The 288,358-nt window shown below is 42.1% G+C and overlaps 11 protein-coding genes across 28 annotated transcripts in view; 9 read left to right on the forward strand and 2 right to left on the reverse strand.

The window, feature by feature from the left end:
- The first annotated feature begins 3,590 nt into the window (after nt 1–3,590).
- On the forward strand, nt 3,591–15,653 carry LOC109888804 (SPARC). Its single transcript, XM_031823619.1, has 9 exons — nt 3,591–3,699; nt 3,887–3,976; nt 5,869–5,941; nt 6,858–6,969; nt 7,072–7,190; nt 7,293–7,447; nt 7,979–8,091; nt 14,769–14,863; nt 15,187–15,653. The coding sequence occupies exons 2-9, from the start codon at nt 3,926–3,928 to the stop codon at nt 15,240–15,242; spliced, it is 774 nt and encodes a 257-aa protein (XP_031679479.1). The 5' UTR covers nt 3,591–3,699; nt 3,887–3,925; the 3' UTR covers nt 15,243–15,653.
- Nucleotides 15,654–19,182: 3,529 nt separating this feature from the next.
- LOC109889983 (protein NDNF-like) lies at nt 19,183–31,933 on the forward strand. Of its 3 annotated transcripts, XM_031823620.1 has the most exons (4): nt 19,183–19,683; nt 22,635–22,845; nt 23,953–24,077; nt 29,871–31,933. In XM_031823620.1, the coding sequence occupies exons 2-4, from the start codon at nt 22,670–22,672 to the stop codon at nt 31,286–31,288; spliced, it is 1,719 nt and encodes a 572-aa protein (XP_031679480.1). In that variant the 5' UTR covers nt 19,183–19,683; nt 22,635–22,669; the 3' UTR covers nt 31,289–31,933. The 3 variants fall into 3 exon arrangements, 2 of the variants coding, with proteins under 2 accessions (XP_031679480.1, XP_020337483.2); XM_020481894.2 differs by lacking the exons at nt 19,183–19,683; nt 22,635–22,845; nt 23,953–24,077 and adding exons at nt 24,094–25,644; nt 26,439–26,505; XR_002255357.2 differs by lacking the exons at nt 19,183–19,683; nt 22,635–22,845; nt 23,953–24,077; nt 29,871–31,933 and adding exons at nt 25,503–25,644; nt 26,439–26,505; nt 26,591–27,981.
- A 1,449-nt stretch (nt 31,934–33,382) lies between these two features.
- On the forward strand, nt 33,383–39,058 carry LOC109888805 (dnaJ homolog subfamily C member 9). Of its 6 annotated transcripts, none has more exons than XM_031823622.1 (8): nt 33,409–33,488; nt 35,902–35,954; nt 36,932–37,138; nt 37,249–37,389; nt 37,695–37,949; nt 38,045–38,131; nt 38,225–38,363; nt 38,662–39,058. In XM_031823622.1, the coding sequence occupies exons 3-7, from the start codon at nt 36,965–36,967 to the stop codon at nt 38,330–38,332; spliced, it is 765 nt and encodes a 254-aa protein (XP_031679482.1). In that variant the 5' UTR covers nt 33,409–33,488; nt 35,902–35,954; nt 36,932–36,964; the 3' UTR covers nt 38,333–38,363; nt 38,662–39,058. The 6 variants fall into 6 exon arrangements, with proteins under 6 accessions (XP_020335567.1, XP_031679482.1, XP_020335569.1 ...); XM_020479980.2 differs by having other exon boundaries at nt 38,797–39,058; XM_020479978.2 differs by lacking the exon at nt 35,902–35,954 and having other exon boundaries at nt 33,383–33,488; nt 36,952–37,138.
- On the reverse strand, nt 36,795–51,168 carry LOC109889984 (protein FAM149B1). 5 transcript variants are annotated; one of them, XR_004209844.1, is made up of 20 exons: nt 50,646–51,168; nt 50,103–50,219; nt 49,711–49,858; nt 48,945–49,087; nt 48,398–48,559; nt 48,033–48,191; nt 47,622–47,803; nt 47,245–47,387; nt 46,717–46,839; nt 46,224–46,336; nt 45,797–46,027; nt 45,285–45,408; nt 45,048–45,173; nt 44,818–44,899; nt 44,574–44,723; nt 43,842–44,387; nt 43,050–43,085; nt 37,776–37,899; nt 37,536–37,619; nt 36,795–37,114 (listed from the first exon to the last, which is right to left on the reverse strand). XR_004209844.1 is itself a non-coding variant. In XM_020481897.2 (16 exons), exons 1-16 carry the CDS (start codon nt 50,690–50,692, stop codon nt 44,305–44,307), a joined length of 2,079 nt encoding a protein of 692 aa, XP_020337486.1. In that variant the 5' UTR covers nt 50,693–51,168; the 3' UTR covers nt 43,342–44,304. The 5 variants fall into 5 exon arrangements, 4 of the variants coding, with proteins under 4 accessions (XP_020337486.1, XP_020337485.1, XP_031679481.1 ...); XM_020481897.2 differs by lacking the exons at nt 36,795–37,114; nt 37,536–37,619; nt 37,776–37,899; nt 43,050–43,085 and having other exon boundaries at nt 43,342–44,387; nt 46,771–46,839; XM_020481896.2 differs by lacking the exons at nt 36,795–37,114; nt 37,536–37,619; nt 37,776–37,899; nt 43,050–43,085 and having other exon boundaries at nt 43,342–44,387.
- A 262-nt stretch (nt 51,169–51,430) lies between these two features.
- Nucleotides 51,431–60,642, forward strand: LOC109889985 (protein ecdysoneless homolog). 5 transcript variants are annotated; one of them, XM_031823625.1, is made up of 9 exons: nt 51,431–51,624; nt 52,019–52,465; nt 52,550–52,637; nt 54,405–54,582; nt 58,396–58,519; nt 58,919–59,136; nt 59,285–59,352; nt 59,436–59,623; nt 59,775–60,642. In XM_031823625.1, exons 6-9 carry the CDS (start codon nt 59,105–59,107, stop codon nt 59,937–59,939), a joined length of 453 nt encoding a protein of 150 aa, XP_031679485.1. In that variant the 5' UTR covers nt 51,431–51,624; nt 52,019–52,465; nt 52,550–52,637; nt 54,405–54,582; nt 58,396–58,519; nt 58,919–59,104; the 3' UTR covers nt 59,940–60,642. The 5 variants fall into 5 exon arrangements, with proteins under 5 accessions (XP_031679485.1, XP_020337491.1, XP_020337489.1 ...); XM_020481900.2 differs by having other exon boundaries at nt 51,467–51,624; nt 59,772–60,642; XM_020481902.2 differs by having other exon boundaries at nt 58,396–59,136.
- An 11,095-nt stretch (nt 60,643–71,737) lies between these two features.
- LOC116373904 (uncharacterized) lies at nt 71,738–80,885 on the reverse strand. The gene is made up of 5 exons (XM_031822205.1): nt 80,654–80,885; nt 79,172–79,331; nt 78,785–78,995; nt 72,566–72,863; nt 71,738–72,418 (listed from the first exon to the last, which is right to left on the reverse strand). Exons 2-5 carry the CDS (start codon nt 79,228–79,230, stop codon nt 72,015–72,017), a joined length of 972 nt encoding a protein of 323 aa, XP_031678065.1. The 5' UTR covers nt 79,231–79,331; nt 80,654–80,885; the 3' UTR covers nt 71,738–72,014.
- Nucleotides 80,886–82,846: 1,961 nt separating this feature from the next.
- Nucleotides 82,847–86,105, forward strand: LOC109888807 (probable rhodanese domain-containing dual specificity protein phosphatase). The gene is made up of 4 exons (XM_031822206.1): nt 82,847–83,064; nt 83,253–84,032; nt 84,324–84,460; nt 84,594–86,105. The coding sequence occupies exon 4, from the start codon at nt 84,665–84,667 to the stop codon at nt 85,244–85,246; it is 582 nt and encodes a 193-aa protein (XP_031678066.1). The 5' UTR covers nt 82,847–83,064; nt 83,253–84,032; nt 84,324–84,460; nt 84,594–84,664; the 3' UTR covers nt 85,247–86,105.
- A 727-nt stretch (nt 86,106–86,832) lies between these two features.
- Nucleotides 86,833–105,825, forward strand: LOC109889987 (prolyl 4-hydroxylase subunit alpha-1-like). Of its 2 annotated transcripts, none has more exons than XM_020481903.2 (15): nt 86,833–87,088; nt 95,374–95,471; nt 97,349–97,445; nt 97,527–97,678; nt 97,863–98,000; nt 98,081–98,320; nt 98,707–98,930; nt 99,163–99,339; nt 99,950–100,020; nt 102,730–102,829; nt 102,919–102,972; nt 103,432–103,497; nt 103,621–103,689; nt 103,803–103,899; nt 104,695–105,825. In XM_020481903.2, the coding sequence occupies exons 2-15, from the start codon at nt 95,375–95,377 to the stop codon at nt 104,763–104,765; spliced, it is 1,653 nt and encodes a 550-aa protein (XP_020337492.1). In that variant the 5' UTR covers nt 86,833–87,088; nt 95,374; the 3' UTR covers nt 104,766–105,825. The 2 variants fall into 2 exon arrangements, with proteins under 2 accessions (XP_020337492.1, XP_020337494.1); XM_020481905.2 differs by lacking the exon at nt 86,833–87,088 and adding an exon at nt 87,914–88,033.
- A 6,968-nt stretch (nt 105,826–112,793) lies between these two features.
- actn2b (actinin, alpha 2b) lies at nt 112,794–132,878 on the forward strand. The gene is made up of 21 exons (XM_020481907.2): nt 112,794–113,088; nt 119,426–119,540; nt 119,634–119,753; nt 120,078–120,164; nt 120,394–120,481; nt 120,689–120,767; nt 122,163–122,244; nt 122,801–122,886; nt 123,451–123,543; nt 123,789–124,019; nt 124,258–124,405; nt 124,601–124,751; nt 126,149–126,257; nt 128,470–128,610; nt 128,948–129,130; nt 129,234–129,368; nt 129,548–129,727; nt 129,883–130,029; nt 130,957–131,022; nt 131,188–131,346; nt 131,543–132,878. Exons 1-21 carry the CDS (start codon nt 112,957–112,959, stop codon nt 131,699–131,701), a joined length of 2,691 nt encoding a protein of 896 aa, XP_020337496.1. The 5' UTR covers nt 112,794–112,956; the 3' UTR covers nt 131,702–132,878.
- An 11,247-nt stretch (nt 132,879–144,125) lies between these two features.
- On the forward strand, nt 144,126–223,664 carry LOC109889989 (ryanodine receptor 2). Of its 2 annotated transcripts, none has more exons than XM_031823626.1 (102): nt 144,126–144,218; nt 147,318–147,437; nt 147,541–147,645; nt 147,733–147,825; nt 147,993–148,071; nt 148,232–148,344; nt 148,604–148,727; nt 148,876–148,972; nt 149,100–149,174; nt 149,439–149,595; nt 149,718–149,882; nt 150,062–150,183; nt 150,424–150,607; nt 150,748–150,883; nt 151,032–151,127; nt 151,336–151,454; nt 151,533–151,666; nt 155,706–155,947; nt 156,203–156,395; nt 156,606–156,810; nt 156,955–157,059; nt 157,224–157,327; nt 157,413–157,496; nt 157,582–157,741; nt 158,532–158,670; nt 159,046–159,254; nt 159,429–159,603; nt 159,701–159,909; nt 162,382–162,704; nt 162,848–162,962; nt 163,484–163,644; nt 163,813–163,972; nt 164,196–164,282; nt 164,494–164,720; nt 164,942–165,827; nt 165,970–166,170; nt 168,321–168,426; nt 171,172–171,315; nt 171,431–171,707; nt 171,948–172,062; nt 172,155–172,287; nt 172,467–172,570; nt 172,732–172,867; nt 172,980–173,166; nt 173,479–173,587; nt 173,947–174,067; nt 174,355–174,524; nt 175,036–175,256; nt 175,444–175,534; nt 175,645–175,785; nt 176,106–176,269; nt 176,700–176,778; nt 176,970–177,056; nt 177,211–177,348; nt 177,643–177,720; nt 177,802–177,877; nt 178,157–178,280; nt 179,759–179,874; nt 179,991–180,064; nt 180,669–180,790; nt 181,013–181,062; nt 182,177–182,237; nt 186,359–186,588; nt 187,518–187,599; nt 187,818–187,948; nt 188,184–188,504; nt 190,269–190,509; nt 191,815–191,902; nt 191,986–192,078; nt 192,254–192,418; nt 193,166–193,228; nt 193,735–193,869; nt 194,071–194,180; nt 196,131–196,227; nt 199,590–199,714; nt 200,428–200,479; nt 200,604–200,645; nt 200,986–201,085; nt 201,260–201,339; nt 201,898–201,974; nt 207,273–207,346; nt 207,513–207,593; nt 207,703–207,791; nt 207,937–208,065; nt 208,367–208,471; nt 208,640–208,721; nt 208,821–210,151; nt 210,380–210,447; nt 210,655–210,787; nt 210,915–211,001; nt 211,116–211,340; nt 211,827–211,957; nt 212,266–212,308; nt 212,502–212,638; nt 214,654–214,714; nt 215,091–215,237; nt 215,331–215,465; nt 216,011–216,167; nt 216,431–216,495; nt 219,596–219,696; nt 223,162–223,213; nt 223,326–223,664. In XM_031823626.1, exons 1-102 carry the CDS (start codon nt 144,171–144,173, stop codon nt 223,419–223,421), a joined length of 14,937 nt encoding a protein of 4,978 aa, XP_031679486.1. In that variant the 5' UTR covers nt 144,126–144,170; the 3' UTR covers nt 223,422–223,664. The 2 variants fall into 2 exon arrangements, with proteins under 2 accessions (XP_031679486.1, XP_031679487.1); XM_031823627.1 differs by having other exon boundaries at nt 147,751–147,825.
- Nucleotides 223,665–282,816: 59,152 nt separating this feature from the next.
- LOC109888808 (muscarinic acetylcholine receptor M3) overlaps nt 282,817–288,358 on the forward strand; it is a 107,036-nt gene continuing 101,494 nt past the window's right edge. The window contains exon 1 of the mRNA XM_020479984.2: nt 282,817–283,080. The gene's annotated coding sequence lies outside the window, so the exon portion shown is untranslated. The remainder of the gene's footprint in view (nt 283,081–288,358) is intronic.

Consider the following 288,358-nt stretch of genomic DNA (forward strand, 5'->3'; position numbering starts at 1 on the left):
AAAAATTGAGGTTCTGTTGTGGGATCATGTACAGTACAATAAACCAAGTTATTCATGTAATGATATGTCTAATAGAATCTGTATAGTGGTCATGCATCACAATGACCACTAGGTGACAGTGTTAAGCTTCTCCTGACATCGCCCCCAAATCTGTCAGTCATCTCACTATCTTCAGCCCCCAACAAACTGTATAAAATGTGTCCCTTTATAAGGACTGAGGGAAATATTGGATGTTCATACCTAGAAGTTTCTCTGAAAACTGAGAAAAGCAATTGCTAGGGGCATCATATGTTTGTCCATTGTGATTACAACACTCCCAGGACCTCTATACCAGTACCTGTCAGAGGAAGACTGCAGCCACCCAAGTCATAGACTGTACTCTCTGCTGCCGCACAGCAAGCTGTACCGATGCACCAAGCCTGGAACCAACAGCACCTTAAACAGCTTCTACCCTCAAGCCATAAGACTGATAAATAGTTAGTTAAATAGTTAACCAAATAGCTTCTTGGAGTATCGGCATTGACCCTATTTGCACTAACTTTTTTGACTCCTCACATATGCTGCTGCTACTGTTTATTATCTATCCTGTTGCCTAGTAACTGTATTCCTAGTTATATGTACTGTTGAAGTCAGAAGTTTACATACACTTAGGTTGGAGTCATTAAATCTCTTTTTTCAACCACTCCACAAATTTCTTGCAATAAACTATAGTTTTAGAAAGTCGGTTAGGACATCTACTTTGTGCATGACACAAGTATTTTTCCAATAATTGTTTACAGACAGATTATTTCACTTATAATTCACTGTATCATAATTCCAGTGGGACAGAAGTCTACCTGCACTCAGTTGACTGTGCTTTAAACATCTTGGAAAATTCCAGAAAATTATGTCATGGCTTTAGAAGGTTCTGATAGGCTAATTGACATAATTTGAGGTGTACCTGTGGATGTATTTCAAGGCCTACCGTCAAACTTTATTTATCCATTATTTTACCAGGTAAATTGACTGAGAACCCGTTCTCATTTGCAGCAACGACCTGCAGAATAATTACAGGGGAGAGGAGGGGGATGAATGAGCCAATTGTAAACTGGGGATTATTAGATGACTGTGATGGTTTGAGGGCCAGGAATTTAGCCAGGACACCAGGGTTAACACCCCTACTCTTACAATAAGTGCCATGGGATCTTTAATGACCTCAGAGAGTCATTAACGTTTAACATCCCATCTGAAAGACGGCACCCAACACAGGGCAGTGGGGCATTTGGGATATTTTTTTAGACCAGGGGAAAGAGTGCCTCGTACTGGCCATCCAACACCACTTCCAGCAGCATCTGGTCTCTCATCAAGGAACTGACCAGGACCAACCCTGCTTAGCTTCAGAAGCAAGCCAGCAGTGGTATGCAGGTTGGTATGCTGCTGGTGAACTCAGTGCCTCTTTGCTTGACATCATGGGAAAAACCAAAGAAATCAGCCAAGACCTCAGAAAAAAAGGTGTAGACCTCAGCAAGTCTGGTTCATCTTTGGGAGCAATTTCCAAATGCTTGAAGGTACCACATTTATCTGTACAAACAATAGTACGCAAGTTTAAACACCATGGGACCACACAGCCATCATACCGCTCAGGAAGGAGACGCGTTCTGTCTCCTAAGGATGAAGGTACTTTGGTGTGAAAAGTACAAATCAATCCCAGAACAACAGCAAAGGACCTTGTGAAAATAATGGAGGAAACAGGTACAAAAGTATCTATATCCACAGTTAAACGAGTCCTATATCGACATAACCTGAAAGGCCGCTCAGCAAGGAAGAAGCCACTGCTCCAAAACCGCCATAAAAAAGACAGACTACGGTTTGCAACTGCACATGGGGACAAGATCGTACTTTTTAGAGAAATGTCCTCTGGTCTGATGAAACAAAATAGAACTGTTTGGCCATAATGACCATCTTTATGTTTTGAGGAAAAAGGGGGAGGCTTGCAAGCCGAAGAACACCATCCCAACCGTGAAACACGGGGGTGGCAGCATCATGTTGTGGGGGTGCTTTGCTGCAGGAGGGACAGGTGCACTTCAAAAAATAGATGGCATCATGAGGGAGGAAAATTATGTGGATATATTGAAGCAACATCTCAAGACATCAGTCGGGAAGTTAAAGCTTGGTCACAAATGGGTCTTCCAAATGGACAATGACCCCAAGCATACTTCCAAAGTTGTGGCAAAATGGCTTGAGGACAACAAAGTCATGGTATTGGAGTGGCCATCACAAAGCCCTGATCTCAATCCCAAAATATGTGGGCAAAACTGAAAAAGCATGTGCGAGCAAGGAGGCCTACAAACCTTACTCAGTTACACGAGCTCTATCAGGAGGAATTGGCCAAAATTCACCCAACTTATTGTGGGAAGCTTGTGGAAGGCCACCCAAAAATGTTGACGCAAGTTAAACAATTCAAAGGCAATGCTACCAAATACTAATTGAGTGTATATAAACTTATGACCCACTGGGAATGTGATGAAAGAAATAAAAGCTGAAAGAAATAATTCTCTCTACGATTATTCTGACATTTCACATTCTTAAAATAAAGTGGTGATCCTAACTGACCTAAGGCAGGGATTTTTGTATAGGATTAAATGTCAGGAATTGTGAAAAACTGAGTTTAAATGTTTTTGGCTAAGGTGTATGTAAACTTCTGACTCCAACTGTACATATCTACATCAATTACCTCGTACCCCTACACATGGACTCGGTACTAGTACCCCGTGTATATACCAAAGTTATCGTTACTCATTGTGTATTATATTCATTATTACGTGTTATTACTTTTCTATTATTGCTCTATTTTCTTTCTCTCTGCATTGTTAGAAAGGGTAAGCATTTCACTGTTTGTCTACACCTGTTGTATCAGACGGCTACAGTATCACGGTCCGCTAATACTAGTAATTGTTTTACTCTTCTGATTTTTCGGGTTGTTGCTGCAGCACTCTCAGCACCCCTACTTCCCGGGGCTATTAGGAAAGGGGAACTGGTTCTCATTGAGGCTGGCAGTACATCACAGGCACATACATTTACAGGCCAGAGCACACATGGATTCAGCCAATACATCATATGTAAAAATCAAACCCCCTAATAAACACTCTCACAACACCTACTGTCTGTCTGAATTGCATTTTCTGTTTTCATCTAATTGATTGATTGACTGACTGAAGGTGCATATATTTTCTCTGAGTATTTTGGTCTGCTGATGTGGCCTATACACAGGGGGCTATTGTGAACTGAAGATTAAGAGGAGGAGGTAGAAATGGGGGGAGAGGAGGGGCAGATAAGGCAGGATTGTAAGAATAGGAGATCAAATAAAAGGAGGGAGAAAGTATAGGCAGCAGAACTTAAAAACAGATACCTTTAAGAAACGGGTGTAAAGGAGAGGGAAATATGTGCAGCTGGCAAGACGCAGAACAGCAAGAGGAATAGCAACAGAGGATAGAAGCAAGTGAAACTCTGGTAAGATTTCTGAAGCTGTCTGGGAAAATGACTTGTTCCATATAATGACTTCCTCTGTTGATGGCTAATGTCCTCCTGTCCATGTAACTCAATCTGTCTCCTACAGCACAGGAATTGGAAATTATTGCTTTCTTTTGACTGAGCCTCATTGTTTTTTTCTGGATGATTCGAATGACTGGTGAATAATGGAGGGATATTACACCAAATAAGGTAATATGTGTATGTTGTCCAAGCATATATCTCAAAGTTATATTTCACTTTCACTCTTCCGTAAGGGTTATTTTACAGTGGATCATATAAAAGGAAATTGTTTTATTTAATTCATTTGATATATAAGTAGTATACATAAATTGGCCATGTCAAAGAAATAGTTCTTTTTGGTTTATTTCTCCTGCAGGACTGTTAGAAACGTTCTTCTCTCGCGTTCAGCCTTACTATGAACCTGCTCTTTCTGCTGGTCCTGGCTTTTCACCCTGACCTGGCCATGGTGAGTATAACCTTTCTCCTCCTTACATTAGGAGGCTGGGACCTGTTCAGGAGAGTGCAATGTTACAGAAGGTTCAGACAGAAATGTTACAGAAGATTGTAGAACAGATATAATTGCTTGTCTGTCACAGTCTATGGTCTGTCATGTCGAATAGTGAATGTTGTCCGCTCTATCCATTATATATCTATCTGCAACGTTCTATATTTTTGATCTGGTTAAATACGTCTCTAGTAGGACGGAAAGTTGGGACTTTTATACCTTGAAGAATGTTCATAGACGTCAACACATACTTTTATATCCAGCCAGGCACCTGGTAAAAGTGTATAGCTGAGGAAATCACTTGGTATGTCAAAACAACTGAAGGACAAATAGTAAGTCTTTACTGAAATAGAACAACTTGATGTAGCATACACATTGAGACATTTTCCCACATGTTGAAATGAGTTGGAGATAAATCAACATTCCTCTGTTTGTTATTGAGATGGATTTGAGTTGGAGTTGTTAGGCAATAAATTCATGTTCAAGGAAAACTCCACCCAAAACTAGCTTTTGGTATTTGTGTAATTAGTCCAATCTTAATATAGTAAAAATATATTTTGCATGTGAGCAATCAAGTTTAAGATATCACTTTCAAAATACAGAAATCACATGATGCAAAATGCATCACGTTCGTCATATTGATGTGACCAAGGCGCAGCGTGATAAGCATACATTCTTCTTTTAATGAAGGAAAACCACTAAACAAACGTGATGCTATATACCACAAGTGCTGACAGGCAACTACACATAGACAATAACCCACAAAACCAACATGGAAAATGGCAACCTAAATAGGATCCCCAATCAGAGACAACGATAAACAGCTGCCTCTGATTGGGAAACAATTCAGGCCACCATAGACCTACCAATACCTAGACATACCAAAACCCCATAGAATTACAAAAACCCTAGACAGGACAAAAACACACATACCCACCCTTGTCACACCCTGACCTGACTAAAATAATACATAAAACATAGATAACTAAGGTCAGGGCGTGACATCATGCCAGCTGTATTTCTGTATTTTGAAAGTGATATATCTTGAAAACTTGATTGTTGACATGCAAAACATTTTGGGGACTATATCAACTATATCAATGGACTAATGAAACAATTGGGCTTTGGGAGCTGAAGGAGCTAAAGGAGCTGAGGCTCCAGTATTTTGGGTCACAACCCACTGCGCACAGACGTCAACATGCATTCCACATTATTTCAACGTCATTTCATTGAAACGTCATTTCATAGAAACAATGTTGATTCAACCAGTGTGTGCCCGGTGTGTGCCCAGTGGGATTGCACCTGTTTCTCATCAGGTGCATTCAGGGCAGATGTGGGTCTGGCTCAAACTACAAAGACCATAGTAGTGGATTGAGGATAGTGGGGATTTGGGGTGTTTGGAGCACCCCCCCCCCCAACCCCCCCTTGCAGTGGGAGCTATTCTATGCCAGTCAGGGTTTCATACACTACAGGGGTTATAGAGGAGACAAGTCATCGATTTACATAGCTTCAATACGAACAGTGAAAGGACTTGAATTATCTTGAAATGATTTGCTATCAGTGGCAGACTGTCAGGCATGTACAGATTTATCATAGTTGAAGATAAATCTGAAAATTTGGGAGAGGTTCTGATTGTTGCTTGGCTTCTATTTGTCTGAGAACCCAACCACCCAAAATATAATTCAACACAAGTCTGTTTTCAAAACAGAGAAGTTAAGTTATCTACTCATGTTGAGTGGTTAGGCCCTACAATATGTTGTACTAGTACAGCATTTTCAAAAGAACACAGCATTAAAAGACAAACACATGTTCAAGGTTTGTCTCATTTTGCCCCCGAATTCTATGTGTTCCAGGGAGGCAGAGCCCAGCGCAAACAATGGCAGGCTGAGAGCAGTCTGAGACCATATCTGGGTAGAGTGGACCCAGGTGAGATACAGTTGAAGTCGGAAGTCTACATACACCTTAGCCAAATACATTTAAACTCCGTTTTTCACAATTCCTTACATTTAATCAGAGTAAAAATTCCCTGTCTAAGGTCAGTTAGGATCAACACTTTATTTTAAGAATGTGAAATGTCAGAATAATAGTAGAGAGAATGATTTATTTCAGCTTTTATTTCTTTCATCACATTCCCAGTGGGTCAGAAGTTTACATACACTCAATTAGGATTTGGTAGCATTGCCTTTGAATTCTTTAACTTGAGTCAAACGTTTTGGGTGGCCTTCCACAAGCTTCCCACAATAAGTTGGGTGAATTTTGGCTCATTCCTCCTGACAGAGCTGGTGTAACTGTGTCAGGTTTGAATTTTCCAAGCTGTTTTCTAAAGGCACAGTCAATTTACTGTATGTAAACTTCTGACAAACTGGAATTGTGATACAGTGAAATAATTTGTCTGTAAACAACTGTTGGAAAAAGGACTTGTGTCATGCATGTTCTAACCGACTTACCAAAACTATAGTTTATGAAGTGGTTGAAAATCGAGTCTTAATGACACCAACCTAAGTGTATGTAAACTTCCGACTTCAACTGTAAGTCTGCCATCATTAACCCTAAAAGCGCCAAATTGGTAATGTTGGCAAAGAGGCACTGTCTGTCAAGCAGTAACACTTTCTCTTTTATTAACCTTTTGTAACACAAGTAAATGGTTTTAATGCCCCCAAATTAACATATCTTTTAACATTTGCACACATTTATAGTGAAATTGGATGTTTAATACACGTTGACCTTGTTTGTTTAGACTGCAAATAACCCCATTGTAGTTCTGTATCGACTGATTTTATGTTCAAAGCATGAAGTCTCTTCCACCTCCCTCCCTCTCCATTTCTCTCTATCCATATGCAAGTCCTACTATGTGAGCTTCTGAAGTGTCACAGTCCAATGGGCTCCTGGTGCCAGGTGGTGCAGGACAACGGAGTCCTCTTCCCAAAGTGTGTGTGTCCTAAGATCTGCCCACGGTAGGGCCACACCACAAACTTAATTAAGTTGTATTAAAGTGATAAAGAAAGGTGCCTTGCACTACAGTATGTCATTGTGCTTGTAATGACCTATGTGTGCAGGCAGGAGGCACCAGTGTGCAGTGTTCTGGGAAGGACCTATGGGAACGAGTGTCTGCTGCATAGAGAAGCCTGCCGCAAGAGACGTCACATTGGACTGGCTCATAAAGGGCCTTGTCTGGGTAGGACTCACAAACACACACAGTACTGCAGTACTATACCTACATAATAAGTCTTCTTCAAGATCAGGTTCCACTTCATGCTTGCTTATATTTGTTTCCAAGTTCCCAAGGCAAACTGTACAGAGGAGGAGTATGGCCAGTTCCCATACCGCCTCATGGACTGGTTCCTCCTATTGAGTCGCATGGGAGAGTCCTACGCCCCCTACGCCCCGCCTCAGAGCTGCCTGAGCCACACCCAGCGCTCCCAACTAGCCCAGGTAACAGACAAGACAGAAGAATAGAGCTGGGCTACTCTGGTCCTGGAGGGCTGCAGTGTTCGCAAGATCTACCGCACCTGATTACACTTATCATGAACTAACTTGAAGAGCATGAAGAGCACTTTGGCATAAGAGCACTTTGATTTGTGTTGTGGTGTGAAATTGTTAGTTACCTGGAGCAGATGTCATTTAAGGTTGAAAAGCTCCTGTGTAGCTTATTGTGTGGTCTTCCACTACTCAGAATGAGGGAGCATTCAGGAACCCCACTATAAATAGACCTAGTCAATAATCACTAAATGATTCAATAAGAAAGATAACTGGGTGGTAATATTATATCCTCATTCCTGCCTTCCTGACCTCTAGCCCTCCCTTTATCTATTCAACTAACCACATCTTTAACCCAGCTTTGTCCTCCTCCCTCTCTCTAGACTGTTCATTCTCCTTTTAGGTAAATTGGCTGGGGTGAATAGCTCATTGAAGTCATTCAATATTTCTCTGCTTCGATGTTCCTCTCTCTCCCGAATTGTATAGCGGAGGTTTGGCCTGCTGGACAAGAACAAGGATGGAAAGCTGAGCCGGAAAGACCTGAGGAAGCTACGCTACAAAAGAATGCCTCTAGAGCACTGTGCTACCTCCTTCTTCCAGTGAGCCCCACTCTGAATACACACTTACACTTAATCTTTCTTGTCCTCTATGCACCGCATACAAATTACGACATGTCCAAATCCACATTATGTTTATCCCTGTCTTTATCAGTTGCCAACTGTCAATATACTTTAATCTCAGTTAATACAGGAAATCAATTCAAATTCAACTGATAATTTGAGAACGTCATGGAAAAATGTGAAATTGGGGGCAATTACCTATTTGTAAAGAGAAGGTCAAATGATTTGCTTAATGTAAAGGATTAAAATGTCAATCGCCCCCATTCCATGTTGCACCTCCCATCCTCATGTTCTCTCTGCACCCCATCCTCAGCAGACATCATCTGTGCCAACCCCCTTCCTGTGAGTCCCCCCTCTCCCTCTACTACTCAGCCAACCCACCTCCCCACTCATCACACTCTCCTCTCTATCTCATCCATCCCTCTAACACTCCGTCCTCCATACCCCATGTCCTCATCCCTCTCTTTCCTCCCTACTAAGTCTATCCTCTCTCTCTCTCTCCACCCCTCTCCCGCCTCAGTCATAAAGCTGGTGTGTGTTGCCAGTCTGCAGTGACAGGTTTTGTGGGAGTGGGGCTGGCTGGCTCAATGTCAACCTATTCCCAGCGATGATAATGTTTATTACCCACTGTGCTTCCCGCTGTGTGTGGATTAGCACAAATGGAAACGGTACCCTTCAAAGATAATGTTTCTGTGTGGGTGAAGACAAATGTCAGTCTGTTCATATTGTATGCAGATGTGTTGGTTTGCATAAGTCCTTTGCGTTTGTGTCTGCGTGTGTGCATACATGCATGTGTGTGTGTATTTGCAATAGTATGTTTGTTTATGTGTATTTGTATTTATTAAGGATCTAAGGCAGCAGCTACTCTTCCTGGGGTGCAGCAACATAAAGGCAGTTATATACATTACATTTCATACCACTTTTCACAACATATTAAGTGTGTGCCCTCTGGCCACTACTCTACTACCGCATATCTACAATACAAAGTCCATGTCTGCATGTGTGTAGAGTGTGTGTGTTATCATTTGTATGCGTGTGTCTGTGCCTGTGTGAGCGTCTCTTCACAATCCCCGCTGTCCACTGTGTATTTTTATCTGTTTTTTAAAATCTGATTCTATTGCTTGCATCAGTTACCTGATGTGGAATAGAGTTCCATGCAGCCATGGCTCTATGTAGTACTGTGTGCCTCCCATAGACTGTTCTGGACTTTGGTATTGTGAAGAGACCTCTGGTGGTATGTCTTGTGGGGTATGCATGGGTGTCTGAACTGTGTGCTAGTAGTTTAAACAGACCTCTGGTGGTATGTCTTGTGGGGTATGCATGGGTGTCTGAGCTGTGTGCTAGTAGTTTAAACAGACCTCTGGTGGTATGTCTTGTGGGGTATGTATGGGTGTCTGAGCTGTGTGCTAGTAGTTTAAACAGACACCCTGGTGCATTCAGCATGTCAATACATTTTTACAAAAACAAGCAGTGATGAAGTCAATCTCTCCTCTACTTTGAGCCATAAGAGATTGACATGCATGTTATTAATGTTAGGTCACTGTGGGCCATCTTAAATGAAGTTAAACATGTATTGTCAATGTTTATCAGTACAGCATTATGATAGCATTTTCTAAACTGCAGAGCCAATTGTAATTTTCCTAAGTCCCTCTTTGTGGCACCTGACCACACAACTGGACCACACAACATGTTTTGACCATGGTTGTTTACAATCCAGGTTTACTCCAAGCAGTTTAGTCACCTCAACTTGTTTAATTTCCACAGTATTAGTTGATGTTTAGGGTTTGGTAAATTGTTTTTCCAAATACAATGCTTTTAGTTTTTGAAATATATAACTTATTTCTTGCCACCCATTCTGAAACTGACTGCACCTCTTTGTTAAGTGTTGCAGTAAATTCACTCACTGTAACGGTTTTCGTTGGTGGAAGGAGAGGAGGACCAAAATGCAGCGTGGTACATATCCATAATACCTTTCAATCAGGAATGAATACAAAATACAAAGGAACAAGAGAATAAATTAAAACCGAAACAGTCCCACAGTATGGTGCAAACACTGAAACGGAAAATAATCACCCACATCTCAAAATGGGAAAACAGGCTACCTAAGTATGGCTCTCAATCAGAGACAATGATAGACAGCTGCCTCTGATTGAGAACCATACCAGGCCAAACACATAGAAACAGAAACCTAGACCTACAACATAGAATACCCACCCACATAACCCCCTGACCAAACTAAAAATAGAAACAAAAAAAGAAATCTACGGTCAGGGCATGACACTCGCTGTGGTAACTGACGTGTAAAGTATAGAGTCATCCGCATACATAGAAACACTGGCTTTACTCAATGTTATTAGTAAATATTGAAAAAGGTACAGAGCCTAGACAGCTGCCCTGGGGAATTTCTGATTCTACCTGGATTATGTTGGCGAGGCTTCCATTAAAGAACACCCTCTGTGTTCTGTTAGATAGGTAACTATTTATCTACAATATAGCAGGGGGTGTAATGCCATAATACATACATTTTTCCAGCAGCAGACTATGATCGATAAGGTCAAAAGTCTAACAAAACAGCTCCCACAATCTTTTGATCATCAATTGCTCTCAGCAAATCATCAGTAATTTGTGTAAGTGCTGGTCATGTTGAATGTCTTTCCCTATAAGCGTGCTAAAAGTCTGTTGTCAATTTGTTTTTCTGTAAGATGACATTGTACGTGGTCAAACACCATTTTTTCCAAAAGTTTAATAAGAGTTGGTAACAGGCTGATTGGTCAGTTACTTAAGCCAGTAAAGTGGGCTTTACTATTCTTGGGTAGCAGAATGGCTTTTGCTTCCCTCCAGGCCTGAGGGTACAGGCTTTCTTGTAGGCTTATATTGAAGATACTGTATGGCAAAAAGGATTTTCCATCCAAGTTGTCAGACCCAGGTGGCTTGTCATTGTCACCTTAAATTTTATTTAAGGTGCTCCAAAGCTTTTTACTATCATTCTTTATATAATTTATCTTTGTTTCATAGTATAGTTTCTTCTTCTTTTTATTCATTTTAGTCACATGATTTCTCAATTTGCAGTACGTTTACCAATTGTTTGTGCAGCCAGACTTATTTGCCATTCCTTTTGCCTCATCCCTCTCAACCATAACATTTTTCAATTCCTCATTAATCCACATTAATTTAACAATTTTTACAGTCATTTTCTTAATAGGTGCATGCTTATTAGTGACAGGAATAATCAATTTCATAAATGAGTCAAGTGCAGCGTCTGGTTTCTCCACAGAACAGAAAATATTCTCATCAACATAGGAATCACCACAAAACATATTGTATGGCCACTACACTATATTAGGCCCAGCCTTTTGAACTTTGGTTTTCCTAGATATGGCTACTATATTGTGATCACTACATATGATGGATTTGGATACCTTTATAGCAAATTTCTGCAGCATTAGTAAAGATGTGATGTTGATGATTTCATTCACGTGCTGTTTGTAACTACCTATATCAATGGTTCATTTTCTTCCCCTAATGTGTTAAACTGTGGAATACCGCAGGGCAGCTGCCTTGGGCCCCTTCTCTACTTAATATACACCAATGACCTTCCCTATGCCTTGGTTGAAACTCAAGCTACTATATTTGCAGATGATACTACAATTTATGCAGCAAGACAATCGGTTCAACAGGTACAGCAAGCTTTGCAAGGAGATTTGGAGATTATCAGGAAATGGGTTTGCCAAAACAAACTTGATTTAAACACCAAGAAAACCAAAGTTATGTTGGTCTGTTCAACTAGGAAAAGGCCAAAACAGCATGGGATACAATTAAGTATGGGAGGAGTACAAATTGAAGAAGTGGCAGAAACCAAACTACTGGGAGTGCAGCTAGACAACTGCTTATCATGGTCGTCTCAAATAACTAATCTATGTAAAAAAATATTAAAACAGCATGCATAATCAGAAGGATAGCTAAATATTTACCAGGGAAAATCCTTCAGCAAATAACACAGGCATTGGTTGAGATTCAAGTTAACTATTGTTCGATGGTCTGGGGAAATGCATCATCTAGTGAAGTTAGGAGGCTGCAGAATGCACAGAATAAAGCAGCAAGGATTGTTTTAAGGCGGAGATATGGTTCTTCTGTTGCAGTCATGCGCAGTGTTCTTGGTTGGTCATCAATCGACAAGATAATTGAAAAAAACATGCTTATCTTATTTTATAATTTACATCGTTTAAAACGGCCAAGTTCTATTCACAATGGTATTCAGTTGGTAAGAGACAGACATTCCGTAAATACTAGGAATAGATTGTCCACCATCTATGCGTTATCCAGACAGAAAAAAGAAATGGGCAAAAGAACATTTCGAATTAGAGCAATAAAGAAATGGAATAAATTAACTGAGCAAACTAGAAACCTTTCAATATATAAGTTTAAACATTATTTAAAAACAATTTAAATATAGTATATAGAAATGTTGTGGGACTATAGTAGATGAAGAATCAATATTTTTTTAGATTTAGTATTTATTGGGTCATTATGCTAGTGTATTATGTACCTTTGTAATAGTGTGTTATATGTGAAAGTGTGTTTGTATTATAAATTGTATTTGAATTTTAAGGACTCTTGGAAGATTAGTCCAAATGGGGACTAAAAGAGATCCTAATAAAATAAAATCAAACCCTGGTAGGTTGATTGATAACCTGAACCAGGTTGCAGGCACTGGTTACAGTTTGAAGCTTTTTCTTGAGTGGACAGTTTGATGAAAGCCAGTCAATGTTAAGGTCACTTAAAAAATATATCTCTCTGTTGATATCACATACATTATCAAGCATTTCACAAATATTGTCCAGACACTGACCGTTAGCATTTGGTGGTCTATAGCATCTTCCCACAAGAATGGGTTTTAGGTGAGGCAGGTGAACCTGTAGCCATATTACTTCAACCGTATTTTAACAGTAGATCTTCTCTAAGCTTTACAGGAATGTGGTTCTGAATATAGACTGCAACACCACCCCTATTGGCATTTCTGTATTTTTTATAACCATGTAATGCTACAACTGTATCATCATCACTGTAAACTCTCCTTCCAGACTCATATTAAACATCTCCAATCCAAAATTAAATCTAGAATCGGCTTCAGATTTCGCAACAAAGCCTCCTTCACTTACGGCGCCAAACATACCCTCGTAAAATTGACTATCCTACCGATCCTCGACTTCGGTGATGTCATTTACAAAATAGCCAATACTCTACTCAGCAAACTGGATGCAGTCTATCACAGTGCCATCCGTTTTGTCACCAAAGCCCCTTATACCACCCACCACTGCGACCTGTATGCTCTAGTCTGCTGGCCCTCGCTACACACTGGCTCCAGGTCATCTATAAGTCTATGCTAGGTAAAGCTCCGCCTTATCTCAGCTCACTGGTCACCATAACAACACCCACCCGTAGCAAGCGCTCCAGCAGGTATATCTCACTGGTCATCCCCAAAGCCTACCCCTACTTTGGCCGCCTTTCCTTCCAGTTCTCTGCTGCCAATGACTGGAACGAATTGCAAAAATAGCTGAAACTGGAGACTTGTATTTCCCTCACTAACTTTAAACATCAGCTAACCGATTGCTGCAGCTGTACACAGCCCATCTGTAAATAGCCCACCCAATCAACCTACCTCATCCCCGTATTGTTTTTATTTACTTTTCTGCTCTTTTGCACACCAGTATTTCTACTTGAACATCACCATCTATCACTCCACTGTTAATTTGCTAAATTGTAATTGCTTCGCTACTATGGCCTATTTATTGCCTTACCTCCTCATGCCATTTGCACATACTGTATAAAGATTTTCTATTTTTTTTCTATTGTGTTATTGGACTGTACACTTGTTTATTCCATGTGTAACTCTGTGTTGTTGTTTGTGTCGCACTGCTTTGCTTTATCTTGGCCAGGTCGCTGTTGTAAATGACAACTTGTTCTCAATTAGCTTACCTGGTTAAATATAGGTGAAATATATATATATATATATATATTAAACATGTATTATTTAAGTGAGTTTCAGAGATAGTCAGAATATGAATGTTGTCTGTTACTAGCAAGTTATTAGTGCCATGAACATTGTTTCTTAGGCTGCATACAGTATGTTAATGTGGGCTATTTTTAGCACTTTTCTGGGATGCTAGATAGTTTTTATTGCTTTACTGGGAAACCTATCAGCAGTAGACATAACAATGTTATTTATGTTTGAGCTGATAGTGCAGGGTGAGCTGCACAGTGGGGCAAACCTCCTCAGTGCTAACATTATAACTCTGGTTCATAGGCACATGATTACTGTATACAATAGCTGTAGGATCGACAGAGGCATTCAGGGGAGTCAGAGGGACATAAATTAGGTTACTTACATTGTGACTGTCAACACCCCCGGGATAATGTACATTTGCTACAGCATTACAACAACGACACAGTGGTAGGGATTATCTGAGCTGGGCTTGGGTCATTGATAAGTCATGACCCAAGCCCGGCCAGGAGTCAAGATGATTTGGATGGACTCCGTCATTCCTGTAGAGCATCTTCTGTTTCCAAAAGGTGTCAAAGTTATCTATAAATGTTCTTCCAACAGAGCTACAGTCATCTTTTATGTGGTATTGTGTATGTTTATTCTCTGCATACAGGTCATGTGACCATAACAAGAACACTAAGGTGACCCTGAATGAATGGATCTCCTGTCTTGTGGATCGCTCAGAGATCTGGTTCCACAGCTTCATGTGTGGGTGCAATCCCTTAACTTCACTATCCAAACTATGCAACATTATCAAATCAAATCAAATTGTATTTTTTTTTCACATTCTATGTAAACAACAGGTGTAGACTAACAGTGGAATGAGTACTTATGGGCCCATCCCAATAAAACGTAATAATAAATACACAATGAGCCACGATAACTTGGCTATATACACGGAGTACCAGTACCATTACCCTTAAAACCTAGTGAGTAATTTGTTTCGTCTTTAATTGAACTAAATTTGATTACAGTAAATGCTTTGATTACAACAATTGATTATAGCAAATGTTTCTTTCTCTCTCTGACAGCTATGAAAATGGGATCCGGTAAGCTGTGTCCCATGAAGACTGACAACCACCGTTGACCTGGATATGAACATCTCTCTTCTCGCATTGTGTATTATTGTGTTATCATTTTTTTTTATGTTCTGTTACTTCTCATTTTTATCTCTCTGCGTTGTTGGGAAGGGCCCGTGAGTAAGCATTTCAATGTTAGTCTACACCTGTTGTTTATGAAGCATGTGACAAATAACATTTGATTTGATTTTAATTTGATTTGTCTACATGTGCATCTGTTTATCAATGCTATCTACATTCTACAATCATCAGCATCAATTAATCACCCACTGTCTTTATCATATTTCCACTACTCCCTCTAACAGTCACACTCGGTACTGCATTTATTTTTGATGAATGACATCATTTGTTTTGAAAAGTCCACTGTAGATTCGTCTGTGTGGAGAAATGGCCTGTAATAAATGTCTATGAGTCTACCATCTTAGTGTCTAAATGGGGATGGCCGGAGGAGAGAGGGGCTCATTAAGAACCAGGAGGACGTGTTGCATGGATCAAGCATTCAATTACTGTGGAGGGAGAGATAGATGGTGAAAGCCTCACAGAGACAATGGGATACTGTGATGGAGGGAGGATGGAGGGAAGAGATAGAAAAGAGATGATGTAAGGAAAGGAAGCTTAGTGTGAGAAGCCGTTACCAGGGAAGGGAACAAGGGATAATAGGGGGAGACGGGGGAAGAAAGAGGAGTGTGGTAATGCACTGTAAACGAAGGAGGGAAGTAAGAAAGTGTGTTTAAGGAAGGGGGGGTAATGCACTGTAAACGAAGGAGGGAAGTAAGAAAGTGTGTTTATGGAAGGGGGGGTAATGCACTGTAAATGGGGAGTAGAGATGGCGGTGGGTAAAGTAATGCATGAAAAATGGATCAGAAATGAGAGAAAGAACAAAAGGGGGATGGAATAGTCTGAAAGAAGTGGTAGAAGAAGAGTCACTGAGAAGAGGTTTGATGTTGTGGAAATAGTAGCCATGGCGTATGATATTTGTCAACAGGAAGCAGGAAATTAAGAAATAATGCCCTCTTGTAAGGTCAAAGAGCCAAATCATCAGCCCTTACACAGTCCAGTACATCATTTTGAGATATTTGATCTGATGCCTCAGCTTTTCCACAGCTCTCATTATGTTTTGTTTCATCTGTGCGTGTGTGTATTCTAAAAGATCAATAGGGGATGTGCGCGGCCCGGGGTGGGTTCCTCAGTTCCACTGGTGTCTCTGGATTAATTATCCCTCACATTTTTCTTTGCCGGGAGGAGGAAAGATGGAGAGAGATATTTCAATATTCAACATAAGATACAGAGCTTCTCAGACACGGGGCAACAGAGGAATGAGATTTGCAATGTGCCCAGATAAACACCCAAAGAATAAAAACAAGATTTTTTTCCCCTGATGTCTCAGATTCGCTCTAGTCACTTTTGATTAAGACGAGACCACTGGAGGCAGTATCAGAGTTTTAGAAAAGAAGATAGGAAAAAACAGACGGTGAGAGGAGCTGTAAATGATCAGATATAGAAGCGTGATCGGAGATCAGCCAATTGAGAGCAGGCTGTATTTACTAATGAGTGACCTGCACATCAAGCTGTTAACACAGTCACCACAGCAAGTGGAAAGGAGCTCTGAATACAAATTCCATCCCCCCTTCAATTGCTCCCCCATCCCAGGGGACTCGCTCCTTTATCTGTGAAAATGAAATGTGTAGTTGGGGCCACCCCTGGAGGTCCCTGCCTCCCTCCCTCTTTGCGTCTTCATCCCCTACATTAATACATTCCCACTCATTACCTCAAGACCTCCTGCCCCACCTCCAACTCCACCACCCCCATCCCCCACACCCAGGGGAGGGTAAAACTGATCCACAGGGCCACCCTCCTGTCCTGCCCGTTGTCCCTCCCCCCTCTATTCTTACTCACACTCACCTACAATCTTCTTCTCCTCTTTCTGTTGTCACATGTTGGATGTTGTATAGCTAGATCTTTCACATCCCCCAACCCAACCTTCTCTCTCTCTCTCTCTCTCTCTCTCTCTCTCTCTCTCTCTCTCTCTCTCTCTCTCTCTCTCTCTCTCTCTCTCTCTCTCTCTCTCTCTCTCTCTGTCTCTCTCTCTCTCTCTCTCTCTCTCTCTCTCTCTCTCTCTCTCTCTCTCTCTCTCTCTCTCTCTCTCTCTCTCTCTCTCCTCTGCCAGCTCAGGAGCAGATGGGTGGCTGGTGATGATACGTTGTTAAAAATAAAGATTTATGTTAACCCATTGTCAGCTAGCAACCTCTCTCTCTTTCTCAATTCAATTAAAGTGCTTTATTGGCATGGAAAACACATGTTAACATTGCCAAATATCTCTATCTCAAACACTGGCCAGGTAACACAACACAGTCACTGCACTGTGTTGCTACATCCAGTCACTCTACAAACAGTCACCATGCTGTTTGTCCCGTACAACTGAGCCCCCAACCCTAAAAATATTCCATTTAATACATGATCGTCATAAAGACGGTGCCTGCATTATGCATGACTTGTAAGCAGACATAAATAATGAATGAAAGTGGCAATTGTGCAGTTTCTTTCATGCAATTATTTAAATGAAATTTTCTCTCTTGGTTTTTGTCGCTCTCAGCGGACAGAGTTAGTCCAGTGACTGTTTGTTGATAAATTATTAAGGGCAATATAAGAGAGGGAAAGCTGTGAGATCAAAAGAAATATCCAGGCCAGCTCTGATGGCGCAGACCCCACCAAAGAAAGAAAGAGAAAATGAGAGATGGAAAGAGGCTCTGCGTTTTGTGGGTGTCTAACCTGGTATACCTGTCATAGGCTAGCAGGCAAGCTGAGTTACCTTATAGATACAACGGCGACAGAGGTGGATTCTGGAACAGGACTACTTTCCTGACATTACTTTCAGATATGCTGATCCATTTCCCCCCCACTAAACAGCAGCACTGAAATAAATGTAATATACACGCAGTCAGCTGTAAATGGGCTATAACCCCCAAAGGTCAATCAGAATCTAGCCTTCAAAGCATCAGCTATATCGTGCTCTGCCAGATTTTCAACTTTTAAAACTTCAGAGGGATTCTAAAGTGGGCCAGGGAGGGAGAAATAGGGGGAGAGCTGATAGCTTTGAAAGAGTCCAGCAGCGGTGAGGGGTCCTTCCTAAAAAGGTGACAGATTTTGATACTGCGCCGATCATTAATATTCTCATTAATACATTTGCAGGAGGTATTGCTTTAAGCCCCCATATTGCATAGGGCTCTGAGGTTAGTATAATGACAGACAATACCCCCTCTGGGTGAACTGGCGCCATTCAGAGCTCTTCAATAGCCTTGCTGAAGTAGCTAAAGAATGGGTCAGAAAAGCCCTGGTGAGGGAAAAAAAGAGGGGAGTAGCACACAATGCAAACGATATTGATTAAAGACCAGAGCAGAGAGTACCTACATGAGGCTCTCTATTGTGTGTCTTTGTGTGGCGATGAGAGGGAAGGCTGGGTGGGGTTGGAGAGCCACTGATATCAATGTGCTTCTTGCTCCTCTGAGAGCTGTACTTGTCCTCTACGTGGTTCCGTACCTCCTCACACCACACCACTCCAACCTAGTTCCCGGCTTTAGACATTGCTTGCCCCACTTCTATACTGTGTTGTGCTACTGTCACTGGCTGGTGTGGGTGGACACAGTGGTATTTCATTGACATGTCTTCTGTCTGTTAAGCCATTATTCTTGTGTTCATAGTCAATTAGAGGAACTCTTGGCACCAAATCAAAGGCCAGAACAAGATGTGATCTCAAGCTCCCAGTTCATAATCAAGACAGATCTTATCAGATCCTCCAGCGAATGGTTAATGTGGGCAAGTTTTGTATCATCACCCTCTCCCCATCCTCTGCCATTGTTCCTGACAACCCCCCCCCCCCTGCACACTCCCTTCACCACCACCCCCACTCTGCGACCTTACCATCCGTCCCCTCACTCTCACCCACTCACTCACTCAGTCACTCTCAGTCTGAACAGACACCCACACACACACATGAACACTACACACGTGTGTCTACCTCTGTTCGATTCTTGCTGCTCACTTACCAGTGAGCTCGGGACAGGACTGGAGAATAGGAGAGAAAAAGAGGAGAAGAGAGGAGAGGAGAAGAGAGGAGAAGAGAGAGAAGAGAGAGAAGCTTTACTCACGGACTGGCTGACATTCACATAGCCATCACAGATCTTGTAGGACACAGAGCAAGGCTCCACGTGTGACTGAGTGGGACCTGCAGATACCCAATACTGTGCCTTGGGACCTGAACACACACATTGGGAGTTGTGCCGTGGTAGCCAGACACCTATTAAAGCAGAGAGGCAAACCCCAAGGAAGGGAAGGGGGCGTCCAACAACAATCTGAGTGTTGACTCGAGCTCCTCCTCCCGTCCGTCTCTCATCCTCCTCTTGTCCATCTCTCCTTTCATCCTTCGTATTCTGCTCTGGAGTGCACTGTGAGGTAAGGACACGCATGTTGTCGTTGTCAAGTGCCTGTGTGTGCATCATCTTGAAATGTTCACATCGATAAACAAGCCTGGATGTTATTCAAACTTGTTTTCTACATCAGAGCCTTTTTTTCTCTCAGTCTCAGGAGGTTGGAGAAAGCTATGTGGGGGTTTGGAGTACTTTGCATTTGTTGTCGGTGGGACAAATAGATGACGCAGATAGTGAAGCTTTTATGTTGTTCTTCTTGTTTTTATTTACATCATTTTCTACATAGCTTTCCTCTAAACCATTGTATGTTTGACTATGACTGCTTGCTTGTTAATCATTTGTCTGGCTCCCTGTCCGTCAGACTGCCTCGTTCTCTGTGTCTTTCTGTCAGCCTGTATCTCAGTCTGTTCCTCTAGTTCCCAATAAGAGTTGCTAAGTGTGAATGTGTAGTGGGAAGTGATAGCAGACGGAAAGAGGACCTATGCAATGAAGATCCAGCAAGGGTATGTGTGTGTGTGTGTGTGTGTGCACATATGTGTGTGTGTGAGAGAGAGAAAGAGAGAGAGAGAGAGAGAGAGAGAGAGAGAGAGAGAGAGAAGGAGAGAGAGAAAGAAGGGTGGTGGATGTGAGGGAGAGAGAGAAGGCTAACACACTCAGACACTAGCAATGGGGTAGAAAAACAGCCGTAAAATCTTATCAAGGTCCAGCTCCCCCTACCATCCACCTCCCACCCCCTCGCCATATCATGCACCCCCTCATGCCATTTAATCTGTCCCTCCAACCCACTCACAGGAGGCAGATGGGACCCCTGAGTCTAGGACAGAAGGCATCTGACACCGTGTCCATACTGATAACTTACAGTAGGACTGAGCACTCTGAAACTGACTCCAGGCCTGTGTGCACCAAGACACCGCGAAGGCTGATTAGAGATAGCAAAAATAAAGAAATTAGATAGGAGTTGACTTACTGTAAGAGAGACAGAAATGAGAGATGGAGGAAGAAAGAGAGACATGATAATAAACTCAATGCCCCAATCCTGTGGCAGGAGAATGTCTGTGAGGACCGTGTGTGTATTTATAGAGAGCTTTGGTTAAGTTCACTATTTTCTCTCTCTCTCTCTCTCTCTCTCTCTCAGAGAAAAAGGTGCTGTATAGAACCTAAAAGGCTTTCCTCATAGGAGAACCCTTTGAACAACCCTTTATCGTTCCAGGAAATACCCTTTTGGTTCCAAGTAGAATCGTTTTGGGTTCTAACTCTTTCCACAGAACATTCTATTTGGACCCCAAAAGGGTTCTACCTGGAACCAAAAGGGGATTTATCTGGAACCAAAAAGGGTTGTCCTTTTGGCTGTAATTTGCTGAGGAGACGTATGCATATTTTATCAGCAGGCACATTTAGAGAAAAAACAAGTCTGAATGAGAGAGAAAGACACAGAGAGACAGAGAGAGAGAAGGGGTGTGTGAGAGAGAAGAGAACAGAGAGACAGAGGGGGTGGGGGGGCAGAGGTCTGGTTTATAGTATGCATGTGGCACCAGTTATGAGCCAATTAGACATGGAGCTGTAGTCAACACCACGTAGCTTAATTTGTGTCTTCTTCCATCACACTTTCTCTTATTTTCCTGTCACAGTCTCTCTCCATTTCTCAGTCTCTATTACTCTGGACCCCATGTCCTTCCCCTCCTCTCAGTCTCTATTACTCTAGACCCCATGTCCTTCCCCTCCTCTCAGTCTCTATTACTCTGGACCCATGTCCTTCCCCTCCTCTCAGTCTCTATTACTCTGGATCCCATGTCCTTCCCTTCCCCTCCTCTCATTCTCTATTACTCTAGACCCCATGTCCTTCCCGTTCTCTCATTCCCTATTACTCTGGACCCATGTCGTTCCCCTACTCTCATTCCCTATTACTCTGGACAAATGTCCTTCCCCTCCTCTCATTCCCTATTACTCTGGACCCATGTCCTTCCCCTCCTCTCATTCCCTATTACTCTGGACCCATGTCCTTCCCCTCCTCTCATTCCCTATTACTCTGGACCCCATGTCCTTCCGCTACTCTCATTCTCTATTGCTCTGGATCCCATGTCCTTACACTCCTGTCATTTCTCTCATTAGTCTCTCTCTCTCCCCCTCCCTCTCTCATTTATCTTCCTCCCCATCTCCCTCTCTCCCTGTAAAGCTTTATGGGTTGCTCACTCCTCTACTGAGATAATGAGATCCTCCGTACCTTGTAATGATGCAGCTGTTGTTGGTGTGGAACTTGGAGGTCCCAGGGCCTGATCAAGACTCAGATTCATCTGCCTACTGCCTATGTACGATTGTCATCTGATCTGTAGGGCACAGCCTTGACGCTGACAAACACACGCCAACAAGAGGACGTTTTTGAAGACTGTGACTTTGAACGAATGCATTTTCTCTCTGGAGACAAGAGCCAAGACCTGTAATCATATCTACAAATCATCACAACAGCGAGAACAGGAAAGAAAAAAAACATCCCAATCTGAAAACGGTTTCAAAGTTCTTGCAGCTTTGTCTGCTGTTGTCAAAATAATCTGTATTCCAATTGGATTATACTAAAGCACCTCCAGGTGTTGTTTACGTCAATCCAAAGTAAATTGGCTGCTTTTCTCCAATAACAAGGGATGTAAAAGACCATGAAAAAATACCCTATATTTAGAGAACAAACCCATTTGAACTACCTTACTATAAATAGAGATATACAGTAAATTCAAAGGAATCCACCTCACACTTTGAAAGTCGTACAATGAGGGATTTTACACCAAGTGTCAAGCTGCGCCATACAGATCCAGAGTATTATAGCAAGACAGTTTGCTTTCCTGCATGAATAATTCCGTGTGAACAGTGGAAATGTTACCTCACATTAATGAATCGTCTGCTGCTAGACCTCTTTAGTACTTGATGAATGGTAGGAGCATGTGATGGAACTGATGGATGCTTTTTACCTTTCCCCTGTTCTTTCAGTTCCTGGGGGACAGCATAGTGGTGTCTGAGAGTGAATGATGGCAGCGATGGCCTGGCATCTCTGCCTGGCCGTGTCTCTCCTCTGTGGCACCCCCTGGCCCCAAGGACACTCAGCTCTGGCTCCTGAGAACGAGGTGCCACTCCGCCCCACCGCCTGGCTGCCTGATGGAAAGGTCACCACCATGCATCTGCCCAAAGGACGCACCCGGAGGTACAGCACAGAGACCCCATCAGGGGAGGTGGATAGTATTGCACACTAAATGTTTATGTTCCATGTCCTGGACATAGATTGAAATACTTAAGAGAGGCCTCTGTTTAATATCCTGTCTTTGTCCAACTTTATACTGTCACTACAAAGGGCTATAATTACAAGGTACCTACATGGTGATTTCCTGTGTAATTCTTCATGGGTTTGAGCAACAACAATGATGGCCTTAATCTTAATAGCCATTCCTTTAGTTGTTGGAAAGGCAGTGGTTCAGTGCTGTGGCCCCATGGACAGGAAGAGCAGCCCACTTGGCCCAGGCTCTGCTGATCAGTGCCAGTTGTAGAGCTCTAACACTGGGAGCTGTAAATTGGAATCTGGGCATCCGTGTGAGCTGCAGTCTGTCCATTGATGCATTTGTACATGATGAAACAAAATGTTTAGAAAATGAGAAAAAAAATCTGCTAATGATGATTCTAATGAATCAATCAATTAATCCAAGTGTTACCCTTCACAACTTTAGCATGGCACAGCTGTTGAGAAACAGCAGCACAGTAGCAGTTGATCCAGAACATACATGTAAAAGAAGGACAATACTTTTCAAAGGGCAGAGTAAATATTCTGGTGGCTGTGATAACATAGAGGTAAATTACGTTACGTCTCGATATTGAATGACTCACCTTGATGAGTGATGTTGGTGACAGTACAAAGACGACCAAATAATGATGTCAGAATCAGCCGGTGATAATGATGTAATGGTCAGTTGGTGAGTTTGAATCTAATTCTATTGTGACGATGAACAATAAGCTTGTAGAAGGAGACTATAATGTCTAAGCACAGAGATGTGGTGGGTCTAATGTGGAGATGTGAGCAAAGAGATCTCTATCTGTACAGCGCAGGTCCATGGAAGTTCATCATGGATTGTTAGTTGACCTCTCCTTGTTAACTTTATGGGTTTATCAGTGTATGGAGAAAAAAGCTGATAGACATTTTGTACATTTTTTAAATGCCTTGGTGGCTACATGTTACAGTACCTTTCTAAGTGTGGGACAAAAAAGGCATGAAAACGTTTGAAGTGGAATCTCTTTTTGTGTGGTACCTAACTTCGTGCAGGCTGTACTTCACACTGAAGAAGAAGGTTGCGATGATGTCTGTGACCGTCAGTCCCTGTGACCTCCCCATCGAGTGGACCCTTGAAGCCCGAACTCTGAAGGACAAACCGCCTAAGAGTCTGCACTGTGAGTGTGAAACACTGATAGACAATAAAAGCAATTACACACAACACCCTCTCACATGTAATTTATATTCATATCAATTCGGTTTCATTACACCACAATCCAATTCAAACTGGAGACATTTCTTTTTGACATAGTGGCCATTAAAAGACTAACCCTGGTCATAAATGTCTACAAGATATGAGAGACTTAATCAATCAATTGGTCTTGTTCTCTCTTTCCACATCTTTGTTTTCCTCTCTCTCGCTCTCTTACTCACACACACAGTACTGAGCCCAGGACAGGATACTGAATAAAACCGGTTTAGTATATCACTGGACAATCTTTCCAAGCATTTTACCTTTTGCTTTCTTTAATTTCAAAGCAAGAAGGACAGTAATATATCTAAATGTCACATTTTTTTTCCTGAATGTAAGAGAGATTAGACTGAAGTATTGCCAGTACTTGAGAATAAGAGAGTTAAAACATTTGCCATTTCAAATAAGACATATACTGAGTGCGAAATAGATAGGTTTGTACAGAACGGCATGCAAGTTCTACCCTGTACAGTATAAACTGAAATTCAGCTTAAATTAGACCTTTAGCATTCCATTGAAAATGTATCATATTCACGCCCAAGATCAGACTCTGCAGTTTTTATTTGTGATGCTATGGGCTAAGTGAAACCCGAAATAGAGCATATCTGGTGAAAACCTCTTCAAGAGTTGCAAAGATATAACTTGAGTGACAAAATAAAGAAGATATAAATCTAAGCTACATAACTACATTAATTTAAATGTTATAATAATCTATGGTTGTGCATCAAAAAAAAAAATAGTACATCGATTAAACACAAAAGTTGCCTATTTAGGCCAGCAATGAACATCCTCCATGACCCTCATCAGCCTGCTTAGTTAAAATCAGTGGCTATTCTAGATGGACAGACAGCTTTATGAAGTTAACAGCGACACATACACTGAGTGTACAAAACATTAGTCTCTTTCTGAGGGCAAAGGAGGGTGTAACTCAATACTATGAAGCCGTTCCTAATGTTTTGTACACTCAGTGTAAATCATTCAGTGTGGCTTCCCAACCTATGCTAAATTATTCAGTTTGATTGTGTAACATTTGGTACCCTTTCATTTCAGTAAATAAAAGTAACTGCCCCTAAACCCCAGGAATCCCTTTGAAAACAGTATGTGTGGCATTGATGTCAGAAACATTTATTCTAGTGTCGAAATTGACTAAAAAGTGTACATTGGATACATTTGGTAATAAAGTCAGTATCGTCTAAAACGGAGTGAAACCTCCGTACTTCACAACGAGTAAATGACGGTTGGGTTTGGATTACGATGTCAAACATATCATGCCCGCTTTTTCCAAGCTCCACGTGCACATCGCCCCTCCGCCCACGTCGCTTCCCTTCCTTGAATGTGGCTTCATTATTTCATCGCCCTCAACGCGTTCAAAGAATCACGGCGTGAAAAGCCCAATACGGATTGCACAGCCAACAACTATGGTTTGCATGCCCTGCGGCTGGACCCTATCACGCGGAATAGGTGGTTGGAGTTTATTGCGGTCTCCAGTGGTGGTGAGTATACCGGTAGCTAGACCATAGACTGCTGGTGATGTATATTTTGATCATCATTATCACTGTGATCGCTAGCATAGCTGACTTTAGCTAACTAGTTAGGTACCAAGCTAACGTTAGCCTACCTCAGTACAATTCGGATTTGGTTTGGAAACATGATAACATTTCAAAAGAAGGCAAATAATTAGTAGCAACACCTTTTGTCATGATTCTGATGTCACCAGATAGCCAGCCAACTAAGATTGAGGAAACCACCATATTTTAGCTAGCTAACGTTAGCATTGCTAGCTATCTTTGACGAACTTTTCTAGTAACAGTAATGACAACATTGGCATCTCTCTAAAGTAAATTTGATGACATCATAATATGGCAAAGTTGTTTCCAAATAATTATTTGCGTACTTTAACAATGTCGTCATATTTCTATGCAGCTCTAAATTAGTGTAATTTAGACGAAACTGTCACATTAGCCCCAGAGACGAGATGCAACCCATGTAGGGCACAAATAGATACTGAATGCAGCTAGTTATGGTGGTACTAGCTAACTCATGTCTGACAACAGTGTAGTGACTAGCAGCAAAAAACTCAAACCAACCCAGGGCCATAGCAAAATATGTCATATAGTTGGTTGCATGGTGTAACGGCGTCACTGCCCTGAATCTGATCCAATCTGGAGCCAGTCAGTTTTACATCTGTAAAACAGAATTACGATCCAAATGAAATGACGTTATTTTTCGAGCTCTGTTTATAATTGAGGGATGATGATGATAATCCTTGACCCTGTTTTTCTGTTAGATAAAGTGCACAGTTGGGTGCCAGACTGATCCCCTGGTCATGAATGGACCTACCAAAAGGAGCAAAGGTGGGTATCATAACATGTCCAGCAATGTGATTGCAATGGTTTAGAGACCTCCAAAAATAATTTAGTTCACCTGTTATTTTCTCAGCTTCTAAGGTAAGACCTCAGAATAAAAGTTGTCATGCGACACCATTACTCTTGTGACACCTGTTGCCATTCTCCCTCAACGATGAAAAGGACACGCCATCATGAGGCCTCTGATAGTGGCCCGCGTTACTGCACAGATGACACACTCGGCTTCATCAACAACGACAGGGAATCTGTGTTATGTGAAAAGTTGTATTAAAAAATACATGGCTGGATAAACTACTAGGCTAATTCCCCAGCCAAGCAAATACAATTAGTAGATACATTTTGGTTAAGTGCATTAGCAAAAAGCTTGGTCCTTTCTTTAGAACAAAATGCAATTTACTACTTGGCTGTCTATTATATCACCCTGTCACAGGCCCTCCCTGTCAACACAGCCTCATAAGATTGCCTGCTACAGTTGTTAGAGAGCTGTCCAGTTTACAGCTAAACATCCAGCATAGAGAAGACCAACAAGGGGGCCCTCATCAGCATCATGCAGACATGCCCTGGTATAACAGTATAACTTTAGACCGCCCACTCGCCCATACCCAGGTGTGTGCAGAGGGTCCCTGGTTCTCATCAACATGAAGCATCGTTACCCATCGCTCCACAAAAGCCGCGGCCCTTGCAGAGCAAGGGGAACCACTACTTCAAGGTCTCAGAGCAAGTGACGTCACCGATTGAAACGCTATTTAGCGCGCACCACCGCTAACTAGCTAGCCGTTTCACATCCGTTACACTGGCTGTGAGCATTCCTATGAATGGAACAGTCAATCACATGTTGGCAAGTATCTGGTTAGCAACCTTCACCTATCGGTGGCAACTGCTTTCACAGGGTCATATTCTGTACAAATACAGAAGGTAACCTATTTCATGATACATTTGATAACCCAATTGTGAAACATTTATGTAAACTGATATTATTTGTTGCTTATTTTCTAATTCTTAGATGCATGTAGTGTCCAGGGTATAACCTAGCCTGGTGGATCCAGCCTGATTGCTGTGTACATCATTCTACTTCACTTCACATTTTAGGATATCTGAAGTGAAATAGAAAGGTGAACGCAGTGATCAGGTTGGTTCCACCAGGCTAGTCATACCCACCATTGATATTGTAATCGTGTGTGACCAACCAGTATCTTTGATAAGGGGCCAGGAGCTGATCGATGCTGCTATGCCTATCAATGGGACGACCAGACTCACGTAGGTTTAGTCTGACCTGTTCAAACTTCTACATAAAACCTGTTTGTGTAACCCAGATGTTACCTATGTGTTCACAGAAACATGTATGGAGCCAGCACATGTAGACTTGCAATATTATGTGATGAAGTCCAGACTGACAGACAGGCTTGATACTGATGTTTTTGAATGGAGACCTGGCACTCAGCATTAAAATCTAACTAGACACAACTTATTTGTATTGTCTTTTTTGTCTGTTTTTGAATGTTTTCAGTCAATGGGGAGAAAGAAACCTTGTGTATTCTGCACTGTGATCAGGGAACTCCTGTTATATACAGTATAACACACAGAAAGGTATGACCATACTTGACATGTTTGCCAAGGTAGCCCCATTACCACCAGACAAAATACCAATAGGCACAGTATCTGTATCACCTGGGAATGACAATGAAAGGTGTACATTGTTATGTTAGCTGAACACTGCTTTTATGGCAGTGGGATTAACTTTTTCAGCGGGGACACCCACTGCCGACCCTATATCTAATGACAACCTTAAAAATATGTAAAATTAGATTTTCACAACAAATAAAATTGATCTGTTGTATACATTTACTCAATTGTATTTTTCAAATGATCTTCCTCGGTAAGGTTTGTATATTGTCCCATGCAATAAATAAAACATTCAGAGTACAGATTATTATGTGAAGGGTTGTTTATTCTACATGGGCCTGTTACTACTTTTGAAAATGATCCAAACTCTTAGTTTAGAATATCTACATAAATTCAGCAATTGCATTCTTGCCATGTCACTCTGTAGGATACTGACCTATTCAAAACTTCCTCCGGCATCTGACCATCTGCCTGTAGTTATTGAACTCAACCTGCAGGAGGTTTGTTGTGATTGAGTTTGGGGGAAACGGCTGCGGGCAAGGTTCCGTCAGATGGGTGTCTTGGTGGTGGAAAGGATACACCCACATCAAACGACACCTCCAAGCCAACTCATGTTTGGCTTCAATCATGGCCGTCAATCCCATTTATTTATAAAGCCCTTCTTACATCAGCAGTTGTCTCAAAGTGCTTATACAGAAACTCAGCCTAAAAACACAAAGAGCAAGCAATGCAGATGTAGAAGGACAGTGGTTAAGAAAACCTCCCAAGAAAGGCAGGAATTTACAAAGAAACTTAGAGAGGAACCAGGCTCTGAGGGATGGACAGTCCTCTTCTGGCTGTGCCGGGTGGAGATAAGAGTACATGGCTATTAATGCCAGATCGTTCTTCAAAATGTTCATAGTGGTGATGATCAGCAGGGTCAAATAATAATCCCAGTGGTTATAGAGGGTGCAACAGGTCAGCACCCCAGGAGGAAATGTCAGTTGGCTTTTCATAGCTGAGCATTCAGAGGTCGAGACAGCAGGTGCGGTAGATTTGGGGGGGGGCAGTGCGTCCGGTGAGAGAGATGGGAGAATTAGAGGGAGCATACCTAAGATCACACAAGACACCAGATAAGACAGGATAATTACACCAGATAGGACAGACTGACCCTTGCCCCCCAGCACATAGACTACTGTAGCATTGATACTGGAGACTGGGGGGGGGGGGGGGGGTCGGGGGAAACTGTGGCCCCTTCAGACAGGGCCAACCAGGCAGGATACAACCCCAACCACTTTGCCAAAGCACAGCCCACACCAAAGTGATATCACTAACTTAGTACCCTGAGAAAAGGCGGAATAAAGCCCACAAAGTTCTTCCCCACCGCACGAGCAAAAGGGGACGCAAAACCGGATAGAATGATCACATCAGTGACTCAATGCCGCCAGCATTTCTTGAGGCGCAAGCCAAAAAACTAGGCCAACTCAGCAGGTGCAGTTCCCCTTTATGTCAGGAGAAACTATAAATGCTTATGGTGAAAAGGGGTTCATATGAATAAGGTAAACTCTTTTTAGCACTTCATTGATTATAGTTGAGTACTGTATGAATTAAAAGTAATCAAGATGCATATTGAACTGTAAGACTATCTTCAATGACGTTCTGTCTAGTTAGTGTAAGTCTGTGTGTGGCACTGTGTGCATGTATGAGGCAGAATATTCATGACCTATGGCTTAACAGTGTTTTCTACACAGGGAGTACCAAGAAGAGTATGCCAGAGGTGTGGTGGAGAGGACCTGGAACTAAAGCCAAGATACACACCTACACTGGCAATGCCATGAACACCTACACAGGTCCTTCGTACGCCCCAGCATCTATCTACATCGTCAGGCTGCGGTCCAGGGACCAGGACACCAGGGCTACTGTGTACCTCCATGAGGGCTCTGGGACCTCCTGGGCCTTCCCACAGCTTCCCTCTGACTCCCGTGTCCACACCCTGGGTGTAGGAATGACCAGTGTCACCCTCAGCTGGGCCCCCAGTGCCCCCCTCAAAAGGCTGCACACCCATCGCAGCTATGACTACTGTGTCCTCGTCAATCGCAAACACAACTACCGCAACCTTTGTGCCGCCCAGGAGGGCATCAGGAAGGAGCGGGAGAAAGACAAGAAAAGGGAGAAGGACAAACAGAGGAAAGTAACTGTGTGGCCGATTCTCAAAGACTGGTGGTGGCAGCAGTGGGATGCTGACACTGAGCTCCAGTCACCCGCTGCGCTCCGTGATGACTATGGTCATCTTCAATGTGTTTGTAAGGGAACAGAGAGCGTGTGCACGGTCTCTGAGCTCGTCCCTGACACGCAATACTACTTTGACGTTTTTTTGATTGACAGGCTAAATGGAACCAGTGCCGCATATACTGGAACATTCGCTCAAACACACGAGGAGGCCCGACCAGCTATCACACCACTTAGGGAAGGGGAGCTCCGGTGGGTGACCTTCCGGGATGGAGGCTCAACCTCTGGGGAGTTCTTTAGCTTCCGCCCCCGGGGCTGGCAACAGAGTGGCCTGCTCACTCTACAGAGCTGCGAAAGCAGTGAGAAGATCAACATCACTGTTTCCAGCAAGGGCAAAGAGCTCAGCTCCCAGGCTGTGGGAGAAAACCTGGCTCAGATCTGGCTCCAGGGCAGCCCTTCCTACCTTATCCACTTGGAGAAAGAGGGAACGGCAGCTCCCAGACAAGCTGCTCCAGGAGTGCTGAAGGCCTCTGTTAAGATGCAGGCGTCCTCCACTTACCATCGTCAAGGGATACCTTCGCTCCCCTCCACTCTGCAGATAAAGTCATTCAACAGGCTCAGGAGCTGTGAATCTGTCACCCTGGCCTGGATGGGCACAGAGGAGAGGAGCCTTTACTGTGTGTACCGCCAGAGGCTGGGTAAGGGGGGTGGTAAGAAGGGAGGCACGGCACCCTGCCTGGGGCCTGAGTCACGGTTGGACACTGAGAGGGTCCTGTGTAAATACTTCCAGGAGCTCAATCCTCGACGGGCTGTCACGACAGCCGTGATCGGAGGCCTGGAGCCTGGGGTGGCCTACATATTTGATGTCTATCTAATGAGACGCTGGGGGATCCCCATAAAGTACAGCAGCAAGACAGTAAGAACCAGGAAGGAGTGCTGAGCTGCTGCCCACTCCTAGTCTCAGTCTGCAGCAGCATTGGACTTAACAAAGAGGTGATTTACAAAGACTTACCATGAAAAAGTCATTCTACTACGAGGGAGACTGTTAAGAAATGTGGTACACCCTGTGAAGTGGTCACATTTGAACACTGGTACTCATGGATTGGGTAGGAGTAGCAGAGGGGCGACTGCACACCAGCAAAATTCATTCCATTTCAGTAACCTGTGCTTTTTGTCTTTTTGTTTATAGTTGTTGATGATGTGCCAGTTGTCTAGGTACTAATTGTGTGACTGAGTACAAAGGAGGATATACGTTTTTGATTAATACACATTTTTAGTGAAGACTGTGCCAAAAAATATGCAACAGAAGCAGATAGAGATTTGATTATACTTTGCAATGGGGAGAGAGAACTTCTGGCAAGAACCTACAGTATATATTTAGTGCTGCATTGTTTTGTTTCAATATTCTACAGGCTTAAAACACAGATAGGGTAATCTATTGATGCTTAGCGCAAAGTTAATGTGTATCTTGTGTTCTGCTTTCGCATGAAGTAGATATAATTTGTTAGCGACTAGCTTCATTGTCGTTGATGTATTATTGTGCTATACTTCAAATACACCAATAAACACACATTAGGTATCTGTATCCTGGAATCAACATTCATCACTATCCTCTTTTGGTTGACTTGTCTCTTTGCTTAGTTAGTTGAGAAAACAAATTGAGAGAACACACCCCTACCCTATACTAACTTGCATTTATTTATCTCTAGGCTGCTTAGATGATTACTACAAAACTAAAGAGTAAGACTAAAGATCATAAATCTCAAATCTAAAGAACATGATTTAAAATACTTTCGATGACAATATTATTGATATAGAGGCAATAATGATTGAGAGATCACTGCACTTCCTGATTTGACCTCATTAAGAAATGCTAGCAGCCATGACTGAATTCAAACTTGAGTTGGTTTTTGGGTGTGGTTTGATGTGGGTGTCTCTTGTTGTGTTTGAAGGTGGGAACAGGTAGCCAAATTATATTGGCAATTAGCTTCAGCTGGCTGGTGTGAAATAGTAGCAAAGTTGTCCCTACCCTATTGAAGTTGAAATCTAAAATGGTAAGGAATGGTTAAGATTTAGGGTAGGTATGTCCCAAGGATCCCGGATAACACTGACCAATATCAAACAAAATTGACCATGGGCTTTACAATGGCATTGCCTGCAGCTACTCCGAATTGATGATTACTTGGGAGCAGCCAGCTGTGGGCAGGATTAAATTAACCCAAACCAAGGAAAACTGTTAGGATATCCTTCATTCAGTTACATTTTTTTCTTGCTATCAATCTGTTTTGGACAAGACTGACTTTATGACCAACATTTACCTATTTACACTTTGTAGTCAATTTTGACACTAGAATAAATGTTTCTGACTCATATCGATTCCACATAGGCCATTTTCAGAACGAGAAGTTTTGTAGGCGAAGTCACAGTTTTTTTTTTTTCATAAAAAAAAAAGTACTACTTTTTCTCCCAAATTTCGTGGTATCCAATTGGCAGTTACAGTCTCGTCTCATCGCTGCAACCCCGTACGGACTCCGGTAAGCCGTGCGTCCTCCGAAACAGAACCCAACCAAGCCGCACTGCTTCTTGATACAATGCCCGTTTAACCCGGAAACCAGCCGCACCAATGGCGTTTCATACGACAGAGCCTGGACTCACTCGAACCCAGAATCTGTAGTGGCACAGCTACTGATGCTGTGCCCGACCACCCCGCCACTCGCTAAGTCACTGTACCTGCTTCAACAGACAGAATGGGTGTTCGTCAACCTGTGCCTAAAATGATTGACACAAATAGTTACCACAGTCAAAGTCATAAACCCCGCCCATGTAAAAAAACAAAAAACAAAACATGTATCTTCTAAAATTGAGATTTGAAACCTAACCTTCACCAAACTGCTAACTGTATGCCTAACACTAACCTTAAATTAAGACATATTAAGCACGTTTTTCATTATCTTTTACGATAGACTTTGCGGCTGTGGTAACTAGTGAAAGCCACACAAACGTAACACACGCAAAAAAAAAGGAAGTGCGTTTACGCTACGTACACTCCGTTGACAGGACAGCGCGCCAAATTTTGTAAACAAAGCAAGTGAAGCTTTCAACCAGATATCCACCATTTTGATAAAGAAGAAGGTTTCAAGGTAGGTAGAGGTTTTAAAACGCTATTACAAATAACGTTATGAATAACGTGTGCAGACAATAATTGTTTTGAAATCATTTACAGGGGCTTTCTGCACTGCATTTAAAAAAAAGAAAAAAAAGGGCGACATTGCCACTGTTTTGGTAAACAAGAGGGCTGGAGAAATGTAGCGAAGTACGTAAGCGAACCACTCAAAATTGATGGACAAAACTAGCTATGCATGCATACATACAGTAGCTACAAGGCCTGAACATCAACGGGAATACAATTGCAGTTTTAATCATGTTTTGACGCAATACAGTGTTAGCCTAAAATGTCATTGTTTACAAACAATGGAGTTAAACAATATTGTATTTTGGGTTCTGATGGGGTACAGCAGTTGAACTAAGCTCATGAGTGATTTATAAGTTATATTCTTCAAGAATCATTGGCTATAACGTTATGTGGTTACATTTCTCCAGCCCTCAGTGATATATATATATATATATATATACACACTTGAAGTCGGGAAGTTTACATACACCTTAGTCAAATACATTTAAACTCAGTTTTTCACAATTCCTGACATTTAATCCTAGTAAAAATTCCCTTTTCTTAGGTCAGTTAGGATCACCACTTTATTTTAAGAATGTGAAATGTCAGAATAATAGTAGAGAATTATTTATTTCAGCTTTTATTTCTTTCATCACATTCCCAGTGGGTCAGAAGTTTAAATACTCTCAATTAGTTTTTGGTAGCATTGCCTTTAAATTGTTTAACTTGGGTCAAATGTTTTAACCATAAGTTAGGTGAATTTTGGCCAATTCCTCCTGACAGAGCTGGTGTAACTGAGACAGGTTTGTAAGGCCTACTTGCTCGCACACACTTTCCCCACACATTTCTATAGGATTGAGGTCAGGGCTTTGTGATGGCTACTCCAACACCATGACTTTGTTGTCCTTAAGCCATTTTGCCACAACTTTGGAAGTATGCTTGGGGTCATTGTCCATTTGGAAGACCCATTTGTGACCAAGCTTTAACTTCAATTGTCTTGAGATGTTGCTTCAATAAATCCACATCCTACCTCATGATGCCATCTATTTTGTGAAGTGCACCAGTCCCTCCTGCAGCAAAGCACCCCCACAACATGATGCTGCCACCCCCGTGCTTCACGGTTGGGATGCTGTTCTTCGGCTTGCAAGCCTCCCCCTTTTTCCTCCAAACATAACGATGATCATTAAGGCCAAACAGTTATATTTTTGTTTCATCAGATCAGAGGACATTTCTCCAAAAAGTACGATATTTGTCCCCATGTGCAGTTGCAAACCGTAGTCAGGCTTTTTTTATGGCGGTTTTGGAGCAGTGGCTTCTTCCTTGCTGAGCAGCCTTTCAGGTTATGTCGATATAGGACTTGTTTTACTGTGGATATCGATACTTTTATATCCGTTTCCTCTAGCATCTTCACAAGGTCCTTTGCTGTTGTTCTGGGATTGATTTGCACTTTTCTCACCAAAGTACGTTCATCTCTAGGAGACAGAACGCGTCTCCTTCCTTAGCGGTATGACGGCTGCGTGGTCCCATGGTGTTTATAGTTGCTTGCTATTGTTTGTACAGATGAACATGGTACTTTCAGGGGTGTGGAAATTGCTCCGAAGGATGAACCAGACTTGTGAAAGTCTACAATTGTTTTTCTGAGGTCTTGGCTGATTTCTTTTGATTTTCCCATGATGTTAAGCAAAGAGGCACTGAGTTTGAAGGTAGGCCTTGAAATACATCCACAGGTACACCTCCAATTGACTCAAATGATGTCAATCAGCCTATCAGAAGCTTCTAAAGCCATGCCATCATTTTCTGGAATTTCCCAAGCTGTTTAAAGGCAGTCAACTTAGTGTATGTAAACTTCTGACCTACTGGAATTGTGATACAGTGAATTATAAGTTAAACAATTGTTGGAAAAATTACTTGTGTCATGCACAAAGTAGATGTCGTAACCGACTTGCCAAAACTATAGTTTGTTAACAAGAAATTTGTGGAGTGGTTGAAAACGAGTTTTAATGACTCCAAGTGTATGTAAACTTACGACTTCAACTGTATATACAGTACTATTCAAAGTTTGGACACACCTACTCATTCAAGTTTTTCTTTATTTTGTACTATTTTCAACATTGTAGTATAATAGTGAAGCCTTCAACACTTTATTTATTTTTGCTATTTTGCACCCCAGTATCTCTACTTGCACATCATCATCTGCACATATATCACTCTAGTGTTAATGCTAAATTGTAATTATTTCTCCTATTGCCTTACCTCCCTAATCTTACTACATTTGCACACACTGTACATATATTTTTGTATTGTGTTATTGACTGTATGTTTGTTTATCCCATGTGTAACTCTGTGTTGTTGTTTTTGTCACACTGCTTTATCTTGGCCAGGTCACAGTTGTAAATTAGAACTTGCCTCAACTGGCCTACCTGGTTAAAGAAAGGTGAAATATATACAAATATTTTTAAAGATGGAATCATGTAGTAACCAAACAAGTGTTAAACAAAGTAGCCACCATTTGCCTTGATGACAGCTTTGCACAATTTTGGCATTCTCTCAACCAGCTTAACCTGGAATGCTTTTTCAACAGTCTTTAAGGAGTTCCCACATATGTTGAGCACTTGTTGGCTGCTTTTCCTTCACTCTGCGGTCCAACTCATCCCAAACCATCTCAATTGTTTTGAGGTCGGGTGATTGTGGAGGCCAGGCAAGTCTCTTCTTCTTATTGGTGACCTTTAGTAGTGATTTCTCTGCAGAAATTTGACCACGAAGGCCTGATTCACGCAGTCTCTTCTGAACATTGATGTTGAGATGTGTCTGTTACTTGAACTCTGTGAAGCATTTATGTGGGCTGCCATTTCTGAAGCTGGTAACTCTAATGAACTTATCCTCTGCAACATAGGTAACTCTGGGTATTCCTTTCTTGTGGCGGTCCTCATGAGAGCCAGTTTCATCATAGCTCTTGATGGTTTTTGCGACTGCACTTTAATACATTTTTAATGTTCTTGAAATTCTCCTCATTGGCTGACCTTCATGTCTTAAAGTAATGATGGAATGTCTTTTCTCTTTGCTTATTTGAGCTGTTCACGCCATAATATGGACTTGGTCTTTTACCAAATAGGGCTGTCTTCTCTATACCCGCCTACCTTGTCACAACACAACTGATTTGGCTCAAACACAAAGGAAAGAAATTCCACAAATTAACTTTTAAGAAGGCATACCTGTTAATTGAAATGCATTCTAGGTGACTATCTCATGAAGTTGGTTGAGAGAATGCCAAGAATGTGCAAAACTGTCATGAAGGCAAAGGGTGGCTACTTTGAAGAATCTCAAAGAGATTCAAATATATTGAGATTTGCTGAATACTTTTTTTGGTTACGACATGATTCGATATGTGTTATTTCATCGTTTCAATCGCAGATTTCCCTTTTAACCTAAAGCTGACAGATCGGGATGTGGCTACTCGACCAGTGTCAAGCACTGTTCAACACCTCCAGCCTCTATGGGGTGCTGGGCGTTTCCAAGGAGGCGACAGACGCAGAGATCCGACACAGCTACTACAAGGTGTCGCTCAGGGTTCACCCAGATCGTGCTCCCGAAGACCTGCAGGCAACAGAGAAATTTCAGGTGGGAAAGTGTCATCTAAAACACCTACTCAAATCTGCAGTTAGCCTAGTTCACCTAGCTAACTGTCTAGAGTTGTATTTTACTGTATTTACCTAGCCCCTATCTTTCAGGTGCTTGGGAAGTTATATGCCGTGTTGAGTGACAAGGAGCAGAGGGCAGTGTATGATGAGCAGGGACTTGTGGCTGAGGATTCTGACTCACTGCAGCAGGACCAATGCTGGGAGGAGTACTGGAGGTTGCTGTTCCCTAAGGTAGCCTAACTATATAACTATCTAAAGCTGATTAACATCTTCTCCATACACCGTATTTACTTTTTAGGCCCTCCTGAGAGAACTTTTCTTTTTCATACCTTAGCCATAAAATAGTCACTAGACGTGTGTAATTTTGAGTAATGTACCTTAATCATTACAAGACTGTCATCAGCATCACCCAGTACCATCTTCCTCTGTATCTCCCCAGCTTCTTGACTTTCTTTATCCGCCTGGAAGCAAATAACAAACACCCAGTATAATGTCACAATTAGAATTTGTTCTAACAACCATCTCTCCTTCATTAGATCACATTGGAGGACATCCAGGAGTTTGAGAGGAAGTACAAAGGCACGGAGGAGGAGAGGCAGGATGTGATGCAGATTTACCTGCAGCACCAGGGGAACATGGACGCCATCATGGCCTCAGCCCTGTGCTGCTCTCAGGAGGACGAGCCCAGGATCACAGCCCTTATACAGACAGCCATCCAGGCAGGGGAGCTCACGGCCTACCCTGCTTTCACCCAGGAGAGCACCAGGAAGAAGAAAACACGCAAACATAAGGTACAGTGTGCTTTATACAAATACTTGTACACACTCACTTCCTCTGTTGGTAATTCTTTTTAGTTCATATTTGTGAGAATACTTTGTTCTTCCAGGCTGATGAAGAAAGACAAGAAGCTGAGGAGAGGCAGAGAGAGATGGGACTCAATGATGCTGATGACAGTCTTGTGATTATTTTAAAGGTAAGTTGAATCACACAACCAAGATCTTAACTGGTGACTGTTTTAGGGGTTCAGGTACAGCATTAATGGTGTGTATTTTTGTCTCGTTAACAGCAAAAGCAGAAGTCCAGAGAGCAGAATTTAAACTCTTTCCTGTCTGACCTGGAAGCTAAATACTCCAAGGGAGGAAAAGCCAAAGCAGGAGGGAACGGAAAAAAGTGAAGACTTCAAACCCTTGAAGGTAGAGGTTAAGGTAACATTTTTTATCAAAACTTGACACCTGCATGCCCCCTAGTCACACATCTATCACGTATTTCTTTACAAATTATCTTACTGATCTAAGCTCCGCTAGCACCTCTGCTGAAAGTAGAATATGGCTTCTACTGCAGTGAGGTGAATTGTCCCAGTACTTAAACAGCCCCTCTATTCCCTCAAAAGTCTCCTGTGCCTTACACTAAGCCCTCATCACATTAAGGTTTGTTAGGAAAACATCTAACACCTACCTTTTAGTTGGAGTCTCTCTAAGGCTTGTCTTTTCTCTTCCCATTAAGGTATGCTATGTGAAACCCCAAAGTTTTGTGCTTGTCTTTTTTACATGGGAAAATAAAGGTAATGTGCTTATAAAAGTACAAAGAAACCAGTCGAAGCATGTCAGTCTTCAAAAGGCTTTTGTTTCTCCTGCATAGTTGGACTTGCCATTCGGGTCATCCTACGAAAATTGTCTTTCCTGTCCCCTACATTAACCACCAGGAAAAACACGTATGTTAGATAATGACATGTTGTTTTAATTTAAGTGTTTTGTTAATAAAACATATGTAAAACAGATATTGCAAACTATTTGTATATAGTGCGTTCAGAAAGTATTCAGACCCCTTGATTTTTCCCCCCCCACAGTACTACTTTACAGCCTTGTTCTAAAATGTATTAAAAAACATGTTTTTCCTCAATCTACACATAATACCCCATAATGACAAAGCAAAAACAGTTTTAGACATTTTTACAAATTTATTTAAAATGTGCTATAATATTTACATAAATATTCAGACGCTTTACTCAGTGCCTTGTTGAAGCACCTTTGGCAGCGATTACAGCCTCGAGTATTCTTGGGTATGACGCTACAAGCTTGGCACACCTGTATTTGGGGAGTTTCTCCCATTCTTCTCTGCAGATCCTCTCAAGCTCTGACAGGTTGGATAGGGTCGTCGCTGTACAGCTATTTTCAGGTCTCTCCAGAGATGTTCGATTGGGTTCAAGTCCGGGCTCTGGCTGGGCCACTCAATGACATTCATAGCCTTGTCCCGAAGCCACTCCTGCATTGTCTTGGCTGTGTGCTTAGGGTCGTTGTCCTGTTGGAAGGTGAAGCTTTGCCCCAGTCTGAGGTCCTGAGCACTCTGGAGCAGGTTTTCATCAAGGATCGCGCTGTACTTTGCTCTGTTCATCTTTCCCTTTATCCTGACTAGTCTCCCAGTCCCTGACACTGGAAAATATCCCCACAGCATGATGCTGCCACCACCATGCTTCACTGTAGGGATGGTGCCACGTTTCTTCCAGACGTGACGCTTGGCATTCTGGCCAAAGAGTTAAATCTTGGTTTCATCAAGATGAATCTATAACGTAACAAAATGTGGAAAAAGGGAAGGGGTCTGAAAACTTTCCAAATGCACTATATATACACAGTTGAAGTCAGACGTACATACATTTAAACTCAGTATTTCACAATTCCTGACATTTAATCCTAGTAAGAATTCCCTGTCTTAGGTCAGTTAGGATCACCACTTTATTTTAAGAATGTGAAATGTCAGAATAATAGTTTAAATAATATTTTGTTTCAGCTTTTATTTCTTTTATCACATTCACAGTGGGTCAGAAGTTTACATACACTCAATTAGTATTTGGTAGCATTGCCTTTAAATTGTTTAACTTGGGTCAAACGTTTCAGGAAGCCTTCCACAAGCTTCCCACAATAAGTTGGGTGAATTTTGGCCCATTCCCCCTGACAGAGCTGGTGTAGCTGAGTCAGGTTTGTAGGCCTCCTTGCTCGCACACGCTTTTTCAGTTCTGCCCACAAATTTTCCATAGGATCGAGGTCTGGGCTTTGTGATGGCTACTCTGAAACCTTAACTTTGTTGTCATTAAGCCATTTTTCCACAACTTTGGAAGTATGCTTGGGGTCATTGTCCATTTGGAAGACCCATTTGCGACCAAGCTTTAACTTCCTGACTGATGTCTTGAGATGTTGCTTCAATATATCCACATAATTTTGCTCCTTCATGATGCCATCTATTTTGTGTGCACCAGTCCCTCCTGCAGCAAAGCACCCCCACAACATGATGCTGCCACCCCGTGCTTTGGCTTGCAAACCTCCCCCTTTTTCCTCCAAACATAAGGATGGTCATTATGGCCAAACAGTTCTATTTTTGTTTCATCAGACCAGAGGACATTTCTCCAAAAAGTACGATCTTTGTTCTCATGTACAGTTGCAAACCGTAGTCTGGCTTTTTTTATGGCAGTTTTGGAGCAGTGGCTTCTTCCTTGCTGAGCGGACTTTCAGGTCATGTCGATATAGGACTCGTTTTACTGTGGATATAGATACATTTGTACCTGTTTCCTCCAGCATCTTCACAAGGTCCTTTGCTGTTGTTCTGGGATTGATTTGCACTTTTCGCACCAAGTACGTTAATCTCTAGGAGACCAAATGCGTCTCCTTAGCAGTATGACGGCTGCGCGGTCCCATGGTGTTTATACTTGCTCACTATTGTTTGTACAGATGAACGTGGTACCTTCAGGCATTTAGAAATTGCTCCCAAGGATGAACCAGACTTGAAGGTCTAAATACATTTTAAAAATGGGAGGTCTTGGCTGATTTCTTTTCCTATTCCCATGATGTCAAGCAGAGGCACTGAGTTTGAAGGTTGGCCTTGAAATACATCCACAGATACACCTCCAATTTACTCAAATGATGTCAATTAGCCTATCGGAAGCATCTCAAGCCATGACATCATTTTCTTGAATTTCCCAAGCTGTATAAAAGCACAGTCAATTTAGTGTATGTAAACTTCTGACCCATTGGAATTGTGATTAAATAAAATAATCTGTTTGTAAACAATTGTTGGAAAAAGGACTTGTGTCATGCACAAAGTAGATGTCCTAACCGACTTGCCAAAAGTTTAACACGAAATTTGTGGAGTGGTTGAAAAACAAGTTAATCCAACCTATGTAAACTTCTGACTTCAACTGTATATATTTCGTAGAAAATATATTTTTCTCCCACTCTAAATGTCATAATACATTAGAAAGTATTAGTTATTTAGTGGATTACTTAAACTAATGTCAACTAAATATAACTCATTTACAGGGAATAGCTGTCCCTCAATTTCATGTCAATGGGGTGTTACGCCATTAAATAACATTTATAAAAGCAACATCCTTGTGAATTTCTTCCTGGGTTGAATGTTCATTGGAGCTGTTTTGAAAAGCACATGGTGAGTCTGCAGTAGAGGTCGACCGATTATGATTTTTCAATGCGGACACCGATTATTGGATGACCAAAAAAGCTGATAACGATTAATCGGCCGATTTCTATTTATTTATTTGTAATAATGACAATTACAACAACTGAATGAACACTTATTTTAACTTCATATAATAGATCAATAAAAATCTATTTAGCCTCATAAATAATGAAACATGTTCAATTTGGTTTAAATAATGCAAAAACAAAGTGTTGGAGAAGTAAAAGTGCAATATGTGCCATGTAAAAAAGCTAACGTTTTAGTTCCTTGCTCAGAACATGAGAACATATGAAAGTTGGTGGTTCCTTTTAACATGAGACTTCAATATTCCAAGGTTAAGAGGTTTTAGGTTGTAGTTCATAAGGTATTTATAGGACTGTTTCTCTCTATACCATTTGTATTTCATATACCTTTGACTATTGGATGTTCTTATAGGCACTTTAGTATTGCCAGTGTAACAGTATAGCTTCCGTCCCTCTCCTCGCCCCTACCTGGGCTCGAACCAGGAACACATCAACAACAGCCACACTCAAAGCAGCGTTACCCATCGCTCCACAAAAGCCGTGGCCCATGCAGAACAAGGGGAATAACTACTCCAAGTCTCAGAGCGATTGACGTTTGAAACGCTATTAGCGCGCACCCCACTAACTAGCTAGCCATTTCACATCGGTTACACCAGCCATTAGGCTGATAGACTTGAAGTCATAAACAGCGCTGTGCTTGCGAAGAGCTGCTGGCAAAATGCACGAAAGTGCTGTTTGAATGAATGCTTACGAGCCTGCTGCTGCCTACCATCGCTCAGTCAGACTGCTCTATCAAATATCAAATCATAGACTTAATTATAACATAACACACAGAAATACGAGCCTTTGGTCATTAATATGGTCGAATCTGGAAACTATCATGTCGAAAACAAAACGTTTATTATTTCAGTGAAATACGGAACCGTTCGGTATTTCATCTAACGGGTGGCATCCATAAGTCTAAATATTCTTGTTACATTGTACAACCTTCAATGTTATGTCATAATTACGTACAATTCTGGAAAATTTGTTCGCAATGAGCCAGGCGACCCAAACTGTTGCATATACCGACTCTGTGCAATGAACGCAAGAGAAGTGACACCATTTCACCTGGTTAATATTGCCTGCTAACCTGGATTTCTTTTAGCTAAATATGCAGATTTAAAAATATATAATTTTGTTTATTGATTTTAAGAAAGGCATTGGTGTTTATGGTCAGATAGTCGTGCAAAGATTGTGCTTTTGTTCGCAAATGCGCTTTTGTTCAATCATCCCCCAGCGTTGCATCGATTATATGCAATGCTGGACACACTAGATAAACGAGTAATATCATCAACCATGTTTAGTTATAACTAGTGATTATGATTGTTTATAAGATAAGTTTAATGCTAGCTAGCATCTTACCGTGGCTTCTACTGCATTCACGTAACAGGCAGGCTCCTTGTGGAGTGCAATGAGAGGCAGGTGGTTAGAGCGTTGGACTAGTTAACCGTAAAATTGCAAGATTGAATCCCAGAGCTGATAAGGTAAAAATCTGTAGTTCTGCCCCTGAACAAGGCAGTTAACCCACCGTTCCTTGGCCGTCATTGAAAATAAGAAAGTGTTCTTAACTGACTTGTCTAGTTAAATAAAGGTGTAAAAAAAAAGTTTATAGTATGGGGAAAAGGACATTTGTTTAAAATAATTGATCAAATCACATGATTAAGTAATTTATTCACAATTTAAGAAGTGTGGTTTGAGCTACTGTGGCCACCATCTTAGATATTCTATATTTTCTGCAGATTTTTTTCACTGGTTAATGTTCCTGCTGTTTTTATTAGAACAGTCTGAAGGTTTGTCACTGGTGTTATAGAAGAATGTTTTGTTTAAATAATTTATATATTATCATTAACCTTTTTCGTCTTGGATTATATATGTAAAGTAAATACTCAAATTACATTCTGGAAAGCCTTAATTGTCATTCAAATATAGGGAACACCGGTGACAAAGGCAACACAAGCATTTTAATGTAATATACAAAAAATAATATGCTGTCATTTATTTTCATTAACATTGTTACGGCATTAACTATTATGACTAATTTGTAAAAACTTTTTATTGGCTGGTCAAAAAGCCACCATTTTCATAGAATGACTCATTCCCTGCATAGAAGAATTTAAGAGTATAGAGATCAGAGAACATAAACAATATACATACCAACATACATACAGATAGGTAGGTTTAATGAGACGGGTTACTGTCTTTGGCAGCCAGGTAAGCAGAGTTCCAACATACAAAAATAGGGCTCTAGAAAAACAAAAAAAGCATCAAATAAAATCACCTAACAGTACAATGTAGAAATGTTCCTTGTTATATAAAGTGTTGTTGAAGGCCCCGTTGGGAGTGGCAGCAGGGCCTTGCATCCTGCCGTGCTGAGGTGTGTGGTTGGTGGAGGCGGCCGAGGTTGATAACACAGCCACAAAGCCAAATTCCACAGCCAAAGTCAAAATTAGCAAAAAATGTATAGCTTTTTATTTTTCACTTTAAAGTTAGGCATATGGTTAGCAGTGTGGTTAGGTTTAAAATCATATTGTAAGAAGAGAAATTGTAGAAATGGGTGGGGTTTAATGATAATTAAGACTTTGTGGCTGTGTTAACTAGTGACAACCGGTTGAAGGGACTACAACCCAGGTCTGCTACTGCGGGATGTGAAGCCCCCCCGGCTGTAGGAGCGTGCTGGGACTGACACAGGCACCAGTACAGCTGAGGAGAGCAGGACAAAGATGAGTGTTAATGAGCATTGATAGTTAATATTCAAATCATCTGTCTGAAAATAATGACTTTTCTCATTAGATAACCAGAGGCTACAACCGAATTCTCTCAAACATAATTAGACCGCAACCCAGCGACATGTTTTATAAATGAGGACCACAGATGGCTCCTACTGACCTGGGGGAGGGGCTTGTGTGTCAGGCTCCTCCTCATCCTTGATGGGGGAGTGGCCCAGAGGGTGGTGGATGAAGGAGTCCAGGAAGGAGGAACTGCTGATACCCAGACTGATGCCCAGACTGATGCCCATCACTCCAATGCCCAAAGAGTCTGCCAGTGTCCCAGACAGAGAGTCAATGAGTCAGCCACAAAAATTAATGCGTAGAAATTGTGTACAGTATTCAATGTAAAACGAGGTGCCCACCTGTACCCAAAGATTCTCTGCCAGGACGCCCCTGTCCAATGTTGTCCAGCACCGTGAAGGAGCGGCGGTAAGGGGTGTCTGACTGCAACAGAACCCAGAGTTAAATCTCACGGACTGGGACGCAGGCAAACATATTCCATATTTATCCATTACAATACAAACCTACAAAATATGCCTAAATTGTTCTGTAGTGGTATAATAACTTTTACCGTGTGTGACTATAGCCATACCCTGTAGGTGTGGGTGGTGTTGGGACGGGAGAATACGTCCAATTGATGAAGCCGATCCCGAGGAAGCAAACAACCAGCTTCATCTGTAACAGCACTATGGGCACGACTGGACAAGCCTCTATGCCGCTACACACACAAAATAAAATTGTGTTGTGTTATTAGCAGGTGATAGATTTAAGTGTTGTCAAGTCAGTGCAAGATGTACAACTATTATGCAGAGTTCTACTCATCCAATACCTGAGTAGGTCTGAAGTGCTGTCCAGAGTGCGTGGGTTCAGCTTCTTCTGTGCCGATGGGGGGAAGGAGTGTGTTCCTGCTCAGAGGTATCAGAGGCGAGGCCAGGCGGTCACTGGCTGTGGGTCTGGAGAGTAACAGCCCTGTTCACTTTCCACACTTTCCATAAAGTTACAGAAGTCTCTTTAACATGGAGCAAACTGAAATCATTCCACATGAGGGCAAAGTATACTGTATGCTTCACACAGATCTTCTTTAACTCAGGGTTCATTAAAAGTTCACCCGTTGGTACTTAATCACACACAACTCCTCACATCTCTTCCACTTCCCTTCTGCTGAACAGAATGCCACAAGGCAAGAGTTAAACAGCAAACAGCTTTCAAAGTAATCTCTCTGAACAGACGGTTCTCCAGCTTCAGAGCAATAAATAAGACGCGAGTGAGGAGGGAGGCGGTGTACATGGAAGAGGACAGGGACCAGATGGAGAATGGGTAACCCCGTTTAAGTTAACTCACAGGCGTGTCCCACGGATGACCTCCTCCATGGAGCCGGCGGCACTGAACTGTGTCAGGCAGGGAACCAATGGCAGAAGGGTGCGTGGGGGGGGGTTACGGCGTAGCGCCGACTGGGGCGGACGGGACAGGGAGGAGGAGCTCTGCTCTAGCACCCGGCGAGGACGGGGCTTGCTGGACGGAATCACACTGGACCCTGGCCGATGGGTCACCACCACCCTCTCCTCAGGATCCCTGAGAAGGAAGCAGTGAACCTTAACTCAAAGTAACATATGCAAAAACCTACATATCCATAGCTAATAACAGTCTCTTGCTCTCTTATTTAATGAGATAAAAGGTGAGTGGTTCACGGCTACAGTTAACTCCTTATGCTACACTCTACTAATAAAGATTGTTATAGTATCATCATGAGTATGATCAGTCTCCATACTGAGCTCTCTCCATCACGCCCAGGTTCCTCTGCTGCAGGGGGATGCCGTGGATCACTATGAGGTCGTTGAGGTTGTGATGCGTCACCGCTGCCCCTACTGGTACCCGACTGGACTGTAGGAGGGAGGGAGGCAGAAGAAGACAGTTAGACTAGGCAAAAGTGGTCATTCACCTAAAAAAAAAAGCCACATCATCCCTACGGACACTTGCACGTCACCACAGTCAGCTCCAACTTGGATTTTCTACATGCAACCAGATGGAGACGACATACCACCACCCACTTGAGACCAAACAGACGATTAGACAAAATAGCAAATTAAAGCGGGAAGTAAATAAAAGCATTCCAAAATGGTCATTATTGAACTAAATAAGAGACGTGTGTAAAATAAATACTCAACAATTGGTTAAGAAGTATGAAAGTGACTAAAAGTGGTATGGTTTGTGTTATTCAACAGGCACAAGCACATTCAGTCTAGGAGTGAATAATAACATGCCGCTGTGGATGGCGTCGATCGGTGCCATTTTGGCTCTGGGTGAGAGTTACATACAGTGGATGGCTTTTTCTGCTTTTTGGATTTCCGTCTGGACTTGTGCTTTGAGACCCTTGATTTTGTGGTCTTTGGGGGAAAAACGGATGACCAAATGAGAGAGAGAAAAGGAGAGAGTGAGGTGGACAGATACAAGGTTGTTGGTTTGAAAGGTGTGAAACAGACCAAGGAACAAGACAGAGTAGGGGACAAAAAGAAGGAAGGAAAGAAAAAAGGATTAAAGTTAATGAATTGATAGCCTTCAAAACAAGAGTGAGAAGAACTACGGACAGCAGGGGAAAACAATTCAGCATCAGTGTGACTGTTTTCAGTTTGCCGAATTTGTCCTAAACTCTCAAACACATCTGAAGGTTATTATGGAGTTCAATCACAGTGCTTATTAACATTTCTTATTGACATAAAACCTACATCCTAGGAGTAGGATGTTCCACTCTCTGAGAAGGTGGTCCTTCAACCCCCTCTCAGGGCACTGACCTGGGGTAGCAGGCTGCCTGTTAGCTGGGGCACCCTGATCTGGCCTAGCCTGGGGAGAAGGGTGGGATGTGTGGACAGAAGCAGGAAAGAATTCTCAGCATCAGACTGTGATGGGCTGAAGTTCACTGCAGTCTTCTCATCATCTGTCAATAAGAAGGGGGCAGAATACTGTCAATTTGACTGATGGATTTGTTGGTTTAAAAGTCAATGACAAGTCAAAAGTGCCTATAAGACATAGCCCTGTGGTCCTACTTGAGACATAGTCCTGTGGTCCTACTTGAGACATAGTCCTGTGGTCCTACCTGAGATTTTGCTCTGTGGTCCTACCTGAGACATAGCCCTGTGGTCCTACCTGAGACATAGCCCTGTAGTCCTACCTGAGACATAGCCCTCCCAATGCCTGCGGACCAGCTCCTCCATCCAGCCAACCAGCTCTCGCCACACGTCGTCAAAGAGCAAGTCCAGGGCCGCCTGTCTGCGACAGCGATAGGGAGACACAGGAGGCAGGCAGTACCTCCGCCGACCAGCCCCCACCCACCCCTGCTCCCACTCATCATCCCTGTAAAAGTCAAACCACAGATTAAACCATCAACACAACAAACCTTCTGCAAAATAATGTCAAAGTCTTTCAAATACTAAGCTTTGTTTTAGGTTACTTGGTACAATGGAACCCTTGGGATAATCCTAAAAGTAGGCTACAAGCTCAATCAAGTGCACCATACTTTAAAGTATTTGAAATGCCCCTATATTTAAAGCGTCCTAAATAGGAGAGCTGGGTGGTGACTCACAGGTCCCTGCTGTCAAAGGCCAGGTACTCCTCCATCAGGCCTTCAGCCTCAATCACCTTGGGCATGTCATGACCTCTGGATCCACTGGGAGTACCAGGGGGGTGGTCAACTGCCACACAGGGCCTGGACAGCACAGCCCTTCTCCCCTGCACACACAGACTGGACACACAAACAACATGGTTCACACTGACATCGGTTTCTCAACAGCATCAGTCCAAACTTTTTAGACTAGCCAGTGCCAGTATGCCTTGTGTTACTTAGTTCACTTGTTGTTTGACAAGCCACACAGTATGTAGGTCACAAAACCACAAAGCCAACAGTAATCTATAATTGATGGGTTAACAACATCAGTAGCTAGTGCTCACTCTGTGCTGGGGCCGGGCTTGTCCTTATCCTGGGGCTTGCTACTACTGCTGTCCTTCTGTCCAGCTGCAGTGGTGCTGGCGGGTGTCCCGGTCCCCTTCCCTGAGATTGCGTACCACTGAAAGCCCTCGTCACTGGGACACACCAGTTGACTACCCAGAATCCTGTGGGTTCACATAGTAGGGTGGATAGGAGGTGAAACAGTGATTAGAACTTAAATGAATCAAACTGACAGGAAAATTAATTTATTTGATTAACAATTTAATTTTGTAATGCTGAGCCAATGGTCTAGGACACACTCTCATTGTGTATAGGGGCCCAATGGTTTTGGGCCGATCATTATGTGGTAAGTAGTTCCTTCTCGGATTTGCAAACAAATCTAAATCAGATTTATCTTAGGTATCTTTAAGTTAGACTGCTCTTTTTAAGAAGTATCACTATACAGCAGCCAAATGACCTTCAGCAATACATTTACAGGTGAGAAGTGGAAGGAGCCAGGCTAGAGTGGCAGTAATGTGTGAGATGAGGGGGTGTAGGGTGAGGACCCACCGTAAGTGAGGGAACCTGAATGCCCACTGATGACACTCATCTTGCAGCCCCAGTAGATGCGCCCCACCCCGCCCCTCGTAAAGCTCCTCATCAATCTCCTCAAACATTTGCTGCACCTGTCGCGACGCCGCCTTGTCAAACTCCTGAGGGATGGAGAGAGGGAAGGGAAAAAGAGTGAGAAGAGCCCCGACCGAGAGGCACACTATGACAGAAGGTCGTTGCTTTTCAAGCTACTTATCAATTATTAGCAGCATGTCGCTGAGCGCTGTTCATTTCACAGCACGCTACATGGCTCCCAGGTGACTGTGTAAGTGATTGTGCTGGAGCAAGTAGTACCATTTGCATGTATATTTCAGAGACTGTGTGTGCGTGCACAGGCGAGTGTTTGTGTGTACTGTACAATGTTAAGTTCGTAATTTAGGACTGTAGGGGTATGAGTTCTATGAGGCCTTCTGAGGACATGGCTGTGTAAATAAATCAGAGATTTTTTGTTTTGTTTCTGAAGACAAGCTCTAGAAAGCTCAGCATCACGACGAAGCGAAACCATGAGGGAAATGACCTCTGCAGACAGAGCAGATTGTCCTCATTACTAAGTCATTACAATACAAACATGATTACTCTAATTTAATGGTAATCTGCATACAAGACTGTTGTAGCATTCAGCATGGCTATGCCTCGCTATATATGCACTTCAAAATACTCAGAACATAGGGCATTTGAACTGAAAGATTCTGGCAGCCAGCTGAGAAGGTGAGGTGAGACTCACATCATAGCCCCAGGAGAAGACAGAGCTCCTCTCTGTAGAGATGCCTGTCCCTGTGTAGCTGTGGATCCCAGACCAGGCCCGCGTTGTGTTTCCAGTGGTGACCGTTGGAGAGTCTGACCGGTTAGAGGCTGCAGACGTCGTCTCTGAGCTGCAACAGAGGACAGACATTGTTTACATGTTGCTGTACGTTAAAGTGTTGTGTGTTGTTGAGTGTACCAGGGAATATTTTAGAGCAGTGAGGTATATTACTGTGCTGTTCAGATTATGTAACTGGCTACCTCCCTCTATTTTGTCTCCTTCACACATCTAAACAGAATCTGTGAAAGCAATATGGCTGCTCCCTACAAGTGTACATGCTTTCACCTGTCCGGTTCATGAAAAACAGGTCATACCTGTTGTAAGTTGAGACAGCTTCCTGAAGGTCATGGAGGAGGTGCTGGGGGAGGAAGTCATCGTCTACCTCTTCTGGGAGAGGGTGATGGTCAAGGTGGCTTCGGGATAAGCCACGACTGCAGAGAAGGGAAAATATAGCTGAATAAAACATGAATTAGCAATAGCATTGATATATATATATATATATCTTTCATTGTAATACTTTGGTGGGTTGATATTTATTGTTGTAAAAAGACATTGATCCCAAACAAACAAGAAGTGAAATATGAGGTAGAAGTGGGACTCTTACGTCATCAGTTACAGCATTGAACAACATCATCCTATTGCATCCATTTGTGTAATGGAGGCAACTGACCTTGGCTTGGTTTGACAAATGGGCTCTCACATGATCACTACATTATCCTTTACGTTGTCACCCGATAATTAGCTAACCAACAATCTAACTTTAGTCAATCAGGTTACCATATTTCAATCTCGAATGACAGAAATTACAGTTAACAAAGAATGACAAACTTGTCCACTAGCTAGCAACTATTACTTACATCTCAAGACTGTGCGTTACCGGCCGCCTGGTGTATCGCGAAATCATCTTTTTCTCCGTTTTTATCGCCTCATGCCCCCCCGAGTGTCCTCTCTCACCGTGCTTCCCTCTGATTCATGGCCCCACTTGCCCTTTTGGCAGAGGTTTGTCATTTTCAGCCGCCCGCGGTTCAATAACACCTGTACACCCTAGCAAGTTACCTAGCTAGCTAGCTTCGTTGTCTTTGATGTGGAACTTAATTGCAGCGAACTTGCTAACGTTAACAAACATTAGCTAGCAATCTATATTAGCAATCTACGTTAGCTAACTGAGGGAGAACCAAACCGCGCAGTTGTGCACGAAGTGGCCTATTAATATACAATGCAGTGGAATACTTCAAATAAAACGCGGCCTAAAAGTATTATGGTATTATAGGTTATGTTTCAGGCAGTGCCAGTAAAATAATCAATATAGCCATTAACTACAGCATCCCTCACGACAACAATAACAAGGCTGTCATGGATACCTAACTTTCTTATCCCTATACCTCACGGGAAATGTATTTTGATCTCCTCTAAATGACCTTTTACAAAAATAGAAAAGACTACAACTCCCTGTGTTCTGTGCGATATTCCTATTGCGCTACAAAATTATGTCCGTCTCTCACCTGGGAACGTTGTCTACGTATAGAATTCAAAACAATTGTAATTCCACATTTTTTGTAAATTGTACAACTTTTCTATTGATTCATTATATTTTTTGTGTATCGTAATTTTGAAGCAAAATTGAATCGAAGTATATTATTATTTCTGGGATAAATGCGTGTCGTATAGGAACCAATGACAAAAACGGTAGTATTATAACCGAGATCTATTAATGGTAGGGGAAAAAATAGTTCCTCTAACGGCATGAGAATGACAGAACTTGACAACTAATTTTATTTTTATGGGAGTCCTTCTTGAAGATTAACGTTAAAACATATACATAATAAACAAGGCGAGGTAAGACCTCTCTCAGAACTGTGACTTAAGTTAACGTTAATTGATCATGCGATTAGCTAGTGAAGACACTGACTAGTTAGGATGCTAGCTTCATTTTATTGACATGACTTCGTTTGCAAATATCATGTAATGTTCAGTGTAAAAGAGTAGGCCTATCATTGAAGACTTATAGATCAAGATATCATGTGATCAATGGCAGTTACATATAGTTACACAATATGTTTATCGATAAGACAAGCTGCCTGTCTGAACAGTTTGGAGGCTGAGCTTGTACCCTATAATTCAGTTATGATTCAAATGTCATTATAGAGATGTCGTATGATCTGACCTACAACAGTCTCTGCTGATAACAAAGCAAAGAACATAACTTATCTTGTTATTGCTCATATCATAGGTTCATCAAGCCACCCCCACTATGGACCCACTTAGGAGAACAGCCTTGCTAGATGGCATGGTCCAGTACTATCTCTTCTTGGTTCAGCCTAACCTCTTAGACACACAGTCTGATGATCTACGTCTGAGACTGTGGCCAAGGTTGCCCCTCTCCTTGTGCAGTATATCTGGCAACAGCAGCCATTCAACCTCAAGTACCACACTGAGAAAGGCACAGTACTGGTTCTGACCTGGATACAAATGTTTTTTGAGGATTGAAGGATTTGTTATACAAATCATTTTGATGCTTTGACTGAATGAATGGTGATCATGTCTTGATTGTACCTGCAAGGGGAGTTCCTGCACACTTTGGAGGCAGCGCTGTGTTTGGGGACAGTGTGGAGGATGAGTGGTTCATCTTATACCTCCTGCTTCAGATCACACAAGCCTTCCCAGAACTTGGTGCCAGGTAGAGTGGAGCACACAGTCTGCAAAGCTCTGTATTACTTCCAGTTAGTTTCAACTTCCCAGTGATATTTATTTTAACTTGCAGGTTAGAGTACAATGATGGGGAGTTCCTTCTGATTGAAGCAGCAGACTATCTTCCCAAGTGGTTGAACCCAGAGAGCAGTGGAAACCGAGTAAGTTGTCTACGTTTGATGTAGCACATTTAGCGCCTATTTACGATAATATTTTCTGTCCAGGAAGTTGTGTTAAGAGCCCTGACACTTGCACTAAAAGTTAACACATATGCGGTACTATTTTCACATCAAATTTTATTTTATTTGTCACATGCACCAATTACAACAGATGTAGTTTTTACAGTGAAATGCTAACTTACAAGTCCTTAACCAACGATGCAGTTTTAAGAAAATACCTTAAAAAGTAAGAGATAAAAAACAAATAATTAAAGAGCAGCGGTAAATAACAATAGCTGGGCTATATACAGGCAGTACCAGTACAGAGTCAATGTGGAGGCTATATACAGGCGGTACCGGTACAGAGTCAATGTACGGGGACACCAGTGTTGAGGTAATTGAGATATTTATGTACATGCAGGTAGGGTGGCTATGCATCGATGATAACAGAGAGTAGTAGCAGGAGTCTTATGGCTTGGGTGTAGAAGCTGTTTAGAAGCCTCTTTGACCTAGACTTGGTTCTCCAGTACTGCTTACCGTGCGGTAGCAGAGAGAACAGTCTATGACTAGGGTAGCTGGAGTCTTTGATGATTTTTAGGGCCTTCCTCTGACACCACCTGGTATAGAGGTCCTGGATGGCAGGAGGCTTGACACGATTGATCAAATCAAATCAAATGTATTTATATAGCCCTCCGTACATCAGCTGATATCTCAAAGTGCTGTACAGAAACCCAGCCTAAAACCCCAAACAGCAAGCAATGCAGGTGTAGAAGCACGGTGGCTAGGAAAAACTCCCTAGAAAGGCCAAAACCTAGGAAGAAACCTAGAGAGGAACCAGGCTATGTGGGGTGGCCAGTCCTCTTCTGGCTGTGCCGGGTGGAGATTATAACAGAACATGGCCAAGATGTTCAAATGTTCATAAATGACCAGCATGGTCGAATAATAATAAGGCAGAACAGTTGAAACTGGAGCAGCAGCACAGTCAGTATTGATGTATTGGGCCGTACGCACTACCCTCTGTAGTGCCTTGCATTCGGAGGCGGAACAGTTGCCATATCAGGCAGTGATGCAACCCATCAGGATGCTCTCGATGGTACAGCTGTAAATTATTTTGAAGATCTGAGCCATGCCAAAACTCCTGAGGGGGAATAGGTTTTGTCGTGCCCTCTTCACGACTGTCTTGGTGTGCTTGGACCATGTTAGTTTGTTGTTGATGTTTTGGAAACAAAATGAAAATTTGTTTTGTACACCTTTATAGGGTTAGGGTTCCCACATGGCCATATTACAGCAGTTGTTTACGTAAAACAGATGGAAGACAGTCGACTACCTGTGCTAATTAGCTATCTGCGTCTCTGAACACCTGTGCGTAAATGGAAGACGGACAACATAAACGTGTTTTCACTGAAAAATACTGTCGGTTGCAACTGTGTTTAAAACAGTGTACGACAGTGTATATTTTACATTTGTGAATTAATTTTTATGTGATATGATAGTAGATGGCTTTATGTTTCTAGAACCGTACTGCAATTGACAATCGATTCACGTTTACATGGAATGTTTGGGCTGCCAGAGCCTAAACAGAACATGTAAGGTCCTTGAACTGTAAGGAGTAACATCAGGCTCCATTATTAGGCTATGTGTGATGACTACAAATTGTTTATCACTGTCTATACATCTCTTCACATAGCTGACTATCCCTTCGTTTGTTGCCTCTGTAGGCCTATATCAGTCTGTCCATCTGTGTCTCTCCCCCTGGTTCTGGTCTGCTAGGTGTTCCTCTACAGGGGTGAGCTGTACATCCTGCCCTGACCTCCCGCTCTAGTGGAGTTGGCCTGCCCATGAACGCAGTGCCCAGCGTGAACCATACTCTGGTCCTGCTCTCGTCCCACACACAGTCCTGTCTGGCCTGCCCCAAGATCCGCACTGCTCTAAGGAAAAGACTGGAGGGGTGAGTGACGCAGCAGATACAACACTATGAAGTGTTGAAGTGATTGTAATGTTTCTGTTTGAGGGTAGATTTGAGTCTTATGATTAGGGCCAGGCCTTTGGCTGGTTTCTTTCTAGCCCGCATTTCGATCATCTGACCTCAAGAGGCCGATATAGCGCCTTCTCACACCACATGTGAATTAATTGTCACGTGTGCACACCTTGACAATCTAATGTAATTATCCAATTAGTCCAAAATAAATTCCCAACCATGTGGATTGACTTCAAGTCAATTGTTTGCTGAAAATTGTCATCAGCAGTCTACACTTTAGACTAATGCACCAAATTATTACACAATCAACATAAATATTTAACTTATTGTTTGTTATCAACATTATATAGGAATAATCCGCATTTTATCTATGAAAATGGAGCCTATTGTTGAACAAAGTAGCCATTTTCATTCGCTATAGAAATACATGTAAATGTTGAGGATATGCAAGGGCCAATATCCCAAAATGTGCGATTTTCATTAACACAAGTAAAAAACGGAGTTGTAGTCTGGTCAACCAAAATAGAAAGCCTCTCTATAATAATGGACGAATCCACTGACTCCACAAGACCAATATTTTTCATGTAGGAGAGCTGGGTGAAGATGTTTAGTTGTTCTGACTGCTACAGTGTATTTACAGGAAGTGAACTATTCAAGTGTTGGCATATCATTCCAAGTAGGCTACCTGCGCTTTTACGTGCGCTTTGTGGAGGCGGGGAAGTGTATCTCTCCAAATCCTTGGTCTTAACAGAGTTGGAGAAGTTGTTGGGTTGTTATTTGTATAGTGAATGAAAATAGGCTAGCCATTTTATGTTTTGAAAATAATTTCCCCCTCTAAAATTTCGGATATAAAAAAGTCCTTGCTATCCTGAATTCTTGGGACGTCCCAACTCAGACGTTACAATGTAAAAAGATTAAGGTTAGGTAAGGCTAGGTTAGGTAAGGGTAGGGGTTAAGTTTAGGGTAGAGACCTCTTAAGGACCCAGATAGCAGTAACAGATGTAAAAATGGCTATCGTTCCCATATGTTAATGGCCCAATGCAGCCGTCAAATAATTTCCTGATAACAATTAATTAAGTACCTTACTGTTTTCAATCAAAATGGTAAAAAATAAACAGGTAACTTCTTAGCAAGAGCAGTTTCTCCTGCAAAAAATAATTGAGTGGGGAGGGGAAAACTGAAAATGAGCTGTTATTGGCAGAGAGGTTTGGAACTCTTTCTTATTGGTCTATTAACTAATTAACTGCCAAAACTCCATCCCACCAAAACATGCTGAAATTTAAGGCTGTCTGTTCAAGCAGCTTTTACACTAAAAGGTCATTATCATAATTGTCATAGTATTGTTCCAATCTCATAGTGTGAAAAAATAAAATAATATTTGGTATGTTCACACACACATAGTTGAAGTTGGAAGTTTACATACACCTTAGACAAAAACATTTAAACTCAGTTTTTCACAATTCCTGGCATTTAGGTCAGGTCATCTTAGGTCAGTTAGGATCACCACTTTATTTTAAGAATGTGAAATGTCAGAATAATAGTAGAGAATGATTTATTTATTTAAGCTTTTATTTCTTTCATCACATTCCCAGTGGGTCAGAAGTTTACATACACTCAATTAGTATCTGGTAGCATTGCCTTTAAATTGTTTAACTTGGGTCAAACGTTTCAGGTAGCCTTCACAAGCTTCCCACAAGAAGTTGGGTGAATTTTGGCCCATTCCTCCTGACAGAGCTCATGTAACTGAGTCCGGTTTGTACATTTTCTATAGGATTGAGGTCAGGGATTTGACTTTGCAGGAACAGCTCTAATAAGCAAAGAGAAACAACAGTCCATCATTACTTTAAGACATGAAGGTCTGTCAATCTGGAAAATGTCAAGAACTTTGAAAGTATCTTCAAGTGCTGTTGCAAAAACCATCAAGCGCTTTGATGAAACTGGCTCTCATGAGGACCGTCACAGGAAATAAATACCCAGAGTTACCTCTGCTGCAGAGGATACATTTATTAGAGTTAACTGCACCTCAGATTGCAGCCCAAATAAATGCTTTACAGAGTTCAAGTAACAGACACATTTCAACATCAACTGTTCAGAGGAGAGTGCATGAATCAGGCCTTCATGGTCGAATTGCTGCAAAGAAACCACTACTAAATGACACCAATAAGAAGAAGAGACTTGCTTGGTCCAAGAAACACGAGCAATGGACATTAGACCAGTGGAAATCTGTCCTTTGGTCTGGAGTCCAAATTGGAGATTTTTGGTTCCAGCCGCCATGACACGGTGTGGATGAACTGATGATCTCCGCATGTATGGTTCCCACGGTGTGGGTGAACTGATGATCTCCGCATGTATGGTTCCCACCGTGAAGCATGGAGGAGGTGTGATGGTGTGGGGGTGCTTTGCTGGTGACACTGTCTGTGATTTGTTTTGAATTCAAGGCACCCTTAACCAGCTTGACTACCACAGCGTTCTGCAGCGACATGCCATCCCATCTGGTTTACGCTTAGTGCTTATCATTTGTTTTTCAACAGCTCTATGAACCAACACACCTCCAGGCTGTGTAAGGGCTATTTGACCAAGAAGGAGAGTGATGGAGTGCTGCAGCAGATGACCTGGCCTCCACAATCACCCAACCCCAATCAAATTGAGATGATTTGGGAGGAGTTGGACCGCAGAGTGAAGGAAAAGCAGCCAACAAGTGCTAAGCATTTTTTTTTGCATTTAACTAGGCAAGTCAGTTAAGATCAAATTCTTATTTACAATGACGGCCTAAACCTGGCCTAACCCGGAGGATGCTGGGCCAATTGTGCGCTGCCCTATGGGACTACTAATCACGACCGGATGTGATGCGGCCTGGATTCCAACCAGGTACTGCAGTGACGCCTCTTGCACTGCAACGCAGTGTCTTAGACCACTGCGCCAATCGGGAGCACTATGTGGGAACTCCTTCAAGACTGTTGGAAAAGCATTCCTCATGAAGCTGGTTGAGAGAATGCCAAGAGTGTGCAAAGCTGTCATCAAGGTGGCTACTTTGAAGAATATAAAATATATTTTATTTGTTTAACACTTTTTTTGGCTAATACGTGATTCCATATGTGTTATTTCATCGTTTTTAATGTCTTCACTATTATTCTACAATGTAGAAAATTTAAAAAAATAAAGAACTCTTGAATGAGTATGTGTGTCAACTTTTGGCTGGTACTGTATATGATATAAAATTGAGCAGACACTGTAGCTCATAGGATTTGTACCAATGTACGTCAGGAGCACTATCTGTAGCCTAATGGTTATTAGACAGCTTCAATCTTGACAGCATGGCATTTGCTTCTATTGATTGTTAACCCAGAGAACTGATTACACATGTTGGAGTATAATTGTTCTATTACTGGTTAGAAACAGAAACAAAAGATTATGCAATCTTGCAAACAAAAGTAAATCATTGTTCAGTGTGTGAGACCGCTAATCTCTGATGCTAGCTAACCAGTAAGGTGTTTTTATATTCTCCTGAACAGTAATATTTCCTAGATTACTCATAACAGCCCTCTATTTTACGTTTCAATGAGCATAGCGGTATCGGGCTGTTAGCATTGCAATTGTCAGTGATTCATAATGTTATCCCTTTTGGTGATGATGTGTTATTGTGGTTGTTGTCTGTGTCAGGGGTAGCTGCAGGGCTCTGCAGGAACACCAGGAACACTGGTGTCTGTTTGTCTACATGTGTGCCTGCATATATGTGTGTGAATACACTCTCCTGTGTGTGTGTGTGTTTAACTCTGGTGGCAGGGCCCCAGGTGAGGAGGTCCTTCAGCTGCTACAGAGCTGGGATCCCTGCAACGTGGAAGAACTGAGGAAACGCGAGGCCCATCTTCCCCCAGAGGACAGTGGATAAACACCTCCTATTACTACAGTACAGCAGTCACTCAGTCTAGTATCAGCTCAGGTGTAATGAGTAAAATCCCTGTTATTATATGGCACTTACCGTGCTTCTACACCTGCATTGCTTGCTGTTTGGGGTTTTAGGCTGGGTTTCTGTACAGCACTTTGAGATATCAGCTGATGTACGAAGGGCTATATAAATAAATTTGATTTGACTTACCGCGCTGATATGTTTACATCACAAAGTAGACTGCTGGCTTTCGTGTCAGATAAAACCACACGGGCATAAGGCCTGCTGATTTTTAGAGGAAGGGTTCAGCCTTTACTAAACATACTCATATCGTAAACTGGTTAAATAAGAGGTTTCCAAAATGCTGAGCTAGAATGAGTTGGTTGAAACACTGATTTTTCTAATGCCCCCCATCTCCAGGTGAGAGTTGGCTGGATATTTCAGCCCAGGAGCTGGAGCATCTGTTGGAGCATAGGGGGAGGAGTGGGGGTGGGTGGCTTAAGCCCATCCACACCAAACAGACGCAGGGGGGGAAGGGGTGAGGAGGAGGGGGGCAGCTACAGCCTGGTGGCTGTGACCCAAGGCATAAAGAACTTCATCAACGCCATGTCTTCACATGAGGGGGCCCATCTACCCTGGTGAGACTGACGGACTGTCTGTCCACACTGTTCTACTTAGCCCTGTGGTATGCTAACTGCTATGAGATAATACTGTGTAGAATGCTAACGTATGCTAGCTGCTGACTGTAACGGGTGTCAATGTAATTTGCCTTTGTTTATGTTACAGGTCCCATTCAAATGAGCCTTTCGGGTTTGATCCAGACTCTATGGCCATTGCACTGGACAGACTACTGGGTATGTAGTTGCTAGTAGTAAGTTCTATATGAAGGCCGTATGTCACAGGTGGTCAGTGTACTTTTTAACTATGTGCTATGTAGACATGTCAGGGGCTAAGGATGAGGAGTTGGATTCAGATGACCTAGATGATGTCGATGAGGCCGTGGATGGTCCTACCGGACTGCGAGGGGATGAAGGGGCAGAGGCTTCGGAAGGTCTTAGGAAGTACATGGATGAGATGGACCATGAGCTTATGGGCACCAGCATGGGACAGAGCTTCAACCAGCAGGTAAGATATGTGATCGATATTTACCACTTCTTGTTGCAGTGTGCAAATTCTGTAAAGAGTTCTTTGGAAAGAGGAAGGATTAGGGATATCTAAGTTGCATTAATTGCATATAAATATGTCAAATAACGATTGTATTCTATGATTCCAGCAGGGCACCAATAAAGCAGGCCCAGCAGCCAGTGGCTGCCCTTGTTCCCCCAGTGGGGAGGGTCTGCTGGGTGAGGATGAGGAGATCCAGCCCCTGGACATGGACCTTAACATGGTCACTAACCTCCTGGATTCTCTGAGCTCCCGGGCTGGCCGGGCCAGCCTCTAACCTGCTGCAGAGTCTGGGCATCCACCTGCCACCCAATACTGACCGTTCATGCTGAACACCTGCCCCTCAACTCTGACCATTCATTGAGAACTCTGACCGCTCATTATGCCCTAGCAAGGAAAATCACCCAACACCTAGTTCTTACTGTCTGTGCAGCCTAGATACACTGCCCTTTAAACTTTTTGCTCACAGAGTACACCATGGACCACACCAGAATCAATAATGTGCATCAGGACAGTGGTTTGACAACTGGATCATGTTTGCCATTCTGAATGCAGGATCTAAAAGGTAACTGTAACCCTACAAGTTGTGATCCTAACGTAGAGGCACTTTCTCCCCTTTTGGATATTTGAATCTGATTGTCCTAAATATAACATGTAGTTTCAAATGTTTTTTGTTTGTTTTACAGCACTTAAATCATTACTTAGTCAAATAATAAACTCGTACAGCACATTGATATATCAGCTGATGTAAGAAGGGCTATATAAATCAATCTGATTTGATAATTTTTTGGGGGACAAAATGTGTAGTCATTTTCTAAATATATGATGTTAAATGAGGATTCAAGGCAGTGAAAATATTATTTTCTTCGCTTACCCTGTGCCTTATTATTACACAATCTCATTGTGATTCAATATTAACCAAAGCCCAGACAATTTTAGTAATCCATTTGAGATAAACATGTGGACTTGCTTACTGTTAACTTTTTATTGTTTCATGTGGGGATTTGAAAAACCTTGAAGACATAGTGTGTCTCTATGCAGAGTTTCCCAAACCTTATCTTCGGGACCCCAAGGGGTGCACGTTTTGGTGTAGGCCCTATTTTGGTTCAGCTTTGTAGTTTCTAGGGCAAAAACCAAAACGTGGACCAAGTTTGGGAAACACTGCTGTATTGGTTTCTAGCACTTTGAGTAGAGATCACTTTCTGAGTCTAAATGCAAGCTGAGATCTACTGCTCAGATTTTAACTATGCAATTAAAAACAGTTCTGTATCAATGAGGTTTGTGCAATAGGCTATAGGCCCAGTACATTATCACTGCCAGTTGACTATGCTTCAATTGCCCTGTCAGTGTTGTTCTACTCAAACTATTTTAAAATTATATTTAAAAAAAAAAATAGGAATATGATCACACTGGTAGTATATAATTTGTTGTGCCGGGGCGGCAGGGTAGCCTAGTGGTTAGATCGTTGGACTAGTAACCGGAAGGTTGCAAGTTCAAACCCCCAAGCTGACAAGGTACAAATCTGTCGTTCTGCCCCTGAACAGGCAGTTAACCCACTGTTCCTAGGCCGTCATTGAAAATAAGAATTTGTTCTTAACTGACTTGTCTAGTAAAATAAAAAATAAATAAAAATAAAAGTATTACTTGTGGGGCTGACGAGCATAATATACAGCGCATTCGGGAAAGTATTCAGACCCCTTCACTTTTTCCACATTTTGTTACGTCAAAGCCTTATTCTAAAATTGATTAAATTACACGTTTTTCCTCGTCAATCTACTCACAATACCCTGCAATGACAAATCAAAAACAGGCTTTCAGACATGTTTGCAAATGTATAAAAAGCAGATCTTATTTACATAAGTATTCAGACCCTTCCAGAAGGACAACCATCTCTGTAGCACTCCACCAATCAGACCTTTATGGTAGAGTGGCCAGACGGAAGCCACTCCTCAGTAAAAGGCATGTGACAGACAGCTTGGAGTTTGCCAAAAGGCACCTGAAGGACTCTCGGATAATGAGAAACAAGGTTCTTTGGTCTGATGAAACCAAGATTGAACTCTTTGGCCTGAATACCAAGTGTCATGTCGGGAGGAAATGTGGCACCATCCCTACGGTGAAGCATGGTGGTGGCAGCATCATGCTGTGGGGATTTTGTTCAGCGGGTGGGACTGGGAGACTAAATAGGATCTAAAAAAAAAGATGAATGGAGAAAAGTACAGAGATCCTGCTCCAATCAAAATATATTTGAGACTTTAGATTTTTCAAAGTAGCCACCCTTTTCCTTGATGACAGCTTTGCACACACTTGGCATTCTCTCAACCAGCTTCATGAGGTAGTCACCTGCGATGCATTTCAATTAACAGTGCCATGTTCATTTGTGGAATTTCTTTCCTTTTTAATGAGGTTTGAGCCAATCAGTTGTGTTGTGACATGGTAGGGTGGTATACAGAAGATAGCCCTATTTGGTAATAGACTAAGTCCATATAATAGCAAGAACAGCTCAAATAAGCAAAGAGAAACAACAGTCCATCATTAAGACATGAAGGTCAGTCAATGTGGAACATTTCAAAAACTTTGAAAGTTTGTTCAAGTGCAGTTACAAAAACCATCAAACGCTATGATGAAACTGGCTCTCATGAGGACCGCCACAGGAAAGGAAGACCCAGAGTTACCTCTGCTGCAGAGGATAAGTTCCTTAGAGTTAACTGCAACAGATTGCAGCTCAAATAAATGCTTCACAGAATTCAAGCAACAGACACATCTGAACTTCAACTGTTCAGAGGGGACTGCGTGAATCAGGCCTTCATGGTCTGTACCACTACTAAAGGACTGCAATAAGAACAAGAGACTTGCTTGTGCCAAGAAACATGAGCAATGGACATTAGACCCGGTGGAAATCTGTCTTTTGGTCTGATGAGTCCAAATTTGAGATTTTTGGTTCCAACTGCCTTGTCTTTGTGAGAAGCAAAGTAGGTGAACAGATTATCTCTGCATGTCTGGTTCCCACCGTGAAGCATGGAGGAGGTGTGAAGGTGTGGGGGTACTTTGCTGGTCACACTGATGTATTTAGAATTCAAGGCACACTTAACCAGTATGGCTACCACAGCCTTCTGTAGCGATACGCCATCCCATCTAGTTTGCACTTAGTGGGACTATCATTTGTTTTTCAACAGGACAATGACCCCAAAACACACCTCCAGGCTGTTTAAGCACTGTTTGACCAAGGAGAGTGATGGAGTGTTGCTTCAGATGACCTGGCCTCCACAATCACCCAACATCAACCCAATTGAGATGGTTTGGGATGAGTTGGACCGCAGACTGAAGAAAAAACAACCAACAAGTGCTCAGCATATGTGGGAACTCCTTCAAGACTATTGGAAAAGCATTCCTCATGAAGCTGGTTGAGAGAATGCCAAGAGTGTGCAAAGCTGTCATCATGGCAAACGGTGGCTACTTTGAAGAATATAAAATATAACATATATATTTTGATTTGTTTAACACCTTTTCGGTTAATACCTAATTCCATATGTGTTATTTCATAGTTCATTGTTCAAACTTTTGACTGGTATTTTATATATTGTTTTATATTTTTTGGACTGATGGTCTGCATCTGATGTTCAGTCTGAGGGGAGCTAAGGAGCAGCAGTGAGGCTGCCTCTCACTGTCCCTCCTCTCAACTGAGAAAGGGGACACAGTCTTTCAGCTGATGGCCAAACTCAAGTCGCACTGCATTATTTCTGCCTCATGCACACATCCATGTTGTTACTCCTATGATCAGTGAAAATGAAATATTCCTAGATTTAAAGAAAGACAAGCTGCTAATAATAACAATGCAAGCTAATCGGAACACTTTGCTATACTCATTCATTGCAGCTGCAGTGCTGGTTGTAGTGTGAGTTGAAGTAAGGAAAACACGCATTTCATTAAAACAGCAGACATGGTGATCTGACCAGTTGGTGACCACCGACATGGAGTGTATTGCTTATTTCCATTCATCTTCTCACTAACCATGTTTCCATCCACAGTTTTATGCGAGTAAAGTCATACCAAATGATTTCTTTTCATGACAGTTGTGACGGAAACAGGAAGCCGACAGATCATTTGTTCGTTTGATATGTTGGGATCTTTTTGTGTCTGTAAAATGTATAATGCGAGAAATTACATCCTCACCGAGCGAAAGGATGGAGCTGGCGCTTTCAAGGAGCGGGACACTAATCCCAACGCGTATAAGAAATCCCGCTAAGCCCTCAGACGAACCATCACACTTTAAACAGATCAACATTCACAAAGCATGCGTGGACCAACTGGCAAGTGTCTTCACTGACATTTTCAACCTCTCCCTGACTGAGTCTGTAATACCTACATGTTTCAAACACACCACCATAGTCCCTATGCCCCTAGAAAGCGAAGGTAACCTGCCTAAATGATTACCGCCCCGTAGCACTCACATCGGTAGCCATGAACTGCTTTGAAAGGCCGGTCATGGCTCACATCAACACCATCCTGCCGGAAACACGAAACCCACTCCAATTTGCATTCAACAGATCCACAGCTGACGCAATCTTAATCGCACTCCACACTGCCCTTTCCCACCTGGACAAAAGAAACACCTTTGTGAGAATGCTGTTCATTGACTACAGCTCAGTATTCAACACCATAGTACCCACAAAGCTCATCACTGAGTTAAGGACCATGGGACTAAACACCTCCCTCTGCAACTGGATCCTGGACTTCCTAACTGGCCACCCCCAGGTGGTAAGGGTAAGCAACAACACATTGGCCACGCTGATCCTCAACACTGGGGCCCCTCAGGGGTGCATGCTTAGTCCCCTCCTGTACTCCCTGTTCACCCACAATTACAACACCATCATTAAGTTTTCTGACGACACAACCGTGGTAGGCCTGATCACCGACAATAATGAGACAGCTTATAGGGAGGAGGTCAGAGACCTGGCAGTGTGGTACCAGGACAACAACCTCTCCCTCAATGTGAGCAAGACAAAGGAGCTGATCGTGGACTATAGGAAAAGGAGGGCCGATCAGGCCCCCATTAACATTGAAGGGGCTGAAGTGGAGCGGGTCGAGAGTTTCAAGTTCCTTGGTGTCCACATCACCAACAAACTATCATGGTCCAAACACACCAAAACAGTTGTGAAAAGGGCACAAAAACATAATTCCCTCCTCAGGAGAGTGAAAGATTTGTCATGGGTTCCCAGATCCTTAAAGTTATACAGCTGCACCATCGAGAGCATCCTGCTGACCAATTAATCAAATGGCCACCCGTCTATTTACACTGCTGCTACTCGCTGTTCATTATGTATGCATAGTAGAGGTCGACCAATTAATCGTAATGGCCGATTTAATCAGGGCCAATTTCAAGTTTTCATAACAATCGGTAATCTGCATTTTTGGTCACCAATTATGGCCGATTACATTGCACTCCACGAGGAGACTGCGTGGTTGGCTGACTACCTGTCATGCGAGTGCAGCAATGAGCAAAGGTAAGGTGCTAGCTGGCATTAAACTTATCTTATAAAAACAATCAATATTAACTACACGTTTGTTTGTTTTTTTACCTTTATTTAACTAGGCAAGTCAGTTAAGAACAAATTCTTATTTTATGGTTGATGATATTACTAGTTTATCTAATTTGTTGCATATAATCGATGTGGTGCCAGTTAATTTATCATTGAATCACAGCCTACTTCGCCAAACGGGTGATTTAATAAGCGCATTCGGGAAAAAATCACAGTCATTGCACGAATGTGTACCTAACCATAAACATCAATGCCTTTCTTAAAATCAATACACAAGTATATATTTAGTTAATATTGCCTGCTAACATGAACTTCTTTTAACTAGGGAAATTGTGTCACTTCTCTTGCGTTCTGTGCAAGCAGAGTCAGAGTATATGCAGCAGTTTGGGCCGCCTGGCTCGTTGCAAACTGTGTGAAGACCATTTCTTCCTAACAAAGACCGTAATTAATGTGCCAGAATTGTACATAATTATGACATTGAAGGTTGTGTAATGTAACAGCAATATTTAGACTTAGGGATGCCACCCGTTAGATAAAATACGGAACAGTTCCGTATTTCACTGAAATAATAAACGTTTTGTTTTCTAAATGATAGTTTCCGGATTTGACCATATTAATGACCTACGGCTCGTATTTCTGTGTGTTATTATGTTATAATTAAGTCTACGATTTGATAGAGCAGTCTGACTGAGCGGTGGTAGGCAGCAGCAGGCTTGTAAGCATTCATTCAAACAGCACTTTCCTGCGTTTGCCAGCAGCTCTTCGCTGTGCTTCAAGCATTGTGCTGTTTATGACTTCAAGCCTATCAACTCCCGAGATTAGGCTGGCAATACTAAAGTACCTATTAGAACATCGAATAGTCAAAGGCATATGAAATACCAATGGTATAGAGAGAAATAGTCCTATAATAACTACAACATAAAACGTCTTACCTGGGAATATTGAAGACTCATGTTAAAAGGAACCACCAGCTTTCATATGTTCTAAGCAAGGAACTTAAACTTTAGCTTTTTTACATGTTATATATTGCACTTTTACTGTCTTCTCCAACACTTTATTTTTGCATTATTTAAACCAAATTGGACATGTTTCAATCATAATCGGTCAACCTCTAATGCATAGTCACTTTACAAATGACCTCAACTAACCTGTACTCCTTCACATTGACTCAGTATCCCCTGTATGTAGCCTTGTTATTGCTATGCAATTTTCCTGATTATTTTTATTTTTTTTGATTTGTAAGATTGTTTTAACTTTAGTTTATTTAGTCAATATTTTCTTAACTCTCTTGAACTGCATTGTTGGTTAAGGGCTTGTAAGCATTTCTTGGTAAAGTATACACCTGTTGTATTCGGCGCATGTGACAAATACAATTTTATTTTATTTGAAATGGCAGGGGAAAGACCAAATATTGATATAAAAACCATCAGGTCAAAATAAACTTGGAGCCACACTGTGAAATGGCGTGTGGTCCTTCCACTAAGACTCCACAGTAGGCAACAGATGAAATAACTTTGATGAACTTCACAAGGAGGTGAAAGTGCACGCTGATCTTGATGCGCCTTTCCAATAAATATCAAGGATCTGATTCTGGTAACATGATGATCGATGCTTGACTGCCGTTTGACAAATTCAAATAAAATTATTATATTATGTCCAGCCTACCCGAACAGCATTCAGGCACAATCTGTGAGCTGTACACGCACCAAGACCAGAGTAGGCACATTTGCTATTTAACACAACAGTTTGTGTGACAAAACTATAGTTCAAAATGCGATGGAAGCACATATAACTTAAACGAAAGTCAGTTTGACCATCGTTATGTTCGGAGGAAAAAGGGGGTCAAAGAACACCATCCCAACCGTGAAGCACGGAGGTGGCAGCATCATGTTGTGGGGGTGCTTTGCTGAAGGAGGGACTGGTGTACTTCACAAAATAGATGGCATCATGAGGGAGGAAAATTATGTGGATATATTGAAGCAACATCTCAAGACATCAGTCAGGAAGTTAAAGCTTGGTCACAAATGGGTTTTCCAAATGGACAATGACCCCCAAGCATACTTCCAAAGTTGTGCCAAAATGGTCTAAGGACAACAAAGTCAAGGTATTGAAGTGGCCATCACAAAGCCCTGACCTCAATCCTATAGAAAAGTTGTGGGCAGAACTGAAAAAGCATGTACGAGCAAGGAGGCCTACAAACCTGACTCAGCTACACCAGCTCTGTCAGGAGGAATGGGCCAAAATTCACCCAACTTATTGTGGGAAACTTGTGTAAGGCTACCTGAAAAGTTTAACCCAAGTAAAAAAATGTAAAGGCAATGCTACCAGATCCTAATTGAGTGTATGTAAACTTCTGACCCACTGGGAATGTGATGAAATAAATAAAATATGAAATAAATCCTTCTCTATACTATTATTTTGACATTTCACATTCTTAAAATAAAGTGGTGATTCTAACTGACCTAAGACAGGGACTTTTTACTAGGATTTGTGAAAAACTGAGTTTAAATGTATTTGGCTAAGGTGTATGTAAACTTCCGACTTCAACTGTAAATGTGATGAGTTTGCGGCATATTTCAGAGATAAAATGACACCCATTAGGCTGGGTATCAGTCAAGCAAGACCCGATGAGAAGGTCTTTATGTGCCCTAGCCTACTACGCAAAGGCACTATGGATTTATTTTCCCTGGTTGACATAGACATGTTCAGAAAAGTGTTATCACAATTTAAGCCTTCTACCTGCCTTCTCGATCCTATCCCCACCACCTTCTTCAAAACAGTTTTTAATTGCATATCTGGAGAACGGCACGCTATTGTTATTAATCCCTCCCTGTTCAATGGCACTTTCCCCACTGCAATAAAAACTGCTATGCTGAAACTCCGTCTGAAAAGTAATCTAGATTCTTCAGCACTCCAACATACCATTCTTAAGAAAAATTCTGTAGAAATTGGTGTTCAAACAGCTAAATTATTAATTTTTTTGCCAACTAAGTTAAAGTGGTAAATGATCTTAGAGCCAATACAGATGCCATACAGCTCTCTGTCCTTGTGCTCTTTGATTTAAGTGCTGCATTTGACACTGTTGACCATGATGTCCTTCTGGACAGAATGTAGAGATGGGTTGTCCTCTCTGGTCCAGTTCTAAATTGGTTTAGGACGTATTTAACCAGTCAATAGTTTTTTTGTCACTCTTGGTGAACATAACTCAGAGAAAATACATATCACATGGCGTTCTACAAGGTTCGATTTTGGGTCTGGTACTGTTCAGTTTATATACAGTGGGGAGAACAAGTATTTGAAACACTGCCGATTTTGCAGGTTTTCCTACTTACAAAGCATGTAGAGGTACAGTGCCTTGCGAAAGTATTCGGCCCCCTTGAACTTTGCAACCTTTTGCCACATTTCATGCTTCAAACATAAAGATATAAAACTGTATTTTTTTGTGAAGAATCAACAACAAGTGGGACACAATCATGAAGTGGAACGACATTTATTGGATATTTCAAACTTTTTTAACAAATCAAAAACTGAAAAATTGGGCGTGCAAAATTATTCAGCCCCCTTAAGTTAATACTTTGTAGCGCCATCTTTTGCTGCGATTACAGCTGTAAGTCGCTTGGGGTATGTCTCTATCAGTTTTGCACATCGAGAGACTGACATTTTTTCCCATTCCTCCTTGCAAAACAGCTCGAGCTCAGTGAGGTTGGATGGAGAGCATTTGTGAACAGCAGTTTTCAGTTCTTTCCACAGATTCTCGATTGGATTCAGGTCTGGACTTTGACTTGGCCATTCTAACACCTGGATATGTTTATTTTTTAACCATTCCATTGTAGATTTTGCTTTATGTTTTGGATCATTGTCTTGTTGGAAGACAAATCTCCGTCCCAGTCTCAGGTCTTTTGCAGACTCCATCAGGTTTTCTTACAGAATGGTCCTGTATTTGGCCCCATCCATCTTCCCATCAATTTTAACCATCTTCCCTGTCCCTGCTGAAGAAAAGCAGGCCCAAACCATAATGCTGCCACCACCATGTTTGACAGTGGGGATGGTGTGTTCAGGGTGATGAGCTGTGTTGCTTTTACGCCAAATATAACGTTTTGCATTGTTGCCAAAAAGTTCAATTTTGGTTTCATCTGACCAGAGCACCTTCTTCCACATTTTTGGTGTGTCTCCCAGGTGGCTTGTGGCAAACTTTAAATGACACTTTTTATGGATATCTTTAAGAAATGGCTTTCTTCTTGCCACTCTTCCATAAAGGCCAGATTTGTGCAATATACGATTGATTGTTGTCCTATGGACAGAGTCTCCCACCTCAGCTGTAGATCTCTGCAGTTCATCCAGAGTGATCATGGGCCTCTTGGCTGCATCTCTGATCAGTCTTCTCCTTGTATGAGCTGAAAGTTTAGAGGGACGGCCAGGTCTTGGTAGATTTGCAGTGGTCTGATACTCCTTCCATTTCAATATTATCGCTTGCACAGTGCTCCTTGGGATGTTTAAAGCTTGGGAAATCTTTTTGTATCCAAATCTGGCTTTAAACTTCTTCACAACAGTATCTCAGACCTGCCTGGTGTGTTCCTTGTTCTTCATGATGCTCTCTGCGCTTTTAACGGACCTCTGAGACTATCACAGTGCAGGTGCATTTATACGGAGACTTGATTACACACAGGTGGATTGTATTTATCATCATTAGTCATTTAGGTCAACATTGGATCATTCAGAGATCCTCACTGAACTTCTGGAGAGAGTTTGCTGCACTGAAAGTAAAGGGGCTGAATAATTTTGCACGCCCAATTTTTCAGTTTTTGATTTGTTAAAAAAGTTTGAAATATCCAATAAATGACGTTCCACTTCATGATTGTGTCCCACTTGTTGTTGATTCTTCACAAAAAAATACAGTTTTATATCTTTATGTTTGAAGCCTGAAATGTGGCAAAAGGTCGCAAAGTTCAAGGGGGCCGAATACTTTCGCAAGGCACTGTATGTATCATAGGTACACTTCAACTGTGAGAGACGGAATCTAAAACAAAAATCCATAAAATCACATTGTATGATTTTTAAGTAATTGCATTATGTCATGCATTTTATTGCATGACATAAGTATTTGATCACCTACCAACCAGTAAGAATTCCGGCTCTCACAGACCTGTTAGTTTTTCTTTAAGAAGGCCTCCTGTTCTCCACTCATTACCTGTATTAACTGCACCTGTTTGAACTTGTTACCTGTATAAAAGACACCTGTCCACACTCGATCAAACAGACTCCAACCTCTCCACAATGGCCAAGACCAGAGAGCTGTGTAAGGACATCAGGGATATAATTGTAGACCTGCACGAGGCTGGGATGGGCTACAGGACAATAGGCAAGCAGCTTGGTGAGAAGGCAACAACTGTTGGCGCAATTATTAGAAAATGGAAGAAGTTCAAGATGACGGTCAATCATCCTCGGTCTGGGGTTCCATGCAAGATCTCACCTCGTGGGGCATCAATGATCATGAGGAAGGTGAGGGATCAGCCCAGAACTACACGGCAGGACCTGGTCAATGACCTGAAGAGAGCTGGGACCACAGTCTCAAAGAAAACCATTAGTAACACACTACGCCGTAATGGATTAAAATCCTGCAGCGCACGCAATGTCCCCCTGCTCAAGCCAGCGCATGTCCAGGCCCGTCTGAAGTTTGCCAATGACCATCTGGATGATCCAGAGGAGGAATGGAAGAAGGTCATGTGGTCTGATGAGACAAAAATAGAGCTTTTTGGTCCAAACTCTACTCGCTGTGTTTGGAGGAAGAAGAAGGATGAGTACAACCCCAAGAACACCATCCCAACCGTGAAGCAATGAGGTGGAAACATGATTTTTTGGGGATGTTTTTCTTAAAAGGGGACAGGAAGACTGCACCGTATTGAGGGGAGGATGGATGGGGCCATGTATCGCGAGATCTTGGCCAACAACCTCCTTCCATCAGTAAGAGCATTGAAGATGGGTCCTGGCTGGGTCTTCCAGCATGCCAACGACCCGAAACACACAGCCAGGGCAAGTAAGGAGTGGCTCCGTAAGAAGCATCTCAAGGTCCTGGAGTGGCCTAGCCAGTCTCCAGACCTGAACCCAATAGAAAATCTTTGGAGGGAGCTGAAAGTCTGTATTGCCCAGCGACAGCCCCGAAACCTGAAGGATCTGCAGAAGGTCTGTATGGAGGAGTGGGCCAAATCCCTGCTGCAGTGTGTGCAAACCTGGTCAAGAACTACAGGAAACGTATGATCTCTGTAATTGCAAACAAAGGTTTCTGTACCAAATATTAAGTTCTGCTTTTCTGATGTATCAAATACTTATGTCATGCAATAAAATGCAAATGAATTACTTAAAAATCATACAATGTGATTTTCTGGATTTTTGTTTTGTAAATTGGAAAACCTGCAAAATCGGCAGTGTATCAAATACTTGTTCTCCCCAATGTGTTACCCCTTGGCAGTGTTATCAGAAAGCACAGCATTGATTTTCACTGCTATGCAGTGCATTCCATGTCTGAAATGTGCTGTATAAATAAAGCTTAATTGGATTTTATTCAAGTCACTTGATAATTCCTGTATGGTTGAAGTTAACAATCAATCCAGCCCAAAGGTTTGGAACAAAATGCAATCGTAGTAAAAGTCTTAGAGTGAATTATACTGCTCTGTAGTAAAGCTATGTATCCTGCTCATGGCACCGATCTAGGATCAGATTATCCTTGACAAATCCTCCCTTTTATCATTAGGAGGAATGCAAAACTGACTTCAGACTGACTAGTCTCTACGATCAACTTCATCCTCTATGTTGGATCTCTACAACAGGCTGTACAAAGGTCTTGTTAATCCACGTGCCGTGTGAAGTAGTGCTGCAGCCAGCGGTGAGAAGGCCAGAGCGGCCATGTCGACCAAGAGATTCTGTAGCGCTCCCAGCAGCAGTATGGCCAGCAGGTACCCCATGAATAGCAGACTATGCCAGCTACCCTCGCTCAGTGCCTGGGGGCCCTCTGGGTGCAGCAGGCACAGAAAGCCCAGCACCAGGCTCTGGTTCACCATCAGGGTGAAGTACAGGTCAAAGGGTGAGATGTGGGAGCTGATGTGGCGCCGGTGCTCGTTCTCAGCCACCTTGGCCAGCCAGGTCAGAGAGAGGCTGTGGAGAAGGAGGGCCAGTGGGGCGTAGAGCCACTCCAGAACCTCCACTGACGGGACACCCTGAGACACTGCAGGGAGAAGGGGTGAGTTAGTGTACTGACACAACAGATGATTGACACACCATCACATTTGAGGCTATGAGTCTGTTATTAACTGGTAAATGCTGGTTAGAGAGCCAACTTTCCCCTCAAGCTAAACACTGTAAACGCATTTACCTGTGATAGTGACAGAGGTGAAAGTGATGACTGTGATAAGGCCCATTAGGTGGACTGACGGGAGTAGTGCCAGTCGCAGGCCGTGGCTCCAGCCCACACAGAGCAGAGGCAGCAGGCCCATGGTGAGTGGGTACATGCCAGAGTGGGCACTGGCCTCTGCCCACACACCCAGCACAGCCTGGGCACTCCCACAGATAGAGGGCACCAGCAGGCGCTCTCCCAGAGACAGAGAGTAGGGCTTCAGTGGTGCCAGGCCCACGGCATGGAGGACCAGCAAGTATAGCAGAGTCACCAGCACCTGGGAGAGACATGCCATAAACACAGGTAAACATTAGCCATTTTAAACATTAGCCATCAATAGCCATTTTAAACATGAACCATCGTGGAGATTGCAAGAGTTAGCCGATTGTGTCCTGCAGTATCAAGAAAAAAACAAACTCAGGTGATTTAGGGTATTTCATGCCTTGGGCCTGGGTCTTCCAATCATGCATGTGCAAAACATGTACTGTATCAATTCACCCAGGATCCCACTCACAGATATACTGTAGTTCAACTTCACATGCGCAAGTACAGTGAAATGCTTCACTTGCAAGCTCAACCCAACAGTGCAGTAATCAATATCCAAATAGTATAACTAATAAAAAAATGAAATGTATATATACTTTTTTTAAAACACAATAAATAAGAGAAGAAGCTATATACAGGGTCAGTGGCAGTACCGCATTTACAATGTGCAGGGATACTGAATTATTTGAGGTAGATATGTACATGTAGGCGGGGATTAGGAGAAAGTGACTGGTAGCAGGATAAATAATAAATATGATAATAATAACTAGATTGCAACTTTACAAGTAAAGTTGTGAGGCTTGCTAAAGCTCTTTTAAAAGTATTTTTGTGATAGTGAAAGAAGTTTAAAAAGTTGTACTTTGATTATATAACTTGAATAGTGAAATCATAGTCAGTAGTGATCAGTAGATTTGGTCAGTAGTTGTGTGGTTCAGTAGTTGTGGTCAGTAGTTATGTGGTTGTGCTCAAAAGTTGTGTGGATATAGTAGTTAGATGTGTGCTCAGCAGTTGTGTGGTTGTGGTCAGTTGTTGTGGTCAGTAGATAAGTGGTCAGTAGTTGTGTGGTCAGAAATGTTACGGTTGTGGTCAGTATTTGTGTGGTTGTGGTCAGAAGTTGTGTGGTTGTGGTCAGTAGATGTGGTCAGAAGTTGGGTGGTTGTGGTCAGTAGTTGTGGTCAGCAGTTGAGTTGTCAGTAGTTGTTTGGTCAGAAGTATGGTGCTTCTTGTCAGTAGTTGTGCGCATCTGGTCTAAGTTGTGTAGTTGTGGTCAGTAGTTGTGTGGTTGTGGTCAGAAGTTGTGTGGTTGTGGTCAGTAGTTGTGGTCAGTAGATGAGAGATCAGTATTTGTGTTATCAGAAGTTGCGTGGTTGTGGTCAGTAGTCATGTGGTTGTGGTTACTAGATGTGGAAAGCAGTTGTGTGGTTGTGGTCAGTTGTAGTGGTCAGTAGTTGTGTGGTCAGCAGTTTTGCGGTTGTGGTCAGTAGTTGTGTGGTTGTGGTTAAAAGTTGCGTTCTTGCGGTCTGAAGTTGTGTTGTTGTCCGTAGTTGTGTGTTTGTGGTCACTAGATGTGGTCAGAAGTTGTGTTTGTGGTCAGTACTTGTGTGGTTGTGGTCAGAAATTGTGCAGTTGTGGTCAGTAGTTATGTTTTAATGGCCACTAGATGTGGTCAGCAGTGGTGTGGTTGTGGTCAGAACTTATGTGGTTGTGGTCAGTAGCTGTGGTCAGCAGTCAAACGGTCAGTATGTCATTAGGTGTGTTATCATAAGTTGTGTGGTTGTGGTCAGTAGTTGTGTTGTTGTGGTCAGTAGTTGTGTGGTTTTGGTCAGTAGTTGTGGTAGGTAGTTGTGTGGTTGTGGTTAGTAGTTGTGTGGTTGTGGCCAGGAGTTGTGTGGTTGTGGTCAGACGTTGGGTGGTTGTGGTCAGTAGTTGTGGTCAGTAGTTGTGGTCAGTAGAAGAGAGGTCAGTAGTTGTGTGGTCAGTGTTGTGGGGTTGTGGTAAGTAGTTGTGTGGTTGTGGTCAGTTGTTGTGGTCAGTGGTTGTGGTCAGTAGTTGTGTGGTTGTGGTTGTGGTCAGCAGTTGAGTGGTCAGTAGGTGTGTTATCATAAGTTGTGTGGTTCTGGTCAGAAGTTGTGTGGTTGTTGTCAGTATGTCTGTAGTTGTGGTCACTAGATGCGGTCACACATTGTGTGGTTGTGGTCAGTAGGTGTGTGGTTGTGGTCAGAAGTTGTGTGATTTTATCAGTAGTTGTGGTCAAAAGTTGAGTGGTAGGAAGTTGTGTGGTTGTGGTCAGACATTGTGTGGTTGTGGTCACTAGATGTGGTCAGAAGTTGTGTGGTTGTGGTCAGACATTGTGTGGTTATGTCACTAGATGTGGTCAGAGGTTGTGTGGTTGTGGTCAGAAGCTGTGTGGTTGTGGTCAGTAGTTGTGTGGTTATGGTCAGAAGTTGTGTGGTTGTGGTCAGAAGTTGTGTGGTTGTGGTCAGACATTGGGTGGTTGTGGTCAGTAGTTGTGGTCAGTAGAAGAGAGGTCGGTAGTTGTTTGGCCAGAGTTGTGTGGTTGTGGTAAGTAGTTGTGTGGTTGTGGTCACTAGATGTGGTAAGAAGTTGTGTGGTTGTGGTCAGCAGTTGAGTGGTCAGTAGATGAGTGGTCAGTGGTTGTGTGGTTATGGTCACTAGAGGTGTTCAGCAGTTGTGTGGTTGTGGTCAGAAGTCGTGTGTTTGTGGTCAGTTGTTGTGTGGTTGTGGTCAGTAGTTGTGTTTTTGTGGTAAGTCATTGTGTGGTCACTAGATATGGTAAGCAATTGTCTTATTGTGGTCAGAAGTTGTGTCATTGTGGTCAGTAGTTGTGTCATTGTGGTCAGTAGTTGTGTGGTTGTGGTTAGCCATTGTGTGGTTGTGGTCACTAGATATGGTAAGCAATTGTCTTGTTGCGGTCAGAAGTTGTGTCGTTGTGGTTAGTAGTGGTGTGGTTGTGGTAAGTCATTGTGTGGTTGTGGTCACTAGATATGGTAAGCAATTGTGTTATTGTGGTCAGAAATTGTGTGGTTGTGGTCAGTAGTTGTGTGGTTGTGGTCAAAGGTTGTGTGGTTGTCGTCAGAAGTTGTGTGGTTTTGGTCAGTAGTTGTGTTTTTATGGTCACTAGATGTGGTCAACAGTTGTGTGGTAGTGGTCAGAAGTTGTGGTCAGTAGTTGAATGGTCATTAGGTGTGTTATCATAAGTTGTGTGGTTGAGATCAGTAGTTGTGTGGTTGTGGTCATAAGTTGTGTGGTTGTTGTCAGTAGCTCTGTGGTTGTGGTCACTAGATGTGGTCAGAAGTTGTGTGATTGTGGTCACTAGTTGTGCGGTTGTGGTCAAAAGTTGTGTCGTTTTGGTTAGTGGTTGTCAAAAATTTGAGTGATCAGTAGTTGTGTGGTTGTGGTTAGAAGTTGTGTTGTTGTCGTCAATAGATGTTGTCAGTAGTTGTGTGGTTGTGGTCTGTAGTTGTGTGGTCAATATTTGTGTAGTTGTGATCAGCAATTGTTGCCCTCTGTGTCTGTGAGTATCAATAGCAACGGCTCCATTTAGGCTGCTCAATGATGACACCGAGACCTGTTAGTTGACGTGAGCTAGAAACTTTTTGTCGCTCTAAACTCTGTCAAACATCCGTAACTTTTTATTGGTATAAAATATTCCTAATCCGCTCTATCCAAACAGAGGGGTACATCCCACCCTTCTCTTTAGAGACAGGCAAACTAGCCAGTTAAGTTATTTACAGCACTTAGCATGATCCTGCAAAGGAGGACAAAGCTAGTAAGCATTATAAATCTTCTCTTTATCATTCCAGATCGTCCAGACCGGGAAAGTATTCTTAATCGTAACGTTAGCTGTTTGGTCTGAAACAGATTGACAAATCATGGCAATTTGAAGAGCTATGGAGACATTCGTTGAAGCGAGTCTAGCATTGCTAGGCAACAGTAGCATTGGCAACACTGCTGCCTTTTGGCTAAAGCAAGTGTGAGAAACCTGCTAACATACAGTACAGTGCATGAAGATGAACGGAGCAAAGTATATTGAGATCCTTGATGAAAACCTGCTCCAGAGCGCTCAGGACCTCAGACTGGGGCGAAGGCTCAGCTTCCAACAGGACAGCGACCCTAAGCACACACCCACGACAACGCAGGAGTGACTTCGGGATAAGTCTCTGAATGTACTTGAGTGGCCCAGCCAGAGCCCGGACTTGAACACATTCGAACATCTCTGGAGAGACCTGAAAATAGCTGTGCAGCAACACTCCCCATCAAACCTGACAGAGCTTGAGGGGAATTGCAGAAAGAATGGGAGAAACTCCCCAAATACAGCTGTGCCATGCTTGTAGCATCATACCAAAGAAGACTTGAGGCTGTGATCACTTCCAAAGGTGCTTCAACAAAGTACTGGGTCTGCATACTTATGTAAATGTGATATTTCACTTTTCTATTTATAATACATTTGCTTTGTCATTATGGGGCGGCAGGGTAGCCTCGTGGTTAGAGCGTTGGACTAGTAACCGGAAGGTTGCAAGTTCAAACCCCCGAGCTGTCAAGGTACAAATCTGTCGTTCTACCCCTGAACAGGCAGTTAACCCGCTGTTCCTAGGCCGTCACTGAAAATCAGAATTTGATCTTAACTGACTTGCCTGGTTAAATACAGGTAAAAAAAATAAAAATAAATGAGGTATCGTGTGTAGATTGATGAGATAAAAATATATATATTCCCCGATATTCTATTGTTTCCAGTACTTGTCTAATATTATCTCCAATATATCGTCCATGTAAAAAAAACTGTCTGATTAGGATAAATAATATCTGAAAATACCTCTTTAATTCTATGCTTTTCCCCATATTCCATCCAGTCCATTTATTTTTTATAATATGTTACACTGGATCTTTCTTGAATAAGTTCCTCCAGTTCTAATTGTTTTTCCTCTATCTTAACATATGCCTCTATGGTACAGTTTTTATTGCTATCAAACTGTACTGTTAGTCCTTCAATTTCCTTTGTTAATATGTACTCTTTTGACCTAAATTGCTTTTATTTTATTGATGAGTACTGAATTGCATGGCCTCTCAAGGCACATTTAAAAGTGTCCCATTCAATAAGGGGAAGATGTACATTCTCCCTACTTCTACTCACACTACAACCAGCACTGCAGCTGCAATGAATGAGTGTAGCAAAGTGTTCCGATGAGCTTGCGTTGTTATTATTAGCGGCTTCTGTCTTCTTTATTATCAAGGAATATTTCACTTTCTCTGGTTATAGGAGTAATGCAGGAATAATGCAGTGTGACTTGAGTTTTGCCATCAACTGGAAGACTGTGTCCGCTTTTCTCAGTGGAGGGAGAGAAAGTGGAGGGAAGGTGAGTCGGGTGAGAGGCAGCCTCAACGCTGCTCTTTGCCTCCCCTCAGACTGACCATCAGATGCAGGCCATTAGCCCAGTAAAAAAAAAAGCTAATGATTATGCTCATTTAGCTGTGCCTCACAAATTATACAACAAATGACCTATTACCAGTGTGATCATATACTGTACACATTTTTTTATATGTGTGTATATATAGATGATTTAAAAATGGTCAGAGAAGAACAACATTGGCTGGGCAATTCAAGCATAGCCAATATGCAGTAATAATGTATTGGGCCTATAGCTTACTACACAAACGTCATTGCAACAGAACTGTTTTTAATTGGTTAATGTTGCATAGGCTTACGCTGTTGAAGTCATGTTTAAAAATAATTTGAGTGGTAGATCTAGGCTTGACTCAGAAATTGATCTCGACTCAGAAAAGGTTGGTGACCACTGCTGTAAGTGTACACATACATGGAGACTCCCTAATATACAAGCACACATGTTCACTCATAACCACATTATATAAGCACATAAATCAAATCAAATTGTATTGGTCACATACACATATTTTGCAGATGTTACCCATACTAATCTATGGGAACAGTTTGATAATATGTGACTAGCAGCACATTTCAGGAATTAGCAATATTATTATTTGTAAAAGTTACCACATAGCAAAGGCCTAATGATGATAAGAAACATTACGTTGGCTCATGAAAAATCCCAACACCACAACTCAAAACCCGACACAGATTATTCCTATAATAACCCTGAACAAATGGTGGCCTACCTGTACAAAGGTGATTGGTACAGCAAACGGGTAGTGGTACTGGGGAATGAAGATGTCAGCTACAAAGCTGCGGAGTCGATCTGCCAGGGCATATAACACCACGACCACAAGGGTGGTGCTAAAGCAGAGTAATGGCACAAGAGGCTTCCATACATCAGATGAAAGCCTCCTCAGTGTACAAGCACTCCTCCTCCATCTCATCCACCAGGGACTGCTCAGGGAACACAATGGTACAGAGTGTTACGCATAGAGTGTATGTAGTTCATGAGATTATTGATTAACACGTACACTAATTGGAATGCACTGCAATTAACTGCTTATCAAACAAGTGTCTACATTTAAGTACTATTTAACTATTGTCTACTATTATACAAAACAGGTGAATACCATTCTGTGAGGAGACAGCCCACAGTAGTGGGGTGGGTACCCCTGTGGTTCATTGTCATAGTCCAACTGCCTCTCAGCGAGGGGAAGAGGGGCTGGAGTCAAACTATCAGCCCTTCTACTGCAGCAGGTAATGGAGGTAGAGTCATCGTTCCTCCACTCCCTAAATATTGGGCGATCACCGATCACTTCCATGGCATAAATCACATTGATATCTTTATTTCTTTATTATTTTAACTTACCATTGCGGTGAGGTACTGTAGTTGTAATTGCCAAAACACTTTGACAGAACAATAAATGGAATACACCCTATATATACTCAGACACTAATCTATAAGCCCTGAACTTTAGACTCTGTCACTAACCGGCTACCACCTGGTACTCTACCCTGCACCTTAGAGACTGCTGCCCTACACTCTTAGAAAAAAGGTGCTATCTAAAACCAAAAAGGGTTCTTTGGCTGTCCTCATTGAAGATCCCTTTGAATAACCCCTTTTGGTTCCAGGTAGAACCCTTTAGAACCCGTTCTATCTGGAATAAAAAAGGGATCTCCTATGGGGACAGAACCTTTTTTTCTTAGAGTGTATGTGCTGTACATAGTCATTGAACACTGGTCACTTTAATAATGTTTACATACTGTTTTACCCACTTCATATGTATATACTGTATTCTAGTCAAGGCTTGTCCTATTTAAATACTGCTGTACACACCTTTTCTATTCACTTACTGTCTATATTGTCTATACACATAGCTAATTTCCTGCAATGCTATTCATTTTGCATGAGGTTTTGTACTGTGTATTTTATATACTGGATTCTTGACATAGCTCACTCTAATATATCTACACTACATATCATTCTTAGTTTATCTTGTGTAAATGCATCCGGTGTATACTGTATATGTATAGATTGCATTTGGATTACTGTTACAGTGCTATTTCATTCTACATTTCTTAATTTCTTGTTATTTTAATAATTTTCTATTTGTGTGCTTGTTTGACATTTTACTGCATTGTTAGGAGCTAGTAAAGTAAGCATGTCGCTGCACCCGCTATAACATAGGCTAAACTGTCTATGCAACCAATAAACTTTGATTTGATTTATAAGAAAATGTTCTGCTGTTTCCTAGACATTTCATATCCACCTTTCTATCCGTAATCTGTAATATAGGGTTGGAAGATTGGTTTTATTTTACAAGAAGGCATGCTATTAGTAACATTATCAGATTGGAAATGTCATTATGTAAATAAACCATGCATACATACTTATTTTACATCTTGGTAAACGGAACTTACTGAAGGGACGATGATACTGTACAATGGTAGTGTACATAGCTAGTCTGTTATGTAACCTCACACACGAGAATCATAAACATGTGACATAGGCACCATATAAAACTCAAATAGACCCAAGCATAAGAACAGCAAATCTAACATTGTTACACTTAATATGTGCATGATGAAAACGGTCAAACTGATGGACTTACCATTGAGTCTCTATTCCATCATGGTGTTTTTACAGTAGGTGTTTATTCCACTTATTCAACATTCCACAATCTCCTCCAGCGTCCCTCTTCTTCCTCTCCTCTCCAAGCAATATCCACATATGAAACAGGTTGGTGGGGTATATTAACCACAGAAGCGTGTTCTATATCAACCAGGTTTAAAACAGTGCCCTTCCTCTGTTCTGTGGGGTAGCGGTGGAGTGTGTGATGGCCAATGGCCCGAGCGGAATGCATTTTCCATGAGAACCTACATGAACACTAAGCACTCATTTAGGTATTGACATCTAGATGGACTTTAACCTCACAAAGTGTCTCTGTTGGTGGGCAAAATCCACTAACAAATAAAGTATGTGTCTATATATTCTTGAATAGGGAAATATTGTTACATTTGCATTGCATCAAGCCCCATCTCTATTATGTTTAACAGAAAAGGATTAAGCAACATTAGCCCTCTAAAATGAGTGATGAACAGTTGTTCTACACACCATATGTAAATAAATCACCCAACGGTGGCTGATATAATCCCTAAAAGGAGAGGTGTTCTCAGATACAATCTGACAGATTTTACCCCATGCATGCCAGCTGGTTATATACCCAGGATGCAATTGTAGGCATTGTATACCCTGAAGCTATTTGGAAAATAACTGTGAGCCAAATTGTAGATGGTCGTAAACTTTGACACATTGTACAAACAGCATGGCTTGGTCCTGGTTTTATGCTATATGCTTGTAGAGCTCATACTATATGTAGCCTATTGTTAAAAGCACATATACAGTACCTGTATGTGTCATGATTGCTTTCTATACTGTATGGAAGTTCTGTTAGACCTATGTCTGATCTTTGACTTTCCTTTCTTAAATTCCTAAATAAACAATGTATTTGTCTGATCTATGCTCAGCATTTGTAGCCATACATATTTACCTTATCATTCAACTAGGACACTAGAACACAAATGTGACATGCCATACTGCTTAGTATGACTTCATGGAGGTGTGTCTAATCCTACAGTAACCCTGGTGGGAATCTCATCACTGATCATTCACAGCGTGGTACAGACATCTGCTTGTGACATTGTTGACCCCCCCCCTCTCAATTCAAAGGGCCTTATTGGCATGGGAAACATACGTTTACATTGCCAAAGCAAGTGAAATAGATAATAAACAATAGTGAAATAAACAATAAAAAATGTAGAGTGAACATTACACTCACAAAAGTTTAAAAGGAATAGAGACATTTTAAATGTCATATCTCTCTCTCCTCTCGCTCTCTCTGTCCTAACTCTCCGCAGTACTGACACTCCTGTGCTATTCCAGCAGAGGAGAACAGCAATTATCATTTTTTTTTGCCTGAACAAATTACTGAAAATACATGTGTTAGTGAACACAGAATATGCATGTGAGTGTGTATACTAGCTGGCCTCTGTATCTCCCTACCAAACTTCACAACACCTCAGAAATGTCTAGTAACCTGAGCCATGCAGCCATTTGGGCAAAGCGCTCAAAGTAAACAGACTCATGTGACTTGAGAAGAGAAGGAGGTTCTCTGGTCTCTGTATTCAAACAGCAGAGAGGGCCTAATGCATAGCCAGGGTACTATAGCAACATGCCTGATCAAACTAGCACACAACACAGTGTGGAACCTGGAGAGACGGATTCATCAAGATTGGTTGATACTTTATCAGTAACATCAACAGTTCTACTTATCAAAATAATTAATCAAGCTGAAGTCCTCACCATTGTGTGGTTGTGTTGTATTGTATAATAATATAAGCTTATACCCCTAATATATTTCAGTGTCTATGACTGCCATAGGTATTCATAAAAATATCAACAATTGAAATATCTGTTGAACATGTTGGAGGTGTTTAATGGATCTGTCGATTGTAGAATAATATAGAATAATTATTGACTGAATCATTTGATTTGGGAGGGATGGAGTCATATGACAGGGGTCCATGAGGAAAACCTGATTTGGGGTGGTGTTCATGGTCTGACTAAATGGTAGACTGAGACCGAAGGCCATTCTCTTCTTTCTATCACTCTCCTCCCTCACCTGTCACAGCCAGCACCCATGTGGCATTCTAGAGCACTTATCACTGCTAAGTCGTCAAGGCAACCCGCTAAAATAAGGCCCTGACAAGGAGGTGTGAGAGTGACTGAGAAAAAAGGCAAGGAAAACAACTATTTTACACCGGAGCCAAGCAAACCAGTTTTGTGGCAATTTGACAGACATTTAACCGTATATATATTTGGTTGGCTGGTCAAGAATTTGCCAGAAATTTGGACTATTCTCACTATGGAAGGATATCTCCCTGATAAGGGAACATAGGGGGCAGCAGCTGCGCCTCCCAAATGTCTGGCACTGGGAAACAACATGGGCATAGTGGTGTCCAGGTGAGTGTAAGGTCTAACTGCTAGCTATAGGCATCTCAGCTTGTGTCAGTAGTCTAATATGGGTTACCGTGCATGCATCCCTGAAGAATATAATTATGTTGGTCAAATATATTGCTGAATAAATAATACATCTAATGTCCTTTGTTAACGCTGGGTAATGCAGCTCTGTCTTTGTGTATTTGTCTCAGAGTGACTAACTGTCGTGTAGAACCATCCAGAAAACGCAGCAGCGCCTTGCAACCAAAAAACAACACCCCCTACAGGAAGGTCAATGGTACTATCAAATCATCCCAATGTAACACACTGACTCCAGTGCAGAGACAGACCCAAGGTAGGTTATCAGCCCATATTAGATCAAGTGGATATAAGATTAAGTATAAATGTGGATTTAAAGTTGTGACTGGAGTTATCATGAGGGGATTTATGATCAAAGGACCACAATCTGGGCCTCCCGAGTGGTGCAGCGGTCTAGAGCACTGCATCGCAATGCTAGATGCGTTACTACAGACCTGGGTTCATTCCCGGGATGTGCCGCGACCGGCCGTGGACGGGAGTCCTATAGGACGGCACACAATTGTCCGGGCGAGGGGAGGGTTTGGCCGATGGGGCTTTACTTGGCTCATCATCATCACGCTCTAGCGACTCCTTGTGGCGGGCCGGGTACCTGCAAGCTGAACCCAGTCGCCAGTTGAACATTGTTTCCAATATGCATTTCGGCTCTGTGTGTATGATTTTCTCTGATGTGTGTGTGCGAGCACAGGTACATGTGTGTGTGCATACTGTTGTCCAGTAGTGTGTGAGCCTGAGGTGCAGGAGGTGTTAATTCCTACCTTCCCAGAGAGGGTAAGTGTGCAGAGAGGCTACATCACCCCCCAGCAGGTATATAACCTGTTGAACGCAGAGGCTGGACATCCCGCTCTACATGATCCGAATTACATCCTCATCCTGGACTGTCGCAGTGCAGAGAGGTGGGAGCACTCACGCAACACAACTTCAGAACACAAACATGCACGTCCAATGTAGCCACTTGATCACTACACCTCACAGACTTGTTGTAGATACGTGGAAGTAGTGTAGGGGCCTGAGGGCACAGACGTAATGTGTTATGAAATCTGTTAAAATTGTATAACTGCCTTCATTTTGCTGGACCTCAGGAAGAGTAGCTGCTGCCTTGGCAGGAACTAATGGGGATTCATAATAAATATAAATACTTACTGTAAAAGCATTGTGTTGATATGTGTGTGTTCATTGGTTGTCAGGTACAAGCAGAGTCATCTGGTTACAGCCAGGGCTAGTGTGACAGTGATCCACCCAGATCTGGGCTGTCTGATCAGCTGTGTGCAGCTCCAGGAGTTCTCTATCATATTGTTGTACGCTGAGGAGGGCCACAGCCCAGGTAATACACTGCACACTCCTTTGCTACAACATCCGACACAATCAATATAGACACTGTACAACCTCAGCAACACAAAAGCACCCTTCTAACCTTCACTGTGTGGTTGTTTTATGTCTGTCTGTGTGTGTATCAGTGGGCAGTTTGGAGGCCAGGGCAGCCTCCCCGTTCCTCCAGCGCTGCTTCTTCCAACTCAGTGACCTGGGCATGGACCCTGTCATCCTCCTAGGGGGCTTCACCGCCTTCCACACCCTCTACCCCTTCCTCTGCAACTCCCGCATGGCTCTTCTAGAGCCCGACAGGTACGCCCTCACCATCTACCCCTCTGAGATCCTGGAGGGGGAGCTCTACCAGGGCTCAGCTGCTCAGGCCTCTGACTACCACATCCTTGAGAACCTTAACATCACCCATGTGGTCAACGCTACAGCTGAATGCCCGGATGCATTTCCCAGCACCCTCAGCTACCTGAGGCTGCGGCTGAGCGATGACGCCCAGCAGGACTTAGTGGAGGCGCTGCCCCAGGCTGCGAGGTTCATCGCTGGAGCCCTGAGCAGCGGGGTTGGGGGTAGGGTGCTGGTGCACTGCAGCATGGGGCGGAGCCGTAGCTCAGCGCTAACGCTAGCCTTCCTAATGCAGCACCAGCGCTGGACACTGCTGCATGCCATCCGCTGGCTGAAGGAGAGGAGAGCATGCACGGCGCCCAACGTGAACTTCCTGCGGCAGCTGTTGACCTACGAGGAGCAGCTGTTCGGACGAAGGCTTACCTCGCTGGACGACATCCGCCTGTGAAGTTATGTGGTTTGGGCAGTGCAGTTTCTGTGCATAATTCATGGAGAGGGAGGTGGACTGTGGACAGAGCCCACTCTGATTCAAATAATGGCGTTTTAAAGACTCATTGGGAGAGTTGTATGACCTTGATGGTCTTAATAACTTTAAGCAGTTTGGTTTTCTTTGTCATTGTTGCCCTAGGTCTAGGACTGTGTTTTATTAAGGGTTATTTGAGGGATGATGTTTTTTCAGAACACTAGGACGCTGATGTTGCAGCATTAGAGTGAATAAGGGGAGAGGAAGTGAATATATTTGCATCAGTGCTGATACCTGCTTATACAGAGGCCATCTGTGTATTCAATGCTTGGTTAGAAACTTGTTCAGCTCTAATATTTTGTCTGGGACCTGGTAGAGCTACAAATAATATAAACATATTTCCCTGTTCTCCTATCACTGAACATAAAACTACTGAACAGTTATGCTTAGAAGAAAGCAGAGTCATTTGGTGGTTACTAGACATTTTGCATTCAAAGTGAGGATGCTCTGTGTATGAAACACGCGGACATAAATTCCAGTTGAAAGGGCCTCAAGAGGTCAAAGTTGGGTTGTTATTGCCATATCGTTTACACCTGTGTCCAGGCCTTTGAATGGAGTAATGAAAGGCAGAGGAAATGGAGGAAGTAACCAACATAAATTAGTACAATAGTGTGTTTTAAAAACTGTGAACAGGTCACTGCAAGGATAAAGGAGAATGGGTATTGAGTTGTTTTTTCCCCCAATACAAAAGTGGACACACATACAAGAGTTTGTTCACACTGACTGTACTGTGCAAAAAGGTACTTTTTTCGAAAGTAATAGATGGTTGTTTCTGTACACAGTGCTGACAGTGGATTATCCCATTTGATTCATAAGACTGAATGTGACTGAATGTGGCTGTATCACCCCCCCCCCCCCACACACACACACACACACACACATACACCAAGCTCCTCCCCTGCAGCTCTCTCCAGCCAGCTAGCTTCCTTCTAGAAAAACTGGGAAGCAGATCCAGACTCTTCTGGAATGTGGAAGGACCACATGATAAATGACCCCGCCTCCTACTACTGGGGTGAAATTGGGGTCTATAAAGTTCTTAGTACCTGTGCCTGTTAAAGAAATAACCATGAAACTTACAGTTAACAAATCCAAATAGAGAAATTCAGTTTGGTGTGACTATTGCAGCCTGACCTTTAGGCTAAGGGCCTATAATGGCTTACATTGCTTAAATTAGTTACATACACATATTACATTTTTAGGGGCAAACTGTCAAAGTAAGAATCAACCAACATAAAAGGACAAAAACATTTTTTAGTAGGGCTTGGGTCTAGGCTAATTAAATGTAAAAGTGTTCAGATGTGGACATAAACCAAACACCAGTGGTCCTCCACAATACACACTGTAAACAGTAGTGCATTCTGGAATGCCTAATAGACTAATTATTCATCATATTTAGGAGTAACATCATTTTATCACGTGTCTGGAGCAAAACGTCCATGCTAAAGTAAGGGAACACTTCAGAATTGGTGTGGAGGCATGCTCAAAAATTCTCCCCTGAAGTTCCCCAGTCCCAAACTAGGGTTGAGTGCGTGTGTGCGACTCTGCACGTAGCAGTTTCCGTGGATAGAACCTACCGCCAGATGGCGAGCCGAGGACCGATGACACGCCGAGGATAAGAGCGACTGGAGGTTGGGGCTGTCATAAACCGTACCAAAGCAACGAGCAGGGACACCTTTGGAGAGCTTGCGAGCGGCTGCCGGGAATATATTTTGGCCATCTGAGTGTTTTTGTGCCACCGTTCCAAGACAAGTCTCTCTTATCATTTCGGTAATAATTCATGTTTGTTTGCATGTTGACAATTATCTGTTTGTCTAAACCTAGCCTAGTGTTAAATTTGATTACCATATCGGATGAGACCTGTATTATTAATATATCAATAACTTTCTCTACAAACACGTTGCATGTCCAATATGTGATATCAATTGCTTTTAGTCAGCCTATTGTCTCTATTCTATCAATCACTCGTCTTGCCATTTATTTATTTGTAGCCTACTTTACGCACAAAACCTAGCGCCAGGCATCCTATTCCAAACCCATCCACTGCGTAAAATTCCGATGCAACGTGGGTATGAGTTTATTTACACATGACTGTGCCTGCAAAATCTCTCCGTCTCAATAGACTAGAATGCTTTGAAAACGTTAGATATTGCTATATTAGGCTATATTTTAAAATGGACAGTTATGAATATGCCATGGCATTAGCAGGCTATCAAAAGGAAATGTTATACAAACCTTCCTTGGCTAAAATTAATAAACCTGACACTAAACGAAATCGACAACCGTGGCTGTTACATCGTTGTTAGTGAGTGTTACATAGCGGCAAGTCATTTATGCACACGTTGTTACATAATTAACGTGTATTTACTGACCTACAAAGGCAAATTGTGTTTATTGACTGAAGGGGCTAACTGAGTTACTTACTGAATTAACAAGTTGTCTCAATATTCAGTTTCTTGCCGATTGCACGTAGTAGAGCAATCACATCATTCACAAACTCACATCCCGAGAAACGTCCTTGCGGGGGAGGGGCGAAGACGTGGCAGTGCTCTCCACCTTCTCTCTGACTGATTCTGGAACTTTCACTCATAACTACAATACCGGTCAAAAGTTTTGGAACACCTACTCATTCAAGTTTGAAAAAAAATATTTTTACAACTATTTTCTACATTGTAGAATAATAGTGAAGACATCAAAACTATGAAATAACACGTGGTAAGCAAAAAAGTTTATAGATCAAAATCAATTTTATATTTTATATTCTTCAAATAGCCACCCTTTGCCTTGATGACAGCTGTGCACACTCTTGCCATTCTCTCAACCAGCTTCATGAGATAATCACATGGAATGCATTTAAATTAACAGGTGTGCCTTCTTAAAAGTTAATTTGTGGAATTTCTTTCCTTCTTAATGCGTTTGAGCCAATCAGTTGTGTTGTGACAAGGAAGGGGGGTATACAGAAGATAGTCCTATTTGATAAAAGACAAAGTCCATATTATGGCAAGAACAGCTCAAATAAACAAAGAGAAACAACAGTTCATCATTACTTTAAGACATGAAGGTCAATCAATACAGATAATTTCAAGAACGTTTAAAGTTTCTTCAAGTGCAGTTGCAAAAACCATCAAGCGCTATGATGAAACTGGCTCTCATGAGGACCGCCACAGGAAAGGAAGACACAGAGTTACCTCTGCTGCAGAGGATAAGTTCATTAGAGCGACCAGCCTCAGAAATTGCAGCCCAAATAAATGCTTCACAGAGTTCAGGGAACAGACACATCTCAACATCAACTGTTCAGAGGAGACTGTGTGAATCAGGCCTTCATGGTCGAATTGCTGCAAAGAAACCACTACTAAAGGACACCAATAAGAAGAAACACAGACCAAGAAACACGAGCAATGGACATTAGACCGGTGGAAATTTGTCCTCTGGTCTGGAGTCCAAATTGGAAACTTTTGGTTCCAGACGCCATGTCTTTGTGAGATGCGGTGTGGGTGAACGGATGATCTCCGGATGTCTATTTCCCACCGTAAAGCATGGAAGAGGAGGTGTTGTGGTGTGGCGGTACTTTGCTGATGACACTGTCTGTGATTTGTTTAGAATTCAAAGCACACTTAACCAGCATGGCTACCACAGCATTCGGCAGCGATATGCCATCCCATCTGGTTTGGGCTTAGTGGGACTATCATTTGTTTTTCAACAGGACAATGACCCAACACACCTCTAGGCTGTGTAAGGGCTATTTTACCAAGAAGGAGAGTGATGGAGTGCTGCATCAGATGACCTGGCCTCCACAAACCCCCGACCTCAACCCAATTGAGATGGTTTGGGCTCAGTCGCACCGCAGAGTGAAGGAAAACCAGCCATCAAGGCAAAGGGTGGCTATTTCAAATCTAAAATATTTTGGGATTTGTCTAACACTTTGTTGGCTACTACATAATTCAATATGTGTTATTTCATAGTGTTGATGTCTTCACTATTATTCTACAATGTAGAAAATAGTAAAAAAATAAAGAAAAGCCCTTGAAAGAGTAGGTGTTCTAAAACTTTTGACCGGCAGTGTAAGTCTTTATTCTTCTTAGCCTGGTGTCATAGACTAGGTTTAACATATTCAACTTAAATCCGGATCACTAAATTGAGTATGTTAAGCTTGGCATGGTTACATAAGACAGAAGGTTACTTAACACAAATACGAAAGTAGGGTGGCTGGGTAGGCATATAATGAGAATGTCATGCAACATGTTCGAATCTAATCACAGACAAGTTTCACATTTGTGCTAATTAACAACTTTGCAACTACTTAGCATGTTAGCCAAACCTAACCGTTTAACAGAACTCCTAACCATATCCCCTTAGCCACCTAGATAATGTTAGCATTAGCCACCTTGGTAACATTAGTCACAACAAATTGGAATTTGTAACATATCTTGTGTTTTTCAAATTCGTAACATATTGTACGAATTGCAATTAGTAACATATTGTATGAATTACAATTCGTAACATATTGTACAAATTGCAATTAGTAACATATCATACTAAATGGAGGATGGACATCCACAAATGAACACATACAGTACCATACGAAACATAACATATACTAATGTGAGTATCCTGGATTTACATTTACTATGTTACGTCTACTCCTGCATCCAGGTAGTTATTCTCCCAAAAATGACTGTCGTACAGTTTGGGGATTTTTTACCTTTCAGGTTTATGTAAGTATTTGGGCTTCAGCAGCCCTCAAATATATGGACTATAGTAATAGAATGAATTGATGTCACACTTCAAGTTTGTTTTCGGTGTCAGGTTGTGTGACCTTTGAGCCTCCCCTTTCACTGACATTTCTCACCCGACCAGGATAATACTAAACTGGGCCAATGATGTCCTGTCAAATGGTGCATTTTGAGCTCTTGTGTGTTGGTGCCCTTGTATGGCACACTTAATCTAGTGGGGTGTTTTTGTGAAAACCATGGCCACTGGTAAAGAGTTACGACTGAGGATAACGATATTACTTTGAAGGTTGTAGCTATCAATTGTCCTATTAACAATCACCCATATTAGCAAACTTATTTAATTTCACATTTCTCTAGTAGCGCCCTATAGGTTATTTATTGTAATGAACAATATCAGCAAAATCTCCATGATAAGTGGTCGGTTTGGTCGGTGTCGATCATTTCCGGATGATCTTTCCACCTATAGTGTGGGGTAATTGTATCAGGGGCGCAACTTTGGTTTTAGAAGTGGGGGGAAAATAATAATAATTATTCTTATAAAAAAATATTTTGATCCAGTCGGATATAACACTCCAAACAGCCTACCCGACCACTCGGAGACATCCGCATGGTCTCACCGTTGCCTGTACTTGTATCACATTCCAATGATAAAACTGGGGGGATAAAAATGCAATTTCAGAATGTGGGGGGGGGGGCATGTCCCCAGTGAAAGTTGCACCCCTGCATTGTATGGTTTATGTTGTATAAAATTGTAAAGATAAGACCTTTATTAAATGACTTGCGAGGTTAATACTTCTCTTCTATAATATCAGTGGTTTTGTATGTCTAGGATATTGCAGGTTTTACAGACGGGTGCTCCACGACTCTCCCTGAAAACCACAGGAATGGAGCCTTCATATCTACATTTCAAGTGTCAAGTCATGCAGTCTGACATTTCTCCATGGCATACAATCTTAGCAAAATAGGTGATATCTAGAACCTAAATGGGTTCTTCAGCTGTCCCCATAGAATAACCCTTTGAAGAACCCATTTTGGTTCTAGATATCACCTATTTTTCTAAGCGTGTAGGCCATGGAGAAATTTCAGACTGCATGACTTGACACTTGAAATGTAGATGTGAAGGCTCCATTCCTGTGTACCTTTTCAGGGAGAGTCGTGGAGCAGAGAGGGTTCTACATGGAACCCAAAATAGTTCAACCTGGAACCCTTTTTTGTCTTTGTGGTCATAACGGATCAGTTAGCATCTATCATAACAGGTGATTTTTATTTAACTAGGCAAGTCAGTTAAGAACAAATTCTTATTTACAATGATGGCCTACTGGGGAACAGTGGGTTAACTGCCTTGTTCAGGGGCAGAATGACAGATTTTTACCTTGTCAGCTCTGGGATTCAATCCAGCAACCTTTCAGTTACTGGCCCAACACACTAACCACTAGGCTACCTGCCACCCCCTGTGCTTATAAGATATTCCAGTTGAAGGTGAAACAAAGCTCAAACAGAAGGTTTCATTCTAATAGTGTAGGATGTTGACACTTAGTCTGGTCATCCAAAGTTTAGTCATGACTGTGTGTGTTTCATCCAGCCTTTGAAATACACTAACAGCCCCTATAACTCCCTTTTAAAGCCAATTTAATACAGTCATTAGTTATATTACAACTTCACTTCACAAATGACGAAACTGTAACAATGTGAGGCTAATGATCTAAAACTTTTTAAAAATGGGATTGACAGACCGGGAAGGTTTTTTCACTCACAAGTGATATTCTGTCTGTGGCACTGGCACAATACCTCTGTCACCTAATACAACCACCAGCTGCTTTGCCAATCCCTTGTCAATATTTCATTTTCCCACTGACTTGCTCTCTATTTGCCATGCGTTAGTAACTGGAGGGTAATAACTGACTTCTGTAAGTGTAGCTTGGACATAAGCCTCAAACTGTGAATGAGTGATTGAACCTCATTGAGGTGTGTGTGTGTTTCCCAGGTAACACATAGTAATGAGAGAGTTGACGTAAAAGGACTTAACTCTACAGTAGCACTGGATAACACTAACCTCAGGCGTGTTTGAAACAAGTAGGCCCTACAGGCATATGACAAGTACTAACAGATTATTGGTCCAAGGAGGTTAAACCTCAGGGAAAGAACGCAGACTCATTTTGTAAAGTGGTTCGTCTGTTTTCTATACAGGCATAGTGATTTCTCCTGGGACTGGTTACTGCTAGTTGAAACCCAGTTACGTATGGGCGTCTGTAGAGCAGCCATTTGAGGTTAGTGGCTCTCTTAGAGGCTTGGTAACAGTAACACTTTACATGCTCTGGCATAACACTTTGAGGCCATTATCATAACAGTGACACTGTCACTACTGTCTCTCTGCAATAAGGTTGATATTCTTATGAGTTTTATAGCAGATTGGCAGCATAAGTGAAGTGTTACTGTCATTTGAGCACCAGTGAGAAACATTACTGTAAGTGGTGTAGTACTGTGTAAGACAACTCTGTGTCTCTCTGTGATAAATAGAATTGAACACGTGAACTTATAAAGCATTTAACGTGTAAATACCGTTTTGCTCTTACAGTTCTTGGCTTCTGGCTCTTTCCACTCCCTGTTGACCTTCATAGAAATATCACCTGTATGTTTCCTTTGTTTTCAATCAAATCCTCACTCTGTTTATGAAAATGAGGACTTGCCTAAGCCTGTCCATTGCCTAAACCCTCAGTAGATAGTCTCTGTTGGCTGAGTTGGTGCCAGAAGGGGGAAGGTACGTGCAGTGACCTTTACATTGGCAGCGGGTTAGTATTTTTTATACATACTTCATACTTAGTGCTGCTTTCAATCCTGTCTCTCTTTGACCTCCTTATTCATATCATGGTGAGTTATGCGTAAAGGTAATCCTATATGCCATAATTATAGATATTCAAATATTAGAAATAGTACTTGTGACCTTATTTTTTGGGTCCTTCCTACTTCCTCAGCCTTCTTATTTTTTCTTATATTTTTTTCCACCTTTATTTAACCAGGTAGGCTAGTTGAGAACAAGTTCTCATTGACAACTGCGACCTGGCCAAGATAAAGCGTAGCAATTCAACACAATACAACAACACAGAGTTACACATGGAATAAACAAAACATAATCAATAATACAGTAGAACAAAAGAAAACAAAAAGTCTATATACAGTGAGTGTAAGTTAAGGAAATAAATAGGCCATGGTGGCGAAGTAATTACAATATAGCAATTAAACACTGGAATGGTAGATCGGCGGAAGATGAATGTGCAGGTAGAGATACTGGGGTGCAAAGGAGCAAAATAAATAAATAAATACCAGTATGGGGATGAGGTAGGTAGATAGATGGGCTGTTTACAGATAGGCTAAGTACAGGTGCAGTGATCTGTAAACTGCTCTGACAGCTGGTGCTTAAAGCTAGTGAGGGAGATGTGAGTCTCCAGCTTCAGAGATTTTTGCAATTCGTTCCAGTCATGGGCAGCAGAGAACTGGAAGGAAAGACGACCAAAGGAGGAATTGGCTTTGGGGGTGACCAGTGAGATATACCTGCTGGAGCGCGTGCTACGAGTGGGTGCTGCTATGGTGACCAGTGAGCTGAGATAAGGTGGGGCTTTACCTAGCAGAGACTAGTAGATAACCTGTAGCCAGTGGGTTTGGTGACGAGTATGAAGCGAGGGCCAACCAACGAGAGCGTACAGGTCGCAATGGTGGGTAGTGTATGGGGCTTTGGTGACAAAACGGATGGCACTGTGATAGACTGCATCCAGTTTGTTGAGTATGCACAGTAGATAACACGTGCACAGTAGAATGCAGATGTGTGTCACCAGCTTATATGTTTTAGATGTCAGTGATCGTCAGTCTTGTGTCAAGTGTCTTCCAAACTATCTTCGAGGTTGCCAGATTGGTATTTATGCATCAGTGCAGCTAGGATTTAGATGTATGCACCTGTTTTGAGTTATGTTTTGACTGCAGGATTTAAACAATATAAACTCTTACACTAGGATGAATTGGTGTGTGTCATCTACAGGACAAAGAGTGCTACTGCTTTCAGCCAGACCAGCTACTGTTAACACAGGGAGGTTATACTGCAGTCTTTGTCCAATGTTGCCATTAGTTCTTACATGCTTAATGAGTAGTAGGTGTGCTAGATAAGCTAATGTGTAGAGGGGTGATTCATTTTTGATGCTAAATAGATAAATCTGCTGGATAGTACTGTAGCATTCACGGAACTTCCAGTGATAAAGTTTCCCGCAATGTGGACTTGTCTCTATTGATGAGGTATTGTCTGTGTGTTTTAAAGACCCCAGGCTAATAGGGATGTGTGTTTGTGGAATAGATGTAATATCTATGTGTGAAGTCCCCTCCTCCCCTATCTGGCCCATCCATCCCCCTCCATGTCCATCCCTGAGGGCAATATAGACAGGCATGTTTGTTCAAACAAGGCCCACGCTACTTCCCTGACACACACACACTGGACGACTAGTGGAGGCTCGCTATGGGGGTAGGAAGAGCACAGTACCACTCCCGCAGGGCTAAGTCATGTCTAGATAGGGGCAGCCAGGCAAAAGCCATGACAGTGCCAACTCCAGAGCTCATGTGCCAAACTAGTCACTCTATGGCCACATCCAAGGGGTTATATTCATCTCAGTGTGGTGAGTGAGGCAGAGAGGAAGTCATTCAATGTAATACTGTTTTAGAGGACTACTCTCTTTGAAACACACGCGCATGCATGCACACACCCACCCACACACTCACTCGCTAACACTCCCTTTCTATTTTCTGTTTGCTATTTCCCCATGGCTTATCCTTCCACGGCCTCACACTGATAAACCACTCTTTGGGGGTTGAGGATTGAGGCCTTGCTGTGTCAGCCTGCAGACAGCCAGGGTTAGGGTTTGTCCTGCCTTCAAGGAATGTCCATTCCCACTTCTATTTTAAGTATTTGAGAGGCAGCACAGGTATAGCTAATTGTATGTGTTTTCTGACCTGTGTGTCAGGACAGTCTAAACTGTGGGCGAAAAAGATCAGTGGACTATGATGCTATAATTTTCAGATGTATCGGAGAAATTCTGTGAAATATAATTCGCAATTATATTCTTCATCAGGAAATTCTCTCCTGTAGATCATTGGACCATTCTGTCAAAAGGGAACCCCGCTGTTGATTATGACTATTTCTAGTACATTAGATGACAGAGTGTTCGAGTGAGCAAACAATATACGTTCATTGTCCTTCTTTCACTCCTCCTCATTCTGGCCTCCTCTCTTTTCCTCTCTCTACCACCTCATCTTTCTCTATCTCTCTGTCTTTCTCTCTCCCAGTATGTCCAGGATGGAGCGACAGTGTTGGGGGTATTTACTGGTGTTGAGCTGCCTGTTCCAGACTCTTTCAGCCCACAGTGACTTTTACACATCCATCGGTGAGACTCCTCCCTTCCTTATGAGATACAGTGCCTTGCGAAAGTATTCGGCCCCCTTGAACTTTGCGACCTTTTGCCACATTTCAGGCTTCAAACATAAAGATATAAAACTGTATTTTTTGTGAAGAATCATCAACAAGTGGGACACAATCATGAAGTGGAACGACATTTATTGGATATTTCAAACTTTTTTAACAAATCAAAAACTGAAAAATTGGGTGTGCAAAATTATTCAGCCCCCTTAAGTTAATACTTTGTAGCGCCACCTTTTGCTGCGATTACAGCTGTAAGTCGCTTGGGGTATGTCTCTATCAGTTTTGCACATCGAGAGACTGAAATTTTTTCCCATTCCTCCTTGCAAAACAGCTCGAGCTCAGTGAGGTTGGATGGAGAGCATTTGTGAACAGCAGTTTTCAGTTCTTTCCACAGATTCTCGATTGGATTCAGGTCTGGACTTTGACTTGGCCATTCTAACACCTGGATATGTTTATTTTTTAACCATTCCATTGTAGATTTTGCTTTATGTTTTGGATCATTGTCTTGTTGGAAGACAAATCTCCGTCCCAGTCTCAGGTCTTTTGCAGACTCCATCAGGTTTTCTTCCAGAATGGTCCTGTATTTGGCTCCATCCATCTTCCCATCAATTTTAACCATCTTCCCTGTTCCTGCTGAAGAAAAGCAGGCCCAAACCATGATGCTGCCACCACCATGTTTGACATTGGGGATGGTGTGTTCAGGGTGATGAGCTGTGTTGCTTTTACGCCAAACATAACGTTTTGCATTGTTGCCAAAAAGTTCAATTTTGGTTTCATCTGACCAGAGCACCTTCTTCCACATGTTTGCTGTGTCTCCCAGGTGGCTTGTGGCAAACTTTAAACAACACTTTTTATGGATATCTTTAAGAAATGGCTTTCTTCTTGCCACTCTTCCATAAAGGCCAGATTTGTGCAATATACAACTGATTGTTGTCCTATGGACAGAGTCTCCCACCTCAGCTGTAGATCTCTGCAGTTCATCCAGAGTGATCATGGGCCTCTTGGCTGCATCTCTGATCAGTCTTCTCCTTGTATGAGCTGAAAGTTTAGAGGGACGGCCAGGTCTTGGTAGATTTGCAGTGGTCTGATACTCCTTCCATTTCAATATTATCGCTTGCACAGTGCTCTTTGGGATGTTTAAAGCTTGGGAAATCTTTTTGTATCCAAATCCGTCTTTAAACTTCTTCACAACAGTATCTCGGACCTGCCTGGTGTGTTCCTTGTTCTTCATGATGCTCTCTGCCATTTTTAACGGACCTCTGAGGGTGCAGGTGCATTTATACGGAGACTTGATTACACACAGGTGGATTGTATTTATCATCATTAGTCATTTAGGTCAACATTGGATCATTCAGAGATCCTCACTGAACTTCTGGAGAGAGTTTGCTGCACTGAAAGTAAAGGGGCTGAATAATTTTGCACGCCCAATTTTTCAGTTTTTGATTTGTTAAAAAAGTTTGAAATATCCAATAAATGTCGTTCCACTTCATGATTGTGTCCCACTTGTTGTTGATTCTTCACAAAAAAATACAGTTTTATATCTTTATGTTTGAAGCCTGAAATGTGGCAAAAGGTCGCAAAGTTCAAGGGGGCCGAATACTTTCGCATGGCACTGTACATAGTCATATGGTTGTGAGACAGGTGTTGGGTCTGCCCTCAAAGCCTGTCTATCAAGCACATACTGGGCATTTTATCTACCCGGAAGTACGGGTTTCTACTCATTTCTCATCTACACAGAAGTTGAAAGATATAGTACACAGTGTATTCCTTATCATCATGTGTATGATTGGTTTAACTAAACTTAAAATAAAGTTTGATAATGTGTGTATTTTCCTCCCTTAGGTCACATGACAGATCTGTTGTACACAGAGAAAGACTTAGTCACTTCACTGAAGAATTATATCACGGCAGAGGAGAACAAGCTGAAGCAGGTTAAACAGTGAGTGTCCACACGCACACGAGCAACAGCACACACACACAGAGTAGCTGAATTGTGTCTCTTCTCCCATCCCTCTCTTAGGTGGGCAGAGAAGCTGGATGTGTTATCAGCCATAGCCATGCAGGACCCCGAGGGCTTCCTGGGAAACCCAGTCAACGCCTTCAAACTGATGAAGAGGCTGAACACAGAATGGGGAGACCTGGAGAGCCTGGTGCTGAAGGACACCAAGGAAGGTTAGATATGATGACACTATGAAGTTCACATTAGAAGAGATGAAAAGGAAGTTGAAAGGTAGTCCCAAAGCAGCAACGACAGATACTAGTTTTTTAACAGAAAATATTTGCTGCAATGTTTGTTTGTCTTTTAGATGCTCACAGTGAGCATCCTCACAAATGAGGATCTCTGTCCTTCTCTCAGGCTTCATCTCTAACCTGACCCTCCAGAGGCAACACTTCCCTACCGACGAGGACCAGACAGGTGCAGCCAAGGCACTGCTCAGACTGCAGGACACCTACAGACTGGACACCAACACCATCTCTACAGGAGACCTGCCAGGTAATGTGTTAGGGAGCGCTAGAGAGAGAACCTCAGGCCTTTTATAATTTGTAAGTCTGTAACCACTGACTCATTCACAGGAGTGACGCACAAGAGCCCTATGACGGTGGAGGACTGCTTTGAGCTGGGGAAGATTGCCTACAGCGAGGTGGACTACTACCACACAGAGCTGTGGATGGAGCAGGCCCTGAAGCAGCTGGACGAAGGAGAGGAGTCCACCGTGGACAAGGTCACCGTGCTGGACTACCTCAGCTATGCTATTTACCAGCAGGGGGATCTAGGCAGGGCCCTGGAGCTCACCAAGAGGCTACTCATGCTGGGTGAGTTACCCTAATGCGGCTCAGAATGAATGAGTTAAACTAGTCACACCGGGAGTGATTTGAAGGACACACTGACAGAGTTAAAGGAGAGCACACTAAAGGAGCTAAGTTATGGGATGGGTATACTTGGAGGTTAACTGGTAGTGTAACACTGTGAATGTTAATGAGTGCTGAGGGAATATGATGCCCTCCAGGTGAATCATTGAACAACAGCTGCTGACCTGTATGCCCAGCATAAACTGGTATAGAGGATTACTCATGAAATGTCCCAGGTGGCAGTAGGGTCTGAAGTTAGTGATTCAAAATTGTAAATGACTCTTCCTTGTCTGTTTACTGTATGAGCATCAGTATTCCATCTCACTGTCCCCTCTCTCTCCTCACTCCAGACCCGGAACACCAGCGTGCCAACGGCAACCTGAAGTACTTTGAGTTTCAACTGATAAATCAGAGGAAGGCCCAGGCCCAGGAGGCCCAGAAGGCCCAGGAGGAGGGCAAGGAGCGAAGGAAGAGACTGACGAGTGATGCCTCCAAGAAGAAGAAGCGCTTCAGGGAGCCTGTCCCAGAGAGGAAGATGTATGAGATGCTGTGTCGAGGGGAGGGCATCAAGCTGGTGAGGAGGAATTACTCACTCACACACACACACGAAAAATGTATCAACCCCTACAAAAATGTCCATTTATTATAATCAACATATATAATCAACATATAAATATAAATATTTCCTGTTACTGCAGGAATACTTTCCTGCTATAAAAACTGGCTCAAATGAAGATCCTACATCTGTACGTGTCAATCTGTCTGTCTTCTTACTTCCCTCCGCCCGCCCCGTCTCTGCCTTGTAGACCCCCCGCAGACAGAGACGGCTTTTTTGCCGTTACTTTGACAACCACGGTCACCCCAAGTACCTCCTGAGCCCGGTGAAGCAGGAGGATGAGTGGGACCGGCCCTACATAGTCCGCTACCATGACATCATCTCTCACGGCGAGATCGAGAAGGTCAAAGAGCTGGCCAAGCCCAGAGTGAGTTCCACTCTCTGTCAGTGTGTGTGTGTGCTATATTGAGATAATAAGGGTTCAGAAGGGTGTCATGGCCACACAGATGTGTCTGACGGAAGGGTTTCATGGTCCTACAGAAGTGGATTTGCTGTGGATATGCTCTGAGGCTCGTACTAGTAACTGTCTGACCAGCTGCAGCTGTGTCTGCAGAGTCAAGGCCACTAGTAGACAGAATGAATAGGAAATGTTCATGCTAAACATAAACACTCTTCCCACTGGGCACAGACATAATTTCAACGTCTAGTTTTGATTTACATTTGGTTGAGTTGTCAACTAACATGAATTCAAGAAAACATGTCACCATGTCATTAGATTTAGGTTCAAAGACAGCATTTCCTTACATTGATGACTTTTTCAAATCCAATCAGTCAGACACAGGACTTTTGCTATAAATGGTTAGACAGGATGTATTCCCAGAGGGAACAGCAAGCTTTTAGTGTGTGTGGTGAGGGGTGTATACCAAAGAGCCAAGGAAGTGGAGGTAGGTTGAGCCCTGTTAGCCCACCCAATGCAGGGTTTGGGGGGTGGAGGTGGTGTCAGGGTACCCTCTAAACCCCCTCTCCCTGCCTTATAGCTCCGCCGGGCCACCATCTCCAACCCCATCACTGGTGTGCTCGAGACTGCCCCCTACAGGATCAGCAAGAGGTAAGGTGTAGCCAGGTACAGGCAGGGGGGAGGAGGGTGTCGAGGGGAGGGGTGGAGCAGGAGGGAGAGCACCCATAACCCCTCTCCTCATTCACACCCCAGCTCAAACCCCTCCTCTTACACCTGCCACTGGCCTATGCCTCTGAGTCCAGACCGTATTCCTCCCTCCCTCCAATGCTGGAAGACTCCTCTGCAGAAGCACAGAACCATACTTTTACTGAACCCTCCTTCACTCTCTCTGAATCATTTTCTTAGTCTAACCATAAATCAGATTCTAGAATAGTCCAGGGGTGTTCTAGAAGCTCAGAGTATAAGCTAATGAATAAGGAGATATGATTGTATGGTCCTGTCTGTGGTGAAAATGTGTTTCTGCTCAGGAGTTCTCTAGGATGTGAACCCATTGGAGTGGGAGGAGAAAAGGTGTAGTTGCTTTTGGCCAACTAAGGGTGTGTCGGGAGCAGTACTTTTCACAAATCCTCTGTTCCTTTCATCACTAATGTAATCACTAGTTTAGCATTCTCCTAAACTATAGAATAAACCATTAAGTTATACTACCCTTGGTTAAAGGACTGGCCCTGAAACAACCCCTGGCATACTGCTAGAATAACATTAACCTCTTGTGACCGAATCTGCTTTTCTCTCTGTTTCTTTCACTTCCCGTTTCCCTCTACTTCATCTATCGTTTTGGTGTGTTCTCTCTCTCTCTCTCTCTCTCTCTCTCTCTCTCGTGCCCGGGCAACTAGCCATGGCAGCCACAGTACATGACCCCCCTAACTGGGAAACTCACCACGGCCATGTACAGAGTCTCCAAGAGGTAAGGGGTCAAAGGTCATAATACATTTGGGTCTCCAGAGACCCCCCCCCCCCCCATCCCCTCTGGTCTCCCATCCCATACCGCCCTACATCCCCAGGATGTGCTATCCAGGTTTTGGCAGGTCTTTGGGTCAGTAGGGCCACCTCTTTCTGCAATAAATCTATGCTGCTCTCTTACAATCAGATGAATGAAGTCATTCTGGCTTCTCTCCTCCTCTGTGCTACTGTGCACACAGGGCCAATTACACCTCAAGTTTGTGCACACGAACGAACGCACATCCACACACATTCTCTCTCTTCAGTTCATGATTTTGATGAGTAGTGAGTGCCCACTTGTATAGATCTAATATACCAGACAACCCCAATCTATGGTCAGACTGCTGATTGTAGGGGAACATGCCAATCTTTAGTCATAGTTACTTTAATAACTTTCATCTTCTTAAAAATAGAAATGCTCATGCCACACCCATACCACACCCATACCACACCCATACCATCCCACATCACTTTGGTTTTTACTGCCCCTGCTTATTACTGTGTATATTGGAGTGTATATTTGTGTGTGTGTTTGCTAGGGTGTGCACTTGTGTCTGCATGCAAGTGTAGATGTGTGTGTGTGTGTCTGTCTGCCTGTGTGTCTGGGTCTGTGTCTTCGTGTTGAAGTATGTGCAACTGTGTGTGTGGTGAAGGGTTAACTGAACTGAGCGTGAACCTCATTTAAACTGACGACGAGGTCAAAGTGGGAGAGTAATCACAGCAGGGGAGAGAATTTGAAGGAAGAGAGACTTTTTGACTTAACCACCACTCTATCATGTCCAATTTATATTTTACCGTCTTCACTTCCCTAAGAGCAACTTCTAATAAATCACTTTACTCACACACACACATAGACTAACACACATCTTAGTTTTGAATTTGGCTAACCTTACAAGGAATTTCAGTATTAAGTAATACACACAGTATATTGCACTGGGAAAGAGGAGTCATCTTATTGGCTGAGAGATTCAACAATGTATCCAATAAAAAGGGATGGTGTGTGTAGAGCAGATGGCTGAACTTGAATGGACCTCAAACGTTAGCCCTCTCGCCGTGAAATCATTACTGCCACAACTGCTACAACTCTCACTTTATGCAGTGTATGGCAAATCTACTAAGCAGAGAATCTACCATTTTAATGCTATTTTCTGTGGTTTGACACTTTTTTATTTTCACACTGTGCCTTGTGGTGCATGACCCAGAAAAACAAAATAATCTTGAGGTCCATGAAATGACAGATAGGTTATTGTGACGTCTTTATATGATATGTGAAAGAAGCCATGACTCCCAGTGAGAATGGAATGCTCCCTGTTGGAGGGGGTGGTTTAGACTACTGGGCCAGGGTGGATGGTGAAAGGCTGGTAGTGTTCACTAAAAGCATTCAAAAAATTCTCCCCTCTGGGCCCCTAAAGTAAACTCATCAACCTCCAAAGCCCTTGTGACCCCCAGAACTCTCCCAAGTCACGCGATAACTGCAAACTCAGAGCTTCAACCTATAGAAGGCTTACATTATTGAAAAGTACATAAAAAATACGCACAACTGTATTTAGTTACTCCTAAACTTCACTCTGACCAATGTACGCTGAGCTGATTGGAGACTCTGTCGGGATGCTTTCTAAAGTCCTTCCTCTTCCTGTCTTTACGCTCCTCCCACTTCTCATGTATCATCTGCACGTAACACATGAACCTATTGTAGTTTATATATTTCATCTTCAGCCGTAGCTTGCAGCATGCTTTGTCTGTTCTCTCTCCCTCTCCTAGACTGTTCATCTGTAATAACTACTGTACTATATGGACTTTACCACCCCCCCTGTATTTGACCTGTTATCCCTGCACCCCTGTGCCCTTCCCCTGTCCCAGTGCATGGCTGACAGCATATGAACACCCAATGATTGACCAGATAAACCAGCGGATTGAGGACCTCACAGGTCTGGAGATGGACACTGCGGAAGAGTTGCAGGTAAAGTGTGTGTGCTTGTGTGTGTGTCGTTGTTTGAGATGGTTGACAGTTACATTTCCAATATTAATGATCTCACTGTTACTTTGCAGGTTGCAAACTATGGTGTGGGTGGGCAGTATGAGCCCCACTTTGACTTTGGACGGGTTAGTATTGCCCTGCAGCCTTGATTTAATGACCGCACACAGTACTGCTGTATGACGTTTTTGGATTGCATATAGCAGGGATCATCAACTAGATTCAGCAGCCAGACGATTCTTTTCTTGAGCAGATGGACAGGGGGCCGGACCATAATTACTAATCATTTGTGGACTGCAAATTGACCGCAAGAAGCCCAAACAGATATACTGTATGTGATTGTATACAAATGTTAGCAAGGTTTGAAATGATTATGTTTTAGTCAAATGACATATCTCTCTATTATTTATGGGACTACTTTGGAACAGAATTCCAAAATTAAAATAACTTGGAGCTGTTTTGATGGTGTTGTTAGAGTCTTTTATGTAAACAAGAAAATCGAATGGGCAACCGTGACATTTAGGATCTGGCATTTCTGCTCATAATGATCAGTGATGTCATGATCATTTGTTTTTCTCGCTCTACAGAAAGATGAGCCTGATGCCTTCAAAGAGCTGGGCACTGGAAACCGCATAGCCACCTGGCTTTTCTATGTGAGTGCTCTGTATTCATGGGACTGCTTCCTTCTTTGCCCCCTACCCTAAAATAAATACTATTTTTTTTGGTCTCTTGAAGAGTCCAAGGTGATAATCGTTTTTTTTTTAAATCGATTCTAGATGAGTGACGTGGCAGCAGGAGGTGCTACAGTATTCCCAGATGTGGGTGCTGCAGTATGGCCCAAAAAGGTGACTAAAAGCTTGTGAGCAATGAGCATGTGTATTTGCAGCCTAGAGTGTGTGTATGACTGTAGGTACATAGTTCCCTGTAACCTGTCTCTACTGTGTGTGATGTATTACAGGGGACTGCAGTGTTCTGGTACAACCTGTTTCCCAGTGGGGAGGGAGACTACAGTACAAGGCACGCAGCCTGCCCAGTATTGGTTGGCAACAAGTGGGGTGAGTTTGTGTGTTGAAACTACATAAATTTAGCTCTGTAAATGTCTATGACACTGTTATAACCATAGACATCCTATTAAATTACCATTATTACTAGTTACTAGTTCATTCCTAAATCTGTAGTTATAACTCCCGCTACTATCATTCCTTTACTTTTCTCAAGTGATCATTGTTGTGGTCTTCACCAAGTTATCTCTGATATAAACTGAGTGTAGAAAACATTAAGAAAACCTTCCTAATATTGAGTTTCCCTCAGAACATCCTCAAATCGTTGGGGCATGGACTCTACAAGGTGTCGAAAGCGTTCCACTGGGATGCTGACCCATGTTGACTCCAATGTTTCCCACAGTTGTGTCAAGTTGGCTGGATGTACTTTGGATGGGGGACCATTCTTAATACACACTGGAAGCTGTTGAGAGTGAAAAACTCAACAATGTTGCAGTTCTTGGCACATACTACCATGCCCAGTTCAAAGGCACTTAAATATTTTGTCTTGCCCATTCACCCTCTGAATGGGACACATACATAATCCATGTCTCAATTGTCTAAAGGCTTAAAAATCCTTCTTGAACCTGTCTACTCCCCTTCATCTACACTGATTGAAGTGGATTTAACAAGTGACATCAATAAGGGATCATAGCTTTCACCTAGATTGTCCTGTCTATGTCATGGAAAGAGCAGATTTTCCTAATGTTTTGTACACAGTATTCCAGACTAGAGTACTGTAGATTTTTTACCAGACTAGGTTATGGTACAGTAGCTAACTTCTTTCTCTGTCCTCCTTGTCACCCTCAGTATCTAACAAATGGATCCATGAAAGAGGGCAGGAGTTCCGGCGACCCTGTGGCCTGAATGAGACTGCATGATGGGGGAAGGCTTTCCCTTCCACGCCCCTCTTCCTCTACCCCTCTCCTCCTCTACCCCTTGCTTTCTCTTCAACCCAAGGTCCTGAGAGCACTGCTGTGGATGACAGGCCGTGAAAAGGGGGCCATTGGCATCCCTCCTTCTCCTCCTCTTCCTACCTCCTTCACGTCATCCATTCCTTACCCCAGCTCTGTACCTCTCTGAGCCCAGAATGTTTTGGGGCTTTCAGCTTGGACAGTATTAGTGGTGTTCTGACTGACATGGTGCTCTCATGGCTCTTTGATATGTCTCAAGTGAACTGGTTGTGTGTTCACCCTTATTTCTTTGTTTGCACTCTTTACGGGCTCTGTACACAGCAAAAATGGTCATTTCAGAGCACAGGTTCTGCGTCTTGCTCTGTTCTAATGTAAATAATATGTCCTCTCTAAGTGCATGTCCATAGTATGCCATGGACTGTTTTCTCAATTCAGGTCAAGTGTTCACTCCATCTCTTATTTCAATACTGATGTCGCTCCAGTTTATACTAACATATCTCTCTCAAAAACACACACCACACACACTCCAACACTCCCACATACAGCACAGACAATCTTATGTGACGTTTAACTGTTTATAGCGGAGGTATCATTTGTTTATTGTTTTTTAAGATCTGGTTTGGTATTTAACTGACTTTGGATTTGAATACTCACTCACATTTCTAACAGAACATTTGATTCTTTGGCCATACAGATGAGTTGCACTTCCCCATTTGTGTGATGGAAAAGAGGGAGGGAGAAACATTGGACATGGTGTCTTTAAAATCTTGTAAAATTCAATCAGATCCAAAAAAAGTTGTGGTGTTTTTTAGAAGGCAAGACAAAACCTTTTCCCCACTGAAAAGTATTGTGAGGCCTGTTTCTTTATGTAATACTATCTGGGGGCCTCAAGGAGAAACATGATATTTATATCTGACAAGATTCACCCATTGTGTGGTTTGTACGTCCTTTCAAATTTGCAGGAATATTTTTGGAAGTGTGAAATTAATGTTTTCTATAGAAATAAAGTCTAAATGTCATTGCTACCCACCTGAGTGATGTTGTTTTTTCCCCCTCTCATCAACTACATTTTTAAAGCCCTCAGCTATGACCCCTACATTTTCAGGTGGGTATTTTGTAGGCCATCTTCACTCAAATATCCAATAGGAAGTAGTGTAGTCTATGATGGTTTATAAAAGCTACAATGGATGTGAGAGATGCTATGTACTGTTTATGTGTGAGGAAGGAAGAGAAAGTGTGTGTGTGTGGTCAGCTGTAGATACACGGGGCCATATCAGAACACTGGCCTGGCTCCAGATTGATTGGAAGGGAGGAGGCCTCTGTCTGTGTTGGTGAATGAAAGAGTGTGTTTGGTATCATCAGAAATACAATATTGTGTGCATGTGTGCATGGATGGGTGGGTGAGGATGCGCCTGTTAAATCACTGCTAGGACCTGATTGCTCACACACCCTTGCCTTATTAGAGTCCAGAATAACATTCCTAAGATCTGCACTGTTGGAGGGGACAGTGTCCAGACCTGGGAATTAAATTCCAAGAGCTAACTGCGGCTTCTCTCCCTAATCACTTCAATTATCCTATGGTGTCCTACAGTGCCTCTGTGTGTACACAGATGGGAAAGCACTTATTATCTCCAAAGTTATTATCACTAGGGCCATTTTCTTTTCTTTTTTTACCTAGTATTTCCAGCATTATCCACTAGGTTTGCTGCCTGTAGAAAATACTAAGAAAAGTTATATAATTGACACAAGCTGTCTCCAATCAATGAATCCGACCGGGACTCAAACCCGGGTCTAGCACCTGTCAAGCCAACAAAATGAACTATAGAGTACCACAGTATGAGTCATAAGTACATAAGTACATAAGTACTACTACTGCAACCACATCAGTTGAAATTATATTGTCAATGCTTTGGATGCTAAGATGAATTGTGCTGCCCTATTCCTAGATTTGTCAAATGCTTTTGATGCAGTTGATCATTCGATCTTGTTGAGTAAGCGGTCTGTGTTAAGCCTTGGCACTGATGCCTGTATGGTTTCAGAATTATCTTAGCGACAGAACCCAGGCTTTTATGATAGACGGATAGATGTTTAATATTGTGTATTATGTGTTTTATTATAGTGTGTTTTATTTGTAATGTATACACTGCATTCGGAAAGTATTCAGACCCCTTGACATAAAGCCTTATTCTAAAATGGGTTTAATTGTTTTTTTCCCCTCATCAATCTACATACTATACCGCATAATAACAAAGCATAAAACAGGATTTTTGAATTATTTTTTATATTTTTTATTTTTTAGAATTTTACAAAATAAAAAACTGAACAATCTCATTTACAGAAGTATTCAGACCCTTTACTCAGTACTTTGTTGAAGCACCTTTGGCAGCGATTACAGCCTCAAGTCTTCTTGGGTATGACGCTACAAGTGTGGCACACCTGTATTTGGGGAGTTTCTTCCATTATCTGCAGATCTTCTCAAGCTCTGTCTGGTTGGATGGGGAGTGTCGCTGCACAGCTATTTTCAGGTCTGTCCAGAGATGTTCAATCAGGTTCAAGTCCGGGGTCTGGCTGGGCCACTCAAGGACATTCAGAGACTTGTCCTGAAGCCACTCCTGCGTTGTCTTGGCTGTGTGCTTAGGGTTGTTGTCCTTTTGGAAGGGGAACCTTCACCCGCAGTCTGAGGCCCTGAGCAGAGATGGAAAAAGTACCCAACTGTCATATTTTATTAAAAGTAAAGTTACCGTAATAGAAAGTGACTAAAGTTAAAAGGAAAGTCACCCAGTAAAATAATACTTGAGTCAAAGTCTAAAAGTATTTGGTTTTAAATATACTTCAAGTATCAAAAGTAAATGTAATTGTTATATACTTAAGGATCAAAACTAAAAGTATATATTACATTTCACATTGCTTATGTTAAAACCTCTACGGGATTGGTGTCCCCCCTGTCGGACGGTTGAGCTAACGTAGGCTAATGTGATTAGCATGAGGTTATAAGTAACAAACAAAATTCCCAGGACATGGACATATCTGATATGGGCAGAAAGCTTAAATTCTTGTTAAATCTAACTTCACTGTTCAATTTACAGTAGCTATTACAGTGAAATAATACCATGCTATTGTTTGAGGAGAGTGCACAATTTAGATAAATAAACCAATAAGGCATATTTGGGCAGTCTTGATGCAACATTTTGAATAGATATGCAATGGTTCATTGGATCAGTCTAATACTTTGCACATACACTACTGCCATCTAGTGGCCAAAATTAAAATTGCACCTGGACTGGAAAATGATGGCCTTTCTCTTGCATTTCAAAGATGATGGTACAATTTTTTTTTTTAATAAACGTTTTTTTTCTTTGTATTATCTTTAACCAGATCTAATGTGTTATATTCTCCTACATTAATTTCCCATTTCCACAAACTTCAAAGTGTTCGTTCAAATGGAATCAAGAATATGCATATCCTTGCTTCAGGTCATGAGCTACAGGCAGTTAAATTTGGGTGCGAAATAACACAATGTCAAATACAGGTAGCCTGGTCAAATAATTAACATCCAAACACCTTAACTGTTACTCTCTCGCGGGAATTCCACTAACGGTCCTTATGTAGCCAAACGTAGCTGCTGCTCATTCCATTTGCTTGAAAATTGATGAATGGTCAAAAAAAGTAAGGCCCGCGTCCATGGAGACATACCAGCTCTACTGGTAGTACTGCTACTACCAGCAGTACTACACCTGCACCTGTCAACGACACAAGTTGTTCTTCCACGAGCACATCCGATGCTAATTCTACATTTGTTGTAAACCCAGCTAGCATGGACTCTGACAGTGTGAATCTGATGCAGCCGAAGAACTACTGTGCCCTTACCCGGGAAAGCACTGAACAACAGACAGGGAGGTTGGACAATCGAAGAGGCGCAAATATAATGAGAAATACATTGATTTGGGGTTCACTTATATTGGGAGTAGTGCCTTTCCTCAGCCACAGTGTGTTATATGTGCAAAAGGACTATCTAACAACTAGATGAAACATTCACTCTTCAGCAGGCATTTAGAAACAAAACATGCCAATTTGAAAAAGCCACGGGAGGTTTTATTGCGAGAATTAAGATGACTTTCAAGTAGTAAGACATGTAAAAGCAACAGATACCATTAATAAGAAGGGGCTAGAAGCATCTTATATGGTGAGCTACCGAGTGGCTAGGACAGGCAAGCCCCATACTATTGCGGAGGAAATAATTCTTCCTGCTGCCGCGGTTATGGCTGGGGGAAAAGGACAAAAAAACTACACAGACAATGCCTTCATCAAACAACACTGTTTCACGACGCATCAAGTGACATGGCAGGAGATGTTTTGAAACACTTACTGCTTCGCATACAAGCCAGTGAATTCTATGCGTTACAGCTGGATGAGTCAACAGACGTGGCGGGCCTGGCGCAGCTTCTGGTATATATGTCTGTTACGTTTATGGGGGTCAATTAAGGAAGACATCCTCTTCTGCAAACCACTGGAAACCAGGACAACAAGAGAGGATCTTTTTTAATTATTGGACAGCTTTGTGACATCAAATGGACTTTGGTGTTCAAGATGTGTTGGTATCTGTATTGAATCGTGCAAAAGCCATGACAGGGAAACATAGTGGAGCGGTAACACGCGTGCAAGCAGTTGCTCCCGATGCCATGTGGGTACATTGCAGCATCCACCGAGAGGCTCTTGCTGCCAAAGGAATGCCTGACATTTTGAAAGACGTTTTGGACACTACAGTGAAAATGGTTAATGGCTTTGTTATAGCAAGGCCCTTGAACTCTTGTGTATTTTCAACACTATGCAATGATATGGGCAGCGACCATGTGACGTTTTACAACATACAGAAGTGTGCTGGTTATCAAGGGTAAAGTATTGACACGTTTTGAGAGACGGGCTTAAAGTTTTCTTTACTGACCACAATTTTCACTTGTCTGAACGCTTGCATAATGACGAGTTTCTCACACGACTGGCCTATCTGGGTGATGTTTTTTCTTGCCTGAATGATCTGAATCTAGGATTACAGCGCAGGTACTTTCCCGAAACGGATGACACAAACAACTGGATTCGTTATCCCTTTCATGCCCTGCCTCCAGTCCACTTACTGATATCTGAACAAGAGAGTCTCATCGAAATTGCAACAAGCGGTTCTGTGAAAATTGAATTTAATCAGAACGCACTGACAGATTTCTGGATTGGGCCGCGCTCAGAGTATCCTGCCTTGGCAGATCAAGCTGTTAAGACACTGATGCCCTTTGCAAGCACGTACCTATGTGAGAGTGGATTCTCTGCCTTCACTAGCATGAAGACTAAATACAGGCACAGACTGTGTGGAAAATGATTTAAGACTGGGACTCTCTCCAATACAACCCAACATTGCAGAGTTACGTGCATCCTTTCAAGCACACCCTTCTCAATAACCTGTGGTGAGTTACTCACAATTTTCGATGAACAAATAAGGTTTTATGTGTAAGATGGCTAAGTAAAGAGCAAAATGATTGATTATTATTATATTATTATTTGTGCCCTGTTCCTATAAGAGCTCTTTGTCACTTCCCATGAGCCGGGTTGTGACAAAAACTCACACTCATTCTTATGTTTAATAAATGCATCGTAAAGTGTGTGGCAGGCTTACAATGATGGCAAAAAACAAAATTTGAGAGTGCGCCCACCCTGGTGCTAGAGGGGATACACAGCTGGAGGTTGAATGTTTGAAGGGATACGGAACTATAAAAGGTTTGGGAACCACTGCTTTAAGCAAACCAGACCACACAATTACATTTTTTTTTTTATGGATATCCAGGGGCACAATCCAACACTTAAACATAATTTACAAACAAAGCATCTGTGTTTAGTGAGTCCGCCAGATCAGAGTCAGTAGGGATGACCAGGGATGTTCTCTTGATAAGTGTGTGAATTTGACCATTTTCCTGTCCTGCTAAGCTTTTGAAATGTTAGTAGTACTTTTGGATGCCAGGGGAAATGTATGTAGTTAAAAGTAAATTATTTTCTTTAGAAAAGTGGGGGAGTAAAAGTAAAAGTAGTAAAAAATATCAATAGTAAAGTAGAATACAGACACCCCAAAAAACTACTTAAGTAATACTTTAAAGTCGTTTTACTTAATTACATTACACCACTGGTTCTGATCGCTGTGGAGCAGGTTTTCATCAAGGATCTCTCTGTACTTTGCTCTGTTAATCTTTCCCTTGATCCTGACTAATCTCCCTGTCCTTGTCATTGAAAAGCATCTTATTAGCATGATGCTGCAACCATCATGCTTCACCGTAGGGATGGTGCTATATTTCCTCCAGACGTAACACTTGTCATTTAGGCCAAAGAGTTCAATCTTGGTTCCATCAGAACAGAGAGTCTTGGTTCTCATGGTCTGAGAGTCCTTTAGGTGCCATTTGGCAAATTCTATCTGGGCTGTTATGTACCTTTTACTGAGGAGGGGCTTCCGTCTGGACACTCTACCATAAAGGTCTGATTGGAGAGAGAGATTAGATTAGAGAGATGAGAGATGTACATGGTTATCAAAACGTCATGCCAGGGTAAGCCTACACGAAACAGCCCTTATTTTAGTCTTTCTAAAATCCCCCCTGGGAAAAATGAATGGTGGAAAAACGATTGGCCACTAGGTTTTATGGGTATTATGACACCTCCACTGTGTGACTCTATGCCAAGAGCTCTGAACCTCTTGAGGAGCCTGAGGTCATTACAATATCCCTTTCCTAAAGCATATCTTATGCTTCCCAGCTGAAAAATTTGACGCATATATTTTGATAACATTTAATGACGTTTTTGATTTTGGTCTTAGTCAAAAAATAATGTGGCTGTTTGTGCACACATTTTTTCTTGAGGCAAGTCCAGTAGTCGAAGTCTAGGCCCCTTTGTTGGTGATTGATCAACAGTATTACTCCTAGTAAAAGTGGAAACATTAAGTCATTAAGTGTTTGTTGTCATCCAACAATAGATGACACATTTTCATGAAAAAATTGTCACTCTTCGAAATACTGCACCAAACATTTTAGCTATATGTAAAATTGCAAGACTAACCTCTGCCAAAACTTTAACATCAATGACAGATTTCTTTAGTTATCTTAAATTAATTCAGACTATTTAGATAATGTGTTTCTAACTATGTTGTTGCTATGGTGGCTCACGAGGGACAAACAACAGTAATATTGCAGCTTTTTTCTTGTTTTTCAAGCGAAGGTCTTTCGGGAGTATGCATTGCCTAGCCTAGTTCTGCCAGGAGCAAACCAAACCTATCTATGCGGACACTATAAGGGGATAGCGTTTCTTAATTTGTCTCTTTTCCAAGCCTCTCACTTGTACACGCCTCTCCGATGACCTCATAGGCCCCATACCACTCTGACAAGACAGTCAAGCCAACACATGAACCATTACGCCAATAGGTCGGACATTTTCGCATAACGGTTAAGGTGTTGGCTGGACAGTCACAGGGTTCGAGTCCAGGTCCTGCCAACTCCCCGAGTTCGCCACATCATGGTTTCATTGTCTCAACTGCCCCTAATTTACTACAACTTCCGAGTGCTTTGGAGAAGGTCAGCTTGAGCAAAGTGAGGTGTAGAATCACTGATCTACAAATAGGATTCCTTGACAAATTATAGGCTTTGTTCAATTAAGATCCGTAGAGTAACGCCTCCCCTGGCTTATTAGCCGATCCGCCTACCGATCCCCCACAATCATGATGAGGCACACTATTTTCACGCCACTTCGATACAAAGTGATATTCGTAGCAGGTTAGGGAAGCATTTTCACTAACCCTTTCCCTAACTTTAACCTCAGTCTCCCAACCTGCTTTATACGTTTCCCTAACCTGCTACATCGAAGTGGCGTGATAAGAGTGTTTCCTCTAAGTGTATAGCGCCCTGCGCGCCTGTCATGTGACCTGTCAGTACTAATTGCTATCAGCATTTGTTCCACTGTGGCAACTGCGGCCAGACCGAACACCGGCAAGCGTGTGAGAGAGGGAGTCAAATAGAAAGATAGGGAGACAGAGGAAGTTACCCAGCCCAGAAAAAAATACTAAATTATCAGTCTAAATACATAAGGATATTGGAAGACAAAAACGAATTGAATTTTGGAGAATACAAAGACTTAAGACGCAATGATGACCCAAATAGAGACGACAGTGCATTATAATAACGGATTCGGGGATGAGGAGGACTACATGATACAGGAGGATGAGTGGGACAGGGACATGTTGCTGGACCCTGCCTGGGAAAAACAGCAAAGAAAGGTAAGTCAAGAGAAGATGACCTGCAGATAACCAATTTAACAAATTAACTTTACGCAGTACAGTAGGACTACTTTACGCACGTGATTGGGAGTTCATATGAGAGCAAATTAACATTTGTTTGCATTTCCATTGTTTTATTAATTTAATATTGAATTATTCACGTTGAGCGCAGGCTCAAAACTCTGTCTCTTGTTCCTGGTATTTGGTTCAGCCGGAGCCGGGGGTCTGTCTTGGCTCCAGTTGACGGGAATATTGACGGACGGATGCGGTGGGTACCAGCTAACAATAGCTCAATGAGCGGCTCTTAACTTGCCATTCCACTGATACGCGAGGAATGAGAACTGTCAACAGATGCTTCTAACACATGATGACGTCCTTGGGATTAGAATGGATGCTATATCTAATTTTAGTGTCGAGACCAAAAGGCATTATAGTAGGTTAATCCAGTGTCCTTAGTGTGGAATTATTTTGTTTATAGAAACCACAGAATACTGTTCCAAGCATCTGAATATTAGGCCCCCAAATCAGTATCCGTCATGAGGGTGCTGCAGCACCCCTGATAAATCACAATTTGTAACCTATATTTAACTAGGCAAGTCAGTTAAGAACACATTCTTATTTAAAATGACTGCCTACCCCGGCCAAACCCAGTCCCAATCACGGCTGGATGCGGGACTGTAGTGACGCCTCTTGCACTGATATGCAGTGCCTTAGAGCACTGCACCACTTGGGATATATATATGGGCTCCCAATTGTTTTTTCTTTAAAAATAAAGAAAAACCCTTGAATGAGTAGGTGTGTATATATATATATATATATATATATATATATATATATATATATATATATGGGCTCCCGAGTGGTGCAGTGCACCCCTTCTTCCCGCTGCGATGAGCATTTCGAAAGGAGGACATAATAACCTTTTGTTTGACTATTTTCTACATTGTTGAATAATAGTGAAGACATCAAAACTATGAAATAACACGTAGTAACCAAAAAAAGTGTTAAACAAATCAAAATATATTTGAGATTCTTCAAAGTAGCCACCCTTTGCCTTGATGACAGCTTTGCACACTCTTGGCATTCTCTCAACCAGCTTGACCTGGAATGCTTTCCAACAGTCTTGAAGGCGTTCCCACATATACTGAGCACTTGTTGGCTGCTTTTCCTTCACTCTGCGGTCCAACTCATCCCAAAACATCTCAATTGGGTTGAGGTCGGGTGACTGTGGAGGCCAGGTAATCTGATGCAGCACTCCATCACTCTCCTTGCTCAAATAGCCCTTACACAGCCTAGAGGTGTGTTTTTGGGTCATTATCCTGTTGAAAAACAAATGATAGTCCACTAAGCGGACACCAGATGGGATGGTGTATCGCTGCAGAATGCTGTGGTAGCCATAATGGTTAAGTGTGCTTTGAAATCTAAATAAATGACCGACAGTGTCACCAGCAAACTCCCCGCACACTATCACACCTCCTCCTCCATGGTTCACGATGGGAACCACACATGCGGAGATCATCCGTTCACATACTCTGCGTCTCACAAAGATAGGGCAGTTGGAACCAAAAATCTCAAATTTGGACTCATCAGACCAAAGAACAGATCTCCACCGGTCTAATGTCCATTGCTCATGTTTCTTGGCCCAAGCAAGTCCATTCTTATTGTTGGTGGCCTTTAGTAGTGGTTTCTTTGCAGCATTTTCGACCATGAAGGCCTGACTCACGCAGTCTCCTCTGAACAGTTGCTGTTGAGACGTGTCTTTTACTTTACCTCTGTAAAGCATTTATTTGGCTGCAATTTCTGAGGCTGGTAACTCTAATGAACTTATCCTCTGCAGCAGAGGTAACTCTGGGTCTTCTTTTCCTGTGGCGATCCTCATGAGAGCCATTTTCATCATAGTGATAGTTCGTTTTCTTGAAATTGTCCATATTGACTGACATTCATGTCTTAAATTAATGATGGACTGTAATTTTTCTTTGCAAATTTGAGCTGTTCTTGCAATAATATGGACTTGGTCTTCTACCAATTAGGGATATCTTCTGTGAACCACCCCTACCTTGTCACCTCACAACTGATTGGCTCAAACGCATTAAGAAGGAAAGACATTCCACAAATGAACTTTTGACAAGACGGATCCCAGGTGACTACCTCATGAAGCTGGTTGAGAGAATTCCAAGAGTGTGCAAAGCTGTCATCAAGGCAAAGGGTGGCTACTTTGAAGAATCTCAAATATACTTTTTTGGTTACTACATGATTCCATATGTGTTATTTCATAGTTTTGATGTAGTCACTATTAATCTAAAATGCAAAAAATAGTCAAAAATAATGAACAATCCTGGATAGAGTTGGTGTGTCCAAACTTTTGACTTGTAATGTATATACATACAAAAATTATAATATTTGTGCACTTGGTCTTTATTACTACTGTATGAGCGGGTTGAAAAATACTTGTCAGCAGAGCATTTCACCATTTCCCCAAACTTTATTGCTATGGAAGAGGTTGAACTGTACCTCAAATATATTGGTTTAACAAGGCAAAACAAATATTTATTTTAGGGGCATGATAAAGAAGACCTACAGTTGAAGTCAGAAGTTTACATAGAGGTTGTAGTCATTTAAAACTCATTTTTCAACCACTCAACAAATTTCTTGACAACAAACTGTAGTTTTGGCAAGTCGGGTTGGGACATCTACTTTGTGCATGACACAAGTAATTTTTCCAACAATTGTTTACAGACAGATTATTTCACTTATAACTCATTGCATCACAATTCCAGTGGGTCAGACGTTTAAACAGCTTGGGAAATTCAAGAAAATTATGTCATGGCTTTAGAAGCTTCTGATAGGCTAATTGACATAATTTGAGTCAATTGGAGGTGTACCTGTGGATGTATTTCAAGGCCTACCTTGAAACTCAGTGCCTCATTGCTTGACATCATGGGAAAATCAAAAGAAATCAGCCAAGACCCCAAAAAAACATTGTAGACCTCCACAAGTCTGGTTCATCCTTGGGAGCAATTTCCAAATGCCTGAAGGTACCACGTTCATCTGTACAAACAATAGTACGCAAGTATAAACACCATGGGACCATGCAGCCGTCATACCGCTCAGGAAGGAGACGCGTTCTGTCTCCTAGATATGAACGTACTTTGGTGTGAAAAGTGCAAATCAATCCCAGAACAACAGCAAAGGACCTTGTGAAGATGCTGGAGGAAACAGGTACAAAAGTATCTATATCCACAGTTAAATGAGAGCTATATCGACATAAACTGAAAGGCCGCTCAGCAAGGAAGAAGCCACTGCTCCAAAACTGCCATTAAAAAAGCCAGACTACGGTTTGAAACTGCACATGGGGGCAAAGATGGAACTTTTTGGAGAAATGTCCTCTGGTCTGATGAAACAAAAATAGAACTGTTTGGCCATAATGACCATCATTATGTTTGGAGGAGAAAGGGGGAGGCTTGCAAGCCGAAGAACACCATCCCAACCGTGAAGCACGGGGGTGGCAGCATCATGTTGTGGGGGTGCTTTGTTGCAGGGGGGACTGGTGCACTTCACAAAAGAGATTGCAGCATGAGGCAGGAAAATTATGTGGATATATTGAAGCAACATCTCAAGACATCAGTCGGGAAGTTAAAGCTTGGTCACAAATGGGTCTTCCAAATGGACAATGACCCCAAGCATACTTCCAAAGTTGTTGCAAAATGGCTTAAGGACAACAAGGTTAAGGTTGGAGTAGCCATCACAAAGCCCTGACCTCATACCTATAGAGAATTTGTGGGCAGAACTGAAAATCTGTGTGCGAGCAAGGAGGCCTACAAACCTGACTCATTTACATCAGCTCTGTAAGGAGGAATGGGCCAAAATTCTTATTGTGGGAAGGCTACCCAAAACGTTTGACTCAAGTTAAACAATTTAAAGGCAATGCCAAATACTAATTGAGTTTATGCAAAGTTCTGACCCACTGGGAATGTGATGAAAGGAATAAAAGCTTAAATAAATCATTTCAGATTTTTTAAATAAAGTGGTGATCCTAACTGACCTAAGACAGGGAGTTTTTACTCTGATTAAATGTCAGAAATGGTGAAAAACTGAGTTTAAATGTATTTGGCCAAGGTGTATGTAAACTCCCGACTTCAACTGCATGTGCCTACTGAGGGCCTTCTGCCTGATATAGTTGGATAGCAATTATGACCACGTGGAATTTCTTACAGTTCTCAGTATCTTCTCTGGTGTCTTAAGTAGGACTCTATATTAGCTTTTCTAATAATTTCCCTTAACTTTAATCCTATTACCCAGTAAGAGCCACAGGGGAAGACAGGGCTGCCCTTGAATAAGACCTGCTGACACCCTGAACTGTCCTTACCTTTATACAGTATCCTAACATGCCCATTAGGCTACAATGTTGTAGCACATGCTAGGTGTTCCACCTGACACAACCAGGTATGCCACCCACTGATTTGTCCTGGTGTTGTGAAAATAACCTTGGCACATAAGACATTCTTGGAATCAAGAAGAACAATGAAGAAACAGCCTCAGGTGTTTGAACAAGATTGAAATGATCTAGTAAAATCACCTATTTTTCTTTTATCAAATAAATGTAGTATTCTTAGACACCTTACAAAACATTATTGAACTTAGATTCTTTACCTCCGGAACACACCCCATAAAGCCACAAAGGCTCAGCTACTTCAATGACGGGTGGTCCTCATTGGACATGATTCATAAATATATTTAGCTCTGATCGTCAGGGCTGATGGAGGGGGGAAAAGGGGTGGGGGGGGTCAGCAACTCTGGCGGGGTCGGGTCTGGAGGGCCAGCCATGTTCTAACGAGGAGGCAGCCGTTCAATGTCACATACACTTTGGTCTCTTTTGTCATGTGGAATGCGGCCTTTGTTTCAAAGCCTCTAATATTCCTAATTTGGACAGGCATTCCACCGGGCAGCCTCTCCAGATGGGTGACATTAACCCACAGCCTCTGGGGGACCAGGCTATGTGCTATAAGAACTTAAGGGCCAGAGGATCACTCTCCCAGTCATGCTGCGTGAACTGGAATGGCTTGAAAACACAGCATGTCAATAAAGCCTACAAACATTCCCTGTGTTTACACACAGTACCGTCAACACTGTAGATGGAAGCTGGAGGCAGATTTAGAAATCACATTCCTGGTTGTTGTAAGGAGTCTAATTGGGGCTGATCCACTGAGGCCTTTTGAGAAGAGATGTTCAATTTACTTTAGATCACTCCCAGTTTGTGACACATCCAAGAAATTACATATTTAGGTGTTTCAAATTAGTCCCATAGCCCTCCACCCGTTTTAGCCTCTGCTCTTTCGGTATTCACATACCTGGAAGGGCTGGATAGATTGGGAAAGCAATATGGCAACAGCTCCACTTAGCATTTTTTATTTACCCGACAGTAGTTAACATTTTTGTAAAAGTGTGTCTCTTTTCTTTGCAAAGAGAAACACGTGAGAGAAGAGTGCACTGTTTGCATGTGGCATTTTCATCTCATCTTGATGTTCAGTGAAAATGTTTTCTCCCTGTCTCTTATCACTAGGACCACCAGAGCATGCTAAATTGAACATCTTATAACCCCCGGAAAGTGAGCTGGGGTCTGCTCAGGGCTTTCAACTGTACGGTGTTGATTGCCTTTGCATTCTGTTTGCTGTTGTGAGATAACTTAATATTAACATAGCAGGAGAGAGTGCTCATGTTGAAGTCTTGCATAATGATACAGTACAAAGCATGACCACATAATGAAAATCGAATTGTGGGAGCACAAATTATTTTATCCTTTACAATAGGCGCTAGGTTGGTTGGAGGTAAAGTGTTATTTTAAACCAAGGGGTTTGCTGACCCTCAACAAATAGGTTCATCTCAATATGTGGCACTTGCCACAGGGACCAGAGTCATGACAATTTATGACCTCCGGCTAAGTCCTGCTAAGCTGTTCTCTTGTATGTTTACAACCAGGCTATATACCAGAGCTGGGCGATATGGACAAAAATCCATATTGTGATGAAAGAAATTGGGGAGGTAGCTACATTCATAACGTTGGTTGTCAAACACTTTCAAATGGGAAGCGTATGTGATCCTTCCAATTGGAAAAGTTCATGTCAAATTCACCGTTCAAGTTTTAAAACGTGGAACATTCTACTTTAGATGAATAAGACCATTGATGGAAAACTCACTCAATGTTCTCTGATGAGCTCACAGGAAGTCTCTATCATCAATGCTCAACCCCATCCTAATTTGAATTCACTGCGTCAAAGTTATGTGAAAATTAAATTGTACTATTTGTATTCTACTCACCAAAATATAATTTCCTTTGTAGACCTTCACAGCCTGGTGTAACTCCCACCTGAGGAAAGCAGGAACACAGATCGAGAACATTGAGGACGACTTTAGGAATGGCCTCAAACTCATGCTTCTCTTGGAAGTTATTTCAGGTAATGTTTGTTGAATATATAGTTGAATACATAGTTGAATACATTGATTGGTAGTCATTCCACTTAGAGTTAAATGCTGTTTGTTTCTCCCAGGTGAGAGGTTACCCAAGCCTGACAGAGGGAAGATGCGTTTTCACAAGATTGCCAACGTCAACAAAGCCTTAGATTTCATCACCAGCAAAGGAGTGAAACTTGTCTCTATTGGAGCTGAAGGTGATGTTTTATTCAGGCAGTACTTCATGTTCAGGCAGCTCAGTATCTTTTGATTTGATTAATCCATTCATTATTTTATATTTTAGTCATTTAGCAGACACTTTTATACAGAGTAATTTACAGGAGCAATTAGGGTTAAGTGCCTTGCTCAAGGAGACAATGACAGATTTTTCACCTAGTTGGCTCATGGATTCGAACCAGCGACCTTTCAGTCACTGGCCCATCACTTTTGATCGCTAGCCTACCTGCCACCCCATTATCTTTTTGCAGTTCCCACTCTAATTATGTGATAGATCTGATGGTAATTGGATGTTTTCCCCTCAGAAATTGTGGATGGTAACATTAAGATGACACTTGGAATGATATGGACCATCATCCTCCGCTTTGCCATCCAGGACATCTCTGTAGAAGGTAAGATACAACAATTCAAACAAAATAGGATAATTAAAAAGATGCCTTCATTACCATTGTAAAATAGATGATGTGCTGCATATGGATACACAGTGTTTCTATACTGCAGCTACCTTCTTAGCCAGGTCTCCCTTGAAAAGAGATGATCTGTATTGACTTCCTGGTTGAATGAAATAGAGATCTCACTGGGGAATAGCGCTGTTGAAGAACTATTTATCTCTCCTCTCAGAAACCTCTGCAAAGGAAGGCCTTCTCTTGTGGTGCCAGAGAAAGACGGCCCCCTACAGGAATGTCAATGTCCAGAACTTCCATGTTAGGTGAGAACACTTTTTAGGCTTTGACTTATATGTATTTTTTCTATTTTATTATATTCTGTACCAATGTGTTAGTACTAAGTGATAAGACAGGCAAAGCTTGCAAACACTGTAGCTCTCTAGGACCAGCACTGGTAAACTTTACTCAGTTATCATACAACTCTGACTTCTGACCTCTGACCTGGTTATCTCTGCTGCCTGCTGGTGAAGCTGGAAGGACGGACTGGCCTTCTGTGCCCTGATTCACAGACACAGGCCTGACCTCATCGACTACGCTAAGCTCAACAAGGTCTCTTGTGTGTCCCAAACACTAATCATGATGGTGTCAAGTGCCTCCCACATACTAACAGAGAAGGGTTCCCTATGTCCAGAGTAATAACTCCACAGTCTTCTCCCACAGCGTGGATTAACAGAAAGTTATTGACTTTTGAGAAGCAGATATTAGAGTGCTTTGTTATGTTTAACTCTCCCAATTTCTCCTTACTGATGTCTGCATTCACTGTCTTAATGACATGCTCACCTGGCCCACCATTGTATAAAGCTGGAAGGACGGTTTAGCCTTCTGTGCCCTGATACACAAACACAGGCCAGATCTAATCAACTATCACAATCTGAAGGTATCGTATGTGTAAATAAAAAGTAGACTATGTTGTGTGTAGAACTGTGTGTGCATTGTGTAGTTGTATGCTGTTCTAGGCATATCCTTTGGTAGACTGGGTCACTGTAGTGCGTTCATTAGAGTTCAAGAGTATATTGGTGTATCGGTGTTCAGGTGTTGTGAATAGACACATTTAGTCAAATAAAATGTGTACGTGTCAAGAGTAGGCCACAGTGTGGAATATACATGTCTCTCCTTACACCTTGTAAGCTGTGGTCTTTTTAATAGTGACTGACATTTACATCTCCATCCTGAACTGACTTAGTCCTGACTGGGAATAGACAGAGAAATGTGAGTCACATCCCATGAGAGCCCAGGGTTTACCTCAGCTGTGGCTGGCAGATACCTGTGCCTGGTACTGCTCTTTATAAGGCAATCAAATCTATTCACGGTTGTTTGGAAATAGACAGGAAAATGGATAGATCAGTGGAACCCAAATCTTTTGGAAAGCCAGAGGCTTTGGGTTTCAGTAGAGGAGTCCCCCCTCTCTCATACATACACGCACACGCACACCTATATCAGAATCACCTTTATATGCCCCTCTGCCCCCCCTAACACTCCCACGAGTGCATTGAGCCTAGACAGACCCTGTCAGCTGTCATGTCTGGCTCCAGGTGAGCGGGCTCAGTAAGCCCTCAGTGTTAGCTTGCTGAAATGTCTCCGTGTGGGGAACAGGCTCATGGGTATCTGCCCGCCCTGGATCTCTGCAGCTGCCACTGTCCTGTAACAGGCCTTTTCCCCTCGGCCGGCATCAGTGGAACAGACTTAGGACAATAGCAGCAGCATGAGCCCTCTCCTCCCACTAAACACACTGACTCACCCTACCCCATTAGTGAGGAGGCACTTACTGACTGACTGTCTGTCACCTGATGGTTAATTCCATCACTGGATACACGACAGTTTGTAAACTGGTTTCAAATACTGTACACATGCACATGTTTTCTCATATAAAAAGTAAATGAGAAGATGACTTTGTTTATTCGTTTAATTGGAAAGTATGTTTCTATAATATTTATAATTTTCTAGGATGATCCTATGGGGAACCTGAACCTGGCGTTTGAAATAGCAGAGAAGCACCTGGATATTCCCAAGATGCTGGACGCAGAAGGTAATGTCTTCTAAGGAAACAAAGTTTTGAAAATCGGTATTAGCTATAGGCATATCATTCTACTCATTATGAAAACATAAACCATCTTATCTGGTACTGTAATGGTGGGAGTCAGACTGTGCGTTTTGTTACAGGATTGCCTTGAAGAGATTGCCAGGAAGATTGTCTGTACTTGTATGCACATTGTAATGATGAAGTCCTATGTGCCTGGTCTCCCCACACAGATTTTATAAGCGCAGCCAGGCCAGACGACAGGACTGTTATGACCTATATGTCCAGTTTGTATCACACATTTGCAGTGGTACAGAAGGTGAGGGGACATTGATGCTGTGTAGTCCTAGATACAACGTGACCTGGTCCTTGTTTAGATCTCTTTGCCATAGACCACCCCACCTTCCCTCCAGGATAGCCCTGCGCTAAGATGTTCAGGTTTGGAGTCAATCTGTGGTCCTTTTCCTCTGTCAGTGCTCTTGTGTTTCCTGTCTCCACCCTCCCTATCTTCCTCCTTTTGTACTTGTTGTCTGTCACCCTCTTCTGTCCCTCCCTCCCTCTGTAGACATCATCAACACCCCCAAGCCTGATGAGAGAGCTATCATGACCTATGTGTCCTGCTTCTATCATGCATTTGCTGGAGCCGAGCAGGTATACAATGCAATGTGTTGTGGGTACAATACTTCCTAAACCAATTGATGATGATTACCATATGCCTACCCCCCTCCCCTCACCTCACCACTCTTTCCCCACCCCTCACTTCTCCTTCCCCCTCCCCTCACTTCTCCTTCCCCTTCCCCCTCCCCTCACATCACCTCTCTTTCCCCCCTCCCCTCACCACTCTTTCCCCCCTTCCCTCACTTCTCCTTCCCCCTCCCCTCACTTCTCCTTCCCCCTCCCCTCACATCACCTCTCTTTCCCCCCTCCCCTCACATCACCTCTCTTTCCCCCCTCCCCTCACCACTCTTTCCCCCCTTCCCTCACTTCTCCTTACCCCTCCCCTCACTACTCATTCCCCCCTCCCCCTCCCCCTCTTTCCCCCCTCCCCTCAAATCTCTTTCCCACCTTCCCCCCTCCCCCTCTTTCCCCCCTCCCCTCAAATCTCTTTCCCACCTTCCCCCCTCCCCTCCCCACTCTTTTCCCCCTCCCCTCACCTCACCTCTTTCTCCTCTCCCCTCACGTATCTTTGACCCCTTTCCTCCCTCCCCTTGGTAGGCTGAAACGGCGGCCAACAGGATCTGTAAAGTGCTGGGTGTGAACCAGGAGAATGAGAAACTGATGGAGGAATACGAGAGGTTGGCCAGCGAGGTAAAGCAACACAAGCATACATTTGGACGTATGCTTTCAAATAGGTCAACTTTCTTAGGAGAGCTACTTCTACCCCAATCTGAATACTCAAAAAGTAAATTGTCTTACACAAACTTGTAGGAATGGAATTTCCCAGTATTTAAATCAAATTCAATGTTGAATTCCTACTTAACTAAATTGAGAGGAATGACAACAAATGAACCGCAAATGAAGCTCCACCCCATCACCACCCACTGTGTTTGTAGCTACTGGAGTGGATCCGCCGGACCACCCCATGGTTGGAGAACAGGACTGCAGAGAAGAACATGGTTGAGATGCAGAGAAAGCTGGAAGATTTCAGAGACTACCGCCGCATGCACAAGCCCCCCAAGGTGCAGGAGAAGTGCCAGCTGGAGATCAGCTTCAACACCCTGCAGACCAAGCTGCGCATCAGCAACCGTCCCGCTTTCATGCCCTCGGAGGGAAAGATGGTGTCTGTAAGTGTAAACACCCAGCATTCAATGAAACATCATATCAAACTGATGAAATAGTCATCAGTCAAATTACAGTAGTTGTAGATAGCTAAGGATATAGATCATCCAAAATACCAAGGTAAACACCAAGGCACTTTTGCCAAAACGCTGATAGACTTAAAAGCCTTTTTAATAGCATATCTACTGAGCGTGGTGCTTTGCTGGTTTTGACCCGTGTCTTTGTGTCTTGGTGTGGCTGTAGGACATAGCCAGTGCATGGCAGGGGCTGGAGGGGGCAGAGAAAGGCTACGAGGAGTGGCTTCTGACAGAGATCCGAAGACTTGAGAGACTGGACCACCTGGCTGAAAAGTTCCGCCAGAAAGCCAGCACCCATGAGACCTGGGCTAATGGTCTGTCTGGGATATGATTGTCTGTCTGTCTGTGGAGGGTTTACTTATGTTTCTGGTTTGTCTAGAGTTTGATGTTTGAATGTAATTGATTAGCTCCAAATCCTTAGAGATTTGTCAATGGGAAAATGTCAGTAAATCTTCAGCATTTGTTTTGGCTAATGTCTGTCTCTCTCGCTGTCTGTGTGTATGACCCAGGTAAAGAGCTGATTCTATCTCAGAAGGACTACGAGACGGCCACCCTGACGGAGGTGCGGGCGTTGCTACGGAAACACGAGTCATTTGAGAGTGACCTGGCTGCTCATCAGGATAGGGTGGAGCAGATCGCTGCCATTGCACAGGAGCTCAAGTACGGATCCTTCCTCTGATCTTCAGGCTAGGCATCCCGCTAGCGGGACAACTTCCGGTGAAACTGGAGGGGAATTCACGCAATTCAAATAATTGGAATTCACGCAATTCAAATAAATAATCATAAAAATGTTGGATATTAATCGTTTAGGTAAATACAAGTGTCTTATATCGGTTGAAAGCTTAAATTCTTGTTAATCTAACTGCACTGTCCGATTTACAGTAGGATGTACAGCGGAAGCATGCCATGCGATTGTTTGAGGACGGTGCCCCACATCAAAATATTTTTCCACCGGCACAGGTTTCATAAATTCACAAATAGCGATTAAGTATTCACTTACTTTTTGAAAATCATCCTCTGATTTGTCATCCAAAGGGTCCCAGGTATAACATGTAGTCATTTTGTTAGATAAAACCCTTCTTTATATCCCAAAAAGTCAGTTTAGTTGGCGCCATCGATTTGAGTAATCCACTCGTTCAACATGCCAAGATAGGAATCCGAAAATCTACCCCTAACCTTTGTTTCAACAAGTATGTATGTATGTTCAATAGGAAACCAATATTAGCAGGTGCGTGTTCTCTTCATTGCGCGCTCACACACAAATTTCCAAGACTGTGTCCCTGTAGTTAAACTCATTATTCTTACTCATTTTGGAAGAAACAAGCCTGAAGCCTTGAACATTGAGTGCTGATACCTAGTGGAGGCCATAGGATTGAATAATTTCCCTATACGTTCCATTGTAAGAGCATGGGCTCTCAAAAAAAACTTCAAAGTGTATTCTTTCCAATGGTACCAATTATATGCATATCCTGATTTCAGGGCCTGAGCAAGAGGCAGTTTACTTTGGGCATGTCAGTCAGGCAGAAATTGAGAAAAAAGGACCCTCTAACCATCATCCCAACCAAGTCCTATTCCTAAAATCATGGCTGACAGGGACTGCGACTGGAATTCTTCTTAAATAATACCAATGTCACAATCGTCGTATTGAGGAGACCAAAGCGTGGTGTGAATGCATACTTTAATGAATGGATGAAAAAACACGAAGTACACTAAACTAAACTAAACTGACCAGACCAGACCAGACCGCTATAGAAACTGAGTGCTAACATGCAACATGACATAGACAATAACCCACAAACCACAATACAAAACAGGCTACCTAAATATGGTTCCCAATCAGAGACAACGACAAACACCTGCCACTGATTGAGAACCATATCAGGCCAAAACACATAGAAACAGACTAACTAGACATGCAACATAGAATGCCCAATCATATCACACCCTGACCAAACAAAACATAGAAACAAACAACGCAAATAATGGTCAGAGTGTGACAACCAAACCGTCTGAAGTTGCTCTTCATTGACCTATATGCTGCCTGTGGTGTTGTGCAGTGAGCTGGACTATTATGATGTGGCTGCTGTCAACCAGAGGTGCCAGAGAATATGTGACCTGTGGGATCAACTTGGTACACTGACCCAGAAGAGGAGAGAGGCTCTGGAGGTGAGTGAAGGGGGTTGAAGTTTGGGACATGACATGTTATATTCCCAGCTAAGGTAAACTGGCTAAGCTGTTGTGCCAAGTGAAAAGTAAGCCAGCACAGTACAGCTTGGTAGTGTGGGAATGAGAACCAGTTCCATGTATCCAGAAGAGAGCTGAAGAGGTAAGGCAGTGAATGACGTTACCTTGGGGTGGGGCGGATTGTTCACAGGACAACTTAACCCATAGTAATGCTAAATCTCATGTATATTATATTGAGATAGCTAGGGGTGAGATATGAATACACAGCTGATTGAGGAGGGTGGGGTAATTGGTCCACTTAGTCTACTGATGGCACATATACAGTGCCTTCAGAAAGTATTCACACCCCTTGACTTTTTCCACATGAAGTTGTTACAGCCTGAATTTCAATTATATTATATTGAGATTTATGGTCAATGGCCTAAACACGCAATAACCCATAATGTAAAAGTGGAATTGTGTTTTTAGAACTGCTTACAAATAAATAAAACATGACAAGCTGCAATGTCGTCAGTCAATAAGTATTAAACCACTTTGTTGTGGCAATCCTAAATAAGTTCAGGAGTAAATAATTTTCTCATCAAGTCACATAATAAGTTGCATGAACTCACTTTCTGTGCAATAAGTGTTTAACATGATTTTTGAATAACTACCTCATCTCTGTACCCCACACATTCAGTTATCTGTAAGGTCCCTCAGTTGAGCAGTGAATTTCAAACACAGATTCAACCACAAAGATCAGGGAGGTTTTCCAATGCCTCGCAAAGAAGGGAACCTATTGGTAGATGGTTAAAAATGTAAATAGCAGATATTGAAAACCCTTTGAGCATGGTGAAGTTATTAATTACACTTGGGATGGTGTATCAATACTCCCAGTCATTGCAAAGATACAGCCTTCCTTCCTAACTCAGTTGCCATAAGGCCAATGGTGACTATAAACAGTTACAGAGTTTAATGGCTGAGGATGGATCAACAATATTGTCGTTGTCACGATCGTTGAAATGAGCGGACCAAGGCACAGCGTGCGTAGAGTTCCACATACGATAAACAGCTGTCTCTGATTGGGAACTATACCAGGCCAACATAAACCATTAATCACCTAGATGACCCACCCAAGTCACTATCACGCCCTAACACAATATTAAACTAATTGACAGAGGGAAAATAAGGAAACCAGTACAGAATAAAAACATTCCAAAACATGCATCCTGTTTACAACAAGGCGCTAAAGTAGTACTGCAAAAAACTTAAGCAAATAAACTTTTTTTTCTGAATACAAAGTGCTATATGTTTGGGGCAAATCCAGTACAATACATTACTAATTATCACTCTCCATATTTTCAAGAATAGTGGTGGCAGCATCATGTTATGGGTATGCTTATAATCTTTAAGGACTGGGTAGTATTTCAGGATAAAAAAGAAATGGAATAGAGATAAGCACAGGAAAAATCCTAGAGGAAAACCAGTCTGCTTTCCACCAGACACTGGGAGATGAATTCACCTTTCAGCAGGACAATAACCTAAAACACAAGACCGAATCTACACTGGAGTTGCTTACCAAGAAGTGAATATTCCTGAGTGACTGAGGTACAGTTTTGACTTAAATCTACTTGAAAATATATGGCTAGACGTGAAAATGGTTGACAGAGCTTGAACAATTTTTACAAAATAATGGACAAATGTTGCAAAAGCCAGGTGTGGAAAGTTCTTAGAGACTTATGTAAATGAGATATTTCTGTATTGCATTTTCAATAAAACATGTTTTCACTTTGCCATTATGGGGTATTGTGTGTAGATGGGTGAATTAAGGCTGTAACACAACAAAACGTGGAATAAGTCAAGGGGTATGAATCATTTCTGAAGGCACTGTATATAGATATGGTTACCTGTCCAGCATCTGGCTGGCAGGATGCCCACAGTCCTTTTCCTCTGATCCATACTGGGCACTCATGACCTACAAATTTGTCAAGACAAACAGCCAGGCCTGGGATTAGGGTGACTCAAATGCGCTGCTGTCTGCCCCCTCTCCCTGCCCAAAGGAAGGGGTCTAATCCATGCAGACCACCTTGCCAACTCAGCAGTCAATTGGGTCATGTCAATGTGATGCATCCTGGGATTAGCAGTCCAAACAGGCAATGTTGATGAATTGTCAATGAGATTAATGACAAGTGTTTTTTTCTCTCCTGTTTTCCAGAGGACAGAGAAGTTGCTGGAAACCATTGATCAGTTGTTCCTGGAGTTTGCCAAGAGATCAGCACCCTTCAACAACTGGATGGAAGGGGCCATGGAGGATCTGCAGGACATGTTTATTGTACACACTATCGATGAGGTCCAGGTACATAATTTTTATTTATTTAACTAGGCAAGTCAGTTAAGAACAAATTCTTATTTTCAATGATGGCCTAGGAACAGTGGGTTAACAGGCTCGTTCTGTGGCAGAACAACATATTTTGACCTTGCCAGCTCGGAGATTTGATCTTGCAACCTTTCGGTTACTAGTCCAATGATCTAACCACTAGGCTACCTGCCGCCCCATAATGCTTGCTATTAGTATTTTAATAATTCTATGGTTGTTACAACTGTTACGTCATTTTGACACAGTGCCCATTACTTGCCATGTTCTTGTAAGTACAAACCAACACGGCAACTTCTCCTCTCCTCCTTCCCTGCAGAGCCTGATCTCTTCCCATGAGCAGTTCAAGGCCACCCTCCCAGAGGCAGATGGAGAGAGACAGGCCATCCTGGGGATCCACATGGAGGTGCAGAAGATCTCCCAGAGCTACGGCATCAAGGCCAACCTCATCAACCCCTACAGCACCATCACCACCGAGGAACTCCTCGCCAAGTGGGACAGGGTAGGACCTCGAAATTCACATACATACACTTGAGACACGCATGCATATACAGTCACTTTCTATGTCAGATTGATGTATGTGTTGTCGTCATGTTGCTGACCAGGTGAAGAAGCTGGTTCCCCAGAGAGAAGGCTCCCTCCAGGAAGAGCTTGCCCGGCAGCATGCTAGCGAGAGGCTGAGACGGCAGTTTGCTGTCCAGGCTAACCTCATCGGACCATGGATACAGACAAGGATGGAGGTCAGAGAGTCAGCCATCTGTTTAGTGTCTAGGGCAGGGGTCTCTAACACTGTTCCTGGAGAGCTACTCTCTGGTTGTAACCTACAGGATGGTAGCTCTTCAGGAACAGGGTTGGAGAGCCCTGGTCTAGGGGTATCTGGAACATAAACCTGAATTGCTCATGTGTGTGGTTCTGACAGGAGATCGGCCACTGCTCCCTGGATGTGGGTGGTACCCTGGAGGACCAGATGACCCAGCTGAAGCAGTTTGAGCACGTCATCGTCATCTACAAGCCCAACATCGACAAGCTGGAGGGAGACCACCAGCTCATCCAGGAGTCTCTGGTGTTTGACAACAAGCACACCAACTACACTATGGAGGTACTGCAGAGCACCACAGAGACGGTCTCTGCATGCAGTCTATTAAGATTAGATGTGGTCATGGGGATAATGATGATGGATGTCTTGGAGATTTCATTGGCAGCAGGTTAATCTGCCTGTCTGTGTCTATACCTGTCTTGGCATCATGGTAACAGCACATCCGTGTGGGCTGGGAGCTCCTCCTCACCACCATCGCCCGCACCATCAACGAGATCGAGACCCAGATCCTGACCCGTGATGCCAAGGGCATCAGTCAGGAACAGATGCACGAGTTCCGCTCTTCCTTCAACCACTTTGATCGGGTACAGTGCTCCTTCCGCTTCCTGTACTCCCGGTTCTCTGATTCATATATTAACATTTAACCTGAATGGCATGTTAAGTAGCATAATACCACTGACAAAAGAAATCATTCTCACCTGTATTGCCTTTCTTATTCAGAAGCTGCGTAAGGAAACTGGGGTAACTGTATATTGTTGTTGATACTGTACTACGGTCACTGCTCTCTGGGCTTGGTTTTGTTTAGACAGTTAAAAAAAGATAATACAACTATTGTATGATAGTGTAATGTACAGGTCTATAAAAAAACTAAGTATTTGATATTGGTTCCACATTGTTGTAATGCTATATGTTATAAACACTTGCATGTGTGTGAGAGAGAGACACTTCTGAGTGTGACTAACACCCCCTCTAACACCTGGCCCCAGGAGAACACAGGCAAACTGCCTTGTGAGGAGTTCAAGGCCTGTCTGATCAGCCTGGGTCATGTGGGCAACGACCATCAGGTACTCAACCCTACTGACCTCTAAACTTTCATGATCTCTCGCTGATGACTTGGCCTTCTTCCATCCCTTCTAGAGTAGACCACACCTGCTGCTACCTCTCATATGTTTTTAGTTGTATCGATATTTTGACAGTTGGGCTCTACAGCATGACAATGTTGGTGGCAGCAGCTTTGGCCTGTTATGACAGTTCATTTAGAATTGACTCCTAAAGTATTTATTGTCTCTCACTCCATGTCTTCTAATGTTACTGTCACTGTGTCCATCTGTCTGGTTGTGTCTGTGTCCATTTCTCTGTGTTAGCTTTGGCCTTCTCCCCTTCCCGATCTCCACTGCTCTGCCATCCACCTTCTCTTGGTCTCCTTTCTCCTCCCTGTCCCATCCCTTCTCCTCCCTGTGCGGTGACCCACTCCCAACCTCCACCCTACGACCCTTGACCTCTGACTACAGAAGAAACACGGGGCGATGGACACTGATGACTTTAGGGCCTGTCTGATCTCCATGGGTTATGATTTGGTAGGAGTCTCAATATGCTCATGCAGAATTACAGTATGCAAACAATGCATAATAATACCAAAATGTATTGATAATATACTGTATGTGTAATGACGCAATGATGAATAAAGATATGTGTTCCTTTCTCTGATCTCTCTCTCCCTGATCTCTGTCTCTGACTGTCAGGGTGAAGTGGAATTTGCCCGCATCATGATGCTGGTAGATCCCAGTGCCACTGGCATGGTGTCTTTCCAATCCTTTATTGATTTTATGACCAGAGAAACCACTGACACAGACACCGCCGACCAGGTCGTGGCATCCTTCAGAATCCTGGCAGCCAATAAGGTGTGTGTGTGCGAGAGAGAGAATGTGAATGGGAGTGTGGCAATTGAGTGTACCATGTCAATCACACAGAAGGGGTGAATTCAGTATAACAGTAAAGAGGCATATTATTCTGTCAGATTAGGAAAATTTGGTAGAGCGGACTTCTCTAAATGAGCCCGTTCTCTCCCCCCTACCCCTTCTCCTCCCCCCTCCACAGCCCTACATCCTGGTTGAGGAGCTGAGGAGGGAGCTCCCCCCTGACCAGGCAGAGTACTGCATCTTGAGGATGGCCCCTTACAGTGGTCCAGGGGGACCCGCGGGGGCTCTAGACTACACCGCCTTCTCCACTGCCCTCTACGGAGAGAGTGACCTCTAACCCTGCAAGATGACCCCCAAGATTGACCTTTTGATGCCAGCCAACACTTCTGGATGAAATCCCCTTTAACCAAACACACTGTAAAAGCAAGGCAAAGTTAGCTATGTTAGATTCACATTAGGTAGATATTGTACATTTGCCTACTATTGTGTGGCACAGTAGTTTCCCTCATATGAGTTCTGCGGTGAAGTGAAGATAGCAGATAACAAAAACTGTTCTTCTAAGAAAAATGATATGATTGTATAAGCTACAATAGTTTGATATAATAGACCAGTTGACTACAGTAATAGCAGCAGTTGGATATGTAGCTAGAACAGAAGAATAGCAGACTAATAGTAAACATTGTGTCCTCATCTCCTGTTAGTGCCTCATCAGGAACTAACATACAGTATGAGTTCTGATTGGGAATAAGACAGAGTGGTGTATGATGATCCAAACATCAGGATTAGGATTATTTAAATGTTGGGATATCCGTTTGCTGATTTGTGAGATTAGATCTGGACTAATTTAGCAAAATCTTGATTGAAATGACAGTAAAGTATGCCATTTAAGTATCATAATAGGTTCTATGATAGCACACTGATAACTGTGTAAGGTTATCAAGTGTGCCTCTCATACTCCATTCTAAAAAAGTAATGACCAACATGTTGTTTATGTCAACAAAATGTACTTGTGATATAATCATAGCACATGGTGCCTGCTCTATGCTAACTTTTCTCGCAAGTTACCCAATATAAATGAAGAACAGTTTGGCTAAAGGCTATGAGTGATTCATTGAACAATACGTTCCACAGTTCATACACAATATATACATCTCAAACCCAAAGCTAAGAGCCTCTTCCCACACTTACCTGACATTTTTCATAAACATGTCGGCTACACGTTACTCAAATGTAAACCTCTGGAGGTAGTGCACAACACTCTCTCAACAGCTGCCCCCCTTGAAGCAGTGTAAACAGAATTGTCTTGTTAATTGGGCCAACACTCCTACAGTATAAATGGTACTAGTTGAGCAATGTTTTTCAAACAGTTGAAATGTATAGACATTTTCCTAATATTTGAGACTAAATATTGCAGTAACAGTCTGTTACATTCTGAAATTGTTGCAGTAGCTGCCGGCTGCACTGAGCCAGGTAAAACTATGGAAGCCCATCCTCACCACCAAAAACATGTCAAATGATGGCTATGATTTAAAAAAAAATGTTTTAACATTTGTGTGGCGATTTCAGAGGTGGCACCACAGGTCCCAGAGTGGTGGGATAATTTTTTTTCCTAGGGCCCAATGTTTTTCACAATCTGGCAGTAGGCTAACCTAACCAACTCTGTACTATAGTTGTAGCATTTGACGTAGTAATAAATCAGCTGTACAAAAAAAAGGTTTTATATGGGCTATGATGGCACCAGATAATTTTTCTGATCACGTCATGTGTTTTTTAAAAGCCCCTGGAAAACTCCTGGCGCTAGGGAGGATGGAAACATTAAAACCCTTTACACAGACAAAGAGAGAACAACTGCCATTGGACAAAAAAAGACAAATGAACAGATCTGACATCGCTGTATTCAGGATTGCATCATTTACGCCTTTGTATCTGTAATTAAAAAGATACTCATACTGAATGTCATCACTATTGTGTTGATTCATTAATTCCAGTCAATACTTGTTTTATTAAAAAGGCCTAGGTAGCCTAGCCACCCGATGTGTGAATATAAACCAAATATGATCACATTCACATTTTCTCAAAAGACAAATAAATGAGCCTATTTTTGGCTATAAATACATGTCTTATGCTATAAAATCGTGATAAGTTTTCCCTGGCCAGGTGTAACGGATGTGAAACGGCTAGCAAGTTAGCGGTGGTGCGCGCTAAATAGCGTTTCAATCCGTGCTTGCTCTGCAAGGGCCGCGGTTTTTGTGGAGTGATGGGTAACGATGCTTCGTAGGTGACTGTTGTTGACGTGTGCATAGGTTCGCGCGAGGGTACGGTCTAAAGTTATACAGTTACACAGGCCCAGATAGGATCAGAGCACAAAGACTACCTGCAGCTGTCGTTGTAACCTGTAGGCTACAGTTGAACAGACGAAAGCACACACTAATTGTTCATGTTGGTAAATCACGATTCATAAAATGAAATAAAATTGGTGGCGTTTATGGGCTTCCAAAAAAAAAACGCTCATCACGGTAAATTATCTTATACCCACGTTTTCAGTCGCAATTATTTGCTTCTAACATGGAATGATTTGCATGATTTTGATCAAAATTAAGCCTGGTTTGTTGTAATACTGTAAGGTAGGCCTTCTGTACTTTTATATTCGTGTGAGAGGGTTAATCGTTTGTTTTTGATAGGCTAACGTTACAGTACTTGAAGACATGCTATTATAGCAACGCGGTGATTTTGTCTTGAAGCGAAACATGTAATGAGTGTAGCCTACAGACGAGAAAATAAACCCCTTTAATTGTTGAATTATTCAAGATTGTAATATGATTTGGTTGCATTATTCAATAGTGTAATACGTTTTACAAGAAAGGTTTCTGTCATTGTTGAATAGTTTGTGCTTACCGGCTAATGGATACTGTGATATTTACGGTCAATTTGAGCTGCGGTCGCGGACCAAGAATGTTCTGTTGCTAGCCACAAAAAAAGGTAAGCAAAGATTATTGATATACTGACAATATACTTGTCTCTCCTCCCTAACAATGAGAGTTTTTGTCCAGTGACACATCGGGCTGTCCTAGCTCCCGCCTATCATTTCTTTGGATTGGTGCATACATCTAATAATGTTAATACTAAAATATTCAATGAGGGTTGTTGACGTTAACCACATGTACTCAATGGAGAGCGATGCTACGCTGCTAGCTTTATTTCATGAATATGCATAGGCATCTCAAGACAACTCCAATATAAAGTGTTTTTTCTCAAAGTTGCCATCACGTGTCCTACTTATCAATGGAGTAGTAACAGCCTAAGCATGGCGTAACTTCAATTTGAGCAAATAAACCTCACTTAGCAAATAAGCAATACATTTTTTTCGACTCTCATTGACGTCCATACAAAAACTCATTGGTTGGTGACAAAAACGCCACCTGCTGGAGGGAGACAGATTTTCAGCCGAGTTGGGCCTCTTTGCCTGCTCTCTGAGGTAAAGCAAGGATTTAATGTTCATTGAAAATTAGAATTATCTTTGCCACACACCATTTTCTTATTTGCGGACAAAAGGAGTTTGGTCACACCAAAATGTTTTTTTTTTTTTTTTTTAATTTTACCTTTATTTAACCAGGTAGGCAAGTTGAGAACAAGTTCTCATTTACAATTGCGACCTGGCCAAGATAAAGCAAAGCAGTTCGACAGATAAAACGACACAGAGTTACACATGGAGTAAAAACAAACATACAGTCAATAATGCAGTATAAACAAGTCTATATACAATGTGAGCAAATGAGGTGAGAAGGGAGGTAAAGGCAAAAAAGGCCATGATGGCAAAGTAAATACAATATAGCAAGTAAAATACTGGAATGGTAGTTTTGCAATGGAAGAATGTGCAAAGTAGAAATAAAAATAATGGGGTGCAAAGGAGCAAAATAAATAAATAAATTAAAATTAAATACAGTTGGGAAAGAGGTAGTTGTTTGGGCTAAATTATAGGTGGTCTATGTACAGGTGCAGTAATCTGTGAGCTGCTCTGACAGTTGGTGCTTAAAGCTAGTGAGGGAGATAAGTGTTTCCAGTTTCAGAGATTTTTGTAGTTCGTTCCAGTCATTGGCAGCAGAGAACTGGAAGGAGAGGCGGCCAAATAAAGAATTGGTTTTGGGGGTGACTAGAGAGATATACCTGCTGGAGCGTGTGCTACAGGTGGGAGATGCTATGGTGACCAGCGAGCTGAGATTAGGGGGGACTTTACCTAGCAGGGTCTTGTAGATGACATGGAGCCAGTGGGTTTGGCGACGAGTATGAAGCGAGGGCCAGCCAACGAGAGCGTACAGGTCGCAATGGTGGGTAGTATATGGGGCTTTGGTGATAAAACGGATTGCACTGTGATAGACTGCATCCAATTTGTTGAGTAGGGTATTGGAGGCTATTTTGTAAATGACATCGCCAAAGTCGAGGATTGGTAGGATGGTCAGTTTTACAAGGGTATGTTTGGCAGCATGAGTGAAGGATGCTTTGTTGCGAAATAGGAAGCCAATTCTAGATTTAACTTTGGATTGGAGATGTTTGATATGGGTCTGGAAGGAGAGTTTACAGTCTAACCAGACACCTAAGTATTTGTAGTTGTCCACGTATTCTAAGTCAGAGCCGTCCAGAGTAGTGATGTTGGACAGGCGGGTAGGTGCAGGTAGCGATCGGTTGAAGAGCATGCATTTAGTTTTACTTGTATTTAAGAGCAATTGGAGGCCACGGAAGGAGAGTTGTATGGCATTGAAGCTTGCCTGGAGGGTTGTTAACACAGTGTCCAAAGAAGGGCCGGAAGTATACAGAATGGTGTCGTCTGCGTAGAGGTGGATCAGGGACTCACCAGCAGCAAGAGCGACCTCATTGATGTATACAGAGAAGAGAGTCGGTCCAAGAATTGAACCCTGTGGCACCCCCATAGAGACTGCCAGAGGTCCGGACAGCAGACCCTCCGATTTGACACACTGAACTCTATCAGAGAAGTAGTTGGTGAACCAGGCGAGGCAATCATTTGAGAAACCAAGAGTGTCGAGTCTGCCGATGAGGATATGGTGATTGACAGAGTCGAAAGCCTTGGCCAGATCAATGAATACGGCTGCACAGTAATGTTTCTTATCGATGGCGGTTAAGATATCGTTTAGGACCTTGAGCGTGGCTGAGGTGCACCCATGACCAGCTCTGAAACCAGATTGCATAGCAGAGAAGGTATGGTGAGATTCGAAATGGTCGGTAATCTGTTTGTTGACTTGGCTTTCGAAGACCTTAGAAAGGCACGGTAGGATAGATATAGGTCTGTAGCAGTTTGGGTCAAGAGTGTCCCCCCCTTTGAAGAGGGGGATGACTGCAGCTGCTTTCCAATCTTTGGGAATCTCAGACGACACGAAAGAGAGGTTGAACAGGCTAGTAATAGGGGTGGCAACAATTTCGGCAGATAATTTTAGAAAGAAAGGGTCCAGATTGTCTAGCCCGGCTGATTTGTAGGGGTCCAGATTTTGCAGCTCTTTCAGAACATCAGCTGAATGGATTTGGGAGAAGGAGAAATGGGGAAGGCTTGGGCGAGTTGCTGTTGGGGGTGCAGTGCTGTTGTCCGGGGTAGGAGTAGCCAGGTGGAAAGCATGGCCAGCCGTAGAAAAATGCTTATTGAAATTCTCAATTATGGTGGATTTATCAGTGGTGACAGTGTTTCCTATCTTCAGTGCAGTGGGCAGCTGGGAGGAGGTGTTCTTATTCTCCATGGACTTTACAGTGTCCCAGAACTTTTTTGAGTTAGTGTTGCAGGAAGCAAATTTCTGCTTGAAAAAGCTAGCCTTGGCTTTTCTAACTGCCTGTGTATAATGGTTTCTAGCTTCCCTGAACAGCTGCATATCACGGGGGCTGTTCGATGCTAATGCAGAACGCCATAGAATGTTTTTGTGTTGGTTAAGGGCAGTCAGGTCTGGGGAGAACCAAGGGCTATATCTGTTCCTGGTTCTAAATTTCTTGAATGGGGCATGTTTATTTAAGATGGTTAGGAAGGCATTTAAAAAAAATATCCAGGCATTCTCTACTGACGGGATGAGATCAATATCCTTCCAGGATACCCCGGCCAGGTCGATTAGAAAGGCCTGCTCGCAGAAGTGTTTCAGGGAGCGTTTTACAGTGATGAGTGGAGGTCGTTTGACCGCTGACCCATTACGGATGCAGGCAATGAGGCAGTGATCGCTGAGATCTTGGTTGAAGACAGCAGAGGTGTATTTAGAGGGGAAGTTGGTTAGGATGATATCTATGAGGGTGCCCGTGTTTGAGGCTTTGGGGAGGTACCTGGTAGGTTCATTGATAATTTGTGTGAGATTGAGGGCATCAAGTTTAGATTGTAGGATGGCTGGGGTGTTAAGCATGTTCCAGTTTAGGTCGCCTAGCAGCACGAACTCTGAAGATAGATGGGGGGCAATCAGTTCACATATGGTGTCCAGAGCACAGCTGGGGGCAGAGGGTGGTCTATAGCAGGCGGCAACGGTGAGAGACTTGTTTTTAGAGAGGTGGATTTTTAAAAGTAGAAGTTCAAATTGTTTGGGTACAGACCTGGATAGTAGGACAGAACTCTGCAGGCTATCTTTGCAGTAGATTGCAACACCGCCCCCTTTGGCAGTTCTATCTTGTCTGAAAATGTTGTAGTTTGGAATTAAAATGTCTGAATTTTTGGTGGTCTTCCTAAGCCAGGATTCAGACACAGCTAGAACATCCGGGTTGGCAGAGTGTGCTAAAGCAGTGAATAGAACAAACTTAGGGAGGAGGCTTCTAATGTTAACATGCATGAAACCAAGGCTATTACGGTTACAGAAGTCGTCAAAAGAGAGCGCCTGGGGAATAGGAGTGGAGCTAGGCACTGCAGGGCCTGGATTCACCTCTACATCGCCAGAGGAACATAGGAGGAGTAGAATAAGGGTACGGCTAAAAGCTATGAGAATTGGTCGTCTAGAACATCTGGAACATAGAGTAAAAGGAGGTTTCTGGGGGCGATAAAATAGCATCAAGGTATAATGTACAGACATGTATGGTAGGATGTGAATACAGTGGAGGTAAACCTAGGTATTGAGTGATGAAGAGAGAGATATTGTCTCTAGAAACATCGTTGAAACTAGGAGATGTCATTGCATGTGTGGGTGGTGGAACTAATAGGTTGGATAAGGTATAGTGAGCAGGACTAGAGGCTCTACAGTGAAATAAGCCAATAAACACTAACCAGAACAGCAATGGACAAGACATATTGACATTAAGGAGAGGCATGCTTAGTCGAGTGATCAAAAGGGTCCAGTGAGTGGAGAGGTTGGTTGGTGATTTAGACAGCTAGCCAGGGCATCGGTAGCAAGCTAGCATAGGATGGAGGTCTGTTGTTAGCCACCTCTTGCGTTCCGTCAGTAGATTAGTGGGGTTCCGTGTGGTAGAGGGGATTAATCCAAATCACACAACAACAACAAAAATAAAAACAATAGATATAGTTATAGAGGCCAAAGAAGAAAACATAATAATAATAATAAAAAATAAAAAAAATTGTCCGATTGTCTATTCAGATAGCAGCCGGTAAGACAGCTAACGGTTAGCAGGCCGCAGATGGGCGTTCAGGTAACGTCGCGACGGAGGAGCCAGCCGAATAACTCCTTCGGGTAGATAACGTCGGCAGTCCAGTTGTGAAGGCCCGGTGGGGCTCCGCGAAGGCAGTAAAACGGGTCCGGATAGGTGACTGCAGCCCAGGTGTGATTGATGGAACTCAGGAGTGATTGACGGAGCTTGCTAGCTCCGGAATAATTTATGTTTGCTCCGGAATCGACGAAGGCCGATAGTCACACGGATAGCAGCTAGCTAGCTGTGAGATCCGGGTATGAATGTCCAGAGAGCAGTCGAAATCCAGGGACATGGAGAGAAAAATTGGTCCGGTATGTTCCGTTCCGAGCCGCGCTGCGCCGTACAGAACTGGCGATAGATTTTCGAGCTAAAGGATAGCTGATGACCACAAACCGTGGTTAGCTGAATACTAACGATTTGCCAGTAAAGGAGCTAACTAGCTTCTGAACTAGCTTCTGGATTAGCTTCTGGCTAGTTTCAGGCTAGCTTCTTGGAGTTTCTGGCTAGCTTCTTGGAGGATTACAGATCTGAGGTAAATAATACTTTTTTATAAATATACATTGGTGAGGCGGGTTGCAGGAGAGTGTTTTGAAGATGAGTTGATGGAAAATAAAAATAAAATGTACGTGAAAAAGTTGTAAATATATATATATACAGGACACGACAAGACGAGGACAAAAGACGTCTGAACTGCTATGCCACCTTGGATACACCTCTGTATAATCAAATAAAAATTGTCTGTAAAATCTGATGTGAATATGTCCTACATTTGCTAAGATTGGCAGGGCAAGGGCTGTCAATGGTAGCATTCCTGTCGGTAGGAGCTACTGTATGCTATGCAAATCAATCTAGGCCTAGATTTATGTGGTAGTGGAGTATGGGCCTGAGGGCACACACTTAGTGTGTTGTGAAATCTGTAATGAATGTATTGTAATGTTTTTAAAATGGTTTAACTGTTTTACGGACCCCAGGAAGAGTAGCTAATAGGGATCCATAATAAATACAAAATACTGTATGAGTGTGATTATGAGCCCAAAGAGGGCCATCATCATGTGTGTAGTGATGCACTATTTCCGCTACATACAAACTATTTAATGTTGCTAAATACAGTTAGACATTAACTATAAAAATGTGTGACCCACACTGAAAAACATTTTCTTCAGCGTTAATTGATGCTAATGTCGCATACAGCGACAGTTGTTAACATATTAATATCTCAGACATATTCCCTGTAGCTCATTAAAATTGTTGTCAATATCTTCCTGCCTTTTGAGAAATGTTTGTTATCAATCCAGTATTCAAGAAAAACCTTTCTTACCTGTATCTTGTCTATGTTTCCCAGGGGAGGGGTATGTTGCTTTTGTGTGCATGTTGCCAGTGGAGTGCAGGTAGTAGTTTATGAATAAGCGTATACATTGTCGTGTCACGATGGGGTGTTTACTTTGTGAGACACATATTCATTTTTTGAGTACTTTTGTGCCAACATGGCAATGTCCCACTATGTACTTCAGATGAGAAGGCCGGGAACAGATGGTACGATATGTCAAGTTTGGTCCAATTTATTTCGCTACAGGTTATTTGCATTTGTCACACTGAGCCCAAGTGTCTTTCTTTGGAATACATGTTTTTTCTCCTTTAGTATTGAGCACACGAATGCAGTCTGAATGACTAGAAATTTAAGTTTACATTAAGTAAAATATTGTGACTTGCTTCAGCACTTTAACACTTTAAAAGTATTTTTGTGTTAGTTGAAGAAGTTTAAAATGTTTTACTCAAGTGAAGCAGTGAAATATATAGTTAAAGTTAAATATATTAAAATATCTGGTCTGATTACTTTGACAGACTACTATATCAACCTTGGTGTCTCACCTAACTGTCTTATGTTGAATCCACTAATGTAAGCTCTGCTAAATGACTAAAATGTACAAATGTTACCTTATTATTTTTGGAGTGTCGGGCAGTTAGATCACATATTTCATCACAAACAACTACACTCAGACTACTACACATTTAATCAAAAGGAATTAGAAAAGGGGCACTTAGTCTGGTACAGTTTCATTGCCATGGCCATTCATACTGTACTGAATACTGAATATCCACTGTTAATATGGATATATTCAATAACAAACCATTTGTACTCTTTCTCTGCTGTTGATTAATTTCCTAGTATTTTTCTCACTTCCCCTATGTCAGATTGTTACAGTACTACTGCTGCTCAACTTACTGTATGGTTTGAAACTTAACGTAATATATTCTAATTATAATACACTAATTATTCTGTGATAATAACCAGCAACATACACAGTTAAAACATGTTTGTTTTTTTGAAAAGGTCAAACTGACACAATTATCCAAAATAAAATATCATCATGGCTGCGCCTCTGCATGCATGCAATACACCCTCCAGATTTATGCTGCAATCAATTCTGAAATTTTGCATGGCAATATGCAATGATTTTATCCAATTGTCTTGAAAATGTGCCGATGAGGGGGATATAGTTTGTTGACGTGTGGCTTGATTGAACCATATATTGCGAGCCTTGTTTTTGTACTGCTGTGATGGGTCAGTTTTGTGCAATAATATTGAGATGATTTGACTGTTTTATGCAGAAATGGTGTGGGATTGGTAAAATTTGCAAGCCCTCGCATTGAGATCGCAGAATTGCAGAATCCTGGAGGCACTGATATATGATCATTCCGATTGATTCATACTATGACAGATCATCAGTTTATGAACTCTACGGGTTTGGAGAGGCACTTCTCACTATCATGCCTGTTGGTTTGTGGCCTCTCTATCACTCCCTCTCTGCCTGTTTGTCTGTTCATGATAACAACAAACAAAGTCTTAACACATGGAACACACCTTCATGACCCATAATTACTGTGATGAAGTTCAAGACCTTAAAGCACTCAAATTTTCCAGATAGTTTGCCAGGAGTAATATGCAGGCAGTTTCCAAGAACCTTACTTACAGTCATTTGAACTTCTTTGAATAAAACTCTTGTGCCCTCTTTCTTTCTGTTCTTGACTGGTGGCACATTAATTAGACAGTGATTGTGCAATTAATTATGTAGCTAGCAAGTATTCTTGGCCTCAAAACATTCACTATCAGTTTTTAACACAGTCAGAACTACCCAGCATTAGCGTGGGTAATGTGCAATCACTGGAGAACAAACTGGATGAGCTCCTGTTTGAGGCTATCCTATCAATGGGACCTGAAACACTGTAATATCTTATGTTTCTTGTGGCTGAACGAGGACATGAATATACCAGTCAAAAGTTTGGACACACCTACTAATTCAAGGGTTTTTCTTTGTTTTGACTATTTTCTACATTGTAGAATAATAGTGAATACATCAAAACTATGAAATAACATATATGGAATTATGTAGTAACCAAAAAAGTTTTAAACAAATCTAAATATATTTTATATTTGAGATTCTTCAAAGTAGCCACCCTTTGCCTTTATGACAGCTTTGCAAACTCTTGGCATTCTCTCAACCAGCTCCATGATGTAGCTACCTGGAATGCATTTCAATTAACAGGTGTGCCTTGTTAAAAGATAATTTGTGGATTTTCTTTCCTTCTTAATGCATTTGAGCCAATCAGTTGTGACGATGTCTCGCTGGTTTTGCTATGCATTGTCAAGACCGAATGGTAAGATGAAGGGAGAAGGGGCGTGTCTCTTGATTAACAACAGCTGGTGTGTGATCTCTAATGTTAATAAGGAAGTTTTAAGTTTTTGCTAACCTGATTTAGAATACCTCATAATAAGCTGCAGACTATACTATTTACTATGAGAATGTTCATCTATATTTTTCATAGCTGTCTGTTTAACACTACAAACTGATGCTGGCACTAAGACCACACTCAAAGAGCTGTATAGGACCATAAGCAAACAAGAAAATGCACATTCAGAGGTGGCATTTTTCATGGCCGGTGATTTTAATGCAGGGAAACTGAAGTCCATTTTACTACATTTTTACAAGCATGTCACCTGGTGAACTAGACAAAACCTCGAGGGGACAATGACACAACATCCCCAAAATGTCCTAAAAACGTCCTCTGGGACCAATCAGTAACTAGACAAAACTTCCAGGGGAACATGACATAATGTCTTTAGGCAACCATTTTGTGATGTGCCAGGGACGTCGTAACGACTTATTATTGCTTGCAGGGTATCACCCGTAGCACATGTTCATAGCTATGAAATTATTTGAAAGGCTGGTCATGGTTCACATCAACACCATCATCCCAAACACCCTGGACCCCTTCCAATTCGTATACCGCCCCAACAGATCCACAGATGATGCAATCGCTATTGCACTCCACATTGCCATCGCCCACCTGGACAAAAGGAATACCTATGTAAGAATGCTGTTGAGCTCTCCCCGTAGATTTTGCGGTGACATAGTGTCCCCATGAGTGACAGAACACTGAGCCAATCACTGAGCAACTAGAGAACATTACCAACCCCTACACTCTGTTTTTTTCTGCTGGCTGCTCCACCACTACAGAAAGCACTGAGCTAGGCTGAAACACCTGCATGTTGAAGCTGCTTAATAACTCAAGAAAGCAAAATAGAGACCATATTTGTATGCGGCTTTATTAACTCAAACGTTTTTTTGTAACTTAAAAAAAGACATTTTTTACATTGTTTGCAAACTGATATGTGACATGTATTAATTCCAAAATAACATGCAAAACAGGCACACACAAAAAACGGTGGGGTTCAAAACAGGTGAGGTCACCCTGAATGAAGAGCTGCCACTTATAACAATAAATCATTTTTCAAATATTTAAAGTGGGAACTTTTGCTGTGGCAAGTCTTATTCATTAGGCCTACTCTGCACTATTCAATAAAACGTCTTGCCTCATGTGTTATAGGGCTACCTGTCCTATCACCTCCCTTGGCTGCCTGTGAGATATTGTGCGCCTTGACAATGAGAGACGTGGGTGGCCAAGCTATTGAGCAACAATACATTTAGCATATTGCGCTTTTAATGCACGGAATTGCGCAGGTTGTTCGATGCTTGTGCGTGGTCGTGGACAGTGGTAGACTGTAGCCTATTTTTACCTGCCAAGCGCGCGCTGGGTCAAAACTGATAAAGGCGCCACCCAATGAGCGTTGGTCAATCTCACTGATTATTTTTCAACTAGGCCTTCTACAGACAGTGAACTGCTTTACATATTCTGACATGGCTGAATCAGGAGAAAGCGAAGATGAAATCCAATTTCTACGTACGGTAAGTAGGCTAATGCTACGGAGTATTTAACTCTGGCGGTGGCATTTGCGGCAAAGTTGGAAGAAGGTTTGGTTTTGCAGGGCATCGATACGGTAGCCAGAAAAAGACACATTTACAGGTGTATTGTAATAATCACTGGGACGTTTGGCCACAATTGTCAGGTGTAACGTTACATGCTTTTTTAGTTGTTAACTTTTTCGAACGGTCACTCACTTGTTTGAAAGTTACTTAAACAAATAAGAAAAGCCAAACCTTTGTTTTCATGATAGAGTTTAGAGTAGAAACTTAACTTTTTTGTCTATTTGAAAGTTACTAGGATGTATTGAATTAGTATTACTTGTCTTTAAAACGAACTGTGTGTTGGCTACCATGACATGTTTTGTTTGCTAAGGAAACAAGAGTTACAGAATTGTTACTCTCTCTAATTGCTCTCCTCTCATTTGAGCGAATAACAACAACCATTTGTCTATTTTTCTGTCACTCTTGACAAATTAATTGTTACCCTTTACTCCAAATTCAAACTCATTAACCTATTTTTGTAGAAATGTATTCGTTTATTTTTTTTTCTGTGCAACTACATAGGCTACAGTAAATTGAGCTTAAGCGTTTGTTCTATTTTTAACTGTATTTTCAACCACAGAGAATGATGGAGGCCTATCATTCTGTGTGGTTGTGAGTCCTCTCAGGGCTTGGTATCTCAGCTCTCTGATAAAGACATGTCACTAGTGGAGTGCTGGTTGATGCTGTGTGGGACAGTCACATGCTTCGGTTGACTGGTGAGGGCTATGGTGACAGGTACTGGTGAGGGCATTTTGGTCTCTCAGCCCATACTAAAAGTTTCAGAAACTAAGTATGCAGTTCATTTTCAGTGTTTCCCCTATGATTGTTTTTAGCAGTGGTGGCAAAATTGAGAGAACATTTGCCAAAGAACATGTGCAGTTTAAAGCTAATTTCCTGCAATTCTACACATTTTGTCTTACATTTTGGCTTACGCTGTGTTCCTTCAGTGCCTGAACTAAGAATGCCTGAATTTAAAATATATTGAGATTTTTTGTCTCTGGTGTACACAATACCCTATAATGTCAAAGTTGAATTAGGTTTTTATAAATGTGTACAAATTCATTTAAAATGAAAAGCTGAAATGTCTTGAGTCAATAAGTATTCAACCCCTTTGTTATGGCAAGCCTAAATAAGTTCATCAGTAAAAATGTGCTTAAACAAGTCACATAATAAGCCCAATTTTTCTGTTTTTGATATTGTTAAAAAACGTTTGAAATATCCAATAAATGTCGTTCCACTTCATGATTGTGTCCCACTTGTTGTTGATTCTTCACAAAGAAATACAGTTTTATATCTTTATGTTTGAAGCCTGAAATGTGGCAAAAGGTCGCAAAGTTCAAGGGGGCCGAATACTTTCGCAAGGCACTGTATACAATTATCTGTAACGTCTCCCAGTCGAGGAGTGAATTTCAAAGATTCAACCACAAAGAACATGGAGGTTTTCCAATGCCTCGCAAAGAAGGGCACCTATTGGTAGATGGGTACAAATTAAAAAAAAGCAGACATTGAATATCCCTTTGAGCAGGGTGAAGTTATTAATTACAATTTGGATGGACTATCAATACACACAGTCACCACAAAGAGACAGGCGTCCTTCCTAACATAGTGGCCGGAGAGGAAGGAAACTACTCAGGGATTTCACCATGAGGCCAATGGTAACTTTAAAATGACTGTGATAGAAGAAAACTGAGGATGGATTAACAACATTGTAGTTACACCACAATATTAACCTAATTGACAGAGTGAAAAGAAGGAAGCCTGTACAGAATAAAAATATTCCAAAACATGCATCCTGTTTGCAACAAGCCACTAAAGTTCTAATGCAAAAAATTTGAGAATGCAATTCACTTTTTTCCCTGAATACAAAGTTATATGTTTGGGGAAAATCCAATCCAATAGATTACTGAGTACCACTCTCCATATTTTCAAGCATAGTGGTATCTGCGTATGCTTGTAATTGTTGGAGTTTTTCAGGAGAAAAAATAAATGGAATGGATCTAAGCAACAGCAAAATCCTAGAGGAAAACCTGGTTCAGTCTGCTTTCCACCAGACATTGGGAAATGAATTCACCTTTCAGCAGGACAGTAGCCTGAGTTGCTTACCAAGAAGACAGTGAATGTTCCTGAGTTTCCGAGTTACAGTTTTGACTTAAATCGACTTGAAAATCTATGAACTTGAAGAATTTTGAAAATAATAATGGGCAAATGTTGTGCAATCCAGCTCTAAGAGACTTACCCAGAAAAACTCACAGATCGCTGCCAAAGGTGCTTCAACAAATTATTGACTCAGGGGTGTGAATACTGTATTTCTGGTTTTAGTCATTTAAGTTTACACTGAACACATTTGACCAACTATTATATTTTTTTACCATGTTTTTTGGAGGGGTGGCAATAATTTAGAAGTGGTGGCCCGCTGCTGTTAAATTAATATGGGGAAAAACTGATTTGGCTGTGGCCCTTATCTCTGCTCGTAAAGAACTTGTGATGGGCCATGTTAGCCTCTCTGCCCTGACCTGACTGACTCTGCAATGCATGATTGAGGTTAGGATCAAATTCAGACCCTTTGAAAGCTTATGGGATATTGACCATTTTTTATTTATGGCCTGAGTGGAAAGGGCATTCTTGACCCCAGCCAGCTCTGAGCCCTCTTCCTTATTCAGTTAGGTCCCTAAGTGGTTCTACTGTGCAGCGGGACTGATAAAGTCCAGAGTTTGCTGATAGTAGACTGGAATGGAGTGTGAGGCAGGGGTCAGACAACACAGTGACACCTCAATGGTGGCATCATGCCCTGGGAACTGAGAGGTGTTCCAGTCTGGCTGCTAGTCCCTCCTCTCCAGTCTCTCAGCTCTCCTTATATGGCTGTGACCTGATTTAGGGTTAATCTCTCACTGTTATACAATGTTGAAGTACTGTCTAAGTTCATTTTACAGCATGAAATTATTTCTGTCAGTTTCATTGGATGTTTTTCAGGTGAAAACAACTAGCTCACAATATTTATTAACAGCGATGTGGTCTACTATGTGCCCCTGCCTCTGACAGAATGATGAGGTGGTGCTGCAGTGCATCTTCACATCCCAACAGGAGCATCTGAAACTGTGCCTGGCTGCAGAGGGCTTTGGCTGCAGACTCTGCTGTCTGGAGTCCACCTCCAACTGCAAGGTAAAGCTTCATCCCACAGCATGGTCTTTGGAATCAGAGAATGCCAGATCAGAGGATTGATAAGAGTCTGATTAATCAGGAGTATGTGCACTGTGTTCCCCAGAATGTTCCTCCAGACCTGTCGGTGTGTTCATTTGTGCTGGCCCAGTGTCTGTCTGTCAGAGCTCTGCAGGAGATGCTGGCTAACAGGGAGGACCAAGCAGCAGGGGTGAGCTAACAGCTTGGGTCTCATTCTAGCCTATAATGGATTTCTGTGAAGTCATGGTTCATGGTTGTGTTCTAATAAGAGCTGTAGTTATGTTGTGTTGTGCAGGCTGGTCAGGGAGGTGGTCATCGCACCCTCCTCTACGGTCATGCTGTACTGCTCATACACTCCTACAGCAGGATGGTGAGCTTTCTCAACCAATCACAGTATCTCTCTGGAGAACTAAGACTTTTAATTTTGGTTGTGTAAATCCCATGAGGAAACCTGTGTGTTTGATTATGCCGTTTATTCCAGTCATAAGGGGTTGTTCAAGGTTTAAATGGACCTTTCTACGTTTTCTTCTTCTTCAGTATCTTTGCTGTTTGTCCACATCCCAGTCTTCGACAGATAAGCTAGCGTTTGATGTTGGTCTGCAGGATGATAAAACAGGTATTTCACATCATTTTAAAGATGTGTTCCAGTGCTTGGTGGAACATCAGAAAGTGCTTGTTTTTGATGATGTTTAGATATCAATTCAGTAGGCCTATGAGTAGTATTCCCTTTGTTCTGGCAATCAACCACATTCCTTACAAATTACCTGTGTGTCCAGGTGAGGCATGCTGGTGGACCATTCACCCTGCATCCAAGCAGAGGTCAGAGGGGGAGAAGGTCCGTGTCGGGGACGACCTCATCCTGGTCAGTGTGTCATCTGAGAGATACCTGGTGAGTTACCAGAGAAGTGCACAAAGAGATATAATGAGATGGCAGACAAGGCAGGTACCCTTCAAAGAGGAGAGAAATAGCTAACGTGCTAATGTTTGAATAAACTTCAATAGTGTCTGAAATAGACCCCAGAATAATAGCAGCCACTTTATGGATGGTTTATTTAGAAACGGTTTCCATTATGTGAAATCCTTGTTAATCCTGATCTCTCTTGATGCTCCATAACTGTCATGATCTTGTCTTGGTTGTTTCCCTGCAGCATTTGTCCTATGGGAGTGTGATAGACAATACGAGTGAGAGTGGCAGCCTTATTGTGGACGCAGCCTTCCAGCAGACCCTCTGGAGGGTCGCCCCCATCTGTTCTGGGAGTGGAGTTGCTCAAGGCAGGTTACCTCTTTCTGTCATTACAAAGAACACAACCTAAATGCACATTACAACCCCTGACATTTTGGGAGTGTACTGTATATGGGATATTATTACGTGTTATTTCTTGATTGTAATCCTTGACTTTCCTTTGTGTGCTAAACGTAGGGTATCTGAAGGGCGGGGACACATTGAGGCTGCTGCATGGACACACAGACGAATGTCTGACTGTCCCGTCTACAGATCAGGGGGAGGAGCTACGCAAGTAAGTCCCAGAATCACACCCATACACACGACCAAGCATTTTGATGATTTAAATGCTCCCAATCATTCACTCAGGCAAGCCTGTGCTCTCTCATCGCTCATTCTCTTGCGCTCTCTCATTTCCTTAGGGTGGTGCACTACGAGGGTGGAGCAGTGTCTAGTCATGCCCGCTCTCTCTGGAGGCTGGAGATCCTTCGTGTTGCGTAAGTCTCTCACATCTTTTTCCCATACCTTTCTTTCATAGAGATTTTCCAAAACCACCCCATAAAATGCAGGCATGTGTATCTATGGTCGTTAAAGATACGCTCACTTGTATTTGGTCAGGTAGAGTGGTAACGGTGAGATGAGGCAAAAATAATCATAAGATTTGAGTGTGGACAGCATTCTTCCCTCTCCTTACCGCTCCATGCACTTACTGCATACTGACTGAGCTCTAGCTGACTGAGCATATCAACTATTTCCAACAGCTGGAGTAGTAGCCACACACGCTGGGGTCAGCCATTCAGGCTCCGCCATGTCACCACAGGGAGGTACTTGAGTCTGACCGAGGAGAGAGGCCTTCACCTGGTGGACAGGGAGAGGGCCGACGTGAAGTCCACATCCTTCTGCTTCCGACCCTCCAAGGTCTGAGGTCAAATGCCAAATTCATAGTTTTTTGCCTACCCCAAATACATAGGCCAAATCGGATAACCAGTGGTGTCAATTGTTGATGTTGATCAGAATTACAATTCCATATCACTCTTTAGGAGAAGCTAGAATGTGGCCCAAAGAAGGACACTGATGGTATGGGTGCCTCAGAGATCAAGTATGGAGACTCCTTGTGCTACGTCCAGCATGTGGACTCTGGTCTGTGGCTCACCTACCAAGCCATTGATGCCAAGTGTGCCCGCTTGGGAGCGGTGCAGCGCAAGGTAATATAGTGTATTTTTCCAGTACTCATTTCTGCTGAACTTCATCACACTGTAGGCTTACTCAGTATTTGAGTCATTGCTTGGACATATGCGTAGCTTTTAGTTGTAGACTTTTTTTTCTGTTAAATGTGTACTGTATTGTGTTTTATTGTCACATTGTCCTATGACCTTTTCTCCAGGCCATTATGCACAGTGAGGGTCACATGGATGATGGTCTGAGCCTGTCCCGTTCTCAGTGGGAGGAGTCCCATACGGCCAGACTCATCCGCAGCACCGTCCTCCTCTTCACAGGCTTCATCAGGTAGGCCATCATACAGCCCTCTGAAACCTGGATAACTGGGTTCCCCCGGTGAGGGATTTAGTTGAGGAAACAGTGTGATTGGTTGAGCGTGCAGAGTGTAAATGATGGAGCCATTGTGTAGTTTGTGGCCATTTGGGCTCGTATTAGCAAGGCCTGGACAAAAAATCTATACATTTGGAAATGTAAAATGTTCTAATTCAATATTTTCTATATTCTCTCAATCTCCTCTCTTGTTTTTAGGAGACTTGATGGTCTCAGTCAGCGAGCGAACATCCCCTCCTTCAACCTGCCACTGGGAACAGTGGCCCTAAGTTTGCAGGATCTGATTGGCTACTTCCAGCAACCTGGGGAGGGGCTAGGACATGAGGCTAGGCAGAACAGTGTGCGAGATCTGAAGAACAGACAGAATCTATTTCAAGAGGAGGTAATAGTGGATTTCTTTAGCCTTGGGGCCCTTGAATCTATTGTCTCTAGAAGTGCCATGACAAAATACATTTTCTGCATTTGTATGGTTCAAGGATGTTTTTGTTCGGAAATGTGCTATTTTATCTCTTTCTCTTTCAGGGGGTCATCGGTTTAGTTCTTGACTGCATTGACCGTTTACACCTATACAGCAGTGCCTCTCATTTTGCTACAGCTGCTGGGAAGGAGGCAGGAGATGACTGGGAGAACATCCTCAACTCCTTCTATGAACTACTGGGTGAGAATGACCCACTCAGCATCAAATACTCTGTATAAGAACTTCATGCACCCCACATTCGAGTGACTTTAAAAAGTATGCTTGGGAAATCTGTACAGATCTACAAGTAATCCTACAATCACATCCTTTGTTTTCTATTCCCCTCCAGCTGCTCTTATCAGGGGAAATCGCAGGAACTGTGCCCAGTTCTCAAGCTCCCTGGACTGGCTGGTGAGCAGGCTGGAGAGACTGGAGGCCTCCACTGGTCAGTGCATCATTTTGGGGTTCTACTTTTACCCTCTTAGGACAAGAATGGTTCCTTTCAGAAAAACCACATGATTTCACGTGAAAACATGTGTTTTTGGAACACTTCACATGTGGTCACGTGAAATACATGTGTTTTTTCCATAAAGGGGTGACACACATTAGATTTTACATGTAGATGCTGCCACTAAGTTGTGTCTGTTGTGTAGGTGTCTTGGAGGTTTTACACTGTGTCCTTGTGGAGAGTCCTGAGACTCTCAACTTTATAAGGGAAGGACACATTAAATCCATCATCTCTCTACTCGATAAGCATGGGCGGAACCATAAGGTACATACACTACAGTACCATTTCTCTGTTAAATAATTGTTTTATTGACATATTAACCTGTGTATGGTTTTATCCTAGGTCCTGGATGTGCTGTGTTCTCTTTGTGTGTGTCATGGTATGGCAGTGCGTTCCAACCAGCATCTGATCTGTGATAATCTGCTACCAGAGCGAGACCTGCTTCTCCAGACTCGCCTCGTCAACCAGGTCACAAGGTACACAACCATTATTCACCTTCTGACTCACACTGACATTTCCATTCGTTAATACATACAGTTGAAGTCAGAAGTTTACATACACCTTAGCCAAATACATTTAAACTCAGTTTTTCACAATTCCTGACATTTAATCCTTGTAAAAATTCCCTGTCATTTAGGATCACCACTTTATTCTAAGAATGTGAAATGTCAGAAAAATAGTTGAATGATTTATCTCTGCTTTTCTTTCTTTCATCACATTCCCAGTGGGTTAGAAGTTTACATACACTCAATTAGTATTTGGTAGCATTGCCTTTAAATGGTTTAACTTGAGTCAAACGTTCTGGGTAGCCTTCCCACAATAAGAATTTTGGCCCATTCCTCCTGACAGAGCTTGTGTAAATGAGTCAGGTTTGTAGGCCTCCTTTCTTGCACACGCTTTTTCAGTTCTGCCCACACATTTTCTATAGGGTTGAGGTCAGGGCTTTGTGATGGCCACTCCAATACCTTGACTTTGTTGTCTTGAAGATATTTTTCCACAACTTTGGAAGTATGCTTCGGGTCATTGTCCATTTGGAAGACCCATTTGTGACCAAGCTTTAACTCTTGCGCTTGGGATGTTGCTTCAATATATCCACATAATTTTCCTGCCTCATGATGCTGTCTATTTTGTGAAGTGCACCAGTCCCACCTGCAACAAAGCACCTCCACAACATGATGCTGCCACTTCCGTGCTTCACGGTTGGGATGGTGTTCTTCGGCTTGCAAGCATCCCCCTTTTTCCTCGAAACATAACGCTGGTCATTATGGCTAAACAGTTCTATTTTTGTTTCATCAGACCAGGGGACATTTTCCAAAAAGAATGATCTTTGTCCCCATGTGCAGTTGCAAACTGTAGTCTGGCTTTTTTATGGTGGTTTTGGAGCAGTGGCTTCTTCCTTGCTGAGCGGCCTTTCAGGATATGTCGATATAGGACTCGTTTAACTGTGGATATAGTTACTTTTGTACCTGTTTAATCCAGCATCTTCACAAGGTCCTTTGCTGTTGTTCTGGGATTGATTTGCACTTTTCACACCAAAGTACGTTCATCTCAAGGAGACAGAACGCTTCTCCTTCATGAGCGGTATGACGGCTGCGTGGTCCCATGGTATTTATACTTGCTCACTATTGTTTGTACAGATGAACGTGGTACCTTCAGTTGTTTGGAAATTGTTCCCAAGGATCAACCAGACTTCTGGAGGTCTAAAAAAAAGAATTCTGATGTCTTGGCGCTTTCTTTTGATTTTCCCATGATGTCAAGCAAAGAGGCACTGAGTTTGAAGGTAAGCCTTGAAATACATCCACAGGTACACCTCCAATTGAATCAAATGATGTCAATTAGCCTATCAGAAGTTTCTAAAGCCATGACATAATTTTCTGGAATTTTTTCAACTTAGTGCATGTAAACTTCTGACCCACTGGACTTGTGATACAGTGAATTATAAGTGAAATAATCTGTAAACAATTGTTGGAAACATTACTTGTGTCATGCACAAAGTAGATGTAGTAAACCGACTTGCCAAAAACTATAGTTTCTAAACAAGACATTTGTGGAGTGGTTGCGAAACGAGTTTTAATGACTCCAACCTAAGTGTATGTAAACTTCTGACTTCAACTGTACATTATATTCCCAAGTATTGCCATGGTTATTTAAAGAAAAACAGCTTTTGTGAAAGTGTCACCTTAACACCTTATTTCGTTACATGTAGATTGTGACTAGTAATTTGACAGGATCTCAGCTGTCAATGATTTATGGAGTTAGTGAAACCAAAACATGACATTCTGTTGATTAACCATTTATAATTCAGAATTGACAAGGGATGTTTCTGTGGTAGTAAACTACCTTATATTTTAAAATATATATTTTTTATTCCTTCTCACCACCCCTCTCTGTTTCTGTCAATTCACCATTACTTAGGAAACCACCCGGTGAAGATTTTCCCTTTCTTACCCTTGATATTCTCGTTTTCCATTTCAACACGTGACTGCTCTTCATCTTCTGAGCTTTCAAAGGCAGATTCACAAGCAACGTCTCTGTCACTCCCACAGCTCTTCATTTTTTCACAGCTCACCTGCTCCTTCTCTCTGCTCTTAATGCTCCCACAGCCCTTGTCAATCTTCCTCTTCTTAAATGTTGTTCTGCTTTGCTTGGTCCCCCTATCTCCTCTCCTTCATCTTCATTACTTTTTCTCCATCCCTGCAAGGCTCAGATGCTCCCTCCATCTCTCACACCATCACTTATTTCTCTAGAGGTCCCAGCCTCTTCTTCTCTCATCTCCTCCGCCATTTTCTCCATCTCCAACCTCCTCTTTTCTTCTTGTACCCTTTGATCGAGGGAACTCTGGAGACCATCCCTCTTCCTGCCCAACTCCCTCTTTATCTTCATCTCCCTTTTTTAGTTTCTCTCCATTTCTGCCCCCTGTCTCCCTGATCTCGGCAATAGTCTCAATTTCACTCATTCTCCTGTCTTCTCTGTCTCCTTTCCTCTACCTTCCTTAAAAAATATTTAAGGGATAATCAATGATGGTCTATGCGTTCTCTGGAACATGATGAATGACGTGGAGTTGAACCAACCTTCCACGGAGTTGTATTATTTTCCAGAGAACGCATAGAGCCCTGAGTTGATTATCCCTTTTATACCATGGCTATAATTTAACACATTTGCCACTAGAAATGTGTTCATTTGCAGGTAGAAATGTGTTCAACATCCACTGTAGCTAACAAGTTTCTAGATAGGGACAGTTGTTGCCTTGGTTACCAAACAAACAGACCTGCTAGTTTAGCTAACCATCAATCAAATGGCAATAATGTTTTCAGTTTTACTTTTGCTTTCAAAAGCAGCTTAGACATAGAACATGTATGAGCTATAGCCATTGAATTGTGTCGTACAATATACTGTGCGTTATAGGGAGGTAATGCATGCTCCAAAATGCCCTTCAATCCAATCAGAAATGAGTATTCAACAATGCCATGTTATAAAATTATGATATGATATGGTACACATTTCAGAGATGTCGTGAAAGTAATGATGACCATACCAATGCCAGTGACCACACTTACATCATTCACCATCAAATATACAAAGATGAGAATTTGATTGAAATTAGTTATCATATTTTTATGATAATTTAAAAATGATTATATGAAACCATGTGGCTAAGGAAATAGAAAATGCCATCAGGAAGAGAGCAGAACTGCTGTTTTCCCGTGATTAGAAGTATTGTTGTACATTGAGTGCTTGTCAGAATGCATATTTCCCTCCCTATGGCACTTGTAACTTGAATGTGCCTCGAGAGGAATATTTCTCTCATAGAACACACAACAAGCTGACTAGGTAAATAGATAAACTATTCTACAATGGGGTTGTCAGATTTGTTTTATTCATTACTCGTTTTGTTTGCAGAGGAAAAGTAAATGTGGACTGTTGTAGCTACTTCAAAGCGCCTCGGTAGAAATATAAGTTAATGTTCTATATTTTTTTGCCATGGTGTCAATGATTTTGCAATGGTGCAGTGCCACAGCTAAATGACTGCAGCGGAAACATTGATTTTAGTATTATTTCATACCAGTGTTTGATAGTTAAATAATTTTTCAGTACCAACATGGAGCGTCTCGCTAAATATTTATGAATGAGTACTTACTCAAGTACTCTTTTTTGCTCTGTACTGGATATGGTAATCAGTCTTCAGTCTAATCAGTCTTTCATCTTGACAATTTTTTTATTTAAGCCCTCCACATCTGATAGCTTTTCTTCTTTAAAGTTTATTTTTTTATGTTTATTGAATAGGGCGCTAACAGTATCCCCATTACCCTTTTATTCATCCCTCCTGAACAAAAACAAAACAATTCCCTCTAGCAAAACAAACAAACAAAATAAGAAAGAAACAAACCAATTAAATTAATATCTGTTAGACCAGTCACTATAAGACAAACAAGTGCTCCAGTGTCATAAGTCTTTTGTCCAGTTGCTGAAAGTAATGATGAACTGTATTCATCACACATCTCCTCTTTACTAAAGCATGAGGCCCAACATCTTCCTGGCCCTGGGTGATGACTCGGCCCAATACAGGAGGTGGTACTATGAGATGACTGTAGACCAGGTGGAGCCCTTCCTCACGGCTGAGCCCACTCACCTGCGTGTGGGCTGGGCCAACACTGAGGGTTACAACCCCTATCTCACGGGTGGAGAGGCCTGGGGGGGCAACGGGGTAGGAGATGACCTCAGCTCCTATGGCTTTGACGGGCTGTACCTCTGGTCAGGTGAGGGAACACTACAAGAAGGGAAGATGAATGAATGTTCGCTGGTGTTATTATGTGCTGGATAGGAGCAGTTTCATTGCGAACGTCTTCACAATCATGAAGCAAATGCATCTGTCATTTCTGCCATGAACTTTTTGTGATTAGTTTATTTAGTTTTATTACATACTCAGGTTACAGGGGAAAGTATTTCATACAGAATCTACGTCTGCCAACTATGAATGTAAAGTCTGGCACTATATCTGTCCTGTACATCAGGCTGTGTTGGTCGGAGAGTGAGCTCTCCCTATCACCACCTTCTGAGGGAGGACGATGTGGTCAGCTGCTGCATTGACCTCGTTGCCCCCTGCATCTCCTTCCGGGTCAACGGGCAGCCGGTCCAGGGCATGCTGGAGAATTTCAACACTGACGGACTGCTCTTCCCAGTGGTCAGCTTCTCTGCTGGTGTCAAGTGAGAGTATTACCTATATGTGTTGTTGGCATACTTTCCGTTCTTTCACTGCATCTACCTATATTTCTGGAGTGCTTTTCTGAAAACACTATTTCCCATTTCTATATGAATGTCTATATGAATGTGATCTGATTCTGTTTCAATGTCCAGGTAATAAATGGATGGCTCTGTCTGATCAAATCTATCTGTCTGTCTGGACTGTGACCACAGGGTGCGTTTTCTGCTGGGCGGGAGACATGGAGAGTTCCGTTTCCTGCCCCCTCCAGGCTTCGCCCCGTGTTCCGAGGCTCTGCTCCCCAGGGTGAAGCTGAGGTTGGAGCCTTGTCAGGTCTTCACCCAGGAGCAATACCTTCTGGGACCCACTGTACTCCTCACCCCAGCAACCTTTACCCCTAGTCCAGTAGACATCAGCCAGGTACCAAATCCAGTAGTACTTTTCACATTTGTCCATGGCCTTTAAAGCATGTCGGTGTATACAACCTACTTTAGCTAAGTGAAAACAGAGTAGGACCTATCTTCCCTCTTTTATCATATACTCCAACCCCATGTTGTTCCTTAGGTGGTGTTGCCCGTTCAACTGGAGCATATTCGTGAGAGACTAGCAGAGAACACCCATGAGCTTTGGGTCATGGACAAGATTGACCTTGGATGGACCCATGGAGCTGTGAGTGATGCAGCTACTGAATGGGGTTATGGCCTTATATCCAAATCCCTTACATACATTCCTGTTTCTTGGTCTACTGATTGTATGGTTTCCATAGCAAGCTGCTTACAGCTGTTCATGTCAACAGTGTATATGTATTTTGACTGATGTGTATTGTGATGTAGGTGAGAGATGACAGTAAGAAGCAGGACCCCTGTCTGGTGGAGTTCTCCAGGCTCCCAGAACAGGAGCGAAACCACAGCCTTCAGATGTCCCAGGACACACTCCGGTAAGCCTCCTCTGCCATTCACACATTCACATCAAAAGGACCTGTCAAGACACTTATTTTGTCTTTATTCTACTTCTTTGTGAAGGACTCTCGTTGCCCTTGGTTTGCATATTGGTCTGCCAGATGGCCGTGCTGATGAGGGAGTGAGATACCTTAGGCTCTCCAACAAGTATGTAGCTCTACTCTTGAGACTCTTTATGAGTAAGTGTTCCTCCTGTCTTTTGTACTAAATGAACCTTTCCTCTCCTGTCTAGGTATGAGATGCCTAGTGGGTACAGACCAGCCCCGGTAGACCTGAGCCACATCATCCTGAGTCCTGCCCAGGAGGCGGTGGTGGAGCTGCTGGCTGAGAACGATCACAACGTGTGGGCCAGGGACCGGATCAGGCAGGGCTGGACCTACAGCTCACACCAGGTAGGCTTTGATACAAGGGTAGACCTAGCCAAACTACAATAGCGGAATGAATGAAATATCTGCTTTACCAAGAGCCTTGAAATAGAAATCCATAAAAATGTTAGCTGGTCTTTTGATAGTGGTAAACCTGGTTTGTTATTTTGGATGAGAAGACCTTCCTGATATGTCTTGATGAAGGATTTGAAGGAGCAGACTAGTTTGGTCTGTACAGTGAGTGTACAAAACATTAAGAACACCTTCCAAATATTGAGTTGCACCACCTTTTGCCCTTAGTACAGCCTCAATTTGTCTGGGCATGGATTCTACAAGGTGTCGAAAGCATTCCACGGGGATGCTGGCCCATGTTGACTCCAATTCTTCCCACAGTTGTGTCAAGTTGGTTGGATGTCCTTTGGGTGGTGGACCATTGTTGATACACACAAGAAACTGTTATGTAAAAAACCCAGCAGTGTTGCAGTTCTTGACACACTCAAACCGGTGCGCCTGGCACCTACTACCATACTCCATTCAAAGGCACTTAAATATGTTGTCTTGCCCATTCACCCTCAGAATGGCACACATACACAATCCATGTCTCAATTGTCTCAAGGTTTGAAAATCATTCTTTAACCTGTCTTCTCCCCTTCTTCTACACTGATTGAAGTGGATTTAACAAGTGACATCAATAATTAATAATTAATAATAGTAATTTCCTGGATTCACCTGGTCAGTCTAATGTTTTGTACACTCAGTATATGTGTTAGTAATATAGCGGTAATGAGTGCTAATTCTTTCTCTCTGTTTTGTCTAGGATGTGAAGGCCAAGCGGAGCCCCCACCTGGTGCCCTACAGCCTGCTGGATGAGAGGAGCAGACAATCTGGCAGAGACGGTGTGAGGGAGGCTGTGTGCACCCTGCTGGGCTACGGCTACAGTCTGGAGCAGGACAGAGGTATGGATGATTTCACGTTCCACTTTAGAAATGATTTGAATCATTATTATAATCGTATATACCTCTAATAATTATTCAAAGGTTATTTTAATTTTATTTAACTAGGCAAGTCAGTTAAGAACAAATTCTTATTTTCAATGACGGCCTAGGAACAATGGCTTAACTGCCTGTTCAGGGGCAGAACAGATTTGTACCTTGTCAGCTCGGGGATTTGAACTTGCAACCTTCCAGTTACTAGTCCAATGCTCTAACCACTAGGCTACCCTTAATGTGCTGTGTGGTGGAAAATTTGTCATACTATCCCGTGTTTTACTGCTTAAAGAATTGTCTCGTTATATGCTAGTATTTCTGTGCTGTTACTCCTTTGGATTTCAGCTGTGATGCCAGACCCATGTCACACAGTGGCTGAGAAGTTCAGGGTCTTCAGGGCAGACAAGTTGTATGCTGTGACCAGGGGGAAGTGGTACTTTGAGTTTGAGGCGGTGACGGCAGGGGACATGAGGGTAGGCTGGGCTCGTCCCCACTGCCCACCGAATGGGGAACTCGGATCAGACATGCAGGCGTTTGTGTTTGACGGCTCCAAGGTGAGAAGACTGAAATGACTACTGGTGACATGCTGTAATCAATAATATTATTTAGGATACATAGATAAGCTCCCACCGTTAGAAGCGAGTCATGGATTGGACATTACACACAGCTAGGCGTGTATCCATTGGTAAGTTCTCTTGCAATTGCTCACTTCTGTCTCTCACACACAGGCCCAGTGGTGTCACCAGGGAGATGAGCCCCTGGGTCGGCCCTGGCAGAGTGGTGATGTGGTGGGCTGTATGGTTGACATGGGTGAATGCACCATGATGGTCACTCTCAATGGAGAGGTGCTTTTGAACGACCGCGGATCAGAGCTGGCTGCCAAGGACTTTGACATCAACCAGGGTTTGTTAATTTGGTCAATCTCTTCAACCTCATAAACACCAATTTAATGTGTTGACCTGTTGGTTTTCCCTCCTTCCCCTGTTCCTGTCGTTGCTAGGCTTCCTCCCTGTGTGTAGTCTCGGGGTGAACCAGAAGGCCAGGCTGAATCTGGGTCGTGACGTGGCCTCATTGTGTTACTTCACAGAGTGTGGCCTACAGGAAGGTTATAAGCCATTTGCTGTAAACATGGCCAGAGACCCAGCCCTGTGGATGAGCTGGAGACAACCACAGTTCATCCCTGTACAGACAGACCATGATAGCATACAGGTTAGTCACCACACATCCACAAGCCAACCTGACCTGAACCAGGGGGTATACTACAAAGCAGGATCAATGAGTTAGCCGGCTAACTTTGGTAAACAACCAGAAATAACTATTGATTTGATTAGGGCTGACCCCATTTAGTCGACTGGATGATTGTTTGATCGATAGGCTGTTGGTCGACCCAGGTTTTTTTTGTTGAGCAGTCTAAAATATGTTTTTTTTTATGGCACATGAGACACCTGTCTTATTCACGCCTGTCTCAGTGGACTTCAAAACCTCTTATGGATCAGGTCAGCGGGATCAATTTGACAACATCCGGTGAAATGGCAGAGTGCGAAATTTAAGAAAAACTATTAGAAATATTTAACTTTCATACATTCACAAGTGCAATACACCAAATTAAAGCGTAACTTCTTGTTAATCTAGCCACCATATCAGATTTCAAAAAGGCTAAAGCAAACCATGCGATTATCTGAGGACAGCACCCCATCAAACAAATACATGACAATCATATTTCAACACGCCAGGCGTGACACAAAACTCAGAAATAACATATAATTCATGCCTTTGAAGATCTGCTTCTGTTGGCACTCCAATATGTCCCATAAACATCACAAATTGTCCTTTTGTTCGATTAATTCCTTCGTTATATCCCCAAAATGTCAATTTATTTGGCGCGTTTGATTCAGAAAAACACCGGTTATCAATATCTAATAAGTTACCTGTAAACTTTGTCCAAACATTTCAAACAACTTTCCTAATCCAATTTTAAGTATTTTAAAACGTAAATAATCAATCAAATTTAAGACAGGATAAACTGTGTTCAATAGAGGATAAAAATTAATGTGGAGCGAGCTTCAGGTCACTCACCCCAAACAAAAGAGTACACTTGGCTGTACACCCAGAAAGGAAAGGGCTACTTCTTCACTACTCAAAGGAAAAACATCAACCAATTTCTAAAAACTCTCGACATCTGTTGGAAGCCATAGGAACTGCAAACATATTTCTATTAAAACAGGCTTGCCATAGGAAAATAATGGAAAACAGATTGACCTCAGAAAATGTTTTTCCCTGGATGGATTGTGCTCGGGGTTTCGCCTGCCAAATCAGTTCTGTTATACTCAGAGACATTATTCAAACAGTTTTAGAAACTTCAGAGTGTTTACTATCCATGCATATCCTAGCTTCTGGGCCTGAGTAGCAGGCAGTTTACTCTGGGCACACTTTTCATCCGGATGTGAAAATACCGCCCCCTATCCCAGAGAGGTTTTAAACCTTGCGCAAATGGCCTACAGCTGTGTCTGTCTGGAGCTCACTAGAGGAGAAACTCTGAGGGCACAGAATATTTTATGCAATGTTGCAAGTTTGCTAGCAGGAGCTTCAGGCCTGACCAAAGTTAATAGTTGATACAATGTTTCAAGTTCCGTGCAGACAGTCCATGCGTAGCCAATGTGATTCATAGCATGTTTATTTTTATTAGGTTATTTTCAACCTGCAGGCTGCAAAGTTTTTATTTGTTGGCTTTATGTAGGCTATTTTTACATAGATGGGAATAGAAGTTACTTTTAGAATTGTGATTAACCACATGATAATGATGTTGAAATACAAAGACTATTATAAATTAAATGAAACTGTTCCACAAAAATGTTCATATAAAAGTTATAACTGGTACGCAGATCAGTAGAAATGGTAAGATAAATTGGCACTCCAAATGGAAAAGGTTGCCGTCCCCTGGTGTTGCTTATTAGGAGCGTAACAGCAGGAGCGTAACGGCAGAATCTACAAAAGCCAGCAGCAGTGGGAGGAACAGTTTTTTTTCTCTTCTGGTTAGGCTATCTTGATCTCTGGCTCCCTTGAGGTGCTTCTCCACCTGCATTGCTTGCTGTTTGGGGTTTTAGGCTGGGTTTCTGTACAGCACTTTGAGATATCAGCTGATGTACGAAGGGCTATATAAATAAATTTGATTTGATTTGATTTGAGTCATTTGTGTGTCTTAATTATTTAATCACAGTGTGCTTAAAGCATCAGACTTTCTCAGTAGCCTACATATAGTTGCTTTTATTAAAACACATAGGATGTGTCTATATAGGGGAAAAATACACGTTTTAAACAATTTGACCAATCGATTGGTCGAAAGAACAGATGATTCTAGGTCAACCAAGATTTTTTGGGGTTGGGGACAGCCCTAGATTTGATACCTACTGACTAAAGTTAAACCAAACACATACAGTATTTAAGTTTTTCAGTCAATTAGACCATGCCCATTTCAAGCTTATCTTTCTAAAAAATTGAAAGTTATTTCAGAATATTTATTAGTAATTGATCTTGCTTTGTAGTATACCCCTCAGTACTGTATGGGTCAATCTCTCGACTACAAGCATGTACAAGGGAGTTTAATCTTACCATTATATTTAGTAGCATAGGTCTTATTGTAGAAATGTGAGTATAATTCTATAAGTTGTCTTGTTTTACAAGGTGACAAGAACCACTGGGTCCACTGAGAGCCCACCGTGCCTAAAGGTAACACAGAGGTCATTGGGGCCCCAGAGTTGTGGCAGTGACATGGGGTTCTACAGACTCAGTATGCCTATAGAGTGTGCTGAGGCCTTCTCCAGACCAGTAGGGGCTACTCTACCTATCAGCAGCAGTGTCTCCACAGCCAGGAAAGACCTGCAGGAGTTTGAGGTGGACTCTGACTTTGAGATGCTGCTGAAATCAGCACATGTTTACACTGGCTCCAGGGATGAGCTTAACCACAAGGACTACAGCCATGATAAAACATCTAAACTCAAACAACGGTAGGGAGAAGAGACCAGTGTATGACAAACAATACATATACTGTATAATGGTTTGGGAACATTTTCAGGGGGGAAAATGCTCGCATTTCATGGTGTTGATATGCATTTTTAAATAAAATAAATCTGTGTATGTGTGCTCCTAGGTTCATGTTGAAGAAACCCAAACCAGAGTTGAACAAAAGCCACTCATCTGCCCGTCTACTGCAGGAGGTTCATGCTGACAAAGATGACTATGACCATCTGGCCCAGTCCACAACGGTAATACTCTTCAACTATTTTTACCCATTTCAGACAGAATATGTGGTATATTACCTGTACAAAAATATAAGGCAATGTTTATATGATTCCCTTTCAAACAGCCCCTTATGAACCACTTTCTTGCAGGTATACCTCTTTAATAATAATAACTTTATTTGTGTAGCGCTTTTCAATACAGGTAACAAAGTGATTCAAATGATAAAACAATACAATAAAATAAAAATTACTAACAAAGAAACAAAAACAAAAGGAGAAAAAAAGAGGCACTGAATCTGCAAGCCTGATCTCCTCTGGCAGACCATTTCAAAGTCTAGGGGCCCTAATGGAAAATGACAGGTCTCCTTTAGTTTTCACACAGGCCTAGAGGTGTCACCAGGTTGGTGAGCCCCTGGGTTGGCCCTGGCATAGTGGTGAAGTGGTGGGCTGTATGGTTGACATGAGAGAATGCATCATGTCATGGTTAACAGTGCCCTGCCAGAGTGTGCCCTGCCAAATCAGTAACTCCCTATAATCTTCCACAGTACTATTACTCAGTGAGGGTGTTACCTGGTCAGGACCCCTCCACTGTCTGGGTGGGCTGGGTCACCTCTGACTTCCACCAGCACCAGCTGACCTTTGATCTGGAAAAGATCCGCACAGTGACCGTCACCCTCGGAAATGACATGGGCAAGGTCCATGAGAGGTCGGTTCAATAAGGGACAAAGCAACATCATTTTGTGTCTACATTTTCTCTAGACATGTTTTGATCATAATGTTTAAAAAGTGTTTTACAATCACTGTATTATTATTACAATAATGCTTTCAGGCGAAAGTTAGATTTTGACATTCCCACCTTATTTCTGTATGTCAGTGTGAAACGTAGTAACTGCTACATGGTGTGCGCCGGAGAGAGCACAGGCCTGGGGCAGAGCAGGAGGAGTGCAGGCCTGGCCATAGGCTGTCTGATAGACACCACCACTGGTCTGCTAACATTCAGCTCCAACGGCATGGAGCTGGGGACCTTCTTTCAGGTAAAGTCAACTGTTAAAGGCAACTAACAATGTTGCAAAGACAATGTTGCTGTGACAAAGAGAAGAAGGCTCCCAAGCAAATACATATTAGTCATTAGTATTTAATGTGAATTTGTGTTTTTATCAATAGGTTGATTTATAAAAAGAAGTTCCTACCAGTTGGGATATGATAGAATGTGTCTCTGAGCTATTCTTATTAACTGACCAAACTGCTATCAACCAGGTGGAGCCCGGCACTAGGCTGTTTCCTGCAGTCTTTGCCAAGGCCAACAGCTCCAATGTGTTCCAGTTTGAGCTAGGGCGTGTAAAGGTAACCTAAATGCTTTATTCATTGGTCACACTGTGATGACTCTCTCAATTTTAAATGTGTTGTTTACAATACTATACTATACAATCCCCAATGCATGTCCATACTGTAAAAAAAAAGATATATATATATTACCATAATGGCCCTGCTACCGCATCCACAGGGCTACTTAACATTGTCATGAAGGAAAAACCCTGTGTTATTCTCTGTTCAGAACATGCTGCCCCTGTCAGCGGGTCTGTTCAGGAGCCAGAGGAGGAATGCTATGCCCCAGTGTCCCCCCAGGCTGCAGGTGCAGGTGCTGTCACCCATCCTTTGGACCCGTGTACCAGACCACACCCTGAGGGTGCAGGCTGCCCACCCTGAAGACCGCCTCGGCTGGAGGGTCCAGTGCTTAGAGCCCCTGCAGGTCATGACCCTGCTCATCCCAGAGGAGAACAGGTCAGAGGTCAAAGGTCATATTTACTAATGCCTCAGAGCTTTCCAGGAGGAACGTATTGAGTCGGGAATGAATTTACTGTCAAAGCAAAGACACATTGTAACATTGCACTTAAAAAGAAATAAAGTTGCACACTCTAAATATGCTCCCAACAATTTAATGGGTAAACCTGAGCTTTTTTTTACATTGCATTTAGGTCATACTATTTTTCTCTCCCCTGTAGGTGTGTGGACATCCTGGAACTCTCTGAGTTAGGTGACCTTCTGTCTTTCCATCACCACACCCTGCTCCTCTACTCTGCCCTCTGTGCTCTGGGCAATACTCGTGTGGGCCACGCTCTCTGCAGCCACCTGGACCAATCACAGCTCCTCTATGCCATCCAGAGCCCCTGCCTCCCCGGGCCGCTCCGCTCCGCCTTCTACCACCTCCTGGGCCAGGTGCACCTCAACACCCACGCCACGGCCCGCCTCGCTATGAACCACGAGTACATCGTCCCCATGACGGAGCAGACCAGGGCCATCACCCTCTACCCCAGCCCCAGGGCTAGTCGAAGCCCCCAGTGGGTTCCCAGAATGGGCCTCAGCACCTCCCTCAGACCCCGGATGCACTTCACCTCCCCCTGCTTCATCAGAGGAGATGGCATGGGAGTCAATGGTGATACCTGTGGTGATGGCGTTGTTGCGACTGGGGAAGGCATCCATATAGACAGCCCAGAGATCCCACTGGAACTTCTGAAGGACCTGACAGGGAAGATGCTGACTGAGGCTGTGTGGGCTGTGGGACATGGTGTGAGGGATCCTGAAGGGGGCAGCATTGAGCTGCTGCTGGTGCCCCTAATTCGGCTGTTCCACACCCTGCTGGTGATGGGGTTGTTTGGGGACGAGGACCTAGGGAAAGTACTGACACTGATCGAGCCTGGAGTCTTCTCCCGACCTGCAGATTGTTCCCAAGAAGAGGAGGAGCAGGAAGAGGAAGAGCAGGAGGATGAAAATGTGCCAGATAGTGATAGGGAAAGTGTGGAGAGGGAGGGGGATAAAAGGAGGAAAATTCCAAAGCTTCCAACAAAAGGACTGCTACAGATGAAGCTACCAGAAGCTGTCAAACTTGAGGTACAATTTAGGAAGAAATACCTTGATTTTGGATCTGATGTTTTCCTTTGTGGTACATGGTCTTCTTTGGCAATGGAAAAATTGAATGACTTGACATGAGCTCACACCCCTGACCTGGATGTTCCTGTCCCTCTCTATTCAGATCTGCCACCTGTTCCAATACCTGTGTGACTGTCAGGTGCGTCACAGGGTGGAGGCGGTGGTGGCATTCTCGGACACTTTCGTGGGGTACCTGCAGGAGAACCAGCGCTTCCGCTACAACGAGGTGATGCAGGCTCTCCACATGTCTGCTGCCCTCACCGCCCGCAAGACCAAGGAGTTCCGCTCCCCACCACAAGAACAGGTCAGGGGTCAGAGAGGAGACTGCTGAGGGAAATGTACACATCTGGTCTAAGTGGCTAAGATTATTGGAGGAATTAAACAACTTGAATACAAAATAGACACAGAGAGAGAATTTTTGTTCAAATCAATTTTTTTGTCACTTGCGCTGAATAACGTTGTCACGATCGTTGTATGGAGTAGACCAAAGCGCAGCGTGGTTAGAATACATTCTTCTTTATTAATGAAGAACGCGAAGAACACTTAAACAAAAACAACAAAATGAATAAGACGACCGTGACCACTATATAAACAATGTGCTAACATGCAACATAACATAGACAATAACCCACGAAATACCCAAAGAATATGGCTGCCTAAATATGGTTCCCAATCAGAGACAACGATCAACACCTGCCTCTATTTGAGAACCAATCTAGGCAACCATAGCCCAACATAAACACCTAGATGATAACAACCCCATAAATCTACAAAAACCCCTAGACAGTACAAACACCCTAGAATAAGACAAAAACACACATATCACCCATGTCAGACCCTGACCTAACCAAAATAATAAAGAAAACAAAGAATACTAAGGTCAGGGCGTAACAAACGTGAAATGCTTACTTTACAAGCCATGAACCAACAATGCAGTTCAAGAAATGGCCATTTGATTAATTGTTCAGCAGTCTTATAGCTTGTGGGTAGAAGCTGTTAAGTAGCCTTTTGGACAATAGACTTGGCGCTCCTGTACCACTTGCCGTGGAATAGCAGAGAGAACTGTCTGACTTGGGTGACTCGAGTCTTTGACAATTTTTTGGGGCCTTCCTCTCACACGCCTAGTATATAGGTCATGGATGGCAGGAAGCTTGGCCCCAGTGATGTACTGGGCCGTACGCACTACCCTCTGTAGCGCGTTATGGTCGGATGCCGAGGAGTTTGCATACCAGGTAGTGATGTAACCGGTCAGGATGCTCTTGATGGTGTAGCTGTAGAACTTTTTGAGGATCTGAGGACCCATGACAAATCTTTTCAGTCATCTGAGAGGGAAAGGGTGTTGTTGTGCCCTCTTCACAACTGTCTTGGTGTGCTTGGACCATGATAGTTTGTTGATGTGGACACCAAGCAACTTGAAACTCTCGACCCGCTCCACTACAGGCCCCTCGATGTTAATGGGGGCCTGTTCGACCCTCCTTTTCCTATAGTCCACGATCAGCTCCTTTGTCTTGCTCACATTGAGGGAGAGGTTGTTTACCTGGCACCAAACTGACAGGTCTCTGACCTCCTCCCTATAGGCTGTCTTATCGTTGTTGGTGATCAGGCTCTGGCACTGTTGTGTCGTCAGCCAACTTAATAATGGTTTTGGAGTCGTGCTTGGCCACGCAGTCGTGGGTGAACAGGGAGTACAGGAGGGGACTAAGCACGCACCCCTGAGTAGCTTCAGTGTTGAGGATCAGCATGGCAGGTATATTGGGCCGCCACCAGGTGGTAAGGGTAGGCAACGTCTGGAAGTCCAGGATCCATTTGCAGAGGGAGGTGTTTAGTCCCAGGGTCCTTAGCTTAGTGATGAACTTTGTGGGCACCATGGTGTTGAACACTGAGCTGTAGTCAATGAAGAGCATTCTCACGTACAGAAGGTGTTCCTTTTGTCCAGGTGAGAATGGGCAGTGTGGAGTGCAATTAAGATTGCGTTATCTGTTTGATCTGTTTGAGAGGTATGCGAATTGGAGTGGGTCTATGGTTTCTGGCATGATGGTGTTGATGTGAACCATGGCCAACCTTTTCAAAGCACTTCATGGCTACTGACGTGAATGCTATGGGGTGGTAGTCATTTAGGCAGATGGACTATGGTTGTCTGCTTGAAACATGTAGGTATTACAGGTACATGTAGGTATTACAGACTCGGTCAGGGAGAGGTTGAAAATGTCAGTGAAGACACTTGCCAGTCCTGGTAATCCGTCTGGCCCTGCGGCCTTGTAGACCTGTTTAAAGGTCTTGCTCATGTCGGCTATGGAGAGCTTGATCACACAGTCGTCCAGAAGAGCTGATGCTCTCATGCAGGGGGGCAGTTGTAGTTCATAGTTGTGTCTATGTCCATAAAGTGTCAAATGAAATAATAAGATCTTTATCTACTGGAGCATTACTGTATCTCCTCTACTCCCATCCACACAGATCAACATGTTACTGGGCTTCAGAGAGGAGCAGGGGGACTGTCCGTGTCCAGAGGACATCAGAGAGCAGCTGCTGGACTTCCACCAGGACCTCATGACTCACTGTGGTAGGTACCAGATCAATCTAGACTACTGTACTCCTGTCCTCATGACTCACTGTGGTAGGTACCAGATCAGTCTAGAATACTGTACTCCTGTCCTCATGACTCACTGTGGTAGGTACCAGATCAGTCTAGACTACTGTACTCCTGTCCTCATGACTCACTGTGGTAGGTACCAGATCAGTCTAGACTACTGTACTCCTGTCCTCATGACTCACTGTGGTAGGTACCTGATCAGTCTAGATTACTGTACTCCTGTCCTCATGACTCACTGTGGTAGGTCATAGAGAGTAACCTGAACAGGTGGGGTGTCATATAACAGTGTAAGCTTGTGTAAGAAAGCATACAGTTCCTAACTTGTCCTACTATGCTTTCTAGAGACTTTGAAAGGGCATGGTATGGTACCTCCTGTTTTTTTTTTACATGTATTTCTCCAAAGCTATAAACAATGTTCTGTTGGTTGGCTTACTACAGTGGCAAGAAAAAGCATGTGAACCCTTTTGAATTACCTGGATTTCTGCATGAATTGGTCATACAATTTAATCTGATCTTCATCATTTTTCTTGTCTATATTGAATACATCATTTAAACTTTCACAGTGTAGGCTGGAAAAAGTATTGATTGATTGACTATGACTTTTCAAATCACCCAGTATTGCTACCTGCCGCGTTCGTTCTAGGCAAATGTTGCAGTTCTTCAGCCATTTCTGGACCTGTGACCAAAAACGAGCTACATATGGACAATACCAAAATAAATTATCTAATGACTCTGCCTCCTCACAGCAAAATCTGCAGAGCTGGGAAGATTGTATCCCCCACATATACACTCTTTCAAATTAAAGGGAACACTAAAATAACACATCCTAGATCTGAGTGAATGAAATATTCTTATTAAATACTTTTTTCTTTACATAGATGAATGTGCTGACAACAAAATCACACAAAAATGATGAATGGAAATCAAATTTATCAACCCATGGATGTCTGGATTTGGAGTCACACTCAAAATGAAAGTGGAAAACCACACTACAGGCTGATCCAACTTTGATGTAATGTCCTTAAAAGAAGTCAAAATGAGGCTCAGTAGTGTGTGTGTGGCCTCCATGTGCCTGTATGACCTCCCTACAACGCCTGGGCATGCTCCTGATGAGGTTGCGGATGGTCTCCTGAGGGATCTCCTCCCAGACCTGGACTAAAGCATCCGCCAACTCCTGGACAGTCTGTGGTACAACGTGGCGTTGGTGGATGGAGCGAGACATGATGTCTCAGATGTGCTCAATTGGATTCAGGTCTGGGGAACGGGCAGGCCAGTCCATAGCATCAATGCCTTCCTCTTGCAGAAACTGCTGACACACTCCAGCCGCGTATTGTCTTGCATTAGGAGGAACCCAGGGCCAACCGCACCAGCATATGGTCTCATCTCGGTACCTAATGGCAGTCAGGCTACCTCTGGCGAGCACATGGAGGGCTGTGCGGCCCCCCCAAAGAAATGCCACCCCACACCATGACTAACCCACCGCCAAACCGGTCATGCTGGAGGATGTTGCAGGCAGCAGAACGTTCTCCACGGCGTCTCCAGACTCTGTCACGTCTGTCACATGTGCTCAGTGTGAACCTGCTTTCATCTGTGAAGAGCACAGGGTGCCAGTGGCGAATTTGCCAATCTTGGTGTTCTCTGGCAAATGCCAAACGTCCTGCACGGTGTTGGGCTGTAAGCACAACCCCCACCTGTGGACGTCGGGCCCTCATACCACCCTCATGGAGTCTGTTTCTGACCGTTTGAGCAGACACATGCACATTTGTGGCCTGCTGGAGGTAATTTTGCAGGGCTCTTGCAGTGCTCCTCCTGCTCCTCCTTGCACAAAGGCGGAGGTAGCGGTCCTGCTGCTGGGTTGTTGCCCTCCTACAGCCTCCTCCACGTCTCCTGATGTACTGGCCTGTCTCTTGGTAGCGCCTCCATGCTCTTGACACTACGCTGACAGACACAGCAAACCTTCTTGCCACAGCTCGCATTGATGTGCCATCCTGGATGAGCTGCACTACCTGAGCCACTTGTGTGGGTTGTAGACTCCGTCTCATGCTACCACTAGAGTGAAAGCACCGCCAGCATTCAAAAGTGACCAAAACATCAGCCAGGAAGCATAGGAACTGAGAAGTGGTCTGTGGTCACCACCTGCAGAACCACTCCTTTATTGGGGGTGTCTTGCTAATTGCCTATAATTTCCACCTGTTGTCTATTCCATTTGCACAACAGCATGTGAAATTTATTGTCAATCAGTGTTGCTTCCTATGTGGACAGTTTAATTTCACAGAAGTGTGATTGACTTGGAGTTACATTGTGTTGTTTAAGTGTTCCCTTTATTTAATTTTTTTGAGCAGTGTATAACATTCTATTGGTTGCAATAATTTAGTAATAGTAATTTAAATGGAAAAGTTTTGAATCCAGCGTTGTTTTGTGTATCAATTCATAAACCATGTGCCATGGAATGGGTACATCAAAAATCTCTAACCAACTATTTTGCAATTTATATGGCACAGCTGTCAGTTTTTTGGTCCTTAAATTAAATTGGTATATGTGTTTATTTATCATACTTTTTATAACAACGTGTAATTCTTTGTGTTATTAGTTTAAGCAGAGTGTGTTTGCCTATTGTTGTGACTTAGATGAAGATCAAATTTTATGACAAATCTATGCAGAAATCCAGGTAATTCCAAAGGGTTCGCATATTGTTTCTTGTCACTAAATGTGCAGGAATTGAAGTTGACCATGATACAGAGGTTGTGGAGGATTCCAATCGCTCCATCAAAGATCGTCTCTTCAGCTTGGTTGGGAGAGTAATCAGCTTTAAGAGGAGATCTGCCGATCCTGAAGAGGAAGACAGAGCACAGAATACCAGTGAGCCAAGCTCCACAACGGGGGTGGATCTTACGACACAACATTAAGGATGATTTTTTTATATGGTCAAGCTAGAAGTAGGCTACTAACATTGGTCATTGTCTCTCCCCCATAGTGACTCTTCAGCAGCTCATCTCTGACACGGTGGTGCGCTGGGCCCAGGAGTGTGTGATAGAGAACCCAGCTCTGGTCAGGGCCATGTTCTCTCTGTTACACCGGCAGTACGAGGGCTTGAGGGGCCAGATGGGCACTCCCCTCCACAAGGCCTACACCATCAGCCAGGTGTCAGTGGAGGACACCATGGCCTTGCTGGCCTCTCTGGTGCAGATTCGCTCTCTGCTCAGCGTTCGCATGGGCAAGGAGGAGGAGAGACTCATGATCCGGGGACTGGGGTACGAATGGAGAACAATTGCTAGTTCTCTGCTAGCTCTACTCTTGCCTCTACATAAATGCCAAGCTAACCCATGTCTTGATTCATAATACAAGCTCTGTTCTGTGGAAATGTTCAAATGTAATTCAATTTACTTCTAAAAATGTGATCGCAACATTGAGCCCAAAAACACATTCATAATATCTGTTCACCAATCTTCAGCCCTGGCGCTGAACCCCTCCATTGTTTATTTCCTGTGCAGAGACATAATGAACAATAAGGTGTTCTACCAGCACCCCAACCTGATGAGGGCTTTGGGGATGCACGAGACAGTCATGGAGGTGATGGTGAACGTCCTGGGGGAGGGAGAGTCCAAGGTGAGACTGATGTGATATGTATCGAAAAATAAAGAAAGTGTCCATTGTGAGAAAATGGAATTAAGTGTGAATTGTTCTCTCTGCTTCTTTAGGAGATCACCTTTCCTAAGATGGTGGCCCATTGCTGTCGCTTCCTTTGTTACTTCTGTCGCATCAGTAGGCACAATCAGGGATCCATGTTCGAGCACCTCAGCTACCTGTTGGATAATAGCAGTGTTGGCCTAGGTGAGCTGTGGAAGACTATATGATTACTATCAACAGTAACTTGAAATGTCATTCTCTCTGCATGTTTCCCAGTGTCAGCAACAGCAAATCAGCAACACTGTAAGCCTTATACTTATTATAATTTTTTTTTAAATTTATTATCCCAGTGAGGATTTAAATATGTTTAGTACTCTCCTTAGCATCTCCGTCCATGCGGGGAGCCACCCCTCTGGACGTGGCAGCTGCCTCTGTCATGGACAACAATGAGCTGGCCCTGGCCCTGAGGGAACCAGACCTGGAAAAAGTGAGAAAGATCTGTCCTTCTTTATCTCCCTCAATCTTTTTTCTGTCCCTGACTGCGTACAGTATGTTATCCTCTTAAGTCTGTTCAGCTCTCTCCTTTACCTTTATTCTCTCTCTCTCGCTCTCTCTCTCTCTCTCTCTGTCCTCTGTGTCTCTCTGTAGGTGGTGCAGTACTTGGCAGGCTGTGGTCTACAGAGTTGTCCCATGCTGGTGTCTAAAGGCTACCCTGACATTGGTTGGAACCCTGTGGAGGGGGAACGCTACCTGGACTTCCTACGCTTTGCTGTCTTCTGCAACGGTAACCTGTTACAACTGACTATACAGATACTCTAACTGTAGATGTAATTCATGACTGATAACAGCTAGACTACAGAGTAAAATTAGGCTAATAATCAGTTGATTCCTGACAGGGGAGAGTGTGGAGGAGAATGCCTACTCGGTGGTGAGGCTGCTGATTCGCCATCCGGAGTGTTTTGGCCCCGCCCTGCGAGGTGAGGGTGGCGATGGTCTCCTGGCAGCCATGGAGGAAGCCATCAGGATCTCAGAGGACCTGACTATGGACGGACCCTCCACAACCTACGAGTCCAACAGAACACTGTGAGTTAGAAAGGGAACACTGGAAGAACAAGTCTTTGCCCTAGTAAACCAGTGACTTTTGGTTTTTCCTACTGGTCAGCCAGAAGATAGGCTTCCCCACACACAATTAGAAGACAAATACTATATATGTATATATATTTATATATATATATATATATTATATTGTATGCACTGTAATTCTATGACTGTCCCCTCTTCAGCTTGATTCAATAAGGCATCCAGTTATGTCAACTGACCTTTAAACATGAGTAAAATCATTATGTTGCACAGCACCTGAGTCATGTAAATGCTTCTCTCTCCCCGCCCACACAGAAACGTACTGCAGGATGAGGAGGATGACATAATCCACATGGGCCACTCCATCATGACCTTCTACTCCGCCCTCATCGACCTGCTGGGCCGCTGTGCCCCGGAGATGCACGTTAGTCTGTTTCACCTCCTGATGGGACCCTGTCAATAGTCCGATAGACTAGTGCTCTAATGTAGGACTAGAAAAAGCTCCCCTGGGACTACATTGATTGGCCATGCAGTGATTGACACTGCAGAATAATCCAAACCTTATGGGTTAAGAAGCTTTATTTGTGTCTGTGTCATATGTGTACCTCTGGCAACTGTGTCATTTGTGTCATGTGTCTGTCATATGCTGCACATTACCTGACAGCTAGATCATTTGACGTTGGCTGTTTCTCTAAAGTCTTTGAAGACATTGGAATGAATGGCAAAGCTTAAGAATTAAAGACCAATAAAGCTGATCACTTTGACTTGATTATGTTTGTCCAGCTGATCCATGCTGGGAAGGGCGAGGCCATCCGTATCCGGGCCATCCTGAGGTCCCTCATCCCCGTCCAGGACCTGGAGGGAGTCATCGGCATCCCCTTCCAAATCCCCTCTCTAGCAAAAGGTCAGTCCTCTGTGAGAAGTCACTATAGTCTTATGTGGTTGTAAACCCAATCTTTGCAGCTTGTACAGTACTGTTTAAATTTTTTTTCACAGATAAGTTTGTTCTAGTCTCATCCTCCCGCTTGTGCTTTCTCTGTTATATGGTAGCAATTAGCCTGGGGTTAAGTTGGCTCAAGTTTTGAGACGGCTCGCCAAGCATGTATTACAGAACCACCATAATTTAAAATTAGCCAAAATATGTGGTGAAATGATTGTCCAATTCTCCTTCTGTGCTTGTCATTTATCCAGATGGCACAGTAGTCGAACCAGACCCATCCACTGTGTTCTGCCCAGACCACAAGGCAGCCATGGTGCTGTTCCTGGACCGTGTGTACGGCATTGAGGACCAGAACTTCCTGCTCCACCTGCTGGAAGTGGGCTTCCTGCCAGACCTGCAGGCTGTGGCCTCCCTGGACACAGTGAGGGAGACATTGACCATACTGACACAGCACCACTGGAATGATCCACTGTTATGGACCTGAGGGACCTACAGGAATGCCCACTGGAGTGATTCACTATAACCCCCATTCGAGTGTTCAGCCACTGCACATTGTGGGACACAGAGTGTGACTATCACATCACAAGGATTATCCTGTAACTCAAATGACGTGCAACATTAATACATTCATGAGATTTGAGTTAGGGTTAGTGTTGGAGATCTAGGCTTTGGAGTGTCTACTAACAAACACATGGGGCAGTGTTACCTTACCCACTGCATATTTCCTCACTCATTCACTCCCCCTTCCACTCATTCTTACTAGTCTTCAATGTCCTATCCCTCTCCATTTCTGACTCTGTCAGACTTTTATGGATCAAACCCTTTTTTCTCTCTCTGTCTCTTTTGCCTCCCCTAGGCTAAAACTTCCCCTCTCTTTTTGGTCCTGACACTTCTGTAAACAAAATGTCACCTGGCTGCTCCTCTCCCTGCAGACTGATCTGAGTGCCACAGACATGGCCCTGGCACTGAACAGGTACCTGTGTACAGCAGTGCTGCCCCTGCTCACTAAGTGCTCCAGCCTGTTCTCTGGGACAGAGGGCCAGGGGCTGCTGGTGGATGCTCTCCTCCAGGCCGTCTACCGCCTGTCCAGGGCCCTCAGCCTCACCAAGGCCCAGAGAGATGCCATCGAGGACTGCATGCTGGCCATATGCAGGTGGGGACATGGAGGAACTAATATTATTATAGTCACTCCACACAGCTCACTTCTCTCCTCTATCACTTGCACACCTTCTCTACCATAGAGGCAGAACGGGAGCAGTTATTTAGAATCAGATATAATTCAAAAGGAATTGTCGGTTCATACTCTATTTCTGTGTATGTGTTTCTGCTTGTGTCCTTAGTAAGCTCAGGCCGTCCATGATGCAACCTCTACTCCGACGGCTTGTTTTTGATGTGCCCCTTCTGACAATCCACACTAAAATACCACTCAAGGTTAGTTATATAATAGTAGTCACACACCTACACAGGCCATGTAATGTATGTGTGTTTGGACATGTACGACATTTCAGAAGAAATTTACTTTCGCCACTCCCTCCTTCCAGCTGTTGACCAATCACTATGAGCAGAGCTGGAAGTACTACTGTCTGATTGGAGGTTTGGGGCACCTGGGCTCCGCCTCAGAGGAGGAGCTTCACCTCTCCAGGAAGCTGTTCTGGGGAGTGTTCAATGCTCTGTCCAGGAAGGTACAGTTGGACCGACTCTTCAGTCTGTCTCAAAACAACCATTTGATATTAACAAAGCTAATGGAATGAGTGTAAGCAATAGCCTGCAATGGGAGCTCCCAAAAGCCTATTTGAAGGATAAGTCATATTGTAATTGGATCCCTTCACATCTATAAACATCTATTGGATATGGGAGGGGGCATGGGGTTTGTTTTCAGACCAAGCTTTAATGCTACTGCCCACACAAACCCACCCAGTCTATGATTTATATTACGTATGTCTTTTCCCGTGTAGCCCCAAGGCATGTGTTTGTTCATCTCCCTGTCTCCTCTCCTAAATAGCACTATGACGCTGAGCTCTCCAAGCTGGCTCTGCAGTGTCTGGCAGCTACAGCTGGAGCCCTCCCTCCTGACCACACGGACCCTGGCTGTGTAGCCTGGATTGAGAGACACCCCTCCATGGATGCACAGGGACACTTTGACCCCCAGCCTGTAGACACCTCCAAGTGAGCCTGAGTCTAGAACCTTAGTGATACCATTATTCATCTCCTCTCTTGTGGAAATGCTCTTTAAATATATATATAAAATAATTAAGTGGGTGCTTACATTTGCCCTATTTCACACAGGTGAATTGGACATTTGCATATATTACTTCCCCTGAGAGTGGGGTCAGAGCCAGGGATCAGCCATTATTGATGGCGACCCTGGCACAATTAGGGTTAAGTGCCTTGCTCAAGAGCACATCGACAGATTTTTCACCTAGTCGGCTCGGGGATTTGAACCAACGACCCTTCGGTTACTGGCCCAATACTCCTAACTGCTAGGCTACCTGTCACCCTCTATATATATTATAAAATATGTATGTCCATTTAAAGAGCATTTTATATATTATATTGTTCTGATATGTGTTCTAAAGTTATTTTTTCCCGTTATTAGTGTGTCAGTACCAGAGAAACTGGAATTCGTGGTGAATAAATATGCAGAACACACCCATGAGAAGTGGTCAATGGACAAGGTAACTGAGCTTTGAGTTTACTATGAGTATATTAGTTTTGAGTTTAAAATATGTACTGTACAAGAACTCTGTGAACACTGTCATTCTATGTAATGTGTGAACTGCTGTGTATGAAGAAGATTATGCTGTGTGTATAGGAATATCATACTGTATATGATTAATTATGTATGTTTATCTTTCCTATGTCTCAGTTTGCAAATGGCTGGGTCCATGGGGAGCTCTGTGAAAAGACCAAAGTACACCCTCTCCTGAAGCCTTACAGAGCTCTGGCTGAGAAGGTAGGTCTAAGCTACAACATACAGAGTACTGTTTGTTTTAGGATTTGATTGATATTTTGAATAAAATATTGATTTGTCTAATATTTGTCTGTCGTGAACATATTGCAGTTCCAAAGTTTTATCATCCTGCTACTGTCACATTGGTTTTCCTCAGGACAAAGAGGCGTATCGCTGGTCTGTAAAGGAGACCGTGCGAAGTATGTTGGCCTTTGGCTGGACCATAGAGAGAACTAAAGAGGGAGATGGCCTTGGCCTACTCACCTGCTCACGCCGCATCGCCCAGGCTGGACAGGTAAAGTACTACATTATTATAGGACCTGAATCCATAAGGCCTCACACAGTACTGTTGGCATGATCTTGTTTAAGTCCTCCTCTGATATGAACCTGACTTTTTCCCATCTGTTGCATTTCTTCCTTCCTTGCTTTCTTCTTTGAAACTGAGTAGCTGTACTGTCCATATTGTTGTTGTAGATGTTGTTCCCATTTGTTGTTGCTGTTGCTTTCATTCACACTGAATTTACTGAACTATTGCAATGGATGCATAAAAAGATATAAATGAATGCATGTCTCTGTCTCTGCGGTTTAGCTGTCATTTGAAGGAGCATCAACCTTCACCCCCAAGCCAATGGACATGAGCAGTGTGACACTCTCATGGGACCAGTGTGTAAGTGAGGACATAGACATACTGTATTCATATACAATTAGGATTATTGTTATTGACTGATTGTTTTATACTTTCCTTCAGTCTGTGACTGAATTGCTGGCTGAGAACTACCATAACACCTGGTCCAGGAAGAAGAAGCAGGAAGTGGATGCTAAAGGTAGCATTTCATCACAAACCATGATGAATTAAGCTCTAACAGGGTTTTTGCCTCTACTGTAGGTGATTTTGTGTACCTCTGGCAACTTGAAACCATGCCAAAAAGTTAGTGGTTCTGAAGCAAAGTGCTATGCAGAATGATTAATTTACATAATGACTTTTCATCTCAAATAAATGCTTATGTGAAAAAGATTGGTAAATTCTCTCAAATGCGCTGGCTATCCTTTCTGAATTTCATATACGTTAATCTATTATACTTTGATCTAATTTGTTACTCCAGGGGGAGGGGGTCATTCTACGCTGGTGCCCTATGATGCCCTCCCTACCAAGGAGAAAGCCAAACTGAGAGAGAGAGCCCAGGATGTCCTGAAGTTCTTCCAGCTGAACGGCTACACTGTGTGGAGGTGAGGAACTGTCTGTCAATGACTATGACAACTGATGCTAATGGCCAGTGGTCATTGTTCTGTAGCCCTTTACACTTGTACCTGTATACAGGTTGGAAATGGCAGATTTGGACACTGTTGGAGCTAGTAAGCATTTCGTTACACCTGCAATAACATCGGCTAAACATGTGTATGTGACCAATAAAATGTGATTTGATTTGATAAGCGCCTAAATTGGAAGGCAGTGGTTGTACAGTAACATGCTATACATGACGTCAAAGCTCTGGGTCTGCACTTCACAGTGCTGTATGGGTTTTGACTGCCAGCTGTTCTGATCTTGAGCACCGCAAGCATCAAGAAGTTGCCCCTATCCTTCCTGCTAATTGTACAACTTTTGCAAAAATAATTGCTGTCATTTATTTTCAAATATGAGAAGTTGAGGATTATAATGAATTCCGCTTTGATGTCAAACAAGCAAGCCAAACACCCGTGAATATGAATGTGCACTTCAAATTTCCATATCATAAACCTCATAATGTTTAATGTACAGTTTCAAGATGACATGACGTTATACTCTGGGTTGTTCTGAACATGAATGAGCCTATGTTTGTTGTATTGTGAAGAAAATCTCCTGCGGACCGCGCATCTGAATGCACCCATGACTCCGTTCTATGCATATGAATTGCTTAGTGAAAGCCTAACACTATAAGGTCGTACTTTATAATTTAGCTATTCAAGTTGGCAATAGAAGAAGCTTTCAAATTAGGCCCACCTGACCCAGATTGCAATTTATAATGGACTGTTTTTGGATTGCGTAAACAACAACACTAATTGTGTGAAGGTGGAGATGCAGAGTTGTGTTCCAAAGAAAATAACTGCAAGTGTTTTTGCTCTAGTTCCTCAACGGCACAGCTAGGAGTGCCAAGAAAAGCACCATATAGTTGAAGACTCTTCTTTGAGTCATAAAAGTGTATCGAAATTACGTAGGAACTGTTTACACTTTGGAGAGGTGTGTGGCCATTAGGAAATAACAGTTAGACCTCGCACTCAAACCCTTGTGATTTTTTGGTCTTATGTTGCGCCTACCCCAAAGAATATTCTTATGTTACTGAATGTATCCAGAGTATTTTCAGATTTTGTTGTCAACAAATGCGGTGAAAAGAACAGTAATGCACATTAAATCAACAGTGTAACGTTTGGATTCAGTCCTCACCTTTTAGTCTAATACTTTTCCCATAATCTCCATACTTTTTAATTGCTACAATGTTTATGCATATGATATCCATATTAATTCAATGTAGCCATATCCATATAGTCTAATTTCCACCCGTGTAAGGGGTTAATGATTGTTGTGCATCCTTAACCTAAAACTTTCATTAAATATCGAACTGTTATGTGCCTTACTCAAATGTATACAGTAAACCTCTATTAGCCTCAGTGTCCAGACAATCTGTCTTCCTGACTTCTTGACGACATCACTGTGCTGCATCTCTGCACAGGGACAGAAAGGCAGCAGAGATGGACTCACCAGCCATAGCAAACCGTTTTGCCTACACTTTCCTACAGCAGCTCCTCTCATACACAGAGGAGGCCCAAGAATACATGCAGGAGCTGGGTAAGGATGGTAGCCATACATCACCAGACATCTTTCCTTTTATAAGTGACGTCAGAAGTTTCACTCATCTCTTACAACACATAGCATGTAATTGGATATGTTGTGTTTTTCCTCAGAGCTTATGCAGGCAAGAGGTCAGATGCCAATAGTAGAGGCTCCCAACCAACAGCAGATTGACTTTTTCAGCAAGGTTTGTAAATGTAAAACCACTTATTTTCCAGTCCAACAACTGAGTTGGGCATGTACTGTAGGTGGATGTGAAAGAACAGTTTCCACTCTGTTGTCCTGCTTGATTTGTCCCTGGCTATTATTCATTTCTTTACAACTACACACTGATATAGGCTAATTCGTTTTGTTGGGAGGTTGCCATGGGCAACTCAGTAAGTGAAAGCTATTGTGGCTCCAGAAATTGATACAGCCATTTTCGAAACCCATGTGGGCGTGTCGATTGCCATCAGACCGTTGATTAAGCCTCCCACGCTCCCTGTAAAGAGACAGAAAATAAAAGGGTCTAATTCCCACTGATGGGACCGCTGATTCATGCTGCAGCCAGCCATGTATCTCTGCAGTCTCCACACAGAGATCAATGCTAAGTCATAGCAACAAATACAGCACAACAACTATGACTTTTCTATAGAAAATAACTCAAAACAGATGCAATGGGTAAAAACACGGTCAATTTAACAAACTACATTGATAAAGTGATATGAATAGTCCATATTGGTGTGCTGACACAAATAAATAGTGTGTTAGGTCTATTGGGTTTGATTTGCCTAAAAACACATCTCCCACAGGTGGCGTTACCCCTTCTGGAGCAGTACCTGAAGAACCATCGCCTCTACTTCCTTTCCACCGCAGCCAGATCACGAGGCAACGGAGGTCATGCCTCCAATAAGGAGAAGGAGATGGTCACCAGGTATCAGTTATTAACATATTACAATAATAACATGTTAGCAGTATTTAGCTTTTAAGTGTTTTTGTCATAACTGTCTAAGCACTTTAAAAGGGGCATTTAAACCAACTTGGCTTTAAATGTGCCCAGGAACATAGGTGTCCTCTGTCTTCTCTACCTTTTACATTCTCATCATATTTCTATTCCTCTTCTTTCCATCCCTCTCTCTTGTCCTCCCATCTTCAGCCTGTTCTGCAAATTGGGAGCTCTTGTCAGACAAAGGATCTCTCTGTTTGGTAAGGATGGTGTAAAGTTAACATGAAGCTTATTTACTCAAGATCTGTTTTACATCTCAAGTCCCTGTTCATGTTTTCATATTGCTACTGTTTGCGTTCATCTGCATATACAATAGAAAATGATTTGGGAAGGGTGTAACATGACTCAGGAGATGGGCGACACCTGGATGGGGTGGAGACTAGCACAAAGCAGGTGAAACAGATCAGGGTGTGACGGAGTGATGGTTTTATGTGGAATCATACTGCCCCACAGAACCCTTCCAGCCCTTCAGTGGTTCTTTGCTGTTCAAATGTTTCTTTCCTCATTTAGTAAAAATTATAATGTAGGGCCGGTGGCTTATTCAGATATTTTGGGGCATGTCTTTTTGTGCAACAATGAATGAGTGTCATTACAGTTTATCTAATCTATTGTGTTATCCTATTTCATGTTATACTATATATAACTATGGCCAGTGATGGTGTCTTGTGAAAGACTCACGTATGGCCTTGTGTAATTTGAGAACTGTTGACTAAGTCAGTAGTTCTCAATTCTCTCCTCAGGGACTCCCAACTGTTCCAGAGCTAGCACACCTAATTCAACTTGTTAATACACACATCTATAAACACAACCTGTAACTATTTAATATGGCTATTACAAAAGAAGAAAAAAACTTGAATCGTTCAACAAAAAACCTTTGAGATTTAGCAAGGTTCTTTATAGAACCATTCTCCATAATGGTTATATAAAGAGCCATAAAAATGGGTTCTATATAGCCCTAAAAAGGATTGTAGCTAGTGGAATCCTTTTTGGTGCAATTTAGAACCTTTTTTTAATGGTTCTTTTATAGAACCTTATGAAAGTGTTATTTGTAGCACCATACATGTTCCATTTAGAACCTTGAGCATGGTTCTTTATTGAACCTTCAAAAAAAGGTTCCATATAGCACCAAAAAGGGTTCTGCTATGGTTACAAGACAAATAAGCCTTATTTGGCACTATATAGAACCATTTGTTCTTAGTGTGTACAAAGACACATAACCTATCAGTCTCCACACACCTAAGCCCCAGATCCTATTAGCAGTTTATGAGATTGTGATCCCTATGATTTTGATTTCCCCTGTGTGTGTTTCCTCAGGGAGCGAGGCACCTTCCATCGTCAGCTGTCTTCTCATACTGGCCCAGTCTCTGGATGTCAGGTAGATAACACCGTCTCACTGTTACCCAGGTCGGCTAAGCTGTTGTCACTCAGGCACTTGATGTTATCTGATCCTCTTGCTTCCCCATGGCTAACCAGTCACCACCAGTCTTCTAGTTAGCTACCTTTAGCCTGGTTAAGAAAGAAGCTTCTTTACTAAATGAAAATCTACAAAATCTTGTTTAAACCAAGATGGCATTGCAGTCAGACGTCCTTTGTTCTCGTCGTGTCCCGTGTGTGTGTATATATATATATATTTACATCTTTCTTCGCATATCTTTTATATATTTTATTTTCTAAAAACGCAACTTCAAAACACAATCCTGCAACCTGCCTCACCAATATATATATATATTTTTTTTAATGTATTATTTACCTCAAATCTAAAATCCACAAATAGAAGCTAGCCAGAAGCTAGCCAGTTTACTGGCTAACGTTAGTATTCAGCTAACCACGGTTGGTGGTCATCAGCTATCCTTTAGCTCGAAAAGCTATCGCGACTCAGACCAGAACATACCGGACCTATTTTTCTCTCCATATCCCTGGATTTCTACCGCAAGCTCTGGACATTTACACCTGGATCTCGCAGCTAGCTAGCTGCTATCCGAGTGACTATTGGCTTACTTCGATCCCGGAGCAAACATCAATTATTCCGGAGCTAGCCAGCTAAAGAGTTCCATCAGCCACTCCTGGGCTACAATCACCTATCCGGACCCGTTTTACTGCCGATGCGGAACTCTACAGGGCCTTCACGACTAGACTACCGACGTTATCTGCCCGAGGGAGTTATCCAACTGGCCCCTCCATCGCGACATTACCTGAACGCCTGCTAATCGTTAGCTGTCTTATCGTCTGCTATCTAAATAGGTCTATCTGACAATTTTCTTGGGTCACTATAACTATATCTATTTTGCCAATTGGATTGATCCCCTCTACCACACGGAACCACACTAATCTACCGACGGAAACGCACGAGTTGGCTAAAAACAGACCTCCATCCTATGCCAGCTTGCTACCGATAGCCCGGCTAGCTGTCTGAATCGCCGATACCCCAACCAACCTCACTACTCACTGGACCCTTATGATCAATCGGCTAAGCATGCCTCTCCTTAATGTCAAAATGCCTTGTCCATTGCTGTTCTGGTTAGTGTTTATTGGCTTATTACACTGCAGAGCCTCTAGCCCTGCTCATTATACCAACCTTTCAGTTCCACCACCCACACATGTGATGACATCACCTGGTTTCAATGATGTTTCTAGAGACAATATCTCTCTCATCATCACTCAATGCTTAGGTTTACCTCCACTGTATTCACATCCTACTATACCTTTGTCTGTACATTATACCTTGAAGCTATTTTATCGCCCCCAGAAACCTCATTTTACTCTATGTTCCGGGTGTTCTGGACAACCAATTCTCATAGCTTTTAGCCATACCCTTAGGGGGCCAAAGGGGGCGGTGTTGCAATCTACTGCAGAGATCGCCTGCTATCTTCAGAGCTCGTGCTGCTAGGCGACCTTAACTGGAACATGCGTAACACCCCAGCCATCCTACACTCTGAGCTTGATGCCCTCAATCTCACACAAATTATCAATGAACCTACCAGGTACCACCCCAAAGCTGTAAACACGGGCACCCTCATAGATATCATCCTAACCAACTTGCCCTCTAAATACACCTCTGCTGTTTTCAACCAAGATCTCAGCAATCACTGCCTCATTGCCTGCATCCGTAATGGGTCAGCGGTCAAATGACCTCCACTCATCACTTTCAAACGCTCCCTGAAAAACTTCAGCGGCCAGTCCTTTCAAATCGACCTGGCTGGGGTATGCTGGAAGGATATTGACCTCATCCCGTCAGTAGAGGATGCCTGGTTATTAAAAAAAAAAAAAATTGAACCAGGAACAGATATAGCCCTTTTCAAGCAGAAATTTGCTTCCTGCAACACAAACTCAAAAAGGTTCTGGGACACTGTAAAGTCTATGGAGAATGAGAACACCTCCTCCCAGCTACACACTGCACTGAGGATAGGACCCCCCCCCCCACAGCAACTCGCCCAAGCCTTCCCCATTTCTCCTTCTCCCAAATCCAGTCAGTTGATGTTCTGAAAGAGCTGCAAAATCTGGACCCCTACAAATCAGCCGGGCTAGACAATCTGGACCCTCTCTTTCTAAAATTATCTGCCGAAATTGTTGCAACCCCTATTACTAGCCTGTTCAACCTCTCTTTCATGTCGTCTGAGATTCCCAAAGATTAGAAAGCAGCTGCGGTCATCCCCCTCTTCAAAGGGGGGGGGGGACTCTTGACCCAAACTTCTACAGACCTATATCTATCCTACCCTGCCTTTCTAAGGTCTTCAAAAGCCAAGTCAACAATCCCACCCGCCATTTTGAATCCCACCGCACCTTCTCCGCTATGCAATCTGGTTTCAAGGCTGGTCATGGGTGCACCTCAGCCACACTCAAGGTCCTAAACAATATCTTAACCGCCATCGACAAGAATTAATACTGTGCAGCCATATTCATTGACCTGGCCAAGGCTTTCGACTCTGTCAATCACCACATCCTCATCGGCAGACTCGACAGCCTTGGTTTCTCAAATGATTGCCTCGCCTGGTTCACCAACTACTTCTCTGATAGAGTTCAGTGTGTCAAATCGGAGGGTCTGCTGTCCGGACCTCTGGCAGTCTCTATGGGGGTGCCACAGGGTTCAATTCTTGGACCGACTCTCTTCTCTGTATACATCAATGATGTCGCTCTTGCTGCTGGTGAGTCTCTGATCCACCTCTACGCAGACGACAACATTCTGTATACTTCTGGCCCTTCTTTGGACACTGTGTTAACAACCCTCCAGGCAAGCTTCAATGCCATACAACTCTCCTTCCGTGGCTTCCAATTGCTCTTAAATACAAGTAAAACTAAATGCATGCTCTTCAACCGATCGCTGCCTGCACCTGCCCGCCTGTCCAACATCACTACTCTGGACGGCTTTTGAATCTCTGAAACTGGAACACTTATCTCCCTCACTAGCTTTAAGCACCAGCTGTCAGAGCAGCTCACAGATTACTGTACCTGTACATAGCCCATCTATAATTTATCCCAAACAGCTACATCTTCCCCTACTGTATTTATTTTGCTCCTTTGCACCCCATTATTTCTATCTCTACTTTGCACATTCTTCCACTGCAAATCTACCATTCCAGTGTTTTACTTGCTACATTGTATTTACTTCGCCACCATGGCCTTTTTTTTGCCTTTACCTCCCTTATCTCACCTCATTTGCTGACATTGTATATAGACTTATTGTCACGGGTGTCGTCGGATGAAGGATGAGACCAAGGCGCAGCGTACTTTGAGTTACACTTAATTTATTAATGAAGTGAATCTTTAGAAAAGACAAAACAATAAAGAATAAAATGACCGAACAGCTTCGTTGTGCAAACTACCTGCACACAAACAAAGACAAGATCCCTCACAGAAGGAGGGTAAAGGGCTGCCTAAGTATGATCCCCAATCAGAGAAAAACGATAGACAGCTGCCTCTGATTGGGAACCACACTCGGCCAGAAACAAAGAAATAAAGAACATAGAATGCCCACCCAAATCACACCCTGACCAAATCACACCCTGGTCGTGACACTTATTTTTCTATTGTATTATTGACTGTATGTTTGTTTTACTCCATGTCTAACTCTGTTGTTGTATGTGTCAAACTGCTTTGCTTTATCTTGGCCAGGTCGTAATTGTAAATGAGAACTTGTTCTCAACTTGCCTTCCTGGTTAAATAAAGGTGAAATAAATAAAAGATATCTGTTGGTATCACTGTTGGTGCCAGGGCTGCCTTGTAAGATTGCGATCTCAATGGAACTCACTTGCTAAAGGATTCAGTTGATAAATGAACAAATAGTGTTGCCAATAGCTAGAGGACTCATGTGTAGTACTCTTTCTTTAGTGAGCAGATATATTTGATGAAGAAAAAGACTATATCAAAATGCTCTTCATTCATGTTTGCAAATTACACTCTTTGACATTATAAACAGTATATTGCTAATTTAGACCAGATGTTATATATGAGCCAATAATGGCATTCAATTAATTCAATAATATGGGTAACCTCCTTCAGGACTTTGATGAAGACTGCTCCAGAATCAGCAAGGGTCTCGCTACGGTCCTTCTTCGAGGCTGCAGCGGTGGACCTGGAGATGACCGTGGAGAACCTCTCTATGACCCAGAACTGGACCCAGTCCAGAGGGGTGGCCCAGATCCTGGACTACACCAATACCACCCTGCTGCCGATTCTCACCTCCATTTTTGAACACCTCAGCCACAATCAGTATGGAGAGGACCTCTTGGGTACGTGTGGCTCTGTATCCTGGGAGGTAGAATAATATGTGTGGTGTTATTATGAGAGTTTGTCAGTTTGGGGAGGCCATACATCAGAATAATCATTCATCCTCTCAAAGTTGAGTAAGGTATTTATGGTTACTTGTGGGATAAATGGATTTCTTGTGTATTTTACAGGTTGACGTTTATTGGAATGAGTCTTGTGCTGGAGGCAGAACTGAGTGATTTTTACTACATAGGCCAGCTGGAAAGTCAAAATTGGCATTATTGTACAAATTAATGAAAACTAAAATTAGCTTTTTGGTCTTAATTTAAGGTTAGGGTTAGGCGTTAGGGTTAGCAGTGTGGTTAGGGTAAGGTTTATTTAAAAGCAGACTTTTTGGCTGTGCCAGCTAGTGACCACTCTGCAGAGCTGACTCCAGAACAAGATTCATGACGAAAAATGCTAATCTGCTGGCTGTATGAGTCACTCTCAAAACCCACAGTATCAATAGTGTAAATACAATCATCCAAATCAATCTGTAATCACAACCGCTTGTCTTCCAACTACGTTGTCCACAAGAGCCCATCTTCCATCATACCGTACATTGTCAATGCCCTCCATATGTCTGGGAGTGGGTGAGACGCCAGTGAGCAGCTGGATTTAAGACCTCTTAAATCATTCAGAAATGCCCAGCCAGCTTCCATGCCTCATCTCATTAAATCTCAGTCATTTACATGGCGAGATGGCACATTCTCTCTGCCAGTGATCACGACGGCTATTCACTAATTATTTATTACATTAATCAAATCTCACCCACTGTGAGCCCTCGCTGTCTCTACATATCAACTTCCCTCTAGCCTTCACACTGTAGCTACTAGCCAACACTCAGGAAGTTGTCTGGAAATCTTAAGCTTCAGTGGGCGAGTCTCAGCGAGTCTCACCTTCTCCTTTACAGTGGACAGTGTCCAGGTGTCCTGTTATAAGATCCTCAACAGCCTCCACTCACTTGGCATCAGCAAAAGTTTCTACGTGGAGGGGTACTTTTTGTCATTTAGCTTTGTGTGATGTAGCATTCCAGTATATGACAGTTAATGTATATGTTTGTAAGTGCTCCAGATTAATACAGTCGTAAAGTATGCACGACTTTGTACACATCAATATTCCTCTCTCTCAGTGGCTTAATATGGCTGTGTTGTCATGCACATGGTGTATTGTGTGGGAGACAGCTGTCAGCAATCTGTGCGTGTGTTTGTAGGCAGAGGCCGTCAGCAGGAGCGTGTCTGGCAGCGCTGTCAGGGGCTTTCCCTGTATGTTTCCTGGAGCCAGCTCTGAATGAGGACAACCCGTACTCCATCTACAACACCATGAGCCCCAGAGAGAGAGAGGGTAACTGTACACACACCTACTACTCTGTTTAGTTACACTCTTAGAGAAAAAGTTGCTATCTAGAACCTAAAAGGGTTATTTGGCTGTCCCCGTAGGGGAACCCTTTGAAGAAACCGTTTTGGTTCCAGGTAGAAGAACTCTTTTGGGTTTCTTGTAGAGCCCTTTCCACAAATAACCTTTTTTTTCTTGGAGTGTAGCTGAGGTGTTTGAATCTGTACCATCTCCTTTGTTTCAGATGTGGGAGTTCCGGACGAGGTGGAGGAGGTGTGTCCTCTCTTGCCATCTCTGCAGCAGCTCCTGGGGGAGGTGGAGGAGCTGGCAGGGGCAGGCTCAGGGGCACGCCAAGCCCAGTACAGCCATGTTACCGAGATCACCCTACCCTTGCTCTGCAGCTATGTGTCCCGTTGGTGGCAGCACGGTCCCGAGGGCCAGCTGGAGAGCCCGGTCTGCACCTCACTCACCTCCCAGCATGCAAGCACACTGCTGGGCAACATCCTCCGCATCATCCACAACCACCTGGGAACAGGCCAGGGAGACTGGATGAAGCGCCTGGCAGGTAGCCCTATACTGCTCTCTTTTCCATCTGCATCTTCTGTCCACCCTAAGGATGATATAGTAGTTGTCATCACAGCCCTGCACAGGATCCAGTTGTCTTCAGTCCATATGTTTGCCTCATAGCCTCAATCACTCACTATTACTCATTGTTTGTGGCACCATGAAACAGTGTCGTGTCTTTGGCTATGCCGGATTAAGTGATATGACATGCTATTCTATAAAATAATTTCTCCGTAATTAAAATCACTAGAGAGTCGGGCACCACAAAATAATATTTATAGAGATGTTATCTTCCGAATAAACTCTGAAAGACCTAGTAATATTTTACATCAATAGCAGTCAATATCAATCGTCATCTTAATTCAGTCTCATCTGAAAGTTGTAAATTCTTGGTTATCTGCACAAACCCTGGCTAACAATTTGAAACAACAATACAAAATTGGGTTTAATTATTTATTTACTAAATACCTAACTAATCACACACAATTACACATACACATAATTAAATCATAACTTGGTTACAAATTACGTCATAAAGGAAAACGTCCCTAGCGGGCGAAACAGATATGACAGCTTGTTACACAAAATAAAAGGGCTGGGTTTGAGTGAAAGAGCGGGAAGACTGAGGAACAAAGGGAAGAAGCTGTGCTATTGTAAATACAGTATCTTATGCATTCTAAATTACCGCTCATTTGGAAAAGGAAAATGCAATAAATATTTACTCTGAGCTGCGCTTCGGTAGGTTGGTGGTAGATGGAAGGCCGTGTTGCCCAACCAAGTCTTTTGAAGAATGTCTCTGGTTGTCAATTGGATACGTTGTAGTAATGTCTTTGTGTGGTAGACGGGATATTCTGTCTGTTCCTTCCTAACCTGCTGGGAACATCAGAACCTGCGTTTGCAGCTGCTGTTGCTAACTCAACGGCTAGGAGGTATCACTTCTGTAGTGAATAAGAGTTCAAAATTCATACCATTTGCAACCAAAGCTCACACTGATGTTGACTTCATTCTGTAGTTATTATCTGAACCATTTTGACATCAGACCGTCGTCCTCACGTCCTCGGAACAGGAGGTTATATCGTTGTCAAGTGCTTATATAGGAATGGAGAGGAGGGCATGTTTGAAAAGTTTTATATCCCATGTCCCTTCACAGGGGCTGGCCACTGATTGAGCAAAGCCCTATCTTATGAAAACCCAAATCTCACATTTTAGAAGCTAAAATCACATTTCATCCCATCACAAATAATTTCATATTCAAACATTTATATTGAACAACAATTCCATGTGAATCCGATAACTCTGATGTGTAGACTTTCCACTGTAGAGTTTATGTCATCTTATCATTGATGAGAATGTCTCAGATGACAACCGAACTGACATCATATTCATTAAGTACCACCGCATATGTTCCATTTGTCGGATTACCAGAACATAATTCATTTCCCCCCACCTTCTGATGTTCCCAGAATCTCTATGTTAACCAAGGGTTTTGCAAATGTAACCTCAGTAGGGTAGAGAGAGGAAAAAGGGGGAAGAGGTATTTATGACTGTCATAAACCTTCCCCCTAGGCCAACGTCATGACAACAGTGTTAATTTAGACACTTTCAGGCCTAATTTCCCAGTTGTTTCATCTAGACATTCCTTCCACTCATGTCATGATTGCATCAATCAGTTCTCTCATTCTAAAGCACTAATTGTCAGTCTCTCTGAATACAAGCGTCTGCTTAATGACTAAATTAATTAGACTAAATGAATCCTTCCTTTCAGTTTTCTCTCAGCCAATCATCTGCCAGGCCCACCCCCAGTTGCTGAGGAGCCACTTCCTGCCTCTGATGGAGAAACTGAAGAAGAGGGCAGAATCAGTGCTTCAGGAGGAGGAGCAGATAAAGGCTGAGGGGAGGGCCGATGCGTCTGAGGCGGAGCTACAGATTCAGGAGAAATTCATTGTGCTGGTGCGAGACCTCTACGCCTTTTACCCTGTCCTCATCCCATTTGTGGACTACAATAGGTAAGGCATCCTGCCCAGGGGATGGGGATATGGGAGGTAAACTTATAATGTTCACTGATCATTATTTAATACATAACAAACCAGTAATATATCAGTAATATATCAACAGTCAAGGTTATATTTTGACAACATGGAAAGTGGTGTTTTCTTATAAAAATGTTTATCTGAGATTCTGACAATATTATACTGAACAAAAATATAAACACAACATGCAACAATTTCAAAGATTTTACTGAGTTACAGTTCATGTAAGGAAATCAGTCAGTTAAAATAAATGAATTATGCCCTAATATATGGATTTCACATGACTGGAATACAGATATGCATCTACTGGTCACAGATACCTTAAAAAACAGGTAGGGGTATAGATCAAAAAACCAGTCAGTATGTGGTGTGACCACCATTTGCCACATCCTCTTCAATGGCTGTGCAAAGTTACGGGAACTCGAACATGCCGTCATACACTTTTATCCAGAGCATACCAAACATGCTCAATGGGTGACATGTCTGGTGAGGATGCAGGCCATGGAAGAACTGGGATATTTTCAGATTCCAGGAATTGTGTACAAATCCTTGTGATATGGGGCTGTGCATTATGCTGAAACATGAGGTGATGGCGGCGGATGAATGGCACAACAATGGGCCTCAGGATCGCGCCACAGTATCTCTGTGCATTCAAATTGCCATTGATAAAATGCAATTGTGTTTGTTGTCCGTAGCTTATGCCTGCACATGCCATAACTCTAACGCCACCATGAGGTACTCTGTTCACATCGTTGACATCAGCAAACCCCTCGCCCACACGACGCCATACATGTGGTCTACGATTGTTAGGACGGTTGGACGTACTGCCAAATTCTCTAAAACAACGTTGGAGGCGACTTATGGTATAGAAATTAACATTAGATTCTCCGGCAACAGCTCTGGTGGACATTCCTGCATTCAGCATGCCAGTTGCACGCTCCCTCAACTTGAGACATATGTGGCATTATGCTGTGTGACAAAGCTTCACATTTTAGAGTGTCATTTTATTGTTTATTGTTTAATGATTTATGCTATTGATATGCTACACTTGTCAGGTGGATGGATTACCTTGGCAAATGAGAAATGCTCACTAACAGGGATATAAACATATTTGTTTACAAAACTTGAGAGAAATAAGCTTTTTGTGCATACGGAAAATGTCTGGGATCTTTTATTTCAGCTCATGAAACATGGGACCAAGACTTTACATGTTGTGTTTTTTGTTCAGTGTAGAATGTGTTAATGCATTTTGTTTACAGCTCTCACATATTGTTGTTTCAGAGCAAGTTGGCTACGGGAACCGAACCATGAGGCTGAGAAGATGTTCGGCATGGTGGCAGAGATCTTCATATTCTGGGCCAAGTCTCACGTGTGTGAAATAACAAAGATTTGGATGTTGCCTCGCATCTTAATGATGTTCTCACTTGTAACCCGTCTGATTTGCTATTGCAGAACTTCAAATGGGAGGAACAGAACTATGTGGTCCAGAATGAGATCAACAACATGGCTTTCTTGGTCAATAATAACAATCACAAAATGTCCAAGGTGAGAACCTTACAGATTTGTTTCTTAACTACCACAAACAGCACTGGGTGTCCATTATGTGTGCTTTGTGGTTGCGTAAAACATATGAATAAATCATTTACATTCTAACTATGCAAAGTGAATGATTGAAGTATAAGTCAACTATGTATTTCTATTCATGGTTTTTAATGAGCAGGTGTCAGACCAGGAGAGGAAGAAGATGAAGCGGAAAGGGGATCGCTACTCCACACAGACCTCTCTCATCGTATCCTCCCTGAAGAGATTGCTTCCTGTGGGACTGAGTGTGTGTTCCCCAGCAGAACGCAGCCTTATCACACTGGCCAAGAGCCGCTTCACTCAGGTATGGAATTTGGTATTTTATTAGGATCCCCAATAGCTATTGCAAAAGCAGCAGCTACTATTCCTGGGGTCCACACAAAACATAATACAGAATGACATAATACAGAACATCAATAGACAAGAACAACTCAAAGACAGAACTACATAAAAAAAAAATGTAAAAGGCACACGTAGCCTACATATCAATCCTTTGTTTAATGCCAGTGGCAGGTCATTGGTAAAAATAGAAAAGAGAGCTGCCCTGTGCTACACCACACTTTATATGTTTGTCGTTAGAGAAGCTTCTATTAAAGAAAACCCTTTGTTCTATTAGATAGATAGCACTGAATCCACGATATGGCAGAGGTTGAAAAGCCATAACACATATGTTTTTTTTTCAACAGCATGTTATGGTCAATAATAACCTGTTGTTGAAAAAACGTATGTATTATGGCTTTTCAACCTCTGCCGTATTGTGGATTCAGAGCTATGTGGAGTACTAAACACACACCTTCATCTTTCACTGCACAGTGAACTACACATTTTTTTTTTTCACCTTTATTTATACAGGTAAGTCAGTTAAGAACAAATTCCTATTTACAATGATGACCTGTCAGGGACAGAGTGCAGCACGTAAATTAAATGTCTATACCTGGTACTGCTCAAAGATGTTTTGTCACTGTATGTCATGTAACTGCAATGTGCAAACCCCATGTTTTGTGTCTCCAATCTGCTATCGTTAATAATGACAGCTCACTGCTTTTCACAGAAGGACACAGAGGACGAGATTCGAGAGAGCATTCATAATGGCCTGCTATGTCTTCAGAGCAAAGTAATTGCAGTCATAGTACATATGATTTAAACCCCATGGTTTTCCTTGTCGTACTCATAGCAAATAGAATACACAGGAACCATAGGTCCAAACTATCTATTAACTTGCCCACATCTTATGTAGCTATTACAACAATGCTTATTTTGCCACTTCAATTATCATATGACATAAATGAACTGAATACATCCATGTATAAAACACACATGATCAGCTCCAGTAATCTAACCCCACTAACTAGAACTGCCAATGATGTCTTTTGAGCATCATGTGAATTGAACATTGTAATATCTCTGCCATTTTTCAAGTCTATTTAACACACTGATGTTGTCCTGCGGGGGGCAGCGGATGGGGCCTTCCTGGGGCATACATTAACACTTCATTATAATTACATTTATAAAACATTTTTTCAGTGGAGCTGTTAAATGCATATATGGGAAACACTGAATGTGTATGTGCCAAGTCCCAGCGACGCTTGTGCTAACAGTCTGCTCTCTGTGTTGTACCAGCGGGAGGCTCCAGGGGCTCGATGGCAGGATGTCCTGTTCAGGGACTTCCCAGGCCCCAGACGGGACACCTCAGACCCTCTGAGGACAGTAGAAAGGGTCCTGGACATTGCTTGTGTGCTTTACCACCTGGACCAGGTGGGCTTAACGAATGCTGCTCTCTTACCCTATGATATGCTATTAGTAGAGCTTTTAGTAAAGCCTTGAATCACAGAAGTTAGCTACTCTCTGGCTCCCAAAGCTATTTAGACTTGGCTATGGTTGTGTAACTAAATACCTTTTGAAAACTAGCTAAAAACGCAATTTGATTGTTATCTGAACATTTGCCTTTGTCTATAGGTAGAGCATCCCCAGAGGAAGAAGGCAGTGTGGCACAAGGTGTTATCCAAACAGAGGAAGAGAGCTGTGGTGGCCTGCCTTAGAATGGCTCCTCTCTACAACCTACCCAGGTATCGCAGAAACCTCAGCTAGTAGATGAGTGGTGTCAGGTTTAATAGAAAAGACATGGCCACAGTTTAATTTACCAATAGACCACAGTAAACAGTGGTTCATTTGGTAAGTACAGTGAGAATATGAAATGGCAGAGGAGGATATTGAAGTGTGTTGGTGATTGGGATGCACTGTAAAACCCAGAGATGACCCACTGGGCACAAACTGTTGGAATCAGCATTGTTTCAGCGTAATTTGTCAATGTATTGTGACGTGGAAACTATGTGTAAAATGCATTTGATTTGAAAAAGTAGTCAACCCTCAACTGTTGTTTTGATGATGATGAATTTCAACCACAAGATTGTCATCCTGGTAACCAAATTTCAATATAGACAAACCCTTTAGAAAATATGTCAGATCTTCAATGTTATATCCACTATCAGAATTTTTTGGGGGGGCTAGACAGTACACCTACTGGATAATTGATTTACAGCTACCTTTTGGTCCCCCGTCCAGGGTTTTAACCAAGCCCAGTTTAGCTATGATGTTTGTCACTGGCTATTACCAATGTGCTATCGCGAGAATGATTGTAAAGAGATCTCCACTTAAGAACTAAATAGATTCATTGTTGTTATCAAAGTCATTCCAAAGAGTAGATTTTAGCAGAGACAATCAAATGTGACCAGACTTTATCACTCAAATATCATCAATGATGCTATTTATGCCTACAGTATATAGCATCTGCAAAGTAATCAACAGCTATTGTTTCAATTCAACCCATAATTCAACTAAAAATAGACAATATAATAGGCCTAGTGTTTCAAGCTCTGGTTGATTTCAAATGGAATGATATTTTGTGATATTGAATTGTGTTTGGTTGTCAACGCAACCAAATATCAACATTTGAAGAAGATGTACAGTATATTCTGCTTGGATAGTTCCATCTGTGCCACTGACATAGTCTGGCTTTAAATTCAGTTTGTCTGCAAATTAATAATTGATATGTTGGATTCACATCTCCATCTCAACCAGAAATCTAAGCTAAACAATAGGACTAAATCAAATCAAACATTATTTAAAGTATGTTTACGGTTTGATTTGATCCTATTCTTGATGTGATTCCAGCATATCAATTATTACAAGTAATATTAAATTGTAATAATGAAAAGTGATGTTGAATTGTGTTTGGTTGACAATGCAACCAAATATCAACATTAAGAGATGTACAGTGGGGAGAACAAGTATTTGATACACTGCCGATTTTGAAGGTTTTCCTACTTACAAAGCATTTAGAGGTCTGTCATTTTTCACATAGGTACACTTAAACTGTGAGAGACAGAATCTAAAACAAAAATCCAGAAGATCACATTGTATGATTTTTAAGTAATTAATTTGCATTTTATTGCATGTTTATTGCAAGTATTTGATCACCTACCAACCAGTAAGAATTCCGTCTAGGGAAAGACATTTGGGTGACAACTAAACCAAAAATCTGACATTGTTTTCCATTGGAATTTTGTTGTGCTTTAAGATGGTTGAAAGCATAGTGATAACACATAAATTCAACAACATTTTGGCTGTCTTCTTGAGTGGGTGAATATAGGTTATAATCTCATTGATCAACCAAATATTACCCAATTATCCATGTTGAAATGGCGTGGTGTTCTCAGTGGGAAGTCCATATAATCATACCCCTGTCAGGCAGGTTATATGAACACAGCAATGTTAGCATAGTAAAAGGCTTGTGGGTTTGTACAGTGATATAACTTCTAGATTTACATACAAGATTAACATATAAGCTAGCAACCCCAAGACAATTCTCCACCATCTGTCCAATGTAAAAGGAGCCTGAGTAAGATTAAATAAGAAGCCTTGAACTCATGAGTCTAATCACAACTCATTCCTATACGCTATTCCTTCCTGTGTCTTGATTCTCCCTCTCTCCCCTGCTTCACTTACCTCCTCTATAGGCACCGGGCTGTCAACCTCTTTCTACAGGGCTATGACAAGTCCTGGATATATGCTGAGGATCACTCCTTTGAAGAAAAGTTGGTTGACGATTTGGCTGTAAGTGTCAGTGTGAGCATTCTCAACCGGCAACAGTGTGAAAGTTTAATTCAACTCATTACTTCATCTTTGTACGACTCTTTCACACTGTCTTATTATAGCTATCCATTCATTCACGTTATCAGTTTTCTGGTGTTTCATTACTACTTAATTCATTGTTTGATTGGACACATTTGCCATTGAGTTTTACCTAGTGATTGTTTGTGAGGGCTCTATTATTTGGGTTGTCACCCACGTAAAAAACACGTGATTTTCAACATCTGAAATCATATAGTTTTTCTGTGAGGGCATTGTTACTCTGGGTTCAATTAGAACTTTGTTTCTCTCCATGGAAGTAGGATTGGGGGAAATAACATGGCAAAGCTCAATTCCCAGACACTTCCGGCACTCAGTGGGCTTAACAACTAAATAGAGTGCTAAAAAGGGTGTTAACCCTATCAGTCCCAAGACCGCAGCAAAAATCTGACTTTCATTTATCTGCATGTCCAGCCCTTATATTTAGCCTCAAAATAAAGTGTTTTACCATTTTATTTTCAGGACAACCAGAGCACAAAACAATTTGACATTAACAGTTGCATTCATAAGTTTAAAGGTCCACCAAAGCAAAAAGCTAATAAAAAATGAATTTATATTAATGCTGTAAGTACAGACATGGTTTACTCAGTGGGAAATTAATATCCAACTAGTCAGGGATAACTGTTTTGGGTTTGTGACAGCAACTACAGTGCCTTCAGAAAGTATTCATACCCCTTGACTTATTCCACATTTTGATGTGTTATAGCCGGAATTCAAATTGGATTAAATAAAACTCACACACAATACCCCATATTGACAAAATTGTTATTGTCCTGCTGAAAGGTGAATTTGTATCCCAGTGTCTGTTGGAAAGCAGACTGAACCAGGTAATCTAGGATTTATTCCATTTATTTTTATCCATATAAACTCCCTAGGCCTTACCGATGACAAGCATACCCATAACATGATTCACCATGCTAGAAAATATGAAGAGTGGTAGTGTACTCAGTGAGGTGTTGTGTTGGATTTGCCCCAAACACAATGCTTTGTATTCAGGATATAAAGTTAATTTCTTTCCCACAATTCTGTAACTATTTAAAGTCATTGGCCTCATGGTGAAATCCCTAAGTTTCCTTCCTCTCTGGCAACTGAGTTAGGAAGGACGCCTCCATCTTTGTAGTGACTGGGTGTATTGACACACCATCCAAAGTGTAATTAATAACTTCATGCTCAAAGAGATATTCAATGTCAGTTTTTTTACCCATCTACCAATAGATTCCCTTCTTTGCAAGGCATTGGAAAAACTCCCTGGTCTTTGTTGTTGAATCTGTGTTTGAAATTCACTGCTCGACTGAGGGGCCTTACAGATAATTGTATGTGTGCCGTACAGAAATTAGGTAGTCATTCAAAAATCATGTTATACACTATTGCTCAGAGTGAGTCCATGCAACTTATTATATGACTTGTTAAGCTCATTTTACTCCTTCACTTATTTAGGCTTGCCATAACAAAGGGGATGAATACTTATTGACTCAAGACATTTCAGCTATTCATTTTTTTATTAATTTATAAACATTTCTAAAAACATAATTTCACTTTGACATTATGGGGTATTGTGTGTAGTCGTCCAAAATCACAATTGAATACATTTTTAAATTCAGGCTGTAATCCAATAAAATGTGCAATTAGTCAAGTGGTCTGAATACTTTCTGAAGGCACTGTATGTGAGCTTATAACAGTATTATAGACACTGTCCTGGGATTTCCTTTTTATCTTCTATGCAGAGGAACCCCTTACCTTCTAACTCTTGTGTAGTGTTACGAATCCCTTTTGGCCCGACAGTCTAGGGGGGATGGTAATGAGACCCGTAACATAACTCATACAAATTCTAATAGTGACAAAGTAAAAGTGAGAACGAAATAACTACGACAACTGAAATCTACCGTCAAACTCAGGGTTTATTAATAAACACGGTAATGGGGGGAGCAGGAAAAGGGGCTGAGCTGGACCCAAGGAAAGAAACAATAAGTATTCAAAAACACCCCTAAGCTAGACTAGCCTACTTTAACGACAGCTAACTAACTTACCAAAAACACAGTGGGTGGTCCGCCCAGTTCTAACTAGTGTATTTAACAAAGTTTACCTACGGGTAGTGTATGCCCATGGGCGACTTGTCTTGGTTCCCCCTTTTCCCACCAGCAAACAAACACCATAACCAAAAACAATACTAACAGGTGATGACAAAGTGCTATGGAGGTGCTCAAACAAAAGAGAGAGTGAAACAGAGAGACCTACAGACATGGCATTACAGAGAGATTGAGCTCTAGAGCAAACAACTGACAGGGTTTTTAAACAAAGGGAAAGGAACAGTGATTGGGTAGGAAACAGGAGGAGGTGTGTCTTCTGATTGATGATTGGTGACTGATTGATGATTTTCACCTGTGAGGGGAGAAGGAGAGAAAAGAAACACACACACATGATACTTGTATCCGTAACATGTAGCTTGTGTCATAGAGCAAAACATACATGTGCATGTTTTTGAGAGTCTCAGCTTTTCATAGGTAAAGTAGCTTTTAATAGTTTGTAGCTCAAACCATTTGGACTCTACAGACGTTTTTGTCAAGGGATCATCCCTTGTCTCACGAACACCGCTCTAGGTTCCCGTCAATCACACACACTAATGATTGTTACCAATGTATACAGAATCTGGTACAACCCAGAAGTCTGTATCTCAAGCACACTATGTACAAAAGAGGATAGAAGTCCTAAATCACGCCAGCGTTACGGTGGAACTCATTGGCTTAAGGGATGGGTGACTGAATTGATGTATATGACAATGGGTCTGAGGGGGGGGTCAGGCATGGGCGCCTATACTGTAGATAGACGGTCAGTGTGACGCACATGTACAGAGTGGGTGTTGAGCCAAAAAGCTCCTTAACAGCTTCTACCTCAAAGCCATGAGACTGCTGAACAATTAATCAAATGGCCACCCGGAATATTTGCATTGACACCCTCCCCTTTGTTTTTACACTGCTGTTTATTATCTACGCATAGCCACTTTACTGCTACCTACATGTACAAATTACCTCGACAAACCTGTACCCCCGCACATTGACTCGGTACCCCCTGAATATAGCCTCATTATTGATATTTTAGTGTTACTTTTTTATTTTATTATTTTTTACTTTAGTTTATTTAGTAAATATTTTCTTAACTCTATTTTCTTAAAACTGCATTGTTGGTTAAGGGCTTGTAAGTAAGCATTTCACAGTAAGGTCTACACCTGTTGTATTCGGCGCATGTGACAAATACAATTATATTTGATTAGTGGTGTGTTTACGTTGCAGAGAGCTGGAAAGCAGGAGCGTTCTGAGAGAGAGGAGGAAGGGGATGGAGAGGACGATGACAAACAGATTGATCCGCTCCTGCAGCTCATCACACTGTTCAGTCGGAGTGCTCTGACCGAGAGGAGGTGTGTGTGTGTGTGTGCACACTCCAGTGTTATTCCTGTATTAAGGACAATCAATGGGAAAACATCAGAACATTGGGCCTCCCAAGTGGGGCAGCAGTCTAAGACACTGCATCGCAGTGAATGAAACATCACTACAGACACGGGTTCAATCCCAGGCTGTGTCACAACTGGCCGTGACTGGGAGTCCCATAGGGCGGCACACAATTGGCCCAGTGTTGTCCGTGTTAGGGGAGGTTTTTGCTGGGGGGGGGCTTTACTTGGCTCATCAAGCTCTAGCGACTCCTTGTTGCGGGCCAGGCACCCGAGGGTGTGTATCCTCCGACACATTGGTGCGGCTGGCTTCTGGGTTAAGCGAGCAGGTGTTAAGAAGCGCATGTCATGTTTCGGAGGACGCATGACTTGACCTTCGCCTCTCCTGAGCCCGTTGGGGATTGCAGCGATGAGGAAAGATCTTAATATCACAAAATTGGGGAGAAAAAGGGAGTAAATAAAAAATAAACATCAGATTATTAAACTTCCTAGTTTTATTGAATTAGAAGCCTTATCCATTTTTTATTCGGAGCACTATAGTTTTGTTTTATCGGCTGTGCAATGAGTCATTATCTTTTCCTATCCTCAGTTGCAAAGGAAAGTTAATTGAAATGTTTATTCAAATTCTAAAGCAATTAGCCTTGCCTGCGCTGACATTTCTCTGCCACTTCCCATGTCCACAGTAAGCTTGGCGATGACCGTCTTTACATGTCCTATGCTGCCATAATGGCAAAGGTAAGACAGAGGATACAGTAGCAGTGTGTATTTCTATACTTGGGAATGTTCTTATTCATCACTGTTCATCTGAGATTCTCAACTTCTGCTCAATCCATCTTTCTGGAAAATCAAATCTCCCCAGAGTTGCTGTGGTGAAGAGGATGAGGAGGTGAAAAGCTTTGAAGTAAGTGACTCAATTCTGCCTTTCAATACAATCTCATGATGGAAATACAATCTCATTATGGAAAGATAGACACTTTAAAAAAATACACTACAGAGAAAGAGAAGGTGAAAAGCTTTGAAGTAAGTGACTCATTTCTCTCCTATGTAGTATGTTTTTCTATATTTCATTAATTTTGATCATTTTAATCATGAGATTGTATTGGTTTATGAATGAGTTGATAATTAGTTAATTGAGTGGTCTGTTGCTTTGTTTGCAAATGGATTATTCAGTACAATATTGATTAATTGACTGACATCAGATTGATTTGATTATTTTGTTGGATGGATCTATGGATTATCAGGAGAAGGAGATAGAGAAACAGAAGCTGTTGTATCAGCAGGCCAGGCTGCATGACCGTGGAGCTGCTCAGATGGTCCTCCAGACTATCAGTGCTAGTAAAGGTAACCAGAGTACCAACTGTTTTTGAATGTGGTTTTTTAGATATTACTAAAGTATTCAAAGTTACCTACAATCCAAAATACATTCATGTTTAAAGATTGAAAGTCAATTGAAAAATGTCTTGTGATTGTTGCAATTTGTGACATTGAGTTGATGTAATTATTTATTTCACAAAGGTGACATGGGGTCCATGGTGGCCTCCACTCTGAAGCTTGGTATTTCTATTCTGAATGGAGGAAATACCACTGTTCAGCAGGTACGGTTAGTCTTTGATAACATAATTAGTTACCGATTTTAGCTACAGATGAGGACACTTTGTTCTGAATGCTGGTTTAGGTAAACACCGTTCAGGCTAAGAATGAACTATTTTTGATACTTTTACACACTTTCTCCAAGCATTTTTTTCACTCTATATAAATGTAGGATCTTGATTTGAGCCAGTTTGCAACAGCAGGAAAATAATCCTGCAGCAATAAGAAATGTGAATTATTATGTGGATTATAATTAATGGCCATTTTTGTAGGGGTTGATACATTTTTTGTAAGGAAAAATCTAGTCTGAAATTTCTAAATGGAAATTACAAACTTCAGAAACCCAAATAAATACACTACAAGTTTGACATTTCTAGCATTGCAGGACAGTTATCCTGCAACAGGGTGATCAAATTAAGATCCTGCATCTGTACTGCAAGTTACATGGCTGTTACATACAACATCATGATGATATTCTCAACAAGAGGAATATCCTTTTCTCTTTGTCATGCAATATTGTCTCATCCTATATTCAGCTAATTGTTTGATGTTTTGTTTCACAGAAAATGTTGGATTACCTGAAAGAGAAGAGGGATGTGGGTTTCTTCCAGAGTGTGGCAGGACTCATGCAGTCTTGTAGGTGGGTACATATGGGGCCAGCTCCAGGCATAAGTAACCTAAGCTGTTGAAGTTGAAAGTTTACACACACTTAGGTTGGAGTCATTAAAAGTAGTTTTTCAACCACTCCACAAATTTCTTGTCAACAAACTATAGTTTTGGCAAGTCGGTTAAGACATCTACTTTGTGCATGACACAAATCATTTTTCAATGATTGTTTACAGACAGATTATTTCACTTATAATTCACTGTATCACAGTTCCAGTGGGTCAGAAGTTTACATGCACTAAGTTGACTGTGCCTTTAAACAGCTTGGAAAATTCGAGAAAATGATGTCATGGCTTTAGAAGCTTCTGATAGGCTAATTGACATCATTTGAGGTGTACCTGTGGATGTATTTCAAGGCCTACCTTCAAACTCAGTGCCTCTTTGCTTGACATAATGGGAAAATCAAAAGGAATCAGCCAAGACCTCAGAAAAAAATGGTTCATGGTTCATCCTTGGGAGCAATTTCCAAACTCCTGAAGGTACCACGTTCATCTGTACAAACAAGAGTACGCAAGTATAAACACCATGGGACCACGAAGCCGTCATACTGTTCAGGAAGGAGACGCGTTCTGTCTCCTAGAGATGAACGTACTTTGGTGCGAAAAGTGCAAATCAATCCCAGAACAACAGCAAAGGACCTTGTAAGATGCTGGAGGAAACGGGTACAAAAGTATCTGTATCCACAGTAAAATGAGTCCTATATCGACATAACCTGAAATGCCGCTCAGCAAGGAAGAAGCCACTGCCCCAAAACAACCATAAAAAAGCCAGGCTACGGTTTGCAACTGCACATGGGGACAAAGATCGTTGAAGTTGTTTAGAAGCTTTTTGGACCTAGACTTGGCGCGCCGGTACCGCTTGCCATGCGAAGGCAGAGAGAACAGTCTATGTTTAGGGTGGCTGGAGTCTTATACAATTTTTAGGGCCTTCCTCTGACACCGCCTGGTATAGAGGTCCTGGATGGCAGGAAGCTTGGCCCAGGTGAAGTAGTGGGCGGTACGCACTACCCTCTGTAGTGCCTTGCGGTCGGAGGCTGAGCATTTGCCATACCAGACAGTGATGTAACCCGTCAGGATGCTCTCGATGGTGCAGCTGTAAAACCTTTTGAGGATCTGAGGACCCATGCCAAATCTTTTCAGTCTCCTGAGGGGGAATAGATTTTGTCGTGCCCTCTTCATTACTGTCATGGTGTGCTTGGACCATGTTAGTTTGTTGGTGATGTGGATGCCAAGGAACTTGAAGCTCTCAACCTGCTCCACTACAGCCCCATCGATGAGAATGGGGGCGTGCTCGGCCCTCCTTTTCCTGTAGTCCACAATCATCTCTTTTGTCTTGATCACGTTGAGGGAGAGGTTGTTGTTCTTGCACTACACGGTCAGGTCTCTGACCTCCTCCCTATAGGCTGTCTCATTGTTGTCGGTGATCAGGCCTACCGCTGTTGTGTCATCGGCAAACTGAATGATGGTGTTGGAGTCGTTCCTGGACATGCAGTCATGAGTGAACAGGGAGTACAGGAGGGGACTGAGCACGCACCCCTGAGGGGCTCCCGTGTTGAGGATCAGCGTGGAGGATGTGTTGTCACCTACCCTTACCACCTGGGGGTGGCCCGTCAGGAAGTCCAGGATCCGGTGGAAATTTGTCCTTTGGTCTGTCGTCCAAATTGGAGATTTTTGGTTCCAACCGCCGTGTCTTTGTGAGACGCAGTGTGGGTGAATGGATGTAAAAAAAATAAAGAAAAACCCTTAAATGTTCCAAAAATGTTAACCAGTGTGTGTATATATATACTATATATATACTACCAGTCAAAAGTTTTAGAACATTCAAAAATTTTCTTCATTTTGTTGCATTACAACATGTAATTTAAATAGATTTTTATTTGGATTTCATGTAATGGACATACACAAAATAGTCCAAATTGGTGAAGTGAAGTAAAAAAAAAAATCTTGTTTCAAGAAATTCAAAAACAAATAAAAAACGGAAAAGTGATGCTTGCATATCTATTCACCCCCTTTGCTATGAAACCCCTAAATAAGATCTGGTGCAACCAATTACCTTCAGGAGTCACATAATTGATTAGATTGCACACAGGTGGACTTTATTTAAGTGTCACATGATCTGTACACGTGTTCTGAAAGGCCCCAGAGTCTGCAACACCACCAAGCAAGGGGCACTATGAAGACCAAGGAGCTCTTCAAACAGTTCAGGGACAAAGTTGTGGAGAAGTACAGATCATGGTTGGGTTATAAAAAATATCTGAAACTTTGAACATCCCACAGGCACCATTAAATCCATTATTAAAACATGGGAAGAATATGGCATCACAACAAACCTGCCAAGAGAGGGCCACCCACCAAAACTCACAGACTAGGCAAGGAGGGCATTAATCAGAGGGGCAACAAAGAGACCAAAGATAACCCTGAAGGAGTTGTAATGCTCCACAGCGGAGATTGGAGTGTCTGCCCATAGGACCACTTTTAGCCATATACTCCACAGAGCTGGGCTTTACGGAAGAGTTGCCAGAAAAAAAGCCATTGCTTAAAGAAAAAAATAAGCAAGCACGTTTGGTGTTCACCAAAAGGCATATGGGAGACTCCCCAAACATATAGAAGAAGGTACTCTGGTCAGATGAGACTCAAATTTAGCTTTTTGGCCATCAAGGAAAGCGCTGTCTGGTTCAAACCCAACACCTCTCATCACACCGAGAATACCATCCCCACAGTGAAGCAATGTGGTGGCAGCATCTTGCTGTGGGGATATTTTTCATCGGCAGGGACTGGGAAACTGGTCAGAATTGAAGGAATGATGGATGTCGCTAAATACAGGGAAATTCTTGAGGGAAACCTGTTTGTCTTCCAGAGATTTGAGACTGGGACAGATATTCACCTTCCAGCAGGACAATGACCCTAAGCATACTGCTAATGCAACACTCGAGTGGTTTAAGGGGAAACATTTAAATATCTTGGAATGGCCTAGTCAATGCCCAGACCTCAATCCAATTGAGAATCTGTGGTATGACTTTTAGATTGCTGTACACCAGCAGAACCCATCCATCTTGAAGGAGCTGGAGCAGTTTTGCCATGAGGAATGGGCAAACGTCCCAGTGGCTAGATGTGCCAAGTTTATAGAGACATACCCCAAGAGACTTGCAGCTGTAATTGCTGCAAAAGGTGGCTCTACAAAGTATTTGACTTTGGGGGGTGAATAGTTATGCACACTCAAGTCTTCTGTTTTTTTGTCTTATTTCTTGTTTGTTTCACAATAAAAAATATTTTGCATCTTCAAAGTGGTAGGCATGTTGTGTAAATCAAATGATACAAAAATCCATTTTAATTCCAGGTTGTAAGGCAACAAAATAGGAAGTATGCCAAGGTGGGTGAATAACTTCGCAAGCCACTGGAAATATACAGTACCAGTCAAGTGTTCTACATTGTAGAATAATAGTGAAGATATCAAAACTATGAAATAACACATATGGAATCATGTAGTAACCATAAAATGTGTTAAACACATCAACATATATTTTATAATTGAGTCTTCAAATAGCCACCCTCTGCCTTGATGACAACTTTGCACATTCTTGGTATTCTCTCATCCAGCTTTACCTGGAATGCATTTCCAACAGTCTTGAAGGAGTTTTCACATATGCTGAGCATTTGATGGATGCTTTTCCTTCACTCTGCTGTCCAACTCATCCCAAACCATCTCAATTGGATTGAGGTTGGGTGATTGTGGAGGCCAGGTCATCTGATGCAGCTCTCCATCACTCTCCTTCTTGGTCAAATAGCCCTTACACAGCCTGGAGGTGAGTTGGGTCATTGTCCTGTTGAAAGACAAATGATAGTCCCACTAAGCGCAAACCAGATGGGATGGTGTATCGCTGCAGAATGCTGTGGTTGCCATGATGGTTGAGTATGCCTTGAATTCTAAATAAATCGCTGACAATGTCACCAGCAAAGCATCCCAACGCCATCACATCTCCTACACCATGCTTCACGGTGGGAACCACACATGCAGAAATCATCCATTCACGTACTCTGCATCTCACAATGACACACAGGTTGAAACCAAAAATCAAACATTTGGACTCCAGACCAAATTAAAGATTTCCACTGGTCCAATATCCATTACTCGTGTTTCTTGGCCCAAGCAAGTCTCTTCTTATTATTGGTGTCCTTTAGTAGTAGTTTCTTTGCAGCTTTTCGACCATGAAGTTCTGATTTCACGCAGTCTCCTCTGAACAGTTAATGTTGAGATGGGTCTGTTACTTGAACTCTGAAGCATTTATTTGGGCAGAAATTTCCAAGGCTGGTAACTCTAATGAACTTATCCTCTGCTGATTGGCTCAAACAACTGATTTGCTCAAACGCATTAAGGAATGAAATTCCACAAATTCGCTTTTAAGAAGCCACACCTGTTACTTGAAATGCATTCCAGGTGACTACCTCATGAAGCTGGTTGAGAGAATGCCAAGAGTGTGCAAAGCTGTCATCAAGGCAAAGGGTGGCTACTTTGAAGAACCTCAAACATAAAATATATTTAGATTCGTTTAACACTTTTTTTGGTTACTACATTATTCCATGTGTTATTTCATAGTTTTGATGTTTTCACTATTATTCTACAATTTAGAAAATAGTAAAAAATAAAGATTAACCCTTGAATGAGTAGGTGTGTCCAAACATTTGACTGATACTGTATAAATATTGTAAGTTTTTCTCTTATGTCAGCCAATGACAGTCACTCAATTAGCCATGTCAGCTAACAATTTTTTAATTTGATTGGTTGTTAGTCTTGTCAGCTATCTAAATTTGTAGTAATCAAGGCCGAAAACTGACCGGGCACGCAGTGCACATGCCCAGGGGCCCTGACCTTCAGGTGGCCCCCATTGATTTGGTTAGTCATTCTCATTGAGATATCATATTAACATGCTATAAGTCATAGCGAAATGTGTAGAATTGCAAAAAAAAATCATCTTCCCCCGTGGATTGTTTTTTAAAAATTGCATGAAATGTGTTGTAAAATTGCAAAATGTCCTCTCCGCCCCATGGCAAAATGTGTAGAACTGAAGCAAATGAGCATAAAATGTTGGGTGGCCACTAAAATGTTTTGCCGCAAGGTGTGGGACCCACAAAAGGCTAGGGCTGGCCCTGTGTACATGGTAACATAATCCTCAATATCATCTGTCACAGAGGCTATACTTGGTGAACATGACAAGACTCACATGCAGGGACTACTCTCATCCTCTTTACGTCTTTTGTTGTCTTTTCTGACTCAGTGTGCTGGATTTGAATGCGTTTGAGAGGCAGAACAAAGCCGAAGGATTAGGGATGGTCATCGAGGAGAGCTCAGGTACATTATGGAAATGAAAAATCCACTGACCGCTAAGATCTGACTGCTGAAGTGAGTTAAGATTGAATGTAAAGAACCTTGGCTCTGATACGTACTCATGACCTGTCATTCTGTACATATCCATTTTCTTTCTCTCTCTCTCGCTCCCTCGCTCTCTCTCTCTCAGGGGAGAAGGTTATGCCTGACGAGAAGTTGACCTGTGATCTTTTTCGCTTCCTACAGCTCCTCTGTGAAGGACACAACTCAGGTGCTCACCCTTAACCGTTTTAACCACAGTGCACTTCTCTCTGTGTGTTATGGCAGAGTTGTGTTATTGGGCTGTTAAAAACTGATTACGATTGCAAATTGTCCCATAGATTTTCAGAATTATTTGAGAACACAAACAGGAAACAACACGACTGTGAACATCATTATATCCACTGTGGACTACCTTCTCAGAGTGCAGGTTAACAATTTGATCTACGAGACATTATCTGTATGATGCATTTTGATTGATTTGGCCTGTAACCTGATTCAATATCATTTACAAGCCTTTTCAATATTTTGGTACTATCATGATTTGAATCTCCTTCCTACTAATATGTCTCCAGGAGTCGATAAGTGATTTCTACTGGTATTACTCTGGGAAGGATGTGATTGACGAACATGGCCAACGTAATTTCTCCAAGGCCATCAATGTGGCCAAACAGGTCTTCAACTCTCTCACAGAGTACATCCAGGTTGGTTGAGCCCAAGGTGCTGATTCATCCCACTGGGCACACACTGTTGAATCAACATTGTTTTCGAAATTACGTTGAACCAATGTGGAATAGACGTTGAATTGACATCTCTGCCCAGTGGGATGGGTGTCATTTTTCTCCACTGAGAGGATGACCCATTTCAAATGGTATTTCATGTATTTAAAGGTTGTGAATGTTGTTATTTGTGTTCTTACAGTATGTGTGTTTGTCTCAGTTCTGGCTATTGACAGTTTATCCAGCTGGGAAGCTAACTGGCTCATTGTATTACTATCCTCTCCAGGGGCCGTGTACTGGTAACCAGCAGAGTCTGGCCCACAGTCGCCTATGGGATGCAGTGGTGGGCTTTCTCCATGTCTTTGCTCACATGCAGATGAAGCTGTCTCAGGTCAGTGTAGTGTAGAACTCAAGAGCTGGAGGACCAGGGTCAAGTAAAGAATGCGTGTAGAGCTTAACAAGCTTTCCCTTTTTCCCAATGGGCCGTTTCTTTGTTTAGGTTTTACACTTAATCAAACTAGTTGTTACATGGTTTGTTTTGGTGTTTTGTCATTTATAGGATTCCAGCCAAATTGAACTTCTGAAAGAATTGATGGATTTGCAAAAGGACATGGTTGTTATGTTGTTGTCCATGTTAGAAGGTAAGATTCAAACTAGTTGAGTTGTTTACATGGTGAATATATTTGTGAATTGCAATAGACAAAGCTAAACTTGTGAACTCATCTCACTTTCTTCTCTAGGTAATGTGGTAAATGGAACAATTGGCAAGCAGATGGTGGACATGTTGGTGGAATCATCTAGCAATGTTGAGATGATCCTAAAGTTCTTCGACATGTTCCTCAAACTCAAAGATCTGACATCCTCTGACGCATTCAAAGAGTATGATCACGACGGCGAAGGTCGCATCTCCAAAAAGGACTTCCAGAAGGCCATGGAGGCCTACAAGCGCTACTCTCAATCCGAGACCCAGTTCCTCCTCTCCTGCACGGAGACGGATGAAAGCGAGCTCCTGGATTATGAGGCCTTCGTGGATCGCTTCCACGAGCCAGCCAAAGACATTGGCTTCAACATTGCTGTTCTCCTAACCAACCTGTCTGAGCACATGCCTCACGATTCACGTCTTGGTACCTTTCTGCAGCTTGCAGAGTGTGTTTTGAGCTACTTCCAGCCCTACCTGGGCCGTATTGAGATCCTTGGCAGTGGCAAGCGCATCGAGAGGGTCTACTTTGAGATCAGCGAGTCCAGCCGCACGCAGTGGGAGAAGCCTCAGGTCAAAGAGTCCAAGAGACAGTTCATATTTGACGTGGTCAATGAGGGCGATGGGAAAGAGAAGATGGAGATGTTTGTCAACTTCTGCGAAGACACCATCTTTGAGATGCAGCTGGCTGCCCAGATATCAGGGACAGACACTGGGGAGAGGACCACAGGCAAAGAAGCTGAAGAAGAGGAAGAAAAAGACAGGGGGAAGAATGACGAGGAGGAGTTGGAAAGATCCAAAATAGGATTTTTCTCCATGTCTACAATTTGGCTCATCGTCTTCGCTCTACCCTATGGCTTGATGATGCTGATGTCTATGCTCTCTGTGAAAGACCTGAAGAAGCATATTAAGAAGACAACTCTGAGAGATTTAGTCATGGTATTTGCTTCCTTCTTCCAGGCTATGATCATGGGTCTGGTCCACTTTGTCTGTTCTGTAGTTCGCTTCTTCTTATATGTATTGTATATCGTTTTTGTAAGTGGAGGACTCATAGAGGGGGCCAAGAAGATAAGGGTGTTCGACCTTTTTGGAGGCATCCTTGACCCCACACTCGATGAGGTTACAGGGGGGTCAGGGGGTTACAGGGAGAGGAGATACAGCACAAGGTCCTCCCGGGACGAGCTGAGGGGGCTAGGCCAGTCAACAGTTTCCTCCAGTGACACCAATGTCCTGTCAGACATTTTCGGTCTGCGAGTGAGGAGAGAAGGAGGTCAATACAGACTAATGACTCATGACTTAACAGCCAGTCTGACTGACCTGTTCAACACAACCACTGGCCAACAATCCCCTGCTGAGCCCAATGGGAAACAACAGGTATTATTGCAGATTTTTGTGACTTGTCCTTCGTGAGCTAGATATGGCATGCTTGGTTTGTTGGTGCCGGAGAACCATGCTGTATTTATTCCATAAAATCTTTCCCTTCAACATTTTGCTCAGTTTAGGTCGAAACCTGTTGACAGTTTGTCCAAACACTATTGTGTGATCGAGGTTAGTAATGTACTCTTGGGTCATGTTTAATGCATATCCTATTAATGGCTTCAGGTTGAAGGTACCATAGAAGGATATAGTAAAGAAGGAGAAGACAAAGAGTCTGAGTTGGAGAAAGCAGAGTGAGTATTTTTCAAATTCACCTTTAAAGACCTGATTACATTCTGACTGTAATCCAGCCTCAGAATAACTTCAGGCAAATTGAAACTAAGAAAATGATTGAATATTTTGTTGTGTTAGCGTAATTGGTTTCCATCACAGGATGGAAACAAATAAATATAAAACAGTTTAGGTTGACTTTGAGCTGAAGTTTAAAACTGACTTTACAGAAGGGAAGATTCTGAGAAGAAGGAGGCGAAGGCTAAACGGAGAGTTAGGATATGCTCCAGCAAACCTGAGGAGACAGAGCCTAAGGAATCAGCCTTCTGGGAAATGATAACCACTCACCAGAAGAGACTGTTGGTTAGAAACTCTATCACACAGATATATACACACACACACACATAGACACAGACACAGATACACACACAAACAGACACACACAAGTATTTTCTCCCTCCTCTGAATTTGACCATATCTCATTTCTCAGAATTACTTTGCGAGGAATTTCTACAACATGCGGATGCTGGCTTTGTTTGTTGCTTTCTCTATCAACTTCATTCTCCTTTTCTACAAGGTGAGTTACTGTGTGACTGCCATTGCAAATATTTAAATTGACATTTTCGGCTGGTCTGTGAAATTGAATGACTGTCTCACTGTCCTTAACTGTCTCATTGCTACTGTGTCCCAGGTGTCATCATCTTCTGTAAGTGAGGAAGAGGAGAAGGTGGCAGTGCTATACGACAGCTCAGGGGACCTGGATGAAGAAGGCCCCTTGGTCAATGACAACACCTCAGGCAGTATGCAGTTTGTCCTGGAGGAGAGCACTGGTTACATGGAGCCCTCTCTCCGCTTCCTGTCCATCGCTCACACCCTTATCTCTTTCTGCTGTATCATTGGCTACTACTGCTTGAAGGTACAACAGCTCACAGGGAACAGACAGCCAATCAGTCCTCTGTGACAGTGCATACCAATGAGTGTTGCGTCGATCTACATTACATCATATTCTGTCTTTAGTTTATAGTAGCTAGTAATTAGATGAGGGCTACACATCTTTGGTTTTCCAGCACCAACTACACTCTTAGAAAAAAAGGGTTCCAAAGTTTTTTTTGGGCTGTCCCCAGAAGAGAACACTTTTTGGTTGCAGGTAGACCCCTTTTGGGTTCCGTGTAGAACCTTTTCTACAGAGGATTCGACCTGGAATCCAAAAGGGTTTTCCTATGGGGAACGTTTTGGTTCCAGGTAGAAAAAAAGGGTTCTCCTGTGGGGTCAGCCGAGATAGCATATCTTTTCTAAGAGTGTAAGGAGAAAATGTAGTGCATTTTAAATGTGAGCTTTAAAGTAATAGTGTTTTTTCTACTTACTGTATCACTTTGTTGTTTGTGATTGGCTGCTACTGTAGGTCCCGCTGGTTATTTTTAAGCGGGAGAAAGACGTGTCGAGGAAGATGGAGTTTGACGGCCTCTATGTCACTGAGCAGCCACCTGATGAGGACATCAAAGGCCAATGGGACAGGCTTGTCATCACCACACAGTCAGTCCTCTCATATGGCCTTTATAGCTGCTTAATAAACCCTGTCTATCGGCTAATAAGACATGGTTTAACTACAACACTCTAAAGTCCTACATTCATCTGATCTACAGTTCCGTGTAGTTCAGTGAGGAGCAGGCTGAATTCTGGAATGACATACAGAACCAGTTTGTCAGTGCATCACTGTGCATGCTCAGATCTCTCTCATAGACTCTCATAGACCATTACAACTTTTACTGTAGAACTCTTTGATTTATTCTACAAAATAATAAGTTGTGTTTTATGATGCTCGATTATGTTTTTTGTTTCAGATCATTTCCCAGTAATTACTGGGATAAATTTGTGAAAAGGAAGGTAGGTACAGTAGCTCTATTCACCTCACATGATTCTCTGTGTATAGTTGCGTCAGCATCTACACATATATCACAGCACAGTCTAGTGTAATAAAAAGAGACTGGAGATCTATGAACCATGTAATGGCTTAAGCAATTATACTCTCTCCATAGCATTGCCGTTAAAGTCAATCACCCTCAACCTTTCTCTTCAGGTGATGGACAAGTATGGGAAGTTTTATGGTTGTGACCGCATCAGTGAGCTGCTGGGGCTGGATAAGGCTGCTCTCGACTTCAGCTCCGAGGGACAAGAGAGGAGAAGGCCCAGGAGAGAGGGAGCCTGGACTGCTCTGTGAGTGGATATGTGTGATCCCTTAAATCCATGTACTGTTTACTGTACTATACTGTTCTGTACTGTACATACCTTCTGTGTGAGGCTAGAGTCTAGGTCTATCAGTCACTAACTTACATTGCTGAACTAAGTCGGCTGTAGCCACACCCTTCACTAGCCAGGAATAGATAGACGTGTTGGTTGTTTAGCATCAAAACCGACCCGTGCATAATTGTGTGGCAAAACAGACCGGGTTGGCTTAGATAGTTGACAACATGTAAACTATATTTCGTCTCCAATGTTTATTGAAAACATACATTTGCACAATGAGCACTTGTCTCTCAGATACATTGTTTCAGTTGTTGGTTAGCTATATGAGTCAAAATGTCTCCAAACAAGACATGGTATCAATAAGAACATAAAACTATCTGAAACGAGCCACCTACGATTCCCCACATGGCAGCTTCTTGTCGTTGTTGCTAGCTATCTGACCGTTCAGAATCATAACACTACACAGACTTCTGCCTCAACAATGCGCACCCATCATTTTCGTGACATTGCCAGCCAACCCATCTATAGAATCCCCACAAATGTTTGTCTCTAAACTAAATAGAATATGTAATTGTTATTCTAGATACGCTTTAAGGATGTTTGGCTATTGTTATCCACCTCATGACTTCAACGACGGACACTTTACAAAGAAAACATGACCTTGTATTCAGCAGCACTTTGAGCATTATCGGCTAAAGTGACAGCACTGATGTCAGGCGTGGGTGTGTCTGTGTGTATCACTTACTTGAAGAAATTAGAATAAAACAGAATATGTAGTACTTTACATTCTGAAGTGTCTTGACAGAAGGTGGCAGTAATGTGCAGTTTGAATCAGGTTGTATTGCAATAATCCAATGTGTTTTGTAAATGGTAATGACAAATTATAAAACAGGATGTGTGAGTCCTTTTGGTTACATATCTGAGTAATATGTGGTTATTCAAACTCCAGGAGTTCTATGTTAAGTACAATATACAGGTAACTGCCTAAATAAAAGAAACACCAACATAAACGAGCTGCCAGAACAGCTTCAATGCACCTTGGCATAGATTCTACAAGTGTCCGGAACTTTATTGGAGGCATGCGGCACCGTTATTTCACGAGAAATTCCATAATTTGGTGTTTTGTTGATGGTGATGAAGAACACCGTCTCAGGCGCCACTCCAGAATCTCCCAAAAGTATTAAATTGGGTTGCGATCTGGTGACTGAGACATACACACATCCTTTAAACCCCCTATGCTCCTTTGAGACCCCTCAGATCTCTTCTAGCCATGGTAGCCAAAATAATGGGCAACTGGGTATTTTTATACATGACCCTAAGCATGATGGGATGTTAATTGCTTCCTAGGTTCTGGCCTTTCTAGGGAGTTTTTCCTAGCCACTGTGCTTCTACACCTGCATTGCTTGCTGTTTGGCGTTTTAGGCTGGGTTTCTGTACAGCACTTTGATATATCAGCTGATGTAAGGGCTATATAAATATTTTAATTGCTTAATTAACTCAGGAACAGCACGTGTGGAAGCACCTGCTTTCAATATACTTTGTATCCCTCATTTACTCAAGTGTTCCTTTTATTATGGCAGTTACCCGCATGAAGAAAGCTAGTATGAGGGTTTGTGTTCAGGCTGGAATGAAAGGCGGCCGGTGCGTGGGAGAGAAAATATGTGTAGATATAATAAAGTACTCACTCTCAAAACCATGAAAAGGAATAACCCAAGGAGGCCGATATGCTCCGTTCCTTTTGAATTTTTATATAGCACCTTGTCACTTTTTGTATTCTTTTGAGCATTAATTAAATCAGTGATATTATTTTTGCATTTCGGCCTCCTTGGGTTATTGCTTTTAATGGTTTTGAGAGTAAGAACTTTTTGAACTCTACAGTTACCTGTATGACTCTCTTATTTGTATTGAGGGTGTCCCCTTAAATGAAGAGACCAGACAGGAATGTATCCATGCCTAAGAAGACTGACTAGATATGTCTGTTTCAGATTAAACTCCATTGATGTCAAGTATCAGGTGTGGAAACTAGGAGTAGTGTTCACTGACAACGTAAGTAAAGCAGACGTTTACTTTATCATCCTACTGTGTTGTATATATGATGATGACTCATCCTTACATACAGTGGGGCAAAAAAGTATTTAGTCAGCCACCAATTGTGCATGTACTCCCACTTAAAAAGATGAGAGAGGCCTGTAATTTTCATCATAGGTACACTTCAACTATGACAGACAAAATGAGAAAGAAAATCCAGAAAATCACATTGTAGGATTTTTAATGAATTTATTTGCAAATTATGGTGGAAAATAAGTATGTTTTATAGTCATTGTTTTCCATAGATAATAATGTAGACCATATGATGATAGCTGCTATAGTGTCTGTGATGTACCCAAGCTGTCTTCCTGTCTTATCTCGTGTGTGTACACAGTCCTTCCTGTACCTGGCATGGTATATGACCATGTCTGTCCTGGGCCACTATAATAACTTCTTCTTCGCTGCTCACCTGTTGGATATTGCCATGGGCTTTAAGACCCTTAGAACCATCCTGACCTCTGTTACCCACAATGGAAAACAGGTACAGTATAGGCAACTATAAAACCCTGTTGCCGTGTGGGGTGGGGGGGTTTAGAGAATATTACATTTTTATAATGCTGTATATGTTTGTCAGTTGGTCCTGACTTTGGGGCTGCTGGCAGTGGTGGTGTATCTCTACACCGTGGTAGCCTTCAACTTCTTCCGCAAGTTCTACAACAAGAGTGAAGATGGAGTAGCTCTGGACATGAAATGTGACGACATGCTCACTGTGAGTTCAGCACATGTAGTAGCACATGCATGCAGACACACTGACACATAGTCTAAACTAGCCTGAGTCTGAGAAGCCAAAGAGAAGGATTTCTGACAGTGATGCCCATAGTTGAGGTGAACATAGCCTTTGCCTTAATGCCCCTCTATATCCACCCTAGATTGATGGACACTTGGATTAAGATAACCCTCTCCAGCCTGAGCTGGGCTCTTTGTCTCACTGGGAATGAATTCTCCACTTTAATATGGTCTTGTCTGTTTTATTCCAATAGGGATTTCACTGTCACTCACTCAGGACAGACAGACTTGTTATGCTTTAGAAATGCATTGCATTACAATACAATACACCAGACTTGAAGGTTCACCAGTAATGTTAGTATGGCACGTAGATATTTAAGTACATGCATGCAATATCTCAGCAACGACATGTTTAGTTAAAGAATAAGACTGCTCAACTCGTTCACAATAAGAGCTGTGAATGCCCTATGCACTACCCCAGCAATGTTAAGTAGCAAAGTCAATTGGCTACTCCTCCTTGTTCTCCAGTGCTATATGTTCCACATGTATGTGGGTGTGAGAGCGGGGGGTGGCATCGGTGATGAGATTGAGGATCCGGCCGGGGACGAGTTTGAGGTGGTCAGGATCATCTTTGATATCACCTTCTTCTTCTTCGTCATCGTCATCCTCCTGGCCATCATTCAGGGTGAGACAGAATGTAGACGCTATACACACACACACACACACACACACACACACACACACACACACACACACATTCTTCTCCATTATTCACCAGTGGGTCAGATAGATTTGTCAGTCTTTATGAATATTTCATATGTTATTGAGAATAGAGCAATGCTAATGTATCTGTTTATCCCTCCAGTGTCTTAAAGTTCTCCTGTAACCTGTCAGTTAATTATGCACAAATACTTGTGACACCAACACTCAAGTCTGTGTTTCCTGTAGGTTTGATAATTGATGCCTTTGGGGAGCTCCGTGACCAGCAGGAGCAGGTGAAAGAGGACATGGAGGTGAGATAAGTTACGTGCTTTCTTTAAAACATTCACACACACCTATGTAATTATTTGTAGAACCTACCGCACCTGTAATTCTCCCTTTCAAACATTTCCTAAAACATTATCTGTAAAAGTGACTTATCAAAGGAAGTTATCCTTACCCTACCCTACCCTAGTGCACTTTTGGGTGCGGTAACAATATTGGTTTTGCCATACGTTATCTTGAGGTCAACTCTAATCAGTGTGTAAATTGATGAGACTGTGGCTCATGTTTTAAGCGGATTCAGAGAGTGTTGTCAGAGCATGTTATTCAATCAGTAGTCTTAATGAGGATACACTTATCTCTAATGAGATGGAGATCATTAGACCATGTTTTGAAAAGAAGTTGTAAATTGCATATGCAGATAACCTGGGCTGTGGTTTATCAGAAAATACATATTTGCATCCCTATACATCTTTAAATTGAAGGAGATGGGAACCTTTTAGAGACAACACTCAGATGCATGTGCACGTGCACACACCACTTTAAGGAATAATGTGTTCTGAAAGTCGGAGAGTGTATTTGCTGCATAATGACTTGATCTTGTGAAATGCAAATGTGTTCATTTCATAATTTGATGACTAGAGCTGTCAAATGAAGAAAATAAATGTAGTCAAGTCCCGTGTGGCTCAGACGATACAGCATGGCACTTGCAACACCAGAGTTGTGGGTTCGATCCCCATGGTGGACCAGTATAAACCCCCAAAAATCTGAAACTGTATCCACTCACTACTATGTTGCTCTGGATAAGTGTCTCTCGTAAAATGTTAATTGTCAGATGTGCTGTGATTAATCACGTTGTTGAGAAGCACACTTTAACCTCAATGTCAATTTGTTTTTACATTGCATTGTAGATTTTAGGTAGAAACAGTGCCTTCAGAAAGTATTCAGACCCCTTAACTTTTTTTCCACATTTTGGTACGTTACAGCCTTGTACTAAAATTGATTAAATCATTTTTTTCCCTCGTCAATCTACACACAATACCCCATAATGATAAAGCAAAAACATTTTTTTATACATTTTTGTATTCAGACCCTTGACTCAGTATTTTATTGAAGCACCTTTGGCAGCAATTACAGCATCGAGTCTTCTTGGGTATGATGCTACAAGCTTGGCACAGCTATATTTGGGGAGTTTCTCCCATTCTTCTCTGCAGATCCTCTAAAGCTTTGTCAAGTTGGATGTACAGTGTCGCTGCACAGCTATTTTCAGATCTCTCCAGAGATGTTCGAACGGGTTCAAGTCTGGGCTCTGGCTGGGCCACTCAAGGATATTGAGACTTGTTCCGAAGCCACTCCTGCTTTGTCTTGGCTGTGTGCTTATTGTTGTTGTCCTGTTGGAAGGTGAACCTTCCCCCCCAGTCTGAGGTCCTGAACACTCTGGAGCAGGTTTTCATCAAGGATCTCTCTATACTTTGCTCCTTTCATCTCCCTCGATCCTGACTGGTCTCCCAGTCCTTGCTGCTGAAAAACATCCCCACAGCATGATGGTGCCACCACAATGCTTCACCTTAGGGATGGTGCCAGTTTTCCTCCAGACGCAACTCATGGCATTCAGGCATTCTTAACTGACTTGCCTAGTAAAATAAAGGTTAAAAAAATAAACAATAAAAAAAAGGATACCATGCTGTTTGAGGAGAGTGCACCATTTTGAACATGTAAAGTTATTAATAAACAAATTACGCACATTTGGGCAGTCATGTTACAATTTTTTAAAACAGAAATACAATGGTTCATTGGATCAGTCTAAAACTTTGCACATACTGTGATGCCATCTAGTGGCCAAAATCTAAATTGCACCTGTGCTGGAATAATACATTATGGCCTTTCTCTTGCATTTCAAAGATGATGGTACGAAAAAAATACAAAAACAACAGTTGTTTTTTTTCTTTGTATTATCTTTTACCAGATCTATTGTGTTATATTTTCATACATTCTTTTCACATTTCCACAAATTTCAAAGTGTTTCCTTTGAAAGGGTACCAAGAAAATGCATATCCTTGCTTCAGGGACTGAGCTACAGGCAGTTAGATTTGTGTATGTCATTTTAGACAACATTTTAAAAATGGGGCGGATTCTTCTGGAAGGTTCTCCCATCTCCACAGTGGAACTCGGCAGGTTCTTGGCCAACGCCCTTCTCCCCTGATTGCTCAGTTTGGCCAGGTGGCCAGCTCTAGGAAGAGTCTTGGTGGTTCTAAACTTCTTCCTCTTAAGAATGATGGAGGCCACTCTGTTCTTGTGGACCTTCAATGCTGCAGACATTTTTTGTACCCATCCCCAGATTGGTGCATCGACACAATCCTGTCTCGGAGGTCTACGGACAATTCCTTTGACTTCATGGCTTGGTTTTTGCTCTGACATGCACTTTCAACTGTGGAACCTTATATAGACAGGGGTGTGCCTTTCCAAATCATGTCCAATCAATTGAATTTACCACAGGTGGACTCCAATCCAGTTGTATAAACATCTCAAGGATGATCAATGGAAACAGGATGCACCTGAGCTCAATTTTGAGTCTCATAGCAAAGGGTCTGAATACTTATGCATATAAGGTATTTCTGTTATGTATTTTTATACATTTGCAAACATTTCTAAAAACCTGTTTTTGCTTTGTCGTTATTGGGTGTTGTGTGTCGATTTAATTCAGATTTTCTTTGTATTTAATCCATTTTAGAATAAGGCTGTAATGTAACAAAATGTGGAAAAATACTCTGAATATTTTCCAAAGGCACTGCAGATTATGTATTTTGGATGTTTTCAGTGTATTTTCAATTATTTCAAAAAATTGTGCACTACAATTACAAAAACGTTAACTCGAGTTAACTGATTAACAGCCCTCATGATTTCCCAGTCTACAAAGAATGACCTTTTACAATATTACAAATTACTTCTAGTATACAGTACGCATGAAAACAACTAAAGCAGAGTTAGAATTAGGGGAATGCATTCACTATCTTTAACACAATAAGTACTTGTCTTGTTGCTTGTCTCTTTATGTTATTCACATGGAACAATATGCATGTGCTATAAATGTGTTATGTAAATGTGAGATACCTCTCTCTTTATTCCCTGTAGACCAAGTGTTTCATCTGTGGAATTGGGAATGACTACTTGGACAATGTGCCCCATGGATTCGAAACACACACTCTGCAGGAACACAACCTGGCCAACTATCTGTGAGTTGATACCTGCGGTCTAGTTTCACTGATATGTAACACTTTACTTAAATAAACCTGCCATCTGTAGCGTCATGTGCCTGACGTCTAGGCTTTGGACTAACATGCTCGCAACACTGCCACCCCACAATCACAGGAATGACATGCCTGTCATACGATGATTGCTGACATATCATACCTCTGCCTTACACGACTTGTTAAGCAGAACATTTTCTTATAGTATTTAAAAAAAAATACTTTTGAAATTAGGTAATTGCTTGTCATGTACTTCCATCAGATATTTTTACAGGTGTAATGTAGTTTTGTAGGCAGTAATATGACCATGATTAGGTATAGCAATTTAAAAGATCTGCTCTGTGATTAGTCAATGATTGAAGGAATCATTATCATGTCCACATTTGATTGCATCTCAATTCATGTGGAGCTTCACTTGTCCAACAGGAAATGTACAGTGGGGCAAAAAAGTATTTAGTCAGCCACCAATTGTGCAAGTTCTCCCACTTAAAAAGATGAGAGAGGCCTGTAATTTTCATCATAGGTACACTTCAACTATGACAGACAGAATGAGGGAAAAAAATCCAGAAAATCACATTGTAGGTTTTTTAATGAATTTATTTGCAAATGATGGTGGAAAATAAGTATTTGGTCAACAACAAAAGTTTATCTCAATACTTTTCTGTAAGTCTTCACAAGGTTTTCACACACTGTTGCTGGTATTTTGGCCCCTTCCTCCATGCAGATCTCCTCTAGAGCAGTGATGTTTTGGGGCTGTTGCTGGGCAACACGGACTTTCAACTCCCTCCAAAGATTTTCTATGGGGTTGAGATCTGGAAACTGGCTAGGCCACTTCAGGACCTTGAAATGCTTCTTACGAAGCCACTCATTCGTTGCCCGGGCGGTGTGTTTGGGATCATTGTCATGCTGATAGACCCAGCCACGTTTCATCTTCAATGCCCTTGCTGATGGAAGGAGGTTTTCACTCAAAATCTCACAATCTCACGATACATGGCCCCATTCATTCTTTCCTTTTTGGCAAGAGCTGAGTAGTATTGTACATTGTCACATTTTCGGATCAGTCGTCCTGGTCCCTTTGCAGATGTTTCCACCCCCATGGTTCACAGTAGGTATGGTGTTCTTTGGATGCAACTCAGCATTCTTTGTCCTCCAAACACTACGAGTTGAGTTTTTACCAAAAAGTTATATTTTGGTTTCATCTGACCATATGACATTCTCCCAATCTTCTTCTGGATCATCCAAATGCTCTCTAGCAAACTTCAGACGGGCCTGGACATGTACTGGCTTAAGCAGGGGGACATGTCTGGCACTGCGGGATTTGAGTCCCTGGCGGCGTAATGTGTTACTGATGGTAGGCTTTGTTACTTTGGTCCCAGCTCTCTGCAGGTCATTCACTAGGTCCCCCCGTGTGGTTCTGGGATTTTTGCTTGTGATCATTTTGACCCCAGGGGGTGAGATCTTGCGTGGAGCCCCAGATCGAGGGAGATTTTCAGTGGTCTTGTATGGCTGACTAAATACTTTTTTGCCCCACTGTATATAGATGTCAATATATACTATTACATTAAATGTGGTGCTCAATGCTTAAATTGCCACTCTTAGCTCTCTTCAACAGTTTATTACTAATGTCAATATTAATAACCCATTTAATTATTTAGGGTGTTTTATTTTAGCACTATTGATTGATATGCATCTCTAATCATGTAAGCTGAGACTTATTATTTTATTATGAGTTGGAAATCACTGACATCGTTATAATTGGCGAGTCAATTATACCGGCCTCCCCATCAAAATTAGACGTCCACAGTAGTTTACTAAGGCCAGTTAACATTGCATGTGGTTATGTAACAGTCATCACTGTGCTGCTTAGCCATATTGCTTCCTTGCTCACAATATCCTTGCCAGTACTTGTGCTCACGCTAGTAATGCGCGGGTTGACTCGTAAAGTTAACGTCAATCCACAGAGGCAAAAAGGACAATGTCGGAGTTTCATTCAATAGGAGAAAAGCTGTGAAATGGAAAGTTGTAAATAAAGAGAAGGGAGGGCCAGAAAAGTAATGTTTGGGAAAGATTTTGAAGTGGTAAAAGAGGATGATAGTGGGTATGTTGTGTGATGATTGTGAGGCGCTATACAAATTCAACAGTCACAAGACAGAGATTTCAAATAGGCCTATGGTACGTCAAGGGAACTGTAGCCTACTCTTCAAATGGGTTAAATGGAAACTGAAATCTGGACACTGACTTAGAGCTCTCGACGTGACCATATTCCCGCCACAATGGCAGTCACGAGTCATGATTGCAGTCAAATTCCCTGTTATTGTTGGTCACGGTAATCACATCTAAAACTGGGCAAATTAATGGCGCTGATGGGTAGCCTACCCAACTTGCTAATGGCCCTCACTAATGGCCTGGCAGTCCCTCTAATCACTCTAAACACTTCATGATTGCTAAGGATTTTTAAAATTGAATCCATTTTAGAATAAGGATATAACGTAACAATGTGGAAAGAAAAAGAGTGTAGAGGTGCTTTATAATCATCATAAAAACGGATAATATTTCAACTCCATAAAATATGCATCCAAGCAAAACTGAAACCTTATCAGAAACATGTTAGGTTTTCCTAGCTTTTTATTTTGTTACATTCGGTCAAAGTGATGTCATTTGAGAATTTTGTAAAGAAAAGTTATTGCATTTTCTCCACGGTCCCTAAATGTCTTTGCTCCTCAAAAAAAGCAGAGATGACAGAGAACTTTACCATTGTCAACTAGATTTAAGCATTCATTCTATAATTTCTGACATTATTCTGGTGAGCAACAGTTTATTTAGTGTTCTAGGACAACATATAATGACAGAAAGGAAGCTGCATGTAATCTAATTATAGACGAATAGCCTACCAATGTATAAACATGAACTAAATCAGACAAAAAAAATCCTGCACCCCCTGTCAATTTTTCCCCCGCTGTCTCTGACTGAAGCCTTCAAGGCATTTTTGTATATTAGTGGGTTAGGTTTGGTTGCGGGCCTCTGAGTTTCACTTTATCACATAAAGTCGGCGGATGGGTTATTAGCGGTTGCAGGTGAACAAACAGCTGACCCGCGCACCACTAGCTCAAGCCTTCTGCCTCGCCAACACGTGACTGTGCTGCTTTAGAATGTACTAACTAGTTGCCCACTAAAAATGATTAAATTCATTGGCGCCAATTCAAGCTGTGGGGTGAGTTTATCCGGTACGATCTGACTCCGTTACACTTACTGTTATTGTGTACTGTAACTTTCAACATGTGTTTTGCTACGTATAGCGTACATTTTCAATAGAGTAGAATGAGATTCCATTTCTTTGTTGTGAAAGCCTCAACCCTTTTTCCAAATCGACCATGTTCTTCTACTGCCTGTAACAGTCACATGTTGGTAGGAGTTTCTCAATGTGTCTCTCAACCTGTTCTCTCCTGACAGATTCTTTGTGATGTACCTCATTAACAAAGATGAAACAGAACACACGGGCCAGGTAATACTGCTGATATCCACCTATTCTGTGCATAAAGTTACATGAAAGATCATGATGTAGCCTAATATATGAATTCCTGTTGCCCTTGACACTGTTGACTTGTCCTTGACAGGAATCCTACGTATGGAAAATGTACCAGGAGCGATGCTGGGAATTCTTTCCTGTCGGTGACTGTTTCCGTAAACAATATGAAGACCAGCTCTGCTGAAGGGATGAGGGATATCTGATGTGTCATGATAACATCATCATATAGGATGACACGGTGCCTTCAGAAAGTATTCACACCCCTGGACTTTTTCCACATTTTGTTGTCACAGCCCAAATGTTATATTGATTACATTTAGATTTTGTGTCACTGGCCTATACACACTACCCCACACACTAATGTAGAAGTCTAATTATGTTTTTCAACATTTTTACACATTAATTACAAATGAAAAGCTGAAATGTCTTGAGTCTAAGTATTCAACCCCTTTCTTAAGGCAAGCCTAAATAAGTACAGGAGTGAAAATGTGCTTAACAAGTCACATAATAAGTTCCATGGACTAGTGTTTAACATGATTTTTGAATGACTACCTCAGCTCTGTACCAAACACATACAATTATCTGTAAGGCCCCTCATTCGAGCAGTGAATTTCAAGCACAGATTCAACCGCAAAGAAGGGCACCTATTGGTAGATGGATAAAAATGTAATATCCTTTTGAGCAGGGTGAAGTCATTACCGTTTGGATTGTGTATCAATACACCCAGTCACAAACAATATACAGGCATCCTTCCTAACTAAGTTGCCGGAGAGGAAGGAAATCGCTCAGGGATTTCACCATGAGGCCAATGGTAACTTTAAAACAGTTACAGAATTGTGGCAAAAAAATGTACTTTATGTCCAGAAAACAAAAGTGTTATGTTTGGGGCAAGTCCAACATAACACATCACTGAGTACCACTCTTTATATTTTCAAGCATGTTGGTGGCTGCATCATGTTATGGGTATGCTTGTCATCGGCAAGGACTATGGAGTTTTTTATGATACAAAGAAACGGAATAGAGCTAAGCAAAGGAAGATTTTTGTCCTGTTATTGACCTAGTTACAGTTTTGACTTAAATCTATTTGAAAATATATGGCAAGACATGAAAATGGTTGTCTAGCAATGATCAACAACCAATTTGACAGCTTGAGGAATTTAAAAATAGTAAATGGCAAATGTTGCACAATCCAGGTGTGGAAAGGTCTTAGAGACTTACCCAGAACGACTCACAGCCGTAATCGATGCCAAAGGTGACTCAGGAGTGTGAATTCTTATGTAAATTAGATATTTCAAAACATTTGCTAACATTTCAACAACAAAAAACATGTTTTCACTTTGTCATTATGGATTATTGTGTGTACATGTGTGAGAAACATATTTAATCCATTTTGAATTCAGGCTGTAACAACAAAATGTGGAATAAGTCAAGGGGTATGAAAACTTTCTGAAGGCACTTTGGAATGAGTCACAAACTCACCTTAAATATGGTATGCACTGAGGTCAACTACTGACTACTACTACAACTCTTACTACCCAACTGGGTGGGTCGAGCTCTGAATGCCGATTGGCTGACAGCCGTGGTATATTTTATTTTTATTTAACCTTCATTTAACTAGGCAAGTTAGTTAAGAACAACTTCTTATTTTCAATGACGGCCTACCAAAAGGCAAAAGGCCTCCTGTGAGGACAGTGGGCTGGGATTAAAAATAAAACAAATATAGGACAAAACACGCAACACTACAAGAGAGACAACACTACATAAAGAGAGACCTAAGACAACAACAGCTTGGCAGCAATACATGACACCACACCATGGAAGCAACACAACATGACAACAACATGGTACTGTAGCAACACAACATGGTACAAACATTATTGGGCACAAACAACAGCAAAGGGCAAGAAAGGTAGAGACAACAATACATCACGTGAAGCAGCCGCAACTGTCAGTAAGAGTGTCCATGATTGAGTCTTTAAATTAAGAGATGGAGATAAAACTGTCCAGGTTGAGTGTTTGTTGCAGCTCGTTCCAGTCGCTAGCTGCAGCAAACTGAAAAGAGTAGCAACCCAGGGATGTGTGTGCTTTGGGGACCTTTAACAGAATGTGACTGGCAGAACGAGTGTTGTACGTGGAGGGTGAGGACTGTAGTAGATATCTCAGCTAGTGGGGAGTCAGGCCTAAGAGGGTTTTATAAATAACCATCAACCAGTGGGTCTTGCTACGGGTATACATAGATGACCAGTTCACAGAGGAGTATAGAGTGCAGTGATGTGTCCTATAAGGAGCATTGGTGGAAAATCTGATGGCCGGATGGCAAAGAACATCTAGCTGCTCGAGAGCACCCTTACCTGCTGATCTATAAATTACGTCTCCGTAATCTAGCATGGGTAGGATGGTCGTCTGAATCAGGGTTAGTTTGGCAGATGGGGTGAATCAAATCAAATTTAAAAAAGAGCAATTACGATAGAGAAAACCAAGTCTAGATTTAACCTTACACGGAACCCAAACTGGATGCGTGTGCGGCATCATGCATAAATATATTTTGTCCCCCCACACCGAATGCGATCACGACACGCAGGAAAAGAAATATCAAAACAAACTCTGAACCAATTACATTAATTTGGGGACAGGTCGAAAAGCATTAAACATTCATGGCAATTTAGCTAGCTAGCTTGAACTTGCTAGCTAATTTGTTCTGGGATATAAACATTGAGTTGTTATTTTACCTGAAATGCACAAGGTCCTCTACTCCGACAATGAATCCACACATAAAACGGTGAACTGAATCGTTTCTAGTCATTTTTCTTCTCTTGACTTTATATTTTTTATTTGGCAACTTTCATAAATTAGGTGCATTACCGCCACTCACTCACGTGGGTATAACCAATCAGGTGATGGCACGTGGGTACCTGCTTCTATAAACCAATAAGGATATGGGAGAGGCAGGACTTGCAGCGCGATCTGCGTCACAAATAGAACTGACTTCTATTTTAGCCCTTGGCAACGCAGAAGCTCGTTGGCACGCGCGAGTAGTGTGGGTGCAATAATTGAATTATATAGATTTTGAAATGTATTTTGCAATGCGAGCGGTGTAGTCATCCTGTTAGCCTGCAGCTTTGATATGTGCTGATATATGATATATATCAGACCATGACCAAACATTTATTTTTACCTTTCTAATTATGTTGGTAACCAGTTTATAATAGCAATAAGGCACCTCGGGGGTTTGTGGTTTATGGCCAATATACCAAGGCTAAGGGCTATATCCAGGCACTCCGCGATGCGTCGTGCGTAATAACAGCCCATAGCTGTGGTTTATTGGCCATATACCACACCCCCTCGTGCCTTATAGCTTAATGATTTATTTATTTTTTGTAACACTGCATCTGTTAACACAGTTTACCACTCATTTTGTAGATTTCCTATCTTCCTATGTATAATCCAGAGTGACGAATGTGGACTGTCAAATGTAGAAGGATGATATCCACGTTTATCCTTGGTCTGAAAGCATAATCTATGTGTTTTGTGTGGAGAGAATTAGTCACTTAAATTCACCAGCGCTGGTTGTTCTGAGATGACTGCCCTTACAAAAAAAAACATGGTTTTCGGGCACGTGTGAACACGTGTGAACAAATCATGGGAAAATGTTCACGTGATGAAAAAATATATATTTCTATCTTCTCATGAGTCAGACAAATGTTTTTTTTTAGTTCACATGTTATTTTTCGTCACTCCCAGCTACATCTGGTTTACCATCCAGGGACCAACCACGACCAACCCTGCTTAGCCTCAGTGGCAAACCATCAGGGGATGCAGGGTGCTATGTTGCTGGAATGAATGTGCCAAAACCTACAATTGGAAAAAAGGCAGGAAAGGCATAGGCCAGGGTAACATCCAAAGATAGGGAAAATTGCAGGAAAGAAGGACGTGTTTATTTTAAAATCGTGTTACCATAAAAACAATGACTGAAAAAGAAATTTTTTTCATCCATTTAAAATGCATTTCGAAATTATTTCCTTGCAATGATTTCATATGTTTGGCTTGATATTAACAGCACAAAAGTAACTCAGTCACTAGAGGATTGCACCATATAATAACACTATTACTCTATTAAATGTGTTTAAAGCAGCAATCCTTAATTGAAACATTAACAAAGTTGACTCCCTGCCACAGTTGTGGTAAAAAGCCAAGGGCAGGGCTGGAGAAATTCAACCCCTCTGAAATCTATAGACTACACTATGGATTACATTTAACATTTTAGTTATTTAGCAGGTGCTCTTATCCAGAGCGATTTACAGTTAGTGCAGTCATCTTAAGACAGCTAGGTGGGACAAACACATATCACAGTCATAGTAAGTACACTTTTCCTCAATAAAGTAGCTATCAGCAAAGTCTGGTTGAGATGAGAAGGGGTATTATTTATGACACTTTGAAGAGGTAGGGTTTCAGGTGATTTTGGAAGAGGGATAGGGACTGCTGTCCTGAGTAAGTTGCAGGGTTTGATGGCACAAGCTGACTGTCCATGATATCAAAACTATAATTTTAACCATGTTTTGAGGCTATGCAGTAGTTGTTAACAAACATTGCAGGAAAACAAAGTTATATTTTGGGTTCTGATGGATAACAACAGCTGAACTAAACTTATACGTTATATTCTTTAAGAATCAATGGGTATATATAATTTATTTATATGTTCAAAAATGGATGTAGCAACTAAAGATTGACCCTTTAACAGGCAGATACCGTCATACAGTAGAACTATGTTGCCATTTGAACGTGATCCATTAACCTGTCCCCCAAAAACTGTTCTGCGAATGTCCCGCAAAATCATTCCCTTGTTCTGCATTTGGGCATTTTAGATGTGATCAACCTAATTCCACCCCGTGGAACATTGATAGTGCAACATGTTAACACTATCTTTTCTCATGCGAGGAGAATATAACGTTACTTAAACTCTTGTTTTTTTTTACATGTGAAACGGCAAATTCGATTTTCCCTTTCACATGTGGAATTGCGAGTTCACAGGAAAAACAATCACGTTTAAAAAAATAAATAATTAAATTGCATTTTCATATGTGAAAAACGTTAATGTGAAAATCTCACTTTCACCAGTGGAATTGTAAGTTCACATGTGAAAAACAATCACGTGAATGTTTTTCACATGTGAAAGTGAATATACGATTTTCACATGAAACCACAAATTTGATACTGAAATTACATGTGAGGTGACATGTTATCCGCCTTATATGTGAAAAGGTGGTGTTAACTCTAAATTAAATACATGTGAAAATCTAGTTTCACATATAAAACTGCAAATTTACATGTAATAAATGTCACATTAATTCAAGTGCATTAACTGTACATCAGTAGTTTTGCTTCCATTCATATTTGTATAAGCATTTTGGATTCTACTACTTGAGTATTACCAAGAAGAAGTAGCAAACAAAAGTTGTGTGAATATAAGGAGCATGTCAAATCTTCAGTCAGTCTCCAATCTGTCCATTCAGAGCCATGTCTCTCTGGTATGCCTCTCTTACACAGAGATAAACACTTTAGCTCTCACATCTGTTCCTCTCACCCTTCTATTATCAGGCTGACTCTCCAGTCTGAACAGCGTTCGAAGCGGTGCAGGGCCAAACCCTCACCATGACTGTGAAATGAATCGCCCATGCTTAACAGCATGATGGACCACTGCTTCAGAGGGCCCTAGCGAGTTCTTAGAGGCTCTAAGCGCAACAAAGTGATTACAGGACCGCGGCGAAGACAGTTAACCATTAAATGCTGTGTGTAGGAGATTGGCAGGAGTGAGACGGGGCCCTGCGTGCCACCTGCATATATCGTCCTCATTATGCTGAGGTCAAGGAGGAAGCAGGGTATTACTGTGGCTTTGTTTTGATTTGTCTCATAAGACCTAGCAGGGAATTAGTGTTGCTTTGTTTTACTCCAGTTGATTGAACAAAGACAGGTTGAATACGTTCCCTGTTCATCATTGTGATCTCAATGAACTCGTTCAAGGGTCTTTTCATAAAATCATAAATGGGCCTGGATTATGTTCATTGTAACAACAACAATAAAAACTCCATTGCTGGGTCCTTTGCACATAACGTGGCAATTGTTCCATTGGAAATGTGCTACTTGGGGGAAATGAATGTCTCTAACATATTGAACATAAAGGAGGCCACCCAGATTTACCTACAGTAAAACAGACTATCCCAGGGCATGGATGGTTGAGATTATCTATGGTTGTCACATCCTTCCTCGTCCAGAGCAAGGACATGAAACCCCTCTCATCGAAACACTCTCCCCTTTGGAAAGGTATCCCATTCCAATGTGAATGAAGAACAGATGCCCAACTTGCCTTGTGGTTCCCTCGATGAACAGAAGCTAGCTGTTGAACCAGCTGAGCAGCCTTCTAAACGATTGTTACAGGAACACAGTGTGCTGAACCTTAGACACTCGTCCTTAAACCAACCCAAATAAAACATGTTTTGTTTAGTGGCTACCGGCCACCGAGCCTTGATCAAAGGCACCCAGGACAAGATGGATGATAGCAAAGCAGACCGCAATGCTATTTCCACGTAGCAGAGCAGACGGCGCCGTTTCCCAACGTCCTTAAACAGTAGTTGAGTCATGTTGAGGACAGCTGGTCCTGGCTCGCAGTCTGCAGCATGTCTGTGCCTGGCTTCTGTGGTAGAGTATGGACTAGAGGGCCACATGTGATCAGCCTCATTACTGGGGCTAATGGAGAAGTGTGGACAGCAGCACAGCCCGGGCTATCTGATAGCAACGCCGACCACAGTCCAGTTAGTAGAGAGCTGCAGCTATCTGTAGCAGCTGCCGACTACACAAGAGGGGCTTATGTACAGACATACTGTATATATTGTATTAGGCAGGCACATTATACCCCATACAAAGAAGAACACACATGCAAATACTGGAGAATATAAATAGTTTGCATAAGGTCTCATATCTCCTGGGTGAAATCCCCACTGGGTTTTATGTCCATGACCTAAACCAATAATATAGAATATAGGGTGGCAGGTAGCCTAGCGGTTAAAGGTCGCTGGTTTGAATCCCTGAGCCGACTAAGTGAAAGGTGCTTAACCCTAATTCTTCCTTTAAGTTGCTTTGGATAATAAAACTGAAAGCACGAAACACCACATTTAACCATAGTAAGGTTACTGGGAATATACAAACAGTGTAGTTATTCCCTCCGTTAGGCAATCAAACAGGCAAATGTCAGTACAGAGACAAAGTGGAGTCGCAATTCAACGACTCAGACACGAGACGTGTGTGGCAGGGACTACAGACAAACACAGATTACAAAGGGAAAGGCACCCATGTTGTCTTCTTCCCGGACCATCTAAACACCTTCTTCGCCCGCTTTGAGGATAATACAGTGCCACCGACGGCGGGCCCGCTCCCAAGGACTGGGGTCTCTTGTTCTCAGTGGCAGACGTAAGACATTTAAGCGTGTTAACCCTTGCAAGGCTGCCGGCCCAGACGGCATACCTAGCTGCATCCTCAGAGCATGCGCAGACCAGCTGGTTGGAGTGTTTATGGTCATATTCAATCTCTCCCTATCCCAGTCTGCTGTCCCCACTTGCTTCAAGATGTTCACCATTGTTTCTGTACCCAAAAAAGCAAAGGTAACTGAACTAAATGACTATCGCCCCCCCGTAGCACTCACTTCTGTCATCATGAAGTGCTTTGAGAGGCTAGTTAAGGATCATATCACCTCTACCTTACCTTACCTGACACCCTAGACCCATCTCAATTTGCATACCGCCCCAATAGATAAACAAACGATGTAATCGCACTGCACACTACCCTATCCCATCTGGACAAGATGAATACCTATGTAAGAATGCTGTTCATTGACTATACAGTAGCTCAGCCTTCAACACCATAGTACCCTCCAAGCTCATCATAAAGCTTGGGGCCCTGGGTATGAACCCCACTCTGTGCAACTGGGTCCTGGATCTTGACAGGCCATCCCCAGGTGCTGAAGGTGGGAAACAAAAGCTCCACTTCGCTGATCCTCAGCACAGGGACCCCACAAGGGTGTTTGCTCAGCTCCGTCCTGTACTCCCTGTTGGCCCATGACTGCGTGACCAGATGGCACAACAGTTGTAGGCCTGATTACCAACAATGATGAGACAGCCTACAGGGAGGAGGTGAGGGCCATGGTGGAGTGGTGCCAGGAAAATAACCTAACGTCAACAAAACTAAGGAGCTGATCGTGGACTTCAGGAAACAGCAGAGGGAGCACGCCCCTATCCACATCTACGGGACGGTTGTGGAGAAGATGAAAAGCTTCAAGTTCCTCTGCGTACACATCGCTGACAATCTGAAATGGTCCACCCACACAGACAGTGTGGTGAAGAAGGTGCAACAGTGCCTCTTCAACCTCAGGATGCTGAAGAAATGTGGCTTGGCCTCTAAGACCCTAACAAACTTTTACATATGCACATTTGAGAGCATCCTGTCAGGCTGTATCACCACCTGGTACGGCAACTGCACCGCCCGCAACCGCAAGGCTCTCCAGAGGGTGGTGCGGTCTGCCCAACGCATCACCGGGGGCACAATGCCTGCCCTCCATGACACCTACAGCACCCAATGTCACAGGAAGGCCAAAAATATAATCAAGGACATCAACCACGTGAGCCACGGCCTGTTCACCCCGCTACAATCCAGAAGTCGAAATCAGTACAGGTGCATCAAAGCTGGGACTGAGAGACTGAAAAACAGCTTCTATCTCAAGGCCATCAGACTGTTAAATAGCCATCACTAGCCGGCTACGACCCGGTTACTCAAATGCGCACCTTAGAGGCTGCTGCCCCGTATACATAGACGTGGACCTGTCACTTTAATAACGTTTACATACTGCTTTACTCATTATATATGTATATATTGTATTATATTCTCCTGTATTTTAGTCAATGCCACGCCGACATTGCTCGTCCTAATATTTACATATTCTTAATTCTATTCTTTTACTTTTAGATTTGTGTGTATTGTTGTGAATTGTTACGTACTGCACTGTTGGAGCTAGAAACACAAGCATTTCGCTACACCCGCAATAACATCTGCTAAATATGTGTTTGTGACCAATACAATTTGATTTGATAAGAGTGTCTGCTAAATGATTAAACTTTAAAAAATTTAAAAATGTGACAAAGGAAATTGTAATTATTAGAACCAGTTGTCAGGCTTCAATGTGATTTCAATGTGAATGGATCCATCAACTCTGCCCAAAGGTCCAAATTATACAAAAGCATTCAGATAATGTGCGTGTGGCTGGGAGTCAGGAATATGATTTTCTTTTAAAAAGTCATGAACAGAACATCTGTGTATGCATCAAGGCAAGGTAGATACTGTTGGATCACTCAAGAAATCATCTTAATACTTCCTTCTTCAGAAACACCAGCAGAATATATGAAAATATAATACCGGCCATAAATCAATAAAAGATTACAAAAGGAAAGAAATGGGTGTAAACAGCTCTGTGAGTTTGCTCATAGCTCAGAGGCTACCATTGCCATTCTAAGGAAGTTCAGTTGACTAATTGGGTCAGATTATTTACCATTGCTTATGTCTGTCTTTCCATATTTATGACTCAACAAAAATATATATAAAAAACTCCTATCCCTTCAGACTAACTTGGTCTCAAATACTATATATCGAACTTGAGTTGACTACATGTTTATTTTTGCTACTCAACATCATACTTTTAAACCATTTAACATAGAGGTCTATGGTGACCAAAATAGGACATTCTTGGAACACTACTGTTCATACACCTTTTAAGATGCACACTCCAAACCTCATAAAAATAAATCTAAACTATTATACCTTATACAATATTAAACTTTTTGTAACTCCCAAAACTCCTATTAGTTAAGATGGTGTTTCAAAACAAAACTGAATTGCCTAGCAACCCAGCAACCAGGTTTATATGAACAGGTAACTCATGTTATCAGAATCCGAATCATTCACCAAGTACATTTACACATACTCAGAATTGTACTTGGTGATATGGTGCTGCTAGTGATAGACAACATTTAGAGACAGAATACAGGCAACGGAGTTTAAACAAAGTTGATATACATTATATACAACTAGGCAGAGTGAGCCTAGAGCTATAAGAGAATGAGCAGATGTACAGTTTGTGTATGGTTGATATACAGTGGATGTACAAATTTACAGTATCAGTATGAGTATATCTAAATGCAGAGAGATGGACAGAGTTCAATGCAGTTTAGTGCAGTTATTTTGTGTACAGTTAAGAGATGCCTTGATGCGGTGTGCAGGATAGAGTGCATAGTCCTTTAGTCTCTATGGGCCAGATGGCCAGTGGGTGAGGTCCACAACTGGCCCATAGAGACTAAAGGACTATGCTGATGAGGCCCACAGCCCGGGGGAAGAAACTGTTCAGGTGGTGGGTGGTTTTGGTCATGGGTGACATGAACCGCCTGCCAGAGTGACCGAGGTGGGAGGGGTGGCGATGATCTTTCCTGCACAGCCCTGGAGTTGTGCAGGACCCCCCCCCCCCCCCCCCCATAGAAAACAAACCGTTTTAAAGCTAATTTCCTGCAATTCTACATATTATCACATAGCTTAGGCCAGGGATATCATCAACTAGATTCAGCCGGGGTCCGTTTTCTTCTTGAGCGCTTGGTCAGGGGGCCAGAACAAATCATTTGTAGACTGCAAATTGACCTCAAGAAGCCCAAAGAGATATAATATTTGCTAACTGGGGGATATTGTATGGCATTGTTTTTTGGTTAGAAAATTCCCATGTTAATGGTTGGTGGCAGTGACTAACCATATGATGGATTGCAGTCTCTCTTCGTCCATAAGAAACCAACATGTAAATATGTAATTAATTTGGGTGCCCTATCCCTCTAAAATAGAACTGTAGAAAATCCTGCCTAGAAGTAGCTCTCCAAGAGGGTTGGCTGCCAAGCCCTGATCTACAGTACCTGTCAAAATTTGGACACACCTACTCATTCCAGGGTTTTTCTTTATTTTTACTATTTTCTACATTGTATAATAATAGTGAAGACATCAAAACTATGTAATAACACATTTGGAATGATGTAGTAACTAAACGAATCAAAATATATTTTATATTTGAGATTCTTCAAAGTAGCCACCCTTCGCCTTGATGACAGCTTTGCACACTCTTGGCATTCTCTCAACCAGCTTCATGAGGTAGTCACTTGGACTGCATTTCAATTAACAGGCGTGCCTTGTTAAAAGTTCATTTGTGGAAATTATTTCCTTCTTAATGCATTTGAGGCAATCAGTTGTGTTGTGACAACGTAGAGGTGGTATACAGAAGATAGCCCTATTTGGGAAAAGACCAAGACCATATTATGGCAAGAACAGCTCAAATATGCAAAGAGAATTGACAGTCCATCATTACTTTAAGACATGAAGATCAGTCAATCTGGAAAATGTGTTCAGTCGCAAAAACCATCAAGCGCTATGATGAAACTGGCTCTCATGAGGACCGCCACAAGAAAGGAAGACCCAGAGTTACCTCTGCTGCAGAGGATAAGTTCATTAGAGTTAACTGCACCTCAGATTGCAGCCCAAATAAATGCTTCACAGAGTTCAAGTAACAGACACATCTCAACATCAACTGTTCAGTGGAGACTGCATGAATCCGGCCTTCGAATTGCTGTAAAGAAACTACTACTAAAGGACACCAATAATAAGAATAGACTTGCTTGGGCCAAGAAACACAAGCAATGGACATTAGACTGGTAGAAATCTGTCCTTTGGTCTGATGAGTCCAAATTTGATATTTTTGGTTCCAACTGCTGTGTCATTGTGAGACGCAGAGTAGGTGAACGGATGATCTCCCCATGTGTGGTTCCCACCGTAAAGCATGGAGGAGGAGGTGTGATGGTTTGGAGGTGCTTTTCTGGTGACACTGTCTGTGATGTATAACCAGCATGGCTACCACAGCATTCTGCAGCAATACGCCATCCAATCTGGTTTGCGCTTAGTGGGACTATCGTTTGTTTTTTAACAGAACAATGACCCAATACACCTCCAGGCTGTGTACGGGCTATTTGACTAAATAAGAGAGCGGTGGAGTGCTGCATCAGATAACCTGGCATCAACAATCACCTGACCTCAACCCAATTGAGATAGTTTGGGATGAGTTGAACCACAGAGTGAAGGAAAAGCAGCCAAGTGCTCAACATATGTGGGAACTCCTTCAAGACTGTTGGAAAAGCATTCCTCATGAAGCTGGTTGAGAGAATGCAGAGAGTGTGCAAAGCTGTCATCAAGGCAAAGGGTGGCTACTTTGAAAAATGTAAAATCTGTGAAATGGCTAGCTAGTTAGCGGGGTGCTCGCTAATAGCGTTTAAATCGGCGACATCATTCGCTCTAAAACCTTGAGGTAGTTGTTCCCCTTGCTCTGCAAGGGCCGCGGCTTTTGTGGAACGATGGGTAACGATGCTTCATGGGTGTCAGGTGTAGATGTGTGCGGAGGGTGCCTGGGTCGAGGAGAGGGACGGGATCTATACTGTTATGTAAACAAAGTGCATATAAATATAACCATTCAAAACGAATACAATCTGAACAGCATAATATAATGCACCATATCAAAGAAAAATACATTACAATTTGCTAAACTGCCGCATCCCACAAATTGAAAGGACGCTATTACACATGTGCATTTAAAGAATACCTTTTTTTAATGTATACAAACAAAGTGCATATAAATGTAGCAATTCAAAACGAATACAATCTGAACAACATAATAATAGAATATTGCACCATCAAAGACAAATAAATAACAATGTGCAAAACTGCAGCACCCCACTTAAAATATTAAACTGGTCCCTCTTTTCTCTCTCTTCTTTATTGCCATGTTATAACCAGCAGCACACAGAAATGCTGACCATATTTTGCTTTTATGAGAGATTTGCATTCAGAAATGCAAGCTGCCTCACTTTCGAGGGGCTGATGCGGTTTCTTTTCTCAGTAAATATTTGTCACGTTTTCGAGAAGACCCTCTCAGAGGGAACGGATGTGGCCACTAGGCAGAGTATTCCTGTCATGACTTTAGTAAGCCGTGGGTAGACAGAGGCCTTGTTCTTCCAACAGCTCGGAGGATCTGCAGATCTTTGGAGGATCGGACCTCCATTATGGCATCTGCTGAGGGATTCCATCATGCTGCATCCCTAGTTGCTCTCTTGTCAAACAGCATCCAAACAGCAGACGTTTGTGGCACTACTGCTGGTGCTTCTGCTCCATCTGATCCCTCTTCTTCCACTTGCCCTGGTTCCCGAGCCAGCTGACTGCTGGGGCTGTCCGACCCTGCTGCTGAGGTTATTCTTTGAAGTGCCTCATCAATCGCTCTGGCATCACTGAAGGCTAACTTCTTAAAGCTGGGGTCAAGTGCAGGGGCTTCTGATAGCACGTGATTATATTTCATTCTGTGGAACTTTCTGTCCATTGATGAACATAGGGTGTCAATCCATTCTGTCACATGTCCTGTGGTTAAATTTGCTTCCCTCTGGCGGCTGGCTGTGATTCACTGCAGACCCTTACATAGAGTATCATTTTTGAGGCTGTCACATTGAATTCCACCTGGTAGTGCAGTCTTGTTTAGGCCTCAGATCAGGCATCTCCATCTGGCGTTATGTAGACTTTAGTTTTTCAGCACCTACTGTGCTCCTGTGGATGTATTCCAACGCTGCTTTCACTTTGTCCACAGTGGGCTTCATCACCTTCAGAGCATCTCTTACAATCAGGTTGATTGTGTGGGCAAGACATGGATGATGGGTCCATTGTAACATTTTAATGGCTTTGGTTATGTTAGCTGCATTGTCGCTTTTCCATCTACTTGCCATTCTCTGGCCACTCTCAACAGTTTCTCTGCCAAGTTCTCTGAGGTGTCTGTCGCTGAACTCAAAGCAGTCCAGTAGACAGCTTGACATCAAAAAATCTTCAATGAAGTGACATGTAACCGACATGTAAGAAGTGAGGCAAACTGCAGTAGCTTTTTGGACTCTTTCCCTCACTGAAGCCTGTATGCTCTCGTACAGTTGTGGAATAAGTGATTTTGAAAGGGTTTTCCTGCTTGGAATTGTGTACATTGGATTTAGACCAATAATTCCTAAAACCCTCAGTGGCAATAATTTTAGCCAATGCAATATAATTTTGGCCTTGTTTTGCTACAGACATAGACTTTGGCATAAACTGGTCCATAGAAGACTGCATTGCTGTGGGTCGCAGAGTAGGCCTACTTGACTGAGTGGATACATCTCCACGTGTGGAGGTGCTGGTTCCACCACTATCACTAGCAGGCCCGCTAGTTTCTCGAAGCTCCGCTACAGCTAGCTTCACAGTTGGGTGCACAGTTCGCATATGCTGGTGTAGGTTGTGCATAGAACCGGCTTTATATGAGATTTTGTTTTGGCAAATTCTACACTGTGCTCTAACATTGTCTGCATTACTAAAATGCATCCAAATGCTACTGTGCTTCTGACTCATTTTCCAGCTGTTGTCCTCGCTCTCCTCGGCTGCTAAGTGTGTGACTGTGAGTGAGTTGGCTCGGCCCTCCCTCACGCATCTTTGGTTCATTGGTTGACACCGCGTGTATGATTGACAGCAACAACAGTTGAGGCTGTTAGTCTGAGCAGACAGTCAGAACGAATGAGCTTGAGCATTTAGGCCTATATTATTTTATTTATTTTTTCGTTCTTTGAATTAGTTAAATCTATTCATTTAAACCTTTTGATTATTTATATCTAAAATTTTTATATTTTTATAAATAGCTGGCTCCCAACGTTCACCTACAAGAGCCGGCTCTAAGAGCTGACTCGTTTGCGAACGACCCATCACTACCTTGGAATTACCTTGATTTCAGCATAAATTGGTCATAAAATTTGATCTGATCTTCATCTAAGTCACAACAATAGACAAACATAGTGTGCTTTAACTAATAACACAGACATTATTGTATTTTTCTTGTCTATATTGAATACATCATGTAAACATTCACAGTGTAGGTTGGGAAAAGTATGTGAACCCCTAAGCTAATGACTTCTACAAAAGCTAATTGGAGTCAGGAGTCAGCTAACTTGGAGTCCAATCAATGAGACGCGATTGGAGATGTTGGTTAGAGTTACCCTGCGCTATAAAAAACACTCAAAATGCTTTTCACAAGCAACATTGCCTGATGTGAACCATGCCTCAAACAAAAGAGACCTCAGAACACCTAAGATTAAGAATTATTGACTTGCATAATGCTGGAAAGGGTTACAAAAGTAACTCTAAAAGCTTGATGTTCATCAGTCCATGGTAAGACAAATTGTCTATAAATGGAGAAAGTTCAGCACTGTTGCTACACTCACTAGGAGTGGTCATCCTGCACAGATGACTGCAAGAGCACAGCGCAGAATGCTCAATGAGGTTAAGAAGAATCCTAGAGTGTCAGCTAAAGACTTACAGAAATCTCTGGGACATGCTAACATGTCTGTTGACAAGTCTATGATACGTAAAACACTAAACAAGAATGGTGTTTATGGGAGGACACCACGGAAGAAGCCACTGCTGTCCAGAAAAAACATTGCTGCACATCTGAAGTTCGCAAAAGAGCACCTGGATGTTCCACAGCGCTACTGGCTAAATATTCTGTGGACAGACGAAACTGCAGTTGAGTTGGTTGGAAGGAACACACAACACTGGAGAAAAAAAGGCACAGCACACCAACATCAAAACCTCATCCCCACTGTAAAGGATGGTGGAGGGAGTATCATGGTTTGGGGCTGCTTAGGGCCTTGACAGCTTGCTATTATCAATGGAAAAATGAATTCCCAAGTTTATCAAGACATTTTGCAGGTGAATGTAAGGCTGTCTGCGAATTGAAGCTCAACAGAATTTTGGTGCTGCGAGCCTCCCGAGTGGCGTAGTTGTCTAAGGCACTGCATCGCAGTGCTAGCTGTGCCACTAGAGATTCTGGGTTCGAGCCCAGGCTCTGTCGCAGCCGGCCGCGACCGGGAGGCTCATGGGGCGGTGATCAATTGGCCCAGCGTTGTCCGGGTTAGGAAGGGTTTGGCCGGTAGGGATATCCTTGTCTCATCGCACACTAGCGACTCCTGTGGCAGGCCAGGTGCAGTGCACGCTGACACGGTCGCCAGGTGTACAGTGTTTCCTCCGACATATTGGTGCGGCTGGCTTCCGGGTTGGATGGGCATTGTGTCAAGAAGCAGTGTGGCTTGGTTGGGTTGAGGACGCATGGCTCTCGACCTTTGCCTCTCCCATACAGAGGCAAAGGTGCAGCGATGAGAAAAGACTGTAACTACTACCAATTGGATACCACAAAATTGGGGAGAAAAAGGGGGTGAAAAAATAAAATATTTTTTTTTAAAGAAGAAGTTGGGAAGAAGCAGCAGGACAACGACCCAAAACACAGAAGTAAATCAACAAAAAATGGATTCAACAGAAGAAAATATGCCTTCTGGAGTAGCCCAGTCAGAGTCCTGACCTCAACCCAATAGAGATGCTGTGGCATGACCTCAAGAGAGTGGTTCACACCAGACATCTCAATAATATTGCTGAACTGAAACAGTTTTGTAAAAAGGAATAGTCCAAAATTCCTCCTGACTGTTGTGCAGGTCTGATCCGCAGCTACAGACAACTTTGAGGTTATTGCTGCCAAAGGATGGTCAACAAAGTTAGTAAATCCAAGGGCTCACATACTTTTTGCACCCTGCACTGTGAATGTTTACACTGTGTGCCCAATACAGTGGAGCGGCAGGTAGCCTAGTGGTTAGAGTGTTGGACTAGTAACCAGAAGGTTTGCCACATTGAATCCCCGAGCTGACAAGGTCAAAATCTGTTGCTCTGCCACTGAACAAGGCAGTTAACCCACTGTTCCTAGGCCGTCATTGAAAATAAGAATTTCTTAACTGACTTGCCTAGTTAAATAAAGGTCAAATAAAAAATAAAGACATGAAAACATATAATTGTTTGTGTGTTATTAGTTTAAGCAGACTGTGTTTGTCTATTGTTGTGACTTAGATGAAGATAAGATCACATTTTATGACCAATTTATGCAGAAATCCAGGTTATTCCAAAGGGTTCACATACTTTTTCTTGCCATTGTAGGTGCAAAGTTTGTGTTGGTCAGAGAAGATGCACCTTGGGGTGACACCAAATTACCAAAACACCAAATTATTTTTTGTGCTGCGCGCCACTGTTTAGGGGAAGAAAATTGGAGCAAAATGTCATCTAGCTTCATCATTTTCTAAGGTGTGATCTGTACTGTTAACTGGGCTTTACGGATGAGTCGTCAAGCCTGCATGTGTAGTTATGGTGACCTGCATGTGTAGTTATGGTGACGTGTAGTTATATATTCCTAAATAGTTAAATATTCCTAACTAAAATGCATTCCGAATGTATTCAGACCCCTTGACTTTTTACACATTTTGTTACATTACAGCCTTATTCTAAAATAGGTTAAATTTAAAAAATCTTTATCAATCTACACACAATACCTTATAATGACAAAGCAAAAAAATGTTTTTAGAAATGTTTGCAAATTTATTTAAAAACTAAACAAAAATCAGACACATTGCTATGAGAATCTAATTTGAGTTCAGGTGCATCCTGTTTCAATTGCTCATCCTTGAGATGTTTCGACAACTTGATTGGAATCCACCTGTGGTACATTTAATTGATTCGACATGATTTGGAAAGGCACACACCTGTCTATATAAGGTCCCACAGTTGACAGTGCATGTCAGAGCAAAAGCCATGAGGTTGAAAGAATTGTCGTAGAGCTCCAAGAAAGGATTGTGTCAAGGCACAGATCTGGGGAAGGGTACCAAAACATTTCTGCAGCAATGGAGTTCCCCAAGAACACAGTTAGAACCACCAAGACTCTTCCTAGAGCTGGCCACCCAGCTAAACTGAGCAATCGGGGGAGAAGGGCCTTGGCCAAGAACCCGCCGAGTTTCTCTGTGGAGATTGTAGAACCTTCCAGAAGGACAATCATCTCTGCAGCACTCCATCAATCAGGCCTTTATGGCAGAGTGACCAGATGGAAGCAACTCCTCAGTAAAAGGCACATGACAGCCCGCTTGGTGTTTGCCAAAATGCACAAAAAGGACTCTCAGACCATGAGAAACAAGATTATCTAATGAATGAAACCAATATTGAACTCTTTGGCCTGAATGCCAAGTGTCACATCTGGAGGAAACCTAGCACCATCCCTACGATGAAGCATGGTGGTGGCAGCACCCTACTGTGGGGATGTTTTTCAGCGGCAGGGACTGGGACAATAGCCAGGATAGAAGGAAAGATGAACGGAGCAAAGTACAGAGAGATTCTTGATGAAAACCTGCTCAGGACCTCAGACTGCGATGAAAGTGCACCTTCCAACAGGACAACGACCTTAAGCACACAGCCAAGACAATGCAGGAGTGGCTTCGGGACAAGTCTCTGAATGTCCTTGATCGGCCCAGCCAGAGCCCGGACTTGAACCCGATCAGACATCTCTGAAGAGAACTGAAAATAGCTGTGCAGCGACGCTCCCCATCCAATCTGACAGAGCTTGAGAGGATCTGCAGAGAAGAATGGGAGAAACTCCCCAAATACAGGTGTGCCAAGCTTGTAGCATCATATACCCAAGAAGACTTGAGGCTGTAATCACTGCCAAAGGAGCTTCAACAAAGTGCTGAATAAAGGGTCCGAAATCATATGTAATTTTGATATTTCAGTTTTTTTGCAAGCATTTCTAAATACCCCGTAATGACAAAGCAAAAACAGGTTTTGTGTGTAGATTGAAAGAACAATATAATACATTTTAGAATAAGGCTGTAATGTAACAAATTGTGGAAACAGTCAAGGGGTCTGAATACTTTCCGAATGCACTGTATCTCACTATGTAAACTTCTTCCACTTCCATTAATAGTAATACTTTTAGTCAGTTGAGCAAACACACAACATTTCTTCTGAAACTTCCTTTTCTAGTTAATTTCTACCCTTCGTGTCAGCATGTGTTTGCAGTCGTTGAAGGACATGTCATTTAAGTGTGTTGACTCAAAGGTCAAGAGGTGGCTGTTTGTTGAGCCGTGTCTCATCCACATATCCTTAGACAGAAATGTCAACGAGTGTTTTCTTACTTTCTCAAACTTTCTCTAGTCTGTCAGAATCACTTGAGGTGTGCTTACTGGACTGAAGTGGAGATGTAAGATACAGAGATTCATCCCCTGATGCTCCTGGAGAGGCAGAGGCAGGCTCAATATCATGCATCCACAATGAGGCAAGTTCTCACTGTAGTCAGCCAGGTGTTTCTCTATACACTTGGGAGCTCATCACAGAAGTAGAGGAAGAAATATACAGTACTGTCAGCTAAAATGTGAGCTAGAAGTCCAGATAAAAAAATAATCTTAGTTGAAATATACCTGTACTTATCTTCCTTGGTTTGATTCCCATAAGGCATTACGTTGTGTTCCATCTGTTGGAAATGTCTAGCAAACTTTATCACAATGATTCAAGCACTCTTGGTGGTTTGTTAACACATTTTTTGCTGCACATCTGAAGTTCGCAAAAGAGCACCTGGATGTTCCACAGCGCTACTGGCTAAATATTCTGTGGACAGACGAAACTGCAGTTTCAATTATGGTTTTAGGATACATCAACTACATATGTCAGAATAAAATAACCTTATAATGCATAATTTTCATTTAGGGATGCTTTATGGCAGCAATCCTAGGGTATACAAAGGAATTCAAGAATGTGGCTAAAGAAAAATGGTACATTTTTACCATCAAACTAATGTTCAGACATCTTCAGAAAGGTCAGAAACCTTTCACTGCACTACTCGAGGCTTCAAAGAGCCAATCTGGTTTTATTCTAGTACCGGACCCAGCTGGAAACCTTCATCTTTAATAACTACAACTGCAGGAAATCAAACATGTCATTTCTTATCAGAAGTTCAAAGACTACAGCATTAATACTTCAATTGCACAAGGAGATGAAAAGATGGAATTCATAGGTACAGTATCAAACATTTCGGAGTAGTGAACATTTCAGTGTAGTTACATATTAAGAAGAGACATGCAGGTTTTATGAGGCAGTTTAAATATATACAGTAGCAACAAAATATAAAAGTTGGTGCAGGTTACAATTTGTGCAGAAAGCAAAGTTCAACTTATAATGCACCCTGTCTGCACCTTGACTTCCAATGCACCTTGAAATTATAGGTAATATTGTCTCGCTAAGTTCTTTGTTGCTGTCTCTGGGGAAATTTGGGAACATTTTGCATATGGAATAGAATGGTTTCATATCAGTGTTGCCAGTGTTTGACACAGTTCACTCTGACATACAGTACCAGTCAAAAGTTTGGACACGCCTACTCATTACAGAGTTTTTCTTTATTTTGACTATTTTCTACATTGTAGAATAGTGAAGACATCAAAACTATGAAATAACACATATGGAATCATGTAGTAACCAAAAAAGTGTTAATAGGCGTGCCTTGTTAAAAGTTCATTTGTGGAATTTCTTTCCTTCATAATGCGTTTGAGTCAATCGGTTGTGATGCGACAAGGTAGGGGTGGTATACAGAAGATATTTGGTAAAAGACCAAGTCCATATTATTGCAAGAACAGTTCAAAAAAGCTAAGAGAAATGGCATCATTACATTAAGACATGAAGGTCAGTCAATCTGGAAAATTTGAAGAATTTTGAACGTTTCTTCAAGTGCAGTCACAAAAACCAATAAGCGCTATGATGAAACTGGCTCTCATGAGGACTGCCACAGGAAAGGAAGACACAGGGTTACCTCTGCTGCAGAGGATAAATTCATTAGACTTAACTGCACCTCAGATTACAGCCCAAATAAATACTTCACAGAGGTCATCAACTGTTGATGAGACAGCATTCTGCAGCGATGCACCATCCCATCTGGTTTGCACTTAGTGGGACTATCATTTGTTTTTCAACAGGATAATGACCCAAAACACCTACAGGCTGTGTAAGGCCTATTTGACCTAGAAGGAGAGTGATGGAGTGCTGCATCAGATGAACTGGCCTCCACAATCACCCGACCTCAACCAAATTGAGATGTTTGGGATGAGTTGGACCCCAGAATAAAGGAAAAGCAGCCAACATGTGCTCAGCATATGTGGGAACTCCTTCAAGACTGCTGGAAAAGCATTCCAGGTAAAGCTGGTTGAGAGAATGCCAAGAGTGTGCCAAGAGAATGCCAAGAGCTTTTTGGTTTACTACATGATTCCATATGTGTTATTCCATAGTTTTGATAGTTTTCACTACAATGTAGAATAATAGTATAAATAAAGAAAAACCCTTGAATGAGTAGGTGTGTCCAAACCTTTGACTGGCACTGTACAAAATCATAACTTTCTGATATCAGCTCTAATTTTCACTGCAGCAGAGCTAGAGTTTCTTGTAATGCTTCTCAGTAAACATGTATTACCATATGTGAGCAAGGGAGTCAGAGGGCTCCCCACATTAGCATTTAGATTGGAGACCTCCATGCCAAGAGAAAGCCAATTATCAAGGAGGGTTTAGTAGGGAGGAAACAAAGCTAAAATGGCAAAGACCACAGAGGCGAGTTATCACCTCAACCTAGATTATCTATGAACCTCCCCTTCTGATAGAAAGTCTATGTCCAACCCCTGCTCTATTCAGGTTGGTGACCACTGTCCCCCCCGTAGAACACCTTTGCCGAAGAGATGCAGAGGGTGGCAGTTTCTGGCATTAATATTTCAAATGTAAATGAGCTCACTCAAAGGTGGGCTGAAACAGTTTGGAAAATAATCTACTTTCCAGCTGCATCTGTGTTTTACATTGTCCCTGTTTTTCATGGAACTCTGTGTTTCTGGTTTATCTTTGGGACTGATTGCGAGACCAATGAATTATATATGATACCTTAATCAATCTTTTGAAATGTAATATATTGGTTTACACTGAAGGAATAAATGTGAATATTGTACATCTCAATTGTATTGTTATTAGTCATTAGTGCATGGAGCTAGACCTGATGGTGTTGTTTATGGATTTTCTTGTGATCCATTCACAAATGTCAGGGCATCCGACAGATGTTACTGCTCAGTTTTTCTGTCTGACAAACATTCAGGGGTGCGTAGAGGGGAAAAGCTGAGGGAGAAAGAGCTGAGAGATTGAATATGTGTCGAGAGAATATAGGGAGGAAAAGATTGTTGGATTTAGTCAAAAAGGTGCAAAGTGCAGTAGATATTAATCACTTTATTTGTCAGTTGCGTTAATTGATAAAAAAACTACTTTTGCCAAACAACTCTCAAAATTGACCGGATGGCCTTTATTTCAAAATATAACTTTTCCCAAGAATAACTGTAGTTCCATGTGTTCAAAACATGATCACTTGTGGTAGAATATAGCCTAGGCTACTAAGCACAAACTGGTAACATACTACAAGCTAAATGTTACGTTATATTATGTTACTCGTTTGTGCTTAGGTTATATGCTACCACAAGTGCTCCCGTTTTGAACAGATAGAATGCTATTCTGTTCTTTTGAAATACATTTTCTTAAGTTTCTAATGTTTCTAAAGACCTGACAAATGAAATAATAATGGATTTCTTTGTGATAGATTTAACACTTACTTGAATTGTGGTGTTTTTTGCTGTTTTTTATTTTTTACATATAGTCTACAGTTACATAAAGTAATACAATGCTATTCAGTTACATAAAGTAATAAATGTATTATTTGAAATATTACCTAATGTTACCTATAACCTTCTTAAACACAACCAAAGTTGTGTGAAATGTATTAGACTGTTAGAAGGTTGACGTCAAAATGACAGGTCATTGGCTCAGAACGGCATGGCATGAAGCCCGGCTTTTGTAGTGTTACATTTTGAAGTGACAAAGGCTTTTTATGTTCACCTGCAATATAAAGCACTCTTGTGCACCAAACATCCAGGCAGCCAATGTACTGTGTGCCTGAGTGGCTCTGGCATTTGCAGACTAGCAGATCCTCAATCACTGTCCAAATATATTGAGATCGGGAAAGGTCGCAACACAGCAAGAATGCAGTAACTTGGCCAGACTAATGGCCTGAATGATGAGCAAGACATGTCTACTTCTTTCTTTCTTCCTCTCCCCACTATCTCTCTCTCTCACACTCTCTTTCTCTGTGTCTTTCTGCCTCTCCCTCTCCCTCTGTCTCTCATAAGTTAGAATTTTAATCTAAATACAGTCCTCTAGTCCGTGTGAAGGTTTTAGCTCAAACCTACAAACCTAAAATGATAGACCTTTCTGATTGTCCACTCAGTTTGAAAAGCACCTTAATCCCAACACAATTTTACAAAATTAATTTACCAACATAAATTAATTCTCTACACATTTCTCTGAGTAACTGACTGCAGTAAAAATCCCTTCGATGGGCAGTAGATTGCAAAACGATACAGGTATTAAAGTATTAAGGTCCAATCGATAGAGCTATAACAAATATCAGTGGGATAAGCCGAGATCATCAGCCAACCATCAAAGCTTCCTGAGAGTGAGAGAGACAGAATGAGTGACAGGAGAGACCTGGATGTAATTTAATAATATGTCTGCTGCTGCTAGCCTACAGTTAAGATGTTAGGTCTCTGCTCTCTCCAATTTTGTCACATTTTCCAGTTGAAGCCTTGTGTGTACAGTTGATTTAGATTTATATAGAGTAGCACAGGGAGGCAGAGGTCCTGAGAACTGGTCGAGCCTGATCTGGACTACGTTGTTTCACCGGGCCTGTGAGCATGTGATTAACCTACATCGATACATGGCACCGGTCACCCTAGCCTGCCTGTGCTTGGATCTGCTTGGCTTGGGGACCAGGAGGGAGAATGCCAGGGTGAGGATGGAGGTGTGATTTTGACTAGATGAATGGTGACAGCCGATATACTGCATGCTTGTAACTGGCTGTTAGTTATTACCTGATTTAACCCACTGATTGTAAGGAAAGCGGCCGTTCATCACCTTATCTTGTTCCCCTCAGGTGAGCCACTTGAGACAGTGCACACTTTTAGAAAAAAGGGTTCCAACAGGGTTCTTCAGATGTCCCCATAGGAGAACCATTTTTGGTTCCAGGTAGAACCCTCTGTAGAAAGGGTCCTCCTATGAGGACAGCAGAAGAACCCTTTACGTTTATTCTTTTCTATGAGTGTAGGCTGGTCTTTTTGGTGCATTTCATGTTTCAAAATCCAGTGAAACTGAGTAGAACAAACTTCGCTGCTTGATTCTGAACAGTTGTACAAAGAGCTCCAGACTCAAACCAACAAACCTAAACCCAGCAGGAGACTCTATACTTCAGCAACTGTATTTTTTGATAAATCCTTTATACTGAAATATGAAATACCAAGCTCTATTGACATAAAAAACTGCACATCTTTCAATTCTGCTACCTTTTATCCTGTAGCCATTGGCTCTAAATACCTGATATGCTTGAGAACAGAAAATCAAAGGGTAAACAAGGTTCAATATGTTCCCTCATAAAAGACGGAAATTATGACTGGAATTTGTTTTGCCACTGTCAATGCCATGAAGGCCTCTCAGACCCAAGGGAAGTTCATGCTGGAGGTTATCCTGAATAATCTGATCGGCCATGGGTCGGCCGGCCGCTAGCCACAGATACTAATCCTCTACATTCTCCTCAGGTGTCAGAGTTCAGTCAAAAGGACGTTGTGACATTTGGGATTACTCCTTGGCACTCAGTCTTTGACCTAAAATGTCATTGCCATCCACAGCCTGGCCCTCTATCCACAGCCTGGCCCTCTATCCACAGCCTGGCCCTCTATCCACAGCCTGGCCCTCTATCCACAGCCTGGCCCTCTATCCACAGCCTGGCTCTCTATCCACAGCCTGGCTCTCTAGCCACAGCCTGGCCCTCTATCCACAGCCTGGCCCTCTAGCCACAGCCTGGCCCTCTAGCCACAGCCTGGCCCTCTAGCCACAGCCTGGCCTTCTATCCACAGCCTGGCCCTCTATCCACAGCCTGGCCCTCTACTAGCCACAGCCTGGCCCTCTATCCACAGCCTGGCCCTCTAGCTACAGCTTGGCCCTCTAGCCACAGCCTGGCCCTCTAGCCACAGCCTGGCCCTCTAGCCACAGCCTGGCCTTCTATCCACAGCCTGGCCCTCTACTAGCCACAGCCTGGCCCTCTATCCACAGCCTGGCCTTCTATCCATTCCCTGCCTATCTGCCTCTCCTTTCATCTCTAGCACTTGGCTCCTGGTTTTTGAATCAGTCCTTTATTGTATTACATTTCAAGCTGACTGTAAAAAGTACCTACAGTTGAAGTCGGACTTTATATACACTTAGGTTGGAGTCATTAAAACTAGTTTTTCAACCACTCCACAAATTTCAAATTTTAACAAACTATAAATTTGGCAAGTCGGTTAGGACATCTACTTTATGCATGACACAAGTAATTTTTCCAACAATTGTTTACAGACAGATGATTTCACTTATAATTCACTGTTTCACAATTCCAGTGCGTCAGACGTTTACATATACTAAGTTGACTGTGCCTTTAACCAGCTTGGAAAATTTCAGAAAATGGCTAAAGCCATGGCTTTAGAAGCTTCTGATAGGCTAACTCGACATAATTTGAGTCAATTGGAGGTGTACCCCGCTGTACCTGTGGATGTATTTCAAGGCCTACCTTCAAACTCGGTGCCTCTTTGCTTGACATCATGAGAAAATCAAAAGAAATCAGCCAAGACCTCAGAAAAGAATTGTAGACCTCCACAAGTCTGGTTCATCCTTGGGAGCAATTTCCAAACGCCTGAAGGTACCACGTTCATCTGTACAAACAATAATACACAAGTATAAACACCATGGGACCACACAGCCTTCATACCACTCAGGAAGGAGCGGTATGGAGCATTCCCTCCACTATTATTCTGACATTTCACATTCTTAAAATACAGTGGTGATCCTAACTGACCTAAGACAGGGAACTTTTACAGCGATTAAATGTCAGGAATTGTGAAAAACTGAGTTTAAATGTACTTGGCTAAGGTGTATGTAAACTTCCGACTTCAACTGTATATTGACAAATTCAATTCTTTGAAGGGTACACATCCCATATATTTTGTAACCACCCTCTGGCAGCTACTTGCTTACCTTCAAAAGAAATATTCTAGTTCCTCACATTGAGAACAAAGTCACTGTCACACTTGACTTACATTTTTGGCACAGAGCAACAACTCTTCTTTGCAGAAAGCCTGCAAATCAAATTTACCACCTGATTACATTGACTACGTCTGGCTCATGATTTCCTTTTTGATTATATTTAGTTCATCATTCTACCGGCCGTCTACCAGAGCAATTATGCCTCTATGTTTATTATCCTGGTGCGTTTTCACTGTGATTATCTTGTAATCACTGTTACATCGACAACTATGGGGTCAATACAGAGGAAATTAGACACACCTTAATTTGACCTTTCAGAGAAAATATGTGTTTATTTTTTGTTAACTCTAGACACTCCTCCATCCCTCCTTACTTCCTTATCGTTCTTATCCTCACCTCACACAACCTCTCAGGCCATGGACTGATTACTGCAGTCTGTCAACTTACTACTGGTTGAAATTCCAGCAATTCTATACCACTGCTGTGTCCTTGAGAATGAAGAAAGCCCACTGTCTGTTTTGTTAGGCATCCCGCTGTAAAGCTGGGTAATGTCATCAATGTACACCATGTATGGTCTGCAGCATGTCTTTTCCAATAATCTTTAGTTTTTCAAAGAAAACAAGCAGGATACATACCACTGAGGTGAGAGAGCAGATAAACATCAAAGTCTATCCCCTCTCAGCTCATCTCATATAATCCTCCTGTGGCCAAGGATATAATTTTAGTCTATTAGTCTATAGGTTAGAGGTCGCCTGTTTTAAGCCAGGGGTTGGTCCTTACCTCCCACACATCGCTGATATAATCTTTAGAGTCTTTTGCAGTTGGAAGGAGCAACTGTGATCATCCCTAACATGTTTTATTCATGTTAACGACTTTCTTCTTCAATGACCATGGTCCAATATCCATAATGCCAAACGTCTTTCACTAAACAGCAAAGGAAATGACTACTTGTGAGTTAATGGATGTATTCCTGAAACAGTATGTGTACAAGATATTTGATTAAACGGTTAAATAGGTAAAATTACAGTGTGATAAAGATGTCTCGCTCTACATGTTTGAAATCATTTGCAGAGATTGACTACACTGTAGAAATTGCTGCTAATTACAAGACTGCGATACTCATAATTCTGTGTTTACCAAATGTAATTTATCAATTACAGCAGAAACGATCTAGCAAGCAGTTTTAATCACTTACCATCAGCACAACCTTTAAGTATGATAAGCATGTGTTTAGTCAGATTCCCCTGCAAAAACGCTGCTGAGCATTACTGTTTCTTTCCCTTTCATCCAACAGTGAGGAGTCTGAAGAGTCCTCTAGCAACAGCTGGATGCAGGTAGGACCAGATAAGGGGAGCAATTGTAACATTCCTTTAGATAAGAACGTGTTTAGTCAGATTAATGTTCGCAAGAAATGAAAACCTGCTGAACATGACTCTACATTCCCTCCAACAGTGAGGAGTCAGAAGAGTCCTCTAGCCACAGTTGGCCTCAGGCAGGGCCAGACAAGGGGAGAGACTGCGAATATCTGATGCTAGGGTTCTGGGACACTGCTCCTGCTGAATTCCCTTGGTTCTAGAGATTAGGGGGTGTTTGGAGGAGCCCACATTTGGTATTCTGGTCACATCTCTGCCCCCAGCTAGAAGAGTCTTACCCACACGCGGATGCTCAAGGGCCAGTATTGCCTGTCACCCCGGTGCAGATCTGTGAGATTCTAGATGAAGGACTAAAGACTGTGTATCTACCTGTCAAATATCCACTTCATTTCAGTAATGCAGCTGCTGGAGTACTCTAGTATTGTATAAAAGGTTGAATAGATGGATAAAGCGGTGGATGGATGGAGTGTTATTAGTAGTGAGTGATGTAGCAGTGGTGACTACAGTAGTAGTGTTAGTACTGACTGCAGTACAGTAGTAGTATTAGTATTGACTGCAGTACAGTATTAGTACTGGCTGCAGTACAGTAGTAGTATTAACTGCAGCACAGTAGCAGCATTAGTATTGACTGCAGTACAGTAGTAGTATTAGTACTGACTGCAGTACAGTATTAGTATTAGTACTGACTGCAGTACAGTAGTAGCAGTAGTAGTAGTATTAACTACATTATAGTAGTAGTATTGGTACTGACTGAAGTACATTAGTAGTATTGGCACTGACTGCAGTACAGTAGTAGTATTCGTACTGACTGCAGTACATTATTATTATCAGTATTTACTGCAGTACAGTAGTAGCATTAGTATTGACTGCAGTACAGTAATAGGCTAGTAGTATTTGAAGGACAATGGAAGTATGCTTAAAAAACAATCTTGTTAAAAAACAATAAAAATACCCGTTGTTAGGTCCATCATCATTCATCGTTGTGTGTTTTCAGCAGTTGTCCTCGTTCTAGAGCCAGGTGCCCTCGTCCAGCTGCAGGAGTATTCTAAAACTTTATTCCAGTTTGGATAGATGGATGGAGGTATTAAATGATAAAAGGAATGAACAACTATATATTTTTTATGATGGAATAAAATCTTTTAATATTTTTACAAACACACATTTATAAATTGTGAGGTGAAGATAATTGTTCACCTAACAGGATTGTCTTTCTTGTGTGGTTTCACCAGTTGTCATCGTTCTGGAGCCAGGTGCCCTCGTCCAGCACATTTTCGTGCTCTCCAGTAATGAACCACCTGGCCTTGTAGCGTTGGTCTTCTCTGTCTTCCCCAAGGTCCCACACCTCCATAAACAGTATCTCTTCAGGCTCTTCCAAGCAGTCAGAAGTCAGGCCAAGTTTCTGGAGATCGATAATCAACAGAGTGGGGTTGGAGTCTAGGTACTGGGCCAGGCCGGAGCTGAGGTGATTGGTTTGTGAATTCGGCTGAGGCTGGTATTGCCTATTGAGGCCTGTCAGGTTATTCATAACCCCCAGACAATGGCACACAAAGAATACATTTCATCCCCTTGCTTTCTTCGTTGTCAAAAATAAAATAATTATTGCTTCCAAAATGTAGAATTGGAACTAACAAACACATTTGCATGGTAAAGGTCAACATTCCAAGTCAGGTATCCTTTGTGACATCGATATGATGAGAATGAGAATTAGATGATCATATCAACATTCTAATGTAATAATTCTCATAATCTCTCAGTTTCGATTTATTGGTTTATTCGGATCCCCATTCGCTTTTGCAGATGCAGCAGCTACTTTTCCTGAGGTCCACAAAAACATGACAAGTAACAAGACACTGATACACAAAGCAGTGACACAAATGTAAAATACAACGATATACAAACAAAACAACACAAGAGTACAACCATTACAACAAAAAGTGTGTGTCTGATATTGTTCCCCTAAAGCTGATGTGGTGACATAATTGAATAGACATCATGTTATTGCTCTTGTATAACTTTAGAGGAGAGTATACTCTTTACTCTCCCCTCTATCTCTCTCACACACACTATTATAAGTCGTGGGGTGAAGATATTCTGGATTTATACCAGTGGCGATCAGTGCCGTTTCAGATGAGACAGGACAATTTGTTTTTCATGAGCATGGACTTATTTCTATTACAGCATATCAGATGACTATCATTCATATTCCATTCACCAGTTAAATGTAACAGCAATAGGTTTAGGGTATTAAATGATACTCACATTTTCCCTATACCCATTATGAGGTTGCTATAACCTAGCCTACTGTATGAATGAAAGTTTACAATGTAGGTGCATTGTTGTCCACATATTAGCTAAAGTAACGTCATAGTCAGCATAGCTAATGGAACTAACGCATTAGTAAAACCGCTACAATCATGCAGTAGCGTTGGTGTACAGTCAGTAAGCAGTAACACCAGCGGGCCCCGGTGGCAATACATTTGTAAAACCAAAAGCTAACCTTGACTTAGAAGAGTTCCAGTGTTGTGTTGGATAGTCCTAGCCAGCTAGCTAACATAGCATCCCACTCTTTGAGCAGGGTGTTAGGATAAACTAGCTAGCTGCATTTTCTAGCTAAGTAAGTGAAACAAAAGATGAAATCTTTCTATTTCACTCTTGCTTCTCCTTCATTTAGGAATAAATTAATTTGTTCAAACTATTTTATTTCTGTCTCTGAGTCGACCACTCACAACATGCACTGCAGTACTAGCTAGCCGTAGCTTATGCTTTCAGTAATAGATTCATACTCTGATCCTTTGATTGGGTAGACAACATGTCAGTTCATGCTGCAAGAGCTCTGATAGGTTGGAGGATCTGATCCTTCAACTAAATTGACCTTTGCCCCTTGGCTCCAGCAGTCTACCAGTCTAACAACTCCAGTATCAAATTGGGAAAGTGTTCCAGGCTCTCTATCAGCTTACCTGAATTCTGTTGGAAGACATTAAAGGAGTGAAGTAGAGGTTTATTTTATGTCTTACCGAGGACATCGTATTGACATGCTGTCTGTTACTTAACTGAGGGAATACCCAAATGAATGCAGAGATTTTGCTGGTTTAATTGTCCCAGTAAATTGGACTTAATTTCTGAGGCACAACTGCATTATTGTGATTGGCACAGTAGAAGATGAGAATTCAAACCCTCTGCTTCTCTAATTGGGTCCCCAACAAAACCAATTTCGATAGTGTGGTGCACGTCTCACAGATGAAGCCGGCTTATAGGTCTAACACGCCTGTCTGTTTTCTTAATGTTGTATATTTCATGTTAACAAAATACAACACCCTCTGAGTATACCCCAGCTTAGCTGTTTGATTTTGATATCAACACTTGCCAGGAACTTTATAATTGTTTTTTTATTTTTTATTTGGCTCAACCCTCCTTCCCACTCAAAGCATGTTGAGAAAAGGTTCATTTAAACCAAAATACATCATTAGGATCTCACACTGCAACCCCATAGATGTAAACAACACCACTGAACAGTTTCAGAACAAAGCTCAGAATTCAAAACTAATTATTTTTTATTTAACTAGGCAAGTCAGTTAAGAACAAATTCTTATTTGCAATGACGGCCTACCCCAGCCAAACCCTAACAATGCTGGGCCAATTGTGCACCTCCCAATGAGACTCCCAATCATGGCCGGTTGTGATACAGCCTGGAATCAAACCAGGGTCTGTAGTGACGCCTCTAGCACTGAGATGCAGTGCCTTAGACCGCTGCGCCACTCGAGAGCCCTTAGCCAATAAGTTCAACTCTGTGACTGATCTGTGATTTTCTAAACCTTATTAGGGTGACTCATAAACAAGTACTCTGAGTGTACAAAACACTAGTAACACCTGCTCTTTCCATGACAGACTTACCAGATGAATAAAGGTGAAAGCTATGGTCCACCACCCAAAGGACATCCACCCAAAGGACGCATTGGAGTTAACATGGGCCTGCATCCTGTGGAAAGCTTTCGACACCTTGTAGTCCGTACACCGATGAATTGAAGCTGTTCTGGGGGCAAAAGGGGGTGCAACTCAATATTAGGAAGGTGTTTATCTCCCAGCTTAAAGGAGATTTTTTGTTGTTGGTTGTCAAATCTGAAGTGATATTAACACAAGTAAGAAAGTGATTGAAGGACAGAGGAAGCTGGAGACACCCTAAGTCCGTTATCTAAAACCTTATCTGTGTGGGTTCCCAACAAATCTGTATATATGGCTGACCATTTTCTATCAATACTCTGGGATGTCGATGCAAGTTCCTCCTAGCATGGCTTGAGTGGCTAATTGTGTCCTTGTCCAATCAGCAAGCTGACCTGACCTTCCGTACACTCTCCTCTCAGTATGTGGCTAATGAAAAATGTGTGAATTTGTGAACATATCTGACAGAAAGGAATGTCCCTCATGATCCAATGTGGTGTGTGTGTGTGTGTGTGTGTGTGTGTGTGTGTGTGTGTGTGTGTGTGTGTGTGTGTGTGTGTGTGTGTGTGTGTGTGTGTGTGTGTGTGTGTGTGTGTGTGTGTGTGTGTGTGTGTGTGTGTGTGTGTTCATGCATGCTTCCTGTTGGCAGTCTCTGTCCCAGATGTAATTTTCACCTGAGATGGCTGCCAGTCTTAGCCCTGGAGTGTTGGCACCACCTTAGCAGAGCACTGTGTGCCAGACCTAATGAAGACACACAGATGTGCTGGTAAACAAATCATCCCCTGGCACAATGGCACTGCCACACACATCTACCACCATTCAGGAAGACAGCCAAGGGACTTCAAAAATTACACAACTTTGCCCAGAGAGAGGGGGGGGGGGGGGAGGTCATGAGCAGATGAGCTTCTGCATTTTTCTGCAGTTCTTAAAAATATATAGATTTAGAGTTAGATAAACTTGGATTTTTCAGCAAGGACATATACAGGATACAACCCAACACAACATAACCTTCACTCCAAATCAAAACTCAAAACCTACAACCTCAGATCAGACCTATGCCCCTCCTGCCCACCCTATGCCCCCCACTCCCGCAAAGAGGGCCTCAACACGGAAGTCACACATACGCCGAGGCCGTGAGTGGGCAAACAAACCCAACCCCCACTCTTACACTAGCCCAAGCCAATGGAATGTACAAGATGCCCAGCAGGCTCTGCTCACAATTGTTTTTTCCTAAGTGGTGGATCAGCTTAATATTGCGGAAAGATTGTTGCTTCCATCAATGTAATTATCTGCATCATTTCCAATCCCCCATATCTTTTTTTGGTAAATATATATACAGTATATCCATATACATCGATATACACATATATACATACACATACCTATATAGATATACATACTTTTAAATACATCTTTATTATTCCCAGCAAACCCTACCACCCTTCCCCCAATTGGAGTAAACTAATAAACAATAACACTTAGGCTTCTACCGTCAGTATATACATCTTATACACATTTTACAGACACAATGTGTTTTAAAATAGTTTTATTTAGTTTGTTTTTAGTCCTTCCTCTTTTTTCTGAAGTCCATCCAATTTGTAACTGTGCTATTTCACAACATTTCTGAACCTATATACATTTTACAGACCCCGTATGTTTTCCATTGGTTAGCTTGTTATTAGTTCCACGCTTCAGCTCCATTCAACCCCTCCATTTCAACCCCTCCACTTCAAAAAAGTACTGAACCTTTCTATTCTCATAGCTTAGGCAGATTGTAAATTAAAAATAAACATTTTTGCTTAAATAATTATTATATTATTGATTGATTGACTGTGGCTTTTCATATCACCCAGTATTGCTATCTGCAGCGTTAGTTCTAGGCAAAAAAACTAGCTACATATGGACAATACCAAAATAAGTGATTTAATGACTCTGCCTCCTCACAGCAAAATCTGCAGAGCTGGGAAGATTGTATCCCCCATATATATAACATTCTATTGGTTGCAAGAATTTTGTATAGTATTTAAATTCAAACATTTGAAGTTTTGAATCCCGTGTTGTTTTGCGTATCAATTCATAAACCATGTGCCATGGAATGGGTACATTGAAAATCTCTTCCCAACTATTTTGCAATTTATATGGCACAGCTGTCAGTTTTTTGGTCCTTAAATTAAATTGGTATTTGTTTTTATTTATCACACTTTTCTTTAACCATGTACGTACTTTAATACAGGGCCGACATACAAGATCCTTACTTTTTTCCCCTTCTACTTGCTTCTTCCATCTTTGTTGTAATGCTGCAATTAGTTGGTTGTAATTTTGGGTAGAGCAGACATTTCCATATGTCTGTGTTAGCTGCATGTGTGACATAATTCCACGAGTCCTATTTATGATATCATAAAATTATACCTTTTTAAAAAATGTATTCAAAAAATATGTTTTTTTTAATCAATTAGTATATTTTAGCTTAACCACAATATTTGTTGTATTATTTGTTCTGTCTTTTCAGGTGGATTAAACTGAAAGTGCAAGCAACTTTCTAAGGCTTGTTTAAAAAATAACAATATTTTGGAGATTATCTCCTTTTCAAACAACCAAAAGTGAGCAGTTGTAATCTGAATAAAGGGAATAAGGCCATTCTTGAACATAGGATGAGACATTCCTATCAATTTACTAGAGAACCAGTTTGGATTTAAATATAACTTTTGTATGATTGATGCCTTTAGTGAGAGGTCTAATGGTTTAATATTTAATCATTTCTGCCCTTCAAATTCATATTCCTTATATAAATAGGCCCTTTTAATTTTGTCTGGCTTTCCATTCCAAATAAAATATAATATTTTTGTTCATATAATTTAAAAAGCAGGTTACTAGGTGTAGGCAAAACCATAAGCAAACAGGTAAACTGTGATATGACTAAAGAGTTCATCAGGGTGATTTTTCCACAAATATACAGGTATTTTCCTTTCCATGGTAGAAAGATCTTATCTATTTTTGCTAACTTTCTATAAAATGTATTGGAGTGAGATCATTTCTTTCTTTTGGGAATTGTATACCGAGTACGTCCACATCTCCGTCAGACCATTTAATTGGTAAACTACACGGTAATGTAAAATGAGAATTTTTTTAGTAATCCAATACATAATATCATAATTTGGTTTTAATCCAGAAAGGATAGCAAAAGTATCTAGATCCTCTATGAGGCAGTGGAGAGATTCTGATTGTGGTTTTAAAATAAAACATTAATCATCAGCGTACAATGACACCTTCGTTTTTAAGCCATGGATTTCTTATCCCTTAATATTATTGTTGGGATCTAATTTTAACAGCTAACATTTCGATGGCAATAATAAATAAATATGCCGATAGTGGACAACCTTGTTTTACTCCTCTTGACATTTTTTAACTTTCTGAGCCATTATTTAACTATTTTACACCTAGGGTTACTATACATAACTTTAACCCATTTTATAAGAGATTCCCCAAAATGTAAATATTCTAGGCATTTATATATAAACTCCAGTCGTACTTTATCAAAAGCCTTTTCAAAATCAGCTATGAAAACCAGGCCTGGTGTCCCCAATATTTCATAGTATTCTATTGTTTCCAGTACATGTCTTATATTATCTCCAATGTATCGTCCATGTAAAAAACCTGTCTGATTAGGATGAATAATATCTGACAATACTTTTTTAATTCTATGCACCAAGCATTTTGCTAGGATTGTTGCATCACAACACTGGAGTGTAAGAGGTCTCCAATCTGATAATTTACCATTTATATAGGAGTGGTTTAAAACATGCTAATAATGGTCCTCTGAGTATATCAAAAAAAGTTTTGTACACTTCCACTAGTATGCCATCCAGCCCTGGAGTTTTCCCAGCCTTAAAGGTCTTAATTGCATTAAGAAGTTCCTCCTCTGTAATTTGGCCTTCACATGAGTCTTTCTGTATAAATGTTAATTTGACATTATTATTAGGAAGAAAATCCATACAATTAGTTTCAGTTAGTGGAGATGGAAGAGACTGAAACGAAAACATATTCTTAAAGTACTTTATTTCCTCTTTCAAAATATAATTTGGTGAATCATGCGTGACTCCATCATTTGTAACAAGTTTCAATACATTTTTTCGGTAGCATTTCTATATTGAAGAATGAAAAATAATTTGGTGCATTTTTCCCCATATTCCATCCAGTTCGCTTATTTTTATAATATATTACACGGGATCTTTCTTGAACAACTTTCGCCATTTATTTTTGTTTTTCCTTTAACTTATTCAGTGCCTCTATGGTACAGTTTGTATTGCTATCTAACTGTACTGTTAGTCCTTCAATTTCCTTTGTTAATAAGGACTCTTTTGATATAAATTACTTTTGTTTTATAGATGAGTACTGAATTGCATGGCCTCTAAAGGCACATTTAAAAGTGTCCCGTACAATAAGGGATCTTCTGTACCTATGTTATGTCAGAAAAAGTCAATTATAAATTCTTCTGTCGTAGTTCTAAACAATTTACCATCTAGTAGGCTTTGATTACATTTCCACGCCCATGTGGAAATTCTGTAAGAGTAATATGTATGCCAATTATGTGATGATCCGACCGCATTCTGTCCCCTATCAACACTTTTTAAACTTTTGGTGCAGAGAGAATGGCATAAGAAAGTAGTCAAGACGACTAGCTTGATTAAGCCTCCGCCATGTATATCTCACTAGGTCAGAGTATTTAAGTGTCCATATATCTACTAATTCCAATATATCCATGACATGCATGATTTCCTTAAGTGCCTGAGGGTTAGTTTGTAGTGTGATTTCCTTTCCGGTCCATAGAGGTATTTAAGACCGTATTAAAATCTCCCACCATAATAAAAGAGTCTAGTGTTGCTTGTAGAGTTGATAAATTCGTATATATATTTTCAAAGAAGCTTGGATCAACATTATTTGGACCATATACGTTAATAAGCCATATCTGTTTATTGTCCAATAACATATTTAAAATAATCCATCTACCTTGATGATCTGTTTGGACAATTTGCACATTTGGATCAAAATTACTGTTAATTAAAACCATCACCCTTTTGAATTTCTTTGCCCATGGGAGAAATATATTTAGCCTCTCCAGTCCTTTTTCCACATAACTTCATCTAAAATTGTTGAATGAGTTTCCTGTAAACAATAGATATTATATTCCTTCTCTTTTAGCCAGGTAAAAACTGATAATCTTTTCTTATTATCTGCTAAGCCGTTACAATTGTAACTGGCTATACTTATTTCACCACTTACCATAATAAGACACCATTTTTTATTATATTTATCAAAATATATGTTTGTACACGTACCATTAAAGAGTAACATGATGATTAAGTGTCTATATACCTGTACCATGATATTTGCATTGCTACTAAGTAAACCTCCAATTGGTCCCCACTATTCTACTCGCTAGAAGCCCTCCTCATCCCGAGTTGGGTTGTCATCCCAATGCCTGGCAGACCACCCCCGACCCTCCGTATCCCATAGCCCTGAAAAGACTGGGATATTTGTAGTAATGTAGGCAATTTATTTAAGGATTTTACCTCTCACCAGTATTGCCATTACCAAAATTACATTATTGCAAGCAATTATTATATTAGCAAACAATTATGGTGAATCATCCTATATTGTCCCTAACATCTTTTACTCCTTCGCAACATTTGTGGGATACGCACGTACACACTCAACCCTTTCCCCCCACACAACCATAGGCTCACATTCTCAACAGTTGCACCATCCAGGAGCCCAACTCAAGAAAGGTCTTGATTTACGAATGCATATACAGTTGCAGCTGTATGAGAAGGCCTGCAAGATTGTGCAAAAAATAATAATGGGCAGAAATTTAGAGATTTTGTTAACCATTGTCACGTCCTAGATGATGGAGGTCAGATGTACACCTTTTCCCTGAAACACCCACAACACGGTCCCCCGTACTGACCATATTCTCAAGCATCTCCATACAGCAGTCAGACTTTTGATTTTGTTCCACCAGGGCCACCAGGCTCTGCTCACACTTACTGGCCTGAAGCCAAACCACCAACAAACAACCAACAACAATGGAGACTTTATGGAATACAAAGCCTTCACTATCTCATCCTGGAATATCCCAGGCCTGAGGTCATCTGCTTTTGGCCTACTGAGCAGAGACCTGGACTTCATCAAATAAATCGGAAATACAGACATTGTCATCCTACAAGAAACATGGTATAGAGGAGATGGACCCACTGGTTGCCCTCTAAGTTACAGAGAGCTGGTAGTCCCATCCACCAAACTACCAGGTGTGAAACAGGGAAGGGACTCAGGGGGTATGCTAATTTGGTATAGAGCAGATCTAACTCACTCTATTAAATTAAACAAAACAGGAACATGTTACATTTGGCTAGAAATTCAACCTATATCCCCCCGCTAGAAGCCCCATACTTTAATGAAGACAGCTTCCCCATCCTGGAGGGGGAAATCAATCATTTCCAGGCCCAGGGACATGTATTAGTCTGTGGCGACCTAAATGCCAGAACCGGACAAGAACCTGACACCCTCAGCACACAGGGGGACAAACATCTGCCTGGAGGTGACAGCTTTTCCTACCCCATATGCCCCCCTAGGCAAAACTATGATAACATAACCAACAAAAATGGGTCTCAACTCCTGCAGCTCTGTCGTACGTTGAGAATGTACATAGTCAATGGTAGGCTTCGAGGGGACTCCTATGGTAGGTACACCTATAGCTCATCTCTTGGCTGTAGTACTGTAGACTACTTAGTCACTGACCTCAACCCAGCGTCTCTCAGTTCACAGTCAGCCCACTGACACCCCTATCAGTTCACAGCAAAATCACAGTCTACTTGAACAGAGTAATACACAATCATGAGGCATCAAAGCCAAAGGAACTGAGTAATATTAAGAAATACTATAGAGGGAAGGAATGTAGTGTGGAAACCTACCAAAAAAACAATTAGGCAACAACCAATTCGCTCCCTTTAAGACAAATTCCTTGACAAAACTTTCCACTGTAATAGTGAAGGTGTAAACTTGGCAGTAGAAAATCTAAACAGTATATTTGACCTCCCAGCTTCCTTCTTCAAATCTAAAAATGTAAAACAGAAAACAGAAGAAAAAGAACAACAATGACAAATGGTTTGATGAGGAATGCAAAAACGCAATAAAGAAATTGAGAAACCTGTCCAACCAAAAACATAGAGACCCAGAAAACCTGAGTCTACGCCTTCCCTATGGTGAATCACTAAAACAATACCTAAATACACTACGGAAAAAGAAGGAACAGCACTTCTGAAATCAGCTCAATGTAATTGAAGAATCCATAGACTCTTAACCACTTCTGGGAAAATTGGAAACCACTAAACAAACAACAACACGAAGAATTAAATCATAACCGCCAATGATAAAAGGCAGCCGTCTTCATCGACCTGGCCAAGGCTTTCGACTCTGTCAATCACCGTATTCTTATCGGCAGACTCAACAGCCTTGGTTTCTCTAATGACTGACTCGCCTGGTTAACTGTCTATTTCTCAGATAGAGTTCAGTGTGTCAAATCAGAGGGCCTGTTGTCCGGACCACTGGCAGTCTCTATGGGGGTGTCACAGGGTTCAATTCTCGGGCCAACTCTTTTCTCTGTATATATCAATGATGTTGTTCTTGCTGCAAGTCATTCTTTGATCCACTTCTACGCAGACGACAACATTCTGTATACATCTGGCCCATCTTTGGACACTATTAACAAACCTCCAAATGAGCTTCAATGCCATAAAACACTCCTTCAGTGGCCTCCAACTGCTCTTAAATGCAAGTAAAACAAAATGCATGCTATTCAACCGATCGCTGCCCGTTCCTGCCAACCCGACTAGCATCACTACTCTGGACGGTTCTGACTTAGAATATGTGGACAACTACAAATACCTAGTTGTCTGGCTAGACTGTAAGCTCTCCTTCCAGACTCACATAAGCATCTCCAATCCAGAGTTAAATCTAGAATCGGCTTCCTATTTCGCAACAAAGCCTCCTTCACTCATGCTGCCAAATATACCCTTGTAAAACTGACAATCCTACCGATCCTTGACTTCGGCGGTGTGATTTGCTACATATTTGTCGCCAAACCCACTGGCTCCAGGTCATCTATAAGTCTTTGCTCGGTGAAGATCCGCCTTATCTCAGCTCACTGGTCACTATAGCAACACCCACCCGTAGCACACGCTCCAGCAGGTATGATTCACTGGTCATCCCCAAAGCCAACACCTACTTTGGCCGCCTTTCCTTCCAGTTCTCTGCTGCCAATGACTGGAACGAATTGCAAAAATCACTGAAGTTGGAGACTTATAAAGGTGAAATAAATAAATTAAAATCTATCCAAAATGGATAAAAAACTTATCCAATCTTTTTGGCTCTATAACAAGGAACAAACAGCAAACACATATACATGATCAAATACAAATCTTAGAATCAACTATTAAAGACCCACTGGATTATCCAATTACCTTGCACGAACTACATGACAAAATAAAAACCCTTCAACCCAAAAAGGCCTGTTGATGGTATGCTCAATGAAATGATCAAATATACAGATAACAAATTCCAATTGGCTATACTTAAACTCTTTAACAACATCCTTAGCTCTGGCATCTTTCTCAATATTTGGAATCAAGGACTGATCACCCCAATCCAAAAAAGTGGAGACAAATTTGACCCCAATAAATACCGTAGGATATGTGTCAACAGCAACCTTGGGAAAATCCTCTGCATTATCATTAACAGCAGACTGGTAAATTTTCTCAGTGAAAAAAATGTACTGAGCAAATGTCAAATTGGCTTTTTACCAAATGATCATATGACAGACCACGCATTCACCCTGCACACCCTAATTGACAAACAAACAAACCAAAACAAAGGCAAAGTCTTTGACTCAATTTGGGGTCTGCGATACAAATGGATGGAAAGTGGTGTTGGGACATTATAAAATCCATGTACACAATCAACAAGTGTGAGGTTCAAATTGGCAAAAAACACACACATTTCTTCTCACAGGGTCGTGGGGTGAGACAGGGATGCAGCTTAAGCCCCACCCTCTTCACCATATATATCAACAAGTTGGCGAGGGCACTAGAACAGTCTGCAGCACCCAGCCTCACCCTACTAGAATCTGAAGTCAAATGTCTACTGTTTGCTGATGATCTGGTACTTCTGTCACCAACCAAGGGCCTACAGCAGCACCTAGATCTTCTGCACAGATTGTGCCAGACCTGGGCCCTGACAGTAAATCTCAGTAAGACCAAAACAAGGGTGTTCCAAAAAAGGTCCAGTTGCCAGGACCAAAAATACAAATTCCATCTACACACCGTTGCCCTAGAGGGCACAAAAAAACAATACATACCTTGACCTAAACATCAGCGCCACAGGTCACTTCTACAAAGCTGTGAACAATTCTGAGAGACAAGGCAAGAAGGGCCTTCAATGCCATCAAAATAAACAAAATATTTGACATATCAATTAGGATCTGGCTAAAAATACTTGAATCAGTTATAGAACCCATTGCCCTTTATGGTTGTGAGGTCTGGGGTCCACTCACTAACCAAGAATTCACAAAATGGGACAAACACCAAATTGAGACTGCATGTAGAATTTTGCAAAAATATCCTCTGTGTACAACATAAAACACCAAATAATGCATGCAGAGCAGAATTAGGCCGATACGCGCAAATGACCAAATCCAGAAAAGAGCTACTAAATTCTACAACCACCTAAAAGGAAGCGATTTCCAAACCTTTCATTAAAAAAAGCCATCACCTACAGAGATTAACCTGGAGAAGAGTCCCCTAAGCAAGCTGGTCCTGGGACTCTGTTCACAAACACAAACACACCCCACAGAGCCCCAGGACAGCAGCACAATTAGACCCAACCAAATCATGAGAAAACAAAAATATAATTACTAGACACATTGGAAATAATTTACAAAAAGAGCAAACTAGAATGCTATTTGGCCCTAAACAGAGAGTACACAGTGACAGAATACCTGACCACTGTGACTGACCCAAACTTAAATAAAGCTTTGACTATGTACAGACTCAGTGAGCATAGCCTTGCTATTGAGAAAGGCCGCCGTAGGCAGAACTGGCTCTCAAGAGAAGACAGGCTATGTGCACACTGCCCACAAATGAGGAGGAAACTAAGCTGCACTTCCTAACTTCCGGCCAAATGTATGACCATATTAGAGACACCTATTTCCCTCAGATTACACAGACCCACAAAGAATTTGAAAACAAACCCGGTTTAGATAAACTCCCATAACTACTGGGTGAAATACCACAGTGTGCCATCACAGCAGCAATATTTGTGACCTGTTGCCACAAGAAAAGGGCAACCAATGAAGAACAAACACCATTGTAAATACAACCCATATTTATGTTTATTTATTTTCCCTTTTGTACTTTAACCAGTTGAACATCGTTACAACACTGTATATATACATAATATGACATTTGAAATGTCTTTATTCTTTTGGAAATTCTGTGAGTGCAATGTTTACTGTTCATTTTTATTGTTTATTTCACTTTTGTATATTATCTACTTCACTTGTTTTGGCAATGTTAACATACAGTATGTTTCCCATGCCAATAAAGCGCCTTGAATTGAATTGAAAGAGAGAGAGAGAGACATAGGGTGGTGTTTTAGACTCACTACTAAAAAAATATGGATTTTTCCCTACAGCTATCTGTACAAACAGGTAACATATTGGTTTTTCTTAAATCGTTTGGTCAGAGCTCTATTCCACCTGAGGTTTTCCCAAAAACACTGTGGGCTAAAACACAGCATACTAATAACAAACTTGTTTTGAGGAAAGCCCAGCTACTCCCAACATGCGGGAAAATGTTTTGCTGCTGTGTTTTAGGCTGCCACACTGTAACCAATCATCAGATTTGGAATCCCATTTACTTTCTTAATTAAGCTTAGCGAAAGCTTTTTTATTTTCAAATGAGCTTGCCTTCTTTTACTTCATGCATTGTTCAGGCTAACAATTCAATTATTCTTCATTGTGCTTCACAAAGAGCATGACCTCAATAAAAATGTTTCCTCTTCCAAGGTATTAAAAACATGTAGGGATTTGACACAGTGGCATTCCCTCTTATGGAGTCCTACTGCATATCTGGGAAGTGAATGCTTTATGGAGAGGGATAAAACCAGGTGGTGAAGCCGCAATGTTTATCCACCTCACCTCAGGTATTGTTCTCATCCAATGTCAAGCCAATGGCAGCTGTATGGCTGTGCTGCGCTTGGTAGTTATCCACTTGAGAAAAGCAAATATTTAAGGTGGAGAAATTAGTTTCACAACGTGTCCCATCTTTTTACAGTGTAGCACTCTGACTTACTGTACCAACGTCATTCAAGCCCGTCTCATTGACTTTGGCCCTGTGGAGTGGAGTGAGTAACAGAATGTTCCCTAAGGAGGTTATCATTGTCACAGAGAGGCTGAATGGTCAAAGGTCTCTCTCTGGTTCCTACTCCGGTATTAGCCAGCTGTCATCTACTGCAATCACACCATAATCAAGGACTTCTGTTATGCTGCTGTTACGTACATTACATTTATCTCACAGATTGATGCCCTTGGATATGATCAGGACTCAGGCCATGTTATCTGAAAGTAGGCCTACTATAGAAGCATTCATGCAGTGGCGTCATGTATACAGAGAAACATGAATTTCAACCTTACCATGAACTGTATAGAGTTAAATTAGATATTTTTATTTTTTATTTTTTATTCACTCCCATTTAAAATGGAACATCAAAGTTGATAGTTGTTTTACTCCAGTTAAGTCCTTTAGGACTATACTTCCATATGTATTTACTGTATACTATTTTTGTTTTTCATCTGTTTGCTGTAATTGTAATCTCATTCATAATATTGTATTTTGTACAACTCCTGAGGCTCAACAGAAACGGCAGACATTAAACATGCAGGATCCCACTTAGAGGTAATGCTATCTTATGTGTTATTGCCAGAGGCCTTCTCTGTGTCCATTAAAGATGTTTTATCCAGCATTAAGCTCTGTGCTTGGCTGAAATGATTGTGTGATTTTACCTGCATGGACTAGTGATATAAGTTTAAATACCAGCTCCAGATGTGTATCATATCCTCTAGAAGTATAATGGAGGGTTAGACTGGCTACTGGCAGTTAGCTACTGTGTATCCCCTTCCCCGTTATCATTTCTCTCCCTACAATACACACACATATGCAAGATTACATCCATGAATGTACGTTTACACACACACGCACACACACATACACACTTACCAAACACCCCCTTACTTGCCGCTCTTGATTACCCCTCCAATCCCTCAGATCTTTTTGGCCCATATGAAAAGATACTATATTATACTATGATGTAAATACTATAGTATTCATTGTAGTGTTTTTGCTGACTTTACTGTAGTATACTGTAGTATTTACAGATAACTACAGTATAAATACTGTACAGTTGAAGTCAGAAGTTTACATACACCTTAGCCAAATACATTTAAACTCAGTTTTTCACAATTCCTGACATTTAATCCTAGTAAAAATTCCCTGTCTTAGGTCAGTTAGGATCACCACTTTATTTTAAGAATGTGAAATATCAGAATAATAGTAGAGAGAATGGTTTATTTCAGCATTTATATTCATCACATTCCCAGTGGGTCAGAAGTTTACATTCACTCAATTAGTATTTGGTAGCATTGCCTTTAAATTGTTTAACTTGGGTCAAACGTTTCGGGTAGCCTTCCACAAGTTTCCCACAATAAGTTGGGTGAATTTTGGCCCATTCCTCCTGACAGAGCTGGTGTAACCGAGTCAGGTTTGTACGCCTCCTTGCTTGCACACGGTTTTTCAGTTCTGCCCACACATTTTCTATAGGATTGTGGTCAGGGCTTTGTCATGGCCACTCTAATACCTTGACTTTGTTGTCCTTAAGCCATTTTGCCACAACTTTGGAAGTATGCTTGGGGTCATTGTCCAATTGAAAGACCCATTTGCGACCAAGCTTTACTTCCTGACTGATGTCTTTAGATGATGCTTCAATATACAGTGCCTTGCGAAAGTATTCGGCCCCCTTGAACTTTGCGACCTTTTGCCACATTTCAGGCTTCAAACATAAAGATATAAAACTGTATTTTTTTGTGAAGAATCAACAACAAGTGGGACACAATCATGAAGTGGAACGACATTTATTGGATATTTCAAACTTTTTTAACAAATCAAAAACGGAAAAATTGGGCGTGCAAAATTATTCAGCCCCTTTACTTTCAGTGCAGCAAACTCTCTCCAGAAGTTCAGTGAGGATATCTGAATGATCCAATGTTGACCTAAATGACTAATGATGATAAATACAATCCACCTGTGTGTAATCAAGTCTCCGTATAAATGCACCTGCACTGTGATAGTCTCAGAGGTCCGTTAAAAGCGCAGAGAGCATAATGAAGAACAAGGAACACACCAGGCAGGTCCGAGATACTGTTGTGAAGAAGTTTAAAGCCGGATTTGGATACAAAAAGATTTCCCAAGCTTTAAACATCCCAAGGAGCACTGTGCAAGCGATAATATTGAAATGGAAGGAGTATCAGACCACTGCAAATCTACCAAGACCTGTCCGTCCCTCTAAACTTTCAGCTCATACAAGGAGAAGACTGATCAGAGATGCAGCCAAGAGGCCCATGATCACTCTGGATGAACTGCAGAGATCTACAGCTGAGGTGGGAGACTCTGTCCATAGGACAACAATCAGTCGTATATTGCACAAATCTGGCCTTTATGGAAGAGTGGCAAGAAGAAAGCCATTTCTTAAAGTGTTGTTTAAGTGTTGTTTAAAGTGTTGTTTAAAGTTTGCCACAAGCCACCTGGGAGACACACCAAACATGTGGAAGAAGGTGCTCTGGTCAGATGAAACCAAAATTGAACTTTTTGGCAACAATGCAAAACGTTATGTTTGGCGTAAAAGCAACACAGCTCATCACCCTGAACACACCATCCCCACTGTCAAACATGGTGGTGGCAGCATCATGGTTTGGGCCTGCTTTTCTTCAGCAGGGACAGGGAAGATGGTTAAAATTGATGGGAAGATGGATGGAGCCAAATACAGGACCATTCTGGAAGAAAACCTGATGGAGTCTGCAAAAGACCAGAGACTGGGACGGAGATTTGTCTTCCAACAAGACAATAATCCAAAACATAAAGCAAAATCTACAATGGAATGGTTAAAAAAAAAACATATCCAGGTGTTAGAATGGCCAAGTCAAAGTCCAGACCTGAATCCAATCGAGAATCTGTGGAAAGAACTGAAAACTGCTGTTCACAAATGCTCTCCATCCAACCTCACTGAGCTCGAGCTGTTTTGCAAGGAGGAATGGGAAAAAATTTCAGTCTCTCGATGTGCAAAACTGATAGAGACATACCCCAAGCGACTTACAGCTGTAATCGCAGCAAAAGGTGGCGCTACAAAGTATTAACTTAAGGGGGCTGAATAATTTTGCATGCCCAATTTTTCCGTTTTTGATTTGTTCAAAAAGTGAAATATCCAATAAATGTCGTTCCACTTCATGATTGTGTCCCACTTGTTGTTGATTCTTCACAAAAAAATACAGTTTTATATCTTTATGTTTGAAGCCTGAAATGTGGCAAAAGGTCGCAAAGTTCAAGGGGGCCGAATACTTTCGCCAGGCACTGTATCAACATAATTTCCCTTCCTCATGAGCCATCTATTTTATGAAGTGCACCAATCCCTCCTGCAGTAAATCACCCCCACAACATGATGATGCCACCCCCGTGCTTCACGGTTGGGATGGTGTTCTTCGGCTTGCAAGCATTCCCCTTTTTCCTCCAAACATAATGATGGTCATTATGGCCAAACAGTTCTATTTTTGTTTCATCAGACCAGAGGACATTTCTCCTAAAAGTACGATCTTTGTCCCCATGTGCAGTTGCAAACCGTAGTCTGGCTTTTTTATGGCGGTTTTGGAGCAGTGGCATCTTCATTGCTGAGCGGCCTTTCGGGTTATGTCGATATAGGACTCGTTTTACTGTGAATTCAGATACTTTTGAACCTGTTTCCTTCAGCATCTTCACAAGGTCCTTTGCTGTTGTTCTGAGATTGATTTGCACTTCTCACACCAAAGTACGTTCATCTCTAGGAGACAGAACGTGTCTCCTTCCTGAGCGTTATGACGGCTGCGTGGTCCCATGGTGTTTATACTTGCGTACTATTGTTTGTACAGATGAACGTGGTACATTCAGGAGTTTGGAAATTGCTCCCAAGGGTGAACCAGACTTGTGGAGGTCTACAATTTATTTTCTGAGGTCTTGGCTGATTTCTTTTGATTTTCCCATCATGTCAAGTAAAGAGGCACTGAGTTTGAAGGTAGGCTTTGAAATACATCCACAGGTACACCTCCAATTGACTCAAATGATGTCAATTAGCCTATCAGAAACTTCTAAAGCCATGACCGTTTTCTGGAATTGTCCAAGATGTTTAAATGCATAGTCAACTTAGTGTATGTAAACTTCTGACTCACTGGAATTATAAGTGAAATCATCTGTCTGTAAACAATTGTTTGAAAAATTACTTGTGTCATTCACAAAGTAGATGTCCTAACCGACTTGCTAAAGTTTGTTAACAAGATATTTGTTGAGTTTTATTTACTCCAACCTAAGTGTATGTAAACTTACGACTTCAACTGTATACTATAGTAATTAATATGGTGTTTTTGCAGATTTTAGTATACTGTAGTATTTACTGTAGTGTTTTGGCAGACTGTAGTATACAGTAGTGTTTTTGTGGACATTACTGTAGTATCTACTGTAGTTTTTAATTATATTTGATATAGAAACCTACTGGAGAAATACTAAAAAAGCAAATGTTCCATAACCTGTAGGTAGGTATGACTGGGGTCTGAATGGATTGTTCAGAGCTTCTGCTTTTTTTCTATAACCTGTAAGTAAAACAACATACTTTATGGTGTATACTTGGCATGTAGGTTTCTCACCTATGGGTGCCACAAATTGCAATGTGGGGGAGGGGAACGGGCAGGGTATATGCAAATGGTATCTACTACAGTCTTAAAAAAGTGCAGTGTTCTTGCGGACTGTAGTGTTTTTGCGGACATTATTATTGTATTTACTACAGTGTTTTTTGTTTACTATAGATTCTACAGTATACTGCAACATTCTGTAGTAAGTACTACACATGATCGAGGGATAGTACAGTGTGTAGTATAGTATTCTACAATAGTTTACTATAGAATTTTATAGTACGTATTCTACAGTAAACTGTAGTATTTTTTATGTGGGAGTATCAACAACATCTGCCCACTCCTCATCTTCCTGTCTGGATGTCCAATTCAGAATTAATCAAGAATCCAAGAATCTGTTCTGGAGACAGAACGGATGAGAATCCATGTCTTTGGCCTTTGAAGGTAACCATCTTTCAGATACAGCGAAGAAAAATAAATAAGAAATTGTCCTTATTAGGCATTCACTTCTATCTAATCTATCTGTGTCTCTGTCTCACACACACTTTACCCCTTCTGAACACTTGTCTTTTGAAGTGCGCCCAATGAAGAGCCTATGACTTTCTCCCTTGTTTAGTAGCTAATCAGCTGAAGCTGTGTGTATAATCAGGAAGGGGAATAGTCTATGTGAGGGATTCTGGGGTTGGAGAAGGTAGGAGCAAGCCAATGAACATCTGGTGAACAGGTGTTACGGTAAGACACACTGAGTCACATAAGGCAGCGCATTTCAAAAGACATGTGTTCAGAAGGGGTAAGGTGTGTGTGAGACAGAGAAACAGAGATAGATCTTCCTGTACGGATTGGCGCCCCCCTCGGGTTCGTTCTGTGGGGGAGATCTTCGTGGGCTATACTCTGCCTTGTCTCAGGGTAGTAAGTTGGTGGTTGAAGATATCCCTCTAGTGGTGTGGGGGCTGTGCTTTGGCAAAGTGGGTGGGGTTATATCCTGCCTGGTTGGATATACGATGTGAGCAAATGAGGTGAGATAAGGGAGGTAAAGGCAAAAAAAGGCCATGGTTACAAAGTAAATACAATATAGCAAGTAAAACACTGGAATGGTAGATTTGCAGTGGAAGAATATGCAAAGTAGAAATAAAAATAATGGGGTGCAAAGGAGCAAAATAAATAAATAAAATAAATAAATACAGTAGGGAAAGAGGTAGTTGTTTGGGCTAAATTATAGGTGGGCTATGTACAGGTGCAGTAATCTGTGAGCTTCTCTGACAGTTGGTGCTTAAAGCTAGCGAGGGAGATAAGTGTTTCCAGTTTCAGAGATTTTTGTAGTTCGTTCCAGTCATTGGCAGCAGAGAACTGGAAGGAGAGGCGGCCAAAGAAAGAATTGGTTTTGGGGGTGACCAAAAAGATATACTTGCTGGAGCGCGTGCTACAGGTGGGTGATACAATGGTGACCAGCGAGCTGAGATAAGGGAGGACTTTACCTAGCAGGGTCTTGTAGATGACATGGAGCCAGTGGGTTTGGCGACGAGTATGAAGCGAGGGCTAGCCAACGAGAGCGTACAGGTCGCAATGGTGGGTAGTATATGGGGCTTTGGTGACAAAACGGATTGCACTGTGATAGACTGCATCCAATTTGTTGAGTAGGGTATTGGAGGCTATTTTGTAAATGACATCGCCAAAGTCGAGGATTGGTAGGATGGTCAGTTTTACAAGGGTATGTTTGGCAGCATGAGTGAAGGATTCTTTGTTGCGAAATAGGAAGCCAATTCTAGATTTAACTTTGGATTGGAGATGTTTGATGTGGGTCTGGAAGGAGAGATTACAGTCTAACCAGACACCTAGGTATTTGTAATTGTCCACGTATTCTAAGTCAAAGCCGTCCAGAGTAGTGATGTTGGACAGGCGGGCAGGTGCAGGCAGCGATCGGTTGAAGAGCATGCATTTAGTTTTACTTGTATTGAAGAGCAATTGAGGCCACGGAAGGAGAGTTGTATGGCATTGAAGCTTGCCTGGAGGGTTGTTAACACAGTGTCCAAAGAAGGGCCAGAAGTATACAGAATGGTGTCGTCTGCGTAGAGGTGGATCAGAAACTCACCAGCAGCAAGAGCGACATCATTGATGTATACAGAGAAGAGAGTCGGTCCAAGAATTGAACCCTGTGGCACCCCCATAGAGACTGCCAGAGGTCCGGACAGCAGACCCTCCGATTTGACACACTGAACTCTATCAGAGAAGTAGTTGGTGAACCAGGCGAGGCAATCATTTGAGAAACCAAGGCTGTCGAGTCTGCCGATGAGGATGTGGTGATTGACAGAGTCGAAAGCCTTGGCCAGATCAATGAATACGGCTGCACAGTAATGTTTCTTATCGATGGCGGTTAAGATATCGTTTAGGACCTTGAGTGTGGCTGAGGGGCACCCATGACCAGCTCTGAAACCAGATTGCATAGCAGAGAAGATATGGTGAGATTCGAAATGGTCGGTAATCTGTTTGTTGACTTGGCTTTCGAAGACCTTAGAAAGGCAGGGTAGGATAGATATAGGTCTGTAGCAGTTTGGGTCAAGAGTGTCCCCCTTTGAAGAGGGGGATGACCGCAGCTGCTTTCCAATCTTTGGGAATCTCAGACGACACGAAAGAGAGTTTGAACAGGTTAGTAATAGGGTTGGCAACAATTTCGGCAGATCATTTTAGAAAGAAAGGGTGCAGATTGTCTAGCCCGGCTGATTTGTAGTGGTCCAGATTTTGCAGCTCTTTCAGAACATCAGCTGACTGGATTTGGGAAAGGAGAAATGGGGAAGGCTTGGGCGAGTTGCTGTGGGGGTGCAGTGCTGTTGACCGGGGTAGGAGTAGCCAGGTGGAAAGCATGGCCAGCCGTAGAAAAATGCTTCTTGAAATTCTCAATTATAGTTGATTTATCAGTGGTGACAGTGTTTCCTATCTTCAGTGCAGTGAGCGGCTGGGAGGAGGTGTTCTTATTCTCCATGGACTTTACAGTGTCCCAGAACCTTTTTCAGTTAGTGTTGCAGGAAGCAAATATCTGCTTGAAAAAGCTAGCCTTGGCTTTTCTAACTGCCTGCCTGCTCCGCGTTGGCAGTAAAACGGGTCCGGATAGGTAATTGTAGCCCAGGAGTGACTGATGGAACTCTTCAGCTGGCTAGCTCCGGAATAATTGATGTTTGCTCCGGAATCGACGTAAGCCGATAGTCACACGCATATAGCAGCTAGCTAGCTGAGAGATCCAGGTATAAATGTCCAGAGTTAGCGGTTGAAATCCGGGGACATGGAGAGAAAAATAGGTCCGGTATGTTCCGGTCCGAGCCGCGCCGTACAAAACTGGCGATAGATTTTCGAGCTAAAGGATAGCTGATGACCCCAAACCGTGGTTAGCTGAATACTAACGATTAGCCAGTAAAGAAGCTAACTAGCTTCTGATTAGCTTCTGGCTATCTTCTATGGAGGATTACAGATTTGAGGTAAATAATACTTTCTTTTTTTTAAATATAAATTGGTGAGGCGGGTTGCAGGAGAGTGTTTTGAAGATGAGTTTATGGAAAATAAAAAATTAATATAAAAATGTATGCAAGGAAAGTTGTATATATATATATACGGGACACGACAAGACGAGGGCGAGAGAGAGAGAGAGAGAGAGAGAGAGAGAGAGAATCATTTAATTCAGTAGTATTATCTTTAGATATGTTCTATATGACTGATGGTGCTAATTAATTAGCTAATTGTATTAGTGTAATTAAAATGCTATGTGATTTGTACATTGAGTCAGCGCAGAAAAGTTAAGCCATAGGGGGCACAGGGGCACGTGCACCTTCAGTTTTGTCCTTTTTTTTAAATTACCCTCCCCAACATTTTGGGGGGGGGGGGGGGGGGGTAATAGCACTAGCCACCTAACAATTTTCTGAAGTTGTCTTTAGCTAGCGCAGATAGGTTCCCAATCTCCCTACCCAATTTCAGGCTATCAATCAAGTTATAGTAGGTTGCTGGCAAGGTTTGTAGACTTTAGAAAAGCAAGCAATTACTACATTTACTGAACAAGACTCACATTCATTTTCATCCTTTACCCAGATTTGAGTGGAAATGCAGAGAAGCATATTTAGTTTATTTAAAAAAATTACCATCAGTCAGGAGGATTACAGACATCTCAAGAGGAATGCTGAGATATTCAGAAAAATATTAATATTATTTACATAGAATTAAGCATAATGATGATGGCTCTAGATACTCCCAGTCGATATTCACGTCATAAGAAGGAATTATCCTCGATCACGTCCACAAATTGAGGAAAACAAACATTCTTTCCCATTGACCTCCATTGTAAAAGAGCCAACTTCATCGTCCATTTTTAGTTATACAGATATTACAACACATGCCGAAAAGCTGCTGTGTTGTTCAATGTACATGTTACCAGGTCAAAATTCCTGACCTACGGTTTGCAATGCTCCCACGTAGGTACATAGAGACTGCGAAAGAGCCCTGTTGCTTCAGGCTATTCGGCGAATGGAAAATGTAGGGGACACGGTGTCCAAGTATGCTACATGTAACTACTGTATGTGTGTGTAAATTCTTTAATCACAGGCGATACATTTAACTTGGTTAGTAGTCAGTTTGTAACCCCGTTCACTACTTGTAGCTGGATAGTCCATTTGTTTGTGTTGTTGGTCTTGGCTAGCTTAATGTTCTGGTCGGTAACTAGCTAGCACTCACGTGGCTGCTATCACCATCATGAACAGGGGCATGAGGGAAGCCCTACAATATAATGTTTCCTAAGTAGTGAGAACGCTTCGGAGCAGGCAATATTGAAAAGTCATCTTTAGACATGTTGTACTTTTTAAAAATAGTTATTTAATGACTAAAATAAGCAGACAACAAGAAAATTGCATTTGAAAAAGGTCACTTTTTTGCTGTGAGGCAATGGGGTAACCTACTGAAGGTAAACACAGGTTGTTAACCCCACAGGTGGGTAAGGCCTTCAACGTTCTATCTAATATTGACTGGGACTATTGCAGGTGTTTGAAACACAATTCTCCAACTAGTCCCCCTCCAGACCAACCCCCAGTCACACTCACATACTTTGTGCCCCCTCAGATATTTGGGGTTTATGACGTCCCTGTGGTAAGTGGTTGGTGTTATGACGGTGACCATTACAGCTGGGTTTTAGATGATAAGAGGCAACAGTGTGGAACTGGGCTACAACAGCCTTTTCTGAGAGCTTCATGTTGAGCTCAACATGGCATGGTGGGACACAGAATTGAGTACCGCTACTGTTTGTATTATTTTAAAGATGCATTTAGCACTACCAAGCTATAGTTGGAATGAACCTACAGTATTAAATCTTAAATAAATATGTTTTGCTTTGGGCTGTGCTATAGTGTAGGGTGACACTCTGTCCAAGGTTGAGGTTGCTTCCTCCAATTATCCTCATGTTGTTCTTTATTTGTCCATTAACTTGCATTGATGGATTAAGCTTAGGGATTTCATATGACATTCTATGGTCTCACCTTGATTTTCAAAGTGAAAATATGCTTCACAAATGTTTTGCGGCAGCCATTTGAAGGAAGGTAAAGTAATCTGGCCCTCAAACCATCACGGTCACCTAATAATCCCCAGTTTACAATTGGCTCATTCATCCCCCCTCCTCTCCCCTGTAACTATTCCCAAGGTCTTTGCTGCAAATGAGAAAGTGTTCTCAGTCAATTTACCTGGTAAAATGACAGATAAATTAAAAATAATCCACTTTCTATTACGATTAAAGGGGAGAGAACGTGACAAAAATAAGTATGATTCAGGTAAACCCACTCGCTCTCTATAGTCATTAAAATATTCAGAATGTTGAATGGCCATAGGTTTCATAGACTTTCTTGACACTGTGAGTGATGGTGATTGTATCCATGTCCGACATTGTAAGGGCCACATGCTATAGGCTTCCTGAACAAGCTAACTGGAACTGTGGATTGTAATTCCCACTACACCTTTCCAACAAATGAAAATCATTGAGTCAATTCTTAGTGATTTACCAATTTGGCTTCATGTTGATTCCATTATGTTTTATTGTGAGGTTTTGCTCCTTCCACTTTTAAAATCAGTGCATGGTTTATAGCTTGCTGAATGAAAATGTAGGAAATTGATTAGATGTTCACAGATCAATAAGACGTGAATTGTGAATCAAGAAAATGTGCTGAATACCATTTATGACGGATGGGACCCCTGAAAAGGGGAACAATGCTCTGTGATTGTGCACATGCAGACTAAAGTGTCTGCTAGGATGTGACAAGCAGAATGAGTGGACTGAAAATCAAGTCAATTCATACGATTATTCCATCAAGCACCGAACAAAGATCAAACGCTATATAGCCTCAACACATGGTTAAAGCTATCATTTTATATTGTGAATGATCAGTCCATGCATAGCTCTGTTTTTTAATTTGAGAGTGTTTCCATTTCTCCAGCTCGGTTCCTCAGATTTCTACCAAAACAGTGGCGGGGAGTTCGCTTTGTTATTGTTTCAACAGATAATTCCCCCTTTAAAGTTTTTGTGAGCACAATGTATAATGCACCCATTGAGAAAGTGTGCCTGACAGTCAGTCAGTATTCAGACATGAATCATACCGACTTGTGATCAGTGTTTGAATGGGACTCCCATCTCATAGTAGCGCTATAATAGTACCCTGGACTGTATGTCTGGGTGTGTTCCCAGCTCTGCTTCATGTCACACATTATTATTAACCCCCGGGCAGGCCTTTGATAGCTGGGGCTACTGTCCTATAGAAGGCCCTTACAATCAGAGCCCCCATAGAAAACAGAGAGGTCCTGCAGAAAGGGAACTCTGAAGCTCACGAAAGCTGCTTGTATGCTAACGGGGATGACATGGAAAAGGATCAGAGAGAGAGAGAGAGAGAGAGAGAGAGAGAGAGATGAGAAGTAGAGGGGGAAAACAGTAGTGAGTGAAAGAGAAAGTATGGTAAGTAGAGATGGAGAGGAGGAGAAGTGTCGGAGAGAGACTGAGTCAGTAGGGCACTGTCACTATGATGGAAAGCGAGAGGGCACTGTCGCTATGATGGAAAGCGAGAGAGCACTGTCGCTATGATGGAAAGCGAGAGGGCACTGTCGCTATGATGGAAAACAGGAGGGCACTGTCGCTATGATGGAAAGCGAGAGAGCACTGTCGCTATGATGGAAAGCGAGAGAGCACTGTCGCTATGATGGAAAGCGAGAGGGCACTGTCGCTATGATGGAAAGCGAGAGAGCACTGTCGCTATGATGGAAAGCGAGAGGGCACTGTCGCTATGATGGAAAGCGAGAGGGCACTGTCGCTATGATGGAAAGCGGGAGAGCTCAGACAGAAAGGAGAGGAAAGGATACTTACGGAGAGAGGTTGGAGAGAGAAACAAAGACAGACACAGAGATGGATCAGAGCAGGTTTAGTATTCTGGTCCAACAGTGAAATTCAATAACTCATATCTCATATTTACAAATTATGCCAAGGACATACAGCAGCTATCCCTTGCCTATGAAGGAATAATTATTTTTCTAAAAATACATGCCTACCAAATTGGATGCCCTCCACAAAATGAATGCACTGCTCAGCGAGCATTCTGAAAGGGACTTTCATTGTCACAATAAGGGGATGTTATTAATATTTTGTATGCCCTGTATACTTTAGAAAGTTAGATACATGCTTTTTCTTTTTAATCTACAGAAGTTTACATAGACTTGGTTGGAGTCATTAAAACTAGTTTTTCAACCACCACACATTTCTTGTTAACAAACTATAGTTTTGGCAAGTCGGTTAGGACATCTACTTTGTGCATGACACAAGTAATTTTTCCAACAATTGTTTACAGACAGACTATTTCACTTATAATTCATTGTATCACAATTCCAGTGGGTCAGAAGTTTACATACACTATGTTGACTGTACCTTTAAACAGCTTGGACAATTCCAGAAAATTATGTCATGGCTTTAGAAGCTTATGATAGGCTAATTGACATAAATTGAGTCAATTGGAGGTGTACCTGTGGATGTATTTCAAGGCCTACCTTCAAACTCAGTGCCTCTTCACTTGACATCATGGGAAAATCAAAAGAAATCAGCCAAGACCTCAGAAAAAAAATGTGTAGACCTCCACAAGTCTGGTTCGTCCTTGGGAGCAATTTACAAATACCTGAAGGTACCACGTTCATCTGTACAAACAATAATACACAAGTATAAACACCATGGGACCACGCAGCTGTCCTACCGCTCAGGAAGGAGACACATTCTGTCTCCTAGAGATGAACATACTTTGGTGTGAAAAGTGCAAATCAATCCCAGAACAACAGCAAAGGACCTTGTGAAGATGCTGAAGGAAACAGGTACAAAAGTATTATTCATCCACAGTAAAACGAGTCCTATATTGACATAACCTGAAAGGCCACTCAGCAAGGAAGAAGCCACTGCTCCAAAACGGCCAGACTACGTTTTGTAACTGCACATGAGGACAAGGATCGTACTTTTTGGAGAAATGTCCTCTGTTCTGATGAAACAAAAATAGAACTTTTTGGCCATAATGACCATCATTAGGTTTGGAGGAAAAAGGGGAATGCTTGCAAGCCGAAGAACACCATCCCAACCGTGAAGCACGTGGGTGGCATCATCATGTTGTGGGGGTGATTTGCTGCAGGAGGGCCTGGTGCACTTCACAAAATAGATTGCATCATAAGGAAGGGAAATTATGTCGATATATTGAAGCAACATCTCAAGACATCAGTCAGGAAGTTAAAGCTTGGTCGCAAATGGGTCTTCCAAATGGACAATGACCCCAAGCATACTTCCAAAGTTGTGGCAAAATCGTTTGAGGACAACAAAGTCAAGGTACTGGAGTGGCCATCACAAAGCCCTTCCCTCAATCCTATAGAAAATGTGTGGGCAGAACTGAAAAAGTATGTGCAAGCAAGGAGGTATACAAACCTTACTCAGTTACACCAGCTCTGTTAAGAGCAATTGGCCAAAATTCACCCAACTTATTGTGGGAAGCTTGTGGAAGGCTACCCAAAACGTTTGACCCAAGTTAAGCAATTTAAAGGCAATGCTACCAAATACTAATTGAGTGTATGTAAACTTCTGACTCACTGGGAATGTGATGAAAGAAATCAAATCTAAAATAAATCATTCTCTCTACTATTATTCTGACATTTCACATTCTTAAAATAAAGTGGTGATCCTAACTGACCTAAGACAGGGAATTTTTACTAGGATTAAATGTCAGGAATTGTGAAAAACTGAGTTTAAATGTATTTGGCTAAGGTGTATATAAACTTCCGACTTCAACTATACAGAAGTATGCAACTGGCATACATATTCTCTCTCAGCCACAGACGGAAATATTTAGCGGCACACAACTTTTATGATTGTATACCATAGTAAAATAGGATGACATATGACAGTGATTTTACCTCATAAATATAATATATGCTAATTATGTGATCGTATGCACTGATTGACAATGAACATATACTGCTTTGCTTCACTATACTCTGATGATTCTATGAAGAGTGTGTTCTTGTGCCTAGATGTGAGTAGTGCTGAGCATATTCTCATCACAACCAAAGTTCAAACATGGCTAACATGCTGACCACACCGCTTGCATCGTGTGCTGGAGCATTGCAAAATAAATGTACACATACATGTTATTCAATCATTGCACCCACAGTGCTTGCGTGCGCCAACGAGCGTCTGTATTGCCAGGCGTTAAAATAGATGTCAGTTCTTTTTGTGATGCTGAACGCAGTGCAAGTCCTGCCTCTCCCATCTCCTCATTGGTTTATAGAAGCAGATACTCACGTGCCATCTCCTCATTGGTTGTCACCACGTGGGTGATTAGAATATATGAACTAAGGTCAGTCAATCGTGGTAATACACCTATGAAAGTTGATGCCAATCGCCATATAAAATCCAAAGAAGACAAAGCCTGGAAGGAGGAGCGATGACTAGAAACGATTCGGTTGGCCGTTTTATGTGTGGATTAATTGTCGGAGTAGAGGACCTTGTGCATTTCAGGTAAAATAACAACTCAACGTTTATATCCCAGGACAAATTAGCTAACAACATAGGACACATTAGCTAGCAACTGCAAGCTAGCTAGCTGAATTGCCATACATGTTTAATGCTTTTCGATCTGTCCCCAAATGAATATAATTGGTACAGAGTTTGTTTTGATATTTCAACCTGATTGTCGTGATCGCGTTTGGTGTTGGGGGACAAAATCTATATGCGCACGATGGCGCATGCGCTCGTCCGGTTTGGGTATGGTGTTAGAGGAAATTATGTTTACCATTACAGTGGCAATGCCGTATTACCCTCTATTTTACAGATGAATGAGTATCATGATGACACTATAAAAGAGTATTGAAGGAGGGTAAGCTCCTGACCTTTGTTGTGAGGTTACAGACAGTGGGTCATATTTGTGTCCATACAAAAACACAATACTCCACAACCCCGAAAGAAAGCCTGGACTCCGTTGCACAATGACAAGAGTGTGTGGAAGGCCACTGGTCCAACACTTTTGCCTCTGACCAAATGACCTGCCATAGCAATGGTGGGCATGGGTGTAAAATTGGAAAAGGAGGATCATGGGCTCACAACCTAATTTTCAGCTCTAGAGTGGGAAGGGGGGATGGTCAATTATCTTTCTTAAGGCAAGGGGAACCTCAATTTAAAGACTAAGTACTTTCTACCATGTAATCTGATAGAGAATAACTAATGATTATTATGATAAACCTATTATTTATTACAAATGCAGCTGCAGCAATCAATATCTTGTTTGCATCTTTTTTGGGGTGTAGTTTTTTATCAATTTGTTTAATATTTGTCCTTGTTCTATTGTACTTTCTTTCTTTGTTTTTGTGTTTGTTTCTTTCTGGTATCGCTTTCTTAAATCTCTACAAGCATACCCACAGGATTTACCTAAAATCTAGGGACTATCTGCGCACATGGTGAAGTGCTCACACCAAAGGGCTCAGACACACCAATAGCGTTTTCTGGCCACTTAGTACCTGAAAGTAATTTGTGAACCGAGTGCACACCGATTATCACCAATGTCCGTTTCACCATCATGTTGCTGATTAATGTTGCAGTGTACCATTGTCATATTCTCTGAAATTACAGAAAATGTGATAATTATAATATTTGGAAATTGTTTAGTTGTGTCATTTACTGTTACACACCATACGTCTACAGCAGCTGGTCCCTAAAACACAGCGCGCTGAACTATTGGCAGATGAACGCTAACGTTAGACCGTATTTGTTGCAATGTGTGCGAGCCTTTAAATATACATCGCTCAATGACCTGAAGAGTCAGCCCACATACAGCACTGCACTGTCTCAACATGTCACACCCGCGCACGCGCACGCACACGCATGATGATGACGATGATGATGATATGGTGTTTATCAGAAACGATATTTAGATTATATAATTTAACCATGGCTATACATAAATTTTGTCTGATTGTCAAAGGAATATAGAAGTTCTGAATTTAAATATGGCGGTGGGGCTGGGCAACAGTCTACGCTGGATAAATAAGTAGGGCGAGAGAGCCCATTCCCCAAGTCTCTGACAGTATTTATAATTGGTTTACACATTCCACTGCGGATTAACATTCACTTCTTGTTTGTATTTTAATCAATCAATTAAAACATTTGGTTTGGTTTCCTGTCTTGCACATGCTCGTGTCAAACCACACATAATCATATCTACTGTAAACAGATCGTTTTATTTTAACGGATTCATGTACTAAACACTAAATTATTGGAAACAAGGTTGTGAGTGCCTTGGACACTGCAGCTTTGTTATTATGTTCACCAAAAAAAAATACATTTGAAAATATGAATAGGATGGTAATTACAGGATAGTAATTCAACGCACGATACGTGTCATTCCTCACATAATTTAATCACTGTATCAAATGTTTCATCCACTAGAAATCCTTGCATTCCACACAGAGCTCCTGGAATGATCAATGAATTCTCGATAAAACAACGGTTGTGCCACCTGCTGGCACGTCATTGTCCTCCTGGCCAATCACACTAATGTACCCGGAGAGACACTTCCCGTGCGCTCCTGGAGATTCCACAGCCTTCCGTAATTAGTGCCCGGTCCTTGGCGGGTACGCTGACCCGCGAACAGACTACAGTTAAGCAAGGCGCGAGCGGCAAGGCTGGGCACACTGTCCGAGGGCTTCAACGAATTTGTTTGGACTGACCTATGAAACTGTGGCGAACTGTGGACTGCGTCCTTATGCCAAATATATCGTCCTCGGCTTTATCCGTCAATTAATACCGTTGTTTGTAAGAGGTAAGTACACATGTGTGAGTAATATTACAACGTGTGTTTTGTAAAAATATTTTATTTTATTAGGTTATATACTTTTTTTCTTGGTCACGGTTTCTTGAATTTCTTTCTAGTAACGTTATATGCATAACGTTAGTTGTACGCAGTTTCACCATTATGTTGCTGATTAATGTTGCAGTGTACCATTGTCATATTCTCTGAAATGACAGAAAATGTGATAATTATAATATTTGGAAATGGTTTAGTTGTGTCATTTACTGTTACACACCTTTTTATAGTGTCTACATTCTAATATCGCTCTTTTCTAAGTTCGAGGAAGCAAGTGCTAGCGCATATAGCTATAGCTTTTATTTTAATGTGGTGACGTTACACCCCAGCATCCTCTACTGCAAACTGAAAAAATTTTGCTGCCTCGCTTCATCATTTAATTTCCTTGTATTCGTGCATGATAGTTATGTGCATTGTTAGAGAAATGGAATTGAATTGTGCCCTTACATGGCATGTGGCAGCTTTCATGTATTGTGGTTACTGTTTATTTACAATGTCCAAAAATGGAAAGGCAAAGGAATGTTCCTTTTTTACTTGAGGGTACTTTGACGTAGTGTCAGATAATGTCAAGCCTTATAGCATTGGTAACAAACTATGTAATCTACAGCCACCCCAGTGGTATAACTATCGTATTCAAGCTTTATATAGGTTGTTTAAAGATATTTTTACATTATTCCAAGCCAGATGTTTCACTCATATGTTTAGAGGCTTAAATCATATCTGCTTGCCATTATTTGGGAATTGTTGCATGATATACAAACTGTCAGCTATACCTGGAATGTGTTTGAGAAAATATGTATTTACATGCAGAGACTGAGCCAGTTGACTGAATATTAGAGGTACAGGTTTTGTGGTTTGGTATTTGTTACAGTTGCTATACTGTAGGTAAAGTGGCTTTGGCCTATAGATGGAATGTGCCATGGGAATGTTGCGATAGCCTGAGATGATCATTGTTGACTAGATACAGATTCTACCCCAGATAATGTGATATAACCAAAGATTTTTGGTGTCCATTACTGGCCGTTACAGGAAAGCCCAACATTTTTTGTTCTCGATTTGGCCAAAGTGGTATCTTATAAATGTCCATGTCCAGTTGCAGGTGGTTCGTTTGAATTTAGTCACCCACCTATCTCCATCAATAAGATAAAATTTGAAATAGGCAAGATGGTGGCGTATACATTGATGGATTACTTCATGGAGCATTTTCAAAAATTCAAATTACTGCCTGCAACTGGACACAGACATATATTTATAAGGTAGTTCTTTCGGGGTGGCAGGTAGCCTAGTGGTTAGAGTGTTGGGCCAGTAACAGAAAGAATGCTGGATTGAATCCCCGAGCTGACAAGGTAAAAATCTGTTGTTCTGCCACTGAACAAGGCAGTTAACCCACTGTTCCCCTGTAGGCCGTCATTGTAAATGAGAATTTGTTCTAAACTGACCTGCCTAGTTAAATAAAGGTTAAATAAATAAGAAAGTATCACAAAATATCTATAGCGGCGGTTTGTATGGGGCTTTCCTGTAACGTCCAGTAATAGACACCAACAATCTTTGGTTATACACTCTAAAAAGAAAAGGTTCCTGGAGTATCCTTTAGGGGTTCTTCAAATTGAAACTGTTGGGGAACCCCTATAGTTCTTCAAAGAACCCTTTAAAAGGGTTGTTCAAAGAACCTTTTGTAATGGATCCTCGAAGAACCTTTTGTGGTTAATTATGGACATACCGTGTCCATAATGTAAAGTCCTATGGGATATTAATTGAAGAGCTAAGGGAGGAGGATGGTAAATGTGATCTACATAACATACCAATACCAATTCACATACCTTTGTATGCCTCCTTGTCTGTATAACTGCAGAGAGACACAAAGGTGAGCAGTTCAATCATCTGCACCCAATACAGCTAGCCTTCAACATATTCTTATAGCCTACATATTCTTACCTCTATGTTAATTGATTGAATTGTGTCCATTCTATGTTTTAGAAAGTTTTGCATAAATATGAAAAGATAGATGCTATCATCATAAAACAATGTCAATTTAGATCATACAAGGGACTAACAAACCTTACCTTAAATTGAGGAGATCTTTACATTTTTCAGTTAAGTGCCTTCACCTGCTGTCCTTTCAAATTCAAATCGAAATATTTCAGTTGGGCAGTTAGGTTCCTGCAAGAACCCCCACCAACTAAGGAATTTCCTCGATAAACCCCACCTCCTATGGGGTTCTTGGAAGAACCTTTTGGGTGCCATTTTCAGTGCCAAGAACCCTAAGGTTTTTCAAAGAACTTTGAGGATTTTAGAAGAACCCTTGTTGAACCCCTCATTTTTAGTGTATCACATTATCTGATGTACAATGTGTAGCTAATTTCTGACATGTTTTCATGGTGTGGTACTGAAGGATATACTGTACAACGGGTGGGTTTAATCCTGGATGCTGATTGGTTAAAACCATGTTCCAGTCAGTGTCTATTCCAGAAGATAGCACCGGCTAAGGCAATGAGGTTGAAATGCTTACTTACTGTTCCATCTCATTGTGTAATCCACGGTCTCATCATCCCAACCAGGCAATTTATAAACTTGATCTCCACTGTAAGAAAGCATATAGACATTCTCTTCTTTCTTTTGGTTTTCAACAGCAGAGATTTGTATAAACCTCGCTATATGTCTCTCCAACATTTGCAACATTGTTTCAATATTGAAATCTCCAGCTGGCCCATAGTAATAAACATGTCGGGAGTTGGGATGAGACAGACAGGCAACTTTTTTCAGCCAGTCGAAATCATGAATTAGCTTCATTTGTATGTATATAGACAAGGAAATGTCAATATAAATATAGGTCAAACAAAACAAAATGCAGATAGTTTGCTGTTTTTCCAGCAAACTGGGAGGAGGGGGGGGGGGGGGGGGGCTAGTGGTGGCTATTCAGCAGCCTGATGGTCTGGGGGTAGAAGCTATTGGCTAGTCTGAAAGCTTTTGCTGTGATGCTTCTATGCTGCCCTTGTCTGAATGATGGAAGTGGGGAGAACAGGGCGTGGCTCGGGTGGCTGAGGTCCTTGATCTTCTTGGCTGTCCTGCGACACCTGGTGTTTAGGCAGGCAGTGTGCACCCAATGCTGCGTCCAGCTGAGCGTACCACCCTCTGTAGAGCCTTGCGGTCAGCAACCAGGTTATGATACAGCCCGACAGTATCCTCTCGATGGTGCTTCTGTAGAACACTATGAGGGCCCTCGGGGACAAGCAGGATAATGCCCTCGAAGCCCGTGTTTGGAGGATATATTGGCATGTTTTGGTCATTATCACTTAAATAATACACCCTTTGATGGCCTTAGTGGGGCTGGTTAGCCAATTGTTGCTCAGACAAAACTGCATTGCTGTTCTTGCTGTAAAGGTGAACTTTTCAATGCATTATAGGGAAAATATTTCGGTCCTTGACCTACTTCATTGTAACCATACAGGTTCATTGTACTGTACATTGGCACAATTGTTGCATTTATTTGTGTTTTCCTGAGGAAAAATTAGGGAGTGTGAAGGACTCAAACTACTTTCCTTCACAATTGCATTTTTGTTACAACTCCTAAACCACACAGGCATATCTTGAGGAAAGGTCTCATTCATGTTCCAATTATTTTATGGTACATTGCAGTAGGAAGCTCTGTCTACTTTTAGAGCAGCAGTTTTGGGCATACTGCAGTCAGATGACCAGACGCATCATCTATTTCACTCATTGAGCTTAATTAGTCTTCATCTTTATGTTAAATCCACTGTAATCCACTTTCCCAGGACTTCAGAACAGACCAGGACAGAGTGGCTATATTTAGACAGGCCACCACTCATTCCATGCCACTGCTTTTGTTTGTGACATCTCTTTTCAGATAGAAAATCTAAGGGCAATCTTGCTTTGTTGGAAAACTCCTCAGCTATTGGGGATATTGCTTTTGAGCACTTTGATACAATTTCCAGGTAAGGGCAAAAGCATTCTGGGAAATTTAGATGGAATGGTTCAATGGGAAGAGAACTCTGCAAAGAGGCGGTTAGGTTGAAATACCTGTGAAGTATTGGAGAAGGTGTTGAAAGTCTCTGCAGATCATTCCTTTATTGTAAACACATGTATCATGTATGAAGGTAAGACCCAGATGCAGACAATGTTGAATTAACCTCTTTGGGGCCACCTGGCCAACCTCTAGGTAGGTGCCGAGGAGCCTTGCTCTGAGCACACACTTAGCAGGAGGAGACATAAAATCTCACGTCTTTAGCCAGTGTGGGCCACCAGTATCTCCCTCTCAGACTCTGCACTGTCCTCTTGATACCAGGATGACCCGAGGAGGGAAGAGTATGAGCCCACCTAATCAGCTTGTCCCGGACCACCCTCGGCACGTACTTGGTCCCTACTGGACAGTTAGCAGGAGCCGGCTCTGACCGTGAGGCCCTCTCTATCTCAGCATCCACCTCCCATACCACCGGTGCCACAAGACATGACGGTGGAATGATGGGAGTTGGCTCTACTGACCGTTCCTCGGTATCATAGAGGCGAGACAGTGCGTCAGCTTTGGTGTTTTGGGAGCCTGGCCGATATGTGAGGGTAAACTGGAACCTAGTAAAAAACATGACCCATCTAGCCTGACGTGGATTTAGTCTCTTAGCTGCCCGGATGTACTCGAGATTACGATGATCAGTCCAGATGAGAAAAGGGTATTTAGCCCCCACAAGCCAATGTCTCCACACCTTCAGAGCCTTGACTACAGCTAACAACTCCCGGTCCCCCACATCATAGTTTCGCTCCGCTGGGCTGAGCTTGCACACGGGCGGAGTTTGGATGGCACGCCCGAGCGTTGGGACAGCACGGCTCCAACCCCAGCCTCGGACGCATCCACCTCCACTATAACGCTAAAGAGGGGTCCGGATGCGCCAACACGGGCGCATTGGTGAACAGCTCCTTCAGACGACTGAAAGCTCTGCCCGCCTCTGCTGACCAGCGCAAGCGCACCGGTCCTCCCTTCAGCAGTGAGGTGATGGGAGCAGCCACCTGACCAAAACCCTGGATAAACTTCCAGTAGTAATTGGCAAACCCTAAAAACCGCTGCACTTCTTTCACCGTGGTCGGAGTCGGCCAATTACGCACGGCTGTAACGCGATCATCCTCCATCACCCCGGAGGTGGAAATACGATACCCCAGGAAGGAAACGGACTGTTTGAAAAACTCACATTTCTCCGCCTTGCAATACAGGTCATGCTCCAGTAGT

The sequence above is a fragment of the Oncorhynchus kisutch genome, linkage group LG4 (genome assembly GCF_002021735.2).
Source record: "Oncorhynchus kisutch isolate 150728-3 linkage group LG4, Okis_V2, whole genome shotgun sequence".
NCBI lineage: Eukaryota > Metazoa > Chordata > Actinopteri > Salmoniformes > Salmonidae > Oncorhynchus > Oncorhynchus kisutch.

Coding starts and splice junctions, on each gene's coding strand:
- LOC109888805 (XM_020479978.2), top strand. CDS start 36,965: ATGTGGCTACTCGACCAGTGTCAAGCACTGTTCAACACCTCCAGCCTC. Junction 37,390..37,694: donor GGAGGTTGCTGTTCCCTAAG/GTAGCCTAACTA, acceptor CTCCTTCATTAG/ATCACATTGGAGGACATCCA. Junction 38,132..38,224: donor GTCTTGTGATTATTTTAAAG/GTAAGTTGAATC, acceptor TCTCGTTAACAG/CAAAAGCAGAAGTCCAGAGA.
- LOC109889983 (XM_031823620.1), top strand. CDS start 22,670: ATGATGGCAGCGATGGCCTGGCATCTCTGCCTGGCCGTGTCTCTCCTC. Junction 22,846..23,952: donor CCCAAAGGACGCACCCGGAG/GTACAGCACAGA, acceptor AACTTCGTGCAG/GCTGTACTTCACACTGAAGA. Junction 24,078..29,870: donor ACCGCCTAAGAGTCTGCACT/GTGAGTGTGAAA, acceptor TTTTCTACACAG/GGAGTACCAAGAAGAGTATG.
- LOC109889987 (XM_020481903.2), top strand. CDS start 95,375: ATGTCCAGGATGGAGCGACAGTGTTGGGGGTATTTACTGGTGTTGAGC. Junction 100,021..102,729: donor CCCTACAGGATCAGCAAGAG/GTAAGGTGTAGC, acceptor CCCCTGTCCCAG/TGCATGGCTGACAGCATATG. Junction 102,973..103,431: donor CCCACTTTGACTTTGGACGG/GTTAGTATTGCC, acceptor CTCGCTCTACAG/AAAGATGAGCCTGATGCCTT.
- LOC109889989 (XM_031823626.1), top strand. CDS start 144,171: ATGGCTGAATCAGGAGAAAGCGAAGATGAAATCCAATTTCTACGTACG. Junction 147,826..147,992: donor TACACTCCTACAGCAGGATG/GTGAGCTTTCTC, acceptor CTTCTTCTTCAG/TATCTTTGCTGTTTGTCCAC. Junction 191,903..191,985: donor TATTCTGGGCCAAGTCTCAC/GTGTGTGAAATA, acceptor TTGCTATTGCAG/AACTTCAAATGGGAGGAACA.
- LOC109888807 (XM_031822206.1), top strand. CDS start 84,665: ATGGACCCTGTCATCCTCCTAGGGGGCTTCACCGCCTTCCACACCCTC.
- LOC116373904 (XM_031822205.1), bottom strand. CDS start 79,230: ATGACAATGAACCACAGGGGTACCCACCCCACTACTGTGGGCTGTCTC. Junction 78,996..79,171: donor GGCTGTCTCCTCACAGAATG/GTATTCACCTGT, acceptor TTCCCTGAGCAG/TCCCTGGTGGATGAGATGGA. Junction 72,419..72,565: donor CACCTCTGTCACTATCACAG/GTAAATGCGTTT, acceptor TTCTCCCTGCAG/TGTCTCAGGGTGTCCCGTCA.
- actn2b (XM_020481907.2), top strand. CDS start 112,957: ATGATGACCCAAATAGAGACGACAGTGCATTATAATAACGGATTCGGG. Junction 128,611..128,947: donor ACACTATCGATGAGGTCCAG/GTACATAATTTT, acceptor CCTTCCCTGCAG/AGCCTGATCTCTTCCCATGA. Junction 130,030..130,956: donor CCTTCAACCACTTTGATCGG/GTACAGTGCTCC, acceptor CTCTGACTACAG/AAGAAACACGGGGCGATGGA.
- LOC109889985 (XM_020481899.2), top strand. CDS start 59,105: ATGTCTTCACATGAGGGGGCCCATCTACCCTG. Junction 59,137..59,284: donor GAGGGGGCCCATCTACCCTG/GTGAGACTGACG, acceptor TTTATGTTACAG/GTCCCATTCAAATGAGCCTT. Junction 59,353..59,435: donor TGCACTGGACAGACTACTGG/GTATGTAGTTGC, acceptor TGTGCTATGTAG/ACATGTCAGGGGCTAAGGAT.
- LOC109888804 (XM_031823619.1), top strand. CDS start 3,926: ATGAACCTGCTCTTTCTGCTGGTCCTGGCTTTTCACCCTGACCTGGCC. Junction 3,977..5,868: donor TTCACCCTGACCTGGCCATG/GTGAGTATAACC, acceptor TATGTGTTCCAG/GGAGGCAGAGCCCAGCGCAA. Junction 8,092..14,768: donor TGTGCTACCTCCTTCTTCCA/GTGAGCCCCACT, acceptor CTCTGCATACAG/GTCATGTGACCATAACAAGA.
- LOC109889984 (XM_020481896.2), bottom strand. CDS start 50,692: ATGATTTCGCGATACACCAGGCGGCCGGTAACGCACAGTCTTGAGAT. Junction 46,028..46,223: donor GGCGTGATGGAGAGAGCTCA/GTATGGAGACTG, acceptor CTTCCTTCTCAG/GGATCCTGAGGAGAGGGTGG. Junction 44,388..44,573: donor CACACAAGCCCCTCCCCCAG/GTCAGTAGGAGC, acceptor TGCTCTCCTCAG/CTGTACTGGTGCCTGTGTCA.